Raw genomic sequence first — 288,358 nt, 5'->3', positions numbered from 1 at the left:
GCGAACCCGAGGATGCCAGCGGGAGAAGAAGCCCTGGCTCAACTCATGGAACAGAAGGGTTCCATTGATTCCCAAACTTTGAGAAAGGATTTTCACCTGCTCTCTGGGTTTCTTGAATTAGAGGATTGACTCGGAAAGGAAAGGACTTGGATTTCTCGCCTCCTATGTTGGTCCTGTGAACAGAGAGGGCCGGCTGAGTGGTGTTTGGGTCAGGGCCTCCTGGATGAGGACAGTGAGTCAGCAGCTGGTGAGGCCCGTCCACAGTGAAGAAACCAGTCATGAGGACAAAGACGGTTGTTTCCAGCCTGTGACGGATAGTGCGTCAAAGTCAGTGAAAACAGCTACAAGCAAATGCAGACATTGACCCCCTGGGTTCTTTACATGATCCCAAAGAACCGCTAGACTGACCCACTTCTCTGTCCTGAGTTCAAAATCCCAGCGCGGTCAGGGGAAGAGAGGAGAGGGGTGAGGATGGATTAAAACTGTCCCCTTGACAGACATGGATCCAGTCTCTTCCCTTCCCTGGAGAGCCTTAGTGACTAAAAGCCAATGAAGTCCCCCTTCCTCACACCCAGCCAGAGCTCTCAGGGAATGAAAATAAGCTGAGTCCGGGCTTCCCTGGTGGCGCAGTGGTTGAGACTCCGCCTGCCGATGCAGGGGACACAGGTTCGTGCCCCGGTCCGGGAGGATCCCACGTGCCGCGGAGCGGCTGGACCTGTGAGCCATGGCCGCTGAGCCTGTGCTCCGCAGAGGGAGAGGCCACAACAGTGAGAGGCCCGCATACCGCAAAAAAAATAATAATAATAAGCTGAGTCCAATTCACTTTTAAATTACCTGGAGAAAAAGGGAGGAAAGACAAATGGCCTTTGGCCCACTGCTCCTGGGAGAAGCCAGGAGGGTGGCAAAGTCCCTGCAAAGTTAATTCCCCCCAAGACACGAGGACAAGGATGGGATGCATTGTGCTGAGTAGCAGGGCAGAGCTATTTTTATCCCCTCCACATAATCTGATTTCCAGTTGGCATGTTTTCAGACAGAACTTTCCTATTAAAATGTGCCACAACTGTGACTGAAAGGAAAGCTTGTTGTGCTCAGAAAGCTCTTTACAAAAGGCTCTCTTACCACGATGCCCGCGTGACTGTGGCCTGATTGCACTTTTGAGGATCGATTTTTTCACTATTATCCAGCCTGACTGGACACATGTGGCCAGTGCTTTACGAGGGATGAGAAATTACTGCAGAGGAAGGATGGCTACAGAAAGACACCATCCCTGCCCTGCCTTTTTCTCCGCGGGCCAAGCAAGCGCTCTGGATTTGGGAGCTTGGACACGGCCCCCAAAACTCGAGGCTCTGACCAAATACTTGAAAGAGGTTTAAAGAAAATGTTGGTGCTTGGATGAGGCCCAACTGGGCAAACAAGTCTTGTTTCCCAACCTGGAGAATAAGCTTCCTTCTAAAAGGTACAGAGGGAAGGAGATTAACATAGTGATGAAGGAAAGCGACGAAGTGAAACCAAATATGGGCTGATCTCATCGGAGGTCCCCAGCCTCAGCTCCTCTGGGCAGGAGGAGAGTGCACCCCCCCAGCCAGGTAACCGGGCTGCACACCAGGTACAGGTGAGAGGGCTGATGTCGGCAAGGGGAGGCAGGTTCCCAAGGTAGAAAGACGGCACAGCGGTGCGGCTTCGTCTTTGCCTCTGTAAAAGCATCACTGCGCTCCATCTCTATTTTTAGAGCTCAGCATTTAAAAGGTCAAGTGCGTTCTAAAGTGTTTATTTTTCTCTGTGGTGTTTGTGCCCTGATTGAAGTGCCAGCCTTGTGTTACCTCCTAACCCTCACAGCAAACTCGCTGTACTCCCCGCAGCTTACTTTTTACCTGAATTGCCAACAAAGCTTGAAATTAACAGCGTTTGGGGATTTTATTTTTTTCCTTAATCTGGCTCCAATCTTGACCCCTGGAGCCACAAAACATGGCGGCTACTCAGGAAAAGTACAGTGCCTTCCCTGGGGCAGCGGTGGGCAGAGCGCACCCCCCCGTCACGGAAGGTCTTCACAGATGAGTCCAAGTGCGCCCCACATGTATGCAACCTGACCCCCAAGGGTTCAAGTCTCCCAGGCACACCGAAGTCCTTGCAGGAAGTTTGGGGCTGTGTACAGAGGCCACCCTTGATTTCTGAGCCTGTCCACAGAGAGCTGTCGGGCCACATCTGTCCCAGCTACCACCTGTCACCTCTTGCCCTGGGCTTCTCCATCTACCACTCAGTGTCACAGAACTCTCTGAGCTCCCCCCAGTATCTCCCAAGGCATGGATGAAGCCCCTACTTATTCCCCAAAGCACAGCGAATATGAGGCTGCAGGGTTCTGTGCAACCTCAGCCAGGGTGCCTAGGTGGCAGATGGAATCCCGACCCCAGGAGGGAAGCTGCCCCTGCTCTGCAGACCCCCTTCTCCTCTAGTCTGGAGGCTGTGCTTCAGGCCACCAGCCAGCAGTGTCCCAGTCCAGCCATCTCCCATAGAACTCCCTTTATACTGGTCCACTATCCAGTGTCCAGGCCTCCCTTCCCTCCTGAGGCCTCCTTTCTGGTGACAACACAGTCAGGGAAACTCCTCTGGGAGCGGGGCCGAGGCACTGTGGGATTCCCAGCACCACTCTGCAGGTCCAGCTGATCCTGTCTGAGGACCTGGAGCCTGAGATTTCAGGGTTCCATGCCCACCAGGGCCCTCGGCCCCAAACCTCGAGGAGAAGGAGAAAAGAGAAGCCGGGCAGAACTCTCCTCTAGCAAAGCCCTTGAATTCTTGGACCAGAAAGACAAAACACTTCTCCCAAAGGACAGAAACATGCTTCTCATCCTGAGCACACAAAACCAGTGTGCACAGGGAAGTAGCATCTTTCAGGTCCAGTTGAAAATGTGTGTTTGGGTCATTTCCTCAACTCTCCAGGACAAGGGCAAGATCCACCCTCCAAGACAAGCCCCAGATCTCTCCCTAGGATAGGGCAGGGCAGCTTCAAGTGGAAAATCATAGTAAACAAATAAAGCATGTGTCCTCACGTCCAGCCCTCGGGGATTGGAGATCCTGGTGTCCGGCTCTCAGCAGGAGGCACACCGTCTACTTTGTGTGTCCGCCTCTCCATCTGCAAAGCACCACGGTTCATCCGGCTCCCTCGACTCATGAGAAAATGCATCAAAAGGAGAAAAGAAAGGCAGCACAGCTAGAACCAGAACACAGAGTTCTTTAGTAGTTCTCACCATGGAGCCGTGTCCAAAATAAAAATAAATAGAAGCCGAGGTACATTCTCTTCTCCTGGAACATCCACTCCCTTTCCCCCTCCATCTCAGCGTCCCCTCCCCGCCTCTCTCCTCTGGGTGCTGCCTCACTGCCCAGATCCCTCTCTGCCTTCTGCCTGCACTTTGCTGCCCAGGGCCTGTCTCAGCCCAGCCTGGTGCTACCTGCCCTCTGTGCCCTCCAATCCCCTGCTGAGACCACAGGGCAGCTGTAGCATGATGGGTGAGCTTTGAAGGTGACCATTACACTGTGGTGAGCACCTCACATGAGACCACAAGTTCCAACAAGGACATTCAACCGGCCCAGCACACTTACCTCCCCTTTCCTGCAGGGTTAGCTCTTCCACTCACCAAAGCTGACCTTTCCTTTGACACACACACACACACACACCCTCCCCCATAACTTCTTCGGGAAGAAAAAAAAGCAAGCAGCCAGTGACTCCCTTGCCATCTCTCCAGTCTCTGACCTGCTTGTTTTTGGATCCGCGGGTTAAAGCCCTGCTCCTTGCCCAGAGCACACCTCCACAGGTGCTGGACACACCCCTCCACCTTCTCAGGATTTTCGCTTTTTTCCCAGAAACATTACTTTTCCCTCTCTACCAGGTACTTCCAAGAGCAAGAAAACATGTTCTAATATATCAGTCTTAAATTTTTTTCTTGATTCCACATCTTCCGCCATCAATAGTCTCATTTCCCTGTTTCCCATCACAAATCCCAGAATGCTGTCATGTCATCTGCATTTTCTCTGCCTTCTAGTTGCTGCGGGGCCCCCTCCCACCTTATGTGTCCCACTCCACCCCCTGGAACTGCTGGTCAAGTTCACCGAGAACCTCCCGTGACTTTCAGGTAGACAAAGATGGAGGCTGCTCTCTGAGTTGCCTCATCTCTCAGGAGCGTTAGAGCCTGTCTTGACCCCAGGATAACATGCTCTCCTGTCCTCCCGCGTCAGTCTTGTGCCCTTCTCCTCCTCCCTGCCCATCCTTCCAGGCTTTGTGTGGCTCCCCGTGGATGCCATCCAGGTCCTTGTCCTAAACGTCATCTAAGGCTCAACAACTCCAGACTCAAGCCTCTCCACTGAGCACCATACACAAACTCAACTGCCTTCTTGATTTCCTTGAAGATCCAACCAGAATCCCATACTTTGTGTGGCCAAAAGGAGTCTTAATTACCCCCAAGCTTCCAAATGCTCCCTCTTAATTGTTCCATCTTGGTCAGTGGCTCAATCTTCACTCATCCTCAACCCAGCTCCTTCCCTCTCCCTCCACATAGACTCAAATCTCACATTGTTCTGTTGGTTCTACCTTTTTATTTCAAAATACCTCTCATATCCACCCTCCACCCTGCCCAGGCCTCCATCATCTCCAGCCAGGCCTGTGGCAGCCTTCCCAGTATCTACTGCTCTTCCTCTTCCATCTGCAGTCCCATCTCCCTGCAGCACGTGTTGCCAAGGTGACCCCGCGGGTCTTCCTGGGCTGCTGAGGTCTCTGCAGCTTCCATCTGGCTCTCCTGGATGCTCCCTCACTCGGTCAGGACCCTCTCTCTCAAAACACAGCCACCACACTGAGAACAGCCCAAGCCACATGGGGGTCCTCATGATGAAGTTCTGGTCCACCGTCCCACTCAGCCAGTCAACTTCCTGCCTGGAAGTCATTGGCACCACTCATTCTGAGGTGGTTCCTTAGGGAGCATTAAAAATTGGCACACTGCATCACATCCATAGAAGCAGGAAGCGATCAAAAAGGGGATATTCAGGGGCTTCCCTGGTGGCGCAGTGGTTGAGAGTCCACCTGCCGATGCAGGGGACATGGGTTCGTGCCCCGGTCCGGGAAGATCCCACATGCCGTGGAGCGGCTGGGCCCGTGAGCCATGGCCGTTGAGCCTGCGCGTCCGGAGCCTGTGCTCCACAATGGGAGAGGCCACAACAGTGAGAGGCCCGCGTACCGCAAAAAAAAAAAGGTGGGGGGGATATTCAGGTAATAAAATAGGGAAATTAAAAATATATACAGAAATGAAAAAGTCAAGAGAGGATTGAAAGAATATGTGGAGCAGGCCTCCTGGAAAGCAAACCAGAAGAGCAGGTGTGGGCAACAGCAGAGAAGAGCTGAGACAGTGAGCGGGTCAGACCCAACATCCAAATGACAGGAAGTCTAGAAAGAAAACAGAGAAAACCCGGGGGAAGAAATTGTCAATGAACCAATTCAAGAAAATGAGTTCCCAGGCAGGCAGCACCCACTGAAATCTCAGCACATGAGATAGAAGACACTCATAACTGGAGCAGGTCATGGGGAGATTACAGCACAGGGGAAGGTCCTAAACGCTACCAGGGGCTTCTTGATACCACAGCGGAAGCTTGGTGACAAAGCAGCAATGCTTTTGAGGCTCTAGGGGGAAATTGTTTTCAACCCAGAATATTACATGTAGCCAAATTCTCGTTTTGAATGAAGACATTTTCAGATACAGTGATTTGCCAAATATATGGTTACCAAAGGGGAAAGGTGAGGTGGGCAGAGGGATAAAATAGGATTTTGAGAGTAACATATACATACTACTATATATAAAATAGAAAATAAATATAAATATATTTATATTTAAATATAAATATAAAATAAACAATAAGAACCTACTGCGTAGTACAGGGAACTATACTCAATATTTTGTAATAACTTATGTGGGAGAAGAATCTGAAAAAGGATATATATACAGATACAGTGTTTTACTTCAAAGGGACTTTTCTCAAGAGCCTATTGGAGCAGGAGCACCACAAAAACGAGAGGAAACCAACAAAAGAGGAGAACATGACATCTAGGAAAGTGGGGATTTACCACAGGAGAGATGCAAACACAACCCCTAAACTGATAACAAAACAAGGCCATAGGACGACACGAGGCAGCAGGTCTGGACACTGACCAGGCCAGATGGAGCCACAGGAAGAAGAGGGTTTTCAAGAAATAGATGGGAGGGTTTGAACATAGTTAAAAAAATTACTAGTCTAGTGGAAAATTCAAAAGTGAATGAACAATAAACACATAGAAATTGAACAATTTTTAAAATAGAATGAGGCAATTATTTATTGCTGGGCAATTCAAAAGTTATACAAGGAACGGAATGTAGTCATCGCATGCCACCTGTGAACAATAATTTACGTAATTACAGTCATGTCAAAATACATGATTGATGTTGTCAGAATTATTTTGTCAATCTGTTAGGAGCTTAATCGTCACTTTTCAAAGTAGTCGACCCATAGATAACACCTAAAACCCAAAAGTCAAGAAATAGTAGTATCAGAAATATGGAGAAATATAAGGGCAAATGCCAACTGAAGCAGTAAAAAGAAAAAGGTTAACTCCGGGGAGTGAGGCTCAGAGATGGAGATGTGGACAGGAAACTGCTTTTGAAACTGGGGAAATTTTTAAACACAATTAAATTAACAATTGAAAAATGAGTCAGGGCATTATAGCAGGTAAGCCCCCTGTATGGAGTTTTGAAGGAAGGAGACAAGTAAATGAATTGGTAGATGGTAGCGCATAGGGAAATTGCATGTGGACCATATGTATTTGTTATATATTTGTTATCTTCCAAAAGCATTTCATCTCGTCAGTTCAGAAACATAGTTCTCAAACAGAGAGTGGTGACACTCCAGGTCTCCAGGGCTCTCCTATGGAATCTGAGAAGCCAGGCCAGCCTGTGGGGCTCTGAGCAGTTCTAGTGGTCACAGTAGAAAATGATGGGCTATATTTACCCAAAGTGGTCATGCCAACCATTTCCAAATGCCCACCCAGTCCCTAAGAGCTGCCAAAAATCCTGTGAACAATAATTTACATAATTACAGTCATGTCAAAATACATGATTGATGTTGTCAGAATTATTTTGTCAATCTGTTAGGAGCTTAATCGTCACTTTTCAAAGTAGTCGACCCATAGATAATATCTAATCACATCTCTGCTCATTAACACTGGACCTAATCATGTATATCCGGTCAGTTAGCTCTTCATGGTTAATTTCTAAAACATGATGATTCCATATCATTATAATATACAATCACATTTCATTTCTATCAACTGGCAAAGATACATGAACTATAAAATTTAGCAATCTAATACTAATACTTCTCATAAACTGAAAGACAACAGTATCACCTGTAATAACGTCACTCCTGAAAACTTTGACCATCATCTTTTACGGAACCCCTATTTGTTCTGGAGTGATTTTATGTTTGCAGAAGAGTTGCAAAGATGGTACAGAGAGTTCCCATGCACCCTTCACCCAGCTTCCCCTATTGGGAAAATCTCACATAACCATAATGCACTTGTCAAAACTAAGAGAGAAACATATTAACTAAACTCTGTTACTAAACTAAACTAAACTAAACTAAACTCTATTATTAACTAAACTCTAAACCTCATTCTGAGTTCATTAGTTATTTCCACTAATGTTCTTTCTCTGGATGCAGTCGAGGATGCCACTTTGCATTTGCAATCATCTCTTCTTAATTTTTAAATTTTTAGTTACAAAGCATCAAATGACTGGCTCTATCTTTAATTTTACCAAGGATCTGGTAAACCTGTCATGCAGTAAAAACAAGACAAGGAAGTAAAATAGGAATTCTTTAAATATCTGAAAACAAATATGACTTATGGAGTTCTACCTACACATTCCTTTACCAGACCCTCCAGGAGTTGCAAGAAATGGTGTGTTGCTTACCCCTCTGCTGCAGAGGGGTAAGCAACACATCTATCACTTGTCTCTCATCTACCCCTGCACTAGTCAGGATTCTCCAGAGAAACAGAGCTACCTGGATGTGTGTACATAGAAAGAGAGAGATTTATGATAAGGAATTGGCTCATGCAATTATGGAGACTAGAGAGTCCAAAATCTGCATGGTGGTCAGCAGACAGGAGGCCCAAGGAAGAACAAATGTTGCAGTTCAAGTCCAACGGCCATCTGCTGGCAGACTCCCTTCTTCCTTTGGGGAATTCAGTCTTTTGTTCTAGTCAGTCCTTCAGCTGATTAGATGAGGCTCACCCACATTATGGAGGACAATCTGCTTTACCAGCAGTCCACCAACTTAAGTGTTAATCTCATCCAAAGAACACCTTCATAGAATATCCAGAATATATGGGCACATTGACCAAGTTAGCATGTAAAATTAACCATCATAACCCCTTTCCCTCTTTTTCCCCTGTGGTGTCCCACAAAAGATTCTGGGAAAGTGGGAGGAAGTTTAACACTGGCCTGCAAGAATTGCCTGGTGAAAATGCACTGGTTTTCATTCTACATGGGAGAGTCCATATGCATGTAAGTAGAGCATCTTGCTATTTGTTTTGAGCAAGAAGTTCTGGGGATATAAGAACATGTGGAATAAAAATAGGGTTCTGTTGTGTGTTCTTCTAGAAAGAGATTTACGAAGTGGCTCTGGCTCTGACCCTGGAGAATTCCCAGCAGCCTGCTTTGACAATCCCACATCTATCACTGGAGGCAGGAAATTGAACAAAATTAAAAGTCTATAAACATACAAGACAGGCTTTTTTGGAAAAGCTAGTCCATTTCCAGGACAGCTTTCCAAAGGAAAGAACTGGGAACAGAAAATTAGACACTCGGTGATCACAGATCCCAGTGATCCTGTTAATGGGAAAGAAGCACAAGTGCAGCCTGCCTGTGAGGGTCAAACAGTGCAGAGGTACCACTGGAGGAGACCCTCCGAGGACACATCACCTGCCACCTGCCAAAGCAGGGGGCAAGTGCAGGAGGGAAGCGAATTGTACACTCAAGAAGAATAGTGAACTTAATATGATTTCTGCACAGAGGTAAACCTCCAAACTGATGAGGGCAATGGAACAGAAGCACAGGTGAGCGCAGAGCATCGCAACGTGGATTCAGGCATCCAAGCTCCATGCAGTTACCCACAGTGTCCTGGAACTTGATTTCCAGACCCAAAATCTACACTGAGATTCCTGACATAGTTCTTAAAATTCCCTCTTACTTCCAGTAAGTTTAATCCTAAAGCCAGAGCGTAGATACCCTTTGGATTTTGAAACTTTTAGGAGGAGTATAAGCAGGAATTTGCAGAGCAGGTAAAAAAAAAAAAAAAAAGGTAGAGCCAGCACTTTTGCATAAGGGGACTGCTCCTAAGGAAGATTTAAACTCTGCCCCCGCTCCTGGTAGAAATGCCCTTTGAATTGGGCAGATGCAGATGTTCAGGTCTATTGCAAATATGCTGCAGAGGCTTTGAGGTCATACATGACTTTCAGGAGGATCCACTGGGTTGGAGAGAGATCACTGCCTTGCAGACAACCACTCATCACTGACCACAGGTGATGTCTGGGAAGACCCTGCTCTACTGAGGACTGGCATTACTGTCAGAGCCTGATCATTTTGAGGTCATTTCAGTAGCCACTCATTAAATGCCCCCCATAGAGATGCACTGTGTTGGATGGCAGTGCTCTGAGACAAGGTAGCTGCCCTACAAATGAAACCCTATGATATTGTGTACCTGACATTATGTGCAGATCTGATCAACAGAAAGAGTGAGTCCTAATGTAGACTACAGACTTGAATTAATAGTAAGGTATCATCATTGGCTTATTGATGATAACAAATGGACCACACTAATGCAAGATATTAATAATAAGGGAAACTGGGTATGTGGAATCCTATATGCTATCTGAGCAATTATTCTGTAAATCTAAAATTCTGCTTAAAAGAATTAATTAATTAAAGAATCTGCTGATTGCAAAAACAAGGAGGGAAGAAGAATACATATGCATACACAGAGCCCATGTGTAAACAGAATATTTCCAGAAAGTTTCTGGGTGGCTGGGAGCAGAATTGGGAAAGAGACTTAATTATCTATCTTTTCATTCCTTTTGAATTGTGTACCAAGTGCATGCATTACCTCTTCAGTAAGAAATATTGTTTAAAAAATTTTTCTAAAGAAATAAAGGAGCTAAAATAAAACTGTCCTATTACTTAAGTAGAAGAAACGTGCTGGGAAGACAGAGAAGCAGAAGCAGATGAAACTAACTGAAGAGATAGGTAAGCCATGGACCCAAACTTTAGAGGTGTCTTCTTGGATTCTGTTTTTATTTTTGTCCCAATATTGGTAGATTCCAGATGAAAGTGTAGATATCCAACCTCTGAGCAACAATACAGTGGTCATATTGTAACAACTGGGTCATACAGGAACAGTGGCTGGAGCCACAGAGTGGCTGCCCCTTTAGGTGTAGAAATGGGGTCCAGTTTGCCACCCATCTCCCCATTGTCTTGTACTGAGTCTCTTCTCTCACCTACAGAAACTTTTGGGCCTCTGTAAGCATGCACATGTCCAGCCCCTGGAGGTGGCTGGTTCTGTTGGTCAACCAGCTCTTCCCTTGTCATGGAACCTGCCCATTTTGGTTGGGGAAGACCTCCCGCCATGCTGGATGGTGACTCAACAGGAGTGATACCAACAGAGGTAAAGCCCCTGCACTGCTCCCAAGGCTTAACCCAACTCAGGGATTTCTAAACACACCTAAAAGATAAAAGACAAAAGAAAACTATTAACAAAGAATGCAGGTTAACAGCCCAGGGTTTGGGGTGGAAGCCAGGAGAGTCAAGGACTGATTATTGTGCTGTTGTTGTTGTTATCATTTTGTTTTTACAAGGAAAAATATCCTATATATCCGTGCATGGAGCATTTTATTTTATGGCAACAAGAAGCCAAAGCTACCAGTTTTGCCCTTTAGCAGTTCCTTTAAATGTTATAAAACATGTCACCTTGTGGATTCATTAGCTGTTTCTTTCCTCATCAGACTGAAATATAACAAAGACTCTAATAATATTCTAAATTCCTGGCAAAGAGCCTCAGGTCCATCAGGAACAGCTAAATGTCCTCTTCTCAAAGCCTCCTTGAAATGTCAAGTGCTCTTGTGACTTTATGGAAGTGGCACAAAAGTAACGTTTCAAGCTTTGAGGACTTATTTCACTCCCAAGTGAGGGATGCAGCCGGGCAAATGCTCTTTCACCTTGTCGTGCTTCCAGCTCTGTCTTGAGTTCTTTCTGAGTGTCACGGTGTCTCTCTTTCTTAGGGTGCCTCTCTGTTTCTCTCCATTTAGTACAAGAGGTATATTCATTTGGCTTCCAGTTTTACTAGTGGAACTGAATTTACTGCAGCCTGAGCCAGAGATGCTAAAGTTAGTCACAGTGTTCAGTGAGATGCTTCTATGGTCCCACTGGCGTTGGGGTTTGGGGAATGAAGACAGACCCAGTGAGGTGTACATGTCTCACACGACAGCCTAAAGCCCTGGTGTGCATGAGAATCACCTGGGCTGTTTATTACATGGAAGGTGCCCTCCTAGATCTGTGGCATCAGATGATCTGCGGGTGGGAACCAGGAATATGCCATGATTCCAGGCAGGTCAGCCACCGACTACAGTTAGAGAACCACAAGCCCGGCAGAGAACTGGAATTATTCCACCCTTCAGCCTGTATCAAAGGAGTGGTGGATCACCTGGGATAAGAGCTGGAAATCAAGGGCTTCTGCATTTCTGTTCCACCAAAGGCTCTGGAATCTATATGGCCATCTATGGCAGTCTGACAAAGAAAACATCAAAAGAGTCAGAATATAGGACCATACAGAATTTGTTCCATTCACAATAATTACTTAGACTAGAAATGGGAAAGGATTTTGAGAGGCAGCATGTCCTTCACCCTCCCTGATGAGTTAACATGTGGCGATCACACACTGGAACTTCCCAGTTGTGACAGTACCAGCAGGGCCACTTCTGCAGCCACCTCCAGTCACCATGTCTCTCTGGCTCTCTGCACGGCTGCCTCCCACATGCAGGAGCTGCTCAGTCCGCATGCCGGGAATGGTCCAGGAACAACCCTCAGCCAAAGGGGGTTGGGGGTGGTAGACGAGCACCCCAGCTTTCCTGTCCCTCGCTGGGACAATCTTGAGGCACTTTCATCAGGGCTCATCAGAGGGTCCCCATCACCGCAGCAGTCACCTAATCATTAATCCCAATAAGAAAGGCTTTTCCTTCTCCCTTTTCCCTTTCCTTCACTTGTGCTTCCAGGGGGTCACCACCCAAAGAACTTGTAACTGAGCAGGACCCTATGGGGCCTTCCTGGGAGAGACCCCTCCTCCATATCGTCTTCTTTAGCTCCTCTCCTCTCTAGATAATAGTATGTGATGCATATTTCCTGAGTTGTTTTACCACCAAATAGAAAAAAACAACTACTTGATGATCATGAGCACATAGCCCCCAGACCTACTGGTGCCTAAGGATTGATAATGTTAACGCCTGTGACACCTCACCATCAACCAATCAGAGAATTTTGCAGGAGCTGACTACATACCCTGGGATGCCCCTCCCTCAGCTGGCCTTTAAAAATGCTTTGCTGAAATGCATTAGGAAGTTCAGGTGTTTTGAGCGCTAGCTGCCCTGGACTCCTTGCTTGGTGCCCTGCAATAAACACTGAGCTTTCCTCCACCACAACCCGACTGGTTTTACTGGGTGCGACAAGCACAACCAAGTTGGGTTCAAACTTGTACCCAAGTTCTTATCTCATACTCGGCTTGCGCAGAAAGCCGAATTTAAGCTTCTAGTTAAGGAAGATTCTTCATCCTCTGCTTCCTATGAATTGCTTGGTTGTGTTTTGTTTTTAAGAATTAAGGAGAGACAAGCAAGTAAAAGTTATCACATGAGAATGGGCTAAATCCATGTGAACAGATAAATTTTAAAGTATTCCAAATATAGACTAGCAGAAAAACATACCAATAATAAGAAAGCAGATTCAGAGGCGTGATGGTGTTCTGACCCTATTGACTGTGCAGCTAAAATTCCAATTTTTAGTCTGCAAAAGTGACAGACCCAGCACAATTCAGAACAAGGAGATGATGTCTGAAATCAAAGAAGCAAAAAGAAATACACTTGATGCCAGTGCAGATAATATGGGGTAACCAATGACGTGCTCATGGCCATAGGAGCGAAGCATAACTTTTGTTATTAGGAATTATATTCTAGGTATTAAAAATGTGATCGAGACAGTCATAGTTACACACTGAAAATCACACGTTACTTAAACTTTACACCTCCTACAGGTATTAGCTCAAGATGGATCATGAACTCAAATGGAAAACTTAAAACTATGAAACTTAGAAAAAAAGGTAGGAGAAAATCTTCAGGGTCTTGGACTAAGCAAATAGGTCTTAGCCATGACACCAAAAGTATCATCTGTGAAAGGAAAAAGTTGATGAGCTGGGCTTCATCAAAATTAAAAACTTTTACTCTACACAATATCTTGCAGAGAGGATGAAAAGACAAGCTAGAGATTTGAGAAAAAATAGTTGCAAACCATCCACCCATCCATCTATCCAACTAAGGACTTGTATCTAGAATATATGAAGAGCTCTCAAAACTCCACGATAAAGAAAAACAATCCAGTTAGAAAATGGGTAAAAGATATGAGACATTTCACCAGAGAATATGCTGATTACAAATAAACACAAAAAATGATGTTCAACATTATTAGCCATTACAGAAGTACAAATTGAATCATGATTGCTTCATACCTATCAGAATGGCTAAAATAGAAAATAGTGATGACACCAAATGTTCGATAGGATCAGAGAAACTGTATCCCTCATACCTTGTTGGTGAGAATGAATGGAAAATGGCACAGCTGCCCTGGAAAACAGTTTGGCAGTTACATACAAAACTAAACATGAAATTAGCATACAACCCAGCATTTGTATACATGGGCATTTATCCCAGAGAAACGGAAACAGGTCCACAAAAAAACCTGTATGCAAATATTCACAGCAGATTTGTTTGTAATAATCAAAAACTGGAAATGACCCAAACGTCCATCAAGGGTGAATAGTTGAACTGTGGTCCATCCATACAGTTTACCACTCAGCAGTAAACAGGAAGGAACTATTGATCCATGCAAGAACTTGGATGAATCTCCAGGAAATTATGCTGAATGAAAAAAGCCAATCCCAAAAGGTTACATACTGTATGATTCCATTTACATAATATTATTGAAATGACAAAATCATAGAGGTAGAGAACAGACTAGTGAATGCCAGGAGTTAAAGGGGTGGGGTGGGGAGGAAGGGAAGTGAGTGTGGCTATGAAAGGGCAACATGAGGGATCCAGGTGATGATGGAAGTGTCCTGTATCTTTACTGCATCAACATCAACATCCTGGCAGTGATATTGTACTATAGGTTTGCAAGATGTTACCATTGGGGAAACTGGGTGAAAGGTATATAGGATCTCTCTGTATTATTTCTAACAGCTGCATGTGAATTTACAAAGTGAAAACAATTTCAAAGAGCAGAACAAAACACACAGAAAATGTCATGAATTGAAAGAATTCCAACATCATGTTCAAACATAAAGGCAATATTTTACTGAATGTTAATACACATTAAGTAACAGGAGAAAAACATTTCTGATGATTTTAGAAGGCAGGGATTCAGTGAATAATGGCTACTTAATAGTCACAAACATCGTTTTTAAGTATTAGAAAGGTTTTAATATTCATCCTCAAAACGTAAAGAAATATTTTCAAAGCCTGGAACTGTTTCTACTATTGAGTTCTACATGGATCTCTTCATTCGCCACCACATGAGGAACTGAGCCAAAACCATCTCAAGCAATAAACGGTGCTCTGGTTGCCAAGAACATTACTAATTCACACTATTTAAACCATTTTACCAATAGCTCTTGTTTTATAGCATCCCATAAAGTTTTGACCCATTCGCACACTTGAGAGTTTGCGAGCCTCTTCCTTCCTCCTTTTGATATCACTTCAAAGCCTGTATCTGCTTGTCCCCTGTTTCCTTGTGAGTCCTTTAAATGGGTTTTCCATACTGTATCTCAAGGCTGTGACTGGCTGGATAAGTCTCCTGGTTAAGTCACATCTGGCCAATGTAATCAATCGAAGCTCATCCCAGACTAACATGGCCAGTTACTTTAGTAACCCTCTAGGACACACTAAACCACATGTCGGCAGTCTACAACTTAAATTCTTCCTTGTTCATCCAACCTGGGATGAACCAGGGATTCTTTCTTCTGATCTGGATATAGTGTTCTTCAAAAAATTAGAAGAAGTGGCAAATTTCATGCCATTAACAAAGCATGCTAATACAACTGTAAGATATAATTTCTCATGTCCAGAAGTTTTAATAGTGGACAATTAAACGAATTTTTCACTTTTGTAGTTGGGTTTGATGACACATTGAGCATCAGAGGGACTTAGGCCCCTAGTAATATTCATATATCCATATATATTAGTTACTATCTCATAGATTACCCCACAACTTAGTGACTGAAAGCAACAATAAACATGTATTACCTCACAGTTTTTGTGGATCAGGAATTCAGGAATGTCTTACCTAGCAGGTACTCATTCAGGGTCCTTGATGTGGACCAAAGCCAATGCACAAAGGCAGTCAGGCAGAAGGAATTCCCTCTTACTCAGGGGAGCTCAGTGATTTTTCTGATACTCAGGCCTTCAACTGATCGGATGAGGCTCACCCACATTAGGGAAGACAATCTGCTTTACTCAGTCTATGGATTCAAGTGTAAATCTTGTCCAAAAACACCCTCACAGAAAACATCCAGAATCATGTTTGACCAAGTATCTGGGAACCCTATGGCACAGTTAAGTTAACAAATAAAATTAACCATCACACCACTGTTTCTCTATTAATATATTGACATTAATTTTGACAATACTATTCCCTCTTAAGTATCTTACTTGTCCACCCCCTACCCGCCTATCCATGGTAATGTATGAGTTCTCAAAGGCATCACCACCCTGCTCGTGATCACCTCCGATGCTTTTCCTTCCCCTGTCTCCACACCTCAAGTTTCCTTCCCACCACCACACACCCAAACATCCAGCCCTAACTCCTTGGTTTTGGTGAAATATTTAATATTGTAAATATTTTAAATAGCAGATTATCATTATGCTTTCTCTTCTGGAATGAATGTTCTGTCTCAAGAATCCTTAGTTAACATTCACATGCTCATTTTCCAGTGATTCACGGTATTCACTTTGATGTCATATCGCTAGCACAAGACATTGTTCACAAGGGCCCAGAACTCTTCATCTTCTCTAGCTTGATTCAAGAGTTTTCTTTATATTATCCTCAGATAATGTACACGGTTATATTTCTGAGGCACTATATAGCCAAAATGACAATACTTTGCTATGGAATACGAATTCCATTTTTCTCAATATAATTCACTTGGATAATAGAGGCTTTTTCCTTAAATTATCTTCTATCTTCCAATGTTTTTGATGAAACATCTAATGCTAAATTCATTATTTTTTCTTATATATAACATGCTTTTTAATTTTTTTTCTGAATGCTTATAGGTTTTATTCACTTTATCAGGAAATTCTCTGGAATATGTTCAAAGATGTGTCTTGTTTTGTTCATTGTGCTTGAGACTCAGAGAGACCATTGACTGTGCAAAGTCACATGTTTCTTCAGCAATGGGTGGTCTCCTTGCTCTAGCTCCTTAGTTACTACTTGTCCATCTGTCCTCTTTCTTCATTCCAGATTCCTACTATTTATGTTAGTCATCCTGGTTCTGGTGCCTCTTATCTCCTCACTCATAATTTCTCACTGGCTCTCTGTCTGACTCTGTTTTGTGAGAGGTTCATTCCACTCCATCTTTCAAACCAGAGGTACATTCAGGACTCAGTAAAGGTGATCCTTTTTTGATTCATCTACTGAAGTCTTAAATCAGAATTCATGCATTTTATTTTCATAAAGTCCTCTTTTCAAAGAGATGATGTGATCTCATCTCTTTGAAAGGTCTCCTCCTATTCTCACTAAAGTTCTCAAGTTATTCCATCAGTTCCACCTCAAGACAAACCATTCATCTTGATTGACTTCCCTGACTTCGCTTTGTAGTCCTGAACCCCCCTAAGTGGATTGCAATTCCCTTTGCCCACTCAAAGTTGTCACATGCCTTCAGGTTAGGTGGTAGGGAGCCCCAGATCAGAGGTGGCCTTGCTGTTTTAACAACCAGAAGGGGTTATGCTCCAAACTGGGATTGGAGAGAGGGCTTTTCAAGTGCAGGGAGACCCCTCTCCCAGCAGCACATTTCAGCTCACAATTAAGCCCCTTTGCCAAATTCAGGGCCAACCTATTCCAGTATCCCCTTGAAGGACCTCACACATACAACCTCCCTCTCAGAGGGCCCCCTGGCTCTCCCTGGCTCCTCAGACTGCATAGGAAGTGAGACCCAGTTCCTGCTGACACCTCTGTCCTCCTGGCCCAGATTGCCTTGCAGGCCACCTCTGCTCCTGTTCCAACACACCTGCTAGCACATCTTTGGATCACAGTTCAGGGCTGTAGCAGTGAGGGGTGAGTTTAGTGTATGGACTGGGGTTGCAGCTGTAGGAACTTGGTGAAGGAATGAACCAATAAACAAGCACTTTGGGATCACAGTATTTATTTATTTGAGAGGAAATGGACCACTGTCTCTCTTTTTATAAGGTGCTGGTGTATTTTCCAGGAGCGTGCATGAGACAGAAGGTGCAGCTTACACCTGAGTCAGGGCCATCTCAGAAGCAACTCCAGAGATCCCAACTGGCCTTGGAGAGTTGAGAAGGGCAGTGTATTGGTCAGCACAGGCTGCTGTGACAAAAACAACAGACATTTATTTCTCATAGTTCTGCAGGCTGAAATCTGAGATCGCAGTGTCAGCAGGGCTGGTTTCCTCTGAGGTCTCTCTCCTTGGCTTGTAGAAAGCTGTCTTCTCCCTATGTCTTCACATGGTCTTCGCTGTGTGTGTGTCTGGGTCCTAATAACCTCTTTTTATAAGGACACCAGGTAGCTTGGATTGGGGCCCACCTTAATGACTTCATTTTAACTTAATTCACACTTTGAAAGCTTTATCTCAAATATAGTCAATATTCTGAGATATTGAGGGTTAGGAATATGAATTTTGGAGTATACAACTCAGCCCATAACAGGTGGTTGCCTCCCTCTGCTCTCCACTCCCTTGGGTTCTGGAAAGACCTTCTAAAATCCTCCTTCCTTTATGTCTCACCCCAGGCACTTGATTGTTTTCCATTCATGGACCCATCCTCTCTGGTCTATGTTTCAGGATGTTCTACCATCCTATATCCTTTGCTACCACCAAACAGTTACACCTGTAACCTGGAGAGCCTTCCCCAACCTTGGGTCACTCTGTGATTGAAGGACCATCTGGGGCTGGTATCTGTCTCCACTGTTTCAGAGACTGATTAATCTTGTGCTTCCCATGTGATTCCAGACTGTAGACCCTCTGACACGCAGGAACCTCAGGGCAGACCACCCACCCTGAGTGCCTGTTTCCCCCACAAATCTACACCGACCACGGGGAACATCACAAGGAAATCCCCAACTCAAGCCAGATATGAGCTGCAGTATTATCAATATTCGTGCTGGCTACATTCAGACATGAGACTCTCAGGCAGACCCATGGACTAAACCACTTTCAGGCTGAAAACTCCAGCTTTGGATCAGCACTGGGATTCAACATGGATGTTACTGCACCTGGCGCCACTTCATCAGACACCCATTGCAAAGGTGCCTTCATGACCAACAAGAGTAACTACAGACCAGGGCCTCCATCTCAAGCCAGCACCACTGGCCACTTTCACTGAGGTTGGCAGACCATTTTTGGAGGAACCAGAGAGCACTTGCTGGAGCTTTCTAGTTCTTTAGAGGCAGTATAGGCTGGTATCAAAAACACACAGTCTGGACTTTGCCTAGCTTTGAATGCTGACTCTCCCGGGTACTGGCCGTGTGACCTTGGCTACTTGACCTCTCTGGGCCTCAGTTTACTCTTTTGTGAAGTAGGAACAATAATAATACTTACCCTCTAAGGTAATTGGGAGGATTAAATGTAGCTAACTTTAAAAAGCATTTAAAGAGTGTCTAGTATGTAGTAAGTGTTCTACAAGTGTTTCCTGAAATTATTATAATGGTGCTTTTACCACTATTTAATACACACCTTGTGGAGTTGATCACTTGCCTCTAAACTATGCCCAGTCTTACATTGCATTGTGGCCGATGTGGGCTGCCACTGCTGCTGTTTTAGCTGAACCACTCCTGGTAGAGGCCCTGATATCCAGTGATTCTCTTCTCTAACTCTGACGTGACCCCCAACCCCACCAACTCTCCCCACTGCGTGCTTTGCTCAGGATGGAGTCTGACACACACAACTGGACCTCTGCAGATACTCATAGACATGCTGACCAGCCCAGGTCTCCCCACTTTCCTGGGGAAGGGGGCACGGTACTCAAACAAATTGCAGGAACAGTATTTGAAGTGTCACTGAGAGGCTAGGGTATGAAATAGAATGTTCTGATCTTACCTAGTTGCAGGTGCCCCATAGACTGGTTTGGAAGCACATCTCTAACATTTGTCAAGCTACCTGCAAACTGGTTTGAACAGTCAGTGTGTGTATTTAAGTTGATTTCATTCTAGACACTTCATTACGGCAGCTGATTATCTCTTTTTAAAGGAAGCTTTCCTCTGAGGATTTTAAGACACCTTATATCCATGAAAAACTCCTCCTGCACTACACCCCAGTATGGTATTTGTACGTACCTGTTTTCGTGTGCACCCTTGACGATGGCAGACAGAAATAGCAGGGAAGATTAAAATGCCCATACATCCCTGGGATGGGGAGTCTTGATTTCTTCCTCCACCAAACTGTTATCTGGCAGCCAAGTCAGATTTAAGTTTCATTACATCTCCCCATTTCTATAAGCAAATTAGAGAAATTAAACAGCCTCCACTCCCACCCCAGCCTGAGTGAGAGGGCAGACCCAGGCTGGCAGCCCCAGGCCAGGTCCATCCAGGGAGGCTGGTACATCCCAGAAAATCTCTCCAGTCCCACTGGCTTTCAACTTCACCTGCAGCATTCAGAAAATAGAGATCAAACCACGTGACTCTGTTTTGTGGCAAGAAATTACACCAACTAGGCCAAATAAATAGAAGAGCCGAGGTACCCACACACCCCCAGGAATGACATGTGTGACCCAGATGCCCTTAAAGAGCTAGGATGACAGAAAGAAATAGCACAATTCAGATGAAAAACCTGACAGTAGACAAGTTTAAAAGGCATTCTCTAATAATCCAGAATATCGGAGAGAAGGAGGGCCATTAAAATGCTCTCTGCTCCTTGGAGCATCTCACCTGCTCTTTCCATAAGCAGAAAGAAAAGCTCTTTGAAAAGGCAATGATTTGCTTAGAAAACATTCATTTAAAATGTCTTGCAATTATTGACACTCTCATTAGATCTTGGCAGGAGCACAATATCGTTGTGTCCCATGTGTGCCTGCCATGAGAAGAATCTCATTAGTTCGGAGGGAAAATAAAATGAAAGTCCAAGGACACAATGCTTGAAATGCTGGTGATGGGAAGTTGACCGCCCCAGGATTAAGGAAGCTGGTATCTGTGTTGTCATCCACCTCCCAGCCCACATCACATTTCTCTCTCTTTCTCTCTGTCTCTCTGTCTCTCTCTCTCTCTCACACACACACACACACACACACACACACACACTTGAGCTCAGCTGGGCAGCCATCCAAATGATTCATATTAAATTCTAGCTATATTCAGCACAAAAGTCATCTAACATCAGAGGATCAAAGTTACATCAACTAACAAGCACTGGGGAATTGATAAGCAGCTAAAATTAGGTCATTGCATAGCAGCGGCTTTTGATGGATGAAGTGAAATTTAGCCGCAGGTTTGCTATTTAAAGATCTGTTACAGCATCCTTTCCTGTAGCCACAATGAACATACAGCAAAGTATCAGGCCTCTGATGAAACGTTTAATCATCACTGTTTGCTCCACTGTCTGTGGCAGAGATTTACACGTTCCTTAAGAGTATAGTCAGCTCTTAGCCTGGGCCACATAAACGAATGCATTTTAATTCCCACATCCAGAGCTTAACAGAGGCTATTTCTTCCTTCTTGGGGTAAATTCTGTAAAGTTATTTTAATCACTGTTTAAAAAGAAGAAACCACAGGCCCAAAATGGAGTCACCTGTGCTAAGCCCCATATCAACAAACTGAGATTTAATACTTATGACTAAATGCAGTTTCAGCTTCTCCTAGGGATGCAACCTTTAACCAGTCAATCTGGGATTACCTGGTCAGCACTAGTGAGGTGACCTGCCCAACAGATCCCTTCTGTCCCCCATAGAAAGGTGACTTTGCCTGAAACAATCTACTCTTTGCTAGAAGCTTCCTCTTCCTGCCCCCTTCTGCCTATAAAAGCCTCATTTTGTTCAGGTCCTGAGAGCTCCTTTCTGTTCACTGGATGGGATGCTGCCTGATTCATGAATCATTGAAAAAAGTCACTAAGATCTTTAAATTTCTTCAGTTGAATTTTTCTTTAACATCACTTTTAAAAGCATTCCATCCAACACTCCAAATCCTGACCCAGCTCAGTGTTTCAAAATTCTTCATCTACTTAAAACAAACACAACTCTTGATTGCCAAATGTATTTTTCAACTTGTCCCAGTTTCCTCATTTCTTTGTTTTTCTTTTTCCTTCCATTTTAGAAACATAAACCCTTCCAAAATGGCTCATTTCCCTCTCCTCTTTGGTTTGTTTCTATTTCTGGATGCATAGGATTGGGGATCTTGTTTAGTCAGATCTCAGTTAGCTGTGGCTGAGGCCCCAGCTTGTTTGGTAGTCACTGGTTTTAGTTCTACAACCCCAAGGCCACACCTGTAGCCAGAAGGGCCTCGGGTCAGTGTGTCCTGTCCAGGCGGCACTGGGTCAGGGGGCTGACTGCCCATCTAGCCCCTACCGTCCCCCAGGTCCAAGGGGGCTGTGACTCAACCAGACACACCCAGTACAACCAATGGCACCAAGGGACTGTTGAGCCTCCCCAAGTACTGGACTCAAAGAGCAGGGCAGCAGTTGCAAACATGTTTGTGAAAGGAGAGGAGGCTTCTGTGGACAAAGGCAAGTGCAAGGGGGTAGACTGGGCTCCTTTGGAAAGGCCTGGAGGACAGGCCTCCCTTGCCATAGGAGACAGGCTCCAGCCAGGCTTGGCAGGGCTCTGGCGGCTGCCCGGGCCCCAGGAGAGGCAGGGTATGGGGAAGGCTTGGGAAGGGAACACACATCTGTGATGGCCCTGCAGTGGCCCATACAGCCAGAATTCCTTGGCACACCCAGAGAGGTGCTGCCCCTGGGATCCCTGGGCTGGAGGACAGTCCTAGGGGAGCTGGCAGGGCTGGGAGCCATCAGAAAGCAGTGGTCAAGCAGGGGCCCTCCTGGACCCACGCCAGTCACCACTTCTGCAGTTCCTCCCAAGAGGGACACCCAGGATTCTCAAGCCTGCCTATCCTGTCTGATGACCAATCACCAAGGCAGTGATTATCTTGTCATCACAGAAGTGTCACCATGCCTGGCAATGACTTTTCATAGGCTAATTCTACACCTTGTGCTTCCCATTCTAGCCAAACTCTTGTGCTGGCTTTGTTGGGAAGATAAACTCGATCACTGGAAGGCTGTTCCCATTGTATTAACAGGGTGCTCTAAATGGAGTGGCTTCTGTAATCCTACAGGCATTCATCAGAGAGCCCACTGGAGGCAGCAGGAGCGGGGTGTGCCATCACCCCCAGTTTGTGGTTTCCTGTGATGTGGCGGGGATGGGGTGGAGCTGTAGGGCCCAGACTGGGGGAGCACTCTTGGGAGGCTGGGCTGACACGGGGTAGGGGTAGGGAGGTTGTGGGGTTGGAGTGGGGAGGGCTTCCTCAAGTTCAAATGAGAGAAGCAACATAAAAGACTTGATTTCAACCTCAAAGTGGTTGTTCTTGTCTGTTTCCGCTCTCTCCTTACAGAGCCACCCAGTGTATCTGTCTTAGTTTGGGTTCTTCCAGGTCACATTCCAGGGAAGGCAGTGTATTTGAGGGTGGGGGTTATTCCCAGAGCACTGTGGGGTATGAGGGGAACAGGAAGTGAGATGGGACAGAGAAGGCAGCAAGAATGCTGTCGTCACCGTGATAACTGAGCCCAGTCCCACTCAGGACCCTGGGATGCTAGTGTGGAGCTCGAGGTGAGGTCCCTGGAGTGTGTGTAAGCTGCTCCCCTGGGCCACTGGTAGAGGCTGCTGGGTGCAGGAGGACCATTAACCTGCAGGTATCCTGCCCTGCTGAACAGTCAGGCAAAGCAGCCCAAAGGCCAGAAACAGCCCAGCTGGGAGATGCAGGGATGGAGGATGGGAGTTAAGGGGCATGCACATCCTGGTGGGAGTGGGGATATGAGTGGGGCATGCTGGCAGCACTGGCTACAACATCCAAGACTTCATTTTCAGGAATGATATATATATATATATATATATATTTTTTTTTTTTTTTGGCCATGCCATGTGGCATGTGGGATCTTAGTTCCCTGACAAGGGATCTAACCCAGTCCCCCTGCATTGGAAGCACATAGTCTAACCACTGGACCACTGGAGATATCCCCCAGGAGTGCTATTTTTAAGGCTTAGATTTGAACCCTGTGTCAGAAGAGATGGGAGCCAAAAACCTGATTAGAGTCAGGAGCTGTTTTCAGGGGTTAATTCAAAGGGACACTTCTATTCATGGTCACAATCCCAACCATATGTACCTTTACACATGGTAGGTGCTAAGATCACCCTGTGGGTGATGATGTGCCCTGGGTGGGTACAGGCCCTTCAACGAGAGGACCTATTTCCTGAGACCAGTAAATTACACCCTACCAATTATACCAGGTGTCATTATTAATCACCTTTATCTATGTAATTTAGACTGTTAGCCGACTGTATTTTCCAAAGATGGCCATACCTGTAGGTACAACCATCCCACCAGCTCTTCTTACAATGTGACAATAGCCTCCTCTCAAGTGGTGTGGTCTATATTCCTTCCTATTATGGGTTGAACTGTGTTCCTCCAAAATTCATATGTTGAGGTCCTAACCCCCAGAACCTCAGAATGTAAACTTTTTTGGAGGTAAGGCCTTTAAAGAGGTAAGTAAGGTAAAATGAGGCCATTCAGTTGGGTCCTAATCCAATGTGGTCACTGGTGTCCTTATAAGAAGAGGAGATTAGGGCACAGACATACAAAGAGGGAAGACCATGTAAGGACACAGGGAGAAGACAGCCATCTTCAAGCCAAGAAGAGGTCTCAGGAGAAACCAACCCTGCTCACCCCTTGATTTTAGACTTCCAGGCTTCAGAATTGTGAGACAATTAATGTCTGTTGGTTAAGCCATCCAGTCTGTGGTATTTGTTATGGTAGCCTGAGCCAATTACTATGTGTCCCCTTGAGCCTGGGCAGACTTTGTAACTGCCTGACCAACAGAATGCAGTGGAAGTGGCACTGTGTGACTTCTGAAACTAGATCAGAAAAAAGCAGTAGGGCTTTCATCGGGCTTTCTGTCTCTCCTGGATGCTTGCTCTCAGAACTCAGCCACCATGCAGCGAGGGGCCCCAGCTAGCCTACATGAGTAGACCACATGGGAAAGAACTGAGGCTCCAGACGGCAGCTGTCACCAACCATCAGACACATGTGTGAATGAGGCTTCAGGTGATCCCAGACCCCAACCTCAGAGTCATTCAGATGAGGTCCCAGGCAGAGTGGAACAGACACAAGCCACACCCTCTGTGCCTTGTCTGAATTCCCACCCCACCAAATCCATGAGCACAGTAAAAGTTGTTTCACACCACTATACTATGGGCTCACTTGTTACATACTCAAGTTAACTGAAGCTGGCAAAAACAGGAGATACTGCAATTCTCATTTTGCCAAAGAGAAAAATGAGATGAAGAGAAACTCAGATTCACATAGCTAGAAAATGGCAAAGCAACTTGGGTGAGTAATTTTGCTGTAAATGTAGAGTCATCAAGTGTGCATTTCAGGGAAGGAAACATGTTAAGCTATTGGGTCACAGAGATGGCCTTGGGGACACCCCTCCCTGCATGTGCCCCTAGGATGTCCACCTGCCATGAGCATTTTCCCCCAAAGGCTGTGTAAGTAAATCTGTTGCATATATTCCTAAAGTGGCATATTTATTTAAAACTGTTAGATCATGCCACATCTCCCCGCAAAGAGATGACAAGAATCAACACACCACTAGCAGTGTCTGACTCCTGTGCCGGTTCAGTCTTGGCAAAATTATTGGGTTTCTGCTAATTGGAGAAGCTTTTAGTTCTGTTATAATTACCTTTAAAACATTATACAATATACTTAAATGAGTATGGGTTGAATTATAACTTTAAAGCCTTATCATTTGTCCTCACGTTGTGAAAGACAAGGAAAGCAGCATAATTATACCAGTTTCCTTTTCTTTCTCTCTCTCTCTCATCATCTCCAGATTCTTGCTAATTATATAATTATCTCTAAATGGTCATGCTAGAGCATTTGCATTCTGCTCCCACACACATCCAGCTTGCCTGAATTTCATGCTCATGACCACTTCTTTGCTGCCAGCTTCTAAATTTGGTGGCTTGCTCGGGGTCCACCTCAAGCTCCTTGTCAGCAGGGCTCCTGGTGAGACATTTCCTGATTCCTTGTTTGCTTGCTCTTTTCTTACTTCTATCTAGCTGACGCTCTTCATATCATCACCTCTTCCCTTCAGGTTTTTTTTTTTCTTTGAGAGCTTGTTTCACAGTGGCCATATATTTTCTAGTCTTTGAATTTCATGGAGAAACATGGGTTGGCTATGTTCTTTGGCTTTTAGCACAATTTTGTGTGTGTTCCTCACCCGTCTTTATTATCTCCTTCCCTTTTCCACCCTTGCTCAGGTTCTTTGCTGGTTCTTTTTTGATCGTTAACAATTCTTGTTTGTGGTGTCATTCATGGTAGACCATTGTATCCGTTGTAGCTGAGGAATGGTGTTGGGGAAGAGACCAGTGGAGTGAAGCTTGGATTTGGGTCTTTGTGCCAAACACCACACCCTGGGGGCTGTCTTTACTCAGGAAGAGCTGGGGTTGCCAATTCAAAGATGCAAAGGCCTGCACCCTTGGCCTACCCATGGCAGGTTCTGCCTCTGCCTCTGGCTGAGCAACCTACCATGCAGACAACATTCGCCTCTCTTTCTGTCAGTCATTCTAGAGTCTGATAACAAAGGAAGCCTGGAGTTGATCACTTGACTCAAAGAGTTGACCAAGAAGCAAGTGGAAATCCTTCTTCCAGTGGGGTGATCCGAGTAGACTGCAAACACGCACTATATTTTCTTTCATACGTGCCACAAAATGCTTTCCATGATTTTGTGTCATTCCTTCGCCTGTTGTTAGAATGGCTTTGCTGAATGCTCTCCTGGGGAAAATCACTTAATTGTTTCAAATTTTGCCAATTATCTACTCAAGGGTCACTGTTTGCTTCCTATGATATAGCAGCTTAACTAATTAAAAAGATTAACCTTGGGTGGAAACATAGCCTGAATTTATGCAAATTATATGAAACAGTGACATGCATGGAGGGATAAAGGAGAGCCTAAGGGACTTCTGGTCTGTGGAAGGCTGACAGCTCTTGAAAGCAACCTCCAGAGCTATTCTACTGGGACCAAGGCTAGCTAATGTCCAGGTCCAGGGCAGTGTTCTGGCTGATTTCATGTGACCACCCCCTGGGGCATCTGGAACCCCAAATGGATCACAGCAAGACCTCATGGGGTGGGGCCACTGCTGGAATTTTCAACAGCTCCCCAGGGGTATTCCAGCAAGTGAATGAGGTTGAGAAACCCTGAATTGGGCCAGAGTATATAGCCTTTGTTTGTACTTTTTCCTGAAGTGAATTTAGAAGCAAATTCAGTTAGAGTCAAACACACTTGTCCCCTTCCAATCACAGGTGTTAATAAATAGTAACAAATCAGAGGAGAAAAGAATCTTATTTGGGAAGAGTCCTTAAAAGCTTCCGTTTTCTCTGCAGCCTCAGTGGTCCTCAACCTCAGCTTCTTCTGGACTTACTCTCAGGGCATTAAGAATTATGCATGCCCAGGACCTTTCCCCTGAGGTCCTGATTTAAAAGGTTCAGATGTGGTCTGGATCTTCCCCAGGGACTCCTACTCCCCATCCCCCAACTTCCTCTTGACCCAGGTGTGCAGGGGCGCCTCCAGGTTCCAAGTTGGTTCTAATAGCCCCATGGTTCCTTGGGCTATTTAGGATGGTCAGAACAAAGTGCACACAAGGACTGTTCAAAATTCAAATGTATCCATTCATTCAAATTCACTGAGGTCTTACTACATGCCCTGTACCGTAAGCTAGTTGGGGCAGAGCTGTGGGCAACAAAGACAAGTTCCCTGCCCCCCAGTCCTTATTCTCTTCTCTTCTATGTGACTATATTATAGGGCTCCCTGTATTCCCATAAACAAAATAATTGAAAATGATAAGACAAGTTATGAGTGAAGCAGAGTGTTGGGCATGCTCATTGCTCCTGGGGTGTCACAGCTCCTAAGCCCTCTCAATAGTCAGAGCTAGAAGATAAATATAAATACCCGAACATAAATACCTATTTTTATTTATCTATCAGTATACGTATTAAAAGCCAAGAGTTAGTGCCAACATCTCCGATTCCCATCCAACACCCCCCGAGAGGCTTTCTTGCCTTGTAGTTGCAGTTCCTCCAGGACAGCTCCCCTTATTTCACAGAGCTATATCTCCAACATCCTCTGGTGTAGTGACCCACTGTGCTGGGCTCACTTTCTGGGGTAACCTGGCCCTGTCTCCTCTCATTTGGGTTTGTACCTGATCCACTTGGACACCTGTGCCAGCACCTCTCTTCAGTAGGGGCCTGTCCTGCAAGGTCAGTTTGAGAGCTCAGGGGAGCTAGGCTGCCCAAGCCCTTTGGATCTTCCTTTTCATTCCATTGAGATTAAATATGCACAACATAAAATTCACCATTTTAACCATTCTAAAGTGTACAATTCAGTGGTTTTTAGTCTATTTAAAATGTCGGGCAACAATTACCATTATCTAATTTCAGAATCTTTTCATCACCCCAGAAGGAAATCTTCTACCCAGCAAGCAGCCTCTTCGGTCCTGCTGGTAGAGCTTATACACAGCACTCACCTGGGGTGACCTCAGGTGGGGCCTGTGCACTCACCTGGGGTGATCTCAGGTAGGCCCATGCACTCACTCATGTGATAGTATCTGCTGTTCTCAATGTCTGACCACGCTCTCCAGGGACCACTTGCTAGACTATTTGGATTCTCCTGTTTTGGATCCTTAGATCCTTCCCCTCTCTTTCCTCCTTATTCCACCCACACAGATGTCAATGCCGTGGTCTCTGGTTGTTGGTGGTTCATCACTGCCCACTTGTTTGGGGGACTCGTGAGGATACCTCGTCAGCTGGTTTTGTTGCCCGTGTTGTCCATGGAATCTGGGGTTTGCTATCCGGTTGTTCTCTTTTGAGTGTGTGTTGGTTGGGGCTGGAGAAGAGTCCTGAAGAGAGCGGAGCCAGCCTCTAAGAATTGTTTGATGAATCACCTCTCTGAGTTTCCTACCACCCCTGAGCCACAGGGGTTTGGATTTCACCTGGCGCCTCTCCTGGGAAATGATTTAAGTCATTATGAAAAGGTCAAGTTGTTTTCAGAAAACTGTTTTAAGAAGAGAAGGAAAGTATAATATGGCTTATGTTCCTAAAACGCTCAATTTTTAAATGCAATTTAATGCTACCCAGAACTTTAATCTATATGCAACTACTCAGTCTCCAATGACTTGAATAAATGTAGGTATGTGTCTGTAGCTCAAATGCAGGGTTTGAGGGTTGAGTTTTAAGGCTGTTATTTATCAAATATTAATTTATGTCACGAGTTCTTTCTTCCTTTGACCGTGCTAGCAGGCAGATCACATCCCCTGTTTGTAAAGGGGTGTTTGTGTTGAACGAGAGGCATCACACACTTGGTCCTAAGTCATAGACTAACACAGGGTGAGCACAGACTAGGGCTCAGGGAAGGAGCAAGCAGTTCCCTGCCTCTGCTGCTAGGACCATGAGATCACCTAGAAAATGAAAGAACTGATGCTCATCTTGTATTTAGTGTTTTGTTTTGTTAAGATTTCCTTGCTTCCCTTTCCCGGTGACACTGCATCTTACCTCCCCTTGGGCAGTCCTTCTACCAACCATTCTGGTGATGAGATTTGCTAGCTCAGTTACATTATGCCACATTCCCACAAGAGCTTTCTGAGTACAGATGGATTGGCTCTGAGCATCGGATTGTCAAGCCTCACATCACCCTCAAATTCTCAGGTAACCTACATTCTTCCTACATTTCTGAAACATTATTGGGCAAAGAGCTCAGAGCTCCATTTGTCACCTGGTAGAAGCCTTTGCAAATGTGACAGCTCTAAAATTACATCAAGAGCTGGTCAAGGGGTCTGTCCACTGTACCAAAGCACAAGCTAAGCCAAGGACATCCGCATCTCAGAAAAGCTCCACTTAGAAACACAGGAGTAAGAACAATACAGAGAATGAGGTAAAGCACTCTCAAAAACAATGAGATATTTTACAGTAAAATATTTGTGGTGAATTAATATAAAAAGAAACCTAGGGCTTCCCTGGTGGCATAGTGGTTGAGAGTCTGCCTGCCGATGCAGGGGACATGGGTTCATGCCCCAGTCCGGGAAGATCCCACATGCCACGGAGCGGCTGGGCCCATAAGCCATGGCCGCTGAGCCTGTGTGTCCGGAGCCTGTGCTCCACAACGGGAGAGGCCACGGCAGTGAGAGGCCCGCGTACCTCAAAAAAAAAAAAAAAAAAAAAAGAAACCTATATCAGAGATTGAAGGGAACAGCTCAGAGAGGCAAATAAACAAGTCACTCCCCATTAGGATGCAAAGAGGTAGAGAAAGAGCAGGGTTAGCCTGTGAAATCTTATGATTTCACAAAAATCTGCTGCCTGGACACATTTTGCCTGTTCTTAGAAAATCAGAGATCTGAGCAGGCAACTATTTAGGGGATGGAGTATACTGAAATCTACATCAGGATGGATGGATATGGATAGATGGATGGACTGATAGACAGGATGAGTGGATGGGTGGATGGAGAGACAGATGGGTAGTTGGATGGAAGGATTGTTTTGTGTTAAAGCAGATATAGCAAAATGCTAACTGCACAATCTGAGTTGTAAGAATATTAGTGGTCCCTATACAATTCTTTTAAATTTTCTATATGTTTGAAAATTTTTATAATAAAATGTCAGAGAGAAAACCTGTGGCTGAGTGTCCCTCATGGGTTCGTTTCTTGACAGACCCAAGGAGCTCGTGGAAAATAAAACTCCTGAACCTCACCAGGCCCAGATCTGAGTTTCTGGGAATGAGGCCTAGGAGACCGCATTTCCAAAGCTCTCCTGGGGGTTCTTGTCAACCTGGGGTTTTAAAACACCATAGAGGAGTCACCTAGGGGAAAGTTCGTCACCACGTAACCAGGCACAGCTCTAGCTCTCGCCACATGAGCCTATAGCAAGTGCATCGAACAGTGGCTGCAGGTCTGACACTCTGACCGCAGGGCTGGAATCCAGATCACCGGGCTCCAGAGCAGTAGAACGACTCTCATACTGTCTTAACTCCTGGGGGTATTTCTGGAGTCACTTCTCACATAAATGACTTGCTCTCACATCTTCATCTCAGGAATCAGGAAAGCCGGAATCAGACACGGTTCCAACGGCATTCCCTGCAAAGGAAATGGGAAGGAGGCTGAGGAGGGGCCAAGAACACCAGAGGGAAAATGAAGGGGGTGGTGCCCACAAGCCACAGAAGGACGGAGTGACAGGCCATGGGGGGCCTGCAGTGAGGCTAGAAGAGGAGGACATGGAGTCCTTGCAGGCCTCATCAATGACGGGACAGCGGTCCTGTTGGAGAAGGCCCACGGAAACACAGACAGCTCCTGAGAGAAGTCCAACCGATGACCAAGGGAGGAAAAGGCAGCAGCTGCAGGGATGTGTGGGGTCAGGGGGACACTTCAAGTTCAAGTTGCAAAGACACAAGTGGAATGGCAACTGGGGTGGGGTGAGGTGAATCCTCAAGAGAGAGAATCATCAGCAGTGGAGAAGGTGGGAGATGCGGGGTCCAGAGATTAGACAACGTGGGGACCATGGTGCAGACAGCAGGTCTGGGAAGTTGACACGAGGAGCTTCCCCCGTACGTGAACGTGGCCCTACATTCATGATCCGTCCACTCAGGTCCCATGGGACACAGTTTCTGGCCTCATGATTCTACAGATGTTGTGAGGAAGGCGGGATTCAGCCCCGTGTTTAGAAGCCTAGGGGGCCGAGGGGGTTAAGGATTTGGGCACCATCATGCACCACTGACCAGGGGCAGCCCGGGTCTGACACTGCCAGCCCCAAAGGCATATCTGTGGGACTCATAGATGGACCATTGGACTTGATATGCAATCCTGCCATGTGGCAGCTGTGTGACTTGGGGTTGGTCACCTCAAGTTCTCTGGGCCTCAGTTTCCTCACCTGATAGGGTTAACAGGAAGAACCAACCAGAGGACACAAGCCTGTGTGCTTTCACTTCAACAAATATTGATTCATCCATTTCACTTCCACAAATAAGAACTGAGGGCCTGGAGGGCTGTGCCAAGTGTCTGGCATGGAACCAACCACCCCATAAACCTAGACAGCCTGGTCCCTGCCATGAAGAGTGTGGTTTAGAGGGGAACAGACATGCACTCACAACCTGTGGTCCAATGAGGGCCAGTGGCCAAGGGCCACCTAGGGTGGTCCCAAGATCAGAAGGATCCAAATGACCCTCCTGAAGATGGGGGCGTTAGGAAAGGGATTCTTTCGGTTATCTATATCTACAACAAAGCACCCCAACCCTTAGTGGCTTAACTTATGGGTTATTTATTTGTGATACCAATGATTGTTTTCTTATTCTCTCTGACTGTCCTGGAGTTTGGTTGCAGTCAGCTCAGCAGTTCTTGGGCAGATGCAGCCACTTGGTGGCTGAGTCTGGGCTCACCCAAAGATCCCTCAGGCACCCATCTGTGGTGGATGTGGGCTGTCAGTCGGTCTTCCTCTGGGGTGATTGCCTGGAGCACTGCACCTGGCCTCACCGTGTGCCCTGGGCTCCCTCAGAGCATGGTGGCTGGAATCCAAGAGCAAGCATCCCAAGAGACAAGAAGGAGATGCTACATAACGTTTCATGCCCTCACCTCAGGAGCAACATAGGTCATTTCCAGTGTCTCTCCTTTTTGGCCAGTCATTAAGGCCAGCCCAGATTCAAGGGGACAGACAGAACCCACCACTCCAGAGAAGGAGTGTCCACACCATATAACAAAAAGAGCACTGGGATGGGGTGGGGGGTGACCGCCATTCTTGGAAAACACAACCTCCCCCAGGGAGGGTGGCAGGGCAGGTGTCCCCTGAAGATGACCCTGGTCAGCACTGGATGAGTAGGTGTCTCCGTGGAGAAGAAGCCACACCAGCCTGGTCAGGAGGTGTGTTGAGGAAGCTGACAGAGCCCAAAGGGCTGGGAGGGGAAGAGAGGAGACACATGTGGCCATGGACACTTTGCAAATGTAGGCAGTCAAGGCTCGCTGCACTGGAGCACATGTCATGTCTGCATGTCCATCTCCCTGGGGACATCGCCGGGAAAGGACCCCAACACTCCAGCCCAGCCCATATGCAGCCACCAGCCACGTGGGGCTTTGAGCCTTGAAAAGTGGCCACTCGGACCTGAGATGTGTTCTGAGGGTAAAATACATCCCGGATTTGGAACACTTAGTACAAAAAGGCATGCTAAATATTTCATGAATGATCTTTTATATCGATGGCATGATAAAATGATAATAGTTTGTATATATCGGGTTAAAAATAATATTTATTAAAATTAATTTCATTTGTTTCTTTTTTTAGCATGGCTACTAAAAACCTGGCTCACATTATATTTCTGTTCGGCAGAGCTGCTCAGTCATCAGAACACCAAGCTGTCACCTCCCTGTGCATTTGCTCATGGTGGTTCCCCTGCCCAGGCATCCCCCTTCCCACTCCCAGTCACTGCAAATCCTGCTTCCTTCCACGCTGCCTTCCAGAAGTCCTGCCAGGTTTCTCTCCAGTGCCAAAATTGAGTCTTGCCAAGCTTTGTCTTCAGACCGCCTTACTCCTGTTTGGGGCCTGATGGATCTCCCTAAATTGACTCCTGCCTCAGGTTTATATACAATAAGAACATTGTTTAATGGGCTAAAATGAAGTTAATAAGAACTCTGGTTTCCACTGGCCTCTTTCTCAGGAGAACTCAAATTCCGTGGCAAGGATCAACATTGCAACAGATAAATACAGGGCTTCAGCAGAGCCTCTTGCACTCATAAACACTGGTAATTCAGGCCCTGGGCAGTGGTAAAGCAGCTGCACGCAGTACATTTCTTATTCCAAAGCCTTGGGAAATAAGAGGAAAACAGTTCAGAGAGAGAATACCATCAACCTCTCAGTAGAGAGACCACAACTTGCCCGATTACCAGAAAGAATACAAATTGTCGTCTCTCATACCTGCAACCTACAATTCCATCATCAAATGTGTAAGGACTTGCCCCATGATTTCTTTTCAAAATACATCCATCATCTGGAACCATATTTCTTTTCCTGGATTGATTTTCAACCGGGGAATGTACGTTTCTAGCACTGGTAGAAAGGACTAGTTTTCTGATCCTTTTCGTGGTCCACAGTGTTATTTTCCCCCTAATTAATATTTATGCAGACATTTCTCCTGCTAGCTCTCAGCCTAAAAATGATTTATTTTTGGAAAGCTCGAAAAGATATTCATTCAGCCTTTTTTTCCCCCCCTAGTAAGGAATGCAATAGAGGGGAAAGAGAATTGGATGCCCTTGGCTCACTCAAAATCTTTAAGAATTTAAACCATCTCCACCAGGCGTGGAAAGTGCTCATTGATGTGGAGCATGATAAGGAAGAAAAGATCTAAATACACAAAACATGTCCACAGAGGGCCCGAGGGGGCTGTATGACATGTGCATACAAACACTCCAATATAGACTTAAGCAAAAATAGATACTCTGTCCAAATACAGCTAGCTAATAAATATATGTGGGATCCCAGCCACCACTATTTTGAAACTCATAATGGGACTGCATCTAACAAGCAGTTCAGGTGGAGGTACGGGAGCCAGGGAAGACCGCTGGCTGTGACTCAGAAGCTGCTGGTGTTGCTGACAAAGAATCCCCCAGGCCCGTGCTAAGGGACTCACATTACCTCATTCAGTTCCTGCCATTTCTGGGAGGTGAGAGTTATGACAGTTAGATTAGCAGCAGTGGCAGGGCTGGGATCTAGACCTGTGTCATCCAGCTCTGTGCACGCGCTCTCACCATTGAGCAGACCTCCTCTCAAAGAAAAACAAAGGAAATCCTTCATTCATTCATGTATTCATTTGTTTTCTTTGCAAATATTCACTGACCACATGCTGGAAAAATTCCTTATTGGTCCCTGTGGACCCAAGTTGTGGCTTCCTTGGAAGACAAAGTGTGTAGAGGAAGGTTCCTGACATGCAGTCAGCACCCCACTTCCCTGCAGACACTGAGAACCCTCCCATCTCCTTTCCCTCTCTCTAGAATTGAGGAGCTGCCTGGCCCAGGGAAAGATTATTCACTGTATGGACAGCAGCAGGACATTGAGGTCACCAAGACAGGTTTCCACAAAGCACAACGCCAACTTTTCCTGCTGAGAATAACACCAAAGTGCCAAATCATTGAGCAGGAAAGTTAAGTACCAGCGGTAAAAACAAGAAGAAGAAGAAATGACATTGGCTGAAGAGTCACTTTGTCAAGCTCCGGGCTGAGCACGGTTCATTTTCTGAACTCTACATCATAGGGACTATCATCTTTTCCCTGTGTTATGCTGAGGAAATTAAGGCTTTGAGAGTTAACAAACAAGGTCTTTCAGATAGGGGTCCACGCTCAGCATCAGCGCTGTACACGATTCCGTACCAGGCAGCTGGTCCAGGTGCCTCAGGGAAGAGGTCAAAAGATGCTGATGCCCCCGTACAACTTGAATCTTGGAATGGCCCCATTACTTCTCCTGCAGGCAATGACCCACTTATTTCAATGCATATTCAATGCCTGAAATTTCACAATCAAAAAGAAGGGCAAAATCATCAGCCTATTAAGATTAATCTTAACAAGGGGAATCCTAGAATACTACAATCAAAACTCATTTATGTTGTTTGCATGTGAGTATTATGTGTTTTCTCCTGCCTGCAGCCACTGCCTTCCCAGGAGTCCTAGCACAGGGCTTTGCCTGGAGAGAGTGGGAGTACTGACACCTCAGTACCTGCCCCCTTCCAGGAAACTGAGGGGTCACTTCCCACTGGTCCCGATTTTGAAAGAAGAGGATGGGGAGGGGTTAAGACCTAAAGTGGTACCAAGAGAGACTGTTTCAAAACATCATCTGCAGACGATGTCCCTAATGGGGGTGGGACATCTTACCACTTGGGCAGTATCTACATGTATGAATCAAGAGGAGCTTCTGCCATGTAATAAGACTGTCTGCAAAGCTTTGAGGACAGAGACAGGCAAGAGGGAAATGTGTAGCGGACGTTAGCTGTGGCTATTACAGCATCCTTCAGTCCCTCATCTGGGCAGGAAGTGAGCATTTACTGACTTGCCCAGTGGACCAGGCCCTGGGACTCAGGTCCAGAGGGGCTTGGTGGACCTGCCGGGCGCACGTCACTTCCTGGAGACCCTGCTCCACTGGGAACTTTGCTCAGGGATTCACCGTGGGGCATGGATTCACTCTTAGCATAGAATGGACCCAGGCATCTCTGCCCAGTCCCGGGTTTCCCAGCACTGAACCTCTTGTGCCTTTGGGGATCCTTTAGGACACCTTTGGAAGATGTCCTCGGGGGAACCAAGGCGTAGAAGGACAGCTTTCTTCACCTGCAGGGGATTCAGGAATACAACTGAAACCACAGGAGAGAACTGAAGTCTGAGTTTTCTAGTAAGTCTGTTCTGTGCATCCTGACTTCATTCTCTACTTCACACCAGTTAGGGATTTCGTCTCAGAAAACAGGAGGTGAGAAGAGGGGGTGACACCCAAAGAGCCCAGCCATGTTTACTGTGAGTTGGCCAGCCCTTCCCAAAGGGTGTAAAGAAGTGAGAGTGTGGTTTGCTGTGGGAATTCGAGAGGAAGGGAGGAATGTGAAATGTACTGGGGAGACTTTTACTAAGAGCGTGCTGGAGCATTGAGCCTGGTGCAGCACACAGAAACCCACAGCGAGAGGTGGTTTCCAGCTCCCTGAGGGCTGAGGCCAGGACACAGGTCCACTTGAAGCCGATTGCAGGCTGCAGATGGCCTCTCCTGGGATTCATGGATCCAGAGAAGGGCCTTGCTCCCGGCATGTGTGAGAAAGGCAGGGATGGGGACGTGTCACCTTCCAGAGGATGGAGGGCACTCCACCTTCCCAAAGACAACCCTTGTTGGGGCCCTGCTTTGTGACTTGCCATTCTGTGACACTGGCCACACATGGACACAGAGATTTATGTTCCCCTCCCGGGAGGAAATGTGACTGTGGTGCTACCCATCTGAAATCCATCTAAAGGGCTCAGTTCACATGAAAACGCCCCAGACCCAAGACAAGAAGACAAATCTTCGACCAATCTCACTTTCCTGTTTCCGCATCCACCTTCCTCCTATTCCGTGGTTGGAATGAGGGTCGTTTAGCCACTGCACTGAAGATCTCCAAAGGACCCAACTGTCCTTTGCGCTCCTCAAAAGGCATGGGGATGCCCACGCCAGCCTCAGCTTCCTTTTAAAATGGCCAGTCCAAGTTACACGTGAGGGAGGGTGGCTCCCGAACTGCAAAACCCTGTGGGGAAACCAGGACCTTGGTCGGGGAGGGGAATGCAAAACCCTCTCTACCCGAAGCTGGCAACCCTGCAAGGGCTGTTGCTTCTAATTTAAATTCTCATTTCTTATTCTATTTTGAGATCCTCTCTGGGATTTTAGGAATGTTGAGACGTGCCAGTTGTAAAGCTCTGAGTACAGAACGGTCACGCTGGCTGGGGGCAGGCGCTCGCAAATGGAAACAAATCACTTGTCAAGAGCAGCCTTCAGGCTCAGCGGGTCTGGGAGGGACCCGCTGGTCGAAGAGATGGCCTGGATGCAGGCTGTGGAGAGAAAGAGGCTTTGAGGCTCCCTTGTAACTCTATAATGCGGAGGAAAGTCAGCCTTTAAATGAGGTTAAGTTCCCGGGGAGTGATGGTAAACAGAACTGGCAGCCCCTTAAGTGGAAATAAAGTGGTCTGGGTGTTGCCACAAAGCTACAAAATGAAGCTTAGCTAGGAGAAGTAGATTCCATTTGGAAAAGAGCAAATTTGTATGCAGGTTCAAGGGCAGCTTAAGAGGGCTCCTTTAACCAGGAAACAAGGGAAGCAGGAGAGGAAGGGAGAAGGAGAGGGGGCGGTGGGGAGACTGAGCCATGGAGCACGGCTGAGCCGAGGGAGCCCAATGTCACCCTGAGATTTTACAGCATTTAACGCCCGCCCCCAGCACGACCTCTTGCAGCTCAGCGCTGCAGCCGTCAATAGGAAAACACTCTGAACTTACCGCTAAGGATTTTTCACACATTTAAAGATGTTTTGCATATTTTTTTTTTCTAACCGCCCTCCCCACCCCCCAGGCTCTGTAGTATGTTTCTGCATTGTTTGTAGCCTCTTAGCTTGTGCAAAGAGCATTTCAAACTCTAGGGACCCTGACAGGCGTTTCTTAGTTTGATTTGGGGGTGGGGGAGGTGGGGGGACAAGAATCATCAAATGAAAACTGGATGGAGAAACAAAGAAAAGACCATCTTGTGTTTTCTTGGTTTAAAGACAAGCAATAAAGGCTGATTTGATATGTTGACAAGGTTCCAGGTTTACTTGGTCAAAAACCAAACCAAAGAGAGGCGTGAACTGAAGTCACATCCGCTCTCCCGCTGCTGTGAGGTGACCCGCGTTATCAGCCTGGTCTCCCGCGTCTGCGTCTATCTCATCTCGCCGTTTGCTCCACAACTCTTGACAGGATGGAGATGATGGGAAAACTTCCACATCCACAAGGCTCGCCAGAACTCCCTCGGGCTAGTAGAAAGCCGGTTTCTCTTCCAAAGCTTTGCATGTTGATGAGACAGTGACTCAGGACGACGTGATTGGATTTAACTTGCTTAAAGATAAAGTTCCTGAAGAGTTTCAAATTGTAGTCTGGCACCTTCTACATATTAAAAGTTACTGATTTGTATCTGTTCAGAGCTATGAATTTCCGTGTCACTATTCTTTTTTCTTTAGAGAGAAAGTGCTAAATATTTAAAGGAGGAAGTGATCAGGAAACTCATAAATGCTCAATCAAAAATAATTTCATTCCATTCCAAAATTAGAAGTGGAGAAAGTCAAGAGAATCGACTTTGTTAAAATGAGTATTCAGGTTGGATCAAGTCTTTGTTTGTTTGTTTCAAATTCATTTTATTGATTCTTGATATGTCCTAAGTGGAGGTGACTCATATTTTCCCCCCCACCAGGTGATAAAGTCATCCTGGAGGTGGGATGACTTTCCCAGAATTCCTCTCACCACAAGGGATAGTGGGGAAGGGTCTGGTCCTCTAGGTCTCTTCCGGATTGGAATGCAAACTGCCATTCTGGGAATGTCAGTTGCGTGGCTGATAGTTTCATTCTTTTGCTTGTGGAAGAAGCATTCAGGAAATGTGCCTCAGGCCTATTTAGTTTGTTGAAAAACTAAGAATGTCACATATAGGGTTTGGCCACCTACTTGGCACTAGGAACTTAATATAGCATTGTTATTTTTCTATGGAGCCAGAATGCTAAATTTGATCACTGAATAGTTCTTGGATATGTTCCAGAAAGAAGCATCCACATTCGATCGATGCCCAGCAGCTCTCTAAAGGAACAACAAAAGTAGGATAGTTTTCATTTTCTAGAAGGCATAGAATTTTAGCTAGGGGACTTTTTAAAAACAACTATTAATAGATTCTCACGCCCAAGATTTAAAAACATACTAGTGTCCTGAACAAATTTAAAAGGCACTGTGCCTGGCCCATCCCTCTCCTGATGGCATTGGGCTGGGCATTGGCATATATAGATGTATTGGCTTTAAACGTAATGTTCCTCTTCATGCTTTCTTCACTTTGCCATATGTCTTGGTGTTCACTACATGTATGTACATATCTTTTTCCTTAAGTGTGTGGAATACAATTTACTTAACATTTCTCCCATTGATGAACATTTAGACTCTTTTCAATCCAATGGCCAAAAAAAAAAGAACCCAAGCAAATTCTCATTTGAATTTGCAATTCTCTGAGACTAGGTATTTTTATATATGTTTATTAGCCACCTGTATTTCACTGTCTGTGAATCACCTATTTATCCTGCGTATGTTTCTATTTCATTGTTTGCATTATTATATTACAGTTTCATAGGCACTCTTTATATATTCTGGATACTAATTCTTTGTTTACTAAATATTTTCTTCTTATCTGTCACTTGTCTTCTCCAAATGTTTCAGAACAGTTCTTCTGCACTTTCTTTTAAACATAAAGTTGAGATTCAGCTTGTCAATTTCAACCAAAAGAAAAAAAAAAGAAACTTACTGGGATGGGAAGAACTAAAATCTTTATAATATTAATAAGTCTTTTCAGAAGAATGGTATGCCTCACCAGGTATTCAAAATTTTTTATGTTCTTCTTTAAGGTTCAACTGTAGATTTCTGATAGATGGCCTCTAAAGGTTAAGCAAATATTTTCTATCAAGTTAATGAGGATTGTTTACTTAATTAAGAAAGAGTGTTAAATATTTTAAAATATGTTTTACATCCATTGAGAGAATATACGGTTTTCTCCATGTCCACTAAGGGGATAAATTATATCAATAGATTTTCTGATATTGAACCATCCTTACATTCCAGGTATACACCCTAATTTTTCATGATGTTTAACTTCTTTAATACTCAATTAGAACCTGTGAACAAGTATTTTATTTAGGATTTTCACATATAGATTCATAAGTGAAGTGTATCTGTGAGGGTTTTTTTGTATTGTCTCTACAGTTTTAGATAAAGATTATGCTAGCTTCCTACAATGAGTTGGGATGCATGTCTCATTCTCCATTTACTGGAAAAATATACATAAGATGGAGATTATTCCTTGCAAGTTTGGTAAAACCCACATGTACCATCTGAGTCTGGGGCTTTCTTTGTTTGTTTGGCAAGAGGGTGTCTTAGTCCATTCAGACTGCTGTAACAAAATACCACAGACTGGGTGGCTTAAAGACAACAGAAATTTATTTCTCACAGCTCTAGAGGCTGAAAGTCTGAGATCAGGATGACAGCGTGGTCAGGTGAGGGCTCTCTTCCAGGTCACAGTCTTCTCAGTGTATCCTCACGTGGCAGAAGGGGTGAAAGAGCTCTGTGGATCTCTTTTATAAAGGCACTAACCCCATTTATGAGGTTCCACCTAATGACCTAATCACCTCCCAAAGACCTGCCTACTAATACCATCATTTTGGGAATTAGGATTCCAACGTGAATATTGGGAGGGCACAAACATTCAGACCTTAGTATGTGGTGCCTTTGAAAGGAGGTTCTCATAATAATCCAAGTAGTCTAGTAGGCCACTTTCTCCTGCTTCCATGATTTAAAGTGAATACCTACTACATGTCAGTAGTGTTTTTCCCCAAATTTGCTTATGACAAGTGTACCTGTTGCAATAATCTTATTTAATTTAGTATTATCTAAACCAATGGAAAAAGCTCAAAAAAAAGAATTTTCATTTTTATGAAGAATAAATTAAAGCTTTAGGAGGACTAGATAGAGATGAATCACTAAGATAAATGGTTCAGATTTAAATGTGCTAATACAACTAGAAATGATGGGTGGAGGAAGAAATACCAAACATCACATCCTTGCTCCTCAAAGTGTGGTCCATGGACTAGTAGCAGCAGCATCACCTGGAAGCCCATTAAAAATGCTGACTCTCAGGCCCATTCCAGACATACTGTCATACTTGGCATTTGAACAAGATCCTGAAGAGATGCACAGATACAGTAAAGAAGCTCTAATGTCAAAGGATTCCACAATCAGATTACATTTACTGTCTTAACATTCTTCCTCTGTATTTTAAAAATTGAAACTGGAAATTGTTGACAGTGAATTACAGGTGTGGTTTATGTAAGAAAGATGATGTCTATTTACACTCAGCAGACCCATTTTCAAAGAAAAGGCTGTGACCCTACATTAAAAGATTGGTAAATGAATATATGTTTTTAAGTTTTCAATTAAAGTCAAATATTTGTGGTATGACAATTTTTAATGATTCCTCCCATTAGCACATTTTTCTCACTTAGCCAACTGACTACAGGTCTGGACTGTGATGGATAAAATGTATTCTACTATAATTTATGTTTTCTTAGATTATCATGACTTTGATCTTGAGTCTCAAAAATGTTGGCATAGAGTTTTATTCAATTATAATATTTTTCTTATGGATACTTTTCCACTTCTATTTATATGTATCTTGTTTTTGCTGTTTTGGGTTTTTTTGTTTGTTTGTTTTGTTTTTGTTTTTACTTGTTTGGAGTGGCCAGAGATATATTTAAATTATCTTTTATTTTCAAAACACTATCTTTCACTGTTTTTTGTTTGACTTTATAATTCTTTTTCTGTCTCTCCTATTTTCTAATGCCAGGATTGAAACCTAGAAATTTTCCTCTGACAATTGCTTTATCTATATCCTTCAAGATGTGGTATTTTCAAGGACATTCACTTCTAAATCCATAGCTTATAGATTTAGTTTTTATTTTCTCTTTATTTAAAGGGTATTTTTAAATCTAAAAAGAGAACCATTTTGCCAGTCTTTTGATTTCAATGCCTGATTTGTTTTTATTTTTTCTTTTTATCTTTTGCAGCTTGTTCAGATAATGTGGCCTATGTAATTTTTGTATTCTGGAATTTATTGAGATGTTCTTTGTGTTCTACTTTAGCAACAATTTTTGTGAATGTTCCATTTGTGTTTGAAAAGAAGGTATGATCTCTATTGGCATAAAAACAATGTGTCTGAGTGTGTAGATTTATATACAGACCTAATCAAGCTTGTTAATTAGGCTATTCCAATCTTCTATTTTTCTCTACCATAGCAAACACAGTTAACTGCTCACCCAGCCATTCCACTCCACTTCTATTTGCCCACACACCCTGATTTTTCTTTGGAGGGGGTGGATAATAATATGCCCAGGCTAGGAGATGAGTCATGAGTAAGTCTAAGCTAGCATTTCTCAACAGAGGCTTTGCTGACATCTTTGCTCCTGCTTTGGATGCTAGTGTAAGAACATAAGATCTAAGGCAGTGGCAGACATTTTGTGGCCATCAGGCAACTTTACACATTATACAAGTTCCTTTGCTCACCACTCCTTGTATAGTGTTCATGTTTCTCTTGTGTTTATTTTTATTTGTTCTGGTGTATGTTTCTTTTTTAAAGAATCCCTCATAGATGGTTTATGGATAGTCTATTTCCTGAGTCCTTGGTGCCTAACAATGTCTATTGTTTGCCTTCTGTTTCACATTATATTGACCTTGGGCATGAGCTCCCTAAACCCTCCTGCCCTCACAGCATCTTCTGTATTTCTTTTGCTTCAGTTTTGTTTTTCCCTAGGATCTGATACTGTCTGCCCATATATGTCTTTCAGAATTATTCCAAAGCCCTCCTGCACTCATGGCACTCTTTTGTTTTCCTGTATTATTAAGAATCTGTTCTTTTAAAAATTTCTTTTTTATCATTTTGTGGGAACTGAGGCTGAAATGAAGGTAGATGTGTGAACTCAGTCACTCATCATAATTCAGTATCAAAATTTTGTCACTGAAAAATCAATAATTCATTCTTTAGAAATTTGTAGGGAAATAATGGTCTCCAAATGCTACCACCATTTGGGCTCAGGGATATACTGATGGCAGTTCTGTGTTGTTTTGGGGTTTTTTTCTCCCCCTCAGCTGTGTTTTACATTCCTTGTTCTGTGGACTCTCTTCTGGTAACATCGAAAATGTATGCTTTCTTCTAAGCAGATCCTCAGCCTAAACAAAGGAGAAAAACACAAACACACATCACACCTGAGAATGGGCCAGGCTTGGTGCCCAGAAGCTCTTCAATACAGATTTGCACGGCAGTCCACTGGACAACCTGTCCCAATTCCAAGGCAATATTATCTTCAAGGAAAAATTTGATCTCACAAGTACATTCCAGGCAGCTCTTGTTCAAAGAAGAGACTATTTTGAAAGTAAATGATAGAGCCACCATGTAACTCAGGGGAGTGAGACCTGTTTCCTTGCTCTAAGCAGAAAGCCTCAGACTTTAAGGTCAGGGCTTAGAAGCAGCCTCACTAAGCAGGCTAGTGGCTCAGAGCCCTCGTCCCCCCTCCCTGTGTGACTCAGAGCACACTGTGGAGCCTCTCCAGACCTCGTGGCCATAACAGTGAGACGATGAAGTAGTCGTCTACTTCATGGAGCCACTGTGAGGACTAAATTGCACACACAGCACTCAGAGCTGTGACTGCAATCACTGCCTGTCCTTGTGACCAGCCTCAAATTTCAAGCTAAAGCCTAGAAGCTTCTACCTTCAGCATGTGCCAGGATCAACATGAGCCCTTATGTAAATTTAAGTCTTAAAATGCAGCTGTTTACAGGTACAAAAAACACACATACACACTCCTCAAACTACATAACGGTATGTGTGTGTCCATGTCTTAGGTGTACCTATGCTTACATACAGGCATTTGTGCTTGTACATGTGTATGTTCATGTCATACATGTATATGTGCTTATATGTGTGTTTGTATGTGTGCATAGATATGTGTACATGTATGCATATGTATGTAAATGTGTATAAGGGCATATATGTCTGTGCATGTTTATGTACATTTGGGGGGAGCGTCTCCTTCCTACAGCCCAATCTATGTCTCATGAAGTTTCTTGCTTTACAGTAATCACTATAACTCTTTGTCAAGTGTAGCTATGCTGATGCTCACTCTCAGTGTCCAAAGGGATGTTACCGCTGTCTTTACAGGGTTTTCATGAGAATAAATATTACATTTGTGGGACTGTTTAGTACATGCTTATCTCTCAAGAGACTCTGCAACACAATCTTGAAACACTTAAGTCTGACATATGTGTATCATACTTAAATAAAATACAGAGACAACTCCATTATGTGAATGACAGCAGGGGAATGGAAGACACAGATTATCATTTCTTCTAAAAGAAAAACATTTATTCCTAAAATGTTTATGGATCCGTTTCCTAAATTGCTTTATAATTTATAAAGGAAGTTGTCCTTTAAACGTCTTCCATAATATTAATGTCCTCCTAAAGCCATAATCAACTTTCCATCAATTTCATCAATTTTCTAAGTTGGCATGAGTTAGATACTCTCCCCTAAGCTCTTCTCTCTCCCCAAATTATTACAGTTACGATCTAATATTCAGTGCTCTTTGTAATTGAAGAAACTGAACATAGAAAGTCAGACAGAAATTTGAGTATTAGCTTTATCATCTATATAGTGACACAAGCTTTCTCAGCAAAGCATGCATATTTTAATTGTAAGTGCAACCCAGATCATCATACAAAGCAGGCAGGTGTATGTGAGATGCCATAGACTTGTCACTATTTTAATGTAGCTCTCCACCTCCTGTGCATATATATAACTTAATGCCAGTAGAAGGTACTGTCTTATTCTGTTTGGGCTGTTGTAACAAAGCCCCAAAGACTGGGTGCTTATCGACAACAGAAATTTATTTCTCACAGTTCTGGAGGCTGGAAATCTGAGATCAGGCAGAGAGAAGCAAGCTCTCTCATGACTCTTATAAGGGCAGTAATCCCATGGGGCACCCTCCCGAATGACCTCGGCTAATCCTAATTTTCTCCCAAAGGCCCCACCTCCCAACCATCATTACATTGGGGGGTGCAATTTCAATATGTGAATTTGGGGGACACAACCATTCAGCCCACAACAGGTTCTAGGTGTGTTGTGGTGTCTATGTTGCAAAGAGCAGAGTTCACTCAAGCCACCTCACGTAGGTTTGGATGTATGAGAAGGTTAGTGGGATAGCTTCCAGAAGCAAGTTGCCTAACCTATCCTGGCAAGGGAGCTGCTGACCCCTCTACAGTAAGAACCAGAGCACACTGCCCCATCTGGAAGCCCCGACTAAGGCTGCCAGCTCCGGACATGCTGCACTTGCCGTTGTCTGCAGCTACAAGATGGACAACACCCTGCCCATGACCCCAGGGAGCCAGCACCAGATAAGGTGACCTTCACCAAGATTGCCACAGAAAACCAAACTCTTCCCTGCTGGCCAGCAAAAATGGCAGCCCACTTCTCTTCTGCTTCCAATGCTGTGAGAGAGCCTCTGGACCCCCAGGTGCATGGACACCTAGGGAATGCAGGTGTTAGCCTCCCAGCCTCTGTCCTCCATGGGAGGATGGAGTGGAGGTCGATGTGGATCCATCCTACTCACCTTAGCTGAATTCTGGAAGCCACACAGAAGTGCTGCCCTCCAGGAGACCACTCACTCCTACATGGATGCCACTGTAACTTCCAGGAGGGAGTGCTCAGTCGAGAGAATCTAGAATCACGGTGCCCATGCACTAGCCACTGGCCACATGTGACCATGTGCACCTAAATGGGGATGTGCTCCAGGTGTTACAATACACGCTGGACCCCAAAGACTTGGTACAAAACAAAGAATGTAAAACATCTAGTTAATAACATTTACATTGATTACGTGTTGAAATGATCATATTTACATGGTAACTGGGGTTAAATAAAATATATTCTTAAAATCAATTTTACATCTGTGGATGAGTGGATGAAGAAAATATAGTATATCTAGACAATGGAATATTAAAGAGAATTAAAGGGAATATCCCATTCCCTTTAAAAGGATGGGAGTTCTGGCACATGTTCCAACTTGGATGTACCTTGAGGACAATATGCTAATGAAAGAAGCCAGAAACAAAAGGACAAACACTGTATGATTCCACTTACATGAGGCACCTGGAGTAGTCAAATTCATAGAGACAGAAAGTAGAATAGAGGTTAGTAGTTAAAGAGGGGAAGATGAATGAGGTATAGAGTTTCAGTTGGGAAAGATGAAAAAATATTCTTCAGATGGATGGTGGTGTTGGTTGCACAACAGTGTGAATATTTAACAGCACAGAGTTATACACTTAAAAATGACTAAAATGGTAAATTTTGTGGGATTTTTTACCACAACAAAAATAATCAATTTCACCTGTTTCTTTTTTTACTTGTATATTTTTTACTAGCATATGTATATATTTAAATTAAATTTTATATATTATTTACATATATATTAAGGCTTTATAAATATTCTACTAGAACATTTAAAATTATCTGTGTAGCTTGCCTATTTCCACTGGACAGCCTGGGCCATCAAGCTAAGACATCCAGCACACGTTTCCTTAACCAAATGACCAAGGTTAACATCACCAATAATAACACATGGTGACATCATGTACCCCTGACATGCTGCCCAGAGGACGAGATATCACCTTTCTGTCAAATCATAAGAAAACATCACACAAATCGAAACTGAAGGACATCCTACAAAATAACTGGCCAGTGCTCTTCAAAAGTGTCAGGGCATGAAAGACAAGGAAACACTGAGGAACCGTCACAGATTGGAGGGAATGAAGAAGAAAGAGCTAAATGCAGTGTAGGGAACGAGAAGATCTGAATAGTCTGTAGTTTAGTTCACAGCGCTGTGCCATGTTCTTTCTTAATCTTGATCATGGTTATGTAAGATGTTGACATTAGAAGAAACTGGGTAAAGAATATACAGTTACCCTGAACTATTTTTGCTACATTTCTGTAAGTCTAAAATTATATCAAATTTTAAAAGTTAATACAAATAAAGTCACCCATGTCAGATGCACTCAGGTATGCTTTCTCCTTACCTGAACAAAGACTGAATCTTCATTCTCTCCATCCCCTCTTCACACCCCAGGCTTCCTGGGGGCTCCAGCCCAAGGCATTGAACTGAGACTTTTTGTTTGTTTGAGAGGTGCATAGAGAGGTTGTTACTGGATTATGTTCAGTGATGAAAGTACTGTGTGTTTATTGTAACAAGTCAAAGAAAGAGCATGAATAAGGGAAATGGCAACAAATAACTCATTTCTCCCAACACTTCATTCCCACCCCAGAGGCAACCAGGTAGCAACTGTCTGGCAGCATCTCTGCCTGTCTCCACGCTCATCAAACAAGGGTACGCACATTTCTGTGGTTTTCTTTCCTACCTTTACAAAGGGATAAAATTATCTCATAAGTGTTACTCTGAAACTTGCTTTTTTTACTTAACAATTCATCATGGGTATTTCTTAGATATAGAGATATATAATTGGACCTAATATTTAAAGAGCTACATAATATTCCAACATTCTATATTATGATTGTACTATAGTTTTGTCAGCCATTTTCCTATTAATGGATTCATATCATTTCCAATATTTTTGCCACATAAACAGTAACTATAGCCTTATTTATTGGTAGTCTTCTTTTTGAAGAATAGTCTCTGAAAGAAAGGGATGGCTAAGACAAAGGACATAAACATTTTTTCTTTAAAATTTATCTTTTATTGAGGTAACATTGGTTTATAACATTATATAAGTTTCACGTGTACCACATTATATTTCTACTTCTGTAAACTCTACACCGTACACACCACAAAAAACTTATTTTCCATCTGTCACCACACAGTTGATCCCCTTTACCCATTTCACCTACCACCCCACCCCTTCCCCTCTGGTAACCACTTCTCTGTTCTCCTATCTACATGCTTGTCATCTATTTTGTTTGTCGGTTTGTTTGTTTTCTATATTCTACAAATGAGTGAAATCATACAGTGTACATCTTTCTCTGTCTGACTTATTTCACTTAGCATAATACCCTCAAGGTCCATCCAAGTTGTTGCAAATGCCAAGATTTCATCTTTTTATGGCTTAATAATATCCCACTATATATATATATATATATATATATATATATATATATATATATATATATATAGTATCTATCAATATCTGTCTATTTTTCTCACACCTTTTTTATCCATTTATTCATTGATGAGCACTTAGGATGTTTTCATATCTTGGGTGTTGTAAATAATGCCATGATGTACATGGAGTGCATATACCTTTTCAGATTAGTGTTTTCATATTTTTTGGATAAACACCCAAAAGTGGGATAGTGGAATCATATGTAGTTCTATTCTTAATTTTTTGAGGAAACTTCATACTCTTTTCCACAGTCATTGCACCAGTTTACATTCCTACCAACAGTGTATGAGGGTCCCCTTTTCTCCCCGTCCTCACCAACACTTGTTATTTCTTGACTTTTTGATAATAGCCATTCTAACAGGTGTGAGGTGATATCTCAGTGTGGTTTTCATTTTCATTTTCCTAATAATTAGTGATGTTGAACATCTTTTTCATGGGCTTGTTGTTTGTCTGTACATCTTCTTCAGGAAAATGTCTACTCAGCTCCTCTACCTACTTTTTAATCAGCTTGTTTGTTTATTTATTGTTGAGTTGTATGAGTTTTTATATATTTTAGATATTAACCTCTTATTGGATATATCATTTGCAAATATACCCTCCCATTTGATAGGTTGACTTTTTGTTCTGTTGATGGTTTCCTTTGCTGTGAAGAATCTTTTTAATTTGATGTAGTCCCATTTGTTTATTTTTGCTTTTTTTTCCCTTGCTTGAGGACACATATTCTAAAAGATATTGCTAAGATCAATGTCAAAGAGCATACTGCCTATGTTTTCTTCTAGAAGCTTTATGATTTCAGGCCTTACGTTCAAGCCCTTAATGTAAGATTTGAGTTGATTTTTGTGTACGGTGTGAGATAGTGGTATATTTTTTTACATTGCAGCTGTCTGGTTTTCCCAACACTTATTGAGACTATCCTTTCACCATTGTATATTCTTTGCTTCTTTGTCCATATATGCATGGGTTTATTTCTGGGTTCTCAATTCTGTTCCATTGATCTATGTATCTGTTTTTCTGCCAATACCATGTTGTTTTGAGTACTATGGCTTTGTAATATAGTTTGAAATCAAGGAGTGTGATACCTCCAGGTTTGTTGGGTTTTTTTCTCAGGATTGCTTTGACTATCCTGGGCCTTTTTGATTCTGTATAAATTTTAGAATTTTTTGTTCTATTTTTCTGAAAAATGTCTTTGACATTTTGATAGGGATTGTATCTTGTCTTTATTTCGTTTCTCTCACTGCCTTGTTCTGAGTATGGCCAAGGAATCTGGAGCTAAGAGTGGTGTTTGTGCTCCAGTTTGTGACTATAGGATTCTAACAGAAACCTTGTTAGAAACGCACAGAAAATGAACTAAAACCAACCCTGAGAATGAGTATCAGAAGGGTATCTACTCTGATTGAAAAATAAAATTCACAAAGAACGGATAAAAAAGATGTGGTATATATATAGTGGAATATTACTCAGCCATTAAAAAAAGAATGAAATAATGCTGTTTGCAGCAACATGGATGGACCTAGAGATGATCATACTAAGTGAAGTCAGACACAGAAAGACAAATACCATATGATATCACTTATAAGTGGAATCTAAAAAAAAATACAAATGAACTTATTTACAAAACAGAAATAAACTCACAGGCCTAGAAAACAAACTTATGGTTACCAAAGGAGATGGCAGGGTGGTGGGTGAGGAGAGATAAATTAGGAATTTGGGATTAACATATACACACTACTATATATAAAATGGGTAAATAACAAGGATCTACTGTACAGCACAGATAATTATACTTAATATCTTGTAATAACCTATAATGGAAAAGAATCTGAAAAAGAATATATAAATAATATATATATATATATACACACACACACACACACACACACATATATCTGAATCACTGCTGTACACTTGAAACTAACAAAACTTTGTAAATTAACTATACTTCAATTTAAAATATTGATATGAAAACAAAAAGCAAATAAAAAAGAAAGAAAAACAAAAAGCATAGACTTCAGGACATGGATTTTAGTGACATTGATTTGGTGGCTCAGACGACCTTTTTGGACTCCTACTTACTTTTGGATAATTAATTTTATTCCTAAGTGAATCCTGGGTGAGTAAATCATTTACTATTTGCTTAAAGAGTATTGGTTCATTGCCATATCTTTGAAGTTCTAAAATTACTTGTAAAGTTCATATTTATTCCTTTTTTCAGAAGACCTTTTCCTGGATCCCTCTAACACTTTTCCAGTTGCATCTCTTTCTTGCCCTCCATTAACTGTCAGCAAACCCCAGCTATTTTTTTCAAGGGCTAGGTTTTTTTTCTATATGTCTACTTATTTTTTTATTCAAAAATTACCGAGCGCTGGAAAATCACGTGGGGGTAGGAGGGAAGCATCATTATGTTAACCACGAATTTCAATTTTCTTTTCTGAATTTTTCTGGATTTTAAATTTTTTAATGAGCATTGATCGTTTATATGATAAAACAGTAATAGAAATAATGCTATGGTCATGGCTCCCAGGGTCAGCTTTAATTTTGATTCCTGTATAGTGTAAATATTTGGCGTTTGCTCGTATATCACTCCTCTAAAATGTTCAGATCTTCGTTTATTCCAGACTCTAGGGAGCTTTAAGAAATGGAGCGCAGTTTAGTTGACAGTAGGACAAGTTACGCAGCAGGGTTGCCACTCAGAGCAGGAAGCAAGCAAGTACTGAGTTGAGTCCCGCTCTGCTCTGTGTCCACTGAAACACAGACAGAAACTGTGGACCAATAGTTTTGAGAAGATATGTACATGCTGACATGTGTGAAGGGCAAAGGAGAAGATACATGAAACGTGTTTATGGAAGAATTCAGTACCATTATTAAGGTAACACACTGAGCCTCTGATCAGGTACACCTGGAAGCTGTCTTAAAAGATGCTGAGAAAATGCTCTCACACTGGGAACTGGCTTTCTTCTAATACCCTTGGTCTGGAGCTGAGCTAATGATCATGGTCTCCATTCCTGGCATTACACAGGCCAATTATTTACCCGTTGACTCTCAATCCTTTCCATCCTCTTGTGCTGGCCTCTGTAGCTAAAGGGATGGAAGTCTGCAGACCACCTGCCCTGGACACCTGCCAGCTGGCTTCCTGATGAACCATTGGTGGGAGATCAAAAGGAAAGGGGAAACAAAAGGCCCTTTTGTTCTGCTCCTGGCAAAACTTTTATATGGGTTGAATAGTGTCCCCCTCAAAATTAATGTCCACCCAGAACCTGTGAATATGACCTTATTTGGAAATAGGGTCTTCAGATGTAATCAAGTTAAGATGAGGTCATGCTCAACTAGGGTGGGTCGTAAATCCACTATGACTGGTGTCCTTATATGAAGAGGGAAATTTGGACATAGAACCACAGAAAGACACCATGTGACTATGGAGACACAGATTGGAGTGATGCCAAGGATGACCAGCAACACAAGCTGGAAGAGGTAAGGAAGGATCCTTCCCTAGAGCCTTCAGAGGGTGCATGGCCCTGCCGACAGCTTGATTTCTGACTTCTGGCCTCCAGAACTGTGGGAGAAGAAATGTCTGAGGTTTTAAGTCACCCTGTTTGTGGTACTTTGTTCTGGCAGCTTCAGGAAACTCAGCCTCTCACAGCAGCATGGCTCAAAGCAGGACTCCAGCTGTAACTACAGGTGGCTACATTCAACAGCGCTGGGGAGGTTTCAACAGCAGCTTCTGGACTGTGGGCTTCTGGGCACCTGAGCAATAGCGGTAGATGTTTAGGACAGCCTGTAGCCCATCAGCGACCAGTGCAGCATGGGTGTCTTGGGAACACCCTTCCTTACAGGTGATAACTGAAGTTCAAACAGCTAAGCAAGTCAGCAAGAGCCCGCAGGTAGGTAGAGCAGAAGTGTGATGCAAAGTCCACACTCTCACCACCTTGCCATGCTGCCTCTGAAAACACCGGATGCAAATGTAGTCTCGCCCACAATGTAGACCTCCAACAGTCACTCACATCTCAGAAACCCTTGGAGTAGCTAAAAGGTTAGTACATGCTTGTTACCCCTTAGTCAGTCAACAATTGATGGCGCCTTTATGAAGTGACAGACATTTTGCTAGATGCTTGGGCCATACAGATGAATCATTTCAGTTTCTGCTTTTGAGATGCTCATGGATGAATTTAGTTAGTAATTGCAGGTACTGTGCTAGCCCCTAGGATCAAACCAAGCAGGTAGGGATCAATGCTGGTCATCAAGTATATCCCCAGCTCTTCCCCTGGAGCACATGCTAGGGTAGCATTTCTTGATCCCTCCTGACCACTCCTGGGTGATGGCAGCATTGAAACAGTAGCTGTCCCATCAGCCTAGGTGACCAAGTGACTGGTCACAATGAACAAAGTTCCCCTTTAACCTATGGTAGACAGGCAGCATGAGCCATCTGAAGTGGCTAAGACTTTGGGGCTACTCGTCACCGTAACATAACCAGCGTATTTGGCCCAACAAGTGAGATCAGTATCTGCTTTTTAGGTGCTTATGGTCTGTGAAGGAAAATGTACTCCTTTATTCAACGGGAGTCAGTAGACATTGCAGTCATTGGCATAGAAGTCTGCTGGAGAGAATGGGATAGCATTGCAGGATCCGTCAGGAAACTTCTAGAGGAAGGTCCCACTCAGTGGAGCTGAGGAAGAGGCAGACACTTGAACCACCAACTGCAATACAAGGTGATGGGTGCCAGGACAGAAGGACAGGCAGAGGGCTGTACTGCCACAGGTGGAGCGTGACTCTGTCTCAGGGGCAACGAAAAGTCTCCTGGGGACCAGCACTGGAACTGGGTCTCAACAAGCAAGCCACGAAGTTGAGGCAAAAGGGAAAGGACACTGCACTGCGCCTTTTAACTGAAATCTCTCCACTGTCTAGCATGGTGCCCATAACATAGAAAGTGCTCACTAAAGTTTTGCTGGCTGAACGCATGGATGGAGCGTAGGCAAATTTCAGAGAGAAGAGAGATGTGTGTGAAGAGTTGGGGCCAAGAATGGGTGTGGCTGTTCAGGGAAAGAGCGAGCTTCACCTACAGACCTCTCAAACTCAGACCATTCTTTAGTGTGTTCTGGGCACCACCCAGGAGTCAGGACGTGAGGTTATTTCCTCCTTGATCCTCGCCCTCCCTCCAATCAGTGCGGGCACTCCAGAGAAACAGAGTTAATAGGAGATCTATATCTGCATCTATATCTGCATCTCTTTCTATATCATCTATATCTATATATAGATATATAGAGCCATATAGAGACATACATATATATATGTAGATATATGTATATGTATGTAAAGAGATTTATTTCAAGGAATGAGTTCACAGGCTCTTGATGGCTGGCAAGTCTTCATTCCGTAGGGCAGGCCAGAGGCTGGGAACTCAGGCAGGAGCTGATACTGCAGTCTTGAAACAGAATGTCTTCTTCTTTGGGAAACCTCAGTTTTTATGGCCTTCAGTGAATTGGATGAGGCACACCCACATATCAAGGGCAATCTCCTTAAAGTCAACTGACGGTTGATGCTAACTACATCTCCCCAATACCTCCACAGCAGAACCTAGATTGGTATTTGATTGAACAGATGGTACTTTAGCCAAGTTGACACAGGAAACTACTCACACACCCTCCAGACCATTTCTTCTGCTTCCTCCCTAAAACTCCAGCTCCTTGGACAACCATGCCACCCTTTCCCTTGCTGCCCACACGTGACTAATGCCTCCTCGGCTGTTCATAGCAAGACTTCTGCTCCTGGCTCTCTACCCTCCTCTCCATGCCTGCTCTTGCCATTATCCTCAGATGGGCCACAGTGGTGCTGCTTGAGTCACCCAGGTGCCGGTTGAGTCAGCTGTCCAGTCCATAGTCACCTGTTTCCAGGCTCCTTCCCCCACCACAGAGGAGACCATAGAATCAGACTAAACTTTTTGTTCTTGGACGCTTCCCATCAGCTATTTATCAGTGCACATATACAAGCCACAGCTGGTGAGCTGATATCCTAGGATCTTTAACTTGATCAGCCTCAAAAGCCTAACTGCTCACACTTCAGAAGCCAAATCAACAATAAACACAGTCCCAATACAATGACTACACCCCTGAACCGCCTAAACCCCAAAAGGGGAACTCTTGGGATATGCCTGAGCTTATACTATTATGAAATGGAATCCTAACAAAATAATTATCTTTGGAGAACTTAGTTTGGGTATTTGCCTCTGGGGTGAGACTCACCAGGCTAAACCCTGAATCCACCACAGTATAAATATTTTTGGCAAAAAATTTAGAGTTGATTTTTCAGGCCCTTGCACATTTGGAGAGCTGGGACACAAATCAGTAGGTAAGATATTCTCTCATTTTATAGGAGCCAAAATATCCAGCATTAATATACACAGCTGTATACAGCTGGATCTAGATCTACTTATATCCAGTCATCCATCCACCCATCTTCCATCCATCCATCCATCTATGCACAAACTTGTCCTTTGGCTCCAGTGCTGTCTTACTTGCTTGCCAATAAAAATAAGGTCTTCATATTTTACCTTGTTGACACAACACATAAAAATTATCTTCTACTCAGCAATACAAATAAAACCCCACACTTGCCCCAAGGCTTGAGGCAGTCCCCACCCCTCAAACTCAGAATTGTTAGAGGTATCTGAAGGCCTTTCTGTCACTCTTCCCGGTCCAGACTTGTTTGGCCCAACTCAGAGGAAGACTGGGGCCCTAAATCACCTCCAGAAGACGCCAGCTGCTCATCTCTCCCCACTCCAGAGGCTTTGGCAGCACCTTGCTGCTGTCACAGAGCCAGCCCTGCTTTTCAAAATATACAGAAAGGCAGGTTCTTGAGTCACGTATCTCCCCAGACCACAGCCAAGTGCAAAGTAGTGTTTCACTTCTGCTGCAAGTTCTGCTGCTGTAGACCATGCATGTGCTGGGTACTGGGCACACAGTATAGGCCCCCCGACAGTTTCCAGTGTATGGAACCAAATGTCTAGTATGTTCTGAGAAGTAAACGCTTTGGGGGTCAACGTGACAGCGCCCAGTTAGGAGCGTGACTGAAGACGGGCACTCCCAGCAGAGAGAACGGTGCAGGCAAAGACCTGGCAGAAATAGCAACAGCATGATTTCAGGCTGGTGGGAGAGGCCAAGCATGGCAGGCCCGGTGTGAGGGACGGAAAGGCGAGGCTGTCAGCAGGTCAGGCCAGGCCAGGCCAGCCTAACACATTAGGACCCTGAGGCCTCTGAAGGTTTCCAGTCCTAGGACCAGCAGGCTTTCTTTTGCATTTTATTTTTCCCCCAACATTTTATTGTTATATAATTTCAAATATACAGAAAAGTTGAAAAATAGTACCCAAAGATTATGTGAGTGTAGATTCAATAACTGCTTACATTTTCCTGCATCTATTTTTGTGGGCATTGAGAGTGCATGGAGGAGGTATCTGTTTGTTTGTTTACTGAGTCATTTGCAAGTAAGCAGCAGACATCATGGCCATTTACCTCTTTTTTTAAATCTATTTTATTAAAGTATAGTTGATTTACAATGTTGTGTTAATTTCTGCTGTACAGCAAAGTGATTCAGTTATACATATATACGCATTCTTTTTCATATTCTTTTCCATTATGGTTTATCACAGGATGTTGAATATAGTTCCCTGTGCTATACAGTAAGACCTTGTTGTTTATCCATTCTATATGTAATAGTTTGCATCTGCTAATCCCAAACTCCCAGCCCATCCCTTCCTCACCCCCACCCCCCAACCTTGGCAGCCATAAGTCTCTTCTTTATGCATCACCATTTACTTTAAACACCCAACACATGTCACAGAAGAATAAGGAGCTTCTCCCACCTTAGCACTCCCCGCTGACATTATGCTGCCCAGTCCATGTTCAAACCTCCCCAGCTGTCCTCAGAACGTGCTTTAGAGTTAAGGAGATGTGTCTCCAGGATGCCATCTAAGTTCACCCGCTACCTTTGGAGGTCGGGACTCCCTCGCAATCTAGAACCACACTCTTGTCCTAATATATTGACTTCCTGAAGAGTCCGGGTCACTGGAACATTGAAGGAGGCACCACATTCTGGATATTTCTCACCATTTTCCCGTGGTGCCATTCGGTTTGTTTCTTTATTCCTTGTATTTCTTATAAACTGAAAGCTAATCTGGAGACTTCATGAGATTCAAGTTAAAGATTTTTGTCCAGACCACTTCATAGACGACACCGGAGCCTTTGTGTCAATTCATTCCAGAGGCACACAATGCTGGTGCCACTGAGTGTTGCTAACTTGATCAGATGGACAAAGAGAGGCCCCAAGACCCCTGTGCAGTAGAGGAGCATGCCCTTGTAAGTTACAACAGTCATGGCTGTGATTCTTTGGCACTGAGTGACCATCTGATCCACAGCGTCACTTTCACAAATGGTACAAGCACCCACTGACAACCCAGATTTGCCTTGAGGACGAGAATTCTGCAGCATGGCTGGAGGATGAGATGGGAGGAAAGGAAGCCAGTGTGGCAGCCCAGCATCCTCCACCAGAGATATGATGTGGGTCCAGGCTGGGGTGGGGCTGGGCAGAGACAAGAGGATGCATTCCATGAGGGACACCAAAGAGGTGAAAGAATGAGATCTGGTGAGGGTTCAGTGGAGATGAGAGATCTAGGCTTGGGTGCGAGCAACTTGATGGATACTGTGCACTTCTTGCCAAGCGGGAGAAGGCAGGGGGGAAACAGAATGGCCAGAAAGAGGTGGCGCTCAGATGCAGACCCCTTTGGGGCATCCAAGGGACATGCGTGAGGCTGCTGGACGCATGGGGCTGGCCTCCCGAGAAAGGCAGGACTGGGGGACTCCGGGGACTCAGCTCACTGGCCAGGATCAGCAGGCCAAGAGCAGAACTAGAAAGGGGAAGACAGCCCAGGAAGAAGCCCTGAGCGCAACATGGAAGGAGAGAGTGAGAAGTCCAAGCTCACCCGTTCTAGGAACTAGGGGTGAGCACCCAAGAGAGAGAAGATATCAGAGAAAATGAGAGAAGAGAGCATCTCAAGGTACACAAAGCTGTAAGACTATCTCCTTTAGAAACAGATACCTTATTTATTTATTTATTTATTTTTTGCGGTACACGGGCCTCTCACTGCTGTGGCCTCTCCCATTGCGGAGCACAGGCTCCGGACGCACAGGCCCAGTGGCCATGGCTCACGGGCCCAGCCGCTCCGCGGCATGTGGGATCCTCCTGGACCGGGGCACGAACCCGTGTCCCCTGCATCGGCAGGCGGACTCTCAACCACTGCGCCACCAGGGAAGCCCTAGAAACAGATATTTTGACACAATATGGTAGAGATGATGATGGAGAAAGCAGAAAATGTTAAGACAAAAAACTTATCATTAGGCAGTCTATTGTTTTTAATTTACTTCATTTGTCCCCAGTTTTATTGAGATATAATTGACATACATCACTGTAGAAGCTTAAGATGTACAACATAACGTTTTGGCTTACATATATTGTGAAATGATTAGTATAATGAGTTTATTTAGTATCCATCACCTCATAAAGGTACAAGAAAAAGAATAAAGAAACAGAAAAAAATATTTTTTCCTTGTGATAAAAACTCTCAGGATCTACTGTCTTAACTACTTTCCTACATATCACATAGCAGTGTCAGCTCTATTCATTATGTTGTGCATTACATCCCTAGTGCTTATCTTATAAGTAGAAGTTTGTACCTTTTCACCACCTTTCTTCAGTTCTCTCTCCCCCTACCCTCTGCTTCTGGTAACCACAGATCTGATTTCTTTTTCTGAGTTTGGTGTGTTGGGGTTTTTTACTTTTAGATTTCACATATAAGTGAGATCATACAATATTTGTCTTTCTCTGTCTGACTTATTTCACTTAGCATAATGCTTTCAAGGTCCATCCATGTTGTTGCATATGGCAAGGTTTCTTTTTTTATGGCTGATTAATATTCCATTGTATATATATATATATATACCACAACTTCTCTATCCATTCATCCACCGATGGACATTTAGGTTGTTTCCGTGTCTTGGCTATTGTAAATAATGCTGCTGTGAACATGGGGGTGCAGATATCTTCTTAAGTTAGTGTTTTTGTTTCCTTTGGATATATTCCCAGAAGTGGAATTGCTGGATCATATAGTAGTTCTATTTTTAATGTTCTGAGGTCCCTCCATACTCTTTTCCACAGTGGCTGCACCGATTTACAATCCCTCCAACAGTGCACAAGGGTTCCCTTTTCTCCACATCCTCACCAGCATCTATTATATCTTGTCTTGCTAATCATGGCCATTCTAACAAACAAGAGGTGTTATCTCATTGTGGTTTTGATTTGCATTTCTGTAATGACTAGTGAAAATGTCTATTCAGTTCATTGCCCATTTTTTTAAAGTCAATCGCAGTCCACAAGTTAATTTCATGACCCATTCGTGGATCCTGTTCCACATTTTGAAAAGCACCACTGTGATAAGTCCCCAGACCATCAGTAAACTTTGTCTCCCTCCTGAAGCTCTCCCATGAACACCACCCTCCCACTTGGGTAAATCTGAAGAAACAGGTGAGTCCTCTGGCTGGGTCAGGTGGGCACAGGGAGGAAAGATGCAGAAAATGAGAGACAGTAAGAGGGTGTGCGCACAGTGGTGGGAGTGCGATCCAGGAAAGGGGATGTGTCCAGGCTGACCCCTAGGTCTCGGGACTCCTTCGTGCTGTTGTTTCACCTGAGATCACCAGTCATCCTATGTCACATTCACCGGCGTTCCCCAAGTATGGCAAGCCCCTTCTCCCAGTCACCCTGAGAGCCTGTTCTCACTCCAAGTCCTGGACAGCAGGGACCCTCCCGTCCACTAGAGCTCGACTCCCTTCTCTACCTCCACCTGGCTCAGCCATCTGCCCAAACCTCCTTATATAAAAAGCAAAACAGGAGTTCATGTACTCCCTAACCCCGGGCAAATGGGCCTTCTTTCTATACTTTTTAGCTACAAGGAAGGTATGATGGCTCCTTTTCAGGACAAAGGTGATCCTTCTGCCTTTCTGGTTGGTTGGTTGGTTGGTTTTTAAAAAGGCTTGCTGTTGATCTGTAAGAAAGTTTTGGGGAAATTAAGAGCAGCATGGAATTTAGATGCTGGCCTGATCTTTAATGCATCACACATACACACACACACACACACACACACAAACACACACACACACACACACTACATGGAAATGACAGCCAGCAACTTGGGAACCACTTCAGAAACACTTCTGTGAGGCACAAAGTGCTCACCAGGCAAGAGATGAATCATTAAGCATCAGAAATGATCACTTAGGATTTTCATTTATACTTTCTTGTGTTCCGTGAAGGTAAATGTGTTCTACTAAGTTCATGTGTGAATGTACTCATGGGGCATCCAGGATACGTTTCAGTAAAATACCTAGGATCTGCTTTTCCTTTTTTTCCCTTCTCTTTCTCTCTCTCTCTCTCTTTCTCCTTTGTGCTAGTGTTCTTTCAGGAAGGAGCATTTGATCCAACTAGGAGAACTAGGGAGGACTTCCTGGAGGAAGGGGCGTTTAGGTTGGGATTTGGAGAATCACCTGCAAATGTGGGAAGTGACTGGAGGCTTGGACTAAACTTGAGAAAGCAGAAGGGTCCAGTCTCCTTGGGGAATACTGAAGAGTCCAGGGCAGCATCAGCATGCACTGGAAGGGTGGGAAGGCAAGTAAAGTGGGGATACAGAGGGCCTGGAGCACCAACCTCAGACGGAGCCTATGTTCAGGTGGTGAGGAACAGTTAGGGATTTATCCAATAGGGAGCAGCATGATCCAGTATGTTATAAAACCAAGCACATAGATGGCACTGCAGTGGCGGGGGGGACAGCTGGAGGCTAGTCAGGTGAGGCTTGTGAAACAGCGCAGGCAAGAGTCAGGGGACTTCCCCACGAGACTAGGGACGCTTAGCCCTCTAACAGCTGCTCCTTGGACACCGGATTATCCACACGCTAGCCTGGGGCACTGAGTAACAGAGGTGGAGCAGGAGGAGGCAGAACACAAGCGAGGTCCATCTGGACCCCAACAAAATGCGATTGTCAGGGCGGCCCAGATGGCTGCAATCTCTGAGCGTAACTGTCACCTAGGGTTTCTATATCCCATATCCAAGTACAAAAGTAATCAGCTAGAGGAAGGGGCAGAGATGACAGCATTCTCACCATGAAACTGGGTGATCTAACGTTCTTTCACTTGATAGTGCAGCGCTTAACAGTCATCAAGCCCTGGAGTTTTCATTCTAGTAACTCACAGTAAGCAATACACACCACAGGCTTAGAGAATGCTCATTCAACAGGTGAATTCTGTTCCTTGGTTTAAATATGAGGACTGCACATACCAATGTTTCTTTACGATCAGTCACCAGGGGGGACCCTTGCATCTCCCTGCCCCTGGGGAAGTGTGCCCCCAGGGATGCCCAGGGACCCTGCCCCCGGAAGTACCCCCCCCCATGAAGGCGGGCTGTGCCAGAGCCCAGCCCAGGCCAAAGAAGGCTCATCAGTGTCTTCTTTCATGTTCTCAGGAGTCCTGGGTGACCATGTAAGAGAGGAGGCAGCAAACTACGGCCCCCGCTAAAACTGCCCCCCCACCTGTTTTTGTAAATAAAGTTTTATTGTAACAAAGTCATGCTCACGCATTTATGCATTGTCTGTAGCTGCTTCTGCTACAGAGTACTGATGACAGAGGCCATGTGGCCACAAGACCTAAACTATTTACTATCTGGCCCTCTACAGAAAATTTGCCAAACGTTGATTTAAGTAGTCCACCTGGGACTTCCCTGGTGGCGCAGTGGTTAAGAATCTGCCTGCCAATGCAGGGGACACAGGTTCAATCCCTGGTCCAGGAAGATCCCACATTCCATGGAGCAACTAAGCCCGTGGACCACAGCTACTGAAGTCCACAGGCCTAGAGCCCATGTTCCGCAACAAGAGAAGCCACCGCAATAAGAAGCCCACGCGCCGCGACGAAGAGCAGCCCCCGCTCGCTGCAACTAGAGAAAGCCCATGTGCAGCAATGAAGACCCTATACAGCCAAAAATAAATTTAAAAAAAAAAAGTCCACTTACCCATTGGAGAGACCCCACAGAGGGGCCCTGAGGCCACAAGGAGAAAGAGAGGCCCAGCTGTCACATGTCCCTGTCATGTGATTTGCCAGGTGATTTGGCCATGACCTGCCAGCACAGAGGTCCCAAGGGAGGTGGCAGGAGGACCTTGTGGCTGGCCCCGGCCAACTCTCAGGGCTAGTTTAATAGAATGGTGGAGTTAAGACATCGAGTTTGGGGTGATTTGTTACACAGCAATAGATAACTGAGATCTGCTCTCCCCCTTTCTCCAAAAATTGTTGGGCTGTGACCATGACGATGGAACAAAAAAACAAGAGTACCACCAAGATCAGACACGAAACCACAGCTGAATTAGTTCCTGAAGCTGCCCAATAGCAAAATGGAACTGACTGCAGAGCTTTTCTGGAGAAATAACATCACTCATCATGAAAACAGCTACCAAACCACAGACTTCTGTTTCCTTCACCTCAGACGTCACCTCTACTTTCGGCAACAGTTTGACCACATTTGAGTTTGTGGGGTTTTGCCTTTTAAATGAATCTTATCCTTACGAAGGCAATGAGCGCTGGAATGGTCCCCCAGGACAGGAACTTCTCATCCCTCTAATGCACCCTGTCCACACACATGTTCTTTTAGACACAGAGGCTCCTTGTGCTGACTTCTAGTGTCTTTTTAAAGAGGGAAGCCTGTCATTTCAAAATAGCTCGAGCTTTAAAGAGATGAGGCACGCTCTGAATCCAGCCATGATTTTCATGATTTGCTCATCAAAAATCCATCCGTTATATTTGTTTTTCAGGGAAAGTGAACATCAAAACTCATTCTGTTGGTCACATTTCCTCAACTGCATCTTGAGAGAAGGCTCAGTGCCCTCTTCCCCCTTCTACTGGATTAACTGCAGGGTCGTGGTGGATGGTGCAGGAAACTCCCCTGTAGAGGCCATAGTCAGTGCGGCTGCCTCCCAGACAAGCAGATGGAGGAGAGAGAGGCAGAAGACCCCCAAAGTTGTCTGCAAATGAGTGAAAAGGACCCTGTAGAGGTGAGTATGGTTATAGGCTTTAAGAGGGATTAGATCAGATAAGAGATTGTCCTGGGTTAGCCAAGCAGGCCCAGTCTAATCACATGCACCCTTAAAAGCAGAGAATTCTCTCTGGTTGGAGGCAAGAAGAGACGTGGCTGAAGGTGGCTTCGGAGAGATGGGAAGCATGGAAGGACTTGGTTTGAAGATGCAGGTGACAACATGAAGAAGCAGGCGACAGGCCTTCAGGCATTGAGATAGGTTCCAGCCTGCAGTGGACAAGGAAGACCTGGGCTGGGCTGGGGGCTCCCAGGAGTACTTTCCCCCAAGCGAGGCTCAGTCAGCTTTACTTTGGGGAAGTGAAGTCTCACTACCTCTTCATCAGGCTGAAGAAAACCTTCACTGTTGGAACATTCTCCTCTCCTTCCAAGGAAATCCAACCTATTCCTGTGACTGCAAGCACCATTGCTTCTGGTTCTCATGAACCGGCCTCAAAGGAATGAGTTAGTTCTTTTAAGAAAAAAAAAAAAAAGTGCCAAACTTCCCTCTTGCTGCTGCACACCCACCCACTGAAGCCTTTGCTGCCCAGGTTCACCTGCTCACCAAGGTGTTCCCTCTTCTAGAAGTTTCCATCCTACACTGTGTATACATGTCTCAGCTTTCAGTCAGCAGGTGGTGGCCACGCCATCACTTGAGGGAATCAGCCCTTTTCTGTGGCCCAGGGGTGCCATTGCCAGGACAACCAAGAAGGACTCCAGAATGACTCAGGTCCCACCTGTGCTTCTCCAGCCACACGGGGGGGCATCCAGATCCCTCTACACTTCTCAACCTGTTGCCTTTGTCCTCTTCCACTCTCTGGCTGCCTGCACATCCAGCTGTCCCTACCGGCCCCTTCCAGCCCTGCGCCAGGGCCTCTATCCTTACGATGCCTCTCCATCCCTCCCTCCTCCCCACCGTAGCCCCGGGAACCGGGCAGAGCAGACAGGATTTGGAGTGAAGGCAACAAGTGGCCCAGGGAGGCAGGCTCGGTGTTTCACCTATATCACAGGGGAATCTCCTCTACGATGCTGGACGCTCTGCCCCCCTAACCAGCAGGCACAAAGCTTCCCTAACAGCTGTTTCCCAGTCTTGTGTCTGCAAACATTTACCCAGGCCTCGCCCAGTCCTGCACTGAGCTCCAAGTTGTAGGTGCATTATTTCTAATCTTTACAGTGGCCAAGTAAGGGGTTCCTGAGTCCCCTAGTAGGAAACTGAGGCAGGAGGGGACGAGAGGGATGGAGGAAACAGAGTTCGTTATTTGCTGGAGCCACACAGCTGATGGATGCAGTTAACACTGGGTTTTACTGTGGTAAAAAAAATGCTCTTATTTTACTTAAAAGTATGTGCTCATTAAAAAAAAAGTTAATTCCTGTAATAAAGTACTGATGAGAAAGAACAATTCACCACCTAAAATTGTAGTACCTCAAAATGCATCCAGTCCAAGAAGGTCTGTTGGGCAGAGCCCTGCAGGGCTGTGTGCCAGCCAGCGAACCTTGGCTCCGTACCACCCCCGATGCCAGGGCACCTGGCAGACCTGGCTCCGATCCTCCCGGATGCCCCGCTCTTCCCACCGCAGGAGAGCCGGGCAAGGACCACCTGATGCTGCAGCAGCCCAGGGTCCCGGCAGGGAGGGGCCCCGTAGGAACCAGGGGAGGAGGGAAGCCTGGACATCAGAAGGGGCTCCAACCTCCCTGGGTGGCAAGTGTTGTCTGTATGAGAGCTGGGAGAGAAGAGAGCCTGGGGTCTGCCCTGTCTTGGGGGTCTCAGCCAGACAAGCCTTGAAAGATGCCAGTTATGTGGAGGCGCCCATGTCTGGCTGCAGCATCGCTGCACGCCCAGCAAGGCCCGTCTTCAGGCTGCAGTCATCAAGTTTGCAAAGGCACAAGTGGCCCCAGCCCTGGGACTTGCCCCTCATGGTTATCCACAGACTAAAGGGGACAGAGAGGTCCTCCTGGCACAAGCCCCACAGTCTGAAGCAGAGGGAAGAGTGCAGAGGTGTCCTGACCGGCCCTGACAGCTGGAGCCGGGGCCTCCCCCGCCCCACGTCGGGCAGGTCAGCCACATTCCACATTGCACCTTCCAGAAGTTTCACCAAAAGTGTGGAGAACCCAGAGAGGAGTGGACCTCATACCTCTGGTGGGAGGGGAACCTTGTTGGTTGGGTGAGGAAACCAACAGTGGGCTTCAAGCAGCGCGAGTCTTGAGTCAAGAGCAAATTCCTTGATGACTCCACCTAGGCCATATAGCATGAGTTCTTAGCTGTGAAATTCAGAGTGAGAAGGGTCACTGTAGGCTGACGTCTTCATCCTCCATTGCACATTCACCCCACACGGGGACCCTAAAATTCTCCATGCCCAGCCCTGGCCCCAGACCATGATGTCAGAAGCTCTGCAGCAGGGACCAGTTTCATAATTTTAAAACATCCCCTGGTGATTTTAAGATGCACTGAAGCTGAAGAACAACTTAAGAGTGATGAGTTTCAAATGCTACATGCCTATGCCTCCCTCAGGATCTTGTTAAATGCAGATTCTGAACCCGGGGCCTAGGGGCCACTGAGCTTCTGCATTTCTAATCAGCACCCCAGGCATAGCTGCTGCTGCTGGTCTGTGGACCAGACTTTAAGTAGCAGGAAAACAGAACCATAATTCTCAGTCTCGTCTTGTCTTTTTTTTTTTTTTTTTTTTTTGCGGTACGCGGGCCTCTCACTGTTGTGGCCTCTCCTGTTGCGGACCACAGGCTCCGGACGCGCAGGCTCAGCGGCCATGGCTCACAGGCCCAGCCACTCCACGGCATGTGGGATCCTCCCAGACCGGGGCACGAACCCGTGTCCCCTGCATCGGCAGGCGGACTCTCAACCACTGCGCCACCAGGGAAGCTCTAGTCTTTTTTTTTTTTTTCTTTCACTCCATGCCTCCCACTGATTAACATAAAAATCTCATGTCTTCCTTTAATAAGATTTAAAACTGGCACAGGATATAAGTGTTACACCCAAACCAAGTCTCAGTACGTGAGGATAAAGCCCTGCTATGTTTGCACATCACACCTCTGTGGCCCGCCAGGGGAGGTCCCCCCACACCCAGGATCTGGGGAAACAGCCTGGTGCAAAAACAACACGGAAGATCCAGCAGCTGGGTGGCCCAAAGCCCACGTACCCTTGTGGGGCCTTGGTCCACCCTCACCAAACAAGAGAGCAGCCAGGTGACCTTGAAGGGCCTTTCCAATGTGACTGGGACTTTTGATCTTAAATCATCTTTTAATATTTTCCATCGATGGTCAAAGGACCTTTGGCCTCCTCTGTGACTTCCAGGAAAGAGGCAGGCCTCCAGGGGTACTTTGTACCAGGGGCACCATGTCAGGGGACTTTCCTGACAAGAACAGGATCAGGTACAGCGGCGTCGGGGACCATGCCATAAAGACCAGAAGTATCAATGGCTCAGACCAGGGTCGGAAACTCTACTGTTAAACGCCAGATGGTAAATATTTCAGGCTTTGCCAGCCTTAAGCTTTTCGTGAAAGAGACAAGGGGGGCTTCCCTGGTGGCGCAGTGGTGAAGAATCTGCCTGCCAATGCAGGAGACGCGGGTTTGAGCCCTGGTCCGGGAAAATCCCACATGCCGCGGAGCAACTAAGCCCGTGGGCCACAACTACTGAGCCTGTGCTCTAGAGCCCAAGAGCCACAGCTACTGAGCCCACATGCCACAACTACTGAAGCCCCTGCGCCTATAGCCCGTGCTCCACAACAAGAGAAGCCACCGCAACAAAGAGTAGCCCAGGCTCCCAGGCTCGCCACAACTAGAGAAAAGCTCACACGCAGAAACGAAGACCCAATGCAGCCAAAAATAGGTAAATTTATTTTTAAAAAAAAAGAAAGAAAGAAGCACAGGAAGAGCCATAGACAATGTGTAACAAATGGGTCTGGCCTTGTCCTAATAAAACTTTATTCAAAAAACTAGCAGTGGGCAGGATTTGGCCCCCAAGCTGTAGTTTGCCAACCCCTGGCCCAGAGCAGTGCTTCTCAAACTTTCATGGCTACAGATCACCCAGGGAGCTTGCTAAAATGAAGATTCTGAGCTAGCAGGTATGCGTGTAGTGCTGTCCAGTAGAAATACCATGTGAGTCACATGTGTAATTTAAATTTTCCTGGTGACAATATTTTTTTAAGTCAAAAGAAAAAGGTGAAATTCATATTAACAAGATATTTTATTTACCCTAACATGCCCCAAGTATTATTTTTCCCTTGTGTGGCATGAGCCACATTTCAAGTGCCCACTAGCCAAGTGTGGCTGGCAGCTGGGGTCATGCATGGCAGAGTTCAGTGCAAGGCCTGAGAATCTGCATTTACGACAAGCTCCCAGGTAATGCTTTTGTTGGTTCCTAAGAGCACCATCTTCTACCTGGGCAGCCTTGACACAATTTTCTGCAGAAGATTTGGCAAACTGTGTACCTATTCTAAAATGCTTGAAGTCATATCTTAAGGAATATCCAGCTCCAAGTTTATTGATACTATCATTGTATGTTATTATCAAGTAGTGTTTCTCAAGTGCTCTCACCTGTTGGTTTTACATAAAGGCCAGTTAAACAGAGGCCCTGGCTCCTCCGCATCCTACAGAGGAGAAGCTGTGCGTTGATAGAGAATGCAGAAGACAAAGATTATGATCATCTGTGTGGCAGACCCTATACCAGGACCTTTACATCATGTATTTGTCAGGATTCTCCAGAGAAACAGAACCCACAGGAGACAGGTAGATAGATAGATAGATAGATAGATAGATAGATGATAGATCGATCGATAGATAGATAGATAGATAGAGGTAGGCTATGAAGGCTGAGAAGTCCCCCATTCTGCTGTCTGCATGCTGGAGACCCAGGAAAGCCGGTGGTGTTCTTCTGAGAACCCGAGGGCCAGTGTTGTAAGCTCCAGGGTGAAGGCAGGAGACTGATGTCACAGCTCAAGCAGGCAGGCAGAGAGAGGGACAAATTCTCCCTTCCTCCACTTTTTGTTCTAGCCAGGCCTTCAACTGATTAGATGAGGCCCACCACAGTGGGGAAGGCAATCGGCTTTACTCCGACTACCAATTCAAATGCTAATCGCATCTGGAAACCACCCCACAGACACACACAGAATCATATTTACCAAATATCTGGGCACCTGGTGACCCAGTGAAGCTGACATAAAATTAGCCACCACTCATGGTTATCTCAGTGAGGTTCACAGCTCCGTGAGGGAACGCTATGCATATCATGGAGGAGAAAACTGATGTTCAAGTTTAAGAAGCTGCAGCTCACAACAGGCAAAGCTATGCCTGGGATCTGTTTCCATTCCGGGGTCATACCCAAGGGGTGGGGTTCACATGCAATTTTTATGTGTGAACACACAGAGGTTGTTATTTCAACAATTTTAATAATATATCTCCAGCTTGGCTATCTCCATCATATCAAACTTAAGATATCTCACAGATAGCATAGGAAAAGCTGAGGTTTATTTCAAGAGTTTGTTTAAAAGTTATTTTTCAAAAAAAAGGTTAAGTGATGTAACCCTGTGGCAAAGTGTGTAAAAATGACACTCAGAAAAAAGACAGGAAGAGCCAATAGAGGCTGGTGTCTCCAAACAACCAGTGAATGTTCCTTGGTCATTTCAGCCTTTTAGAGCCTTGCTCTAAAGACCGTAGTCAGTCCCCCCAGATTCACACGTCACTGTCTGCCCAGAGCCCTCCCTGATTTTCACTCTGGCATTTCAAATTTGCCCATCCCAGAGGAAATTCTAGGAGCCTCTGTTCTCCCGTCTCGAGGAACGATCGCCCACACCCTAACCCTAACCCAGTCTCTCAAACCAGAAGCCAGTGGCCTTCCTGGACCTCACCTTCCTCCCTGCACCCCCGCCTCCAAGTGTCTTCCTGCTGCCTCCGAAAGGAGCCCCCTCCACGGGCCCTCCTCACCCCAGCCACCCTGCCACTCCTGTCCTCATCCAGGTTCTCAGAGAATTCCTTATGGGAGGAGCTAAGTCATATACTGCCTGCCCATCACACCGGGGGGTCAGGGTGTGTCCTGCGTCCTGCCTCCCTCCCTGATGGCACCTAGTCCCACCCCCACTGGGGTCACCTGACTTCCAGGTCACTCCCTGGCATCGCCCTTGCACATTGGTCACCTGTGTGTTTGCCAGTGAACCCCAATTAATGTGCTGTCTTGCCTCCCTCAGGGAGGCTCCCCCACCCCCAGCTGAGCTCGGCACCACTCCTTCCCCCCGCATCACTGTTTTCCTGCTGCCCTTTAACCCCTCTCAGAGTCTGTAATCACCCTAATTACAGACTTAATTATTAACGTATGTCCTCTCTTTGTGTCTCCCACCAGAACGTTAGTGTCAGGGGTGCAGACCACACTGCATCTCAGTGTCGGCCCAGCCCAGCCTGGAGAGGGGCGAGTGCTCAACGAATATTTGGGGACAAATTCAGGCATCCAGAGTAGGAGTGAACAAACAGAGACCCAAAGCCTGAAGCAACAGTGAAGGGTGGATCCATCCCATCCCAACCCACTCATAAAGGCAGTTATCCTGCTTTGAAAAGCTAGAAAACCATTTGGCAAGGTTTTATCCATAGGGATTTTGACACAAAGAAAACTATCTGACAGTCTCTGGCAGTAGCCAGAGTTCTGCTCGAGGCAAGAGGCCTGAGAAATAGTGAGTATTTCTATCCTGCCCACCCAGTGAATAACCTGTGACATCCCAGGTTCCCTGTGCCTCAGATCTAGAACACCCCTGTCCCCAGCACACACCTTCCTGAGGAGGCCTGTCCCCCAGCACCTGGCCATGCTCAGCCCATTCTCCTCTCACCGGATTCCTCCCAAACTCAGCCGAGGCCTTACACTACACTGTGTCTGCAGGACCCCAGGGCACATCCTCACACATGAGCCTTTTGCATCCTGCCCTCCCTGGACATGCCCTCTCTGCCCGCTTAAAGCCACTGTTCAGGGCTCTGCTAGGTCTCCCTACAAGGTCAGGAGCTGGGCTGCCCCAGGTTCCCCAGGTTCCTCAGCAGGTCCTGAGATGAGGGTGCATGTAAGAGATTGATGAGGCAGGGCTCCCAGGAGAGACTATGATGGGAAGGCAGAGCATAGCATAGACAAAGAACCAAGCTGGGGGAAATTGGGTCAGTCCCCAGGGAATGGGGGAGTCTTCAGCCTGGCCCTTAGAGACCCAGAGTAGAAGTGGCACCCCACAAGCCAAGGGCATGGGCCAGGGAGGGATAGAAATGGAGACCACAACTCCTGGGCCCTTCCAACAAAACATCTCCAGCAGCCCAAGGGCAATTCAAGAACAGCTCAAGGACAACCTCCTCCAGGAAGTGCTAGCCAGGAAAGCAAAAGCACACAGAAGCCCAGAGCAAGGAGCAGAAACAGTAATGCAGCCCAAGGGACCCTGACTGGAGCATCCACGGTCAAGAATTTCCCAGGACTCTCAGCACAGCAGTAACTCCATCATTTGGGGACCAGAGGAGTCTGGTCATGGCCTCTGCACTCTGACCCACACTCAGATCCCAGGAGCTGGAGGCTCATCCACCTGCATGAATATCTCTCTGTGAGGACCAACATCTAAGCCTGCGCCATGCCCCTCATTGCATCACCCCTCTGACGTCGATGTCACGCTCCAGAGAACTCAGTTTCTCATCATCAAATATCTTTATCTCAGCAGAGGAATCAAAACCTCTCCTCCTGGCAAAACGCTCCATAGAAAATATCAGAGTCGTATACTGATGTCACCCAGGGAGATGACCACGTGAGATGTGGCCAGTGCTCGTGGCTGGGCTGCCCCTGCCTGGCTGTCCTTCTGGACAGGGGCGGAAAGGAAAGCCGCCCTCTCCCAGGGTTTGGGGGACCCAGATGCCCCCCAAAACTGGAGGGTGCTGCGCTGGGCTGAACCTCCCCATGCCCTCCGCTCTGCCAGGCAGCCTCTCTGTCCCTCCCGTCACTGTTTAACGTTGTTCATTTTCTTCTCTGCCCTTGGGGTCTCTTCCTTCCCTATCTGCAGCTGGACTGTGGGTCTCAGGTTGCTGAGGAGAGCCCAGGGCAGGAGGACTGCAGGAGTAGCCGGCAGGGGGACAGGCATGGGCCTCCCACCCGCCTCCCAACAACAGCACACCAACAACTCTGCAATCTGTGAACCCCAGAGTTTCGGGCCCAGACATCTGGGGGCCCCGGTGCTCAGGGGCCTGCAATTATTTGGTATTTGAAAGAAACAAAGGAGACGCTCCAAGCCCTGGGATGGATGTCACACTGTGGTTTCAGGGGAGGAGGTGATGGCAGGCACGTGGGGCCAGGTTCCCACCCTGCAGAGGCACCCAGTGGGCTCCCTGCAGCCTAAGGAGCCTGACGAGGGGTGCGTGCTGGGGACACCGTAACCCTTGAGGGTTGACTGAGGGAATGAACAAGTTTATAAGTGAGAAAAGTGGAGGAAAGGGGACAAAAGGATGGCTCCCTCTGAACGTGACTCGATGATCTGGAAGCCTTTGCCTGTCCCCCACCAACCCAGGATTTGTGGGACCCATGGAGAATGTCACCAGGCACTGGGCTGGTCATCGGGGGCTGCAATGTCCTGCCTGGACAGACTCCTCAAGCTCGGGTGGCTGCCTGAGAGCAAGGCCTACCCCACACACCTCCTCTGTCAGCAGGAATTGGGAAGACACACCCCACCAAAAACCCTTGTTTAAAAGTTGGGTTTCTTGCCATCCTTAATTGTTCTGGTAAACGGCTCTCTGAGAAAGGAAGGGGGGAAGAAATGATTTGATTCCTGGTGTTTGCTGATTTCCTTGGGGGTAAATATTGACACCTTGGCTCATCTGGAGCTCCCCGGTCTCCAGAGCATGAGAACCACAGCTCTGTGCATTAGGAAAGATCTCTATCGTGGGCGTTGCTGATTCATCCTCACCTCACTCAGGACAACTCAAGTTTCACAAACATTTACTGGATGTCACTCTGTTATAAAGCAGAAACTAACACACCATTGTAAAGCAATTATACTCCAATAAAGATGTAAAAAAAAAAAAAAAGAAGAATGCTTTGTGGTTGATTTCCTCAAATACAGGAAGCTGACTTTTCTCAGCAGCGAACTTCACTCACCAACCTGCCAGGGAAATCATCTTGGCAAATGAGAAGTTAATGTCACCCATCACTCTGCACAGCCCGCGGCTTATTCTCTACTCAGGCAAAAAGAAGGTTTCCTTTACTCTCTCTCCCAGTTACTAATTCTCCATAGACGGTCACTTGGCATCCAAGCTGTGGAGGATTCGGATCAAAGACAACTCCGTGTCTTCGAAACAGTATGGCTCTGGGAAGGACACTGGCGTAGTGCTTACTGACTCTTGGCTGAGAACAGAGATTGCCCTGGGTTTCTTGTCTCTTTGTTCCATCAGAAGGATAGCACATGTGCCACCTCTACCTGCTAGAGTCCCTGTGAGATTTTAAACAGCCTAACCTGAGAGAAAGGTAACGTGTTAGCCACGAGCCTCTACACCTCGTACCTACTGATTTTCTACTGTCAGGTGGAAATAGAGGGAAATTCAGAGCTATATGTTGATGCTGTTGGTGACAAAAATCAAAGAATAAAAAATACAAACTGCTATTAATTGAGCAGTTGCCCTATGTCAGGCACCATGCTATGGGCTTTATATATAACATTACACTTTTAACCTGCATAAACCCCTGCAGACCCCCATTTACAGACGTGACCACAGAGGCTCTGTGAGGTGACATGTATTAGCTTGGCTTTTGCCTGTGAGGTCCCACAGCCCTCGTTGACAGAGCAGAGGGGCCAGGAGAGCGTTCTTCTCATTTGAGTCCAGTATTCCGTCTGCTCTAGTGTCTATCCCACCTTCTCCCCTCCCCCACTCCAAACCCCCTTTCCTTCGGGATTCCTGGAGGTTATCCCTGGGGCTGCCCCAGCTCACCAGCAGACCCAGGAGCTGATTTTTTTTTTTTTAAACATCTTTATTGGAGTATAATTGCTTTACAATGGTGTGTTAGTTTCTGCTGTCTAACAAAGTGAATCAGCTATACATATACATATGTTCCCATATCTCTTCCCTCTTGCGTCTCCCTCCCACCCCTCTAGGTGCTCACAAAGCACCGAGTTGATCTCCCTGTGCTATGCGGCTGCTTCCCAGTAACTACCTATTTTACATTTGATAGTGTGTTTATGTCCATGCCACTCTCTCACTTTGTCCCAGATTACCCTTCCCCCTCCCCATATCCTCAAGTCCATTCTCTAGTAGGTCTGTGTCTTTATTCCCGTCTTGCCCCTAGGTTCTTCACGACCTTTTTTTTTTTTTTTTTTAGATTCCATATATGTGTGTGTTAACATATGGTATTTGTTTTTCTCTTTCTGACTTACTTCACTCTGTATGACAGACTCCAGGTCCATCCACCTCACTACAAATAACTCAATTTCATTTCTTTTTATGGCTGAATAATATTCCATTGTATATATGTGCCACATCTTCTTTATCCATTCATCTGTCAATGGACCTAAGTGTCCATCGACCAGGAGCTGACTCTGGTTTCTTCAGCCTTTCCTCCCCTCCCGCCTTCCTACTGCTTAAGGAGAAATAAATGTGTGATCTGTTCCCCTTTCTCTCATGCCCCTCTTACTCTTCTGCCCGGCCCTGTGTTTTTCTTTACAACAGTGATGACAGGGGCCTCACCGGCCACTTCCTGGAGCTCAGGCTCGCCGTCCAGAGCAGCCTGTGGCCTCGGACCTCTGTTTCTGGAAGCTGTGGTGTTTCCAGGGTGGGATTTTCCCTTCTGACTGAATCACCTCCAAGTCCTCCCTTCCGTCGCAGACATCTGGCAGTGCAGATATCTTGGGTGACCCCCAAAACCATCTCAGCCTATAAAAAGGGGAAGAGACTCAGCAAAAGGGCCATGCCTGGCAGTGGGCACCAGACTTCCCGCAAGTCCTCCTCCCCGCAGCCAGGTCCCCCAAGAGAGAGGTCCGTCACACAAAGGCCCATCTCCAGCAGCCCTCGTGTTGTGAGAGGCCTGTGCTGGAGGACAGTCCAGGCTGAGTTCCCACTCACCTCCCATCATGTGTGGGCACCACAGAAGAGAGAACCGGACACAGCCTGCCAGCATTCGGAAGGGAAGGCAGAACCCACGCTCTCAAACCACAGCCCTGTTCTAGGAGCCAGCGGTATATTTAGCAAAGCAGGATGTTTGTGGGTAAATCAACATTTTGCTGTAAATAAAATTCTGCAAACTAGGGAGTTTAAGCTGAGGATGGCAGAAACGTATTTTACCACATTCTCCTAAAACAAGCTCAATGTGACCCTTGTTTCAGAGATGTCCTTCACGCTGAGGGCTTGGGTGAATTTTGGGTACTGTCAGGGGCTTGAACCAGAGCTTGGAGACCTTGGAGAAGCTTCTCCCTGGGTAGACCAGCAGGCCAACATGGTTCCTCCTCGCGTCCGTGTGGGGTGCCCCCACTGGCCCACTTGGACTCCAGCATCCTGGATGAAGTCTTTTTGTGACAGGCTGCCACTCCAGGACCGCCATTAATGGAGTTCACAGGTCCTTGGAATCAAGAGCTCCTATAGATGGCTGACCCCATGCTTTGGAGCTGACCAGTGAATGACTCTGCATTTACTTCAAGCCTTGTTCCATACACAATAAATTCACATCACATGTAAGGTTCTTCTGTGTGTCTCCCACCGTGCCTTTCCCCCGATTTTGCTAAACTGTATTCTGACTCATTCCATCAGCCAACAAATATGTGTGAGCAGGTGCCGGTCACTGTGTTTGGAGACAGCCCTGAGAGAGATGGCCCACAAGCCGGAGGGGATCCTCAGTGGAGAGACGATTGTGATGACCAGGGCATGTGGTCCCATGTGTGAGAGGAAATGTGGCTGCACGTTCTTTGCTGCTCTCACCACTGAGAGGTGGGGTCCAAGTACCCTCCCTTTGAATCTGGACGGCCTTGTATGACTCGTTTGACTAATAGAAATGAGATATATGTAACCTATGGACATTCTAGACGAGGCAAGACAAAGCTTTGAGGCTTCTGCCTGTGCCTCTCAGAACACTTGTCTCAAGACACCCGCTCCTAGAATCCAAGCACCATGTGTGAGGAAGCTCCAGCCATGGAGAGAGGCCAGCTGTGGGTTCTCCAGTCAAAGCCTGACCTGAATTTCCAGCCGCCAGCCATTAATGTGAGGGTACCCTCGTGGGTGGCTGGCTCGGTTGATTCTTTAGGTGGTTGTAGTCCCAGATGACATCTGCTACATCTCCATGGGAGAAGCCAAGTGAAAGCACCCAGGCCAGCCCTTCCCAAAGTCCTGACCCAAGGAATTGGGAGCAAAATAAAATGGTTGTTTTAAGCCACCCAATTAAGAGTGCTTTTGTGCTGCAACAGATGACCAAAGTACCATGGAAGCAAATATCAGGGGCACCCCACTGGGGGGCTGGGAGGGGAAATTCCAGGAGGGCTTCCTGGAAGAAGTAGTATCTCAGGTGGTGAGATGGGTGGGGTTTCTCAGGAAGAGAAAACAGCGCCAGTGAAGGGTCAGATGCGAAAGGGGGTTCCTTTTCCCTAGGGATGTGTAGTCTACGGGAGGAGAGAGGAGAGAAGTTGAAGATATTAGCAGAGATGAGCTTATACCAGAGATGCTCTGACTCACAGCCCTTGGAATTCCCCACTGGGCTGACCACAGCACACATGTGAAAGAGCCACCCGTGCCATCCCCGTGCCCTCTATGAGGACCACTGAAAAAAATATGTGAAGGCCTGGGAGCTGTCACAGTGGGACTGCTTGTCTCTGGCTAGCAGAGACCACAGCTATCAGCAGCAGCAGCTGGTGACATGTCCCACATGCTTTTCTGAGGTGCTCCTCAGATACACACAACTGGGGCTGGGGGACATTGAATTCCCCTGAGAAGGAATTCTCACAGGAGCTGGAACACACAGGTCCCACTGCAGTGGACAGGACACAGCACACAAGGTACAGGTGCTGCTCGGGTGTCATGACTGAGACTTAGATCCTAAAGAAGGTTCAGAAGCCAAGAGGAAAACTAACTAGAATGAAAAGTCTCTTGTATAAGAGCCCAGGGATTCAGACCCAGGTGCCAGAGTAGCACCACCATTGGTGGGGTGTCTAGGTTCCAGACTTGGCCAACAAAGGTGATACTTGGGGGTTTAGAATCCATAAGAGGGCTTCCCTGGTGGCGCAGTGGTTGAGAGTCCACCTGCTGATGCAGGGGACACGGGTTCGTGCCCCGGTCCAGGAAGATCCCACATGCCGCGGAGCAGCTGGGCCCGTGAGCCATGGCCACTGAGCCTGTGCGTCCGGAGCCTGTGCTCCGCAACGGGAGAGGCCACAACAGTGAGAGACCCGCGTACTGCAAAAAAAAAAAAAAAAAAAAAAAAAAGAATCCATAAGAGCTACACTCTGCAACTTCAGGGCAACTGCTTCTCAAATTTTAATAAGCACCACCTCACCTAGGGATCCAACTGAAGTGTAGATCCTGCATCCGGAGGCCTGAGATGCAGCCCTGGATTCTGAGCTCCTAACAAGTTCTCAGGTGATGTCTGTCCTGCTGCTGGTCCAGGAGCCACACTTTGAGCAGCAATAATTTAGAAGCACTCTCCCAAGAAGATAGACCATAATTTACCAGCACGCTAGCAACAGCTTAGAAAGTGGACCTTATCCACAACACCCCCCCCCAAAAAAATAGAATCACTTTCATTATTCCATGAAACAGCAGTAAAACTGGGAACAAATGTATTTATCAAATGGTTTATTACTGTGATTGGGTTATCATTGCTGTGTATTCGGGTTCTATTACTGCATAACAACTAACCATGAACTTAGCAGCTTCAGACCGCACCCATTTATTATCTCTCAGCTCTGTGGGTCAGAAGTCCAGGAGGGCTGGTGAGCATCTCTGCTTATTGCCTCTTGAGGGCAAGGGTGCAGTCAAGGCTCTTACCGGGGGGTGCTGGGAGGAATCACTGCCAGGCTCATTCATTCCTTGCAGCTGCAGGACTGAATACCCTGCTTTCTTGCCGGGTGTCAGCAGAACTGCTCTCAGCAGCTAGAACCCATGCCCAGGTCCTTGTCTCCTGTTGTGTCATCTCAAAGCCCCCAACAGGGAAACTCCCTCACGTCAAATGTCTTCAACTGCCCCCCCTCCCCAGTGACCAGCCAGAGAAAACTCTCTGCTCTTAAAGGCTCTCAGGTTAGTTGAGTCCCACCCAGATAATCTATTCTCAGGTAAACAGATGAGTAACTTTAACTATATCTGCAAATTCCCTTTTTCTATGTAAAGGACCATAACCCCAGGAATGACATCAGGAGGCTCAAGTCCTAGAATTCTGCAGCACAAACTGGAAATGGTGGCTCCAGCAAAAACTACCCGACAGTAATGCAAAAACAAAGGAAAGTGGGCAATGTTTCATCACCTGATCAGAAAAGACCCACAGACTAATTTCCCACTCAACAAAGAGAAGCCAACAAAAGGTAGGTCCTCTTACTTTAGCAATGCAAACCAAAAGCCCAAGGTCAATTTGCATGATCCTTAGAATGCACTGGGAGATGCCAACCGAACACTTAAAGAGATGCAGCTTTCATATCCTTTCCTGATTAATTGGTTTGTACCATTCTGAGCAAATCCAAAGGAGGAAACCTAATTCAAAAGAAAATATGTTTTCTTTACAGAAAAAAATAAATCTCTGTTGAAAACTTGTAGGAATTATCCTTGACCTAAAACACTACTCAGTGTAGTTCACTTCTGACAGTTAACAAGGACTTTTTCTTTTTTTAATCAAGGTATGAAATTTACATATTAAAGTGAGTGAAATACACTGGTCTCAGGTTCCACCCCTGTGGATCCGTGTATACATAACCATGCCGCCACCACCCAGCTTTTCCAGGGTTCTTGTTCTACGTTCCAGTACTCGGTCACCCCCCAACCTGAGGCGGGGCTGCTGTTTCAAAACTTGATTGAGGGTATGATTTATATCCAATAAACTGCACCCATTTCAAGCTTACAGTCTGAGGAATTTTGACACATACCGTCTCAGAACCACAGCTGCCTTCGGCTACAGGACATTCTCAGCATCCCCAGAGAGTCCTCAGGCTTCTCTGAAGCCCCTCCCTTCACACTTGGCTTCAGGCCACCACTGATCTGAGTTGTGTCACTACAGATTAATTTGCAGATTAAAATCTGTATATCAAAGGAATCATAAAGTATGTACGATCTGGCTTTTCCCACTCAGCAGTAATGAGTTTGAGATTCACCCATGTTGCATCAATAGTTCATTCCTTTCTTTTTTTTTTTTAACATCTTTATTAGAGTATAATTGCTTTACAATGGTGTGACAGTTTCTGCTTTATAACAAAGTGAATCAGTTATACATATGCATATGTCCCCATATCTCTTCCCTCTTGCGTCTCCCTCCCTCCTACCCTCCCTATCCCACCCCTCTAGGTGGTCACAAAGCACTGAGCTGATCTCCCTGTGCTATGCGGCTGCTTCCCACTAGCTATCTATTTTACGTTTGGTAGTGTATATATGTCCATGCCTCTCTCTCACTTTTTCCCAGCTTACCCTTCCCCCTCCTCATATCCTCAAGTCCATTCTCTAGTAGGTCTGCATCTTTATTCCCGTCTTGCCCCTAGGTTTTTCTGACCATTTTCTTTTTTTTTTGTTTTAGATTCCATATATATGTGTTAGCATACGGTATTTGTTTTCCTCTTTCTGACTTACTTCACTCTGTATGACAGTCTCTAGGTCCATCCACCTCACTACAAATAACTTAGTTTCGTTCCTTTTTATGGCTGAGTAATATTCCATTGTACATATGTGCCACATCTTCTTTATCCATTCATCTGTTGATGGACAATTAGGTTGCTTCCATGTCCTGGCAATTGTAAATAGAGCTGCAATGAACATTTTGGTACATGACTCTTCCTTTCTATTGCTGAGTAGTTTCCCATTAGATGCATATACACGTGTACCTTGTTGTACAACTCTTCACTTGATTGCACTTCTCAGACGTGTTTCTTACAAATTGAAGATTTGTGGCAACCCTGCATCCAGCAAATCGATCTGCACCATTTACCCAAAAGTATTTGCTCTCTTCGTGTGTCTCTGCATCACATTTTGATAATTCTCATAATATTTCAAACTTTTTCATTATTACTGTATTTGTTATGGTAACTGTGATCAGTGACCTTTGATGTTACTATTATAACTTTTTTGTTTTATATTTTTTAATTAAGGTATGTACATTGTTTTTTGAGACATAATTCTATTGCATGCTTAATAGACTTCAGTATAGTGTAAACATAGCTTTTATATGCACTGGGAAACCAAAAAATTCACATGACTCCCTTTATGGTGATAAGTGCTTTATCAATCTGGAATCAAACCCACGGTATCTCTGAGGTGGGTCTGTAATACAGAGTGATGATCCGTTCAGCTGTGGATAGGCTATTGTGAATGAAGCTGCTAGGAACATTCACATACAGGTCTTTGTGAGGACATATGTTTTCATTTACATTGGGCAAATATCTAGAAGTGGAAAAACTGGGTCATCTGACAGGTATATTAAGAAACTGTTAGCAATGTTGGCACCACTTTACATTCCTACTAAGACTGTCTTAGTTTTAGCCATCTTAGTGGGAGTGTAGTGGTATCTCACTGTAGTTTTGTTTGCATTTCCCAGACACTTGATGTTGAACATCTTTTCGTGTGTTTATCAGCCTTTTATATGTCATCTTTGAAGAAGTGTCTGCTCAAATCCTTTTCCTACTTATAATTGTATTGTTTTCCCTTTTGGTATTGAGGTTTATATTCTATTTGTAAAATATGTTTACAAGTCATGTATCAGATATAGGCCTTGATAATATTTTCTCCTATTCTGGGACTAGCATCTTCGTTTTCTTACTGGTGTCTTTCAAAGACCAAAAGTTTTAAATTTTGATAAATCCTGTTTATGATTTTTTTAATGGTTTATGATTTTTTTGTGTTCTATGTAAAATTATTTGCTTACGCAAGGTCTCAAAGATTTTCTCCCAGGAGTTTTATGTCTATGATCATTTCAAGTTCATTTCATGTATGGAACAAGGGTAGATGTGGGGTTCTTCCCCCAAAGATATCCAGTTGTTAAAAAAACTGTCTTTTCCCTATTTAATTGAGTGGGCATCTTTGTTAAAAATCAACTGACCCTCTGTGTGTGGGTCCCTGTTATGTCCAGTTTATGGACCAGTCCATCCTGGCTGCAACACTGCACCACTTGCTTATAGCAGCTTTGTAGGAAGTTGAAACTCAGGTACTACCTATCTTCCAACTTTTAAAAAATTGCTTTGACCCCTCTAGGTCCTCTGTATTTTCAAGCAAATTTTAGAATTAACTTCTCAATTTCTACACAAAACCCTGTTGCAATGTTGATTGGAATCACATTGAAGCTATAGATCAACTTGAGAAGAACTGATGTCTTGGCACTACTGAGACTTCCAATCCATGAACATGGTACATCTCTCCATGAATTCAGGTCTTTTTAAAAGTCCCTCTCAGCAATGTTCTGTAGCTTTCTGTGAACAGGACCTGTGCATCTTTTGTTAAATGCATTTTAAGTATTCTATTTGGTATTATAAATGGAATTTTTAAACAAATATAATTTCCAGTTGCTCGCTGCTAATATATACATAGGCAATTAATTTTTTATATTAACCTGTATCCTGCAACTAATGTGAGTGGTTTTGTAGATTCCTTGAGACTTTCTATGTAAACAGTCATGCCATGTTCAAATAGAGAGCTTTATTTCTTCCCCACCAATTTATGTCTTTCACATCTTCTTGTTTTACTGCCATAGCTAGGTTCTCAGTGCAACATTGACCACAAGTGATGAGAGAGAACGTACTTCCTTATCTTGTTCCTGATCTTAGAAATTATTCAGTATTTTGACAGTATAGACAGTATTCACTCTAGGTTAACTCTAGGCTTTTCAGAGATTCCTTTTATCAGATGAAAGAAGTCCCTTTCTCTGCTTAGTTTGCTGGAGAAAGAAACAATCATAGTAAGAGATTTTACCATTCCTTTCTCAGCAATTTATTAATCAATTAGAAAAAAATATCAGTAGATACAGAGAGGAACTGAACATCATCATTTGCCTTAACTTAATTTCTATTTCTATATCATTAGATAGTCTTTTCAAGTGACATAGAAAATTACACATAACGCAAATCTCAAAAAATTTAAAAGACCTGAAAATTTATGGCACAGTTTCTCTGACTGCAAAGAAATTAAATTAGAAATCAATAACTATAAGATAAACAAGGAAAACCCCAATATTTATAAAGTAAACTACCCACTCCTTAATCATGCATGTTTCAGAAAAAGAAATCAGAAATAATTTAGAAAATGTTTCAAACTGAGTGAGAGTGAAAATACAACATATCAAAATGTCTGGCATACAGTTCAAGCAGTGGTTAGAGGAAAATTTACAGCTTTAAATACTTACCTTAGAGAAGAGGAAATGTCCACCTCAAGAGGCTAATAAAAGCAGAGCAAAGTAAACCCAAAGTAAGTGGAAGGAAAGAAGTAATAAAGAGCAGAAATCAACAAAATAGAAAACAAACAATGCCAAGAAATTGTAAAGCTAAATCCTGGTATTTTAAAAACAACAAAATAGATAAACCCTTAACTAGACCAATTAAAAAATCATAACAGGACACGAATCATTAATATCAAGAATGAAAGACTGGTTATCACTTTAGATATTATAATAGATATTCAAAAGATAAGAAGTCAATTTTGTGAACAACTCTGTGCTAATCACTTTGGCAACTGAATGAAATGGGCAAATTCCTTGAAAAGTACAACTTACCAAAATCTACACAAGATAAAGGAGAAAATGGGAATAGCCCTATATTTACTCATGAAATTGAGTTTCATCATAAACCTTCCCACCAAGGAAACTCCAGACCCACAGTTTCATAAGTGAAGCCCGTCAAATATTCAAAGAATTAACAACATCAATTGTGCACAAACTCTTTCAGGAAATAGAGGGGGAGGGAACACATCCTGACATGTTTTCTGAGACAAGCATGACATCAGCACCAAAACATAACAAAATATTACCCCCGCAAAAAGACCACTTTTTAAAGCACTAAAGTTAATAAGCTAACACTCTCATGAGATCTCAAAGTCGAATCAGCTCCACTGCAATAGAAATGACTAATTCAAGCCAATGAGAACCAACTTCAACTCCCATCATATATTAAACTACATTCCATGATGTCTTTCAAGAGCTTGCCCTATTTGGTAATAAAACATTGTTTTAAAAGAAAAGAAAAATGAACTCTGGTCAAAGAAACACAGAAAAGCAAATTACTGGTTTAGCAGAAACCCCAGTATAGTAACTAGAACCCTGGAAAAACTATGTGTGTTGAGAAGGGATTTGTAGAAGAATGATATAGAAAAATCCAGGAGGAAAATGGGCTTATGCTCCTTGTTACTGGCGTGTGCTGGAGAACTTTATAAACGTGTAAACGTGAATTCTTTGAAGAAAGCATTGTAGTTTCTATTTTGACAGATGTTCTTGTGGTTTCCACTATGTAGCTAAGTGACCTTCCTGCTCAGAAGATCTGTGATCATGAGAATGAGAACTTCTTTAACTAGTTATTAAGAGCCAGCGTGCTACCTAGAGGATAGAACTCAGTTCAACAAGTGACTGACCAACTGAATATCCTCAGGGACCACAAGATACCCAGGAGTCAACATGGCCAAGCGTCCCTCCACAGAATAATTTCATTAAGAGTCCCGAGAGAGGGAGACACACAACAGCTATAGGAAATCAATGGTATAACCACATTTCCCGATTGAAAATTCAGGGTCTAGGGTCTGACAAAAGACTTTGTGGCTGGCAGCTTGACAGCACCAGTGGTTAATAAGAACAATAGAAAGCTTGTTCACGAACACGCACAGAGAATCTGGGGTGTGGGGCTGCCAGCGCCACCCCAGTGTGGTCTGTGGCCCGAGGTCCATTTGCAAACTGCCCATCCTGCTCGATGACTAGATCCCTGAAAGCAGAGAGTGAGGGTTTAGAACCTTTACAGCAATTTGACACTGCGGCATCATCCAATGTGTGCCCATGTTTTAGTAATTCATTCTCATTGCCTCTTACAAAAGTACTAGTCCAAGAGAGATTGGGGAACAACCAAAAAGATACGGTCCTTCACCCAAGATGGCGTGTGATGCACTGTCCTAGAAGAGCAGCCAGGAAGTGTGATTTTAGCGCCATCAGTTCTGGAGGGAGTTGCAGGTAATTAGCTACCGATGAAGGTAGTTCTGCTGACACTCCAAGTGCCGTACTTCCCAGCTGATGTTTCAAATAGGCATGAATGGGGAATTCCCTGGTAGTCCAGTGGTTAGGACTGCCGTGCATTCACTGCTGAGGGCATGGGTTCAATCCCTGATCAGGGAGCTAAGATCCAGGGGGCCACACGGTGCAGCCAAGATAAATAAATAAATTTAAAAATAAACTAGACACGAATGAATGCAAGATTGTCTCTCTGCTGATCTGTTCACACCCTTCACCTTCCCCTGTGTTTCCTGAGAGAAAAGTGGGGCTGGCGTCTCAGTCTCTGTGCCCAGAAGTGCCAGGTCTGGGACGTGCCTGGCAGCTTGACCTGAGTGTGAGATCATTCCTGGAGTGATGACAAAGTGGGAGAAGGACTCTGGCCCAAGATGAGGAACAGGGGCACTCCCACAATTCCAGGGCTGGGGAATTGTTTGTTTCGGAGCAGAAGCCCTGCTAACCGTTCCTGAGCGTTTGCTGGGCTGGCAGCAGTGTCCTCAGTGGGATGCTGAGAGCACAGAGGCTTGGCTGGCCTCAAATCTTACAAGAGTGCTTGAAACTCCTGTTTTTCTGAGTCAGTCCCAAGCTTCACTTCCAGAAGCAAACTGGAAATAACGTGGCCCTTTCTTCTTTTGCAACCTCCATGGTGAATGTGTATGAGCCCCGTGTCCTAGAATCCTATCCCCACTGGTGATTCATTTAATTTTCCATGTCCCAGAGGTTTTATGTTACAAAGTTAACAGTCTGCAACCTGCTTACACTGCTCTGAAACATGCCGGCCCCACTTGCCTTCACATTTTCAAGGACAATGAAAAACCCCAGTGAACTTCAGTGTAATACTTGATTTCATGAAAAACCCATCTTCGGGCTCGTCAAGTTTGCCTGCAGAAGGTGTGTTTGCCAGGAAACAAGCCAAGTATTGTTTCTGTGGTTTGGCAGGGGAAATTTCTGAGCTGGGTGAATTTGGGAAACGGGGGAACAGAGTTCAGGCCATGAGCGGGTCCAGCTGCATAAGAAAGGGTGCTGAGCAGAGGTCTGGGGCTCAGAGAGGCAATGCAGCAGCCAGCAGAGGTGTGGGTAGCTGCTGGGCCCTGGCCAGAGACTCTGGACACTACACACATGCTCCTCAGGAAGGCCCTGGCTGCATGGCTCTGGGCCCTATTCCCATCAGCCCTGGGCTAAACACGCCCAGAGGAAGGGAAAGCTGAGCTCTTCAGGGTGTGAAGTGGGCAGAGGCGTAGAGGCGGCCAGCTAACACTGGCCTGTGTCCCTGGGGACGCACACCTGCCTCATGCCCCACCTGACACTTGGGATTTGCCGGTTACCCCTCCCTCACCCCGCTGGGCGTCTTGGGCCTGTCAGGGTTCTCAGGGTGGTGCACGGCCACACCATGGGGCCGTTTCGGCAGAGGCAGCAAGTTCCTCCTGCTTCCCTTGGCAGAAGGCCAGAGGTCAGGTCAGTCCATAGGCGACCTTGTTTGTGACAAACTGGGAGCTACTGGGCGTGGCCCAAGGCTTACCGTTGTCTAACAGCAATCAGGGATTGGACCAGAGCTGCTCAAAATCAACATTATTTGTGTAAAGTTCTGCAGACAAAGTGAGCTGCCACGTGGAGGATGGGCTGTCACTTGCAGTCTCTGGGGGGTCTTGGACCCCTCACCACTATGCCATCTGAGACCAACTATGCATTCCCCTGCACAGGGGTGACTGTCCCTCTCCGTGACCCCCAGCAGCTGGCCCGCTCACCACGCACCTGGTAAGACTTCAGCAGTGCAGGTGCAGGTCAGGAGGGGGCACTGCGGGAGTGACAGAGACATGGGTTTGTTTAGACGTGGTCCTCAAGGAGCTTAGAAGGGGAAATCCATCACTACCGGTGGTCACAGGATGCGGGGTGGAGTAAGAAGCCTCAAACTAGCGGGTGGGCTTCATGGGTTGTGCCCCGATGGCTTGCCGAGGACCACGTGGGCCAGATTCCCAAGGATCCAGGGTCAGGCTGGTGAGTTTTACCCTCCCAATGTTTATCCCATTTGGTCCCTCTTCCAGTCATACTGCCGCCCCCAAGTTCACTGTCGCCTGTTAGGCGTTCCTCCTCCAGTCTCTCTGGCCCTGGACTCCCCACGGCCCCGCCGCCATGCTTGCCCACTCTGCACGATCAGGTGGGCACAGTCAAGGTCTACACGTCCCACCGCTCTGCGCTGCAGCCAGCCCTGCGTCCCTCACTCCGGCTACCCTGGCTGGTATATAGTTCCCCATAAGGACCCACACCCTCTGCAGAGTGGCCAACAGTGCAGAACTAACAGGTGCCGATCTGGCCAGGTCAGCAGTGGGTCAGCTTGACTTTCAGCAAGGAGTGGGCCGTGGGTGGTGTGTGCTGCCCTCTTGGCCTGGAAGCCCCCTCCCACCGTCCCTGCCCAGAGAATCAGTACATGTCCTTCCAAGGGGTTCCCGCCTATGGTCAGCTGAATAGCCCCCAAAGATATCCATGTCCTAAGCCTGGGACCTGTGAATGTCACCTCATATGGCAAAAGGGACTTTGCTGATGTGTTAGGGATGTTGGGGTGGGCCCAGTGTAATCACAGGAGTTCTTACCTGGGGGATACTGATGGCAGAAAAGAAGATGGTGTGATGATGGGACCAGAGACTGGAGTGATGTGTTTTGAAAATGGAGGAAGAAGCCAAGAGCCAAGGAACACAGGCAGCTTCTAGAAGCTGAAAAAAACAAGGAAATCATTCTTCCCCAGAGCCACCGGAAGGAACCAGCCTTACAGATACCTTGGCTTCAGCCCAGTGAAACTGATATCAGACTTCTGGCCTCTAGAGCAGTAAGACGATAAAACTGTGGTGTTTTAAGCACCAAATTAGTAACTATCAGTAACAGTGGCCCCGGAAACTATACACTGCCCATCCCCATCCTCAGAAGGCCTGCCGGCTCCTACAAGCTGGGCATTTCCCCCAGGACCTCCTGGCACCTGTGTGGAGCGCATGTGTGAACCCCCTTCCAGCACAGGCTCCGTGAGAGGAGGGTGAGGCCTTCTGTTACCCACATGTCAGCAGCCCCATGGCTCCCCACAGGCCACAGTGACCACTGCAGTACTGGGCTTTGCAGACCCCTGTGACCTGGTTCCCTGTTCAGGGGGAGGCCCTAAAGATGTGGAGGATTAAACCTCAACCACACGGTTCAGCGACAGCTGCCACCTGGAAGCACGGACCCACCAGCGACCCACCGGCTGGCTTGGTGACAATTGCCACCCGTTTGGCCATGGCTGCTCTGGTCAGAGGGAAAGGCCTCGGCCAAGGACAAGCCACTGAAGTCCCTTCCTGGGGTATTTCAACTGGGATCTGAGGGCACAGAGCAAGCCCTCACAGATATGTGCAGGAGACGGGCCAGGGGCCCGGCCCAGACCCAGGGCTGGTCCCTGCAGGCCTCCAGGTGCCCCTGCAGCCTGGCTTGCCCTCGCCAGACTCAGCAAGTCCCAAGACGCTGGCTTTGTGTGTACAGATTCAAAGCAGCACGCCTGACGAGTAGGTGGAGATCACACACTTCCTCCTTGGAGCTTCTCTAAGAGAAAGGCAGGAGAGGCGGGCCGGCACCCAGGGGCTGGGCTTCGTTCTCTCACCCGGATAGAGAAGGGCTCTGGTGCCTTGAGGAGCCATTGGCCCATCATGTCTTATGGCCTCCAGGGCATCCGGAGGGGAGGCCCATCTGCCCACCAGCCCACCTGCCCTCCCTCACAGCCCAGGGGTGGAGGTCGGGGGCATGAAGCAAGTTGGGGACCCCAACCCAAGGCATCATGGGCTGCAGCCTAGAGCAGCCACCTCCTGCCTTGGGGCCCTGATCTCAGTTCCCACTTGGTCTAGGATCTACCATAAATTCCACACAGCAGGGTTTTTTAAAAAGTTGTTTACTGATGTAATCTAAAAGCCCCAATACATCATGACCTTCACACAGTTAGGGGCTCAGTAATCAGTTTTTGAATGAATGACTTAATGCATAATGATTTGGTTTGTAAGATGAGCACTTCAAAAATAGTACAATTGGAAACAATGTTAAGGTTCCAAATTTAGAACTCTTCTTTACCAAAATGTGCTAATTTGGCAAATAACAGGCTTGAGTAAGTTGTGGATTGTCTGTACGTGTTTCTTTTTGTTTCTTTGTAGAAAAAGGGATGAGCTATAAAACAAACTGTGAAGGCCAAAGAATCTATTGACATTGTTCAGAATGGTGTTTGCACATTGCACAAGACAAATGAGAGGCCATCACACAAATAATAATCACAGAAATGCAAATTCAAACAAGGACAGTGCATTTCTCAATGACTGGGCTCGCAGAGTGCACGGCCGTGTCCACTCCCATCGGGAGGTGGAGAGAGAGGCCCAGAGCCCCCCGCTGTCAGTGGGAATGCAAACTGACACAAAGCTTGGTGAGCAGCAGTTAAAATTGTATATCCCCGGGCTTCCCTGGTGGCTCAGTGGTTGAGAGTCCACCTGCCGATGCAGAGGACACAGGTTCGTGCCCCGGTCCGGGAAGATCCCACATGCCACAGAGCGGCTGGGCCCGTGAGCCATGGCCGCTGGGCCTGCGTGTCCAGAGCCTGTGCTCCACAACGGGAGAGGCCACAACAGTGAGAGGCCTGCGTACCTCAAAAAAATAAAAATAAAAAAAATTGTATATCCCCAACCCAGGCCAAGCCTCGCAGCAGTATGTGTGTGGCAACAAAACCTCCGAACAACCGCATGTCCACCAGGAGAGGAGTGGCAGCCCCAGAGGAAAGCAGATGTTGCCGACTGGGAAAAATGTTCATGATTATTGTGAGGTGAAAAACAGAGCAAGCTGCAGGCCGGCACAGAGATTATGATGCTATTATTTGTGGGAAAAAGTGTGTGTGTGTGTGTGTGTGTGTCCACAGGTATGTATGTGTGTGTCCATGTATGTATGTGTGAGTGTGCATGTGTGTGTGTAATTGTGCACGTGTGTTTGTCACACATGTGTGTGCATGTGTCTGCTTTTTTAATCATAGGGTGCAGTCAGGAATAATCATGATGATGATCATAGTTAGCTGAATTCCACCCTGTGCCAGGCACTGTTCTGAACACTTTACACATATTCATGCATTTAATCCTCTAAACAATCCTACAAGGGGGTTACAACTGTTACCTCCACTTTACAGATCAGGAAACTGAGGCAAGGGAATAGCCACATGACCTACCTAAGGTCCCATGGCTCAAAGGTGGCAAATCTGAACCCAGGTGACCTGGTTCCAAAACCCAGACCAGAATCCCTTTGTTCTGCTTCCAAGCCCAAAATATGAAAGGCAGGGCAGATTATCGAACATTTTAAGTAGTGGGATGTTTTTCACTTTTCTTTTTTGTATTTTTAAAGTATTTTAGATATAAAGTTATTCCTTTAAAAAAGGAAAGGAGTGACAAATTTGCCTTCAGGGTAAAACAGTGCTGTGGGATTTCTCCTCCTCCGCCTGAGATGATGTAAGTGAGCTTGATGAAGAAACACAGGTAATATCATGCAGTTATGCAATCAGGTGTACATTTCACATGAATTACAACGCACCTGGAGACACTGATGAAATCCAGGATGCCTAGAGCTGTCAAATGCGTTTTTTTTAAAAAAGGAATACACCAGCCCACACCCTGACTTCACAACCTATAATTAATTAGGGAAAGAAAGAGAGATCTGTCTGGTTTCGTGACTTCAACTTTCCATCTCAAATATAAAGTTCTAAGAATATCATTTGACTTTGCTCCTTGCTGCCTTTTCTTCTCACTCTCTCTAACTTTTTGCTTTCTATTTTCAGTGCTGCTACCAAAATGAGAATGCAAATATATTCTGCATAATTCATAAGCTATACTATGAATGTTCAAGTGCTACTACTTGTGTCACAGCCACAAACGTAAGCACAAGTGCGTCCAGACAGCTGGTCTGTCTCTCGTTCCCAAGCCAGCCAATAGTGCCTGGAGTTAAACCCAGAACGTTTGTCTGCAATTCTGGTCTCAAATTCGACGTTTACTTAATTAGCTAGAGAAGGCTAAGCTGTTCATCTCATGTGCTGAAAAATTGTGAAGCACTTTTCTAGGGAGCCTGGCTCCTTTGCTGGTGGAAAACACAGGAATTCTCTCACTACACTGGTACCCGTATCCTGTACCCCTTCCCATTCTCAGTATCGGTACCTTTTTGTCTGCAGTTAGGTTTTTTAAAAATACTCATTGATTGAAATCCCAGCACATGTTCATTCACTAAATCAATGACTGTTATTTGTGGCTGGACCAGGACAATAACTCGCATCCTACCACCAGAGACCCTTGTCTAAGCAGCTTGGGTGGGCTCAGGCATGTGGATTTTAAAAACCTCCCAGGAGACTGCTGTATGCAGTAAGGGTTGAGAGCTTCCACACAAAGGGCTCCATGAACAAACCCTGTCCTCAGAACCTGGCCTCTGCAAGGCTGTTTCCTCTGCCCTGAGCTCTGGCCTTTCCTCCAGGCAGCCACCGGCCTCTCTGGACTGGGTGGGAGCCCTGGGATGCCCTCCCATAGCATTTGGTCCAGGGGAACAGCTTCTCGTGTTACCAGCAGCCACCCAAGACCCTCAGGGAGGACCTGCCTCTATTCAGGGAAGCCCCTAGATGCACCCAGAGAAAAAGAGGGCACTGCTGGGGAAGGGGTGATGGATAATGCACCTTTAGGCAATAAACAGGCCAAACTACCCTGCCCAGAAAATGAGGAGCCCGTGGGAGGGAGAGTAAAAAGGACAAAGACTCAGTTCCACAGAGACAGAGAGCCCTGGTGGCTGTGTGGTCTCACAACCTTTAAGGACCAGGATGTCCATAGGTCCCTGGTTCTATGACATCAACTGCCACTCCAGATGCTCTGGGGCTGTTGTGCTCTCTGGGTGGCACCCTCGAGTCCAGGAGGATGAGGGATACAGTGTGGGTGGTGCCCCCCCGCAGCTGTGCAGAGAGGCAGCCCTGCTACAGCCTCAAGGCACACACCTGAGCAAGGTCACTGTGCACATCTGCGGGGCTAGGGGTGGGCAGGTGTCCTGCTAGGATGTGTGTCCGTACAGACTGAAACATTTCAGGGGAATCGGGGTCCAGAACGATTTCAGGGATTTGCATAACCTGGGGGGCCAGGATCTGGCCTTCTTCATAGTGTGGGGCGTGGGCGGCGTTGTTTCTCGATTTCAAGGGAACGAGAGGTACCATGGATGTGTGGCCGTGCCCACCAAGTACACACTGCACGCGCCCCACATGCAAGCTCCCTAGGACAGGGTGGACACAGGGGACCACCATGAATACCAGCTGAGGACCAAAGGGGGTCACGGCAATGAAAATGGCTGCTGTGTAGGGAATACTGACCAATACTGGCACGTGCTGCTCTTTGTCCAACCGTGACCTCATTGCATCCCTGCTCTGGCCCACAGGCCTAGAGCCACTTCCTCTCCCCTTGAAACTGGACCAGTCTGGCTATTGCTTTGACCACAGACTACAGTAGAAGTGACCTTCTGAGATTTTGCAGCCAGTCCTTGAGAGGGTTTTAGCATCTACTTTCTCCCAAGTAGAGACAGGGCACTGTGTTGCCAGGAGGTGCAGGCTGGACACATGATTGACCAGAGGCCCCCGAGGAGAGGCTTTGGAGATGGGACCCCCTCCAGGACATTCCAGCCGGTGGAGTTCCCAGCTGAACGTAGCCCCACAGGCACCACCCCAGCCGATGCCACTGGAGAAGAGCTGCCCTGCTGAGCCCTGTCCAAACCCTGATCCACAGAATTGCAAGAAATAAAAGTTTGTGCTGTGCTGAGCACCAGATTTGGGGATGGCTTGTTTCCTGGCAATAATTTAACCACACTCAGGCACCTCTGTACTACAGGGGCTCTGCTGACCCTGAGTGCCCAGAACACAGACACACATGTCCCTTGAAGAGGCTTGCAGTGTGGAGGTGTCCTGGGTGACATTCTCGAGAGCCCGGCAGGTGAGCGAGATGGCAGCACAGGGGTGACCTTCAGAGGGAATGTCTGTCTCACCTTCAAGATTAAATGACAGAAAACAGATTTTGACTCTTAATAGGACTAGTTGAAGCTTGAAAAAAAATAAAAATACTGCTAAAGTCCTTAAGCTCTGGGGTGGAAAGAGAAAAATCCCAAGTGCTTTATTTTAGATATACTCTTTTTAAAATCCCACAGCAAAAAGCAAGCCCCCAAAAGGGATTCATAAAACCACTTAAAATATGGAATTAGCTGCTCTCCTAAATGTACACAGCAGCCTGGTTTCTAGGAAGCCAGCCTGGGCCACAGCAAAGGGCCTCATCCTGTGACCTCGGGGTTGTTCACCACCTGCCAGGACACAGAGCTCACGTTTCTGTCTTCCAGGCATCCTGGACATTCTCGAAGCCGCTGTCTCAGCACAGTCACCTGGAAGGGCTGAAGGTTTAGGCACCGAGGCTGTCAATGGCTTTGGGCAGGAGGCTACCTTGGGCCACATCACAGGTGGGCTTCTCCACTGACAGAAGGAAGTGGCCTTGTGCTCAGCAAGCCAGGTGGAGGGGTTCCCTGCCCCTTTGCTTCAAGCCTCTGTCTGGTCCAGCAACTTTTTTTTTTTTTTTTTTAAACAACAAACATTTTTTTTTTTTTTAAAGAAGATGTTGGGGGTAGGAGTTTATTAATTTATTTATTTATTTTGGCTGTGTTGGGTCTTCGTTTCTGTGCGAGGGCTTTCTCTCATTGTGGTAAGCGGGGGACACTCTTCATCGCAGTGCACGGGCCTCTCACTATTGCGGCCTCTCTTGTTGTGGAGCACAGGCTCCAGACGCGCAGGCTCAGTAGTTGTGGCTCACGGGCCTAGTTGCTCTGCGGCATGTGGGATCCTCCCAGACCAGGGCTCGAACCCGTGTCCCCTGCATTAGCAGGCAGATTCTCAACCACTGCGCCACCAGGGAAGCCCTGGCCCAGCAACTTTATATACATGTATTGAATGTCCGCAAAGCCTGAGTGTCTCCAAAGAAAAGCCATTTCTTCCCTTCAGAGGCAGGGCTTTCTGTTAGTAAGAGTTTGAAATGAATTTAGGAGCAGCCTTGTACCCCCTCCAACAGAGAAATCATACTTTAAGGACTAGAGTTCCATCGATGAAGTGAGAAATGAGCAAACACAGCTTCTCTGGTCGAGAAGATGACCCGGGGTCATGGTCAGTGTCCCATCTCGGAAGTGCTAGGTCGAACCAGATGCTGGGATTTTATTCACGGAATGATCTCCAGCAGCCTGAGGTGATGTGTCCTCCCCCCACCAAGGTGAAGAGCCATTAGGGACCAGGCAGGTATGCCCTGGTCTGGATGTGCACCTGTTCTCTGATTACCTGGACCCCAGACCCATTTTCTGTCCTGCTTTGTGTCCCCAGAGGCTGTCCCATGGGAGTCTTGTGCTTTTGTGCCCCCCGGCAGGGTGCATCAGTAAGTGGCATGTGCAGGAGATTGGAGGGCCAAACACGGCATTCTAAGGGGCCCTTTGACCACGGAAGAGTCACAGCTCTGCTAAACCCTCAGCATCCTCTGCCCTTTCCTCCTCGGGCTAGGAGCTGGGAACCATAGGATTTATGGTTATAGAAATGAAACGAATCTTTAAAATGAATCTTTAAAACTGGGAGGAAAACTAATACAAAGTGCCCAGAGCCTCCTGCTTTTCTGGGCTCTTCTTGGCTAATTACAGTAAAGTACACGTGTTGTGGTGAGCAGGATACCGGCTCACCCAGTATCTGCTCTAATCTCGGGAAGATGTCTGTGCCCTAATCTATGGAACCTGTAAATACATTAGGTTACATGGTAAAGGGGGTAGGGTAGCAGATGAAATGAAGGAAATTAAGATGAAGGATGCTAATCAGCTGACCTTAAAATAGAGAGATTTTCCTGGACAGCCTGAGTGTGTCCAACTTGGTCCCAGGTCCCAGCTGTGGGTGAGGAGGACAGGAGAGACCACAGGTGCAGGAAAAGAACTTGACCTGCTGTTGCTACTCTGCAGAGGCGGGTGTGGATCTGAGCCCAAGAGGGCAGGCAGCCGCCAGCAGCTCGAAAGGCAACGAAGACATCCTCCCCTGGAGCCTCCAGACAGAACAGCCATACGGACACCATGATCTCAGCTCCGGGAGACCCATGTCAGCCTTTGGAACCACCGAACTGTAAGATAACAAATGTGTGCTGTCTGAAGCCACCAAGTTCGTGATGATTTGTTACAGCAGCAATAGAAAACTAATACAACTGTAAAAAAATTGGAAAAGGTATATGTATCGTTACGTGAAAACTGGATTATACTGTGCCAACTGAATTGTAACTGTTTTTTTTTTTCAACCTAACAGCACACAGTAAACATTTTTCCGTGACAATTATATACATACCTCTACAACACGATCTTCAGTACAGGGAGTGCAAGTGCTAGAATGTATTTCCCCATCTTCCTATTGTTGAGGGTTGTTTCAGAGGTTAACATTCTATGCGCACATCCTTGATTAGTTTCTCAGGACGAATCCCCAGGACTTCAATTGCTTTGCCAGAGCACAGGAACTTCTTTTCTAAACGTGTGGCTTTAGATATCTCACATCATTGCTATGCAACCACTCCCTCAGCCCTGAATCCTCGCTGACATGACCATATACTTACATGACATCTTAGGGGGCTCAGCGAGATGCTTTCTTCTGAGAGGTCCTCCTCCCATGCCTCCTCGCTTCATGGCCAGATACTTTCTCTTGGGGATCCCATTGCTGGGGGCACAGCTGGGTGAGCTGGGGTGCAGAGCTCTCTGGACCCCAGGAAGCAGCCCAAGGGTAAGACAGTCATTCTTCCAAGGTTTAAAGGCCATTAAGTTTCATCCGTCTGTTCCACTTAATTTTTGAAGTACTGCATCCTTTCTATTCCCTTTGAAACGTCATTCCCTTTCCAGACAATGCATCTGGGCCCTAGACTTGTCACTAGCACCCTTTCAAATTATTTTGAAATAGTCAAAACCTTTGATTCTCCAATGTGCTTTTGGCCAGAAGAAAGTGCTGTAAGAATTGTCATGCAGGGTCAGAAACACACACATAAGTTCACCATGGTCTTTCTTAGGGTCCCCTGCTAAAAGCCGGGGAGTGCACCCTTTAGTGTCCTCGGGAATCTGGAGCCTCTGGTTGGCAAATGGACTGATGCTCCCTTTGAAAAAGTGTGCGCATGGTGGAGAGGTGAGGCGGGCGCGAGGGCTTCCGTCCCAGCTCAGCCTTTGGGGAAAGTGCTAGTGGGAGTCCAGCGTCCCCGCTTAGCACACACAGGCTACATTAATTCACAGGCTATTGAGATCGTTTCATCAAACAGATACAGGCCGGGAAGTTTCCCAGAGCCTCCAACAGTGTCCTGGCCTGACCATCCCCTGCACCCTCTCTGACAGCCTGATGGAGCCGGGCTGGAGGTTCTTAGAGCCCCGGCAGTCCTCTGGCACTGGCCTGCCCAGCCCCTCTCTCTCCATGCCCTCCCGCCCCTGGGGAATCTCGCTCGTCTTCCTTTTGCTCCTCTGATACGTCACCATCCCCATCCCAAGAGAAAGCAGTCTTCTCCTCAGCACAGTGTGTGTGTGCGTGCGTGTGTGTGTATATGTAGAGTGTGTGTTTGTGGTGCGTGTGTGTTTGGTTTGTGTATGTGTGGTGTTCGTGTATGGGGGATATGTGTGTGTTTGTGGTGTGTGTGGGGGGGATTGTGTACCCATGTGTGTACCTGTGTGTTGGGCACGTGTGAGGTGAGAACTGGGAGATGTTTCCCTTACTTTGAGAAAGCATGTGCAGGTTAAAATACAGTGAAGACTGAGCAGAGAAAGTTTCTAAGCAGCAGAATCCCAAATCCTATGGGTGAGTCATCTGGATTTGGGGGGAAACCGTTTAAAAAACTGCTTGGCATTGGGAAGTGTGTGCTCAGTGAGCAGAGGCCGAGAGGGCTTCCTGGAGGAGGTGTCCATTCCCTCCCTGCGCTGGCAGAGCCTGCTCCCCGGCTGGGTACCACTCCCTGGGGACCATGGCGAGCGCTCAGCAGGGATGCACAGCCCCAAGAGCCTGCGCTTGCTTGGGCCTAGACCAAGTCTGGGGACCACCAGCACAATTCTCCACCAGGAGAAGTGCCATTTCCAGCTTCATTTTCTTTCTCAGATTCAAGCCAGTCCCTCCCAGGACGAGCAAGGGCTCCATCCACCCCCTGACTTCTCTAGGTTTTACATCACCCTGTTAGCATGGGAGTCATTTTACAGACAACAGTGCTGCACAGGGGCGTGGAGAGCCTCTACAAGCCTGGCGCACATCGCCCACCAGGCAAGACGGCACCAGGTACTTTGTGAGGGAGGTTGAGTGCTTGGCCCATCCCCTCAAAGTCCAGGGCTCTGGCTATTTCTCCCTAAGTCATGACAGGCATCAGGCCTCCCCAGCCGGGACGTCATCGCCACCTCATCTCCAAGCCCAGTGTCTTCACCGAGGGGGCGACTGCTCCCGGCATCAGGCTTCAAGGGTTCTGGCTGACCTCGAGATCCTGCAACCAGCCCCTCCAGGGGCGCAGCACTGGTCCCCATCCTCAGGCCCCATTTCTCAGAGGGGCAAACCCCTGCCCCCAGCTTCAAGTGAGGGGCAGGTCTCATCAGCTTGAAAGTCTCCAGAACAACAGATGGTAATTTGTTGACACTGAGAGATTTAAGGGGACTCAATTGCAGTCCTACTGAAAAAGCTTTCTCTAAAATAAGAAAGCACACAGATTCCTCAATGCACAGAAATTGCTGACAGCTTTGTTTTCAACCCAGCAGGAGTAAAAAGAAGCTGACAACTTATTTTTGCAGGTTATACTCATTCAAGTCTATTTTTAGATCTTTTTCCTAAGTAAGTGCACCAGAATAGCATTCAGTTTGAAAAATCACCATCTGTTCCGAGCAGTAAGCCCCGTCTCGTGGGGTCTGGGGTGGGCATGCCTGGCTGATCAGGGCCGACCCCGCGGACAAGAACAAAGGGTATTTTTTGTCCCGAGAGCGGTGTGGAGAGAGTGGCCTGTCAAGAGTCACTGGCAGTCGGCATCGTAAATGTCCATCAAACAACCCCTAATCTATTTTATTTATAAATTGACCACCACAAAAAATGCCCTCGGCTTTTAAAAAGAAGTTCAAATAATCCTTTGTATTTAAATAGATTTCTTATGAAAAGACCAGCCAACCTTATCTTGGTTGTTAAGATAAAAATTAACCTATGGAAAAAGAGCCAATGCTTGATGCTATAAAAGGCCCCTTCCCCGCCTAATTTTCCGGTTTATGAGAGCTGTTCCCTGCCTCTCTAGCCGAGTTCTTTCTCGAAGTCCCACTTGGGAGTGACTCACGCTTTTCTGTGAAAATGCAGTTGGTGCATGCAATAACATCACGACAGTGGGAATCTGACATATGAGTAACGGGCTCTGGAACCAGTATTGGCATGTGGCGCGTCCAGGGAGGGCCAGGGTGACAGCAGGCAGTCCCCAGGCCCACAGGCCTGACCAGGCCGACTGGTCTCTGGCTATTTTTAGCCTCCACTGGACTTAGCTCACTCCACCCTCTGGAATAACCTAGCTCTAAATGCCATTTTTCTCCTACAAGCCAGAAGACATCTGCAAGAAAGGCTGGTCAGTACAGGCGTGGAAGGCGTGACAACAAAGATGATAAACCCATCCCAGCGAGCCCACCCCATGGGTTCGGGGACCCCGTGGTCACCATGCAGTGGCTCTTGCGGTTCACTGCCCATGTGCCCAGCACTGAGGGTGCTGTCTGTCTGCACAGAGACCCCGAGACCTGCACAGAGCACAGCGAGGAAGCCCCCTTGCTGGTCATTATTTTTGGTCTCTCTGAACGTTTTCCAAAATAAATACTGAAAGGAAGTCGTGCTTGCTCACATACACTCCCTTTCTCTCTCTCTCTCTCTCTCCAGATACAGAGTCCTTCTTGGGGAAACCAGTACTCAAAATCCTAAGTGCGGCAGTTATGACATAGGATTTCCTAACCCACAGTGGAGTTCAACTGACACTTAAGGACAAGTTGCCTCTTATCAGCACCTTGTTCCAGGAAGCAGCTCTGTCCTTCTCAGCGACCTCTCCAGAGCCGCCGGGCACGTAGGCAGCATCAGGCAGCCCGGGGACCTGCTTCCTGCACCTTTGCACTGGCTCCGGGATGACTCCTAAGTCAATGTTTACCCACCCTCTTGGCTTTCGATGAAGCCACAGTGTGGGAAGTCGCATGGACTGGAACCTCTCCGAAGCTCGATGGGTGGACAAATGCATCCCCTTAGCAATGAAGCTAAAACTAGAACATGCCAGGCTCCCCAGCTGAAGTGGAAAGAAAGGGCCATGAGAGTAGGGCTATAGCCTGAATTTCACACAGCTCGGGTTCCGTCTGCATAAGGACACTTGCCTGCCACTGCCGTCCCGTGAAGCCAAGAGAACAAGGTTATTGTACCATCTGCTCTTCGCAGAGAAGGGAATCAGGGCTTTGGAGGAGAGTGTATGGACAGTGGGGAGGCTGCTAGATTCCTGCTTCACCTCCTTTTCCCTTTTCTCATTTTTCTCATAGGAACAAGTGGCTGCACTGTAGGCTAACGAATCTTACATCCCTTCTAAGTGTCTCATCAAACATGCAGGCACTGTGTAAATTGTTCAGGAGAAAGAAAACCAAGCATTCTCTTCTTTAGAAGTTTTATTTACAGAACAGGACGTGTGATTTATTTATTTCTCTCTCTCTCTCTCTCTCTCTCTCTCTCTCTCTCTCTCTCTTTTTAAATTGAAGTATAGTTGATTTACAATGTTGTATTAGTTTCAGGTGAACAGCAAAGTGATTCAGTTATACATTTATATATATCTGTTCTTTTTCAGATTCTTTTCCCTTATAGATTATTACAAGATATTGAGTATAATTCCCTGTGCTATACATTAGGTCCTTGTTGGTTATCTATTTTATATATAGTAGTATGTGTATGTTAGGACATGTTATTTAGAAAAAGTCCACTGGTGTTGCCTAGTCATCTTGAAGCAGAAAATTGTAGAATTGCTCTAAGTGCAATAAAAAACCGGGGCTCCTGTGTTTCTGAGTGTGGACATCATATTTTGAGGAGCCCTACATGAAAGTAACTGGACATTGATCATCCTCTTAGAAAACAAATAAAATGACGAATAACAAATGTGGATTAAGTGGTGACTGAAGATGAACCAACTTAAGATGAACCAGCACTTTGTTAAACACAACAACTCTTGAAACACTGGGGAAGCATTGGCATATCTGTGCCAAGCATATTTACCCAGTTGGTGGCAACATGGATTTGTAGACCCTTGTAATAACCAAGTGGTTTCCTGGGTGTTTGACCACAGTGCAAGTGCAGAGGTGAACAAAAAAAATGCATTAATAATTGGAGACATAGTCACAGGGACCTGCCCAATGATACTCCACATGGCCGTCTGCTGTCATTAAAACCAAGTGTGGTGGGGGTCTCCTGCATTGTCTCCCCGACTCCAAGCATGGAGTCCTAATGAGGGCTGTCAATTATAGCACCTCACCCCCGCCCCAGGGCCCAAGTCCTTACCAAAATATCTTCCCAAAATATGGAGGTAAGATCACCCTCCACTTTGGTAGAAAGGCTGGGAAGATGCAAGCTGGGGACCACCAGGGACACGGCCTCTCCTGCATGGAGAACCAGTTGGTATGGGAGAGGGAGAGACCAGAAAAGACTGAGACTACAGATCTAGTTGTCGCAGAAGCTGTCTGGTCAGCAGATTCTCTTTTCCTGTCTAGTTTAGTTCAAGTTGTGTTTGTGTTTCTTGCCACCAAAAGAGCTCTGACACAGACCTGGGTGTCCTATCCCGACTGAGCCCCCTCTGTTATCTGACCCCTTTCCCTGCCAGTGGATTGTGTTCTTTACCTACCTGGCTAATTTAGGTCCTTGCTGACAGGGCCACACGCTGGAGCTCGTTAGTAACCATCACCCTCTCCCAAGCCTTTGATATGCTGTTGGTCTAAAGCAGATGTCGTTAAGCTGGGGTCTAGGGAGAGCAGAATCCCCAAGCACACAGCTTAGGAGGCAAAGTCCTTAGATTCCACCCAGTCCAGGTCCCAAACTAGTCGTTTAACCAGGATCATGTTATCAGTTATTGGATAATGGACTGCCTCCCCTGCATTCAATCTATGAAAAGCTAGATGCAGTCTTCAGGGGTCTATCCCCAGCCCATGACAACCTCCAGGACCCTCTACAACAGCACTGACAAAAGTGAATCAGTGAGGGATAAAGACCCCCACGAAGTTCTCTCCAATCATCCTTCAGGAGAAAAGCCTATCAGCAGGAACCTGGTGGGAAGATTGCCTAAGGGGCTTAATCTACTGTCAGGGAAGGGGGTCAGAAAATGGATGTCTGAGACCTGCCAGCCCTGTTATGTCCCCCCTGTGACATAGATATTGTGGGGATAGAGAGCTCAGTGTGCTTTGTACTCATTTGTAAAAGGGTTCCCTCCCTCACTGGGTACAGTGTGCTGAGGTGGCTGAACAGTATGGAGGCCACAGGCTACCTGGTTCTGTGGAGCCAAACCTGACCTCGAGAGCAATGGACATGACCTAGTGGTATGAGGTTAGAGCTGGGCACAGCTGCTGGGCAGAACCTGGGGTTGCTCTTAGCAAGACACCTGCGTTTGTGGACATACAAGGAGGAATGCTTTAATATAAGTTGTAGATGTAAAGGAGAAAATGCTTTAAGGCAAGTTGTGGATTGACAAGGAGGAAATGCTTTAAGGTGATTTGGGGGCATCATGGTGAACGGATGACCAGTTGGATCAAGGTTGGCCCTCGGTGGCTGCTGTGATTTTTGGGGCCAGGCAGCGGCCCTCCCTTCTGTTGGAGAGGTCCCCCTCCCCCACTCATAATGCCCACTTCTGTGGCCATAGAGAGGACATGTGATCTGTGAGGCCCAGCAGAGGCCACTCCTGGGAGATTTTGAGTTGGAACTGAGCAAAGAGGGTTTCCCTTTCTCCCTGGTGGTAAGATCAGCAGCCTGGAGCTGAAGTCAGGCCCAGAGGCTGAAGCTACATGCCCGAGGACACTTGATGAGAAATGGAGAGTGTCCCTGCAGCTCTGAGACCCTGGCCCCCCTGTCCTGTCCACGCTGAGAGCCATGAAGCTCCCTTGTGCCTAAGCAACTTTGGTTGATTTCCTGCCACTCACATCAAAGAGTCATAATACACCAAGCATGTCATACTGTACTCAACCGAGATTCGAAAATCTTTAACAAAATGCAAAATTTTAATTTACCATTTTAGTCATATGAAATCAATAACAACCATCACAGTAACACTCCATCATGCATGGGGATATAAGAGGCATAGCTTTGTGGCCCAAAAATGTTGAATAAAAGCAACCGTATATTCATACTACTATATGTAAAATAGATAATCAACAAGGACCTACTGTATAGCACAGGGAACCCTACTCAGTACTCTGTAATAACCTATATGGGAAAATAATCTGAAAAAGAATAAATATGTGTATATGTATAACTGAATCACTTTGCTGTACACCTGAAACTAACACAACATTGTAAATCAAATACACTCCAATATAAAAAATAAAGAAAAATAAAAGTAACCTTATGTTCAATATTGAGCTCACAAGATGGAGTACTATAAAATAGATCTTTTTCCACAGCAAACTAGAATACATAAAGTTAAAATTAAAATATGGTAGAAGAGTATTCACACATGAACCAATCTCATGAAACCCCCAATCCAAACAAAAATCCCAAATAGGTTTCTCTGTTTTATTCAGTGGCTTTAAAGCAGTTGTTAATCACGGACCCATTAAGGAACCAAAACACATTTGGTTATTTCTGAAGCACATGATCTTGAAGCTCTGTTAGAATCTTCCATAGTTGTATGATGAGAGTTATGTCACAAAGTTAATCATTCCCAGGATGCTTGCATTCGGGGTAATGAAAAACTTCTTGTGCAAGTGACCATGAATCAGCGAGCATCACATTGCATAATGGGCTCTGAATCATGTGTCAGGGGATCCGAGCCCACGGCTGCACAACACAGGCCAGGGTTTGTGCCTCTTATTGACATTTTCTGAAGCAGAACTGGAACCACGTGATGCAGGCTTCCTGCCAACCGTCACTTATTGCCAATAATTAAGGTGGATGATATGGAAAAATAGCGCTTCAGTTCCTTCAGAGTTCTAAAAAGAAGACTCTTTGAAGCCCCTGGTTTCTAGCACAGTGTTGTGGCTGGCTGGGATGTGTTACACTTGATCATTGTAAAAACTACCCCATAAAATGAAAATCAAATATTTTGCTCAAATAGTTCCTGGCATTTGTGTTAGACACAATAGACATAGCCCCACCATAAAATTATTTTATACATAAGAAAAGTAAAAGGTCGAAGATGCCAGGAGCCAAAGACATACCCGTAATACATCAAATCTCAATCCAACATGCCTGATGTTCTTGAGAAATACTGTTAGCGAGAAACTATTACTTAATCTTGCCAGTATTATCCGAAGAGAACACTTGCGAAATACTCAAGACAAATAAGCTGTAATTACTACATGAATAAAGAGTCTGTGTAGCCTAAACTGTTTTTGTAACATCAACGCAGACTCTAGTGGAGCACACCAGTAATTAGCCACATTAACAAAATTGGCCACTGTGTTTGAGGAGCTCTGAGAGTTAACAGTGCCAGTGGAGGTGTGAGGACTCCGCAAAACGACCTGTTGTTCTCAAAAGCACCATAACTGAAAAATTCTTCTGAAACTTAACCGAGGGCCAATTATGCATTCTAGGAACCAACTAGAATATATCTGGCTCCCTAGCCTATATTAGAAATAGTCAATCATCAAATTTAATCTTGATTATTTTCATTTTTCTTTTTAAGAAAAGAACTCTTGGATTCCATCACTAGCAAACTCTTACTGTATTTGAAATCCTGCCCAAGATCACTGACAAGTTCAAATTAATAAACTGTTTTGTCATCATAGTCTTCATGTCCAGCAATGGAACATGAACTTAACAGCATGGAAGAAAAGTTTATACTTCTCCTAAAATATAAAACACTTATAAATGCTAGGACTACAATAATTAACTTCTGATTTTCACTCCTTCAATTCTGCATTTATGGATTGATTTGCTTTGATCTACGGCTTTCAGTTTAGCCACTGGTGGTTGAATGAACACAAATCCTCCACAGACCAAGCCAACCTTATGACTAGGCCTCAGCTGGAGCAGCAAGTTTCTGTTTCCTGGGTCCATCCTCAGAGAACACATTTAAAAGACAACACAGCAGTAAAGTCTATTCTTTTTGGACTAAAAATAAACTTTACATTTTGACTGAAAATATTTGGGGCTGTAATAATAATAAATTTTATATTAATAATAATTATTAATATATTATTTATATTAACAATTAATGATCTCTATATATATTTTTGGCTACACTGTGAAGCTTGTGGGATCTCAGTTCCCCAACCAGGGACTGAACCCAGGCCACAGCAGTGAAAGCTCAGAATCCTAATCACTAGGCCACCAGGGAACTCCCTGGTGGAATAATAATAATAAATATTATATTAATAATAACGATTAATATATTATTAATATTAATAATTAATGATCAATATATTATCATTGTTCTATTATGACTGTGATTCAACAAACATCAGTTTATTCAATAGACATCAATTCTGATGTACCAGAAGTCAGAAAGCTACTCTGAATACCTTATTTATCAATAACATCCCATGATACACATGGTTGCATTAGAATCAGCTGGGTGTGTGTCATCAGTGGGAATGGTGGAAGGAGAATCTCCAAAAATCTGCTTCTCTATGTAAGCAATAATTATCAAAATCAACTTTTACAGAACACTGGAATTCAACCAAAAGCCTGCAACAATCTAAGGAGCATTTATTCAAGAAAAATGACTGAATCTCAATAAGAACATCAAGCTCTGTGGTTTTTTAAATTGCTGTATATCCAGCCTCCTTTCCAAACTCCTTGTACAGCTTGAAATCCAACAGCCTCAAAGTCAGTGTAGCCATGACCAGACTACCACCATGACAGAGCTCCCCACAGCTCTATTCCTAGGAATTTGTCATTATCTGACCTGTCTGGCAGCTCCTTGGAGAATCAACTAGTGGGAAAACCCCATTCAAATCAAAGGTCTTGCCTTTATCTGCCCTGACTCAGAGCTCCCTCACTGTGAACAGACTTGTCTGTAGAGTATTTGTGGAAAACAACAATTGACAATTGTTTAGCATCCAAATTGTCTGAGGCAGTGATTACAATTGGCATAACCAAGAAGCTGACCAAAACACTGAAAAGGAGAAAATGGGGAATGAGATGCCCACAGGGGCTATGAAAAGCTCTAACATATTCCTAGGAATCTAGAAGGCAATATGCATGTGCAGGGCTGTATGTACACTCAGGAGAGACCTGAGAAGGCCGTAGCTCTTACCTCTGGTTGACCTTGAGGCTCTGAACAAATAGGAAGTGAAGACTAAACCAGGGTTGCCAATTCCCTGACAAAGCATTGATGACATGCCCCAACATGCACACAGAGCCCTTCTGCAAGAGCTGGAGACTTATTGGTTCAAGGAATTTAAAGGAATATCAGTCCAGCTAATAGCTGACCACTGAACTAACCAAGCAGAGATTTCAGTGACCACACATAACAAAGAATACATTATTATTTCAGGCAAATCTATAAATAAACAAATAACAACAATAATGGACAGCAACTATAAATATGGGAAGGGGATGCAAGGATCTGATTTTCAGCGTTGGACATTATATTATTTTAAATGTCCATAATTCAACAAGATATTATGACATGCAAAGAAATAAGGAAGTGTGACCGATACAAGGAAAATACAAGCAACAAATAGGAACTGTCCCTGAAAAAGCTAAGACTCTGAACTTACTAGAAAAGATTTTAAATCAGCTCTTTTAAATATGTTCAAAGAACGAAAGTATGAGAACAATGTCTCACCAAACAAGGACACTTAATAAAGAGATATTGTAAAAAGGGAACTAAAGAACCATTCTAAAGTCAAAAATATAAACTGAAACAAAAAATTCCCTACACAGTCTCAAGAGCAGTTTTGACACAGAAGAGGAATCAGTAAGCTTGAAAACATATCAATAGAAATCATCAAATTTGAAAAATAGAGAGAAAAAGATCAAAGAAAAATGAACAGACTCTCAAAGACCTGTGGGATATCATCAAATGTACTAATATATATATAATGGGAGTTCCAGAAGGAGAGGACAGAAAGGGATAGAAAGAATATTTAAAGAGATAATGACCAAAAACTTCTCAAATTTGACAAAAGACATGAACTACACATCCAAAAAGCTCAGTGAAATCCAGTCAGGATCAACTCAAAGAGATCCACACCAAAACACATTATAATGTGTGCCAAAGCCAGAGTATCCTGAAAGTAGCAAGAGACAAGGAACTTGTCATTTACAAGGGGTTCTCAATAAGATTAACAGCTAATTTCTCATCAGAAATCATAAAGGCCAAAAGGCAGTGGCATGACATATTCAAAGTGCTGAAAAAAAACAGACTGTCAACCAATAACCCTATATCTAACAAAATTACACTTCAAAAATGAAGGAAAAATCAAGATATTCCAAGACAAACAAAAACATAGAGAATTTGTCACTAGCAGAACTTTCTTATAATAAATATTATAAAGGGAGGCCTTCAGGTTGAAATGAAAGGACACTAGAGAGTAATTCAAATCCACATGAAAAAAAAATGAGGTATATTGATAAAGTTAATTACATACATAAAAGACAGTAGAAATGTATTTTTCATTTGTAACTTTTTCCCTCCAATTGGAATTCAAAGACAACTGCATAAATTAATCATTATAAAGCTATTCTCACAGAGTTATAATGCATAAAGATTTAATTTCTAAGATAATAATAGCACAGAGGGAGGGCAGGGTACAAAGCTACATTAGAGCAAAGTTTTTATGTACTATTGGAATTAAGCTGGTATCAATCCAAAATAGATTTATAAGTTAAGATGGTAATTGTACTTCCCCAAAAAACCATTAAGAAAACAAGTCCAAAGATATATACAGCAAATGAAATGACCAGGGAATTAAAATGGTACACTAGAAAATATCTGTTAAACACAAAGAAGTAAGAGAGAAAAAAGAGACGTGACATGTAGAAAACAAATAGCAAAATGGCAGATGTAAATACTACCTTATCAATAATTACATTAAATGTAAATGGTTAAACTCCATCAAAAGGCAGAAGGAGCAGAATGAATTAAAATCATATAATCCAACTTTGTGCTGTCTATAAGAGACATGCTTTAGATTCAAAGATATAAGTAGGTTGAAAGCAAAATGACAGGAAAAATATGCCATGCAAAGAACAACCAGAAGAAAGTTGCAGCGTCTACATTAGTATCAGACAAACCAGATTTTAAGATAAAAACAGTTACTATAGATAAAGAAGCACATCTTATTATGATAAAAGTGTTAATCCATCAAGAAGACATAATAATTATAAATATATATGTATAACAGCAGAGTCCAAAATAAATGAAGCAAAACTAACAGAATTGAAGGGAGAAATACACAATTCAACAATAATAGTTGCAGATGTGAATACCTCTGGGGAGCTATTGACACCTGACAGGAGGACGAGGAGGGGGAGGAAGAGAGGAGGAAGAAGGGAACACTTCCACACTTTCTAAATCATTCTATGAAGCCAGTATTATGCTGACATCCAAAGCAGTCAACGTCAAAGACATCACAAGAAAAGAAAACTACACAATAATATTCCTTATTAACATAGACCCCAAAATCCTGAACAAAATACTAGCAAGCCACATCCAGCAACATAAAAAAAAAAAAAAAAAAAGGAGTATACACCATGACCAAGCAATTTATCCCAGGAATGCAAGGTTGGTTTAACATCTGAAAATAAGTCAATGTAATAACCATATCAATAGAATAAAAAACCGCAACCACATGATCAAATGAATAGATGATGGCATAAGGAGAGACAATGAAATAGAATTGAGAGTTTAGAAATAAACCCTTACGTTACGTTTAACTTATTTTTGGCAAGGTTACCAAGATAACACAATGGAGGAAAGAACAGTCTTTTCAACAAGAGTGTTGGGACAACTGGATATCAATATACAAAAAAGGAAGTTGGGTCTTACATGGTATACAAAAATTAACCAACGTGGATCAAAAATCTAAATGTAAAAGCTAAAACTATAAAACTCTTAGACAAAAACTAAGATCTTCACCACCTTGTATTGGCAATGGTTTCTTAGATATGATACCACAAGCACAGACAAAAGGAAAAATTGATAAACCAAACTTCATCAAAATTTAAAACTTTGAAATGGTCAAAGGACACCATCAAGAAAGTGAAAAGGCAACCCACAGAAGAAAGACTTACTTACAAATCACATATCCAATAAAGGACTTATATCCAGAATATATAAAGAACACTTACAACTCAATAATAAAATGATACATAACCCAATTAAATATGGGCAAAGGTTTTGAATGGACATTTCTCCAAAGAAGATACATAAATTGCCAACAAACACATGAAAAGATGTTCAATATCATTAGTCCCTAGGGAAATGCAGATCAAAAGCACAATGAGATACTACTTCACACCCACTAGGATGGCTATAAAAAAAAGAAGGCCGATAACAAGTGTTGGTGGAATGTAGAGAAATTAGAACCCTCATATATGCTGGTAGGATTGTAAAATCGTGCAGCCACTCTGGAAACCAGTTTTGTAGTGCCTCAAAAAGTTAAACATAAAGTTGTTTTATTCCACTTCTAGGTATATACCCAAGAGAAATAACATATATCCCTACAAATAGTTGTACAGATAGGCTCACAACAGCATTATTTTTAATAGTCCAAAAGTGAAAGCAACCCAAATGCTCATCAATTGATGAATGGATAAAAAAAAAATGTGGTATATACATAGAGTGGAATATTTTCAGCCAGCCATAAGGAGAAATGAAGTACTGATACATTACACCATGGATATGCCTTGAAAATATTATGCTGAGTGAAAAAAGCAAGACATAAAAGGCTATATCTTGTATAATTCTATTTATATGAAATATTTAAAGTAGGCAAATCCAGAGACAAAGTAAATTAGTGATTGCTAGGGGCTGTGGGGAGGGGCAATCAGGGTTGACTGGTAATGGGTACAGGGCTTCTTTTTGGTGTGATGAAAATATCTACAATTAGATAGTGGTCATGGTTGTACAACTCTGTGAATATACTAAAACCACTGACTTGTACACTAGAAAGAGTGACTTTTATTGTATGTGAATTATAGCTCAAAAAAAAATTTATCAAGGTGGCTTTTATCTCAATAGCAATTTTAGGGCTCCAAACAGAGAATCAATTCAGAAGTTATGGAATGGAGTCCCAAAATATATCTTGAGTACTTTTTCCAGGTGCCAGCAGCTTTGAGAATCCCTGCCCTCAGGTTAATGAATAGACAAGATGAGGTCTTTTTTTTTCTTATAGATGTGGCCTCCCTCCATTCTGCATCTGCTGACGGTCACGGCCAGGTAGGACTGATCCAGGCCAGGACTTGGCTGACTCCTTTCCCTGGTTCTCTTAAACACCACACTCCTCCTCACATTCACTTTCTAAGACTAGCTTATCCTGGGGTAGATTAAAAATGTCAGGTCTGTCGAGTTTTTCAGGAAATTCAACATATAGTTTCAGATCTACACAGGTGAACTTTTTTGTTTTAATACGCACATAGCGAATGAGAGCTCACGCATTCTACCTGAACTCAGGAGTACCAGGCCTGCGGATGGCCAGCCTTTTTAGAAGAGTGGTTGGACAATCACAAGTCACATACACATTCCCACAAAGACCAGAGCAAAAGAAAGTACCTTTCTTGTTATGTGCAGACCTCTGTTCGTGTTCTGCAAACATCTCATAGTCACTGACAGGTAATACAAATAAATATACCAATCACACCTTTCCAATAATTACAATTTCTTTCCACCAAGTCAGATGTGGGCTGTCATTTCCTGTGTTTTGTGGCACATCACACATTTCTTGTATTTTTTTTTTTTGCCGTACGCGGGCCTCTCACTGTTGTGGCCTCTCCCGTCGCGGAGCACAGGCTCCGGACGCGCAGACTCAGCAGCCATGGCTCACGGGCCCAGCCGCTCCGCGGCATGTGGGATCTTCCCAGACCGGGACACGAACCCGTGTCCCCTGCATCGGCAGGTGGACTCTCAACCACTGCGCCACCAGGGAAGCCCCCATTTCTTGTATTTTTAAAGCACTCAAATTAGGGCCACTCATGAGCAAGTTCTAGGCTTCGTAAAACGTCTGTTTCAGAACAGTGTTAATAGACAACTCAAAAGAAATGTTACTCAGTGAAGGAGAGGCTGAGGAGTTGGAACTTTTCTCGGTTGCCAAACCGCTCTTCACTTTCTGTAAACTGCACAAAGGATTCATTTAACACGCTTCGGAGGCTGAAAGTGAAAGTGACTCAGACTATTTTCAGAAAGGTCAAGAAGTACATTTGCCCATCTTCCAATTCCTCCGAAACCTTGGTCTGTGAACATCACAAATAAAAGAACACAGTTCCCTCCTGAGCTGTCACTCAGTGCCACGGTGATTTTATTATTTCTCTCAGAACAGTTCAGGCCCCACTCTGTGAAATGGGTTCACGAGAGACTATGTTTGGAAAACATTGGACAGGCAGTCTTTGGAAATGTATTAGGACCGAAACTTGGCAGTGAGATGTGGGGAGCGGATGGTGCAGGAAGCCCACCTTGTTCCTGGCCTGGTCACGGCTCACCCGCCACAGGGGCTGCATCCTCCAGCATCTCCTCTGTGACAGGGAGGCCACCAGGCAGCCATGTGAAAGCCAGCAGGGTGATGAGAAAATGGGCAATCCTTCTTTCCCAGACCTCAAAATTGGTACTATAAACATGGCGTTCAGGCCTAAGGATAAGTTTTCTTAAAATATTAAAACAACTACTGCTTAAACTATGGATTATCCCAAGGACCAGAGTTGTTATTAACCACAGTCCCACTTAAGCAGATTACTGCTTTCTGTGCTTCTTTATGACCCAGCCCAACAAGTGAGCTGCCTCTGCAGCCATGTATTTCCCATCTATTCAGCCCGTGTGGGAGCTGAAGGGGTGCCATCTGGATGACTTCAGGGACAGAGATGAGTTAGAAGAACTGTCCTCTGTCCCACCCCCTTGTCCACTTTCTGCTTCAACCTCAGTGTCAGGGAGCTGCTCCTGGTCCTGGGAGAGTGGAAGCAGCTTCCCCTACTGACCATAGCCCTCATCTCTGTTTGTGGACAGACGCAGAGCAGAAGAGGGGTTTTGGGGGTGGGGGGCCTGTGTGGCTTCTTCTGGCCCCTGGCAGCCTCGAAGGTTCCAGTTTCACACTGTGGTTCTAAAAAAGACAGCCACCAGGTTTCCCCTGACCTCGTCTCCTGAGTGAACGCCCAGGTTCCTGAACATGGCCCCGAACTGGACGTGGTTTTGAGACCCACCTCCCTGTCCCAACAGTTCTTGTCTGAAACATGAAACAAGTAAAACATCACCACCACTTCTGTAGAAGGTGACCTTACTGATTCCAAAGCCCTGGACACATCCAGTCTGTCTTTGCAGTTATCACAAAGGACTACGATCCCTTTACAGATGAAGAAACAGGCTCAGAGGGAGGAGATGCTTTAGCTGGTCTCATCACTGGTTTCGGAAGAGTTGAAACTTGGGCAAAGAATGCCTGTGTGACTGGAGAGAAGCCTGAGCGCTGCAACTAGAGAGAAACCCGAACAGACCCCCAGCTGACCTCGCACTCTAACAAAAAAGGATCCCACATGCTTCAACAAAGATCCTGTGTGCCGCAATGAAGACCCAACGCAGCCAAAAAATATAACGAAAAAAAAAAAAAAAAAGAACTCCTGTGTGCTTTCCAGAAAAGCACAGAGGGAATCTACAGCCACCTGAACCTATGACATTGAGAAGTGAATACAAGACTCTCGGTGAGCCTGACCAGTGTAGAATAGAGCAAGATGCACATTATGTTTCCCCAAAAGAAGCGTGGGGTGCTCTTCACCCACACATGCTTCCTTTCTGATCCCTATCAAACATGAGTCCTCAGACTCTCTGCTCATAGCTGCCAAGATTGGCTCTGTATTCTCCAGGTGTCGTGATGAACGTCGGGGCTCTGAATTCAGAATGCCTGACACAAATCCAACTCTGGCCTCAGCTTCCTAAGCTAGAAAATGACAAACCCATTTCCTAAGTTTTCTGAGTACTGGATGTGAACATGCAGGCAAAGGGCTCGGTTTAAAGGAGACGCTAAGCAGGCACCGCTGTAACTGTCACACTGCCTGCCCATCATCAGATCATTCGATACGCACACTATCTCTTGCCAAGTCATGAGAAAACTAGAACCAATCTGGGCAAAGGTTGACATACACATGTATCGGTAGCCTTTGGCTGTGTTGTTCAGTTGTTTCCAGGCTTAAGAGTAATGACAGGTCAACAGCTCCAGGTTCAATTCCTGACTCCACCACCCACCTGTAATCCTGCTCTAGATTCCAGGAATAACCAGTGCCTCTTCTTTCCTGGATGCTATGAAGAGTAAATACAATGGCGCATGGAAACACCTGGAAGTATTCAGGACTTCATAAATGGTAGTCATTATCATCATAACAATACCCGACCCTAATTCTCTCATCGTATTCACATTAGTATCTTCAATGATATTGTCAAAATGTTCCCGTGATCAAAACATATAATACTGTGTTTTCTATACTTTTAAGATGGGATTGACATGCTGGTGGCTATGAGCTCACTTTGCTGGTCCCAGGGAATTGTCAGCTCACTGAGGAAGGGCTATATTCCTACCTTGCCTCCTTTAAGCTGGTGTGTGGACGACTGTCATGAGGGCTGGACCTGACCACTCGAGAGGTGCATGTCTTGGTCTGTCCTTGGGGTCCTTTATTCTCCGTCAGGTGCCCAGCTGGCTCACACTGCCCTGAGGATTGGTTTGAGAAATATGGCACACCAAATTGTTTGAGGATTAGGAGCTATCCCTCTGAGGGGTAACTGAATTTTGGGAGGTGCCCAAAGTCATTTGAAACCGTGAGTTTTTAGGGCTTGAGACCCACAAATATTTTGAGCAGTGTTTGATCCCCCTATCTGCCAAAATACCCCCAACCACAATCTGTAGCGTCTCATCTATGCAGAAGAGTGGCTCTCATTTTACCAAAATATTACCAGGTAACTTTAAACTGCTCTATTTTTTCTTTTGTGACACGTGTACACATTCTTTTTAAATGTAAGAAAATTTCTACTGTCTTTTGATAAAGCCCAATAAATGCTGACATACACTATTTGACTAGGTAAGTAGACAAATAATGATGACAGGATTAAACATTTAAGAAGTCTGCCTGCCTGCCAGGATTTTTGGACCCCAAATCAGAGCAAATGTAGGGCCTCACTTAACCAGAAGAGGGAGTTAAGATTAAGTGAGGAAAAGGGTCAATGGGTAGCCAGCTATGAGTCCATAGGAAAATTAAGGACTTTCTGTAAGTATGGTATACACGAAATGACACCCCACTACTCTAGTCCATGTCCAGAGTGCTAAGTATTGTCAGAAAAGTAACACTGTGTGACAAGCCAAATTTCTTGACAGCCAGAGGGGGGGAAAAAGCAGGAAAACCATGTCTATTTTTTTATTGAAAACAACACAAACTTGAAATGATCCTTTAAATCACAGAAAATGAACCACAGGAAATCTGAGTCTTCTTTTGGCTTATTACAAGTCCTCTCGACTCAGAATCTCTGTCACTTGGAGATCTCTTTTTCTTTCAGAGGTAAGTTATAAATTAACCAGCACTACATTACCTCAAGACTAGTAGGTCTCCTGCTCTGAGATAACATGAACTGTTTTTCCCCTGAACTGTGTGTCCGGTTAATCATCCTCCCTCTTGGTCGCCTTTAACTCGTCTGAACATATGGATACATCCACTGTGTTACCAGCTTGCAGCATGTGGTTTCAGTGCAAGGACTCAAAAACACTCCAAGCCCTGGAGGAAAACAAAAGGAGCTGCTGGCCCACGTGCTGGTACAGGCACTCCCTCAGGGACGAGCACCGCCCCCCACCCCCCGCTAGCACCCAGCCACTGGGCTTCGACCCATGGGGAGTGTTAGGTCCACCCCCAGCAAGACTGCCCTGCTGAAGAGAAAACCAAGGGAAAGGCAAACATCTATACAGACAGCTGGGCAGACACGTTGAAGTGACTACAGGATGAGGTCTTTGCTTTCAGATACACTCCACTGACTTAATCACTCCAGGGACTTAATCAGAACTTGTTAGGAAATTAAATGGCATTCAATCAGCAGCAGACTACGAATCCAAGTTAGGAGAGACAAGTCACTCAGCACACTCAATATTTTCCCCCATGAACATAATTATTTCCTACTCAGAATGGAAGTGGCATTTGCACATGTCACGGACAGAGCCAAGGGGTCCTGAAACGTCTGAAGGATCATGAAAACAAGGACCAGCACTGTATTTGCAAATTATCCTGCAGGAAATGAATGGTACAAGTTTATCAGCAAAGTGTACACACCACCAGATACAATCACCACAGAGCTGAATGTAAATTTTAATAAGCTCCTTTCATATGATGGCAATCAGCTGAGCAAACATCATAGTCTGCACAGTGTCAGCAGCAAAGGTGACAAAGAGCACAGCACTTGCTGTAGTACAAGGACGCACATAGTAAGCAGGCCTGCCCCCTGGCAGGGTGCCCATCAGCTGAGGTTAAGTCCACGCTTACCTCTTTCAAGGATTTTAGAATTGAGATTGAGAGTTCAATTTCTCAAATTAAAAAACAAAAGTTTTGGTGATTTTAAAAATTTCAAGTCTATATGCTTTAAAAGAGCAAGGAGGCTGTGGTGCGGAGCATGGGAATGCATGAAACAGGCAGTCACCCATGTGTCGAACTTGACTTCACTGCAATGAAGCGCAGCTGCAGTGTTCAGGGACAGTGGGGGACCCCTGGAGCTGGCAAATAACAGGCGCGGGTCCTGGAAAAGGGGGGCTTCTCCAGCACTGCTGGACTCAGCCCTGGATGCAGCCTCAAAAGGCAGTGTGGTTTGATCAAATGAACACAAAATAAAGCTAGCCCAAATTCGTTCAGGGAGCTGTACTGTTCGGCTCCCTTTTGCACACTGAATTCTACAGCTATTTCCCACACACTTCCTATCTGTCCCGCAGGCAAGGCTATATAAACTCACACACCCCTGGAGTTCCTCCATTTCCAGTTGCTTACCTGGCCAGGGGTAGAAAGGCATGATGTTTGCTAGAACGGGGAGAGAGGGGTGATGTGTTCACCTCCTTTCCTTACTGAAATCAGCTGCAAATAGCTGGGGAGAAGGAAGCAGAAAGCAGGCTTCACTTCACCCTTAATCCAGGAGGAAGCCACTTCTAAGGGCCAACCTTGGCTGCACCAATTTTTTTTTTTTTTTTAGCGGTACGCGGGCCTCTCACTGTTGTGGCCTCTCCCGTTGCGGAGCACAGGCTCCGGACGCACAGGCTCAGCGGCCATGGCTCACAGGCCCAGCCGCTCCGCAGCATGTGGGATCCTCCTAGACCGGGGCACGAACCCGTGTCCCCTGCATCGGCAGGCGGACTCTCAACCACTGCGCCACCAGGGAAGCCCAGCTGCACCATTTTATTTCTGGGTTAGGCCAGGGGGCCAAGCCACTGGCTAGGAGGGCTTAGAGGTACAACAGTTCCAGGCCTCCAGTTGGCCTCCACAAGGCCTTTGGTCCCAGTCTCTGACTGGATTAATTCTCCACCATCCATACTGTATTCTAAGACTGACTACGTAAAGAGGTCACCTGACAGAATCAGCAATGGAAAGGTGGTTTCTTCTAATAATCCAACATGCAATGATTTATTCAATACAAAAAGAATGGGGTAAGAGAAAAATTTCCACGTTTTCTTTTCACTAATTTTACTTATATTTGATAATTTTCACTCAGAATTCTATCAGCTCCTTTTTCAGTATGAGATGTACGTGTATGGGTGCATGTGTACAATCCCTTGGAAACTTTATTTGGTATAACTTCACATTTTTGGTACATGGAAATAATTTTATTTTCACACTGTAGCACAGGAGACATACAATCAATATTTTTTCCTAGCGTGTGCAATATATAAATTATTCACATTAAAAAAATTAAGAACAGAAAGCCTCATATGCAAGAGGTATTTAAAAATGTGTACCTAATTTTGAATTGGCGTTTTTGACAGTATACACTATTAGCTTTATAAATCTGAATGAAAATGATGATGCACATTTGAACAAGTACACATAGGGGTCCACTCCAGATACTTAATTCAGTATATGGATAACTCGCTCTTCACTTTGGTCGCTGGGATTCCAGATGCTGAGGCATACGTGAATCTGAAAGATACTTCCAGAAGTATATTTATTACACTGGCATTTTAAAGATTTCTCTTTCTTCTACTCTCCTTTATAACGAGGGGTCCTTTTCTCTTTAAAAGCAAGAAGACCTTCAAGTCTGTCTTTCGTTGGAATAGTCTAAGAGAAGCAAAACATTGTTATCTATGCCAAAAAATAAAGACAATTGTAAAAGTTTAATAAGCTTTAACTAAGGAAACTAATTAGAAGACAATCTAAAATTTTGAAATCATTTGAACAATTTAAATTATGTGACCAAATTTATCATTCTAACTCTAAGATGCTTTTTTCCCCATTTCAAATATACTTCAATAAAATTGACTTTACTTGTTTTAGACAATTTTAGGTCTACCAAAAAACTGAGCAGAAAGTTCAGAGTTCCCATATACTCCCTCAAGCCCCCCCACTGTTTCCCCTATTATTAACATCCTGCATTAATGTGATACATTTGTTACAACTAATGAGCTAATATTAACACAATATTATGAACTAGTCCATAGTTTACATTAGGGATATTCCATGGGTTTTGACAAATGCATAAGGTCATGTATCCACCATTACAGTATCACAGAGAATAGTTTCACTACCCTCAACGTCCCTAATGTGCCGCCTAGTCATCCCTTATCCCCCACCCCAGTGTCTTTTCCAGAATGGTATATAGTTGGAATCATATAGTATGCAGGCTTTTAAGACTGAAATCCTTCATTTAGTAATATGTATTTAAAGTTCCTTCCTGTCTCTTCCTGGTAGGATAGCTCATTTCCTTTCATTGCTGAATAACACCCCACTTATACATGTACTACAGTTTATCCATTCACCTACTGAAGGACATCTTGGTTGTTTCCAAGTTTTGCAATTAGGAATAAAGCTGCTATAAACACCGGTGTGTAGGCTTTTGCGTGGACATAAGTTTTCAACTCATTTGGGTAAATATGTAACAAAATGATTGCTAGATCATGTAGTAAGACTATGTAAGAAATGGCCAAACTGCGGTATCTTGTTTTTATTTGCATTTCTTAATGACAGATGATGTGGAGCATATTTTTCTATGCTTATTTGCCATCTGTACATCTACTTTGGTGAGGTATCTCTTCAGACCTTATACCCAGTTTTTAATGGATTATTTTCTTACTGTTGAGTTTTAAAAACTCTTTATATGTCTTGGATACATGTCCTTTATCAGATATATGTTTTGCAAACATATTTTTCCCAGTCTGTGGCTTGTCTTTTCTTTCTCTTCACAGTGTCTCTTGCAGAGTAGAAGTTAATCTTAATAAAGTCAAACATCAATTTTTTCTTTCATGAATTACACTTTTGGTGTTATATCTAAAAAGCCATTGCCAAACTCAAGGTCACCTAGAATTTCTACTATATTATCTTCAAGAAGTTTTATAGTTTTTCATTTTATATGTAGGTCTATGGCCCATTTTGAGTTAATTTTTGTGAAGGGTGTAAGGTCAGTGTCTAGATTCTTTTTTTTTTTTTTTTTTTTTGGTAGTTGAATGTCCAGATGCTTCAGTACTATTCTTTTTTAAGACTATTTTTTCTTCATTGAATTGCCTTTCCTCTTTTGTCAAAGATCAGTTGATTATATTTGTATGAATCTACTTCTGGGCTCCCTATTCTGTTCTATTGATCTATGTGTCTTTTCTTTTGCTAGTACCACACTATTTTGATTATTGTAGCTTTACTGTAAGTCTTGAAGTCAAGTAGTGTCATTCCTCCAACCTTGTTCTTTAATAGTGTGTTGGCTAATCTGGGTCTTTGGACTTTCCATATAAACTTTAGAACTGGTTTGCCAATATTAAGAAAATAACTTTCTGGAATTTTTATTGGGATTGCATTGAATCTATGATCAAGTTGGGAAGAAGTGACATCTTAATAATATTGAGTCTTACTATCCATGAATATGGGATATCTATTTGTTTAAATTGTGATTTCTTTCACCAGAGTTCCCTCTTTAGCCTGTTGATGTGATGAATTATATTAACTGATTTTTGAGTGTTGAACAAGTCTTGCATATCTGGGAAAAAAATCTCACTTGGTTGTGGCATATAATTCCTTTTATATATTGTTGGAGTCAGCTTGCTAATATTTTGTTGAGGATTTCTATATCTATGTTCATGAGGGATAATGGTTTATAGTTTTCCTTTCTTGTAATGTCTTTAGTTTTGTTATCAGGCTAATACCATCCTCATGGAATGAGTTAGGAAGTATTCCTTCTACTTCTATTTTCTGGAAAAGACTGTAGATAATTGGTGTAATTTCTTCCTTAAATGTTTGGTAGAATACACCAGTGAAACCATCTGCGCCTGGTGCTTCCTATTTCTGAAGTTTGTTAATTATTGATTTAATCTCTACAACAAACATAGGACTATTCATATTATCTGTTTCTCCTTGGATGAATTTTGGTATATTTTGTCTTTCAAGGAATTGGTCCATTTCATCTAGATTATCAGATTTGTGGGCATATATAGTTCACAGTATTCCTTTATCCTTTCAATGTCCATAGAATCAGTAGTAATAACCTTTCTTGCATTTCTGATATAGTTTTTATCTTCCTTTTTCATTGATTATCCTGACTAGAAGTCTGACAATTTTATAGATCTTTACAAAGAACCAACTTTTGGTTTTGTGTTTGGTTTTGTTTGGTTTTTGGTTTTGTTTTGTTTTGGTTTGTTTTTTTGTTTGTTTGTTTTTGGTTTTGTTTCCCCTTTTTCAATTTCACTGATTTCTGCTCTAAAGTATTATTTGTATTATTCTGATTTGGGATTTAATTTTATCTTCTTTTTCCACTTTTGAAAAGTGGGAAGTTATTATTGATTTTAGATCTTTCTTTTCTAATATACATATTTAATGCTATAAATTTCTCTCTAAACATTGTTTTTCATATATTCCCAAAAATTTTGATAAGTTGTATTTTCATTTTGATTTAGTTCAAAATATATTTTAATTCCTCCTGAGACTTTCTCTTTGACAAATGTTATTTAGAAGTACACTGCTTAACCTTATTACAAAGATTACATCTCACCATTAATAGGTGGGGTTCCATCTATCTTTCCGTTATTGACTTCTCGTTTAATTCCATTGTGGTCTGATGGAATACTTTGTATGATTCCTGTTACATTTGATAAGATGTGGCCAAATATGGTTTTAAAATTTTTCTTCAGACTCTGAGGTTGTCCATTTGAAAGAGGTTTGTAATTTAGTTCATTCACGGTATGTGCTCATCAATGACAGGTGGTAATTTATATATACAGACCAGGCGCAGAGTAACACTCTAGCTATTGCTCCTAGTTCATGATACTTCCATGCTTAACCGGGAGCTGACACAGTTTCCAATTCTCAGAAAAGGTAGAACAAAACTCTTTTGCTACTTTAGACGCCTTAAAACAAGCACCTAAAGTATCTTTCAGTTAAAAAAGGATGGAAGAAAGGGAGGAAGGAAGATTTGTTCCTCTATAAAAAGCCCTATTAATTTGTGTACAAAAAAGAAAACTGTATATGTAATCCAACTAGTGAACTTTCAGTGGGTAGGAGGAAAGGCTCAGAACATCAGGAAAAGCCAATGAGTCTCAAATACTGATGTTTCCTGGAGGCATGTGCTCACAGCTGCCTTCCTCACACCTCTCTACCCTGGAGTGAGGGTTCAAGACCACACCCAGAAAACACAACATGAGCCAGAGAGACAGCTACAGCACAAATGGTACTAACTTAACTATTCTAAGCATTTTCTAAATTACATAGACAGGAGTCATTAGTATGTGGAACAGAATCAGTCGTAAGAGCTGGTAACAGTCAAACAGCAGAAACAAATAATTTCAACCCATCTGTATGATTTTGTAATAGTGTATATATATCATGGTTCAGTGATATATAATTTAGTTGACTTATACAGAAGGTAAGGGGTATCTGCATTGAATTTGTGGTTGTATTACATACCTGAGCATAACAAGCTTCTTCTATGGCTAATCCTGTTACTAAATCGACCTGAGGATAAAAATATAATTCATTTCAGCAAGAATTACTTTTTAAAATATGGTATACTCAATATAAATATAAATTCAAATTTAATAACCTTATTCCAAAAGAACAGAATTCTTTGATGCAATACAGTAAATCAGAAGTATGACCAGCACGAGAAACTCTGGAACCAGGTTGCCTGGGTTCAAATTCTGACTCTACCATGTGGGAGCTGTGTAACCTTGGTTACCCACGTTATTTAACCTCTCTTGCCTCAGAGAGATGTATCTGAACAAGGAGTTAATTACAGTATCTACCAAATGGGGTTATTGTGAGGATCAAATGAGTTAATCTAGGTGAAGTCTTTATAAAGTACATAAATTATATATTGGGTTGGCACGTAGTTAGGGTCATATAAGGTTTTTGCTATTAGCATTGTTACTATTTTTTTTTAGAGAGAATTTTTAAAAATTAATTCATTTTATTTATTTTATTTTTGGCTGTGTTGAGTCTTCGTTGCTGCACGTGGGCTTTCTCTAGCTGCAGTGAGCGGGGGCTACTCTTCGTTGTGGTGCACGGGCTTCTCATTGCGATGGCTTCTCTTGTTGCGGAGCATGGGCTCTAGGCGCATGGGCTTCAGTAGTTGTGGCACGCAGGCTTAGTTGTTGTGGCTCGCGGGCTCTAGAGTGCAGGCTCAGTAGTTGTGGCACACAGGCTTAGTTGCTCCACGGCATGTGGGATCTTCCTGGACCAGGGCTCGAACCCGTGTTCCCTGCATTGGCAGGCGGATTCCTAACCTCTGCACCACCAGGGAAGTCCCAGCATTGTTATTATTATGTAAGAATTTTTAAAAACCAACTACTTTGTAAATTTTTAAAAATGTATTTATTACTAATATATTTAACCTCTTTTTACTGCTGTGAAGGCCAGGAAAATATAGTGGCCTCTGGGTCTGCAAGGAAGAAATATCTTTCTTCAAAATTCCTGTAATTAATTTCTCCAAAATACAACTGCTGTAATGAAAAGCCCAATGTAAATGGGTACCTGCACTGCTCCCTTGCCGTGCTTACTTCTCCCCTGTCCTGGGGCCTCCACTCCTTTGGAGCTATCTCTCCAGAGTAACCCCAGGGCCCCCTGCAGGGTTTATGTGTGTCTCACTGCAGAAAGCACATTAAGAAGTTCAAGATGGTCTCCGTCTTTAGGAGGAGCTTGGAGCCAGGAAGTTCTCCTTAGAACATTTTTTTATAATACGACACTGGTGCTGAGAATACACAGAATGCCCTTTTCTTTTGGTTTTCTATGAACTACTAGCCAATAAATCTATTAACTCAATGGCATAAATAATAAGCATGTCATATGCTGCAGGGCATCAGTGAAATTACTGAATTCTGTGATTATGATACTGAAGCAACAACAGATATAAGCAGAATGCAATCACTGATGTAGCTAAAAAGAACCTCAGTAGCTTTCCGTAATCATAGCAGTGAAACAGCTATATTTTAGAATATTAAAAAATAATGGTTCATTGAATAAATCTCCACTACTTATTCCAACAAGAAACTCAAACTTAAGGCACTCACCTCCATCCCTTGATTAATTGCTAATTTTGCCACTCTCATTGCAACAGGTCCCTAAAATTCAAATTAAAGAAACATATTTTAATTATTTATGCAAATCATGTTGTACATCTCAGTCAAATTCAGAAATTTCCTTTGCTGGATCCATGGCACAGAGGCAACAATGGCTGTAAGATAGTTGATGGAACATTTATTTTAGGAGCGTTGCAAGGCCTTAATTAAACAGCAATTGTAATAATCTATTGCACCAGCATGTTATGCAGATTTCACAGCATGCTGTGGCACAGCAAACTATATGCTTGGAGGTCAGCAGGTGGTATGCGCCCAGTAGAGGGCTTTTCATTGTTCAGCAAATTTCCCTACAAGTTAAGTAGGAAAAAGAAAAGGAGATAAAGTGTTTGGCACAATAACACACCCATTAGTAGTTCGACAGAACCCTGGGCTTGAAATGAGGCTGACACTATTGATTAACATGGGATTCAGATATCATCTGTTTCAGGCAGTGGAGCTGTAATCTTTCTTCCCTGAGCATCAGTAACTAACCACGATGATGATGTATTAGTAAAGATGCGTCCTCCAGGCAGTGCTCCCACATCACACAAAAGCTCCAAGTCCAAATAAGTCCTTCAGGATCTGTGAGGGTCACAGAGGAAAGACTTGGGAGTCCTCTGCGAGAAGGGACACATAACTTTGTCTTAGAAACCATAATCCTCCAGATGGGATTTGATTATTTGATCACATTTTAAATTCCTGAAAACTGTTTACTGGGTGATGAATTAGAATTCAATGGCATGTTTTAAAGCATCTTTTGAATTAAAATGCAAGAGGCTCTAAGTAACAGGCACAACAACAGACTCCAATAAGTGAATGGATAAATGTATGATGGCATGAAAAATGCCATTTTTCGGTTATCTACTTTAACCTATCTAAATTCTCTTCCTAAATCACATGCTGAAAAATCCTTTTCAGAGACTGCAATTTTCCGAGGCTTAGGCGAGTATCTTAGAATCCTTCCAGATGTGATTTGTATGTATGTTACACATACTAGTTTTTTTTTTCTTTCAAGATCATCAATTCATTTTTTTTTAACAGAGTGCTCCTCTCAACAAGAAACTTATCCATTCACTTTTATTACCAGTTGACCCAGACAAGTGCTAGTCAAACTTCTATATGCATACAACTCCCCAAGCCCCTGGTTAAAATGGAGATGCAGATTCAGGGGTCTGGCATGGGCTGGGGATTCTGCAAGTCTAACATGTTCCCAGCGGACGCCTGGACTGCTAGTCCACAAACCACACTTTGGGCAGCAAGGTTTATAAAACTGGAGAAACAGGAAAATGAAAATGCTATTAGGTATAACGCTTAATTCGTTTCTCTTTTAAAATAAAAAAACTAGTGCCTCTTTTTTATATACAAACTTTTTTTCTAAGATAGAAAAATGGAAGTAACATATAATACAGAAATCACTTAGAAATACTAATTTTATAGAAGCTTTCTAATTATTTAGAAGACTAATCGTTTAGTAACAAGGTCTGTAAAAATGAAGATTATTCCACCTCAAATTCTGTTTTGTAACTTTTGTATACAGTTTCACAGTTACATATTTTCCAGAGTCATTTGACATCTCCCTTCACCTGGGGAAAAATTAATTTCAGCAATTAATGTTCTCAGAGGCATGTCCTTCAGATGAAAGAGACGATGAGTTCTGCCTGGTTTACCACGTGGTAGGGGGCAGCCAGATGTCAGGTTGGAGGTGGGGAGAAGGGGGCTCTCGGGTGGGGTGAGCTGTGGGCAGTGATGGCATTAACAGCACTGCAGTCACAGGAGAAAGAGCCAGTTCCCAGGAGTGAGATAAGGAACCTGAACCACAGAGGTGCCAAGGGGCTAATGAGCCACCTGGGCAGAGCTCTGGAACAGGGAGCTGAACGCTCCCATCCAAGGATCAGGAGAGGTTGTGAATCTCAGAACTCGGGAGCTGTTTTTTTTTCTTAAACTAGTAAAAATCTTTTCTACTTGCTCCCTCTCCATCAATTCAGAGTATAAGACTCTGTGTTATCTCATATGGGGAATAAACTATATAAGGGCCCTGCCCTGAAAGAGCTTATAGCTCGTAACTTAACTGAGAAGGACTGAGGTAGCGTCAACAGCAGGCAGTGTGGTTTCAGAAACCAACTCAAATGAGAGGACCCGTCTGACAGCTCTCAGGGGACAGGTATATCACAGCAGACCTGGGCCCTGTCTTACAACAAAGAACTCCAAGGATGCCTCCCGAAACTGGATGCGAAACTCCAGACAAATGTGGAGGGTGCGTGCATTTTTCTAGACAGAGATTTCATGAGATTTCCCAAAAGGACCCATGGCCTTTGGTTACAAATACTGAGAGGTAACAAATACTGTTTGAGTTAGAGAGGAAGTAATTTTGACTCCAGAAGTTATAAAACTTTACACGCCATTAGGAATAAAGACAAGTCACTAATGGTTTACATAGCAAAAATCCTTTAATCCATGATTTCAGAAGAAAGGAATATTTGAAAAATACTCCTAAAAGAGTGAGAGAACCAAGAAACCTTCAATACAGGTCCCCTGATGCGCTGTTATTAATATCACTCATGAGGATTACGGTCTGTGAGGAAACGTGCAGTGAGTCCCGGATTTGAAGTGTAATTGTGAGGAAGCATGCTGTGCACAAAGGAGTTAAAACAATGCCTACATCACCATAAAAACAAACACAGTAAGACACATAACTGGTGCTGTTCAAGCAGGTTATCTCAGGCTATAGGACCTCAATGAAAGCTCACTTGGCATAATCGACTCTGGGCTCCTTACTTGTGTTTCAGTTTGGGGGCGATCCAGTGTGACAGCCCATCCATCACTGTTTCTCTTCATGTGTACAGTTCAGGTCAGAAGGGCTAGCTGGCGAACAACTTAAGTTGCTGGGAAGTTCTGTCCCACGTGATAAACATGCATGTGATACATTATCAACGTATGGCTACAATAGGGGCCTCAGATTATCTTCAAATCTTAATTTTAATTCTGAAGGCTCTTAATATTAATCTAGTCAATTTGTTATAAAGTTATCTAAAAAGAGTAAAAGAAGGAAATGCAATTAAAATACCTGAGGTAAAAACTCTCTTGCTAGGTCCAAGGCCTTTCTATAGGCAGCGTCCCCCTCCTGGTTCTGTTCCAGAACATGGCTGATCAAGCCCACTGCTTTGGCTTCTTGGCCATCGAGCACACGTGCAGAGAAGATGAGCTCTTTGGCCAGGGACATCCCAATGGCACGTGGCAGTCGCTGCGTGCCCCCTGCACAGGGGATGAGACAGAAAATGCAGGCAATGATTTGACACCCTTTCCTTTTAACATTTCAATGTTTCATTTCTTCTTTTATAAAAACAAACCAGGGCCAGAAGTTTATATGTCAAAATTAGTAACTGGAAAACTACTTCAAGACAGAACCTAATTTCTTAATTAGTTTATAAAATTATTAATTCCCCCAAAGCACTTAAGAACCTTATATCATTATTAAGTGATCCTGACACTGACCATTACTTGCACCATGGCTGGTGTGTTCCTGAATCCAATCCACAATCATTACCAAGTCAGGAACCATAGGGTGCACCGCAGTTGCGGGGGTCAGGGGCTGGTTGGGGAAGGAGTTTTCTCTCCCTCAGCCGGTTCACCAGAGGAATGACAGGTCCATCAAGCTTGGCATTTCCCTTTCAGTTTAGATAAAACATCAAATTCTGAGCAATTCAACTCATGTGCTTTTGAAGACTCATTTACAGTAAGTGAACCGTAAACTAATTTTAATTTAACGAAAATAAAAACAGATAATTACTCATGAAAATAGGCTTCGTCCCGGGGTTTTATTTTTCAGTGTAAGTACTAATCATCCCCTGATGCATTAATCCATTAGATCCATCTATCTGCTCACCCCAATATCTTTGAGTGAAGAGACTGAGATCTCATTAAATAGAAAGCTGGACAAAAGCAGGTAATATTCTGACTCGGAGCTTCAATTTCTACCAATAAGAATATGAAAACAGCTGCAAATCCTAAATCTTATCTTATAAGTCTTACCCTTAAAGTGGCGGCTGGACTGCCCAGGAGGCCAAGGAAAGGCTGACTGTGAAGGTTCAGAGGACAAAAAGCAAACTGATGGCCAAACATCTGAACAAGCTCACTGTGTTTCTCTGGCCCATAAAGTTTAAATTTTTTTTTTCTGCACTAGTGACCAACATTTATAAACTGGGTGGGTAATTGCATATAAAAGCTAACTTGTACCTGGAAGTTAACTGAGGCTGCACCTTTTAGATGCAATGCACTCGAGTCTGCCACGGCCTCCACCACCTCCTGCTACTCCAGTACTACAGACTGAGAAGTTTTGATTTTCTTTAAGCAACATTACAAGGCAGGCAAAATATACTCTTATTCGCATCTCAACCAAAAGTGGGGGGGAGACAAGTTTCAAGAAAGCATGTTTCCCTTCAATAATTAAGTACATTCCTACATGTTTAACAAACAAAGCACACCAGCATCGGAAGAACATAGCTTATGATGCTATTATTAAGCAACCATGTTGAGAACGATGACCATGTTTTGAAAATATAGGTGATTAAAAGAAAAAAGAAACAAAAATAAACCTCAAAAGGACTGACATTTTCAGTAGGCATTGTTTTTGAACATTAAATGAGTCCTGCTTCTGTAAACTGCAGTTACTTACTGCTCACACAGCCCAAGCAGTTATAGATGGTAAGTTTGAAGGTATTTTACACAACGTGGCAACAGACGTGTGTGAAAAAATGAAGCACTGACAAATTTAAATCTAACTGTAAACAATGACGTTGCTCAGTGTAGTAAAGATAGGTCTGAAAACTCACGGAACAAGCTATATGGAACAGACAAGTTATTTACAGTTTTTCCAATGGCAGCTGATTAGAACAGAGATATAAATAATACAACCCAGATAGCTATATTTACTCATGGAGCTGATGAGGATTTTCATGAGACTAAAGTACTTACGGATATAGTATTCATGATAAGCACACGTTAGGAAATGACTCTCTGTTGTGTTCTGTGGAAAGTTTAATGTAGATTTTGGTCAAAATTAACAAATGTGACCCTCAACAGTCATTGTTAGTGCTGCACTTTTTATTCAAGGGAAACTCAATATTTTGCAAGTCCACGTAAGCCCATTCATCATATTATTTTGTGTATGGCATGATTCTCCAGGAATAAAGATTTTATAAATATTTAACAAAGGAACAGTCATGAAACTAACACCATGAAACAGAGCTGAATGGCACTGAACTCTAAGCTTTGATGGATGAAACGGATGCAAACCTAACTGGTTGCTGCAGGGCATGATGTGAGTGTGAGAGGCCTGGTGCTGAAGAGACCTTTCTGTTCTGTTGAAAACACTGCATCATAGGATCCAAGGAAAAATCCTCAACTTGGCTCACCAACTAACACTGCATCCACGATTTGGCTTTTTTGGTTGACATCACAAGCTATCTACTCTAGGAACCTCATGTAAGTGCAATCATACAGTATTTGTCCTTCTGTATGATGGACAGAAGGTATGTGTCAGAACTTCATTCCTTTGTAAGGCTGAATAATACTCCGTTATATGAATATGTTTTGTTTATTCTTTCATTTATTGAGGAACACTTGGGCTGCTTCCATCTTTGGCTATGAGGAATAATACTGCTATGAATACGTGTACACAAATATCTCTTCAAGACCCTGCTTTCAATTCTTTTGAGGAGATACCCAGAAGTGGAATTGCTGGAACATACAGTAAATGCATGTTTAATTTTTTTGAGAAAGAGCCACACTGTTTTCCATAGCAGCTTCACCATTTTATATTCCCACCAATAGGGCACAAGTGTTCTAACTTCTCCATATTCTTACCAACACTTGTTACTTTGTGTTTGTTTTTTGATGGTAGCCATCCTAATGGGTGTGAAGTGGAATCTCATTGTGGTTTTTGATTTGCATTTCCCTAACAACTAGTGATGCTGAGCTTCTTTTCATGTGCTTATTGGCCATTTGTATATCTTCTTTTTAATTGGGTTGTTCTGCTGTGGTTGAGCTGAAGGAGTTCTTTATATATTCTGGATATCAATTCTTTATCAGATACGTGACTTGCAAATATTTTCTCCCAATTCATGGGTTGCTTTTTCACTGTTGACAGTATCCTTTGAGGCATGCAAGTTTTTAATTTTGATGAAATCCAATTTATCTATTTTTTCTTTTGCTGCCTTTGCTTTTGGTGTCATGGCCAAGAAATAATTGCCAAACCCAACGTCATAAGTTTTTCCACTGTCTTCTTCTAAGTTTTGTACTTTCAACTCTTACATTAAGGTATTTGATCCATTTCGAGGTAATTTTTTTATATAGTATAAGGTAAGGGTCCAACTTCACTCTTTTGAGGGCAGAAATCCAGTTTCCCTAACACTACTTGTCAAAAGAGACATTCTTAAATAGTTACACAAATGTGTGATTTAATTTGCTCATTCTTACCAAAACTTTATCTTTAGGAAACCTGTTTGGTAAGAAATTATCTGGCCCACTTTCATATGCTGCATTCAGTTTGCAGAAATCAAAGACTTATAGTTTGAACTATATTTTTACTTTATGGAATTAAAGGTAACTGACCCTTCACTAGCTCCAGGTATATAATTTCAACCTTTATAAAAATGATATGACCTGTTCAGTTTGCCTTTGTCAATTAATACTGATAGTGTGAGCAGCGAGCCGTACAAGCGCAAGTTACTGAACTGCAGTGCAATGTGACACAAAACACTAAATATGATTGACGTGGAATCTCAGACTTCTACAACCATCTCAAGAGTAGTTACTCCAAACAGAAAATCTTTTTATGCCAACATTCTAGTCCAGTTTGGAAGTACTTCTGTTTATAAACAGCTATTTTCTATTATGAAATAAAGCAATTAGCTCATTAGGGAAGCAAGGTTCACTATAGCATTGCATCTTGCAACCCGAGAGACAAGATGTGCCACTGAGACCTGGTGTGGAAGAACTCTCCTGGGTTGCAATGTTAACACTAAGGGACCATGGTATCAGGAGGTCATACACTCCCATGACACTCCTGCAAGTACCCCACGGTACTACCAAATACGAGAAGTATGAACGGAAGCTGAATCAGCTGTATTTCTGTCAGTTTCCACAATAACTCACAAGGCTCCTGTTAAAATACAAGTAATTTAACCCTTTCCAGGGGCAGTAAATTCAGAGCATGTTTTGCTTCCACAAAAAACAACTACTGTTGAGTCACTTCATCATCTACCAGAAGAAGGCATTCTGTGGTGTCCCATGAATCCTCATGAAGATCCATCAGAGTAGTAAGCAGAAACGGCGTGCCAAAGCCACATTACTATGTTATGAAGAGGAAGCATCTTGGACACTGACCCTTCCCTTTCTAATGTGGGAATGCTCAGAAAATGCCAGTTGTTTTCTAAGGCTTTTTGCTTTGGCTCTGTCATCAAGGAGATTCTGATTCCGTGGGCTCTGCTGACCCACTGCTATAAAACGTGAGGTAGTAGATGATTCATTTTTAATGAGGCAACAGAACTTACATAACCAAGTGAATATGCACCATTTCAGAACAGTCACCCCAAATGCTGTGTACTTGTTATTCAGGACCATTTTGGAATTCCTCTTTTGGAACTCATTTCCAAAATGACACATTTATTCACTCATTCAAGTAGTTATTGCAGCTTCCTGTTCTGGGCAGATGGATACAGCTGTGAACTAAACAAACCCCGGCTCCCAGGAACTGACATTCCTGTGGGGAAGCCCACAATAAGCAAATAAATACATACTGTTAGTTGGAGAGTAGAGTGTATCAGGGTGTGGGGTGTACACAGTTTAGACAGGATGGCCAAGGAGGGGCTCGGAGGAGGTGACACTAGAGCCAAGAACAAAAGGAACCAAGGAGTGGATACTGCACAGGTCTTGTGGGGACCATGTCTGACTCACAGAGCAGCACTGGGAGACGAGAATGGCTGGAGCAGGCCCAGATCCCATTGGTCCCCTGGGCCTGGAAGGACCTACGGACTACTGTGAGGATGACAGAAAGTCACGGGGCATCTGAGAGCATCTTCTGAAAACAGTGGTGTAGGAACATCCATCACTAGTGAAGATTTGGGTTTGAGGACAAGCTATGGTCATTATGAGCCAAGAAGATGGAGGAGGTAGGTAGATGTTCATTCTACTTGTGGCAGGGCTCCAACAGGGTCAAAGAGAAATTTCAGAACAACTACCCACATGCTTTCGATATCTGTCACGTTTCGGCTGCCCAACACCCACTGCCCCCATTAAAATCCTGGTCTTGCTTTTGGAGAACACTCCCCCACATACACCCTGCTGTACTCAACCTGGGACAGTAAAGAATCCCTCCAGTGGAGACCAAGATCCTCCTTCTCTCTGCCCTGGAACAGCAGGGCAGGCACCCGAGTCACATTTGGTCCACTGGATGTTACTTCTCAGGACTAGGAGTCCTGAATGGGTGATCTTGTAACATGGAGCTTACAGGCAATGCAGGGGCAGCGATGTGCCAACCTGATGATTCTTGTATTGTGTTCTTGCAATGGTGCAGACTGTGTGTTTCCAGGGCTCCTAAGGTCTAGTTTGGGCTCTAAGCCTTATTCTCTAGCCAGCTATTGATTCTGGGACCCTTGTAATAAATTTCCTCTTCATGTAGGGTAGCCAAAGTCAATTTCTACTGTGTGCTTTCCAATATCATGAAAGATACAGTGACATACTAGGAGTTTTGTTTTTCTCTCTCTTTCAAAAATGGTTAGATGAAGCTGGATGGGAGTTTATTTGTTCTACTTTTCTCAGAGAAAATCCATTCGTTCAATCTCTTAATTTATTGGTCAAGTGACCTAGTATGTGCCAGACGCTGTCTCAGGTGCTGAACAAACAGCAGTGAACCAGATAGGCCGTCCTCGATCTTACAAAGCTTACATCTTACATAAAGAAAGGGAAGAACAAGAGCAATAAACAAGCACACGGACAAGAGAGAACTGAGGTTGTGGTGAGTGTTACGAAGAGAATCTAAGGCAGGGAAAAAGGTTCTGAGATAAACATAAGATGACTAATTTAGGTTGGGTGGTTGGGGAGGCCCACATCTGAATGCTAACAGGGCAGAGACATGAAGGTCAGACAGAATGCCCAGTGATGAGATCAACCATGCAAGGGCCCTAAGGGGAAGCCAAGCTTAGCACTGAGGAAGGGGAGGAGGCCACTGCTGTTCTGGGGAGAAGGCTGTGAGGGACGTGGCAGAAGTGAAGTTGGACAGGCAGGGTTCAGATCACACAGACGCAGTGTAGGTTTACATCTTACTCTATGTGTTATGTAAAGACACCGGAGGGTTTTGAGTGGAAAGTGACATAATTCGATTTGTGTTTTAAAAGATCCTTTGTAAGGCTGGCAGGGAACAGATTGTAGGGGCGAGATCAAAGTGGGGTGCCCAGCTGGAGACTACTGCTGTCCTTCCAGTGAGGTATGATAGCAGCTTGGCCTGAACTAGGACAGCACAGGCAGGGAGAGGGGGAGGGATTTGGGGTGAGTGTCCAAAACCGCCCGTAAAATGGATTTCGGGAGAAAAGGAAATCAATCTAATGCCTACATTTCTGGTTAGAGTGTAATTAGTAAGCAGTGCTGTTTACGGACACTGGGAAATAGGAGGCAGCAGGGGTGCACTCTGGCCATGTTAAGTGTGGGGTGTCTTTTACATACATAAATGGAGCAGTCGAGCATGTGACTGGATAGGCAGTCTAATGTTCATTAATAATCACTATCATACAGACGGCATTCAGAGCCAGGGGCCTGGATGTGATCACCTAGGGAGGCTATTTAGATAGAAAGGAGCAGAGAAGGAGTCAGCAAGATGCTGAGAAGTGCCCACTGAAGTGAGTGAGGTGGCAGAAATGCAGGAGGAAGGTGGTGCTCAGCTGGACACCTACCCCCACCACTACTCCCCCAGCCTTCTTCCAGTGAAGTCAAGTCTGTAGGGCTCTTCTAGGAAAGACTTTCCTCACTGAAATAAAGACTCCCAGGAATAAACAGGCCTTCTCCCAGGATGCTTCCATGTCTACATGTGACACCTGGAGCAATGACAGCCACCTTGTGACCACAATGGAAGCCAGCAAGGGCAGAATCGTCAAACTAAAGATGGCACAGCAGAAAGACGTCACTAAGCTGCTGAACTTACCAATCCGGAGACTGCCCTATGCTGTGACTTCTTGTGATATTACACTGTATTTTCATATTGTTTAGGCCTCCTGAAATACGGTTTCCTGTTATCTGTACCAAAAATGTCTGCAAGTGTAGATGGATTAAGGAAAGAGATCTGAACACACATTTTGGAGAGTAGAAAGCAAACACACTAGGGAAGTAATGGCAAGACTGCTGGGCAAAACCAATTACACATTGGAGATTTGTGGCCATGAGATGATTAGCATGGCTTTTTCTAGAAACCCCTAGCCATCTGGGGGCAGGCACAGAGCAGGTACGTAAGCTGGAGCTTCACGAGACAAGTACAAGAAAAGACGAGGAGCTAGGCAATAGCAATGGTTGACATGTACTGTGCAGACACTATGTAATAATACCAGGTCAACTGTCCTAAGCACTTCATAGGTATCTAATTAGCTCATTTAGTCCTTATAATTCCCCTGTGAGGTGGGTGCAAAGGTAGTTAAGGTCATTTGTAAGTAAGTCATGCCACAAAAGACCATGAAATCTAAACTGGATGAAGAGAGGAAGGACTTGGCTGAGAGTGAAAATGTCCATGGACGTGATGATTCGATGAGATCCAAAAAGAACTGGAAAGTTAAGATGTTGCAGAGTGACATGCAGGGAGCTAGATTCAGAATGGAGCCATTACTGATGACGCTGAAATCTAGGGTACAACCATGAGGGTACTGGGCTAATAAGACAGATGGTAGGAGGTGAGTTAAGAGATAAGTTGGGTCGTGACCGGAGGAATAGCGAGAGTCACTGCTGCCACCTGATGAGCGTGGAAGTCAACAACAGCGTGCTGATGACGAGCAAGCAGACCTGCAAATGCCTGGGGTTTGTTCACATGCAAATCTAATTCTCTTTTTGGCACTCAGATTTGGGAAGCAGGTAGCTCTGAACCACTGTCTGAAGCCACAGACAAACTAATAGGATGAAAACACTCAAAATGGTGTCTGTCATATCTTTTGCATGTGATCTATCAATAATACAAAAATGAGTTTGTAACTACAGTTTTTAAATAGTTGATTCTTTCCCTTTATTTATTAATTTTCAAGATCAAAAGGCGGTTCCCCAGCATCCTCCAAAGGTGACCAAGAAATTTTTAATCTTTGAAACCACCACAAAACTGACAACTCTTAACATAGTTGAAGTATTAGACTCCACTGCAGTTTTTATCTTTATTGATGCTCAAACTACCCCATCTTTGGTCAGTGGGAACTTACTTAGATTGGCTCTAGGGTCCTACTGACATGACCTTAATAGTCTTTGATAACTTGTTACCTGGTATCACAAAAATGTTCTAAGCTCAACTTGAACATCTCCTCCCCAGACCTTGAATCAGTCACTTTCCCAGAGCCCTGATTCCTTTCGGTGGAGCTGCATTTAAAAATTTAACACTTCTACTCATATCGTGACCAAGCTTACCTAAAATAGCCATGATTTCATATGCATGTTCTGTATATTCTTTTAATGATTTTGCATTGAGTTTCGAGATTCTGCTTCTTCAAATAAATGAGCATCAAGGATGAGCATTAACGAACACGGGAGTGAGTGCTTTGGTAGTCAGGAATTCGCTATGTAATGCTAACAGATCTTTAACATTTTCACTGTCCACTTTACTAAAGCCAGCCTCTTTAAAAAGAGCTTTAATTTTATTACTTTGACCTAACCACTTCCTTGATACCATTAGAAGTCAACCACAAAAGCTGGGGGCCAGTTTTCTCAAGTCTGCACTTCTTGCGGAGTGTTTGCCATCGCATAGGGAATAAAACTGGGGCTCTATTATAATGGAAAAATGAAAATGGGTGCTAACTCAAGTGATAAAATTGTTTTAATCATGTAACAAAATGTTTTCAGCTCTAGGTATTATTTAGACAGAAGGAAAATATGTTTGAAATATTCCTTTTAAAAAAATTTCCATCATTTTAATCTATCATTTTGAGAAGGCATCAAGAACCATCCCTCCCCCTACCCCACCCCGCCCCAGGCAAGGTAATCCTCTCCTGGAATGATAGCACTTTTATTAAAATAAGCTTAAAGTAGCAACCTCTATATCAGCAGTGGCTTAAACACAGAAAGCCTGTCTTTGCAGAGAAGACAAGAAAGGAAAACTATCTGGTCTCCTCCCACCCCTCTGTATTCCCTGCTGGCAACAATCTGCCACCCTTCTCCTCCCAGACCAAAGTCCTAACCTGATTAAGCCAAGTACAGATGCTACTTTCCTTCTGCATATTTACATGTATTTAAATAATTTAAAGCAAGCTTTGACATTTCACAATCAATTATAATACAGTATGTAAATAACTGAACATAATTTACAGTTTTGGATTATAAATTATGGTTTAGTAACATGTACAAGGTAGAAAATTCCAAGTTTTTTTGGTTTTGTTTCTGGGTTTCCTTTTAGCCTTTTATTTCCCTCGTCTTATGACTCCATGGAGAAAGAAGCCATGCTAATAAAGGGGGATGCTTACAACAAATACTTTAAGTTGAAAAGTTATACAGATACTGCATTCAGGGCATTTTGTTGATACAATTAGAAGTGATCTCTGATTCTTACTTCTTAAGTAAATATCGCTTTTGATTATTTCTAAATCCCCTCTCGTAAACAGGAAGTTCCAATTAAGGTTATATTTTCCTTGAATTGTGGAGGAAACATTACAGTAAAATGTTAACTTTGGATTAAAATGCCTGTTTCAACTGATTACTGTGGAACTCTGTCAGAGGGCTTTAGGCAAGAGCTTTCTTGACAGATCTGGGCTAGATGCTTACAAAACTGACTTCCTCTCACTTTTACAAAGAAAGAGAAGTGTGCTATGTGAACAAACATGGCATGATTACTGGTCTCATAATAGATCATGTCACAATCATAAAAAAGCATAAAAATATCTATTCTTCAATTTGTGACCAATGCTTAAAGTGTTGTAATACTTTGTTTCCTGAGGCTTTTTACTTTTTACCATGTTGCAAAACAATGAGAGCACACACACACACACACACACACACACACACACACACACACACACACTCTCACACACAGAAACAAACAAGACAGGAATAAATGAGAAGGAAAACCTGACTGGCTAAACCCCAGCAGAACCTACCTAAAATACATCGGTTTGAGCTCTGCTTGGCTTATGCTAAAGGAGCACTTAGCAAAATCTTAAAAACTTTTTAAGAACTGGGGCACAGAAAGAAATATTGTACATCAAACATTTTTTTTTCCAGAGCAAATTAAGCTGACTAGCAACAAATTAAAGCCTTTGTGATATAGCTTTCATTAATATTTATTCTAGAAAGTTTTCTTGACTATTATCCCATTCACTGTTAGAGAGACAGATTAAGAACAAAACTTTATTTTTAAATGTTTACATACACTGTTTTTTTTGTGGGTTTTTTTTTTTTTGGCGGTACGTGGGCCTCTCACTGTTGTGGCCTCTCCCGTCGCAGAGCACAGGCTCCGGACGCTCAGGCTCAGCGGCCATGGCTCACGGGCCTAGCCGCTCCGCGGCATGTGGGATCTTCCCGGACCGGGGCACGAACCCGTGTCTCCTGCATCGGCAGGCGTACTCTCAACCACTGCGCCACCAGGGAAGCCCTACATATACTTTTTACATCAAGTATCTGAAGGATTATTATATATTTTTTAACTTCCAAAGAATATATTATATACTGCATGAAACAAAGTACCTTACTTTTTTAAATGACTTGTCCATTTTGGGCCACCCAATGTCCACCAACAGTGCTGCATGCTCCTCTGCCACTCTCTGCAGCTGCGGAGGTTCTGAACTCAGGTCCCCTGGTGGCTCCAAGGGGGTTGCCGGAGGCTTCCTTTACAGGAACCTCTCTCCCACCCCGGCATAGACAAGGGGTAGGCAAATGACTTAAGTCAGGCCAATCAAACTATCTCTTGCAATTTGGATCACAAATGGAGCAATGGAAGAATGGAGGAAATGGTTGGGTACATCAACTCAAGCAAAGGCTTCCAGGCAAGCTTATCTAAAGTTGTGCTGCCAGATATAACTTTCTGTGATGATTCTGGGCTGTCCAACATGGGAGTCACTAGTCACATGTGGCTACTGAGCACCTGAAACGTGACTAGCTTCAATTTTAAGTTTTAATTTTAGTTCATTTTAATCAATTGAAATTTAAATAGCACGTGTGGTCAGCAGCCATAGTACTGGATAGCCCAAGTATAGAGTTTCCTGCCCTTCAGCTTCTCCTGAGCTCATTTTTGGTTGCAATATTTGTTTCTGTTGCAAAACCAAAGAAACTTTGATACAATCTACGGTTCATTGCAACATGTACAGAGTCTTCGTGAGGCAGCTGAGGTGCAAGGTCTGCAGACTTCCCCACAGCTCACCTTTCCCGCAGGAAGAGAAGAGACAGCATATGGCTAGTGAAAGACATGTATTCTACAGTCTAGGTAACCTCTGTCATGCCCAAATGAGCCAGAAACCAAATGATTCATCTGTTCTTACAATACTGCTGAGCCATATGCAAGAAAAGTGGGTATCACAAATGAGATTGAAACAGAGATACTGCTAACAGCCTTCAACATAAACCTATCCTAGGCTTGATTAAAGTTAAATATAGTAATTGCTCAGAGAAAATAAAACTAAAAGAAAGAAGTGATCCAATGAACTCTTCCGTATTTTGATTTCCATCTCGTGGCATACATTTATTAGACAATTTACTGTTGCCACAGTAACAGAAATTTCCTAACTGTAGTAAAAATTTTGTGCCATAATATGCCACTTATGCATGACTGTTCTATATGTAATATATTTTCTATTTTATCCCTAGTTATTTATATAAGTATGCTTTATATATTATATATGATAAATATATTATATCTGGTTTAGCCATAATAGTTATTTACAAGTATATCACAAGGATTATGACTAGGCTGGATATCTCCTCCCTCTTGAGATTACTTACATGTATATAATCGTGGTGTCAAATGAATATAAATACATATACATATATGTATATGTATATATGTGACAGCCTTAAAGAAAATTCTTGATTAACTTTCTTTAATACAGTGATATTTACTAAAAATACGTTTCACGTTTACCTCAGTGGATGAATCATGTAATATAAATTAAATCAAGTATAAACAAAATCAAATTTAACAGCTTGATATCTCTCAAAAACTGAAAACAAACCAATTACGCAGTAACGTTCCCTAACCCAAATGGATGGTGACTATGGTAAAGCATAAACCAGGCAGTCTGCGTTTAAGAAAGAGTTTCATCATCTCTAATGATTAAATATGGACTGTATTAGCTATTTCATGTGCATTTCAAGTCACCTCAAAACTCAGTGGCTTAAAACAAACATTTACTCTTTCTATGGGCCAGGACTGGCTCTGGGTCCCTCGTGAGGCCGCAGTCCTCTGTTTCCAGGCTCATTCATGTGGTTGTTGGCAGATTCCCTTGGTTCCCTCTACATGAGCTACTCCACAGGGCTACCTTTTGACAAGGCAGGTGGCTCCGCCCAAAGTGAGTAATTCAAGAGAGAGAATGCACAAGATAGAAGCCACAGACTTCTAATAACCTACCTGAGAGGTGATTTCCACCTCTTCTGCCATATTCTATTAGACAGAAGTGAGTCGAAATGCCCAGCCTTCACGAGGAGAGGACTCACACACGGCGTGAACATTTAGAGGCTGCTTACCACAGGGTCTAAGATTGATTAAGCAACACACACTGTAAAAAGGTCATCTTTTCTTCTGCCCATCTTTCCTTTACCAAAAAGCAGTTTTTTCCCCAAAGCACATTCAGACTATTTCCCAAAACTTTAAAATCATCTTTCATTATTTCAAAATCAAGGAGATGAACAGAACATGTTAACCATTATCTTGAAAAAATAATGGGCGGGGTGGGGGGGAATAAGGAGAGTATAAAATGGAAAATGTTCCATCTGTAAAGCTCACTCCATTAAAAATACAGTCTCTGCCAACAACGATCAGCAAAGAAAGTGACACCTACATATCAAAGGTATTTCTAGACTTTCTAAAATGAACTGATTTAACTGATCAGCAAAAAGAGTGGACACTCTGTCCTTCATAAAAATTGGACCCTGACATTTTCATTAAATGGGGGGGAATCTAATAAATGGCTTAAGATCTTCAATATCCAGATGTTTTCTCTCTGGATAACAGAAAACTTCTGGACAAGTAAAGAAAAGTAGAAACTTATTGATAAAAGAAACAATATGTATAAATATTTGATTAAATGACTAAACAATGGAGTGAACATGAAGATCTGAATACTTTTGATTTTTCTTATCAAAAGCAGGTCACATGGCTTCCCTAGTGGCGCAGTGGTTGGGAGTCCGCCTGCCGATGCAGGGGACGTGGGTTTGTGCCCCGGTCCGGGGGGATCCCACGTGCTGCAGAGCGGCTGGGCCCGTGAGCCATGGCCGCTGGGCCTGCGCGTCTGGAGCCTGTGCTCCGCAGCGGGAGAGGCCACAGCAGTGAGAAGTCTGCGTACCGGAAAAAAAAAAAAAAAGCAGGTCACATGATAAAAATTTGAAGATTCTGGTATAGCAGCACCATTATTTACTGAGAATTTACTATGTACTATGTAATTTAACAAATTATTTCTTATAATTTTTGCAAGAATCCTATGAGGCCACTACTATTACTATTCTTATTTGATAAATCAGGAAATCAGAGGATCAGAGAGGTAAAGTAACCAGCTCGTGCCCACTAGTAAACCAGTGGGTGTGAGTGAACTAGGTATGTCTGATTCTGCAGCCCACCTGCTTTTCCTAATGGCAAGCTACCTCCCCCTAGAAGAGACCAGATGCACAGCTCCTCAAATAGTCATCCTTTGGTAACGCAAGGCCTTGGTGGGAGTTAGTCAGCATAACAATATAACTGGATAACTGGAACAAAAGGAAAAATGAACCCACTGGGTCTGGTATCAGAGGCAATGTACAATGGCAGAAAGCTTCAAATCAAAAGCACCGCACAGTGGTCAATTCCCAGTGGGAAAATGTTGCTGAAGAGAAACCAATTACAACACAAGGCCCACAGGAGGGAAGGCACACACACTTCTGCCATCCTTCCATTTGGGTGGCAGATCTTCCTCCCCCTCACTCTCTGCTCTCTGATACTGGCCTCTCTCTACTTTATCCTATGTTTTTTAGGGCTAGTGTTACATAGGAAAAGGCCAGAGGCATAAGAGATGTGTAACTGACCACAAGGCACAAACCCTTGGATGAAGGTGCCTCAGCCAGTGTGGCCGTGCCTCCACCCTGGCCCCTTCTGAGGTCTCCTGTAGGGAACAGCCCACTTTTTTTTTTTTTTTTTTTTTTTTTTTGTTAAACTGAACAGAAAAACAGCATAATGAGCAAAATAAATTAAAAAAAAAAAAGATATTTCACAGTGGCTAAAACTATAAAGGTGAACTAACTAGCATTATTCCTCATTGGGAGAACCACGAAACATTTTGTGAAATGACAGTGTAAGATTTTATTATTTAGAGAACTAGTCAACTGTTTCATATTAAGAAAGTGGGATGAACCATTCTTCAGAGCATATCCAAGCAAGATGAAGCAACTCTAACTTACTGGAAACAAATTACTTTTACAAAATATTCCAACATCTAGTCAGTTTTTCATAATTCTAAGTCATGTCGCAAGAAAAACAGAAAACCTGTAAGAAAATAAATAACCTTCTCCCCACACCCGAAACAAAACAAAACAAACATATGCTATAAAACAACTAAAATCCCTCCCTAAATGAGGGACAGAAACTACCCACAACATACTGTAATAACAGATATGTATTCACTCACATCTATTGCTTTTTCATGCCCAGTAGGCTAATTTACAATTATCTGATATGTACTTTTTAAATGGTCACTATATAGGATCAATAGAACATCAATTAAAGTAACAAATCTGTCATAATAAAATACTGGGGAAACCCCCAAACACTGGCCACCTGTAGACTTCTTGGTTACCCATCTTGCTCGTAGTTACTCAGCTTTTTCATAAATGAACAAAAACCTCAGCTGAGGTTTTAATAAACATGTTCTTTACATATTAAAAACATTAAGTTTCATATTTCAAACTACACTAAGGCACCGCTGGGTGTAAAATATATGTGAAATTAACTTGTCTAAAGGCTGACACTCCTTTCCTTCTTACCTGCATCTCACAACTAGCTTCTTATGTGCACTGTTGAGTATGTGGGCAAATGACCTGGATGAGACAGGTTGGCCACTGCCCTTTACTCCCTCTGGCATGTCCTGAATACATGCCCACACATGGGAGGCTCCAGAGGTAACCTCTGTCCTCTCCCTGTTCCAGGAGAACATTTGAAGGGAACTTTCAGACAAAACAGGTGTAACTGTTGCCATCCCAGCAAGAACAATAAAAGTTCTGTCACAACCACCCTACAATACGTGGCTTATGTCAACAATGGATTGACAAAGGTGTTGTTCTGAAAAACTAAGTTTGAGATACAAATATTAAAATTAAGCCATACGGTCAGTATTTTAAATGAAAAACTCTATACACACTGGAGACATAATATGCACTGATTACAAATTAATATACATTGCAGATTTTTCTAGGGTAGATATTTGGCTAGCTCAGAGCTAATTCCTCAACTGTCTTTAAAAAGCAACAAAATGGTTGAAAACCAGTGAGGGAGGGAATGAGAAGTGGGAACGGAAAAACCAATGAGAGAGAGGAAGTGGCACAGTCACTGAAAAGCAGAGGCCAGGCAATGCACACTACAGATTTCAAGTATGGCCGCAGCATGGTGGGACTCTGAACAAATCTCAACATAGAAGCCACGTGGGGCAATGATGGCGAATGGACAAAACCTTGTGTCAATACTACCATAAACCCCTTTCCCATTTGAAGAAAAAGCACCCCAAGAGAAGTTTAAAAATCTAAGAAGCACTTTTTGACGGACAGCGTCCCTCTTCTCATCAGGCTGTCCTACAGAATAGGGAGATGGTCATTTTGGTTTTTATCTGATAAGAGGAAAGCTGGAGAAAGAAGGCAGGAATTATCATGCTCATCTAACCATTAATCACCTTCAACAATTAGCAAGGATTTAGTAAAAAGGAAGGCGAAAGTGAGAATAAGATCAGAGAGATCAGGATAACTGAGTATGGAAAGTGCCGAAGTGAGAAATCTATGAGACATCAATTTCAGGTTTACCGGCTATCCACAAGTACAGTGTTCCCATGAGACCTCTCATAAGCCAAAATGGCTTCATAAAGCAAAGCAGCAGTTACCTTAGGACACGTTATGCTAACCGATGCACAAAATCAATCAAGATAAAGCACAGATGCTCACAGACACAGCTTTCGAAAGCTATGGCAGCTTGATGCTGAGTGAGGTTCCTGAGGAAGGAACTTGGCGGGGCCACTGTCGCTGCTCAGGGTACACGCCACCTCTGTCACGGCTGCTGCAAAACAAACCCTGAACGCTATTTTCATTTTTCACCTTTTTTCATAAAAGTGAAAACCCTCTTCAGATTTCTTTTGGTGAGCGAAAACAGGTACTAATGTAGGTCTTTCATAAAAGTGAAGTGGCGTAAATGGAACTTTCAAAAAGTGGGGTATACCTGTACTTGGAGTTGACACCTGCTCAGAGCAGCAAACTCTGGTGTTAAGTGGCTTACAGGTATTACCTCATTTAATCCTTCCAACCTCCCTATGAAGTAGGACTATCGTTATCCTCCATGTAGACAGGATAACAGAGGCCCCAAATCAGGGCTAGTAAGGCAGGAGTCAGAAAGTAAACCTGGGAAGCTGTTCCACCTACAACCCTCTCACTCCATGTTATCTCAGGAGTCACCCTGGATCTCCAGCCCTGTCCGCCAAACACACACATGTGCACATCTCAAGCTGGAAAGAGAGTACACACAGTGTCTGGGGGTGGAGAATGGGGACAGAAGCAGAGCTGGTGTACACCAGGGACCTGCTGTCCTAAGATTCCAAGGCCCCTGTCTCTAGCTGGGGAACAAAGGGTGTATCTCATGGGAAACAGTATGGCCCTGAGTAGGTGGAGGGAGCCCTGGGAAAGGACTTTTATAAAGCTGCATAATGGACTGCCTCCAGCCCCTGGTGGGTGATTCCTGCTTCCCCTCATCTTCTCCTTTCATTCTTTGAGATGAAAGGAAAAAACAAGCAATACTCAGCCCCCAACCCACAGTTCACTCACTGTGTAACCGAACAACAATCCTGATAGAGACTCATGATAAAAAAAACAAGTGGAGATGAAAAAGACATGGCATTCTAACAATACAAAAATATACCAGCATCCTCACTGCCCAAAGGAAACCAAACAAGCCACCTGTGGAAGACAGCAAAAGCACACAGCATGCTTAAAGACACAGTCTTTAAGGAAGCCCGATGCAAGAACTGAAGGAAAGTTTAGACAATTTAGAGAAGACATGAAATCAACAGATGAGACTCAAAGAGCGATGCTAAATCAAGAGACTGGAAATGAAAAGTGAGATTGCAGAGCTAAGAAAAATACTGAGGAACAAAATTAACATTATTACAGAACTAACAAATGCATTAAAAATAGCATCATAAAAGAATTAAGGCTAAAGACATTAAGCTAAAGGCAAAATACTTGCAAAAAAGGTAGTATATGCACAAGAAGTTAGAAGCTAAACAAATAAACGTAGACAAATAAAATGGTGTCTAAACAAATAGACAGTATTTAACAAAGAAAAATGTTGTTCCTAACACAACATAAGATAACGAGGCTATGGATGAAAAGCCACATGATGGTGGCAAAATAGAAAGCTGAAACAAGCGTGGGAACCTCAAAGTCATCCATAAGCAGCCGAACGATGCCACCAACCGCCTCCCCCAAAGTTCTTACATGAAAACACTAAGCCCTCATTTAAACCAGGTTCTCTACACCTGACTCCTCCTCTCAGCCCTCCCACTCCTTCAGCCTCCTCACACTGCTCTTCCTTTCCTTGCGTCTACTCTTCCCACTGCCAGAACCCTTCAGGCACATTCTTGCCAGGATCCTTAATCTTATTGTAAATCTTCTCCTTAATCTTGCCATTCCCTTAATCTTTCATTGTATCCAACTGGCAACTCTCAACTGTGCTCTAAGCCACCCTTTTACCTTCTCTGATTCCGCATCTTAACAGTACAACACCCTGCACGGAATGATAAGATCTATGGACTGGTACTCAGAGTTCAGTCCCCAGTGCCAGGGAACAACCCTGGTCAAGGGAAGTCCTGGTGAGCAGCTAACTCTCTTGTTCCTGTACAGATGGACCCACATGGCACCACTCCCTTACCCCGCCTTAGCGCAGGCAAGTATCTCTCATCTCTTCTCTCTGGTCACGCACACACCCCGAAGGATCTCCTCCCTCCCTCTTGGTCACACACACACACATGCAGGCAATACCTCAATTCCCGGCTTCTCCATCTCCTGCCCCTTTCCTCATCCACCGACACCACTGGTCTCAGAAGGAGGAAGTACTCCTTCTCCAGTCTAAAAGGAATCCCTCTATTTCCTCCAGGATCAGAGACCTAGGGTCACCATACTGTAATTATTCTCTCTGTATTATCGACCCCTCCTCCTTACTGTGTCTTCTTTCTCTGACGGTAAGCACGGTCCTTTCATTTCCACAGATAAAAGATTCGCTAAAACACTGTCCTTCAGTTACAGGAAACCTGACACTTAAAACATAATGGCACAAATCAACATTTCAAGAATGATTTTTGCTTGTCTACCTGACAGCAATATCACACATTTTCCTTTAAGTAAGCTAATTTACTAAAAACTAAATTCACGTGTTTTAAATGTTGATTTTAATATATGATCTGTCATGATAACAAGACACATGAAATATCTCAGGTTGAAAAAAAGCACCTGTTTCAGGGACAGGAAAATGTTGGCTAAAAAAAAAAAAAAATTTTTTTTTTTCTTTTTTTTGCGGTACGCGGGCCTCTCACTGTTGTGGCCTCTCCCGTTGCGGAGCACAGGCTCCAGACGCACAGGCCCAGCGGCCACGGCTCACGGGCCCAGCCACTCTGCGGCATGTGGGATCTTCCCGGACCGGGGCACGAACCCGCATCCCCTGAATCGGCAGGCGGACTCTCAAACACTGCGCCACCAGGGAAGCCCGTTTGTTTGTTTTTTTAATTAGATTTCTCAAATAATTCTGAAAAGTTTTCCCTCAAAACAAAGAAGTATACCAACAATTAATTCTGGATTAAAAGCAAGAATGGTGTAAAAGAAATGTTTAATAAGGGGTGTCCAAGTAAAAGAAGTAAAGTAAAAGAACTTCAGCTGCTATCCTGAGGGTCTGAGTCCAAGCGCCACACCTTCCCCACCTACCCCCTCTGCCCTCCACCCCAGGCAGGGCCAGTCCTGTGACCTACGTTGGCCAGTGGTGCAGAAAGCAGGGGATTCACGAGCACCTGCAGGTCTCCGCCTACACTCAGAACACGCTGGAACCAGCCAGCCTGCAGAGGATGGAAGATGAAGGATGGAGGGGAAAGACTGAGTCACCCTAGTCATCCCAGGGGGGCCATCCTGGACCAAATAAGTGGGCTAGCTACCAGGCATGTGGGGGGGCCTGCAGGACCAGACGTGCCCAAGTCTCCCAACCTAAATCACTCGCGTGCATGGGCACATGAGCTAAATAAATGGTTATTGTTCTGAGCCACTTACTTTCCGAGTGGATTGTTACACAGCATTATTGTGGCAAAAGACAGCTGGAACACAGACAAATCTCTTGGAGGAACAATCGCTAGATATAAAGAGAGGCACAACTGTATTTAATTTTTCTGAAACGTACTGAGAATATAGAGAGTAAATCCACAGTAAGCAAGGGAAGGTTTGATCCATCCTATCAGAAGCCAATAGATGAAGAAGACAAAACACTGGTAAGGACATAGACAGAGTCCTGATCTTTACTGCCACCTGCTTTGAACACTTTAGTCTTACTGGGACACAGTCACCATTAGCAGCTGAGACAGAGGCTGCATGGCCTGCAAGGCTTGACAAATATACCACCTGGTCCTTCACAGAAAAAGTCTCTCCACCCGTGATATACATTAGGGGAAAAAATACAAATAACAAGTTTGATCCAAAGAACATTGCACCCCATTTATTACTTTCCAATGTACAGGCAATATGTATGAAAACTAACTGTATGCTAGGTCACAGAGAAAATCTTAAAAAATACAAAGTCATTCATACTAGACAGTCTGTATTCTTTCAGAGATCAGATATCAAACAAAAATAGCCTCCAAAGTCATCTACAAAGCATACAGATACATTAAATGGCAGGTAAGTATAATAAATAAGACAGTTAAAAGCCATATAAAACTTCTAAACAACTGACTTACGTATGAGAAAGTACCTAATATGGTGATATCTCAATCCTTCTAAAATTTATCTATAAATTTAATAAAAAACAAATTTAAAAAGTATAACAGGTTGACTATAGCTCTGAGATAGGAACTAGGTTATTTGGATCAGACAATTTTCCCAACAAAACACACAAAAATGTTAGGTTTCTGGTTTTAAAAAAAAAAAAAAAAAAAAAAAAGGTTATCAAGTTAAAAGCACTGGAGAGCCAAAAGAACAGCAATGAACTTTCAGGCCATTTTAGGGATGAAAACCAGGAAGCACAGAAGTGAGCAGAATACAGGAGCCCACAAGTCATGTATGTCTCAGGTAACTTACAGCTATTAAAATTCAGGCTCTGGTTCCAAGGTTCCAGGGCCACAGGGATGGGGAAGAAGAGAAGTCAGGGCTCAGAGCCTGAACAAGGAGGCTAGAGGAGACCCACCCACTAGAGGTGGGACTTCAGAGGGCGCTGTTCCAAGGGGAAGGTAAACCAGATCTCTATCCTTATAACCACCAAGGACTGCATAAAAGGCTGCCTTGGTGCTGAACAGAGCAAGAGAGGGAGGGGAAAAAGAAAGAGAGAAAAACTCCCTGCCACTGTGTAGTTCTGTATACCAGTGCCACAGAACTTGGATACTTGTGTACCCTGAAGAACTGAATGTGATCTGAGGGATCTAACTGGCATTGTCCTAGGGCAAATGACAGAACAGATGCAAACCTCTGGGAGGAGGGGGGGACAGGGAGACACACATTCATTCTCCATCAGAGAGCCTAAGAGTAATTTTTCAAGGGGAATGGTCAGCAAGCAGTCTAAAATATTCAGACACAGAAAGAAAAAGATATGAATAAAAACCAATAGAAACAATAAACGGAGTAAAAAGACTCACACACACTTCAGAAACTGAATGATCAGATACATATGTTAAAGCAACTACATTTATCATATGTAAATAAATGACAAACTTGAACATGTTCTTAGGGAACAGAAAACTAGAAAAAGTGACATGGCAGATTTAAAAATGAATCAAACAGAATTTCTAGAAAGTGAAAACTTAGGAACCAAAATGAAAAACTTGACAGATGTATTTGGCAGCAGACAGAACACAGCAAAACAAAGCATAAATAAACTGGAAAATGGATCTGAAGAATTATCCAAAATGCAGCATAAAGAGAAGAAAGAAAAACAGTGATCAGGTCTGACATAAATTTGATCAGAGTATAGGAAGAAAGGAAAGAAGGAATAGGCAGAGACAGTATTTCAAGAGATAATGGCTGGGTATTTCCAAAACACTGAAGGATACCAATTCACAGCAAGAGTGCCAGTGAATTAGAAGCAAGATAAATAAAATGAAAATCCACACCTTAATAAATAAAATAGAACTCCAGGAAGCCAGACATGAAGAAAAAAATTGTTAAAACAGCTAGGCAAAAAAAAAAAAAAAAAAAAAAAAGGTAGATTATCTTCAAAGGAAAAAAAGCTAGACCAGAGCCAACTTCTCTGGTATGGTAGGAGCCAAAAGAGAGTGGGATATCTTCACTGTGCTGAGAGAAAATAAATGCCAACCTAGAAGCCTATACTCCATGAACATATTCTTCAAGAATGAAGGCAAAAACATGAGAAGAAAAGATAAAACTGCATTTATTTCTCTCAACACATACCAGGTTAAATTCCAAACAGATTGAGATCTAGAAGTAAAAAATGAAGCCAACTAAGGGCTAAAAAAATAGGATGAATTATTAATAACCTGAGGCTATATCTCAATATCTATAGGTAATAAAAAACATTACTGTTAAAAAAAAAAAGAACTTCATAAGGAAAAACAGAAAAGAGAAAAATCCTAAGGAAAGTTAAGAGACAAATGGCAAAAAGGGAAAAATAATATTAGCAACTGGAAAAAAAATCACAGCTAAAGAGCTAATTCTTAATAAAAATTGAGACTGATAATTTAATAAAGGAAAAAGGCAAAAGTTAGACAATTGAAAATTCAAATGGCCTGAAGGAAACCAGAATATACTACTCCAAAATATGTCTCTTTGACATAGGATTATTCTGAGCTGAAGGCAACTGAGGAACAGCAGACTTAAGATCTAAAAATAAAGCACACGTTTTTCTTTTGCAAAGGAAATGTACAGTTATAAAGGAAAATTTCCATTTTTAAAGATGTCTCCCTCTCCAGTACCAGGAAAAGGAGGACAACCTTTAACAACGCTTACCAGTGGAGAAGGCACAGACTTATATATGCATTATGAACCTGACCAAACAACCCCTGCTTACCATGCATTTCCTGGTCACTTTCCATAACCTACCCCCAGCCCCCACCAGAAACCCCAATCCCCTTTTCCTTTTTCTAGGAAATAAAATGAAAATCCACACCTTAAGAAATAAAATGGAACTCCAGGAAGCCAGACATGAAGAAAAAAATTGTTAAAACAACTAGGCAAAAAAAAAAAAAAAAAAAAAAAAGTACCATCTTTAGGCTAAGATGGTACATGTGTCCCCAAATTCTAACTGCCTCCCTGAGTTACTCATCACTGAGTTTCTCCTACATGTATGTGTGCTGCACATGTTAATAAACGGTTTATTATTAATTATTAGAACTGTTTATTATTATTAATCTTTTGTTAATTTCCAGGACCCTAGCCAGAGAACCTAGAGGGTAGAGGAAAAGTGTTTCTCCTCGCCCACAGGCCCTTAAACATGTGAAAACTACCAACCCTGCTTATAAAGAGAAATGCAAGTTACACAGCCTCAAAATGCCCTACCTCACCTGTCTGACTGGCAAATATCCCAAAGACCAACAATTCCGTTAGTGAGGAGGGTTGCTATCCTGCAAACTGTTATAACCCCTATGACAGGAAGGTTTGGCAATATCTATGAGTAGCTACCTTTAGCCCAGCTACTATCTCACTTCTAGGATTTTACTCAAAGACAGTCTAATAAAAATGTGAAATGGCATGACATATGCATGAGGTTTTTCATTGTGACATTATTTGTAATTACAAAAGAACAAAAACAAGCTAAATGTTTATCAATAAGGCATAGGCTGAATGGATTACAGTACACATACACAATGGGGGGGAAACAGGAAGACATCAATGCAGCTGTAAAAATAACTGTTAGACATACATATATATACATATATATATATATAAACTGCTATCATGTCTTACCATATGGGTCATATGGTAGGTGTATACTTAACCTTTTAAGAAAATGCCAAACTGTTTTCTAAATTGACTACCATTTTTTTACATTCCTATGTATGGTGTATGAGAGTTCCAGATGCTCCTCAACCTTGTCAACACTTGGTATAGTTAGTCTTTTTAATTTTAGCCATTCTACTAGGTATTTAATGGTGTCCCATTATGGTTTTAATTTGCATTTCCCTTATGACTTTGAACATCTCTTCATGTGCTTATTTGCCATTCATACATCTTTGGTGTAGAGCCTTCTCAAATAACTTGACTATTTTTTAATTAGGGTGTTTTGTTTTCTCACTATTGAGTTCTGAGAGTTTTTTACATATTTTAGATACAGGTCCTTTATCAGATATATGATTTGCACATATTTTCTCCCAGTCTGGGACTGGACTATCTATGCTATTAACAGTGTCTTTTGACAACCGATACTCTTAATTTTGATCAAGTCTAATATTTCTTTTTTTTTCTCATATGGATTGTGCTTTTGGTAACTTCCCTAAGAAATCTTAGATATCTAACCAAGGGCATAAACCTTCTTTTCCTAAATTTGTTGTTGAAGTTTTATATGTTTAGTTTTCATATTTTGGTCTATGATCCATTTTGAGTTCATTTTTATATATGGCAAGAGATATGGATTGGAGTTCATTTTTTGCATATGGACAACCAATAGTTGAAAGACCATTCTTTCCCTCAATGAACTGCCTTTATACCAAGCCTTATTTCTAAAGGTTTAAATTTGTATTATTTATTATTTTTGTCTTTAAGGGGCCTACTGAGAATGTCTCAAATACATATCTCCTTCCTAAAAATGTACAGAAATACAGTAATATAAGAAAGAAAAACTAAAAGCATAAATTCTTAACAATGTTGGATTTTTGACAAAGGACACCCTAGCCTAAAAGCTATAATACAAAGGACACCTGTGGGAGTTGGGAACTGCTCCAGAGGTAGTAGATATGTAGCCTAGGACACTGTTAGGACTATGGGTTAGGACACAGGAATTTCAAGAGCTGCCAGGTAAGCATTACATTCTGACCACCTCTCACTTACACAATACTAGTTATTGTCTTCATTGCTTCACATTAAAATGTAGCTAGACACTTGTACACACGTTATAATTAGCAGGCTAGCATGGCATTTTTTTTGCTCATGGTCAGTAGTGTAACAAACTCTATGTCTGTAGTGGAGAGCTCCATGTAACTGATGAAAGAGAGAAAAATAGAAATAAGTAAAGAACGCAATACTTCTGAACACAGGCCTAGAGTTCTGTAAGAGCTCTGGTGGCTCTGGGAAGACTAAAGCCACAGTGGCTCTGTGACACAACTAAGGAAACAGTATCTCACAAACCATCATGTCAATCCCCCTCTTCCTGTTACCTTACCCCTGAGCCTATTCTTTCAGCTGATTACACAAAAGCTGTTTGTTCAGTAGATTTTTTTTCCCTAGCAGTAACATAAAATCAGCAATGTAACAAATATATTAATATATACTTAATGCTCAAATATCTTTTATATCTTTGCTCATGATTATGAATGTGACAGATAAAAGTATACTTAATGACCATGTTCAAAATATGTTTATCAACCACTCTTTTTCTTAATTTTAAACAAGAAAGTTATTTAAATTAAAAAAAAAAATCAGGGGTTCCTTGGGAGTTGCAGTCCCCACTAATCTCTTCTTTCAAAAAGTGGGGAAATAAAAATATTGTCTCCCTGAGAAGGTAGGCAATACATGGCCACCCCACCACGCGGTGACCCAGGGCACCCTTCAAAATTCAACCTCCCCAATGTGCCCAACCCCCTCCTCAGGACTGGCCTATCTCAGCCTGTCATGGTGTACAGGTTTTCTCACTCCCCTGCAAAATTGTTTTAATACCACAATCATATCAAAGCATTCTACAAAGGGACATAAAGGTTACTGTATCACTTAGCGAACACTTATTAAGTTTTTAAAGTTCTTTCTCTGCCAGGTCTGGTGTAAGGATCAGAAACAACAGGAGAACTTTCCCCTCACTGTTTCCACACACAGATGCAGTCGAATCTCCTGATAACCACCCCCCCACTCTCCCTCACTCCCCTCTCTTCCCCCCGAGCTGCCAGATGCCTGACCCATGCTTAAAGAGTATGTGATTTTAAATCACTAAAAATCTAAAAGAAAATGTTGATGGCATATTCATTATGCTTTTTTCTCTCTCGAAAACAGTATCTGTAACTTTAATCGCATTAAACAGGATACAATTTCAAGTTTCCAATATCTAATGAATCACTGATTTTCTTCTTGATGGCAGACTGACAGTCACCCCCTAAGACAAGCCTATCAGACTGTGGACTGACTGTGGACTGAGATGTGCTAACATGCCACCCGAGAGCTCTTTGTTTCCGTCAACTCAGAAAGGGATACAGATTTCAGTTCTAGAGGACTCCTAATATGATACATCAACATGCTCCTCTGGGTGAAGGTCAAGCTGTGTCTCGTAAAAAGAGGAAGTCACTAGTAAACAAAATGATGATTTTCCTCAGTATATGGAGAAGCTGTGAGCCCATCAACGTGTCTGCAATGACCTAAGTGAAAGGGCACTGTCCTGGGGTCTGGGGACAGGGGGTTGCAGGGTCCCCGAAGGGATGGCATTTTACTTTAGTGAACCTCAGTTTCATCATCTTTTAGGGGAAGAAGATGGATGACCCTGCTGCTGTAAATATTTTGCAAGATCAAACACATCGGCTCCTGGCCAGTCGCCCTAAGTGTAGCAGTGGTGTTCCAAGGCCCCACAGCAACAGGAAAGGTATCGCAAAGTTTGGGGCACACCAACACACATGTAAGTGCTGGGCTCTCAGCCAAAACATGAAAATGAGTGCTTCTCTTCTAATTCCATCTCCAGTACAGAACTTTCTCCTCCTCTCATAGGTCCTTCTATAATGCAGAGGCTGCCAAGGTGTCATGCTTTTTGGAGTGTGAATACTCATAGATTTACTCATGTTGGATCTTTACTACTTACAAAGTAGCTGGGTTTCTGAGAGGAGTCACTGGAGAATGGGAAATACAAGTCAGTCACTGGCTGATCGTGTATTCACTATAAAAGCCAGAAGCTGTGGTTTCCACTGATATAAGCTCCCAATGAGCCTGTAAAAGAAAAAGGAAAAGGGAGCCAAATGTCGACTGCAGGCCAGGATAGAGTCAACTTTCCCTGTGTTTCTGCTCCTCCTCAACGTTCAACTTCTTCCCTGATAATCCTACAGCCCCCGCATACATTCCATTCAGTAAATCTTTTGATAAATTCTTATACTGCTCAAGCAAAGAATATTTCACACTGCCCCGCTAAGTGCCATGATTATGCAACTGTAATTGGTAAGGGGTTATATAAATACTGTCACTATTCCAGTTCCTTCAAAGTCCTCTGTGCTCTTAAATGGTTCTCTGATGGCTAGGGGCTATTTCCCTATCTCTTCTGTGTCTCTGATGGCCACAAAGACTGGGCAGCTGTCCCTGCAGGAGCACAAAGGATAGAGGACACCTGGGTTACCAAGGAGGTCACATACTGGAAGTAAAAAGCAAAAGAATACTTGAAGTCAACATTATCAGGAATAAGATACCACTGGCTATGGACATAATACATGTTTTGACTAAACTGGAACAAAGGTATCATAAAACCCTAAAGGCAAAGAAATAAAGCCATTAATATTGGCCTTTTAATATGGAGGTAGCAAAACAATCTTTTAATTTTCACCTTTTCACTACAGGACTATACTTTAATCACATATGGTACAGATGAATATTTAATGAGAACAGTCAAACTTTTTGTTTCTTTACCAGTGTTTATTACTAGTGGTTTTTTGTTATTTATTTATTATTTTCCTTTAAATCCACTGTACGATTTATAATTTTTAAAAGTACACCAGGGTCTATTACTCTTCAGAAAATAATTCATCATACAATTCCTTAAACAAGGTCCTTTTCATTGCTTGAAATTATTAAGTTTACAAAGACTACAACAGACCTTCAGAAATACAGAATGAAAAGCAAGCCTGTACTGAATGAACATTTCAACCTCAGATTACACGTAAGTGATTTCTTCTCCAAGAGAAATTTGGAAAAATGAATTTGGCAGACACCATTCTCATCTTCCACAGAATGCACACGTTAGGGCTCTCCACATGGTATCATGTGAAGTGAGCAAACCTCAACTCTCAGAATTTATCAGATATTTTGATTTCAGATATTCATACTTATCAATAAATCATGACTTGTATCTCCTAAAAACTAAGTCTGTAAATAATATCTTCCTCTGTATTATGTTAAGTTTATAAACACATTTCACAGAACATCTGTCAAAGCAGAAATAAATTTTGGGGTATGATCAAAGATGCAGTAAGAAAGAAATCTGTGCGATTATTACTAACGGGATGGAGATGGCCCTGTATGCCTTATCACAGTGCCTCCTCATCCAGACCAGGCATCTCTCTGCTTCAGTTGAACCAGATTCTTGTCAAGTATGGTGAGGAGTTGGCTTTCGGGACTTTGTGGCTCTTCTGTGATCCTAAATCTTGGTGCTGGAGAGCCAAGGAGGACTGCAGGCAGCAGGTAGCTTTGTAAGCTTGCTTACTAAAGCGGTTTCCTTATCCCCATGCGGCTGTGTGTGAATTAACACTCAGAACCTCTTTTCTGACCAGCCCATCAAGGTTGTCTAAATACATCACTATACACTGGATAATCTTTGTATTCCTTAAAGTTAAGTAAGACAATTCTCCTGCATATACATCACATTTTAATGGTATTAAATAAAGCATAATTCAAAGAAACAAACTATAAAGATGTAAAAAAATTAGCATAAGAAAGTCAAGAAGCTAAAGGGTGAAAAGAATTACATTTCAAACTAATTAAAATGGAAGTAAAACTAATGTCCTTTTTGGTATTCTTAAAGGTCCATATACAAATAAATTAGTGGAAAGGAGTTAACAAAAGAAATGTGGTTTGCCTTAAGTGCACAGGCCTATACTAGAAACCAGACAAGAAAAAAGTGCAGAAGTGTGAAGAAGGTAATCTCTGGATGGTGTGCACACACTTATTCTGTTTACCTTAATCTCCTAGATTTTGTGATTTGGAGCTAAAATTATTAGGTACTCTAAGAGGTATAAGCCAAGCGCTATGTCAGGGAGCAGGGAAAATCTTCCGGGAGGAGGGGGCAAAGCGGCTGCACTGAGATGGGGAGCAAGGAGGGAGGTCATCCACCTGTAGCTCAACTCAAGGCCCTCCCAACAACAGGTGAGGTCTCACATGGGGCACAGATATGGGATGGGAAGGGCAAAACTGAGAAGCAAAATTCAAGTCTTCAGTGCCAGGATGAGTTTCTGCTTCCTTTGGTTAAGCAATGTGAGGTACTGAAGGTTTTGGAGTAAAATTAATCTGCCAAACATCATATGGACATAAACATACCGAAGAGAGGCTAGAATCCCAGAGACTAATTACAAAATGCTGGATTAGCTCAGGTGGCAGGTAATGGAAATCTGAATTAACAGAGCAGCAGCAGAAACAAAAATGAATTACAAGATGGTTAATCTAAAATAGCAAATTGTTCCAGTATCTCTTCAGTGAATACAAAAAGTAAAGACCTGTCTATATTGATGACCATTTATGGGCTGTCAATGCAGTATGTTTCCATTGTGAAGATTATTTCCTGCATATCAGAGAACTTCTCTTAACTAACAACAATCCTAAATGGTGGAGTGAGGTAATCAATACATTTACTAGGATCAAATATCCTTAATTAGCTATGTGACCCTGGAGAAGGTTCTAAGATTCAGTTTCCACATCTATGATATAGGAGTAATTTACCTCTTAGGCTTGACGGAGAAATACGAGACAATGGGATAATGCCTATCCCATTTGTAGATGCCACAAATGGACCTGGAATCTAGCACAAACTCAAAGGTCAACTAAATCTGATGTTCATAGCCTGAAAACAGTAATGTTTCAAATTGTCACACAAAAGTTGCAGCGAGATTTTAAGTTTAGGCTTCTAAAGAGTTTATATATTCCAAAAGTTCCCATTTGGGCCAAAGGTTTGGAATTTTAGACTTCTGACAGTCTTATAAATTTACTAGATGTATAAACTAATATGTATCCATTTCTCAGTATCAGAGCAAACTAATTAAATGTTGGCATGCTATTAAACCTCAGAATAGTAAATACGGTCATAGTTAAACCCAGCATAAGAAGTTTCATGGTGGAAAACACCTAAGCGTAATAATACAAAAAATCCTGAGTATATCTTTTGTTATGATTTAAAAAAAATTAATATCTTCAAGTTAATTGGCCCGAAAGAGTAGTTTTTCCAAGAAGGTATGAATTATACTGACATCATGTATTTCATCTAGTTCTACAGTTTACTTGCCTTTAATTTGCTGCCCAAATGTGTCATATGAGTGATGGCAGCACTACAAAAGAATGTAGTTTTTAAAAGAAAAAGCTTTACACAGCTGCTTGTAATAAAGTAACAAAACCTCGCAGCAAGGGCTGATTAGATAAAGATAAATACAGTAACACATGCATAAGTCCGAAATAGATCTGAGAAAAACTGTTACAGAGGACATTTCCATGACTATCCTGACAAGCAGTTTTTAATGATTAAATATGCCTATGCATGTATATGTACATGTTTTGTACCTAAAAGCTATTTATAATGCTCCCTTACAGAATCATAAAGTAGAATTTCTTATTTTAAACTACCAAATGCTAACCTGATACACGGTGAAGTTATCATTTAGAAATAACCTTTATTATTTAAAATCAAAAGTATAATGTGACCACTTAGAAAATGTCCCTTTTTAATTTCCAAAAACAAGCTAACTGCTCATGAATCAAAGCACTATAAATTATGCAGCTCTATTTAAAAAATAAATGAAAGACAAGTTCTAAGATCTGGCATTTTATCTGCGGTTTTACAGAAACTAAATATAATTAAATTTAAGTAATGTCATACAAACATTTTATTTCACTTTCATCTTATTTTAGAAACAATAAGGATTGATCATTTGTAATATATGGAAGTATTTGAAATTGCTTTTGGCTAGTCTATTAAATCAGTTAGTGAGGCTTAAACTGTAAAACAAATATACATCTACCCAGATTGCAGCAATTAAGCTTATGATTTATTTAGTGGCATAAAATAACACTTCATAAAATCCATCCTAAAATAACATTTGCTAATAAAACTAGGACCAAGATTATTCTGAAATTCTACACTTCTTATAATGAGATGACAAGTGGAACTTCTATCGCTGCCCCTCCCCACTTCTGTTCCCTGACCATGTATGTGTGTCTATTTCTGGAATTTCTATTCTGTATGTCTGTTCTCATACCAGTATCATGCTGTCTTGATTTCTTTATAGTAAGTCTTGAAATCAGGCAGTGTAATACAGCCAACTTTGTTCTTTGCCTTTCCATATAAATTTTAGAATCACCCTGTCATTTTATTTAAAAAAAAAAAAAAAAAGCTGCTAGGATTTTAGCTAAGATTGACCTAAGTCTATAGATCAATTTGGGGAGAAGCGACATCATAACAATACTGCATCTTCTGATACATGAACATGTTATGTCTATTTACGCCAGTCTTCTTTCATTTCTCTCTACCATGTTTGATAGTTTTGAGTGTACAGATCTTACATATACTTTGTTAAATTTATTCCTAAATACTTCATGTTTTTTGTTTGTTTGTTTTTTGCGGTACGCGGGCCTCTCACTGTTGTGGCCTCTCCCCGTCGCGAAGCACAGGCTCTGGACGCGCAGGCTCAGCGGCCATGGCTCACGGGCCCAGCTGCTCCGTGGCATGTGGGATCTTCCCGGACCGGGGCACAAACCCATGTCCCCTGCATCGGCAGGCAGACTCCCAACCACTGCGCCACCAGGGAAGCCCCTTCATGTTTTTTGATGCTACTATAAATGGGAGTGATTCTTAAATTTCATTTCGCAATTGTTCATTGCTAGTATACAGCACAATTGATGTTTATATGTTGATCTTATATTCAGCAACTCTGCTCAATTCGATTACTAGTTCTAATAATGTTTTTGGTAAACTTCCTAGGATTCTCTCTGAACACGATCATATGGCACCTCTGAATAGAGAGTTCTTCTTTCCAATCTGTATGCCTTTTATTTCTTCTTCTTTTCTTACTGTACTGGCTAGAACCTATAAGTACAATGTTGAATAGAAGTGATGAGACTGGACATTCTTGCCTTGTTTTCATTATTTGTGGGAAGGAGTTCAGCTTCTCATCATTGAATATGTTAGCTATAGGTATTTTACAAAGGCCTTTTTTCAGAATGAGGAAGTACCCTGCCATTCTAATTTACTAAGAGTTTTTTTTTTAAATAATGAATCAATATTGAATTCTATCAAATGCTTTTTCTGCAAATACTGAGATGATCACAGAATTTTTCTTTTATTCTGTTAATATGAGGAATTGTATTGTTTTATAAATCGGATTAAATTCCACTTAGTTACATTATCTTTTCTAAATTAAAAAAAATTTTAATTAATGTTTATTGACTACTAACTGAGGACTGGATCCATGTAGAACAGTCCATGTCACTTAGTTCAATATAATGTTATGCAATTTAATCAGGGTGGGTAAGTGATGGAGCTACAGTTCATACAACAAAAAAGTGGCAGAGCAGGGTGGATAGGAGGTCTTCAAGCTCCTGTAGCATTACATCAGAGTTGCTCAAGTCAGAGTCATATCCCCCTACTCCCGTACTTTTCTCCCAGCCTCTTGGCATTTCAGACACAGGAAAGCAAAAGATAGAACAAACACAATCATAGATTCCTGACTCATAGAAGAAGAAGACGTCCTTCTTCCCAGCATTCGCATGTAACAGGCAGTTTACCTCCTATACCTAACTTACCTTTTTATATATTATTGGGTTTAATATGCTAAAATTTTGTTAAGAATTTTTAAGTCTGTGTTACTATACATAGAAAAAGATGCCACCAGAAAACTACTAGAGCTAGTCAATGAATTTGGTAAAGTTGCAGGATACAAAATTAATACACAGAAATCTCTTGCATTCCTATACACTAACAATGAAAGATCAGAAAGAGAAATTAAGGAAACAATCCCATTCACCACTGCAACAAAAAGAATAGAATAAACCTACCTAAGGAGGCAAAAGACCTGTATGCATAAAAATATAAGACACTGATGAAAGAAATCAAAGACAACACAAACACATGGAGAGAAATACCATGTTCTTGGATTGGAAGAATCAATATTGTGAAAATGACTATACTACCTAAAGCAATCTACAGATTCAATGCAATCCCTATGAAATTACCAATGGCATTTTTTACAGAATTAGAACAAAAAATTTTACTATTTGTATGGAAAAACAAAAGACCCCAAATAACCAAAGCAATCTTAAGAAAGAAAAACGGAGCTGGAGGAATCAGGCTCCCTGACTTCAGACTACACTACAAAGCTACAGTAACCAAGATAGTATGTTACTGGAACAAAAACAGAAATATAGATCAATGCAACAGTACAGAAAGCCCAGAGATAAACCCATGCATCTAAGGTCAGTTAATCTATGACAAAGAAGGCATGAATATACAATGGAGAAATGACAGTCTCTTAAATAAGTGGTGCTGGGAAAACCGGACAGCTACATGTAGAAGAATGAAATTAGAACATTCCCGAACACCATACACAAATATAAACTCAAAATGGATTAAAGACCTAAATGTAAGCCCAGACACTACAAAACTCTTAGAGGAAAACATAGGCAGAACATTCGTTGGCAGAAATCACAGAAAGATCTTTTTTGACACACCTCTTAGAGTAATAAAAATAAAAACAAAAATAAACAAATGGGACCTAATGAAACTTAAAAGCTTTTGCACAGCAAAGGAAACCATAAACAAAACGAAAAGACAACCCTAAGAATAGGAGAAAATATTTGCAAATGAAGCAACTGACAAAGGATTAATCTCCAAAATATACAAACAGCTCATGCAGCTCAATATCAAAAAAACAACCCAATCAAAAAATGGGCAGAAGACCTAAATAGACATTTCTCCAAAGAAGACATACAGATGGACAACAAACACATGAAAAGCTGCTCAATATCACTAATTATTAGAGAAATACAAATCAAAACTACAATGAGGTGTCACCTCACACCTGTCAGAATGGCCATCATCAAAAAATCTACAAAAAATAAATGCTGGAAAGGGAGTGGAGAAAAGGGAACCCTCCTACACTGTTGGTGGGAATGTAAATTGATACAGCCACTATGGAGGACAGTATGGAGGTTCCTTAAAAAACTAAAAATAGAACTACCATATGACCCAGCAATCCCACTCCTGGGCATATACCTAGAGAAAACCATAATTCCTAAAGATACATGCACCCTAACGTTCACTGCCGCACTATTTATCATAGCCAGGACATGGAAGCAACCTAAATGTCCATCAACAGAGGAATGGATGAAGAAGATACGGTACATATATACAATGGAATATTATTCAGCCATAAAAAGGAACGAAACTGGGTCATTTGTAGAGACGTGGATGGATCTAGAGACTGTCACACAGAGTGAAGTAAGTCAGAAAAACAAGTATCGTGTAATATCGTTTATATGTGGAATCTAGAAAAATGATACAGATGAACGTATTTGCAAAATAGAAATAGAGACACATAGAGAACAAACGTAGGGATACCAAGGGGAAGGGGGGGTAGAATGAATTGGGAGATTGGGATTGACATATATACACTACTCTGTATAAAATAGATAACTAATGAGAACCTACTGTATAGCACAGGGAACTCTACTCAGTGCTCTGTGGTGACCTAAGTGGGAAGGAAATCTAAAAAAGAGGGGATACATATATACGTATAGCTGTCTCATTTTGCCGTACAGCAGAAACTAACACAACATTGTAAAGCAACTATACTCCAATAAAAATTAATTAAGAAAAAAAAAGAATTTTATGTCTGTTTTCATGAGGGATACTCGTCTATAGATTCCTTTCAATACATTTGTTGGTCCGGCAGGAAAGTAATGAGGGCCTCATAAAATGAGTTGGGACCTGTTCTCTCCTTCTCTATTTTCTGAAAGAACTTAGGTAGGATTGGTAATCATTCTTGCACAAATGGTCAATAGATTTCACCAGTGAAGCCATCGTGCCCAGAGTTTTCTTTCTGGAAAAAATTTTCATTACAAATTCAATTCCTTTTTTTTTTTTTTTTTTTTTTTGTGGTACGCGGGCCTCTCACTGCCGCGGCCTCTCCCATTGTAGAGCACAGGCTCCGGACGCGCAGGCTCAGCGTCCATGGCTCACGGTCCCAGCCGCTCCGCAGCATGTGGGATCCTCCCGGACCAGGGCACGAACCCATGTCCCCTGCATCAGCAGGCAGACTCGCAACCACTGCGCCACCAGGGAAGCCCCCAAATTCAATTTCTTTGAAAAAAAAAAAAAAAAAAGTAAAGGTATTCAGCTTTTCTACTTCTTCTAGTGTTAGTTTTGGTGTGTTTCCTGGTATAAAGTTGTTTATAACTTTCTCTTACAATCCTTTAATATCTGTAGGATTTGTAGGGATGACCTATCTTTTAATCCTGATATTGGTAATTTGTGTCTTCCTTTTGTTGTTTCTTTGTTTCTTGATTATCAGATTAGCTAGCAGTGTTACTGGCTTTTGGTTTTACTGATTTTTCTCTGTTGTTTGTACAAAGTCTTTTTCACTAATTTCCTATCTTTATTAGAAGTAGAAGTTCAGTTCACTGATTCTAGATCTTTCTTTTTGCTTTCTAATATAAGCTTTTAAAACTGTATTTTCTCTCTAAGCATTGCTTTAGCTACATCTCACAAAATTTAATGTTTTCATTTTCTGTAAGTTCAAAATATTTTCTGATTTTCTCTTGTGATTTCTTCTTTGACCCATGGATTTACTTCATATTCTTTTAATTTCCAAGCATCTAGAGGCTTTTCTCATATTTTTCAGTTACTGATTTCTAATTTAACTCTGTTGAGGTCAGAAAATATAGCCTGTATTATTTCAATCCTTTAAAATTTATTTTATGGTCCACCTTTTTGTCTATTTTGATGAATATTCCATGTACAACTTTAAAAAAGGATGTGAATTTTATAATTGTTGGGTGGAGTACTCTGAAAAGATCAATTAGGCCAAGCTGTTTCATAGCATAGTCCAAGTTTTCTATATACTCACTGATTTTCTTTCCATTTGCTTCATTAATTATGGAATCTCCAGCAAAAAAATAGTGGGTTTCTTTACTCTCCTTTCTGTTTTGAGGATTTCCGCTTCAATTATTTTGAAGTTCTGTTATTATAAAATGTCCCTCTTTGTCACTAGTAAGATTTTTTACTCTGCAAACTATTAATATAGCTATTCCAGCTTTCTTATCTATTGTTAGCATATATCTTCTTCCATTCTTTTAGTTTTAACCTATCTGTATCTTTATAGTTAAAGCATGGTTCTTATAAACAGCATATAATTGAATCTTACTTTTTTAATCAATCTGTTTTTAATGAAAATATAAAGACAATTTTACATTTAATATAAGTATCAATATGGTTAGGTTTAAATTTACCACCTTGATATTTGCTTTCTATTTTTCTCATCTGACCTTTATTACCTGTTCTTTTCTTATCTTCAAGATTGAGCATTTTAGTATTCCATTCTATCTTCAGTACTAGTTTATTAACATTAAAAAAATTTTTTAAGTGGGTGGTAGCCTTTCTCAAGTAGGGTTTTGTGAGAGAACAAAGCTCACAGGAAGTGACATGAATGTTTTTAAATGTCCCAATGACAGTACACTGCTCTTAAATGCAGAGGATAGAGGTTAATTCATTATGTACAATACACTTTTCTCTGCCCTTCCACAACTCACCTTGGGTCAGCTATACTTTTTAACAAAATCAAGACTGTACATTCATATCTTGAAGTAAACAGTAACCAAACCTTCTTTACCACAGACTGGTTCTAAAAGTTGAAAATCAACAACCAGCATCTACATTATGATGTATAAATATTATTTAATGTCAGGCCAAGTTACACTTCATTCTTTATAAATCCAATGTCATGATCTCCTGACCACGCCAAGAAATTTAAAAAATTCTAGTTTTAAAATTAAATAGACCCATTTTTCTCACTGATTGCTTAAAAGCATGGCCTTTCCTCCCATATTTAGGCCACAAGAGGAGCTTTACCTGGGGTTTCTAATTGTTTTCTTTCTGGGAGGGTTGATTTGGTGGGGGCAGGAGGAGGGGGGCAGTGACAGAGGTTATCCCCAAGCTATCAAGCCTTGCTTTCCCTCATGGGTCTTATACTCCTCTAATTTGTAATGGTTATTGTCTGGACCTATTTTATTGCCATTATTTGTGGATTTGCTTTGTTGCCCAATTAGGTTGATTCCTCTATTCCCTGAAGGTCAAGTTATTTCTTAATAAGGGTACTTGGGAAGCTAATTTTTCTAGTCCTTGTACATCTGAAAATGTCTTTATTCTGCTGTTACAACTGAATGGTAGTTTGTCAGGTACAGAATTTGGGGTTAAAAGTGTGTTTGCCTTTGGATTTTGTTGGCAATACTTACAGCAGCCAGTGTTGAAACTGATAAAACATTGTTGATGTGATTTTGACACTTCTTCATACTTGGACAATCTGTTTTTCTTCCTCTCTGAAAATTTTTACAATCCTCTCTTAATCCTTGAAGCACTGAAACTTCACAAACATATACCCATGGGTGACTTGTTTTCATTAATTGTGCTGGCTCTCAATGGGTCCTTTTAATTTAAAGACGTGTCTTTTCTGCCTCTGGGATTATCTTCCCTTCCTTTTTTTATAATTTCCTCTCCTCTTTTTCCTTTTTTCTTACTTCTATTAAGCCAAATGTCAAACCTCAAAGATTAATTTCCCATGCATCTCTTCTTACATTTTTTTGGTCTTTGCTCTACATTTTGGAAGATTACTTCAACTTTATTTTCTTAGATTTTCATTTCAGCAGTCCTTTTAAAAAATAAATACATAAACCTAATAGCCCTTTCTTGTAATATCATTGCTTCTGTATTAGCTGCTTCCTTAAGGCTCCAATTTTTTCCTTTCAAGTTTTCCTCATAAACCCAATGACCCCTTGGTTGTCTGTTCACTTAAGATGGAAATACAGGAAGATGGGAACTGCTCTCCTCTTCTCTGTCAGTTGGTCTATTTTTTTCTTTTAGAAAGGCTTCTTCGCTAATTGGAAATTCTAACTCTATGCTTAACCAGGATAGGCAGGCTTTACTTGATGTGAACAGAAAAGAACCTGACTGCTGAGCAGAAAACGCCCCAAAATACGGAGAGCTTTACTGTGGTAAGATCCTTATCAGAAGTCTTAGTTTTCCGAATTTAGTTTCATATCTGAAGCAGAATCAGTTTTTGCCTCTTTTGCCTAATAGTACATGCCAGCTGTTTTAAGTGTGTGTGTGCACGTGCATGTGAATGTGAGCGTGTGCACTGTGCATTGGGAGAGCGGGGCAGGGGACTGATCTGTACCTACAATTTAACAAACAGCCCTTCAATTGTATGCTGTTTCTGGAAATCTCATATCTAAGTTACAACCTCTGAAACAGCTGCTGACTCTCAGCCCCTCTGGGATTCCCTTAGAAAGACTGCCTTCCACTTCTTTGGAGGCACCCCTGTAGTACATCTAGGTTAGAGTTTTTCAATCTGTCTCATCTCCTACATTAAAAAAAAGTTGTTAAAATCTCTTGCTTGTTGATGACCCCTCTCTCTTTGCTTTGCTATTTATTGGTTAATGATTAAACGTTTTTTTCTCTTTTACAGTCTGTGCTTTCATTTTGATGATGCCTTAAAACGGGCAGATGGCAAATGATAGTGCTCAGTGCCTAGTCTACCTTCTTGACCAGAAGGCTTAAACATTTTTAAGCTTATGTGGAAAGTTATACTCACATACAAAAGTAGAGAGACCAGCATAATGAAATGCCATGCACTGATGACTAACTTTCAAGGATATTTTAAGCAAGCAAAATTTGATCATTTGCAGCTTCTATAATAATAAGTTCTGTTGAGCAAAGTTCTCTGTGACTGGCCTATATGGATAAGAATTACACAATATCTAAAAACCATTTTGAAGAATGAGTTTGTCATATAATTTGATCTTGTAATCAGGGCAAGAGTTCCTTACAATATCTGCTACACGGGATTTCACAGAACAATTGCCCAGAAGGGGACATAGGCCCCACAGAGTCAATCCTCTTCTTTTTCTTCTTTTTTTAAATAAATTTATTTACTTATTTATTTTTGGCTGTGTTGGGTCTTCGTTGCTGCACGCGGGCTTTCTCTAGTTGCGGCAAGTGGGGGCTACTCTTTGTTGCAGTGCGCGGGCTTCTCATTGCGGTGGCTTCTCTTGTTGCGGAGCATGGGCTCTAGGCGCGCGGGCTTCAGTAGTTGTGGCATGTAGGCTCTAGAGTGCAGGCTCAGTAGTTGTGGCGCATGGGCTTAGTTGCTCCGCAGCATGTGGGATCTTCCCGGACCAGGGCTTGAACCCGTGTCCCCTGCACTGGCAGGAGTATTCTTAACCATTGCGCCACCAGGGAAGTCCCAATCCTCTTCTTTAACAAGTAAGAGGAACCCAAGAGCTGGGTATGTGTGCTATGTCTGGGGACACGCAAGTCACAGGCTGGGGCAACCCCATCTTGCCCACCAATTAATAGAACAGGAAGGACCCCCTCCCTCTTCTTAACATCTTATTCATAGGTAACTTAAAAGGTATATCTAGTTTCATATATTGTATAGGCTAAACTGCAAACTTTACATAAAACTGTAAAATAAAATGAGATTTTAGAGAAACTATGAGCATGTGACAGACTGTTTGGGAGCCCTGAGTGCATGTGTTCCCTTTTAGGTCCACTTTGGTGGGAAGTTTTAGAAGCACAAAGCTAGTCAGGAGTAAAACCAGCTCTCCAGCATCACGACGCAGGTCTCTTTAGTATCAGTCCAGATAGCAGAAAAGGAAGTGCCCCCCTAACCCACTGCTGTATCACTAAGACCCAGAGTTAGCAATGCATGTGCTAGAAAGGTACCCCAGCTTCCAAATGTAAAACTCCATGGAACAACTAGCATTTGCATGGCACTTCGCAGTGTACAAAGCAAAGGTAAAAAGGTAACAAATATAATAAACCTTACAGCACCTTTGTAATAGAGATGTATCATCACTCTCATTCACAAAGAAAGAAAAGTTCAGAGATCTAAGTACCTTGCCGTAATTAATAACCTGCCACACAATTAGTAAATGACTTAACCCAGTCTCCTTTAACTCCAAACCTTCACAATGTAGAACATGGCCTCTCTTTCCCTTGACTGTTCACCTGCTCCCTTTTCGTGGTGTCTGGTTCTTGTTTAATGGCTGTAATAGCCAAGTAGAATAATCCGAGGTTTTCAGATGTATATTTTCAGTTGCCTGCATTTTTTATTCCTCTGGCCCTCATCTACTTGCCCCACACAGTCCTCCACAAGTGGAAAGCGTATGTGAAGCTAATGCTAGGAGCACACACCCTCCTCCCTTGGTTGTGGCTTCAACTGAAGTGATCAGCACCTTCAACTGCCATGTCCCATTCCTGCTCTCCGTGGTTCAAGGGGGCCCGAGTCTCACATGGGTGATATTTGGTCACCCCTTCTCTGGTGCAGTGGGTACTCCAGGCAGGCAAGATACAGGAGTGATAAAAGAAATCACATCCCCCTTCCTAGTCTCCTTTCCCTGCTCTATAAATGCTTTCCTCCCCTAAGGCTACTACCACCTTTTCCATACTAGTTCTCAGAAGACAGACAATAGTGTGGTTTGGCTGGTTCTGGCCCTCCACCCACAAATATCACATTCCTGCCCGAACCCCTATTCCTGGACTCACAAGTCTGTCCCACTAACTGCCAGCTTTAGCTACGAAAGCTCTGGTCACCAAACATCAACTCCAGATGACTCTGAGGATGCCCCCCAGGAAGGTAAAATGAAGACTAAAAGTCTACAGAGTCAACCTCCTCTTGACAACATTACCATTGAAAGTTTACTCACGGAACACTGTTTTCTTTTATAATTGAAAGCACAAAGTACTTCATCCAAACTTTGGATTAAATTAGGCTTTAACACTACACCATGGGCCTCCTCATCCCATGTAACATTTCTACAAAAAGAACATCCTCTGGGTTAAAGTCATTCCAACATAACTCACTCTTGTGTCAGGAAGGGGACAAAATGTAAAGTGTGTGCAAAACCTATGAATATGCAAAGAACTGTACACTTACACTGAGAAAAAAATGACACTCCATATACATATTTTTTAAAACCCCAAGCTTCTATTTTTATGCTAATATACCAGTTGCAACTATTTCGGTTTTCTTTTGAAAGCTGGGATACCTTTCTAGCATATGCATTGCTAAATCTAGGTCTTTTGAGGTAAATCCATACATACTCAGTTGTGATGAGTCTATATTCAAAGCTATTGTGCATAATACATCTAAGCATAGAGAAGAGAAGAGAAGCATATATTTAATAAACAAGAGTACAAAACAAGATGCTGGTCTGACTACCCTTTCACCAGGTTTATCCTATTAAGGTGATATGATTCAGATAATTAACCCTTTCCAAATGCTGAGAAACTTCCCTCCTAAGAGATGGATTAGCTACAGAAATGCCTGACTGCCCAGAAGGCCGAATGAGAAAGGATGTGACAGAGTCAGAGAGTGATCTAATACAAAAACCATGTAGTGACAGATCTAAATATAAATGCTCAAATCTTCCGTTTCACTAGTTCACAGTGACTGAAAAGAGTTCAATTTCTTTTCAATACATAATTCATTCAGCAATATTTTAATTTTTATAGAAAACAAATGTCTTCAATGATAAAAGTATATTTTATTCTATATGAGTGAATTTGAAAATGTAATGCTTCAGGTTTAGCCATCTTTTAACCCTGAAACTGTAGCTTTAAAATTACAAGAGAGAAAATGAAGTACTTTTTTCGCTTATCTTTTTTAAAAACCTACATTATATAAAAATCAGTTGAGGAAACATTTTATTCCGGCTGCCCTTTTATGACATACACCATCCAGTAACTAACTGGCTTTGAACACTAGGGCACTGGGTAACATTCCTACAATTTTAAATACAATTCAGCAAACAGAAAAATACTGCCAAATACCTTTATAGCCTGCTATCCAGACCTGTGCAAACCATGTCTTCACACACTAACTAAAAAGAGACAAAAAGTGACCACCTGGCAGGGTCTACAGGGCAAGTGTTAGGACTGTCTCTGAGCAATGGAGTCTGAAACTGCCACCAACTGAATAATATGAGAGAACAGGACACGTTTACTAAAATTAAAATATCACTTTAGACTTGAAAAGGATATGCTTCTTTAGCCAATTAAAATTCTGGTGAAGGTGATAGGAACTAAAATTGATTCTGATTAGCATAAGGAAAAGGGGATTTCCAGAAGGCTCTCAAGGGAGGCTCTGAAAGATAACAGGCAGACACCAGTCAAGACCAACTGGCAATGCCACAGTCAGAGTCATGCTGCGGGAGCTCCACCTCCCTCTGGAGGGTCCTGTGGGAGAGAACCCACGCTGCAGGAGCTCAAGGTTCCCTGCCCAAGGGAGAGGAGGGGGGACTCTGGCTCCCTCCCTAGTGGGAACAGGCCCAGTGATCTCCTCATGGAAACTGGAGTGTTTTCACAAAGGAGAATGGATGCTAGGCAGCCAAAAAGCAACAACAGTCTACTTCAGATCATCAACAGTCTAGCAATACTGAAATATTTCTCAGTGATATTTGATGAATTTAAGCCATATTCACATGGTTATGGCTCTTGGAGGACTCACACTAAATGTTCCCTATAGGGCAATAAAGGAATAAACACTTTCTGTTTGGGCTCTACATAGAATTTTTGTTCAATTCAGATTATGATCAATGTAAATAAAGAATCAACCTGTGACAGACCCTAGTGAGGCCTATCTGGTGCCATATATGGTACCTGGCAAATCAAACACTGTAGCTATTCACCAGGAAAATATACCTGTAATTGCCAAATAAATGCACAAACTATTCATCACTTTGATATAGAAAATAGGCATGCCTCAACACTTTTCAAAAAACCTAAACTTTATGAAGATTAAATGTTAGTATTTATAGAAAACTCAATTGAAGGTTGCTACCTTCCAACTAAAAAGGCTAAGAAAGAAAGTAAAAGTAAACATTCTAACATGATGATCAAACTACCTTAGTAAAAACATATTAATGTATTGGGCTTCCCTGGTGGCGCAGTGGTTGAGAGTCCGCCTGCCGATGCAGGGGACACGGGTTTGTGCCCCGGTCCGGGAAAATTCCACATGCCGCGGAGTGGCTAGGCCCATGAGCCATGGCCGCTGAGCCTGCGTGTCCGGAGCCTGTGCTCTGCAACGGGAGAGGCCATGACAGTGAGAGGCCCGCGTACCGCAAAAAAAAAAAAAAAAAAAATTAATGTATAAATTGGATTTCATATATCTAGAAAAAGTTAAATATTAATAGTTCAAAAAGGATAGATACATAAATCTTTATTACAAAAATGTTTCAAAACACTTCTTTAAAATAATAATATTTATAAGTTCCCCTTCTCTAAATACCCAGTATTATGAAATTTGGAAACACCACTTCATAGAGTACTAAGAATTTAACTGAAAGGACTTCTGTTTGTTTGTTTGTTGGAAATGATGCAAAAAATAAATCGGAAGTTACAGCAGCATTCATCCAAACTCAATCATGAAATACTTTACAACAAATTAAATACCGAAAAGGATGCTTCCAAATGGTGGCTGTGTTATGTGCATTTGCTCAGAGACAATTAATGCATGCAGCTGGTGCTAACCTTCAGTAAGTTTCAATCAAAGCTTGACAGCTACCAGTTATATTTCACACAGGGTAATTATAGCAAATGGCATTTAGGCTTAATGTTCTGCCATTTCTTCTTCTTTCCGGAATGTAATCAACAAGATATTAAGATTGCTTCTGCTTAGCTTTTCTTTAATCTTCACACTGACAAAAATAAATATTCAATCGTAAGGCATTTAGTGAAAGTATAGGTGGGGAAAAAGACCTGACATTCAGTAGAATTTTTCCTATGATAATCACTTCAACAAATTATATATTTATAGCTTTTCTGCATAATAAAATATATTAGTCCTTTCATAATGAAATACATCTTCACCATGCTTCTCATTTTCTACAATGCCCAGACTTTTCAACATATATTGTACTAGCATATAAGCATCAGTGTGAAATACTTTTGTATGTTCACTAAGGAAAAACTATAGCAGCTCCTCTGGAGGTTATGCTATTCTAAAACCCCGTGCTCCTACACATTCTTTGTGTGTGGTAGGACAGCTAAAAAGACACTAGGATGATGAGCATATGGTCTAGATTTAATAGAACAGGTGCTTAAATTTTTATAGTAAAGTATTTCAAATGCTAACTCATATCGGAATGTACTTTTAAAACAATATTCTACAAAAAAACTGCATATATATATTTAATCTCATTACGCATATACTTGCTGAAATGAATTTAGGCTGCTCTTTTAAAAATTCTGCCTATCTGCTATCTGCCATAACTGCCATAACTGTCCTGGACCAACCAGCACATCTCAAGAATCAAAGTGGTCCAGAAGCTATGAGTGCTCTGAGTGAGCCTTGCTCTTTCCTGGGCCTCCAAATTGTTCCACCAGAAATGGAGCTGGGGTGCCAGCACTCTCCCTACCTCTGTTGGTAAGACCAACCAGGACATCTCATTGTAATGGCCTTTTGGTTCAGAGCTCCTTCTCTCCTCTCTTGCTTAATTTTGTCATCACATTTATCACCATCTACATAACTACATATTTTATTTATTCAACAGTCTCCTCAAATGTAAACTCCATGAAGGCAGGGGTTTGGTCTCTTTTACTTACTGCTATATTTTTTCAGCCACTACAAACACCTGGGACATAATAAGCACTCAATAAAATACTAAAAAGATAAATAAATGAATACGTCTCACAGACCTATAAACCAAAAAGAATACTTACTAGAAAAATCAAGTCAGACATACTAGGCATAGAATATATTCTGAAGAAAAAAGAGAACAAAATTCTGAGTACATTAACACTTGCACTTGACCATCAACTATACCTCACTGATGTGGAGGTAGATGGATAGAATAAGGGTAAACTGTAGCAGTCAGACTTCTTAGCTGGTGGCAATGTAAATGAACTTTGGCTGATTTGCACACAATAGAAATTTACTGAAAGCTTTCTGGACTACTCCAAGAATTACTAAGAATGCTAAAGAACTATGTTTAATAAACAGAACCAAGAGTCACCGTTAGCCAGGATGGCAGCCCCAGCCCACACCAGAGTGGCTTGCAACTAGTAAGGACACTGTCCCCCAGGACTTGGACAAAGCCCCCACCACTGCCAAAAGGAAACCTTCACTGTCCCTACCTCTGAAGGTCAAGTTTCAACTTCAAACTCCTCGGCAGAAACCTCTGCTAGCAGGGACCCACAGACTTCGAAAGAAGGGTTCGTACGCTGGGAAGGCCAAAAAAAAAACAGATAAAAAGGTACATTAAAATAGTGGTGTAAAACAAACTTCACTTGGTATAAATACCAAAGGAGAAAGTTCTTCTCTGGAATGCATGTATCTCCTAGTATCTGCATTAAAAAGGACTCTACTATACTGGTGTGAACATTTGAGTGAGGTGGCTGTTCATTAACACTGTGTGTGGCAATAGTTTAAAACGAATATGCTAAACTTCACGTATTTGAACAATTTAGATTTCTGCAATATCAACTGGCATTAGAAATGTTACACTTACTTAAAAGTGCACAAAATAAGGGCACCAAACTCAAGTATTTTAAATCCTCTACATCCCTATAACTCAACTGAAATGTTTTTTAAGGCATCAAAAATAACATGCATGTGTGTACGTTCATGAGGCAAATCAGCAAAAAATAATTGCACAGTGACCCAAATAACAGGGATTGGGAGGGGCTGACTGCTCTAGTTACAGAGCAACCACTGACTCATGAAAATTCAGTTGTTTGCATTTTAAAAGGGTCTTAGCTCTTTGACTAACACTCTGGTTTTTTTCTGCAGCTTTATTTTGTGCAGCCACAACATTTTTTAAAACTCCTGAATCTTAATCTACTTTCTTTTCTCTCTTCTCAAAGGTGTGAAAGGGCTGGCCAGGTATGCTTCAGTTTTAGAAAGACAATCCGTTCCTTTCTTCTTCAGCCTCCTTAGGCTCAAATGATAGGCATTTGAAGCCCCTCTCACGGTCTGCTGCAGGGAAACAGTTTTTACAAGCTCCCTGGAATCTGAAGAATTTGTCCCCAAAGTGCACTGAAACACGCCTAGTTAAAAACAAACTACTACAATAAGGAAAGCAACAGAAGCCAAAAACAAATGTGCTAAACACACTGTTAACCAGCAGAAACGCATCCAAAAAACATATAAACATAATTTCTGGGTATACTGCCTAGAAATAAAACATTCAAAGAAAACCAATTTATTTCATTCAAGGAATATTTACTAAGCACCTATCATTCCACAAACACTGAGCTAGATAGCTGTTGCTGACACAAGTCAACAAAATCGACCAGTTCCCTCCCTGGTAGCAGTCGGTGCTGAAGATGCATGGAGTACATAATCAAACCAGCAAAGAGATATAATTTGTTAAATTAAGTAAACAAGGAGCCCATTAGACTAGGTGGCTGTAAATGCCTTGGTAGCCTATGTAAGCAAACCAAAATCTAAGCCTGTAAGTGCCTCAAAGTTACAAAATCAAAAGACTAAGAACAACTAATCACAAAAAGCCAACTAGGCTTTCAGCTATATAGCCAATCAATAATTTCCTTCCTTTGCTTCCACTTTTTCTCTATAAAAGTCTCTCCCTAACCTCCTGTTGGTGGACCACTCCTAACCACTTCTGGCTTGGTGCTGCCCAATTCAAATCGATTTCTGCTCAAATAGACTCTTAAAATTTTAATATGCCTCAGTTTATCTTTTAAAAATTACAAACTGGAAGAGGACAGGATATTATAAAGTTCTTATTTCAATACCTAATGATGTGATTGTATACAGGTTATATAAAAACATTCAAATCCTTTCAGATTTTATAACATTTTTCACTGAATTCTCAAAGTTGTGAAATTTATGAATAAAAAATTAACAAAACTTTTATAATTGCAAAGTGTATGAAAACGAAGGGAGACGGAAGTAAATATCAGATTGGCAACTCTTCATGTTTCTGAAAAATAAAGAACTTAAACTCATATTAAATAAATCTATGTAAATTAACAATAAGATGAAAGTAGACTTTAAATAATGCAGAGAAGAAAAACATCTACTAAACAAATAATGAAACTGAAGCGCAGAAAATACCCTAAATCTGCAAACTTCCTTACCAAGCTTTACCCTTTAATTCTACAGTTTGGAAAAGCTCCTGCTCAATTAAGCTAGGCTATATAGAAAATCCTACTGGAATACATTTCCTGAGCAGGTCAAATGATGCTGTTCCCAAGACTTGCCCTCTTGGCAGAATTAAAGGGAAGCAGGTACCCCCTCCTTAACCACACGGAACAGAGTGACAATATATCCGGCAAGGAAGGGGCAGGGGTAGCAAGAGAAAAAAGGACATTTATAAACACAAACACATTAAAAGGATACTGATGAAAATGAATGTATTGCATGCTCATTATCTACCAGAACACTTTTAATGCATGTCCATTTACTGCTTTCATCCCCACAATGCCATTATAAAATACTCATGACTATTATCACACTTTATGCATTAGGAGGTGAAAGCACAGAGAAGCAAGCCATAAACCCACTCCGGAGTCCACACTCAGTGAGGTTTTCCTCAATCTCTTTCTCAAACACTGAACTGATACATAACTGACTTCAAAGTAGCTCATTTTAAATTTTAGAACCTACAGATAAGTAATTTTAGAGGAGTCCTATGGTTACCCCTTATTTTTCAAGTACTTGCTCCTGTCCAGTGAATGGAACAGGGAACTTCCCCAATTGTGTTTAAAGTTGGTCAAAGTAAAACAGACTTCAAAAATACATATATTAGATGAGTTTTCTCAACCCCTGGAGCCAGTAAATCCTACCATGGCATCAGGGAAAAGTTTGTTTAATAAATAGCTCCTTGTTTTTCATAAGATATCAACTACTTCAACAAGCCAAACCTTCAAGCTGAACAGAAACCCCATAATTTATCACCTAACAGGGTGACTATGACCATTTCCAGATACTTCCTCTGCCTCTGAAATGCTCATGACCAAGTGTAACTATAAACAGGTCAAGAAATAAATTAATTCCAGGGCACTGGAAATTATGTTCATGAAATGAAAAGTGGCCTTGCTGACATTGCATCACTATTTCTAGACAGTGCACTTCAACATCAAATAAGTATCACATCATGGAGATGTGCCAAAAGCCAGTGACCTAGTTTCATTAGGGTGGGAAAGCAATAGCAATCTGTCCTTTGAGACTAGAACCAAAATAGCTTCCTTAAAGCACAGCTTCATGCTTTTTAAAAGTTTTAAATAATCTTTTCATGCAAGGGCAAAAATAATAGCCAGAGACAATATCAAATATGAATTTCCTTTACGTACCCCCATAAGTTAATGTTAGCTCTCATAATGTTATCACTATTTTCAAAGCTTGGAAAAAGTTAAGGATCAGAAAAATTAAGTAAGAAATTCTTTCAACATCTAATAATTGCCTAATATAGGCAATCATACCACACCAGTAGGCTAAGATTATTTTTGAGAAACTCCATAAAGATAATTGGCGGACTTTGCTAATGCCACACCCAAAGAAAAATGCAAGTAATAAAACACAGAACTTTTTTTAAAAGAAGTATCTTTGTATTATATGTATTTAAAAATATAAAGAAATACTGAACTTATGCACAGTACCATAGAAACAAAATTTGGCACAATATACACTGGCAAAAATGAAGAACAATTACTTTAAGAAGAGCTGGGCATGAAACAAGTCTGAAAGACACTGGGCCTATGAAACCTATTTACTATGGGATTTTCTTCCTGAAATAAAGAATGAGTTAGGGGTTCACAGTATCACAACCAGGTAAAACAGAATTCAATATAAAAACATTTAATGGGACAATAGGGGTATGTCATACTGAAGAAGTGGTATAAACCATAATGAAGATACACATGACCTCTTTAGGCACCAAAAAACATGGAACTGAAATATATATAATACAGTTGACCCTTGAATAACACAGGTTTGAATTGTATGGGTCCACTTACATGAGGATTTTTTTTCAATAAATGTGTAATACAGTATTACACGATCCGTGGTTGGTTGAATCTCTGGATACGGAACTGTGGATATGGAGGGCCAACTATAAAGTTATACGCAGATTTCTCACTGCATGGGGGGTTGGCACCCCTAACCCCTGAGGAGTTCAAGGGTCAAGTGTTCCAGAAAATCTGAGAAAAAAACAAGAAACTGACAGAAATACAATAGCAGTGGATACATTAACATACCTCTCTCCAATCTGACAGACAAAATACAGAAAAACTAGAAAAGAATGTAATTAATAAAGATATTACATAAAACTATGTCTAAACCCTACAATCAAAAAGGAGACTTTCTTTTCAAAGGCCATGGAATATATTTACAAATACTGGCCAATGCAATTGTTATATACAAAATGAAACTGCAAGCACTTCCTAAAAGTAGTACTACAGAAAACATTATCTGAATATGTTATAATGAAACTAGAAATTGTTAATAGAAAACACCAAAAATAAATTGGAAACTAAAAAAAAAAACACACAAGCAAACAAAAACCCTACTCTTAGGTTAATATTTAATAAGAATAAAATACAAATCTAGAAAATAATATAAGTGCTATATGAAAATGAATGTTAAACAGCTAAAATTAACTTTAAAATACAAACTTTTTCATCACTAAAAATGAAGATAAATCAACTAAATTTTTAAGTTAAGAAAGAGCAATGAAAGCACTGAGACAAGGAAAAGGTAGAATTATCACAAAAGCAGGAAGTCATAAATCAGAAAAGAAAAAAACAGTAAAAGGGGGGGAAAAAAACCCATAAACCTAAAAGCTGGTTCTTTCTGTGGAAAAACAAATCATGAAAAAGAGAACAAAAATACAAATTAAGGAATTAATAAGGGCAAATACCCAAATATGAAAGAAAATTAAAAGAATTATAGGAACACATGATATACAAGTCTGTCAGTATATCTGAAAATCTGGGTAACTATATTTCCCAAGAATTGTGAATTATTAAAAGGGAATTTTAAAATCTCAAAATATATCAGGACACAAAAGTAAAATTAATACAAAATTTCAAGGGTATTATTTAATTCCAGTATTATTTCAAGTATCCCAGAAAGCAGAAAATTAATAAGGCTTCCAAATCATTTTTAAGATGCTAATATTTAACTGCTACCAATATCTCACAAGATAACATATGAAACAAAACTTCAAACTAATCTCTTCTATAAAAATGGATGCAAAAAGTACCATTTCAATATAGGTATATAGAATCCAGAAGAATCATTAAGCATGAAAGAATAATATACCATTACCAGAGTAGTTCATTCTAAGAAAACTAGAATCTCTCTATAATAGAAAATCTATCTAAATAATTCAAGTATCAAAAAATTCAATACTATCAATATGTCAAGATATTTCCTTCATAGGATTATGGATACATATCTCAGTTAAAGCCAGGAGAATGCTTTATAGTGAAACACCAGAAGTTTCTCTGTACTAGTTATAAATAAGACAGGAAGGAGCAATTATCTAAAATATATCATTAAATCAAAAATAGCAAGTCACAGAACAAAATGTATAATATGATCATACTTTTAGGGGAAAAAAATCTATGCAGATCTGTATTAATACATTGGTAGATGCACATTTAAAAGTCTGAAATGACAGGCAACAAACCATTAATAATAATTACTTACTGGGACTAATATTTCCCTATTGTTTTCATCAAAATTATGTGACATGAGACAACATAAGCAACTGCTTTTAAGAAATCTGTCAACTGCTAAAAGATTAATTCAACTTTGAAACTGCCCCAAACTGCTTCCCATTATTACTTTTATTTCTAATCATACATTATTAGTGATTATATGTTTTCCTTTTAAAAAAATAGCAATATTACTTTTGTGTTCAAATGTTCTAGGAGTTAAATTTTAAAGTAATACCATTACTTTCTTATTGACTGAGGTTATACCACCTCTCACAGAAGACTTCCCCAAAGGGACATGGGCTCTGGGGATAGGGTAGTTCAAGATTTCTCCACTGGAGGAGGCATGGTGGAAGGAGTAGGTGATTTTCTAATGGTGAGATATCAGGAAAGAGACAGAAGAAGGTAGAAGGGGAAGAAAGAGTAGAAAAAGAACAAACCTGGCTGCTGGCAATTGGCTACACGTAATAGGATCAACAAAAGGGATACCACTAAAGGTTGCCAAAAATAGTGATCAAAAGGGTCAAAAGGGTATATTCACAAAGTGCCACGGTAAAATGAAAAAAAAGCGCAAAGTGAGACGTGATTGTAAAAACACATCCTAGTTTAGCAGTGTAAGCCTACATGCAAAAAGCTTATTTAGTAACAGTCAATTTTACAAAGATAAGACATCTGAATGTTAACAGGATGTTTTTCAGTTCAACCACAATCATGACAGATGGTGCACATCTCCGAGTAGCAAATAACTATAAACATTGGTGAATCTGTTTCAAAGGAAAGGTGGTCCTTTCAAATACCCATGCCAAAATGCCTTTTAGGACTGGTACTCTTAAGTTTGATTTCATCTTTGTGGGTAATAGATCCTGGAAGTAGTTTGGGGAGATTTCAGTGAATGGAAAAATAACAACAATCATTCTGGGTGTATAGAACTTTCCTGATTATGCTTTCAGTCGTTCGACCAAAATAATGCAACTGAGTTCTAGCTCAAGATGACAACATAGGAGGATACTGAAACCACCCCTTCCCATAGACACACCAAATCTACAGCTAAATAAGGAACAATGCCCTCTTAACAGAAACCCCAAAACTACCTGAGCAATTAATTCCTCCACATTGGGCAAATTAGGAAAAAACCCACATTGAAACAGGTAGAAGAGGCTGAGGCACAATCTCACCATTAACTCCACCCCCAGTGCGGTGACACACAATCCGGAAGGAACTCAAAAATCCAAGCTTCTCCCCGAGGAGCAAAGCGTTAGAATCCCACATCAGGCACACCAACTTTTAAGCCCGCCCTGCACCTGAGAAATTAAACACCAAAATATCTAGCTTTGAACGTCAACAGGCTCATATCAACGAGAGTGACAGCTACAGCAAACTGAGAAACAGTTCTGAGCTCGCACAGAGTCACCCAGCTACCCGCTACCAAAGCCAGCAGAGAAGCAGCTGCCTGAAAAGTGCCCAGTCTTTCTGTGAAGGAGGACGATTTAAGGAAAAAGCATCTAATTCAATACACATCTAGAGGCCTACTGAAATACTATCCAAAGACAGCTGAGACCACTGGGCGCCATCTTTGCACTCTCCCTCTGTCTCACTCCAAGTCACCAGAATCTCCTAAAAATGAGTTTGTATACACAAATCTGGCACCCTGATTTTTGCTGCCCAGGAGACACCCCTTGATCACTAGGCTCTGAAGGCCAATGAAGCTTATATTCATGGGTCCCACGAGACTATAACAAATGGAGAAAGAGTTTTTAACCAGCTATACACCCCATGGCACAATGGAGAGGTAGCTGAATAAAAGGCCTAGTATTTTTGCGAAAGAAGCCAATTAGCTTACCTTCATAGCTGGGCCCCAAGGGGCAGCTTCTAATTAAACACACATCAAAGGGCCTACTACAATCTTCTCTAGAGACAAGGAAGCTGCATACCTTCCCACCCTCCATCTGCCCTGCCCCAGGTAGCTGTGGTCTCTGAGAAAGAACCTTGTGCACAGATCCATCACCCCAGCTTTTGTAGCTGCTGCCTAGAGGACACATCCCTTGATAGCCTGGGTGTGCTGTCCAGCTGATCTTGTGTTAATGGTTGAAAAGTACAACAGCAAACAAAGAAACATTTCTTAACTGGCTATCACCGAAGGGTCAGTGTAGAGGGAACAAACACAGAAATGCCCATCTCCCAGTCTTCCCCTGAAAGAAATATGTTTGCATACCTTAAACGCTGCTGTCTAAGGGTCTGGCTTCCAATCAGCCTGAATCCAGATGCTGAGGTCCTCCCCTCTGAGACACAGACAGGTCCTGGCACACCCTCAACTACTGACAGCCACTTAGAATAAAGCAGGGTACTTGCACAAAACCAAAGCTTTGACAGACAATAAAGAGCTAGGGCAGGGCTGAACAGTAAGGTTCGTCTCCAAGACTGGGAGAGTTAGCTGTTTTATCTAATGCATACAAACTAACACGGATAATCAGGGAAAATAAAGAAACATAGGAATATATCCCCAAAAAAGGCCAAGATAAAACCTCAGAAAAAGACCTTAACAAAACAAAGACAAGGGATTTATATGAAAAAAAGTTCATAATAACAGTCCTAAGAATGCTCACTGAGAACAGGAAAAGAATGTATGAACAAAAAGGAATCCCCACAAAGAGACAGAACATTTAAGACAGTGCAAACAAAAGTGACAAAATTAAAGAATACAATAATTGGACTGAAAAATACAATAGACGGGTTCAACAACAGGCTAGATGAAGTAGAAAAAAGAATCAGGGAACTCAGAGACAAGACAGTGGAACTCAACCAATCAAAGCAACAACAAAAAAAGAATGGAAAAGAGTGAAGCTTAAGAGACTTAGGGGACAACATTAAGTGTACCGATATTCCCATTATAGGGGTCCCAGAAGAAGAAGAGAATGAAGAAAGGGCAGAAAACTTGTTTGAAAAAATAATGGCTAAAAATGTCCCTAACCTAGAGGATAAAAAAGACATCAAGATCCAGGAAGCCCAGAGAATTCTGATAAAGATAAACCAAGAAAGACTCACACTAAGACACATTATAATTAAAGTGGCAAAAGTTACTAAGACCTTTTTAGGAGTCTCTTTAGAGAATCTCAAAAGCAGCAAAAGAAAAACAACTTGCTACATACAAGGGAACCCCCATTAAGACCCTGAGCAGATTCTGTAGCATGCAAATAAGGCTATCTTGAGTACAGCTGGACAACAGGAAAGTAACATGCTGCTCACAAAATGAATAATCCGGTTTCTTAAAATACCAAGTTACTAGTTATTAAAAAAAAAAAAGAAAAAAGAAAACAAAAATGAGAACATCAATCTGAGGTCAGTCAAAATCGCTGATTAATTCAATCCCATTACTTATACAATTTGGATATATAAAGCAATAAGGTGAATTTTAATGAAGAAAAGCATGCAGTACAAGTAAACAAAATATTCCTGTAATAGTTAATCTCTAATTACTTTGTGTAACCCATCTTTGAAGTTAATTTCATTCTATCTCCTCCAGGAGCAGTACAACGGGCCCTCCAAATCCACGGATTCATCCAACCTTCTCCAACCAAAAGTATTCAGAAAAAACAAATTCCAGAAAGTTCCAAAGAGCAAGACTTGAATTTGCCTCATGCTGCCAACTATAGTCATCCCTTGGTATGCACCAGGTATTGGTTCCAGGAGCTCTCACATACACCAAAATCTGCAGATGCTCAAGTTCCTTATATAAAATGGCATAGTACAATGAATACAGTTGGCCCTCTGTATCTGTGGGTTTCACATCCTCGGATTCAACCTACTTCGGGCAGAAATTTCCATACATAGTTGTTGAATCCATGGATGCAAAACCCACGAATACAGAGGGCCAACTGTATATTTATTGAAAAATATCTGCATATAAGTGGACCCGTGCAGTTCAAATCCATGTTATTCAAGGGCCAACTGTCTTTACATAGCCCTTACATTGTATTTATAACTATTTACTCAGCATTTACATTGTATTAGGTATTATAAGTAACCTAGAGACAATTTAAAATATACGGAAGGATGTGCATAGGTTATATGCAAATACTACACCATTTTATAAGGTGTACTATGCCATTTTGAGCATCCATGGATTTTGGTATCCACAGGGGGTTCTGGAACCAATCCCCCTTGATACCAAGGGGCAACTATAATTTACACATTTAGTAATACTCGATGGATGACTACCGGACCTGTGGTCTCAAACTGTGGGAATGAGAGAGACAGTCTGTGGCTTCATGAAGCTTCAAAGATTTGTACCGTTTTATATTTTACATTTAAATTTATGATTTTGAGTTCATTTTGTACAAATCGTGAGATTTAGGTTGAAGTGGGTTTTTTTTCTCTTTTCTTTTGCATATGGATATCCAACTTTTCCACCACCACACTTTCTCCACTGAATTGCTTGTGTGAATTATCAATTATCAACCAGCCATATTTGCACAGGTCTATTTCTGGATTCTGTTGTGTTCCACAGACCAAAGTGTCTATCTTTTCCCCAATACCACACTGGGTCTGCAGGCCATAAATTCTCTTAGTTTTCCTTAATCTGAGAATATCCTTATTTCACCTTCATTCCTAAGACACTTCATCTTGATACAGAATTATGGGTTGACAGTTCTTTCCTTTTAGCAATATAGAAATACCATTCTACTTATTTCTGGAATCCACTGTTTCTGATAAGGAATCTAATCACTCAAACCATTGTTTTCCTATAAATAATGTTATTTTCCTTTGACTTTAAATATCATTATTATTAGTAGTAGTATTTGGTCTTTAGTTTTAAGCATTTTGATTATGACGTGTCTGGTCCTGGATTTCTCTGGGCTTATCTTGTTTGGGTTCACTCAGTTTCTTAAATCCTTAGTTTATGTCTTTCACCAAATTTGTGAAATCTTCAGCCATTATTTCTTCAAATATTTTTTTTCTGAACCACACTCTTTCTCCTTTCCTTCTGAGACTCTTGTGACACAAATGTTAAACATTTCAGTATTGTCCTATAGGTCCCTGAGGTTCATTTATTCAGGTTTTTTGTTTGTTTGTTTCTCTGTTACTTAGATTGAGTAACTCCTATTCATTAATCGCAAAGTTCATTCACTCTTTCTTCTGTCGTCTCTATTCTGAAACTTTCTATATTTCCATTTGTTCATGTGGGTAAGGCCTAAAATTTTGAAGTCCCAATATCATGTGCTGCCTGACACCTAGGGATATCAGGTGAACTACAAATGGCCTGACTACAAGTTCTCCTCCCAACTCTGCTCCAATGAATTAAGTCCCCTAGACAAACAACCTACCTCTCATCAGGAAGACTAGGCATGGTTCCTACTTATTCCTGGGGACAGGGTTCCAGGTTCCTGCCAGATTGTGAAATTATTCAAACAAAACCAATCACATCCTCCCTAAGGAACGAGGGAGCACACCACCCTCTCATCACTACAAAGCCTGCCTCCCACACACTGTTTTTTCACTGTTCCCAAGCACAACCTCCATGTGGTCCTGTGTGCCATGTGGTGGCTTCTCCTGAGCTGTGAGTACATGTGACTAAGAAACTGCTATCAATCACATCTGTCTAGTGTCAGGCATCATGTCATGTGTTTGGCCATTCCCAGAGTCCCCAGTGATCTTTCCATGTTTGTTTATGACTATATACCCAGTGTCTACACGAGTGCATGGGTCAACAAGTATTTTCAAATTAAGCGAATAAATATACCTGGAACCCAGCGTGTGAGCAAAGGGGGCAGCAATAGGAGAGAAGGTTAGAGAAGTGCTGGGGACCCACGTTGCATGTCTTATAAACTGAGGCTTATAGCTGACAGAATCCACACTATTTTCTCAAACTCACAATTCCCAGTTTCAACTGCTTTATTCGTGTTTGATTCCGACAACTTTATAATAGAGCAGTTATGATACTTGTACACATGTTTAATCTCTCCTACCAGATTTTAGATGGGCATTTTAAAGGAACACTGTTGAGTCATCTATATCTATACCTGTATCTACATCTATTGATATATCTATATCTGTTTCCTCTACAACAACTAACAATATGTCCTGTCGACAAATAACTTCCAAAACCCCCTAATTAGAAAAAAGTAAAGTGGTCACTGAATACATTTTAAAAGTACAAAGAAATGAGACTGCATGAGACTGTATGAGGTGTGTTCGTAAATGTACTAGATTTCACAAAGCAAAACTAGCGCTGGTCTTTAGAGGTCACTTAGGAATCAGTCCATTAAATCCAGCAGTGCTATCCATTGTTCACAACACTGGTAAATGTTTGACATTACATAAGCCTCTTAAGAAAAGCAGTCTTATTTTTATTGTTATACTTTTCTTCTTCCGGAAATAGTATGACCTTATTAATCAGATTTGGCACCGAAAGGTCTCTTGCTATTTATGAAAATCAAGTTCACCCTCACAGGATCAAGATGAGTCACTGCTGAAGACAGTCAAAAGAATAAGCTCAGGGGCTTCCCTGGTGGCACAGTGGTTGAGAGTCCGCCTGCCAATGCAGGGGACACGGGTTTGTGCCCCATTCTGGGAGGATCCCACATGCCACGGAGCGGCTGGGCCCGTAAGACATGGCCGCTGAGCCTGCGCATCCGGAGCCTGTGCTCCGGACAGACACTGAGAGGTCCGCGTACCGCAAAAAAAAAAAAAAAAAAAAAAAAAAAGAATAAGCTCAGATTCTGATGTATGTTCTAAGAAGATTTCAACAAAAGTTATAAACAAAACTTTCCAAAATGACTACTGTGTTCAGGACAACACACACACTGGATTTAAAAATCTGTCATTACTTCATAGACGCACCTTAAAATAGAGTTCCTGGATACCATGCCAAGAGACTGCCTTATTGCTAAACACAGCCTACAGTGAGACATGCAGTGATGTCCCAAACCCCTCACCCTGGGGAGGAGAAAAAGACAAGACTGGGGACTCTCATTCTGGTCCTGTGAAAACTGAGTGCTCTCGTTTCCTTCCTTCCTTTTTTTTTTCATAAAAAACTCATTTTTCTTTCTTCCTTTCTTTTTTTAATTTGGGAAACAGTCAATACCAATGATAATTATTAAAGATTCTTTTCCTGAAAACTTTCCATGAAGAGAATACTAGAAGTATACGCACAGTTAGTCACCACCTTAACCAACTGATCAAAGTTATTGTCACCCAAAATGGGACAACCTAACTTTAAGTGCCATCAAATGAAAAGAAAAGAAAATATAGAGCATGGCCCATTTAGTATTCTTGGCAAAAATTTTTTATCATAAACCTAAATGTGAGGAAATAACTCAGTCAAATCCAGAATGCGCAAACTTCAATAATTTGCTTGACTTCTTCTAAAAAAGATTAGTGTTAAAAAAAAAAAGAGATGGAAAACTTACTGAGATTAAAAGAACAAACAAAATTGCAATGTGTGACATTTAAATGAATCCTGAATTGGAAAAGCAAAACAAAGAGACCACTACAAACAACATTTTGAACCTGAGGTAATCTGAATATTAATAATAATGTTAATATGTTAGGTGTTATAACAGTGTTGTGGTTATATGAGTCCTTTCTTATTCTTAGGAAAAGCATACTGAAATATTTAAAGGTTCACCTTGCTATTTTGAAATGGTTCAGCAAGAACACAATGGATGTACATATGAGAGAGGGAGGTGGAGAGTGGAAGGAGAGGGGAATGGGAGGGCACAGATCTTGGCAAAGGGTATAAAGAGTTTCCTTTTACTGCCTTTCACATTTCCTAAAGTTTGAATATTTCTGAAATAAAAAGCTAGAGAGGATGAAAGAGAACCACAGAGCAATGGAAATACTAGACATCTTGTCCACAGTGATGTATACCCAAGCAAGAAGCCTTAACAGTTTTCTTAGATATAATAAGGTTTCTTGACATATACCCCAAATCCTCTAGTAGAAGATGTAAGAAACAGAGGCTAGGAATAAAAGAATCTGCCACCATTTTCTGTGCAAACTTACAGAAATTTCCTAAACTGTCAAATAACAGAATTCTAATCCTCTGAACTTGTTTTATTGCTTTCTTATAAATGTGTTAAAGGGTGGTATTGTTTGGGGAGCTATTTCCAAAAGAGAATTGTATTTTCTAGTACTGGAGCGTTCTCTCAGTTGGGAAGAAGATAGGAAGTTTAGCTGCTTTCTTAAAGGTGAAAATAATAAAGAACAGAGTAGGGCTATTTAGTGTATAAATATCCTTAATATAATTTAAGAGTATTACAGGAAGATCCTAGGGTAACAATATTAAGGATTTTTAAACTGGCTTTAAATCATTAAATCATGGTATTTTATATTTTATAATATCTGTCTATACTTAAATATATATATATTACAAATAAAAGTACTGGTTTAAGTATATGACAGTCAATTACATTCCATTTTTATTATATCTGATATAATACAACTTAAAGAAGTTCAATTTGGCTTTAGTATGTTTCCACCTTCCTTCCCACCTTCCTATTCATTAACAATGTAATTTTAATGATCAAGTAAAAACTGAAATTTAGAACACTAATCTAAAACTTGCATTATAGTAACTGTCCATTAATACGCTCATTAGGACTATTACTACATCTGCAAAACAACTGCTTTATAATTTAACTTGTTTTATTTTAAGAAAATTTACAAAATATACCTTAAAAATAATCACATTGTTATTCAGACTCAAGTTCAAGTAAAAAAAAAAAGAAAAAGAAAGAAAGAAAACTAAATGCCAGGTTTTGATTACAGTTTCCCAGGAAACTGTTATCACAAAAGTGCAGAAGTGATAATATGACAACTAAGAGCAACAGGTTAACTCTTGTGGCTGATCAAACATACAGTAAATCCAAATGGGGAGATAGGTTCACTTGGATTAACATACGGAACCATGAGCCTGTAATAACTTAGAAGAGCATTCTTTGTTAGTCTTATAGACATATGTCTTCTAGACTGGATGGAGTTCACACACTTTCCCCGAAAATATTTATTTCATCCATAGTATTAAAAAGGAAAGCAAAGCATTATTTTTTTCCACAATACTCTCCCTGTATTTGAATTCTCCCCACTTACATTCTACCCATCTTCTATTCGCAACCACCCTTGTCTGAAACAGATGAAAGGCTGGGATCACTGACAGTGAAGAAAGGCTCACTGATGAGGGTCATGAGCACCTGGCTGCTCAATGAGCATCTACAACAGGAAGCAAGTTAGGCACCACCAAGAAGGGAGAAAAAAATTCAGTGTATTCTACTACGTCTATTATAGTAAGCTCTTTATAACACTTAACAGCAATGTTTACAGTCAAAAAAAAAAAAAGAGGACATCTCAGAGATCATTTTAGACAGAAAATTCACCAATTTAAAAACAGTTTTAAGAAAAAAATAAGCAGTATTTTCATATGAGGATCATCTAAGACAGCAGCCCCCAATCTTTCTGGTGCCAGGGACTGGTTTCGTGGAAGACAATTTTTCCAAGGACCGGGAGTGGGGGGGATGATTTCAGGATGATCCAAGCACATTACATCTATTGTGCACTTTATTTTTATTATTATTACATTGTAATATATAATGAAGTAATTATACAACTCACCATAATGCAGAATCAGTGGGAGCCCTGAGCCTGTTTTCCTGCCACTGGATGGTCCCATCTGGGGGTGATGGGAGACAGGGACACCCAAAGTGTGTTGCTTATGCCCAATCTACTCCGTAATCTCTTTTTGGTTGCTGTCACTGCAGAAAACCCTGCTTCACAAAGATAGGTTGTTGGAAATGGAAGCAGGGTTTTCAGTGTTTCTGTGGCAATCTCAGGATATTCCACCTTGACTTTAATCCAGAATGTACGGAGATTTGAAGTTGTCTCAAAAATACTTTTTTTTTTTGCGGTACGCGGGCCTCTTACTGCTGTGGCCTCTCTCGTTGCGGAGCACAGGCTCCAGACGTGCAGGCTCAGCGGCCATGGTTCACGGGCCCAGCCGCTCCGCGGCATGTGGGACCTTCCCGGACCGGGGCACGAACCCGTGTCCCCTGCATGAGCAGGCGGACTCTCAACCACTGCGCCACCAGGGAAGCCCTCAAAAATACTTTTGAGGCCACCCTCATTTGTGACCTCAAGCAGTTGATCCTCTTCTAGCACACACAAAGTCAATTCACCTGGCTTGTTCACAAATAGTTCGCGGATCTATTCCTTCCCAGTTCGGGGGTCTTCTGTGGTTGGGAAGTAATGCTCAAACTCTTCTGAAAGGTGAGATAGGTGATCACGCACAAGCTGGGAGAAAGAAGGCCCTGGCTCAGTCTCTTTCAAAATCTCTGCTAATGTATGAAACATGTCAAAAATCCCAATGTGCACTCGTTGCCCCCGTAATTCCAGTTTGGCTTTGAGTGCAGCCACTTTATCTGCCGACTTGAACACAGTTGTCATTCTCCCCTGAAGTGACAGATTGAGTTTGTTGAGCAGGCTGAATATGTCACGCAAGTAAGCAAGTTTTGCGACCCATTCTGTGTCACTGAAATGTGCTGCCAGTGGTGACTGTTTTTCTAAAAGAAATCTCTGGAGCGGCTCTCGTAACTCAGAAACTCTGGCCAGTGATATACCTTCAGAAAGCCATCTCACTTCTGTGTATAAGAGAAGACGTGTGTGCTCTGCGTCCATCTCCTCACAGAGCTGCATGAACAGACGTGAGTTAAGGGCACGTACTTTAATGTGGCTGATAATTTTAATCTCATCCTGCAAAACATTGTTAACTTCAGGTGACATTTTTTGGCTAGCCAGCATTTCTCTATGGATGACACCGTGCGTAGACTTACATTCAGAAGTGACCCTTTGACCCGAGCAGTAAAACCAGAAAGCCGTCCAGTCATGGCAGCCACTCCGTCCGTGCATATGCCAACACAAAATGACCAATTCACAGTGCACATAACATATCCTCATGCACATCCTCCTGAAAAATATGTCACATAAAAACAAGCATTGTTGGGCTTCCCTGGTGGCGCAGTGGTTGAGAGTCCGCCTGACGATGCAGGGGACATGGGTTCATGCCCCAGTCCAGGAGGATCCCACATGCCGCGGAGCAGCTGGGCCCATGAGCCATGGCCGCTGAGCCTGCACGTCCGGAGCCTGTGCTCCGCAACGGGAGAGGCCACAACAGTGAGAGGCCCGCGTACCGCAAAAAAAAAAAAAAAAAAAAGAAAACAAGCATTGTTGCCTTGTTGTCAACATCAGTAGACTCGTCAACCCGGATTGCATACCACGGTGACTTATTAATCCTCTCTAACTACTGTGCCTCAATATCCTCTGCTATTTCATCAATTCGTCTAGTTATGGTGCTAGCCAAAAGAGGAGGAACATGTGCCACCTTTTGAAATGCAGCCTCTCCTAAAAGTTCACGACAAATGTCCTTAGCAGCAGGCAGGGTCTACTCTTCACCAATAGTAAAGGGCTTCTTAGCTTTAGCAATGTGGTTAGCCACTAAGAATGGTGCTCTCAGAGCAGACACATTTGATGAAGTGGTGGCCTTCAATAATTGCTTCTGTCCTTCGTGTTCACATTTTTTTTTCTTTTGAAAAATTCCAAAGGCTTGTCTTTTGATGCAGGGTGCTTGGTCTCCATGTGGCGAAGCAGTTTTGAAGGTTTCATGGCTTTGCTGGCTAGGCAGTCACCACATATTATACAAAGCGGGCTTGGAGAATGTGAATCACCTGTTGCAATGAACCCGTAATTTAAGTAGGACTCTTGGTATTTTTTTTTAAATGCAGCTTTCTTTTTGTTGGCAGTCTTAGGGTCTTCTGCTGTCTCATTAGGTATCTCCCCCTTTTCAAAGAAGCTCTCCAGTGACGTTTGTTTTTTACTCATTTTGGCTAGGGTTAGCTTGTGGGCTTACATGTGACTGAGACAAGTGCGCAGTGTGGGAAAGAGGTGCAGACGAAAGTGGTAAATAAAATAATGGGCGGGCCACACACAGACTAAAATAAGTATCGGATTCGACTTCAAGCCTGCCACCAGATACAGTTGAAGTACATCAACTCACTTGCCACTATAAAGCCTGCTACCAGATGCAGCTTAATTGTCACTTGCCACTCATTGATAGGGTTTTGATATGAGTCTGCAAGCAACTGATTTATTATAGTCTCTGTGCAGTCAAACCTCTCCGCTAATGATAATCTGTATTTCCAGCCGCTCCCCAGCGCTAGCATCACCACCTCAGCTCCACCTCAGATCATCAGGCGTTAGATTCTCATAAGGAGCGCACAACCTAGATCCCTCACGTGCACAGTTCACAGAAGGATTTGCGCTCCTATGAGAATCTAATGCCGTCGCTGAGGCGGTATGCGAGCAATGGGGAGTGGCTGTAAATACAGATGAAGCTTCGCTCGGTTGCCCACCGTTCACCTCCTGCTGTATGGCCTGGTTCCTAACAGGCCATGGACCAGTGACAGTTCACGGCCCAGAGGCTGGGGACCCCTGATCTAAGAGAAAGGGGAGGAGAGAATTGAAATTGGAGAAAATATCTGCGGATTAAAAAAATTCTTCTACGCATAGGACAGAAGAGGATTTTCTCCATAAAATTTTCAGAAATAGCTCCTTTAGATATACTTAAAAAAAAATCCTTACTTAAAACAAACTTTTCTGCTATTATTTAAAAAAACAAAAAACAAACAAACAAAAATAACAGGCTTTACTTGGGGTACTTTAATAGCCATAATGCTAATATAAGACTGAAGCAAAAATTGTGCATGCACCCCTTATTATCTAAATGTCAGTATGTGGCTTTATACAAAATTAGATTCATTTTCAATAAAAAATTCAGTACTACATAATTGCATGCACTATGAGCTATAAACTTGAAAGCTTCATTATATTAAAGGAGCAACTAATATTCCTTCAGACTCACTTAGAAAAAAAGGGAAGGAAACAAAAAGACAGAAAACTATCCTTTATAAACAAATGGAAAATGTTAAAGCATTCTGAGTTTTATTACAAATAAATTTGTTAAGGATCCCAGAGAACTTAAGTACACTGGGAATAAAATGCTAATTTCTAGACCTAATATGACACAGGCAGCTCCCAAGGAAAGATGGAAGGAGCTAAAGCTACCACCCTCATTTCTTAGTATAATCAATTAAGCTTTTTGCATCTAATCAAACCCAACTATACTCTCACACAACAGTATTATCTTCTGGTGGTTTTAATACAAAACATTTCATATCCGGGACTTGGTAAATATTCAAATTATCAAGTTCATTTTCCTTCCATCCCCTATCTCTGCCACCTACTAATTCCCTTTCCAAAAAAAATACTTAAACATTAAAAACCACTGTATTAGTTTCCTAGGGCTGCTGTAACAAAATTACCAAACTTGGTGGCTTACAACAACAAAAATTTATTCTCTCATAGTTCTGGAGGCCAGAAGTCCAAAATTAAGATCATGGCAGGGTTGGTTCCTCCTGGAGGCTCTGAGGAAGAATCCCCTAGCTTCTGATGGCTGCCAGCAATCCTTTTTCTTCCTTGACTTGCAAATACATCTCTCCAATCTCTGCTGTCTCTGTCTTCACAAGACCTTCTTCTCTTTGTTTTTTCTCTTTTATGAATCTTCTCCTCTTCTTATAAAGATACTTGTCATTGAATCTGAGGTTCATTCAGATAATCCAGGATGATCTCATCTCAAGATCCTTAAGGTAATTACATCTGCAAAGACCCCTTTTCCAAATAAGGTCACATTCACAGGTTCCAGATTGACATATCTCTTGGGGGGCCCACCATTCAACTACAGTCACTATCTTTCTAGGCTCAGTCATATCCTAATTCTGAATAAATGCTTACTTCTTTAAGAATTTCAGAAACATGTCATATCATCCTTTTTCTAAACCTTGTATTATTTCACATATTTTTATCTGATAATTCTTTTCAATTGGGTCTATTTTCTTATAAATCCTTTTAGCGTTTTCGTGAGTCACTGTGAAAAAGATTGGCATGGTAAAACAGGTAGATAGTAAATGCTTTTACCTACAAGAATATTATTTTTGCGAATTACCAAAGTAGAAACCTCAGTGAGTCTTATATATTGATCTGGGTAGTTTTCAGTTTCACTGAATTATGCTTTAATCTCTACCTATACGCCTTAACCAGGATAAATATTCTTATAATGATAAGGTTAAACATATAATTTTAACTTAGGTACAAAGGAAGTGTTCGAACACTGCCTTTAATTTTTACATTATTACTGTTATTTCATTCATAAACTAATAAGTTACCAATGTGCACATCCTCAGGTGAAGTCAACTTTTTGAAAGAACGACTTCACAGAATGGGAATGTCTCCAAATTCTCTGCATCGGACGAAAGAACAAAAATTTCAGATTTATCCAGTGATGCAGATTTCATTATCAGTGGTGGAAAAGTACTTTCTTAAATGAGTCTTCCAACAGAAGCTGCTCACCTTTTTTGTAGTAACAGAAGAAACAACACCTCCTCAGCTCCAAGTTCAGGCTACCCACCAACCCTAACCTTTGTCCAGCTGCAGAGAAACACAAGTAAGCTGGCATGAAGCCTGGGAAACCCTGTCCCCTCCTCCACTGGGGTCTGACTGTGTGTATAAAGCTCTCTGAGGGCACACACGTTTACATACTCACATAAAAGTTTCAAAATATCAGTGTTATCCTTCAAGAATAATGTGACTGATGCAATAATTTTCAAGTTCAGAAATCTAACAGAAAAGCACAGGACACAGCATGAAAAGAGAGCAACAGGCAACACGTCTGCAATCTTCACACCTACGGAAGCTAAAGAATGCATTTTGAATAAGGACTCTGCTACAGAAGCAAACAACACAGCATTAGTCTCTTTACCCAAAATGTTGCCTTTTCAACTAACATCTTTTTGCCTTATGCTCTGTTTTGAGGAACAAATCAAGATGGGCGTGAACAATTCATACCTCCACCAGGAATAATTGCCAACTTTGTTTCAACCAGGCCCATTTTTGCAGAAGAAGCTAAAAAGGAAAGAAGAAAATTAAGTAACATCCACATCATCAAATTCAAATATGATGACCTGAAAAAGTTAGAAAAATAAGCTTCAAATATTCTGTTTACTAATTAAATTTGTGTCACAAATCTTTTTAAAAATCACTTCAGAAGGCATTTAGCTATGGAAATAAGTAAACATTCTAAATGATATATATTAAGAGATTCACACAACAGTTTCTGTTAAAAACTGCTTGGCAGAGAATTAATTTTTGATGCAGAAAGACCAGGGTTGTGACTACATAATTTGACCTGATACTGCCAAGTCATGTTTGAAGGCTTAGATCTCATTAATTATTCAGAATGAGGAGAGAGGCTGTGTCTGACAAGTATGAATTCTTTAGCTGCCTGAACAGTCCTCCAGATCAAACAGCTTAATATATCATATCAGATATGGCAACTTTTCAAGACCAAATCTCTAGTTACTTTTGACAAATGGCTTTGCTGTTCTGACAGCTGGACAGGGTTCCTCTTTCCATGTTTGTTTTCACGGCTACTTTAAAACATCTTAATTATTTCCTTATTTGCATATCCAAATGTACTTGGACTACTTCCCATATCCTGATTCCCAGAACTTGCATTCTTTCAGAAATGGATTGCGTGTAACTTGGCTTTTCGGTTTAAAACCCAAAAATCTCAGTCAAGGAAACAAAGATCTAAAATAAAGTGAAAAGGGGGAAAAGTACACATGGATTAGCAAATGCAAATTCCAAGAGCCAGTTACCATAAAATTAGTAAAAACATAATTATATTGACTCTACATTTAACAGGCAGCTCCGTCAGAAGAGACAGTGGGAACCAGGAGAAGAACCGTGACAAATATTTGCTGCCTACCTCGCCCAGTCCTTGATCCCAGAGCCCCTGTATGTCACCCCTATAAGGGACAAGGATACAGACAGCACTGTGACCATACAGAAGATAGTGTTGAGGACAGCACTGGCAGCATGCAGTACGCTGGCAGGATAACAGAAGTAAGAGCCATGACGCCAGACTGCCTGGGTTCAAATCCAGCTCAGCACTGATCTGGGTCTTGTTTCTTCACCTGTCTCTGCACTAGCTTCCTCAAGCACCATAATATGTACCTATCTCACAGGGCTGCTAGGCAGATTAAGTGAGCTAATATGTGTCAAGTATTAGCTGAACACCAAGTCAATACCCAGCACATGGTTAGCACTAATTGTTTCCTTCATTATTTTCATAAACACTTCATCCAGTCTTCAGAAAACCATGCAGGAAGAAAGTGAGCCTCAAAGAGATTAAGCTATTACTACTATAGCTAACAATAATTATGTGCTTAGACTAGACATACGCTGTGCACGAACTCATTTAACCTTCACAACAGTAACCGTCATTTCCCCCATTTCAGAGGAGGAAACTGATCTAAAAAGGGCAGGACCTAAGATCCAAATTCAGTCTGCCTGACCCAATTCCTGTCCTCCTTTCCTCCTGCTAAGACTGAACAAGATACTATAAAAGACTGTTTTCTTAACTGAGAATTTTAAATACTTCATTAAGCCCAACAGGTGATTTTTTTCTACATGTTCTATTCAACAACAGGAAAAAAATAAAATATTTGGAACGATCTGAAGAGTAGGCACAAACCTCATTTTTAAAAAGTTATGTTTTTATATAGGATTAATTCTCACCTGCTACTCTTATATCACATGCTAAAGCCAGTTCAAGCCCACCACCTAAAGCGAGTCCATCTATTGCTGCAATGGTTGGCACTGGAAGATTAGCTGAAATAGAAAGAAAGATTTTATGTTTCTTCAGGAAAAGTGTTACCTTACTATGCAATTTATTTTACATTTTTTTCTGTGAATATAATTTTAAACGGAATATCGTCTATAGACTTCTGTATCCCTTTTACTTTTAACTAAATAAGCATTTCATTCTTCGTTATTCTAGAAAATGTAATGATCGTATAGGGTTTCATCACATACATATGCAGTAATATCTTTAAATCTTACCATATTATTGAAATACATTCATAAATATTTTCTGTTGAATTAAAAGAATCACAGTTCTGATTCTGTAATCTTCAAGCCTGAAGTCTTTTATGAGATGTTCTGGTTCACACAAATTTCAAGTTCAAATGACTTAGGTATAATGCAAAATTCGTGACCCTTTTATAGGTTACCTTGGTGCTCAGAATGATAGAGCCTCATTCAAAGAAGTAATACATCTACTCAAACAAGACAGAAGCAGTCCAAGTGGTTGCTGGGCGCCAACCCGCTAGTTCTACCATTTGGCAATGAGTATGATGAACAGTAGCTAGAAAGTGATCAGGCTCTATCAAATACCACACACTTCAGATGGAAGAGACACTGAGAACCTGCCCAAATGCATGACTGGGAAGGGGTCAGCCAATCACAAAACTCAAAGCCAGATTTTCTTTAGTCCAGAAACACTATTATTTTAAAGAAACTTTCATAAATATACAGATTTCATTTTTTATAAGTAGTTCAAAAACTAACTGGTTAATTATTTTGTGAAGCAAATCCTTTCTATAAATTTTATTTTGACTATGGGAATGTGAAGTTAGGCTGAACAACCTTAACATATGAATAAAATGTGGATATTAAAAAGGTACCATCTCCTAATTTGTTCTCACCACAAACAAGAAATAATAATTGTGTGACATGATGGAGGTGTTAGCTAATGCTACAGTGGTAATCATATTACAATATGTAAATACATCAAATCAACACATTCACCTTAAACTTACACAAGTTATACGCCAATTATATATCAATTTAAATAAATATATAAAATAAAAATGAATAAAAATAAAATTTAAAAATACCATCCCTAGAAGTCTCTCTTCCAAAGGTATTCTGATATGTGAAATTCCTCAGATAGAGAGCTTTATTCAAATTTGTTGAAGTACACTGAGTTTTCTTCACACATGAAGAAATTTATCAAATTTATTCTAAGAGCAAAGCTGAAATGGCTGGGATAGAGCACACATAGATGCTGCCACTTGAGGCAAAAGGACTACCTGATAGAGCAGGGATGAATGGGGCTTGGGAACAGGGCATATTTCACTATTTGCACCTGTCTGAGCATTTTGCGGGGAGGTGGAAGCTTGAAAGGACAGGACAAATTCAAAGGTGCTCCACACAATGTGCTTTACAGCACACCTGGTAAAAAAATGAATAGACAGCTATGTCAGTGGTTACAGTCAGGAAATGAGTTTAATGAAAAAATAAAATCTAGTTATTTTATCTGACAAAAAAGAAAAATTAATAAAGTAATATAATGGCAAATTAATCCGACTGGCTCCCAAGGTCACCTCAAGCCACTACAAGTACAATGGAATTACTGTTACACAGTTCCCAATCCTCCTTCCTTTCTACAAAGCTAGCTATAGAAATTATCATATTTCTAGACTCCTTGAATCTGCTACCTCCCCAATCTCAAGTCTCTCCCATCAAAATCTTTCCCTAGGCCTCACTATGGCCTTGGCTCACCTCCATCTAAGACAAGCGTCTAGAGGGAACAGAGTAAACGCGTTTCATCACTCCCACTCATCTCCACCTCACAGCTCTAGTCCCACTCATCTCACCGAGACCGTTCTTGCTCCGCTTACCGGTGACGTCTCTTTCCTATCCTTAACTTTTACCATCTGTAATACCAATGATATACAAATCACCACTTCAAACCCAAACTTCTCTCTAAACTGTATCTCTACAGTTACCTGCCTGTTGAACATCTCTACTTAAATACTTTATCATGTTCAAATCAACTTCCTGTCAATCCTTCTTCTAGATTCTATCTCACATTCACCAAGCATCTCCATTCACCAAGTTACTCAAGACAGACACCCAGAAGTCATCCCAGATGTCCTCTTTTCCAATGATCTTGCATCTAATTGTTTCCTAAGTCCCGTCTAACAGGTCACAATTTGGCAAATCTCCCTCCCTTTTACACAGCCAAAGTTCTGGGCCCCCTCATTTCGCACCAGCAGGAGATCTCTAATTGACCTCCTTCACCTGCAGTGTGCCCCTTCCAATGCATCTTCCATATTTCTTGCAGGATAATCTTTCTAAAGTGCAAACAGGGTCATGCTCTTCCCCTACTTAAAACAGTACAATGATTTATTCCACATTCAGGGTAAAGACTGTGAAAATTTTAGCATGGCACAGGAGGCACCTGATGAACTAAGTCTGCCCACCTGCCCAGCCCCTTCTCCAACCTCACACACCTACTCTGTGTTCCAGCCCCAAATTACTTAAAGCACCTTCAGAAGTCATTCGCATCCAAACCTGTGTACAAGCTGCGCTCTGCCTGGAACGCCTAGCTAGTCCCTAATTATCTTTCAAGGCAATGCTCAAAAGGCCCTTGCTTTACGCTTCCATGGCACTCTGTACACACTTTTCCAGAAGAGCGTTCACACCACCTTACTGTCCATTCAGAAGTAAAGGTTAACATCACATCAATGCTGGTCACTAACGTCCTTCTGACCACTCTGGAACAAACCGCAAGATTTTTCATTGCCTCTTCTAACTCCATTAATTCTGGTATTCTCTCTACTCTTCTTCTTGTTATTAACTTCTTTCATTTAATACTTTAACGGAACAACATGAATATATGCAGCCCTATGGAGCTACAGAAAAGAAAAACTGCAGAGTTCCTAAGATGGAGAGAGCAACAGAAAGAGAGTGGGGTATTCTCTCCTTGCTGTGTGAAAATGCTGGTCAACAGTGAGTGTCTTCAGCACTCACTAAATATCTGCTGGAAGCTGACGTGTCAGAAAACAAATTAACAAAAATGAGTTTAAAGGGCTTCCAAAATCAAACCCAAGCCTGAAATATGTGTACCACCAAGTTCCAGTTTCTGAAAATTTCAACTCATGGTAAATAGGAGTTATTTCATATTCCTTAGGGGTTTTTTTCCCTAAAAATAGGAACAAGTTGATGTGATATATATGGAAAGGAATTTTTCTTTACATCAAACTGTGCATTGAAAATGTAGACTAAATAGAAGGGTAAAAGCAATAAAATGACTGTAAATTATGAAAGAAATACTCTATCGCTTCATAATCTCTAAAGCATAATGGAAAGAACACAGGAAAAATTCCTGGTCATCTGTAATGTTCTTAATACTGCAACACAAAGGCAACGATTGCCTCAAAAAGACATAAAGCTTTGCTCTACATTTTTATTAGTTAATATTCTCAAATAAATATTACATTTAAAAATCACACTTAGCCAATAGAAAGTTAAAAAGCACCATTTTTTCAGAAGTATAAAATGTCACTAAAAGAAAAAAAGTTAAAACACAAATGAAATTGATTAATGAATATATACCCTTTCCCTTCATTGTGAGAAGTCTATAACAAACATTACTTTGATAAAATAAAATGATGGGGGAAGGGACATGTTCAACAGACAGGTTTCAGGTTCTACATGACTTGAAGTATGAGGATGGGGTTTATATAATGCAGTGGTAGGAAAGGAGAAGAAATAAACAAATGCAAACATGCTGACCTGGGAGATGAGGGCACTGGTGGGAAGGGGCTAAAATGAATCATCTCGTGCTCAAGTTTTTCTTAATTCTGAAGTTAGAAAATATAATACTTTTCTGCTATATGCTTTACTTTCTGGAAGTAAAGAAAATTATTTTTAAATGTGACAGTTAAGAACTTAAGATATTTTCTCAAGGAGATAAAAGCTTTTAACATTGCAACTTATATAAAAATATATAATAAAAATGACAAGAAATGTGGGGTCCTTATATTACAAAGAACACGGAAAATAGGGTATTAATACTCTCAAATCATTAATAGGTAAACAACTTGGTACTTTTGAATATTAACATAAATTAGCATTCTGTAAAGCTGACTATAAAATTTTTCCTACTAAAAGAATTATTTAAATAGAACTGAATTAGCATTCAATAAGTAATTAAATTTCAATCATTTTACAATATTATAAATCCTGAAGTTCTATATAATCCTAATTTTTCCCTGAAAGATGTTTTTCTTGTAAACTTTTTTCAGGAAAATATAAGTGACCTCAAAATACATGCTAGTTTCATAGTTACCTAATATGCTTGTTTTTATACATAGTATTTCTTCTACTTGGGAGCACTTAATAATCTTAGAGAAAACTCAATAAAACAAACATCTGAAAGGCAGATTATCAGTTTCAAAGAACCAAGAAATATCAAATTGGCAGTTGTATCAGAGTGCGACTGAATGAAACGGGAAGCGCCACGAGCAGTGGCTATTCCCAACAGCAATAGGAAGAAATGATGACTCAATGTGTTATGCAACCAACAGGATTAGATACTATTTTGAGCTTAGCACCAGGAAATGAGCCAGGTATGACAAAGAAGATAATCATCCTTTGAATTCTCCTAAAAATATAATTAAAGCAAACAATTAAAGTGTTGCTATTTTAAGAGAAAATAAATGAGCTACAAGGCAGGCCCTGTCTACTCCAGAGTCTGCAGGACACCCTCTGCGAGCATAACTGGAGTCAGAGGCCACGAACGTGGGGGAAAGACAAGTGAGGGGCTCCTTTCAGCTCTGAGATAAATACAGTACATAATGTAGGTTTTCAGATGTTTCTAGAAAAACATAAACAATGCAATTATTAAGGGACTGCTAGTGTCAGTCATGAGTTTTAAATTTGGTTTTGCTTGAAGAATAGTGTTCTTACAGAAATCACAGAATTAAATATTTCAAAACAAATGCCCATCTAGTAATACCAGAAGTCTGACTTTATTGAAATCGTTCAAGGAGAATAGAAATAAAATCAAGGTTAACTGAAAGTTATAATAAATTCCAAATTATCCCTAATTTCAGCTAAAACTTTATCTTCAGGTTAAGTTGCCATCAAGTTTCAAAGGAACCACAAAAAAACAAAATAAAACCACTCCTGCCCAAAGCCTGCATGCTGGCTGCACGTTGGCTATCCGGAGGTCCAGCCAGGGCCGCTGAGAAAGGAACAGGCCTGACTAGACGCCAACAAACACACTCACCTCATCACACCAGGGGCTGGAGGCCCACAAATGGGAGCCACCCTTCCCAGGACTCAGAAAAGTGACCACTGTGCAATCTGAGAAAAGCTGCTTGATTTTTCTAAGCCTACCACTTATGCACATGCCTTCCTATCTTTCTACGTAGCTACCTATGGATCTAGCAAAATAGTAGAAAGTGCTTACTATGTCTGGCCACTCTCCTAAGCACCTCAGAAATATTATTTAAACCTCCTACCAGCCTTATGACATCAGAACTATTACTGGGTTGAGGAGTTGCTGTTAGTTGCCTAGGATAGCCACAACTGGAGCACAGGTGGTCTGGCTCCAGGCTCTCCCCTGTACCCATTATTGCCCATCACCAGTTCTTACAGTCCAGACCCAGAGTCCCTGAGGAAGGACTCAGTAGTGTTAGCCATCCTTTCCAAAGGACGTGCAACCATGTACCTGAGGAAAGGGAAATGCTGAGACTCCTAAGAAACTCTGACAAGCACACTGGTTCTGTGCTCTTCTAACTCTTGGAAACCTAGAGCAACACCACAGTTCAGTGGATCCAACTGGGGAAACCTCAGGAGCCAGATAGATGCAAGGCACCAGTCAGTTGACTATAACAGAGCTCTGACTCGAGTTTTCCCTGAGAACCCCCAACCCAGACTGGCCCCAGTATATGACTATATAGGTTATTAAAGTAGGAACAGCCAACACCTGAGCATCCCCTTCCTACCAAAATTCCAAATCAAATAAAGCCCCCCTAGGGGAAATGCAGAGAGGGGATGCTGCTGAGGTTAAATCCCCACATGCTCCCACTCAACAGCCTTGTCTGGGAGATTATAATAAGTGTAACTGAGCAATGACTTCCACTGTCAACTGCTACTTCAGATGGAATAGAGCCCCTGGCACTTCAAATGCTGCTTGACAGGGCAAATGTAGTTATTTTGTTGCTAATAAAAGTATAACACTAGAAGTAGTTTACTTTTTGACCTGTAGGAAAAAACAGCCTTACTGCCTTGCTTCATTAACTCTCAGGGTCTATATCCTTGCTCTTCAAAGTGGGGTTGTGGACCAGCAGCATTAGCATCGCATGGAAGCTTGTTAAAAATGTAGAATTCCAGGTCTCACCCAGACCTACTAAAACCAGGATTTGCATTTAAAAGAAGATCCCCACGCAAAGCTCTGGATACCTCCTCTGATCCCCAGAGAACCTGACAATCTCATCAATCCACAAAACTGACAGAAAGAAGCAGTAAGGGCCTTAATTCTTTGAGTAACAGTAGTAAAGGGAAAGATGGTCAAGATTTACATACAAATATTTTTAGCAGCTTTATGTGTAACTGCCCCAAACTGGACACAACCCAAATGTCAGCATGTGGTACATCCATACAAGGAAACAATACTCAACAATAAAAATGAACCAACTACTGATCCATGATAAACATGGTTGAATCTCAAAAAAAAGTATGCTGACTAAAAGACAACATACAAAATTAATGCATACTGTGTTCCATTTATAAAACATTCTCAAAAGTGGAAACTAGTCTCTAGTGTTATGAAGCAGTTCAGTAGTTTTCTGGGGACAGGTGCAGGGCAGGGAGGGGAAGAAGAAAAGGATTACCAAGGGCCATAAGGAAACTTCTGGGGGTGATGGATATGTTTACCATCTTGATTATGGTTATGTTTTCACAGGTTGCAGTTACCATACTGTACACTTCAAAGTTGCAATTTACTGTATGTCAATTATACTTCAATAAACCTGTTTTTAAAAAGTATATGACTTGATTAATATAAAAATGGTAAACAAAAGAAAGTATACTAGTTCCCTGATCTTTTAAAAACAAGAGAAACAAAAGAAAGTACACTAGTTCCCTGATCTTTTATAAACAAGAGAGATATAATTTAAAATTGATAAATCAAGTAATACAGATATGATTCAATTTAGAATTATAAAGAAAACAGTAAGGAAATATGATGGGATAAGAGAAAGGTGGGAGGAAAGAATTTAAAACTGGAAATATGCCAATTCCATCACTGCTCATAGTAAGAAGAGAACTTTCTAAAGGAACAGAGGACCAAGTACACTACATAAAGTTCTAATAATAAAGATAACCAGGTGACACAAAAATATAACCCTTTCCCATTATTAGAATAAACCCATAAACAGAACCATGAAAACACAGAGCATACTTAAGATTATTTTTTTAAATGTAAAATCACCAAAATCAGAAGGCATAGGAAATCATAATGACAGACCTAACACCAAACATATCAATACAGTTAAGAAGCTATAACCATCAAGTAAGAAAACAACTCCAACTGGATCACAAAACGAAACCCAGCTAACAAGCAGAACAACAGAGAAACATCTAAAACAAAACAGAAAATAGTATTTTAAAAATATGAAAGATGTCAAATACACAGTCAAATACAAAGAAAATATCTCATAACCTTAATAAATAAGGGCAACACTGGGGTAAACATTAAATAAACAAACAAACAAAAAAGGTACTTATTAAGGCTTAATAAAGCAAAAATCCACAATAAGGATCTAGCAGTGATAAAATACCTATACACCAACTAACACAGCATCCACAAAGCAAAAGCACAATAAATTCAAAACAGTACAAATGTCACAGCCATTGTCTGACCAATATGCAATGAGTAAACTAGAAAATAACAACAAAACTACTAGCTAATTATAGACAAACACATATGGGTGGCCTGGAGGCACATTTTCTTCCCCATTTTAGTAACCTAGCAGAGAGTTGGCTCAATGTGTGAGGATCAGTTTAGCAGGAGTGCAGGCTCCAGCCACCTGCCCCCAGAGGTACTTTCTAACAAAGCCACTCACTTTCCCAACTGGAAAGTGTCCAGTGTACATGGTCATACAGATGTTCTCTTCTTCCCTGACATACTAAATATATACAGCATTACAGAGGTGGGTTCTACTCTCCTATAACTTTTGCCCCCAAGTTTCTTCTTCCCTAACAAATTATTTTTTATCTAAATGGCTAATTCAAAAATGAATACATGGGCATATTCCTGGCTCAACTATTCCCTCCTTCTTCCTTCTTTTGGAAATGCACCTGGACTCCAAGAACACAGGTTCTCCTCCATGCCTACATGAAAAGTGCCCTGTGAGTTATACGACGCTGCATCTGGGCCAACTGCTGTGGGAGGTGGCCAGAGCTTCAGTGTAGCTCTGACTGGGGTAAGCTGGTCTAACGCTGGAGATCCAAATGAGCAAATCTCATCAACAGATCTAAAGCCACAACCTTCAACTGAACAGTAATAAAGTAATAAAGATCGTATCAGTAATAAAGATAACATTTTGCCTTTTTTTCTACTTTTTATTTTTCAATTTATTCCAAACCTCAGAGAGAAGGATGATTTCTATTTATTAAGGCTCCCTCAGATACCCTAGTAATACGTAGAATGATATTTTCTGCATTGTTGTTTATAATAGTAAAAAACTAAAAACTACCTATAAGCCCATCAATAAAGGAATAATTATATACATTATGGTATATCCATAGCAAACAATAATAGGAAGTCATTTTTTAAATTGCAGTGATAAAAATCCACATTGGAGAAAACTAGATTCTAAACTATTCCCAGAAATACTTTTTCAAATACAGTGTCTACCACACAGCCAAAGAATAACCAAGGAAACAAGATACAGTAAGAACCAGTAGAAAAAAAACAATTAAGAAGAAAAAGATCCATGTAAAACTGAGATCCAAAATCATCAAACACTGATTGTCAAAGACATAAAGCCAAGCAGGAAACTGTAAACTATAAAAAGTGACAAAACAGATTTTTTAAAGAACGAAAACAAAATGAAATAAAATAACTCAATGTTTATAACAAATCAGGTGCAGCTTACAAGAAAACTAGTGAGCTGGTAGATGGGTGACAAGAAACTATTCACAGAGAGGTAAGGAAAAACAAACAGATGGAAAATACAGAGATAAAGGATATAGTAAGAAGGTCTAATATATGTCTAACTGGCAGAAGATAAGTGAAATAAAGATCCATCTGAATGAGTTTAAAATGAAGCAGTGGTTTATATCTACTAATCCCAAACTCCCAATTTATCCCTCCCCCACCCCCTTTCCCCTTTGGTAACCATAAGTTTGTCTTCTATGTCCGTAAGAATAAGAATACACACACACACACACACACACACACAAACACACACACATATGTGTATATATTAATATAAAACTGAATCACTTTGCTGTACACCAAAAACTAACACAACATTGTAACTCAACTATACTTCAATTAAAAACATAAATAAACTAAAATAAAGCAGCAAATTAAACCTGAATAAAAAAGAAAAGAATTAATAAAAACCAGAATTGGGATTAATAAAACAGAAACAATAAAGAACAAAGCCCAATACAGATTTTTTTTAATGTATAATGAAACTGAAAAGCGTCTGGAGACTGATCAAAGAAAAAGAGAAGACATGAATTACCAATATCAGGAATGAAAAGGGGACATCATTGTTGGTTCTTCTGATATATAACAGATTAAAGAATATTATGGATGACTTTAAACAAATGCATTTGAAAATCTAAATGAAATGGATAAATTCCTAGAAAACTAAAAATTTCCAAAAATAAAATTAAAAAACCTGTTTATGTGGTTCTTTTCATATATACATATATGTTTGTACATAATCTATATATCAATGTATGTAAATATATATTCAAGTAAAAGCCAGGAAAAGGCCCCAAAATATACATATTAAATTAGCATATTAGCAGTAATTACTTATGTGGAGAGAAAGGGAATGAGGGAAAGCTGCTGAAAAGGCTTTACAATTTTTACATTAAACACATACTCAGATATTGCCTGTGGAATTAAAAGCTAACAACCATGAAAAAGACAAAAAAAATTTTTAATGATTTTTTGGGGGGCTTGTCAAATTCTAGAATATTCTAGGGTAATATTTTAGAGTAAGTGACAGAGCTTGGTTGATAAGCCCATTACTCCTGCTATAGTTAGGAAAACATTATAATTTTCACAAAATTACAGTCATAATGTAATTAACACCCAATGAAAGTCAGCAAAGGCAATAAAATTCTAAAAAGAGAAGAAAAACCATCAGTTGCAAACTGTGACGTGTAACTACTCTATTCTAGATTACAAATCAATAAATAGGGGATGTTAACAACTCATAAGAGAAAACAACTGATTCCTAGATACCTGTGTCAGTTTTCCATCATTCTTGGCAAGAGGATAAAGGAAACTAAAACTGAGATCTGTAAGTTACTACTTGGAAAACTAATAAAGGTAGCTAACTAGAATATTTCATTAATCAATCTTTCACATACTATAATTCAGTACTTCCAATTTCTAATTTGTAATAACATCAAATGGTGGGGGAAGAGTAAAATATAAACTGGATTGCATCCAATCTAACTAAATTAATTACTGATTTTTAAACAGCTCAACCTGCTGACCAACAAACAATTCTGCAAACTCTGAAAATGTTCTTGACTAATCAATTCTTAACACACTACATCTAAAATAAAAATCAAATAATCATTTAGGCAATAGCAAAGAAAATATAACAAGTGCATAATCTCTCAAATTGGATTATAACAGTCACTGTGGTAACAATTAAGTATTTTCAGAATCAGCTTTATTTCAGATAAAGTAAAACAAAAAAGAAATCTGAAAAAGCTTTGAATTCTATAATGGTGAAAACTTAAACTGCAGGAAAAAAAAATAAAAGAAACCCTCTGGATTTTTCATGAATAAGTATCAGATGCCTCTGAATCAAATGGAAAGCTTAAAATGGATTATACCTAGAATTTATGAAAGCTCTTTTGTATTCATTACTCAAGAATCTCTAAATCTTGGGAATTCCCTGGTGGTGCAGTAGCTAAGACTCCGCACCCCCAATGCATGGGGCCAGGGTTCGATTCCTGGCCAGGGAGCTGCATCCCACATGCATGCCGCAACTAAGAGTTCACATGCCGCAGCTGAGGAGCCCACCTGCTGCAACTAAGACCTGACACAAATAAATAAATAAATATTCTTTTAAAAAGATCCATTTGCTTTAAAAAAGAATCTCTAAATCCTAAAATGGGATACTAGAAAGAGTTTTAGGTGGATTTATAGCTTTACAAGCACATTTCTTAAGTTTAACATTTTATGTAATTAAAAAGAATATAATGACTAAATGCATGAAGTGACAAATACAACACTTTAAACTTCGGCAAAAAATTATTCATACTTTATTCATATTCAAAAACTCTGAATTTACACCAGAGATTATTATTAAACATGATAAAGTAGCATCAGAGACTAATATTAAGCCATGATAAATCAGACGTTATGCTTCACAGAAAGGTATATATTTATATATATATTTTTTTATATATATATATTTATATATATATATATTTATATATATATATATGTATTTTTTGTGTGTTTTTTTGAGGAAAACTTTTCCAAATACTCTCATTTGTAGTTTACTTACAAGAAATCAAATTATGGGAAGTATTTTCCATAACCAGGAAAAGTTTCAGATAACTAGTTTTTTCTAAACGGATTTACAACCAAAAAGCCCAGCAAGTCAAATTAGGGTGCCTCCCAAAATTGCTTTGGGAGCTTTGCTAAGCGATGGAGCTTTTTCATCGTTTGCCAGCCAAATAAGCAGCTGCCCATAGTAGGCTCAACACTTGTTTCTAAAAGGGTACATGGTTAAAGTCACCAGTAACGACCATGTTGCAAAATCCAAGTGAATTCTTTTTTTTTTTTTTTTTTTTGTGGTACGCAGGCCTCTCACCGTTGTGGCCTCTCCCATTGCAGAGCACAGGCTCTGGACGCGCAGGCTCAGCGGCCATAGCTCAAGGGCCCAGCTGCTCCGCGGCATGTGGGATCTTCCCAGACCAGGGCACGAACCCGTGTCCCCTGCATTGGCATGCGGACTCTCAACCACTGCGCCACCAGGGAAGCCCCCAAGTGAATTCTTTAGCATTCACCTTACCTGACCTATCAGCAGCTTTTGATCAATCAGTCTTCATGAAAGACTTTCTTCCGTTGGGTTTTCAGAATACTGTTTTCTTCCTACCTCCCTACCCTGGCTGATCCTTCTCAGTCTCCTTTATGGTTCTTCTTTTTTCATCCCAGACCTGACACATTATAATGTCTCAGGTTTGGCAGACTTCTTTCCTCTCTACAGTAACTTTCTAGGTGCCTCACCCATTATCAAGACTTCACATAGCACCAACATTCTGATGACTCCAAAATTTACAACTCAAGCCTGGACTACTTGCCTAAACTCCAAACTCCTATCTTGTTGCCTCCTTGACATCTGCACTTGGATGTCTACTAAGCATCAACTAAATTCACATTTCAAACTTGAACTCCTAAGCTGCACCTCCAACTCTAAACCAGCAAAGGGGCAGCTATCCTAATTTACGAATCACAATAACTAATCAAACTGCTCCATCCATGTTCCTTCTATCATCCTCAGTCACATCCCAGAAACAACATGAACTGGGATGGAAGAGACAGAATCAAACTCAGGCCAGTACAGGCATAATTCCTTGAATTTTAGGTACAGGCAGACAGAAAGGTATTCCAGGAGAGAATCCAATCTGAAGATGAGAGGAAAGCAGTACAGTTTGGGTCACCTGTCTACACCAATGGGATCCCAGTCAATTTACTCTTTCAACTGGGGATCTACCGTGCCAGTTACTATGCTAGATACTAGGTACAGGTGGAGGAAAAAACCCACTATGTTCTCACAAGAGAGAGGAGATAGGAAAAGGAAAAGTACCATACAGTAGAGAGAGGACTAGAATCCACATTTTCTGCCTCCACATCAAGAGATTTACAAATGGTATGCCTTAATAAACATATATCAAAACAATTCATAGAAACTCACTAGATTTTGGGAATGTACAAAATTTAACTTTTCTACAACAAAATAAACATCTATGGCAATGTCTCTGAGAAAAGGTTATGCTGAGCTGATATTCTTACATAAGAAAAACTTTATATTATGAAATAGAATGTAACCTCTAGCTTAAGATAAAGATGACAGAAAGAAAGATAGATCATGTAGTTACCAAAACATTAAAGAATACTCTCTTGTACAAAGCTAGCTAGGCTGGGACAGGCAAAGAGTTTGATTCCAATAACAAACCCCTGCAGAAAGGCAGCAAAGATAAAAGTCTGACAGAAGTGTGTTTCCACTATATTGTGGTGGGTTTTTCTTTATTTTTTAATTACGAGTGACTTGTTTTGTATTGCTTTGAGCCTTTCAATTCTAAAATTCAAAATCATGCCAACAAAAGTAAAATAAATGAGTAGCACTACTTGAGATGAGGTTTATCCCGTAAAATTTACATAAGATTTTTCATACAAAATTTTTCTCTTCTGTTGTACAAAAATATTTTCTATGTATTTGACCCAGAGAGACAGTTTTTTCTGATAGAAAAATGCATAAGAACAGGAGATTTTTCAATCACATGAAGAAAAGCTAATCAGAGAATTTGAAAACTTTCAAAATTAAATTATTTCCTTTTATAAAACATTACAGTATAACAAAATCTTAAGAAAAAAGATGTTTGTTAGATAGATGAATTTTGTGATCCAGCCTTTTAACATAATTACCTGTATTTCAATGCAAATTCAGCTCTGCATTTACATAGCTAAATTAAAGCTTTTGCAATTTTATTTCATCAGAAAAAAAAGGAAAAGGAAGCCAGAAATGCCTGGCATTTTAAAGAATCACTGTGGAAGATTATTTACAAAAATATCATCCACATCACACTAGATTCTACAATTTAAAATTCTGGTGAAAACCTATTTTAACATTTCTTTTTTATTAGATAGCAACCCCTTGAGGCCTCAACTTGAGAGAACTGGGCCTGCCCCCTCAGAGTTTCTACTTCACAAAGAATTCTAAAAATGTTTTCCAGCTCTTCATGAAACACCATCTAATTAACAGAACGACTAGTCATAAGTAGATAAACACCTCTGCTCTAGAACAGCATATTCTATACTGCTAATTTGCACAGTGGAGGTCCCAGTAGTGAGGTATCCACATCATGCACCTGGGGGAGGGATGGTAAGTTCAGGAACAACAGCCGTTATTAGATTGGGATCATCTCATGTTTGTGCAACCATGCTGACTTGCTGATGCCTAATACTTCAAAATAGTCAGTTAACTGCTTTCAACCTACACATCCCATACCTGAAGGGGGGCAGTGAGGACATCTAACAATGAGAATTTCTTTAGAATAAAACATCTCAAAACAGAGCCATAAGAGTTTTGTTTTTTTTTTTTTTTTTTCCTTTGAAAAGAGCAAAAGACCTAAATTTTGTTCTAGGATTTTGGAGTTACTTTTTAAGAAGATGCTTTCTAAGAAGCTAGGAAAAGTAAAGTAAGGAATTTAGTGACTCAAAACACAGAACGTCTTTCTGACCTCTATTTTAATAAAATAGCTTTCAAATGAGTCTAGTACCTCTAAGTTCCTTATAGACTCTCTTTTATTAAAAACAAGCACAGCCTAATAGTCACTATGGCCAAGAATAAAGTCCATTCACCCTTCAGACCACAGAGAAAGATACTCTAAATGTGGAAAATGACAATATAATGAAACAAAAGGGGAAAGTGGTATCAAACAGGTAGGATATATTCTGATTTGTACTATTACTGATACTGCTACAATGACCAATTTCAATATATGTATGGTTGTTGAAAACCAGCTCACAAAGTTCCTGAAAATTTAACAATCCTCGAGCCCATATGAACAGGTGCCAGCACATGTACATATAAACAGCCCCAAGAGTACAATGCAGGATCCTCCTCCACCAGCATCCACTAACATCCACCAGACAAACCATTTCCTCCCATGGAAAAAATAGCCCCAGGAAGCCCTTCTCTAGGAGAACTATAGCATAAGGACCAAGAAGAAAGCTGGAGGTCTATGTGCAAATCTGGTCCATAAACCAATTTTGTTTGACATTCAAAGGGTTTCTTCTCAAGAAAAACCTTAAAACTAGGAGATATTTTCTAAAAATCTAGAATTCTGGCTTCTCTTGAAAATAAATAAGAAAAAAGAATATAAGAAAAAATGCAGAAAATTATTCAAGAAATAACATAAGAAAGGTTTGCAGAACTCAAGATATATGAAGCTACTAAAAACATGGATCTAATTTGACAAATATAAAGAATATATGTAGCATGTATATATAATGAAGCATAATAATAACAAACTCCCTTAAAATCACCAAAGTAAGAAACAGGTCAGAACTAATACCCTATCTGCCCAGGTGTTCTTCACCTATTCTTCCACCTGCCTTCTCAAACCCAAAGTTAATCACCGAAGTCTGTGTTTATCATTCTCATTTTTTTCCTCTGTGTGTGCATGTATATGTATGTGATTTCATTGCATTTACACATCTCTAAACTATATACTGTTTTGCATTGCTTTTAGTTTTACAAAACATTATATGTTGTTTTAACTCAACATTTTTCAAAGATTTATCTGTGCTGCTACATGTGTAAGTTATTTATTTGCAAGGCTGCCCATGTCCAACTGTACAAATATACCAAAACATCTATCCATTCTCCTGTCATTGATATTTGTTTGTTTTTAGCTTTTTAATATGAACAATATTGCTACTATAAACAGTATTTTTCTTATATCCTGGTATAAGTAGTTTCCCTGGACATGTGCAAAATGCCTATAGCATAGTGCTGTTTCAAACTCTAAGTAGCAAACCACTCATTAGAAGACCAAAATCAGGAAGTTTTAAAAATAAAATAGGATAGTATCAAACTGCAATGCACAAAGAAAGGTAATTATTTCATGAATCTTTGATACCCACCCACCCTTATGTGTTTACTGGACCAAATTGTAAGTATATTTGCTACTGTCCAGTAAAAACAGTCTTAAAGTCACCCTTCTAGGTAAATACCCCATAAAAATGTGAACTATTGACTCTTTGGGGATGTGGATGCTCAACTTTGTAAGATAACACCAACAAACTTTTCCTAACTACTTACACCAATTTATATTCACATTGAAAATGTATAAAACTTGCTGGTGATCCACTTCCCCGCTAACTTTGGTAATGTCAGGCATAAGAATTTTGGGTTAATCTGGTAAATACAAAATAGCATCCCACTGTGGTATTAATTTCCATTTCTGTGACTGCATATGAGGTTGATCATCTTTCCATATGTTTACTTCCGATTTCCCTTTCCTCTTGTGTGAAACATTTTTCTGTCTTATTGATTTCCCGGCTGCATGTATGTATGCATGTGTTGATCCATGTCTGCATGTATATATATATGAATCCTTTGGCAGCTATGTGTTTCAAGTCTTTTCTCCCAGTTTGTGGCTTTTCTTTCTCCTTTCTTCACAGTGTCTTTTAATGAACGGATGTTCTTAATTTCATAGAACTTATCAACCTTTCCTTTTGTTTTGTATTTTGTGTTTAAAGAATTTTTCACTCCATCAAGATCATATAAGTTTGTTTTACCTCATAAATGTAGTCAAATCTTTGCCATCCCCCAGTGATCTCAATGCCTTCTCTCTCCTTATCAGTTCCCCTACTTCTATGGGTCTGTTTTGGGTTCTATATTCCACTCCATTGGTCAATTTATCTATCCCAAAGCCAGTAATATACCATCTTAACTTCCGTATCTTTAAAATAAGTCTTGAGTACTAATAAGGCAAGGACCCTCATTTTCTTCTTCTTTAGAAACGTTCGGCTATTTTGGGGCCTCTTTATGCTCATCAAGTTCCTCACAAAATTAATGTACTTTTAAGTTAAATCTGTACGTTGAATCATTTGTGAGAATCATCTTTTAGATACTGAATCTTCCTATTCAAGAAGACAATGTCTCTATTTAATTTTTTAAATGTCTTACAATAATGTTTCATAATTTTTCCATACAGCCTGCATATGTTTCTAGATTCATTTTTGTTCCTACTGTCAATAATATCTCTTTCTGACTGATATCTTTTGTCTGTTGCTGTTGGCAAAAAGGCAATTGATTATTTATGGATCTTATATTCAGCCATCTTGCAACACTCGTTATTTCTAATAATTTGTGGATCCTTTTAGATTTTCAACAGAGACAATCACTTGAGAAAGACAGTGTTATATTTCTTCTTTTTCAGTCATTATTTTATTTCTATTTCCTGCCTTTCCACAAATGCCAGGATTTTCAGAACAATGTTGAACAGAGGTGGTGATTGCAGGCCTCCTGTCTTTTTTTTTTTTTTTTTGCAGTACACGGGCCTCTCACTGTTGTGGCCTCTCCCGTTGCGGAGCACAGGCTCTGGACGTGCAGGCTCAGCGGCCATGGCTCACGGGCCCAGCCGCTCCGCAGTATGTGGGATCTTCCCGGACCGGGGCACGAACCCGTGTCCCCTGCATCGGCAGGCGGACTCTCAACCACTGCGCCACCAGGGAAGCCCGGGCCTCCTGTCTTTTTCCTGATTTTAGGAGACCACTTTTACATTTTACTAAGAAATACCAGGCTAAGAAAGCTCCCTTCTATTCCTAGTTTACCTTTAGCTTTATCTGTGATAGATTTGACATCTCTCATTCTTTTTATCAATCTATTGAGAAAAACGTATGACTTTAATGTGATATCTTTGTCTGGTTTTGGTATCAGGGTGATGCTGGCTTCGTAGAATGAGTTCAGAAGCATTCCTTCCTTTGCAAGTATTTTGGAATAGTTCACAAAGAGTAGGTGCTAGCGCTTTTCTAAATGTTTGGTAGAATTCAACTGTGAAGTTGTCTAGTCCTAGACTACAGTTTGTTGGGAGTCTTTTTATTATGGATTCAATATCATTACTGGTAACTCGTCTGTTGATATTTTCTATTTCTTCCTGGTTCAATGTTGGGAGATTGTACATTTATAGGAATTCTTCCATTTCTTCTAGGTTGTCCATTTTATTGGTGAAACATTGTTCATAGTAATCTATTCTGATCCTTTGTATCTCTGTGGTGTCAGTTATAAATTCACCTTTTTCATTTCTGACTTTATTGGTTTGGCCCCTCTCTCTTTTTCTTGATGAGTCTGGCTAAAGGTTTATCAATTTTGTTTATCTATAGCTTTTGACTTACATGTAAAGTGATTATTGATGGGTAAGTAATTGCTGCCATTTTTAAAATTGTGTTTGGGTTGTTTTTGTAGTTGTTGTTTGTTCTTTTTCTTGCTCTCTTCCCTTGTGATTTGATGATTATCTTTAGTGTTATGCTTGGATTCCTTTCTTGTTTTGTGCGTGTGTATCTATTATAAATTTTTGGTTTGTGGTTACCACGAGGTTTATGTATACCATTATATATGTATTAAGTAATTTATTTTAAGCTGCTCCCCTCTTAAGTTCAAATGCATTTTAACAACACTGCATTTCCATCCACCCCGATATTTACTGTTTTGACATCATATTTTACATCTTTTTGTTTTATGTATCCCTTTACTACTTATTGTGGATATAGGTAATTTTACTACTTTCATTTGTTAACTTTCCTACTAGTTTTGTATTTGGTTGATTTACTACCTTTACTATACAGTTGCCTTTACCAATGATATTTTTTTCTTTCATAATTTTCATATTTCTAGTTGTGACCTTTTCTTTTTTTAAAATTTATTTTGAGGTGTGTTTATTACCCTTTGGACAAGTAAGCAGAACGTCCAACTGACCAAGATTCAAGGAGGGATGGTCAGAGCTGGCTTCAGAGGAAGACAGCGAGTCATATATGGAAATTTAACAAGGAGCTAAGGAGGCTCCCTGGAGTGACAATGTTCATGGATCAGTGAATATACGGGCCTGCTGGTCAGGTCTATTTTAGAAAAGTAAATTTGCTTTCTTGTAGGTAAATTCCAAAACCGGCTAATGTGGTCTCCAGGATCGAGGGGATTTTATTAGAATCCCCGACAATGCTAAATCAGCAACCCCTTTCCCTTACTAACCTATCTAAAAACAAAAAAAAAGTACTACCCAAAACCCTCTCCTCATGTTTTCATTTTTCCCAGTGTCTTTTCAGGATGAGCCCTGACAGATAGTTGAACAACTGCCCTTTGGACGGTGGCTGCAGAGAGCTGAGTAAAGGGTCTTGGAATTCTGAAATACAGATCAGATGACATTCTTATAACTTAATTACCTTGAATTCTCTAACATTCTTTTACCTGTTGACATTATCATATTAAAATTTTATCATGCCTGAAATGTGTATTCTTGCAGTAAAAAGCATTCCAGGTTACAATTTTTCCCCTTCTCAAAAATACTGCTATTTCTCTAGATGGTTGTTTTTATTCCATCATCCATCATGATAAAAACTAGATAGCTAGTGGGAAGCAGCCACATAGCACAGGGAGATCAGCTCAGTGCTTTGTGTCCATCTAGAGGGGTGGGATAGGGAGGGTGGGAGGGAGATGCAAGAGGGAGGATATATGGGGATATATGTATACATATAGCTGATTTGCTTTGTTATACAGCAGAGACTAACACATCCTTGTAATCAATTATACTCCAATAAAGATGTTAAAAAAAAATGGCCTTTTCTTTTTCGCTTACAGAAATCCCTTTAACGTTTCTTGTGAAGTTGGTTTGGTAGTGCTAAAAGCTTTTCTCGTCTGTAAAAGTTTTGACCTCTACATCAAATCTGAATGAAAGCCTTGTGGGTATTTTAGGTTGTAGGTTTTTCCCTTGCATCACTTTAAGTGTATCATGCCACTACTTTCTGCCCTGCAGGGTTTCTGCTGAAGTCAGCTGAAAATCTTATGGAAGTTCCCTTTTAGGTAACTTGTTACTCTTCCTTGCTGCTTTTAATATTCTCTCTTTAGCTTTAGTTTTTGCCATTTGAATTATACAATGAATTGTATCTTGGTGTGGTCCTTTTTGGGTTGACGCTGTTTGGGGCTCTCTGTGCTTCCTGGGCCTGGGGATGTCTGTTTCCCTTCCCAGGTTAGGGAGGTTTTCAGCTATTATGTCTTCAAATATGTTCTCTTCCACTTTCTCTCTTCTCCTTCTGGGACCCCTATAATGCAAATGTTAGTATGCTTAATGCTGTCCTACAAGTCTCTTAAACTGTCCTCATTTCTTATTTTTTTTTTTTCTCTTTCTTCAGCTTCATTGATTTCCACTACTCCATCTTCTAGATAATTTGTTCCTCTGTAACATCTAATCTACTGTTGATTCCTTCTAGTGTATTTTTTCTTTCAGTTATTGCATTCTTAGCCTCTGTTTAGTCATTTTATATTTTATAACTCTTTGTTAAAAACTTCTACCTCTCCACTCTGTTCATCCAATCTTCTCCTGATTTCTTTGCTATGTATCAATATTTGGTAGTTTGGTTACATTTCCTGACCTTGGAGAACTGTCCTTCACTAGGAGATGGCTTATCTGTTCCAGCAGCACACTCCTATCTGGTCACCAGAGCTGTATGCTCCAGGGGTGCCCGTTATGGAGACTGCACGGGCCCTTCTGTTATAGCAAGCTGACCACTATGAATGGTCTGGCAGGCGTGGCTGACCCCCAGTTCAGTTGGTTGCCAGGTCCTGCTTTATGTAGAGGCTGTCGGCTGCTGCGGGATAGGGCTGGGTCGCAAGGCAGCTGGCTGTGGATCCCCAAGGGGTCCCGAGGCTAGTGTTGGCTCACTGGTGGGCAGAGCCAGGTTTCAGGGTGGGTGGTTACAGGGCTTGGGTTCCTGGATTTAATGTTGATCTGCTGGTGGGTGGCGCCAGCTCTTGACACACCTGGCTACAAGGCCCAGGGTGTCCCAAAGATGGTGTCACTCTGTTGGTGAGTGGGGCTGGATCCTAGGGAGGCCTGCTGAGGGGTCCAAGGTGTCTTGGAGCTGGTGTTGGCTTGCTAGTGGGCAGGACCAGCACCAGGGCCTAGGGTGGGATGGGGGGTGGGGTGCACCAGGGCAGGTCCTGCAAACGAGCTGGTGAAGTCGGCCTGGGGCTAGTGCTGGCCCACTGGTGGGCAAAGCCAGATCCCAGAGTCTCTGGCTGCAGGGTCCTGGAGGTCCTGGAGTTGGTGTATCAACTTGCTGGCGGGCAGAGATGGGTCCCAAGGTGACCTGGGGCTGGTGCCTGCCTGCCCACTGGCTGGTGATATTGGTCTAGGGTTAGTGCTGGCCAACTGGTGTGTACAGCCAAGTCCTAGGGTCTCTAGCTGCAGGGCCCTCAGGTGGGGGGACTAGTGCCAATTTACTACTGTGCAGGGCTTGGTCCTGGGCCCTCTGATGGACAGGGCCAGGTCCCAGGATGGCTGTGGGTTCAGGGCGTCTTAAGGCAGCTGGCAGGCTGGTGGGCGGGGCTGTGTCCAGCCCAGCTAGTTGCTTTGCCTGAGGCATCCCAGTACTGGTTGTGAAAGGTTGGTGGGTAGGGCCAGGTCCTGGAGCTAAGAAGCTAAAGGGAGAATTCCAAAACGGTGCTTGCCAGCATCAGTGTCCTAATGGTAGAATGAGTTCCCAGAAATGTCTGCCACCAGTGTCTATGTCCCCAGAGTGAGCTGCAGTTGCCTCCTGCCTCTCCAGGAGGCTCTCCAAGATCAGCAGTTGCGTCTGAATCACACTCTTCTCCAACTACTGCTTCTGCCTTAGGTCCTGGAGGATGCAAGATTGTGTGTGTACCCTTTAAGAGTGGAGTCTCTATCTCCCACAGCCCTCTGGCTCTCCCAAAAGTAAGCACGCTGGCCTTCAAAGCCAAACATTCTGGGGGCTTGTCTTCCCAGTGTAGGATGGCTGTACACCAGAAACTAACACAACATTGTAAATATATATATATATATTCTTTTTCATATCCTTATCCATTATGGTTTATTACAGGGTATTGAATATAGCTCCCTGTGCTATATAGTAGGGCCTTGTTGTTTATCTATTTTACAAACAATAGTTTGTATCTGCTAATCCCAACCTCCTAATTTATACCTCCCACTCCCTTCCCCTTTGGTAACCATAAGTTTCTCTTCCATGTCTGTGAGTCTGTTTTGTAAGTAAGTTCATTTGTATCATATTTTAGATTCCACATATAAGTGATATCATATGATATTTGTCTTTCTCTTTCTGACTTACTTCACTTAATATGATAATACCTAGGTCCATCCATGTTGCTGTAGACTGCATTATGAAATTTAATGAAGATTTTAGGATCCAGAACATGATACCTTTTTATAAATGTTTCACATGTTCATGAGAAGTATACATACTCTCTAATTTGGGGTTAAGAGTATATTAAACCAAACTTGATACTCAGGTTGTTCAAATCTTTATTTTTAAGCTTTGTCTTTTGACCTCATTGATAAGTTGGGAGAGATGGGTTGCAATTATCCACAATGACAGAGGATTTGACAATTTCTCCTATATACATCCAATATAGCTTTATTTGTACATTTTGAGATCTTTGTTTTCAGGTGCATACAAGTTCAGTATGACATTTCCTAAAAAATTTAAACTTTTATCATATGCGGTGACTATCTTACTAATAATCCTTTTTATCTCAAAGTATATATCTACATACCTCTTTCCTTTGGTTAGTCATCTCCTGGTATAAAAAGATCTATACCAGATGTGGCTATTATTAACAATACACAGCCTATTTACATTTTTTAATCAGATCTAAACATCTATGTCTGTCAACAGCAAGTTTAATCAACTGACATTAATGGTAATTACTTATTTCAACATCTTACTATTTAATTTGTCCTAAGGTTCTGCTTCCTTTTATATTTTTTATGGATCTGATGAACTTTCTTCTGGTTTTTGTTTTGTTTTGTTTTTCTTACTACTCCCTTCACCCTCCAACTCCTCTGTAAGCTTTATGTTCCATTTCCATGAAGAATATCTTAGGACCCCTATCAAAGGATACATAGGCCTTAAAACCTTTCATCTCTGAAAAGCAAAAACCAATGAAAAGCCCTGAGCCAAGCGTGAAGCAACGTATCCAAATTAGAACTGAAAGATTTTTTTAAATATATAAATTTAAAAAGTGGAAGACTAGAATTAATTCTAAAAACTAGAAAAAATAAAAAAGATAGAAGACATCTGAGATGGATGGATAGATGGATGGCAGTGAGGGAGGGACAGAGAGAGAGAAAGGGCAGCTGAGATGGAGAAAGGAAAGAAATCAGGCCATGTGTCTGCTTCAGCACAACCTGTGAGCTAATATGGTTTTTCTATCTTTAAATAGGTAGAAAAAAATCTATTTAAAATACTATTTCATAACCTATAAAAATTACATGGAATTGAAATTTCACTGTGCATGAAATTTTATTGTAACAGAAAAACACACATTTGTTTACATATTGTGGCTGCTTGAGCACTGTATGTCAAAGTTGAGTAGCTGGTACAAGACAAGGATGTCTCCTGTCACTAGTCCTTTACAACATCATACTAGAAGTCCTTACTAATGCAATTACACAAGAAAAGGAAATAAAAGGTAATACAGACTGGGAAGGAAGACATTAAACTGGCTTTGTTTGCAAAAGATATTTTCATGCATGATGTGCAGAAACCTGAAAGAATTAACAAAAACATTCCTGGAACAAATAAGCAATTATACCAAGGTTGCAGGACACAGGGTAAATATACAAAAGTCAATCATTCTTTTATATACCAACAATGAACAAGTGGAATTTGAAATTAAAGACACAATATCACTTACACTAAGACTCCAAATAATGAAATACTTAAGATATAAATCTAACAAAATATGTACAAGATCTATATGAGGAAATTAAACTAATGCTTGAAATCAAGGAAGGACTAAATAGAGAGAAGATATTCTGTGTTCATGGATAGGAAAACTCGATATTGTCAAGATATAGATTCTTCCCAATTTAATCTATGCAATGCAATTCTCAATCAAAAGCACAGCAAGTTATTTTGTGGATATTCACAAACTGATTCTAAAATTTATATGGATAGGAAAAAGAGCCAGAATAACCAACACAATATTGAAAGAGAACAAAACTGGAGGACTGACAGCAACCAATGTCAAGAGTCACTATAAAGCTACAGTAATTGAAGACAGTACGGTTACTGGCAAAAGAATAGACAAATAAATAAAGGAACAGAACACAGAGCCAAGAAACAGATCGCAAAAATACCGTCAACTGATCTTTGACAAAGGAATAAAGGTAATATACACTGATAGTCTTTTCAACAAATAGTGCTGAAACAACTGGACATCCAGAGGCAAAAACATGAATCTAGACACAGACCTACACCCCACAACAATTAACTTAAAATGGATCACAGATCTAACTGTAAAGCACAAAACCATCAAACCCCTATAAGATAACATAGGAGAAAACCTAGAAACCTTGGGTATGACAATGACTCTTTAAATACAACACCAAAGGCACAATCCATGAAAGAAATAATGGATAAGTTTGACCCTAATAAAATAAAAAACTTCTGCACTATGAAAGATAACGTCAAGAGAATGAGAAGACAAGCAACGGATTAGGACAAAGTATTTGCAAAAGACACACCTGAATAAGGAATATTATCTAAAATATACAAAGAACTCTTAAAACTCAACAATAAGAAAACAATCCAATTAAAAACTGAACCAAAGACCTTAATAAACACCTCACCAAAGAATATATACAGATGGTAAACAAGCCTATGAAAAGACACTCCACATCATATGTCATCACAGAAATGCAAATTAAATCAACTAAGATCTACCACTACACACCTATTAGAATAGCCAAGATCTGGAACACTGGCAACACCAAATGCTGGCAAGGATGTAGAGCAACAGAAATTCATATACTGCCGGTAGGAAGGCAAAATGGTACAGCCACTTAGGAAGACAGTTTGGCAAATTCCTATAAAACTAAACAGACTCTTACCACATGATCCAGCAAGCGTGCTCCTTGGTAGTTACCCAAAGGAGTTGAAAACACGTCCACTCAAAAATCTGCACACAGATGTATATAGCAGCTTTATTCATAGTCGCCAACACCTGGAAGCAACCAAGGTGTCCTTCAGTAGGTAAATGGAGAAAGTGTGATACATCTATATAGTGGAATATTATTCAGCAATAAAAAGAAATGAGCTATCAAGGCATGAAACGACATGGAGAAAACTTTAATGCATGTTACTAAGTGAAAGAAGCCAATCTGAAAAAGCTACATATTACATGATTCCAACTATATGATGGAAAAATATGGAGACAGTAATACATGGTTGCCAGAGAGGGCAGAAGGGATGGATAGGCCAAGCACAGAGGATTTTTAGGGCAGTGAAAACACTCTGCACAACACTATAATGATGGGTACATGTCATTTTACATTTGTTCAAACCCATGGAATGTAAAACACCGAGAGTGAACCCTAACATAAACTATGGACTTGGGTAATTATAATGTGTCAACATACGTTCATCAATTGTAACCAATGTGCCACTCTGGTGTGAGATATTAATAATGGGGGGGGGGACTATGCATATTGTGGTGGCAGGGGATATATGAGAATTCTCTTTACCCACCCCTCAATTTTGATGTGAACCTAAAACTGCTCCTGAAAAATAAAGTCTTTAAAAAAAAGAAAAGTTGAGTTACTGCAACAGAGACCATAATACCCCTGCAAAGCCTAAAATATCTGCTATCTGTCCCTTTAAGAAAAAGTTTCCTAGCCCCTGGTTTAATGTACTAAACGAACAGATTTGATCAAGACAGTTTTTACCTGCCCTTCAAAATCTCACTAAGTCACCACCAAAGACATCTTAAAAATTTTATGTCCATTGTAATGCTGTAGTGAAAAGTATCATTACCTAATATTGGGGAACTCATGGAATAGGAAAAAGAGTACTGGATCAGGATCCAGAACAGAAATAGTACAGCTTCAACCAGTGAAAAGGAAAATCCACTACAAAGAAAGTAGTTCTTCATTTAAAAAGAATCAGAAAAATTCCAATTTCAGATTCAATAAAATAGAAAGAGGCTGGGAACAAACATCAACGTAATATTTATAACTGAACCAGTCTTAGCCATTCATCCCAGCATATATATAGAGTTACAGACAGCATCAACTTTTACTTCCAAGATCAAGTTCTCTGACCAACATGGAAACCAAACCCATGCTCTGCCTCAGAAGACACCTATCTCACCATGTGGTTGAAGCTGTAGAGAGAAGTAGAGGAGAGCCTTCAATAACACTGGCAGAGGATAAACAAAAGTCATGAAGGTGACAAGAAACATTCTAGAAATCAAAACACATATATTTTTTAAAAACTTAGCTCTAAAATAAAAAGGAAACAACAATAACAAAACCACACAAGACCCCAAAAGATGCCACATGGTCAAATTCTAATCTTCCAAATAACAGATGATTTCCCTGTATAGTACAGAAAAAGGTGAAAAACTTTTCACTTCATTCTATGAAGGCTGTATAAACATGATACCAAACCAGAAAGGGTAACACAAAAAACAAAATTAGAAGATTCCCATCTCGTTTACATCAAAGTATATAAAATTAAATCCAGCAGTATATATTAAAAACCACGAACCCCATGACCAGGTAGTATTTATTCTAGTAATACAAGGCCAGTGCAGCATCAGTAAGACTATTAATACAATTCAGTAAAATAAAATCTGAGACAAATTTTAATATATACCATCCTGACACATAACAAAAAGGCAGTTGACAAACTTTAACCCTTATTCTCGATTAGAAAAGAGTAGCAAACTCCTAAACAAGTTGAAATAGAAGAAAACTCCCTGAACTTGATATTTACTGGCAAAATATTAAAAGTATTCATTAAACTCAAATAAAGGTAAGGATGAACATGATCTCTTCAACAGCTGAATATTGTACCAAAAACCTTAGCCAATGTGAGAATATATGGAAAATATGTTAAGATTAAAATGCTGGAAAAAGAAGAGATAAAAATTGCATTTTTTATATATAATGAACATTTTTTGCTTTCTGGAAAACACAAGAAAATTGAGAAAAAACAATGACTTATACAAGTACAAGCACATAAAATTTACCAAATTTCCTACAGACCTACAACAACAACCAGACTTCAACAGAAACACAGTGAAAAGATCCCATTCAAAGGAATAAATGCTATAAAACAGCTAGGGATAAATCTGAGGGGGGAAAAAGATACAAGACAAAGCCAATGTGAAGAAAACTTTCTTGACGAACATTAAAACATGAATGACCACCCCCCCAAAATGAGAGCCATGCATATCATGGATGGAAAGATTCAGTATCATAAAAATGTCAATTCTTTATAAACAAGATTTATAGAAATTCCAATCGCAGTCTCATGAGAGTATTTTTCTTCTTCACTTTAAAATTAATAATTCTAAACTCATTTGGAAGAATTGATGTGTGAGAATTAGCAAAGAAAATCTTCAAGGAAAAAAGAAAAATAATAATGATGGGGACTTAGTACCCTCTAGATATTAAAGCTTCTAGAATTGAATTAGGGTGGAACATTAAGAGGCAATACCTGTAATACAGTTAACAAAAGATTAATATAAAATTGGCTTTAGGTAAATAATTATTAAATAATGCTATAGAAAAGAGGATAAAGAATGTGAAAAGGCAATTTACAGGAGGGGAAAGGCAAGTCTAATCTGAAAAGATATACTAGCATCTGAGAAAGTGAAAATTAAAATGCTAAGATTATTTTTTTCTTTAACTCTGGCAAACTTAAAAAATAGCAACATTAAATGCTACAAGACTATAAGGAAACAGGTACTGTCATGTGGTTGATGGGAATATAAATTATTACCATCTTTTTGCAAAATAATCTGGTAGGATTTATTAAAATGAACACATGATACTTAGAACTGCAATGCCATGTTTAGGAATCTATCTTATAAATATACATATTAATGTTCTAAAAGACTTTGTACAAAGATAATCACTGCTTTATTATAAATAACAAAAATAGCAAAAAAACCACAAAAACAAAACAACAAAAACATCCTAAGTGTTCATTAATGAAGAAATAGTTTAAAATTTTGGATAAGACTATGCTATGGATTACTATGTAGTAATGTATTAAAAAGTATTAATAATAAATTGATATGTACTGAAATAGAAACATTACACAGAAATTTATAACTCTAAGGAGACAGTATGATCCCATTTATGTAAAAAACAAAAAAATTCCCAATCTATAAATATGTCTGTGTATGCAATTATTTAAGAAATATAATACTTATGTCAAAGGCTTATACCAAATTATTCTTTGTTTTCTAATAATTACCTCTATATGCCATGTCATCATAAATAGGAGGCATCTTTAATTATAAAAACATTTTTCACAACTTTTCAAATTAAATATATTACATGCTGTTTTACAACCAGCTATAGGTCATGATTATCTAACTATATAAATATTTTAGCCAAAGCTTATACATAAAGACAGTGTGCAACTTTTAAAATCTGACACTTAAGGTCACCTTCAGCATGCTAAAAGGAGAATTTAATTGTGCTTACCGATTTCATTAATCACTGCTCTTATTTTGGAGACAAAAGGACCAACTTCACTGGAACTCATTTTGACTCTTTCCTTAAGGTCAGCACCTGCAAAGTATTTTATTTACAAATGTAATCTAGTTATAAACAAAATTTTAAGGCAACAAACTGAACGTTTACTTAAGATTCATATATAACTTGAAGACAGACTAGATTTATCTATCAAAGGAATTACAGTATCTAAGTTTTCCTTCCCAAAGACCAGCACTAGATTGAATATAATATTTGTTTGTTCATGTATCTACCATGTGCTTAATAATGCTTCTCAAACTTCATGGTCTCAGAACCCCTCTATACTCTTAGAGAAGGAGGCATTGTTAAGATTATATATATCTACCAATAGTTATTCTATTAGAAAACGAAACAACAAAATTTTTAAAATATTTATTTATTCATTGAATAATACAAATAAACCCATTCCTGTTAACATAAATGATTACAGACTGATGCCACTTTCTTGGTTCTTGAAAAGATGCTGTCAGTTCTATCCACCACTGCTTCTGTCCCATCAGTGTAAATGACAACCCAGTGAAAAGGGCAAATCACACCTTCCTGCTATGAAAATCACTGTGACTTCATGGATGCCCACCTTCGTGACTCCAGATCACATTTGAGAATCACTGGTCTTAAAGTATATGCAAATTGACAATTTCATAATTATGAGTTTATCACAGAACCATAACTTTGGAACAGACAAAAATAAACGTAAGGAATTCCTTAAGGGATTGTTTACTCTGTGGCTCAACAAAGACATTCTTTTTAATAAAATTAAACTCACTGAGAAAAGGTATGTCCCCATTAAAATAAACAAACAAAGTAAAATTACAGCATAGATAGTACATACTCAGCTACTTATTTTCTTATTAGCCCATTATAAATTGATCATGACTAGACGTAACATCAAGTAGCAGCTGATTCTGAGCCCATATACTTCCTGTGGAAGTGAGAACTGCAGTTGACAAAACACATATACTACAACCCATCAGTTCTTAGGTATATATACCCTAGAAAATCTTTCAAATATATGCCCAAGGAAATACATACAACATTCAATGCCACATGTATAAAAATAGCAAAAAAAATGGAAAAAACCTAAATATCCTAAGGATTAATAATAAAACGGGGACATATTTATACAACAAAATGTTATATGTGCAGCATGAAAATGAAGGAATTAGAGTATAAATATGGATAAATCTAACGATGTTGAAGGATTTATATAAATAAATACAATATATATTTATCATTATATATAATTACTGAAAGATAAACAGGATAATAACCATTTAAATAAGTTTTTAAAAGAAGAATGCTATGTAGGGATATAAAACATACATGGAAATGATAAATTCCAAATTCAATTGGTGGTGACCTCTGTGGTGGAGGGAGAGAGATGTGATTGGCAATAGACACAGAGAAATTTAATCTTATTTGTAATACTGTGTTGCTTAAGTTAAGTGGTGGGTACTCAATATGGTAGGTAGTCATGATTTTTGGATGTCCGATATATGTCTTCATAATTTTTTCCATGAAGAATTAAAATTTAGCATGGAAGAAAAAATGTTAGTAGTGTCAAAAGAATTCTAAACTAGTAGGATGTATTTGTTAAAGAAATAATGGTTCAACTCACTGTCATTTAACATTAAGAATATAATTTTAAATTGAGAATATAAAATGTTGCCTAGTGCATGTTAGCTAATACATATTGGTTAATAAAAGTAGCTAAATGTAGTGTGGTGTAGGGGAAAGGAATAGACAGAGGAGCCAAAGCAATGAGGAAGTGAAAGCTGATGGGACAGATAGGGACTCTGGATGAGGTGGTCCTGAAGAAGCCCCTGTAACTGCATCATGGGATCCATCACGTCCTCCGGCCTCAGGGCACCATTAGGGTACCCTCTAACACACTAACTAGAGCTCCGATAGGGGGCTTTTACCAACATTCTGCCCCTGTGACCACACAGCAGGCTTTGAAAACCACACTCAGGTTAAAGAGACTAGGCTGCTGGAAGCCATGCCAAGACCTAAAGGGAATCATGGTTTGCTCTTAACACGTGTGGCCCATTAACTGCACACCAGTCCCAGCAGAGGAGTGTAGAAGATGTGTCTCGTTATGGAATGCAGCTTTATCCACACAATGGTATGAGACAGAAAAGGAGTATCTTTAAAGTGAAGAAAGAAGGTAACTGCCAATCTAGAATTCCAAACAAATCAAACCTATCCTCCAAAATGATGGTGAAATAAAGACATTTTGCACACCCACTCACAGACACACACACCCACAATTTGTCACCAGCAGACCCACGTGAAAAGAAACACTACAGGGAATTCTTCAAGTAGATTATGAGAGCAGAGTTTTAAATCTTATTTTATACTCCTTACAAGTGATATGTCTTCAAATATAAGGGCACAGACTGGCTAAAAGGGTAAAAAACTTGCAAACACTAAGCAAAAGAAAACTTGTAAAGTTATCTTCATCTCTGACAAAAGAGAAGTAAAGCAAGAAACATCACTCAAGCTAGAGGGTTATTTTATAATAATAAATATGATGATCCATTAAAAAAGCCATAAGAATTCTAAATTGGCATACATAAAAAAGACAGACCCAAAATACATAAAGCAAAAAGTAACAGAACTAAAATGAAAAACTGCCACGTCTACAACCACAGTGGATTTTAACAGACCTTTCACAGTAACTGATAAAGCAAGCAGTCAAATATCCTTTCAAATATTCCTATCAAGAAATAAAAAATAGGAAAAAATTAATCCCAAAGTAGAAACTGGAGCAAAAAAACCTTTTAAATAGAAAACAAATGTGTGAGAGAAAAATCAAAATAGTTGGTTCTTTGAAAAACACTAAAATAAATGATAGACCTTCTAGCAAGACTCATCATAGATAATCAGAGAAGGCATAAGTCCCAATCGAGAATGAAAAGAAGGGTAATACTAAGGATTTTACAGACAATAAAACAATATTATTAAAAACTTTGGCCCAATGGATTTGAAAAACGACAGGAAATGAACAAATTCCTAGGAAAACACAACTTATTAAAACTGACAAAGAAACAGAAAATCTGAAAACACAAATACATATTAAAGAAATTGAATATGTAATTAAAAACTTTCCTACAAAGAAAACTGCATGCCCATATGGCTCCAATAGCAAATTCTTCCAAACATATAATGAAAAACATTTACCATCAATCTTAAAAATGCTGACATGGAGAACAGCAAAACAAAAACTTGAACAGAACATTGTAAGAAAAAAACATGACAGGCCAATTTTTCTCATAAATAAAGTCTCAAAAAATCCTAAACAAAGTATCAGTGTATCATACCTAGTAGTAACATAAATAAAATATATCAAGACCAATTTATACTCAGTCCAAGATTTACGACTGGACTTAAATTGTTAATATTAAATTTTTTAATTTATGTAACTGAGAAAAGTGAAAATGATATAAATTTTCAGTAGGGTCAGAAAAGTAGTTGATAAAATTCAACACTCATTCTTTAACATCTTCACTGAGGTATAATTTACATAAAATAAAATTCAGTCATTTTAAATAGACAATTCAATATTTTTAAAGTAAATTTAGAGCTGTACAACCATCACCACAACCCAGTTTTAGAACATTTCCATTATCACAAAAAAGATCCTTCACACCCATATGCAGTCACTCCCTGTTCTCACCTCTAGCCCCAAACTAATCTGATATTTTCCTATAACTTTGCCTTTTCTGAACATTTCATATAAATAAACTCATATAATATATGGTCTTCTGTTTCTTTCTTTCACATAGTGTAGTGCTTTTCAGGTTCATCCATGATATAAAGATGAATCAGTACTTTTTATCTTTTTATTACCAAATAGTATTTCATTGTAGGGACAGACATTTTGTTTGTCCATTCATCATTGGTTGATGGACATTTGGGTTGTTTCTACTTTTTTGGCTATTATGAAAAATACTACCATGAACGTCTGCATACAAGTCTTTGTGTAGAGAAATTTTTTCACTTGTCTTGGATAGAGTGGAATTGCTGGGCTATACTGTAAATTTCTATTTAACTTAAAAAAGGAAAGAAGAAAAAAAACCTGCCACTGTTTTCCATAGTGGCTGCACCACTTTACATTCCTATCAGCAATGCCTAAGGGTCTCTGTTGTCCTACAAGGTCACCAACACTAGTCTGTCCTTTTATCATAGCCATTTTAGTGGGCATGAAGTGGTATTTATTATGGTTGTAAATTTGCATTTCCCTAATGACTAATGAGGTTAGCATCTTTTCAAGGTGTTTATTAGCCATTCATACAGTTTCTTGAGTGAAATGTCTGTTCAAATCTTTTGCTCATTTTTTGGATGGATAATTTATTTTATTCTTACTGGGTTGTAAGAGTTATATCTTGGATACAAGTCCTTTTTCAGAAATATGATTCACAATATTTTCTCCCTATCTGTGGCTTATCTTTTGATGATTCTTGATGGTTTTTCGAAGTTTAATTTTAATGAAGTCCAATTTATCAATTTTTCTCTTTTATTACTTGTACTTTTGGTGTCCTCTCTAATTAACACTCATTATTAATTAAAAATTCATAGCAAAGAAAAGAATCTTTTTGATTTTATAAAGAGTAATTACAAAATACCTATAGCTAACACCACCTTTAATGGTCAATTACTTCCTCTCAGAGATTAAGAATGAGACAAGGTATTCTTTATCACTTCTACAGATGGGAACAGATGTACTAGTCTGTATAATAAGAAAAATTTTTTAATTATAAGGAACAGAAGGAAAAAAATAAAACTGCCATCATTAGCAGATGACTTAATTATACATGAAGAATATCCAAAAGAATTTACAAATCATAAAAATAAATGAATTTAGTAAGGTTGCTGGATATAGGTTCAATATAAAAAAAATCAACTTTCTATGTACTACCAAAAGAAATTTGTGAAATTTTAAAAAGATACCATTTATATTATCATTCAAAAATCAAAGAGCTAAGGAATAAATCTAATAAAAGATGTATAAAATCTTGACACAAAAACCTACAAAATCTAAATTAAAGAAGTCCTAAATAAATGGAGGAATATATCATTTCATGTGTTAGAAGATTCCATACTAAAAGATGTAAATTCTCTACGAATTAATAGATTCGATGTGGTCCCAATCAAAATCCCAATGTTTTTTAGAAATTGACAAAGTGGATATGCAAAAGCCCAATAATAGTCAAGATAATCTTGAAGAAGAAAAAGCTGGAGAATTTATATTAAAATAAGATGTATTATAAAGCTACAGTAAGTAAGAAAATGGGACACTGGCTCAAAGATAGAGGAACAGAGCAATGGAACAGAATGGCAAGTCCAGAAAAGATCTGCTTGATTTATGACAAAGATGGCACTGCTGGAACATTCCAATAAATGGGGCTGGGACCACTGAAGGTTCATATGGGGAAAAACAATTCTTGACCCTTCATATCATATACACAAACAAATCAGTTAATGGTGCATTACAGCCTAAATTTGAAAGGTAAAACAAATAACTTCTAAATGAAAATATCCAAAGATATCTTCAAGATTTTGGTATAGACAAAGATTTTTAAAAGGTTTTTCCAACACTTTTAAAAGGAAAACACTAGAGTTCTTTAAAATTAAAAACTTCTGTTCATCAAAGGACATCATTAAGCGAGTGAATATGCAAGTAAAAGAGTGGGAAATGGTATCTTAAATACATGTGTCCTGTGCGTGTAAAGAACTATAAATCAGGAAGAAAAATATAAATAACCCAACTATAAAATATAGGCAAAAGATTCGTACAGATAATTCACTAAAGAGAATATAACATTGGCTAATAAAGAGATGAAAAGGAATACAACATGACTAATCATAAAGGAAACACCGATTACAAACACAGATAGTTTTATAAGCAGTACAGTGCTAAAGTGTTGGTGAAGGCATAGAGCAATGAGAACTCTGATTTAATGCTGCTGGGAGTAAAACTGGTAAAAAAAAAAATCACCACCCCAAGTATACACACCCAACAGAAACACATGATATGTACACTAAAGGACACGTATAAGCATATTCACAGAAGCATTATTCAGAATAGCTGAAACCAGCAACACCCCAAACATTCATCAACAGCAAAATGAATAAATTGTGAAATATTCCCACAAATACGAATACTCTATTCCTAGATGAACAGTACATACTGAATCCCACAAACGTGTTGAGAAGAAGTCAACCTTAAAAGATACATGCTGGATAATTCCAGTTACATAAAGTTTGAAAACAGGCAAAATTAGTATTTGGTAATAAAAATCAGAAAAACCTCCACTATCTTTTGGGTGAGAGATGGTTAATGATAGGAAGAAGCATAAGGGATGAATTATGGTGTGCTGGTAATGGTAGTGTTCATTTCCTAATTTGTGTGGTGATTGCACAGGTGAGTTCATTTTGCAGAAATTTATTACTTACAGTTTGTGCAATTTTCCCTATGTACATTATAATTCAATTTAAAAATTTACATTAAAAAAAAATTCCTTCTGCAGCTAATCAGGGCTCTTTCTTTTCTCTGTGGAGGCCTGGTGTGCAACGGCTGCAAAAAGCAGCCACACACACACCATTGTAAAGCAATTATACTCCAATAAAGATGTTAAAAAAAAAAAAAACATAACTAAGGCACTAAAAAAAAAAAAGGCAGCTTCCTTGGTAGTGCATGCAGCCTGTTGCTTGTATGGGTTGCCCTAAAGGACCTTCGATACAGCCCTTACCAGTGGACATTCATGTCTGACATCATGCTGTGCCCAATCTAGGCTCCAGACAGGTATACAGGGTGCCTTTGGAAAGCACCAGCATGCAGTGGCCAGAGTCCACACTGGCCAAGTCATCACGTCCATCTGCACCAAACTGCAGAACAAGGAGCAAGTGATTAAGGCCCCACGCAGGGCCAAGTTCAAGTTTCTGGGCCCCAGAAGATCCACATCTCCAAGAAGTGGATGAATCTGAAGACATGGTGGCAGAAAAGTGGATCATCCTGGATGACTACGGGTCAAATACAACCCTAATCGTGGGCCCCCTGGACAAATGGCAGACCCTGCACTCATGAAAGCCGTGGTGCTTTCCCTTCCTTACTCACGCCCACCAATAAATCCAACTTTCCTGCCCAAAAAACAAATGAAAAAAAATGACCAAAAACAATCCGGGCTTCCCTGGTGGCACAGTGGTTGAGAGTCTGCCTGCAGATGCAGGGGACACGGGTTTGTGCCCCGGTCCGGGGAGATCCCACATGTCGCGGAGCGGCTGGGCCCGTGGGCCATGGCCGCTGGGCCTGTGAGTCCGGAGCCTGTGCTCCGCAGCGGGAGAGGCCATAGCAGTGAGAGGCCCGCGTACCGCAAAAAAAAAAAAAAAAATCCTGACTCCATACACATTACCTGCTCCAGCTACCACCAATTTCTCTCCTCTTTTTTTTTTAAACAAACTCCTCAAAAGGGCTGCTCTTTCTGTCTCCCACCCTCTCCTCTTACACTATGTCTCTAAACAAGGAGGACAAAAAGATACTAAAAAATAAATATAATAAATAACCAAGATAAAAAGTGATAAATGTTTGGGAGTAAAAATAATAGGAAAATGTGAATCTAGAGTGCAGAGGGAAGTAAAGTTGTGAACCACGTTACAATATTAAATAGTATGATCACACTGGTCTTACTGAGAAAGTATAATAAAATTCAGTAAGATCTCTGTAGTCCATATATTCCTGATAATTTAATATTTGGTTCTAAGTTACATATTTTTAATTATTTGTATTGCTTTTGCAGTATCTACCGCAAACTCTTTTCAACTAAATATGTAGTAATCAGAAACATAATACCCTAAGTAGACAATGCATGGAGTTAATATATTATTTAACAATTCTGAGAGAATATAGTTCATTTAAATATTGCCCACTAAAATGGTCCTCTCCTAAAATCCTTGGACTTTTTTTTATAAATTCCTTCTTTTGAATATGCTTTAGGATTACTATGTAGTAAATTTCTACCTACTTATCTTTGTCGCGGACTAGTCCAGTGAGTAGAAAAGTTATGTAAAACAATGAAAATATTCTTTGTTGTACATTGCAGGATACCTAGCTTCCTTGGCCCCCAGTAACCAAATGACAGTAAAGCCCCTCAGTCATTGTGACAAGCAAAAATGCCCCCCTAAATTCTAATATCTTCCCCAATGAGTGTTACCATCCCCCTTGAAAGCTAATGCTCCAAGTCAGTGGTCTTCAACATTTTTTGTTCCCATTACAGCTGAAAAGAATTTTGAAAAATGATGCACTCCCTTGAACAGTTTTATATTGACACCTAAAATTTTTCATAATTAAAATAGTTGCAAGGATTGCAGTGCACTATAAACACTGGCACCTTAAAATACAACTGATATATACCATTGTCAATGCATCCAGTGGAATCTACATACCACAGTGACTTGACTCTCAAAATCATTCATGTCTAAAACAAGAAACAAATCCTTGCTTAACGATAAGAAATACTACATCATTTATTTTCTTTATGAACAACTTTATGAAGTGTTGTATTTCTACAACACTTTGCTGCGATTTTTTTTCTGATGCAATCAGCTTTATGCTTAAAATTCTTCTTTTGACCACTGTCACATTTCTTTGCAACAAAACATATATATTGTATAAACTGAATTAATTTTTATTAAATTCCCTGTAACCATGAAGCACTAAGTTTAGAAGTTTTCCTTGGACTGACTTTTAATTATAAGCATTATTAGCATAAAATTGATTGAAGCATAAATATATTACAAATCTGATAACAACTAGATATTAAAAGTAAACTTTTTGGGAAATGTATCTCAATGAGATAGGTAAGACGACCTCCCCTCCTTCCATTATTTCATATATCTATGCATGAAAATCATTTATTGCTAGAATACTTCAGCAATATCACCCAATTCTTTCAACTCCTTTAGAGCCAGCTCTTGAAAAATCACATAGTAATCAAGAAGCATTTAACAATTCCATAAAAACTTTACTGTCCTTAAATTATGCTGAAAGCAATGAATTGGAAACTGCCAGAATAAGAATAGGATCCTAGTTGAGATTCTCAACATTAGTATTTTAAAATACCCCTTTTATAGCAATTCAGAGCTTTCTTCCTCCCTGGGTCAAGGAAGCAAAAAAAGGCAAAATCAGGATTGACTACTGTAAAGTGCAAGAAGAGCAACTATGAAAGAGAAGATGGTAAAGAGTAACTTAACCTGCAGATCAGCTGAAAAGTTCTACAAAAAAGTACATATAAGTTATCAGCAAGGTCCCTTTTAAACAATCTGTATCTCCTGAATGCCTAGAGGAGAACCCAACCTCAGTCTGGGGGATAACTGCTTTAAGTCATTTCCCTCAGAGTACAGGTGCTGGGTCGTGTGAACTGCAAATGATCTTTAAAAGTTAATACCAAATTGTTTTTCCAAAGTAATTCCACCTCCATACATTATCACCAGCAGTGCATTGCTCCACATTATTACCAGTGCCTGGTATTGCCACACTTAGTAAGTTCTGCTCATCTAACGGGTGAGAAATGGTAGCTTTAAGCTGCATTTTTCTTAGTAGTAAAAGATGAGATGTCTCAATTTTGTATAACATTACTGTGCAGTGAACAAAGTCATCATTTCAGAATTGTTCCAGTTTATGTACATGTATTATCAATCCAAAGCACCCTGGTCTTTTTTGCTCCCGCTCCAAATAGGCTTTCATCTCCTCCATCCAACCAAAACATCAGGTCAAGATAAGCAAGGATTTCCAGGTGGCTCAATCTACATCTTAACCTCCAAAAAGCACCAGATGGAACAGATGCTCCCTGTGTCCTGGGGAGGTGTCTATCTAAAACCAGAAGATGTGTCTGTTCTCCTCTACTGTACTGCTCTTGTATGGTGGTTGTATCAGGGTTATTCTAGCCTCAGAAAAGCAGCTGAGAAAGGGTCTTTCTTTTTTTAACTTATCAAAGAATATATGTAAGACTGGAATTATCTGTTCCATGAAATGTCTGGATAGAATGTTCCTCTGCAGTCATGGAGACCAAGTGTTTTCACTGTTACGGGACCAGTCAGGTTTTCTATTTCTTAAGTCAGTTTTGGTTAAGTTTTATTTTCTAATAATTTACCTATTCCACTTAAAATTTCAAATTCACTGACATCAGTTATTCTTAATATTATCTTACCAGATTAATCTCTGTGAAGTCTATACCTATGAGATCCTTTTTCAATCTGAATATTGTTTAGTTATTCCCTCACCCTTGATAAATCTTGTCAGAAATTTGGCTATTTGACTTTTGAAGAACCAACTTTGGACTTTATTATCCTATTACTTACTGTGTATTTTTCCAAGTCATAAGTTTATGTTCATCTTCAGTTCTTTCCTTCTACCCTATCTGGGTTTATTCTGTAGTCACTTTTGTCATTTTTAAAAATTGGATTCTTAGTTTATTCATCTTGAGCATTTATTCTTTCTTAAAGTACAATCTAAACTATATTACACAACTTTTAAAGTATTTTGTTAGAATTTAATTCTGAATATGTTCTAATTTCCATTAAGATTCCTTTGTTGAGCTGTAACTTATTTAGAAGTTATTTTAAATTCCCCACTGTAGGGGACTTTTTCTAATTACCTTTTGTAAATGACTTGTATCTTAACTGCCTGTAGTCACAGAATTCAGCCTTTGAAATCTGTGCAGGTTTTACAGCCAAGCAGATGGTTAATTTTCATGAATATTCCATGTGTGCTTAAAAGAGATGCACAGTCATCAACTGCTGAGGGCAATGATCCACACAGGTACATGACATTACCCCTCAGTAGGCCAGGAAAAATAATCCACACCCTTTATCAGCTGGGCTGATAGACTCTTTGTATTAATATTTTATTTAATATTTAGGTCATTTTATAAATAATTTACAGAAAAATAAAAGGATAAAAAATCAAATTAGTTGGAAATTTTAGTCAAAATTTAAATACATAAAATCCATATATTTTTATATTTTCCTGGTATGTGCACATATGTGTATTATACATGTAACATACCTACAAATGCACAGTGTATGCATATATACACTCACATACTTACATCTATCACACACACATACACACGAACACATATGAAAAGGGTTATATCATTTGAATGAAACTGGTCATCAACTGACACACATTGAACCTGGGACATATAGTTTTTTAAAATCTGATTCCAGATTTCAAATATAGCTCTACTAAATGATCATTACTTCTTCTTCTTCTTGAACTTGCATTGTAGAAATGCTGGGCTTCTGAAAATCTGGATGGCTCATAAACTTGTTGAGGACAGCCATATTCATTGTTCCCTGATTGTAAATATTCATTTTTAGATTTATAAACATCCATCAGAATGATCAATGATTTGTTTTCTTTTCTATACCATATAGTCCCTTCCTGTCACCTCTGTATACACACCTGCCTTCAACACTCTTCAATTACAAGCTGTATCAAGTAAATGCTCATGTACATCATCATATGAAATGCAAGAATATGTCACATATCCTTTTGGAAAAACTGAATAGTCAACTTCTTGTCACAAAATACACAAAATATTGCATGGTGAAGTCCTTCCTACCTAATGATTAACTGGATGCAAATTCCATACTTCCTTTATAGAAACCACAGAAATATACTGCTCACTCATCAATTCTTGAGTTCAAGAAAATTCATCTAGGATATTGTCATGTGAATGACTCACAGTCTAAGATTTCACTCATAAGATCAAGTTCATCATCATGATTAGGGCCTACAGTCTGCTGTCTCTTTTGACCATTATTTTACCCATCTAATAACTGTGAAATGTCTTCCTCTGTCAACTTTTCTACTCTTGTACCATTATGTGTGGAAAATGAAAAATTCTAAATTCTCAACTGTGTTCAGTGATAACTAAAAGAATGACTTCAAACATGGTACCTCCAGACTTCAGTTATATTTTCTTAAAATATGTGCAACTCTTGAGGCAATGCAATAAAAAAAAAGATAATTCAATAGCAATGATTTGACCTCTACAACATGTTTCTAGACAACTCCATCTTTCTTCCATTTTCTTATTTTAGTTTTTCTTAGCATAGTTGGGAATAATTAAAAAGTAATGATAAAAATTATTCCTAGGATGAGGAAATTAACAATATAAAGATACAGTGAGGGCTTCCCTGGTGGCGCAGTGGTTGAGAGTCCGCCTGCCGATGCAGGGGACACGGGTTCGTGCCCCGGTCTGGGAGGATCCCGCGTGCCGCGGAGCGGCTGGGCCAGTGAGCCATGGCCGCTGAGCCTGTGCGTCCGGAGCCTGTGCTCTGCAATGGGAGAGGCCCCAACAGTGAGAGGCCCGCGTACTGCAAAAAAAAAAAAAAAAAAAAAAAGATACAGTGATATGAGATAAGAACCCACAGCACCTTAGATTCATAAAAAGTTCCAATGAACCCATACAGTAACTGCAAGAGAAAAGAAGTTTTAATTTTCTTTTTTAAAGTAAATTTTCTGTTCTTCAGAAGATCTCTAAGAAAGAATGAAAGTCATAAAACATCAATCCATACAAGCAAAATTGTTCAAAAAAGAAACTAGTAAATTAAATCTGGGTCTAGGGGACTCTGACGATATAAGGTTTAAGTTTACTAAGTGACGTATTCAAATCTCCTATAGACTTACTTTTTCCTTGTTTAATCTATCATCAACTAAGAAAAGTGCTAAAAATTCCCATTATGGTGGTGGATTTGTCCATTTTTCCTTAGGGTGATATCAATTTTTGCACTGTATATTTTGAGGCTGTTTCTAACAGCAAAAAAAGCTGAGAATCATCATTATCTACAAGGGAAATTGAATCTTTTATGATTATGTAGTGACCTTCTTTAACTCTAATAATTACTGTCTAATAAAAATTTGTTTTAAAGTCTATTTCATTTGATATCAATATAGTTATACCAGCTTTGTTTTAGTCAGTATTAGACTGGTATATCTTTTTCTACTCTTCAACTTTCAATGTCCTTATGCTTTAGGTGTTTCTTATAAGCAGCTTAGTGATAACTTTTCTTAAGCCAGCCATTGCTTGTCTTCTAATTCAAGAATTTAGTACACTTACATTCACTATGATAAGTAATAAATTTGAATTTATTTCTACAATTGCATTTTAGGATATTTAGCCCATTAGTTCTTTTTTTCTCCCTCCATCTCCCTCCCTATTTTTTAACCATCTTCTGGATTGACTGTTTTACTTGTTCTTATTTCATTTACTCAGAAGTTTAAATACCACCTGTATACGAATGATGTCAAAATTTTTACCTCAAGCCCAGACCTCTACCCTGAACTAACTACAGACTCCTAAATTCAGCTGCCTATTAGACATATCCAGTTGAACGTCTAATATGCATCTTATAAACACAATAAACCCTCCCCTGCCCCAACTATTAAATTTCCTCCCCAGAATATGCTCCTCTTGCATTCTTCCACTCCTCAGTTAATGCTAACCCCATCCTTCCAATGTTCTGATCAAAATAGAATCAACCTTGATTCTTCTCCCTCATACCCCTTCCTTTTCATCAGTAAATCCATGTCTCCACCTTCAAAATACATGTAGAATCCAACAATTTTTCACCACCTCCACTACTACACTAGTCCAAGTATGATCTTAACTGCAGGGGATCAAAGACAGAAGTTCTGGAACAGTCTATTCTCAACACACAGCCAGAGCAAGCCTTTTAAAATGTAAGTCTTTTCAGGTCACTCCTTAGCTTAAAACACCCCAGATTCTCTTTTCACTCAAAGTAGAAGTGAAAATTCTATGTCACTTGGACTCCTACTACTTCTGTGACATCACCTCCTAGAACTCATCTGTCCACTGGGCTCCAGAGATACTAACCTTCTTGTTCTCCCATTATCTTGCAAAGTGATGATGCCTCCAGGCTCCATTCTTTTTTTATTTTATTTTATTTATTTATTTATTTTTATTTTTTTAACATCTTTATTGGAGTATAATTGCTTTACAATGGTGTGTTAGTTTCTGCTTTATAACAAAGTGAATCAGTTATACATATACATATGTTCCCATATCTCTTCCCTCTTGTGTCTCCCTCCCTCCCACCCTCCCTATCCCACCCCTCTAGGTGGTCACAAACCACCTAGCTGATCTCCCTGTGCTATGCGGCTGCTTCCCACTAGCTATCTATTGTAGTGAGGTGGATAGACCTAGAGTCTGTCATACAGAGTGAAGTAAGTCAGAAGGAGAAAAACAAATACCATATGCTAACACATATATATGGAATCTAAGAAAAAAAAAAGAAGGTCATGAAGAACCTAAGGGTAAGACGGGAATAAAGACACAGGTTTACTAGAGCAGGCTCTTTTCTTGCTTACCTCTCTGCCTAAAACACTCTTCCCCAGGTATCCACAAGGGAAGTTCACTTCTTCCAGTGAACTTCTTCAGGACTTGCTCACTTCTTCCAGGACTCTACTTATTTATCTCCTTCTCAGAGAGGTCTTCCCTCTTCACCATATATGGAACAGCAATCCCCCATGCCAGCCACAAGAACTCATTCTTCTTGCCCAGTTTTATTTGTATTCAGAGCATTCATCTGACACAGTACACATTTACGTTAATTTTTTTTTCACTGCCTCCCCTACCCCCATGCCTATGGAGGCTCCACAAGAGCAGGTGATTTCTGTCTTACTTACTGCTGTATTCCCAGATCCTAGAATAGTACCTAGCCCATGACAGGCTCTCCTCCAAGAAATCTGATGAATAAATAAACGAATAAATGAAAGAAATCCATGTGTTTTCTTTATAGCTGGACCCTAATGAAGACAGTTATAGTAGGAATTTTTTTTTTTTTCGGTACAGGGGCCTCTCACTGTTGTGGCCTCTCCCGTTGACGAGCACAGGCTCCGGACGCGCAGGCTCAGCGGCCATGGCTCACGGGCCTAGCCGCTCCGCAGCATGTGGGATCTTCCCGGACCGGGGCACGAACCCATGTCCCCTGCATCGGCAGGCGGACTCTCAACCACTGCGCCACCAGGGAAGCCCTATAGTAGGAATTTTAAAACTCATGAATACTGGCTGTCTACTTAGCATCTACCACCCTCCTCCCACTTCCTAAAGGTGGCCTTATTTTTGTTCTGTTGTCTGCCTCTACTGCCCCCTCCCACATTCCATGTACTTTGAAAGAAGTTAAATCCATTCCCATAGCAAATCGGCATAGTTTCTTCCCCTGAGAAGTCACATCAAGATCAATCTGAGGATTCCAGCTTGGATTTGGGCAAAAGTGTTCTCTTCTCTTCATTTCAACATGGTCATACATGGATAGGAGGCCCTGAACTACTGAAGCTTCAGGCTACCAAGCTGGATGAAGGTGGCATATAGAAGACAGTGAAGCCAAAGGAATTTCATAACAGCCCAGAATCACTGAATTAGAGCAATCCTAACTACCTTGTAGTTGAAGTCAACTTGAATCAATTTTTCTGTAACCTGAAGCTGAGAGATTCCCATCTGATGCTTATTATCTACTAGATGATATATTACAAATGATAACCAATGGGTCAGATTCACTCTACATCTGTTCTCAAGGAATGGGATTGATTGATGAGGGCATTGGTTAGCCCTAATTATTACAGGGAATTTCTAGCCAAGGTTTAGTGTGGGAGAGAACCAAATAAGTTTCAGGAACATAATCTTCTTGTTATTACTACCTTCATAGCTTCTAAAACTTTAATAGCAACACTCAATTCTCAAGTACTTTTAACTTAGATTTCTTCACCCTGGATCTGAAACCACCTTTTATCCAATTAAACATAAAATTTCCATCTATAAAAAGTTACAGGGACTTAACAGTTTCTGGTTCCACATACAAGGAGCTTGGAAGTTGTCACTCTGTCCTAACAACAAGTAAAAAGCTGAATACACTGAATCAACAACTCTTCTAGGATCTGAAACAGAGGTGAGGAGGACACAGGGCAAACCACTCCTCCCAAGACTGAAGAAACAAACAGACAGATACAGAGAATCACAACATACAGAGCAGAGACTCAGGAGCAGTGGAAACCAGTGCCAGGGTCAGAAAACCTGAACTGTAATTGATGAACTGCTGGAGGCTCAGTAGGAACAACTCTGAGGGTTAAAAACTCTAGGGGTACCCCACAGTTTTCTGAGATTTACCTCCAAGAGTCTAACCAGCTTCTCAAAATAAATACTGGAGAAAAATCCCCTCCTCCTTCTGACAGAGGAAGGGGCAAAGGAACCATTTTGAAATACCGGAGCACTCTATTCTTAACAAGGCCTGCCTTCAGGGAAAACTGATAAACCAAAGCCTAACTGACCTGGAGGAAGGGAAATACCAAACTCCAGCCCACTCTAGTCATCCAGTCCCACCTAAGAGGGCAAAAAAACCCTCAGAAGCACTTGTGAAGTTCACAGTTCAGAGGCATAGCTCACTAAAAGCCTGAGAACTAATCATAGCACAATAGAACACTTCCCCTCCCCCCAGCACCTTACCGCATTACTAAAGGCCTATTCACAGCCTTTACCCAATATATCATGTCAGGCTATCAAGAAAATATTAAAAGGCATACCAAACCACAAAAACACAATTTAAAGAGACAGACCAAGCATCAGAACCAGACGTAGCAGACATGTTGGAATTATAAACCAGGAATTTGAAACAAATTGTTAAGGGCTATAATGAATAAAGCAGACAGCATGCAAGAACAGATGGGCAATGCAAGCAGAGATGGAAACCCTAAGAAAGAAACAAAAAAGAGATGCTAGAGATCAAAAACTTTGCAAAAGAAATGAACACTGGCTTTGATGATCTTCTCAGTAGACAGGACAGAGCTGAGGAAGCAATCTCTGAGCTTGAGGATGTCACAATAGATTCCAAAGCTGAAAAAGGGAACAGGGCTTCCCTGGTGGTGCAGTGGTTGAGAATCTGCCTGACAATGCAGGGGACACGGGTTTGAGCCCCAGTCCAGGAAGATCCCACATGCCGCGGAGCAACTAAGCCCGTGCACCACAACTACTGAGCCTGCGCGTCTGGAGCCTGTGCTCCACAACAAGAGAGGCCACGATAGTGAGAGGCCCCGTGCACCGCGATGAAGAGTGGCCCCTGCTCGCAGCAACTAGAGAAAGCCCTCGCACAGAAACGAAGACCCAACACAGCCATAAATAAACAAACAAATTAAAAAATAAATAAATAAAATCAAAAAAAAAAGGGAACAAAGACTGAAAAACAAAAAACATAAACAAAAACACCAACATCAAAGGACTGAGGGACAACTACAAAAGGTACAATATGTGCATAATGGGAATACCAAAAGGAGAAAAAAGGGAAAAAGAGAAACATAAGAAACATCTGGAACAATAATGACTGAGAATTTCCCCAGATTTATGTCAGACACCAAACCACAGATCCAGAAAGCTCAGCGAAAACCAGGCAGAGGGCACCAAGAACACCAATGCAAAAACCAAGCAACCAACAAATAAAAAAAAACTACCTAGGCATATTTTCAAACTACCAAAAGTCAAACATAAATTCTGAAAGAAGCCAGAGGAAAAATACATCTTACCTATAAAAGAACAAAGATAAGAATTACATCTGGCATCTCCTCAGAAACCATGCAAGCAAGGAGTGGAGTGAAATATTTAAAGTGTTGAGAGAAAAAGAATACCAAACCTACAATTCTGTACCTGTGAAATTATCCTTCAAAAGCGAAGGAGAAATAACAACTTAATCAGAGGGGCTTCCCTGGTGGTGCAGTGGTTAAGAATCTGCTTGCCAATGCAGGAAACACAGGTTCGAGCCCTGGTCCAGGAAGATCCCACATGCCGTGGAGCAACTAAGCCCGTGCGCCACAAGTACTAAGCCTGTGCCTCTCTAAAGCCCGTGAGCCACAACTACTGAGCCCGCATGCCTAGAGTCAGTGCTCCACAACAAAAGAAGCCACTGCAATGAGAAGCCCACGCACCACAACGAAGAGCAGCCCCCACTTGCTGCAATTATAGAAAGCCCACGCACAGCAACAAAGACCCAACGCAGCCACAAATAAAATAAATACATTTATTAAAAAAAAACTTTATCAGATAAACAAAAACTGAGGAAATGTGTTGCCAACAGGCCTGCCTTGCAAGAAATATTTTTTTAAAAAGTTCTTTAGAGGGAAGGAAAATTATATAGTCAGAAACTTGTAACTACATAAAGAAAGTGCATCAAAGAAGAATAAGTGAAGGTAAAATAAAAACTTTTACTTTTCTTATTCTTAATTGACCTAACAGGTAACAATGTGTTCAAAATAATAATAGTATTTGATTATGTTTGCCTATGGATATATCTTACATATATATGTGTATGTGTGCCTATATGTGTATAAACGTATACAAGATAAACAATTAATAGCTATTACAAAGGATGGAAGGGAAGAATTAGGATTAGTTTGTTATTATAATGTATCACACTACCCATAAAGCAGTATTATTTGAAAGTGGACTTAGATTAACCATAAATGTATATTGCAAACTCTAGAGCAACAATAAAAAAAAGTAAAAAAAGGAAATATAACTGACATGCTAAGAAATGAGAGAAAATGGAGTTACATAAAATGCTCAATGCCTTCTGAAAACCACAAAAGGCAAAAAAGAGAGGAAATAAAAAGGAACAAAGAACAAGGGCAACAAATAGAAAACAGTAACTAATATGGTAGATATTAATTCAACTATATCAATGATCACTCAATATCAATGTCTAAATGCAGCAATAAAAAGACAGAGGTTGTCAGAGCTGATTAAAAAAAAAACACTGAACTACATATGACTACAAGAAATCCACTTTAAATATAAACACACATATAAATTAAAAGTAAGTGGATAGAGAAAAACATACCATGCTAACACTAATCGAAAGAAAGCAAGAATAGCTATATTAATTTCAGACACACATACTTCAAAGCCAAGAAAGCTATCAGCAATAAAGAAGGACATTATGTAATGATAAAGGGGTCAAATCTCCAAGAACACATACCAATCCTTAACACATATAACAACCAAGTATCAAACTACGTGAGGCAGAAACTGATAGAACTGAAAGGAAAAACAGAAGAATCCATTATCATAATTAAAATTTCAATATATCTCTATCAGAAATGGACAGATCCAGTAAGCAGAAAACCAGTACAGATGTAATTGAACTCAACAACACCATCAATCAACTGGATATAACTGACACTTATAACCTACTTCATCCAACAACAGTAGGATACACATTCTTCTGAAGCTCACATGGAACATTCACCAAGATAGGCCCCATTTGGGGCCATAAAGCACACCTTAACAAATTTTAAAGAAAAGAAATCATACAATGTCTACTCTCAGTCCACAAGAGAATTCAACAACAAATCAAGAACAGAAAAATAACTGGAAAATCCCAAAACACTCAGAGATTAAACAACACTCTTCTAAATAATACGAGTCAAAGAAGAAATCTCAAGCACTATAGAATTTTTAAAAAATTTCATTCAATAAAAATAAATGAATAAATAAATAAAAGAAATCTTAAGAGAAATTTTAAAATATTTTGAAGTAAATGAAAATGAAAACACTATTTATCGAAATCTGTGGTATACAGAAAAAGCAGTGCTTAGAGGAAATTTTATACACCACTGAATGCATATGTTATGAAAGAATATCTAAAATCAATACACTAGAAAAAGTGCAAATCAAATCCAAAGTAAGCAGAAGAAAGAAATAATAATAAAACAGAAATTAGGAAATTGAAAACAAAAAACAACAGAGAAAATCAACAACAAGAAAAAAAGCTGGTTCCTTAAGATCAATATAATAAATAAGCTTCTAGCCATACTTATAAAGGAAAAAGGAAAGAGGACACAAATGATTTTTAGTATCAGAAATGAAAGAGGTGACACTGCTACAGATCCCACAGATGTTAAAAGAATAACAAAAAAGAATACTATGAACAATTCTATGCCCACAAATTTGATAAGCTATATGAAATGAACCAATTCCTTTAAAGATGCAAACTGCCCAAACTCACACAAGAAGAAACAGATAATCTGAATGTAACTATGTCTATTTAAAAAATTGAATTAATAAATAACCTTCCAAAACAGAAAGCACCAGGTCCAGAAGGGTTCAGTGGTAAATTTCTACCAAAAATTTTACGAAGAAATTACAGTTGACCCTTGAACAACACAGAGGTTCATCTGTGTATAATTTATAGTCAGCCCTCTGGACCCACAGTTCCTATGCATCCATGGATTCAACCAACCACGGACCACACAGGGCTTTACTATTTACTACTGAAAAATATCTGTGTATAAGTGGATCTGTACAGTTCAAACCCGTGTTGTTCAAGGGTTAACTGTATTCCAATTTTCTACAATCTTTTTCAGAGTACAGAAGCATAAGGAATACTTCCTAACTCATTCTATGAGACCAGCAGCACCTTAATACCAAAACCAGAAGGACATTACAAGAAAACTACAAACCCATATCTCTCGTGAATACAGATGCAAACATCGTCAACGAAGTATTAGCAAACTGAAACCAACAGTGTATAAAAAGAATTAAACAACACAACGAAGTGGGATTTATCCCAGGTATACTAGGCTGCTCAGCACTCAAAAATCAATTAAAAGAATCCATTACATCAGCAGGCTTAAAAAAATTACATGATCATATTAATAAATCTAAGAAAAAAGAAGAAAAAAAAAAAAAATCTAAGAAAAGCATCTGACAAAATTTAATACCCATTCATGATACCCAATCTCAATAAACTAGGAATACAAGGGAACTTCCTCAACTTGATAAAGAATATTTATTAAACACCTACAGCTAACATCATAATTAAGGATGAGACACTAGAAGTTTCTGCACTACGATCAGGTAAAAGGCACTCCTTTTCAATGTCATACTGGAAGTCCTTATTAATGCAATAAGGCAGGAAAAGGCAATAAAAGGTAATACAGACTGGGAAGGAAGACATAAAACTGTCATTGTTCAGATGATATGATTGTCTACTACATAGAAAATCCAAAATAATCAACAAAAAAATTCCTGGAACTAATAAGCAATTATACCAAGGTTGCAGAATTCAGGCTAAATATATAAAAATCAACTGCTTTTCTATATATCAACAATAAACAGGTAAAATTTGAAATTAAAAATGCTTACATCAGCATCTCAAAAAATGAAACACTTACGATATAAATCTAACAAAATATGTACAAGATCCACACAAGGAAAACTACAAAACTTATGGAAAAAAATCAAAGAAGAATTAAATAAGCAGAGAGATATTCCATGTTCATGGATAGGACAACTCAGTATGGTTAAGATGTCAGTTCTCCCCAATTTGATCTATAAATTCAATGTACAGATGTGACATCAAAGGCACAATCCTTGAAAGAAATAATGGATAAGCTGGACTTCATTAAAACGAAAAATTTATGCTATGCAAAACACAAAGTCAAGAGAATGAGAAGACAAGCAACAGACTGGGACAAACTATTTGCAAAAGACACATCTGATAAAGGAATATTACCTAAAATATACAAAGAACTCTTAAAACTCAACAATAAGAAAAAACAATTCATTTAAAAACTGAGCCAAAAACCTTGACACCTCACCAAAGAAGATATGTACATGGTAAATAAGCCTACGACAAGATGCTCCACATATATGTCATCATAGAAATGCAAATTAAAACAACAGAGATACCACTACACACTCATTAGAATAGCCCAAATCTGGAACACTGACAACACCAAATGTTGGCAAGGATGTAGAGCAACAGACATTCTCTTTCATTGCCAGTAGGAAGGCAAAATGGTACAGCCACTTTGGAAGACAGTTTGGCAAATTCTTATAAAACTAAACGGAATCTTACCATATGATCCAGCAATCGTGCTCCTTGGCAGTTACCCAAAGGAATTGAAAACTATGTCCACTTAAAAATCTGCACACAGTTGTGTAGAGTAGCTTTATTCACAATCACCAACACTTGGAAGCAACCCACGTGTCCTTCAGTAGGTAAATGGATAAATAAATTGTGATATGTCTATACAGTGGAATATTATTCAGCAATAAAAAGAAATGAGCTATCAAGGCATGAAACGACATGAAGAAAATGTCAATGAATAGTACTAAGTGAAAGAAGACAATCTGAAAAAGCTGCATACTGTATGATAACAGCTATAGGACACTCTGGGAAAGGTAAAAGCATGAAGACAGTAAAGAGATCAGCAGTTGTGAGGGTGAAGGGGATGAACAGGCAGAGCACAGAGGACTTTCAGGGCAGTGAAAATACTAAGTATGATACCATAATGGTGGATACATTTCATTTTACATCTGTCTAAGCCCACAGAATGCACAACACCAAGAGTGAACCCTTGTGTAAAGTTACTCACTTGTAACCATGTAGGTTAATCAGTTGTAACAAATGTACCACTCAGGTGGAGGATGTTGCTAATGAGAGAGGCTATTCATAAGTGGAGGCAGGGGGTATATTGGAGATCTCTGTACTTTCCCCTCAATTTTGCTGTGAACTCAAAACTGCTCTAAAAAAATTTAGTTTTTTAAAATCTATATAGCAAATTTTCCTCAAAGTCATTTATAGCAACTCCCCATTTAAAGAAAAGGATTTTACCAGAATTCAAGGCTCTAATAAACAGGGCTTCGTTCTTCCCCACAGTGAAGTGTCCTTTCACCAACCAAAACCCAAAACCTCCATTCTGCCCAGCATCCCAGGACCCCTGGCTTGCTTGAAGACTTCTTTTTTTTTTTTTTTTAAGCTGCGCCGCATGGCATGTGGGATCTTAGCTCCCCCACCAGGGATGGAACCCGTGCCCCCTACAGTGGAAGCACGGCGTCTTAACCACTGGATCACCAAGGAAGTCCCTGATGGCTTCTCTTCTAAAGTCATGTCATTTCTCCCTCTCAACAGGATCAGGATCAGTTTCATCAGCAAGCAAACTGGGAGAGTATCTCCATCTTCAGAAAGTCTCATTAACCCACTTCTAGCTATCATGACACTTTTACGAACTAATACGGAATGATTTCTAGGATATATTGTTAACTGAAAAAAAGTAAAGTGCAAAAGAGTACATACAGAATCCTACTTGTACAAGAATGGAAACAGGTAAACAAGTACATCCTTAATTTTGCAAAAGAAACATATGATGGATAAACTAGAAACTAATGAGATTCATTAACACCCTCAAGGGTGGGAATCGGAAGGGATTAGAGGGAGGAAGTGAGTAGTGACACTTCCATGAATAGTTTGGACTTTTGAAATTGTATTGATACTTCACATACTCAAACAAGAGTGAGGAAATCTAATTTTACTTCATATGAATCAAACGTAATTAACTGAAGGGGAAATAACGTAAATAACTTTTTAACACAGTATTTTTACTCTATACCCTCAGTCTAAAGACATAAATACTCTATCAAACTCTAGTTATAAAGTGTGTTTATCACAGTGGTATGGATCAGCAATTTTGAAACTATTTTCTGCATTACAACAGGACTGAGCAATTGAGTAAATATACTGTATATAATACATATACAGAATAGGAGAGAATGAGAATGAATCCTGTGGTGAACTGGAAATGGAGTTATCAGTATGAACTCATGGCTTTCAATGGATAAATACAGACCTTGACATAAGTATGTGTGTGTGTGTGTGTGTGTGTGTGTATATATATATATATATATATATATATATATATATATATAAATATCTAATTTATTTATCTACATATTTCTTAGCTCTGCCCAGTAAAAGGGCCAAGAAGAAGACACTCAAGGAACAATGAGCATGTTTAGCACCCAGATGTTGGTTCTTAAATACCATTCCCCATTTAAGGAACTGGAGACTTCCATCTCTGACTATGGGGAGTGAGTGGTACTGGACTACTAGCCCTTCTTCATTCAATATATATGAAATATCTTTCAGATGTTGATCAACAGGTAGTGACAGACTGATCTGGGAGCCCACTGACTGTTCCAGCTTTCTTTCTGAAGGCACTTTACAGGCTGGGGTGCAAGGCAGGGAGATCTAAACAGAACAACACTGGTCTTGCTGATACACTGACATGAGAGGGCAGGGGAGGCTGGGTGGCTGGAATTTGCAGGACAGGGAACCAGAGAGGAGAGAGCCTCTCACAGAGAGAGCTCTAATAATCTGCATGGGGTTCCCTTAAGCTTTAAACTGAGGCACTTATCATTTCATAGGTAATTATCAAAGAAAGAACATCAACAGGGAGCTGTGGTCTGAACAACTGATGTTCACGTATGACCAGCAAGAAGCAAGCAAATGTACAGAACACCCCAGGCATTTAGTAAAGACATCAGAAACTTTAAAAACAAGCCTCAAAAGGGTTAAGCAGATCCTCCAGGAGAATAACTGCTTGCTAGAACAAAGCAACACTTTAAGAAAGACACCCAGTAAGGGCTGTCCTATCTGTAGAAAAACAAAACCAATTTACAGAAGTATTTCATAGAATTCAAAAGGAGAATGACCAGAGGTTTACAGTTAGGAAGAGATAACAAGTCTATAATACTATTACAGATACTAAAGTGAATAAATTATATTGTTACTTAATGTGTTAATCATGTTGGCTTTATTTTTATTCTAGAGAATATGAAAATACTGACTACCTCCATCTCTCAAACCTTATTTTGCCCTCCAAAGTCCTAAGTTATTCAATGGAAATTCTAATCAGGAGGTTTCCAGGAACCCTAAACCTCAAAATAATCCTAACTGGTAGTGGCCTTCAAATCTAGCATTCTTCCAAATGATGATATCAGTGAACAAAATATTTGTACAACTGTGACTTGCAGAGTTGTCTGCAGGATCATTCATCAATTGCGCAAGAGAAAAAGGCACTTTTTCTTAAAGTATGTTAAGAGACACAACACAGCTTCCACAGGTCAGGCAGCTTAACATCTTCCTGTGGAGCTCAGCGGAACTCAGCCTGGCTTCTCCAGCTACAGGTGAGGGGCCAGGTCTCAGGAAATGGACTCAGCCAAGCAGAGGAGAAAAAGGAATCAAGTCTGGACCAGGGGTAAGAATAGTACAGCCTGCAGACCACTCTGCACCCAGTTGTTGCTTGGCTCTCAAGCTAAAAACAGTCTACTTTTTTCTAAAGCACTGTAAAAAATTTTTTTTGATTTTTTTTAAATAAAGTATGACAAAGACTGTAAGAGGTCCACAAAGCCTAAAATATCTGGCCTTTTACGAAAAAGTTTCCCTAACCCTAGTCTAGACTAACTCTGGCTCCCAAGGGACCCTCTCAGAAAGCAAACTGTGCTAAATATCAATTGCCAGAAGCAGACTGATACAAATTCAGTTTTCTTTCTAATATTTCCAGCTCTGCCTTTCTAGCTGCTGGTGCTCTACCGAACCTGACCCAGGGTCACGGGCTAATTTTATACTCCCCTGGCCCCTCCCCTGTAGAAGAGGGGCCTTCTACACTGAGGACCTCTTGTGGCCTTCAGTACCTTCCAATGCCCCCTCCCCACCAAAGGCTGCATGACCTAACTGGGCAGGCCTGGAGAAGGGGGGCTAAGGGAGAACAGCCAAGGCCAGCTGTCTCTTCATCCTATAAGCCACCTGTATATGTACTGGATCCAAAAATAAGCTTGTTTTATTTAATCTTTGCCAACGTTACTTTCTCAACAAACAAAATTTTTCAATTCTTCATCCCATGAACTATTTGTCAATGGACTAGGCACCCTTCTGATAATGGGCACCTGCCCCAATTCCAGGGAATGAGCTTATCTGCAGAAGAAGCAGATTGATAACAAACAAGTAAAAAATAAATTCAGGAACTAAGAAGTACAAAGATGAGGCTAAAAGAGGAAAATATAACAGAGGGTGAGAAGTAAGGAGGCCTGTTTTGGTTAAAATGGCAAGGTAACAACTCTCTAAGGAGATGACATTTGAGCAGAGACCAAGCAAAGGGAACGCTGAGTAGCCTGAGAGGAGAATGAGCGTTGTCTCACAGAGAACAAGGGCTGCAGGACCAAGTGGGATGGACAAGGGCAAGAAAGGTGAGAGATGGAGCAGGAGAAGGTGAGGCAGCCAGAGCAGCAAGACCTTATACATTTGCTATCAGTTTCCCTGCAAATAACTACAACCTTAGTGGAATTATCCTACAGTTCTAGGTCAGAAGTCTAAAATGGGTTGGCAGGATTGTATTCCTGAGGCTCCAGAGAATGAGTTTCCTTGCCTTTCCCTGCTTCCAGAAGCTGTCCACATTCCTTGGCTCAGGGCCTCTTCCCTGCAAACTTCTTCCCATCCTCATTTCTCTTCTCAAATTCTAATCCTCCTGCCTCTCTCTTAAACAGAACCTTGTCTTTATATTGGCCCCACTACATAATCCAGGATAACCTCTTCATTTCAAGATCTTTTATTTATTCTTATCTGTGATGTCCCTTTTGCATTGTAAGATCACACATACACAGGTTTCAGGGATTAGGACATGGACATCTTTGGGAGTCACTACTCAGCCCATCACACTTTATTTCTGAGAATTATTTGAAGTAGGGGAATGAAGTGATTCACACTTTATTTCTGAGAATTATTTGAAGTAGGGGAATGAAGTGATTATTTTTTAGATTACTTGGGCTGCACTGTGGGGAATGTACTACATATAGTGGGGCAAGAATGGAAGCAGAGAGATGAGTCAGCAGGTTATTACTAACATATACTTCCTGTTTCTTAAAAAGAAAATAATATCTACAGAACATAAAAGATTATTTCGGTAGTATTTTTTTAAATGGAAATAAGGTCAGAAATGAATTGGCAACAACCAATAATTATTAGTTCCACAAAAAGGCCATGAGTACTCTGAGTCATTTTTAATGGCATCTCTGGCATGCTGAAATGAAGAAATTAAAATTATAATACTAAAAGTTTGTATTAGGAAAGAACTAAAATCAATGATCTAAGATTCCACCTTAAAAAGCTATAAAATGAGAAGTAAATTTAACCCAAAGCAAATAGAGAAAAGAAAATAATAAAGAAATTAATGAAATAGGAAACAGAAAAGAAAAAAAAATCAATGAAACCAAAGCCAGTTCTTTGAAAGGATCAAGAAAAATAATAAATGTTCTGACAGAACTTTTAAGAAAAATGACATGAATTATCAATATCAAAAATGAAAAAGGAACCATCACTCTATTTAGATTCAACAGACATTAAAAGGATAATAAGTGAATATTATGAACAACTTCATGCCAATAAATTTGGAAACTTGGATAAAACAGATGATTTCCTTAAAAGACATAATTTATCAAAACGTAAAAAAGAAATGGATCACTTGAATAGTCCTATATCTACTAAAGAAATTAAATTCATAGTTAAAAATCTTCCCACAAAGAAAATTCCTAGACGAGACGGTTTTGTTGGTGCTTTTTACCAAACAAAGAAATAATATCAATTCTACACAAGTTCTTCCAGCAAAATAGAAGAAACAAAATTGCAACATTTTCCAATTCATTTTATGAGACCAGCAATACCTTGACACCAAAAACAGACACAAACATTGCAAGAAAAGAAAGCTACAAACAAATTTCCCTTATGAGCAAAGTTGCAAAATTCCTCAACAAAATTTTGGCAAACCAAATCTGGCAATATATAAAAACAATAATATATCATGATCAAGAAGGGTGCATTCCAGGAATACAAGGTTGTTTCATATTTGAAGATCAATCAATTCACCATATTAAAAGACTGAAAAACTATATGATCATCTTAATAAAAGCAAAACAAAAAACGATTTGATAAAATTCAACACCAATTCATGATTTAGAAAACAAACAAAAAAACCCTCACAAAATTGGGAATAGAAACTTTTTCACCCTAGTAAAGTACGTAAGTGAAAAAACTACAGCTAAATTATACTTAGTGGTGAAAGACTAAATGCCTTCCCCCTAACATTCTCACCACTTTTATTAAACACTGTAATAAAGGTCCTAACTGATGTAATAAGAATAAAACAAAAGGCCAACATAATGGAAAGGAAGAAGTAAAACTGTCTTTTTATTTGCAGATGACTTGAATATCTACATAGAAAATCCCAAGGAATCTACAAAAAAAATTCCTAGAACTAAAAAGTGAGTTTAATATGGTTGCAGGATACAGTCAACATCTAAAAAACAACTGTATTTCCATAGCCTAGCAATAAAAATCAGGAGTCTAAATTAAGAAATGTCACTTTACAGTATCATCAAAAATATGCAATATTTAGGAATAAATTTAGCCAAGCATGTTCAAGACTGTACACAGTAATTGAGATAGTGAAGAGCATAGAGAGCCTGGGTATAATTCAAACATATATGGTCAACTGATTTTTTTAGAAAGGTCCTAAGATAATTCAATGGATGAAAAGTTAGTCTTCAATAAATGGTGCTGAAACAATTGGATATACGTTATAATATATAATAAAAATATATTTGGTCTTTGTCATGGGATCCTGGCACAGAGCTCTTAAAACCCTTGGAATTTCCTGAGTTATAGAACTATTTTCTATTTTTATTCATACTGAGCCCCTCTCAACCATACCTGAGCTTATGTTAATGAGATAACTGCTAGAGGGCCCCTTAATAGTTTTAGGATGGAGGCTGGTCACCAGAAGGACCAAGCCATGATTAGAGGTTGGAACTTTTATCCCTACCCCTCAGTCTCTGGGGAGGGTAGAGGAACCAGAGATTGAGTTCAATCACTTATGGCCAATGATTTAATCAACTGTGGCTATGTAATGAAACCTACATAAAACCCATTAACAATTGGGTTCAAGAAGCTTCCAGACTGTTGAACACATGTTTGGGAGGGTGTCATGTCCAAGAGGGCATGGAAGCTCCTTAACCCCCTCCAGCCCAATCTTGCCCTATGCATTCTACCATTTTGGCTGTTCCTGAGGTGTAGCCTTTATAATAAACCAGTAATAGTAAATAAAGCACTTCCCTGAGGTCTATGAGTCAATCTAGCAAATCCTATTCCTGACACTAAATGCTGGGCGGGGTGGGGAGGAGGAGTCCCCTACACCAATTCACTAATTCTCTGACACCAACTGGATGTCCAACAATTCCGATGCTAACGCCCTAAATTAGCATAGACCCTACAGGTTAAAGGCTCAGTCCCATAAGACTTCTTTCACTTTAGATGCCAGTTATAAGTCCTAGAGATCACCCATACTTCTAACCAACCAGCTATAAATTCAAGAGTTCCCCACAAACCCCTCATCAGATTCAATAATTCATTAGAATAACTCACAAAATTTAAGAAATCACTTTACTTACATTTACCAGTTTATTATTAAAATACAACTCAGGAACAGCCAAATGGAAGAGATGTATGGCGCAAGGTACAGGGGAGGAGGGACACAAAGGTTTCACCCTCCCAACACTTCCATGCGTTCACCAACTTGGTAATTCCCCCAAACCCCATTGTTTATAGGTTTCTATGGAGTTTTCACTCTATAGGCACAATTGATTAAATCATTGGACAGTGGTGACTGAACTCAATCTTTGGCCCCTCTACTTTCTCGAAGTTGGAGGACTGGGGCTGAAAGTTCTAACCCTCTAATCCCATGATTGATTTTTCTGTCAACCAGCCCCATCTTAAAGTTATCTAAGGCTCCTGCTTTCAACCGTCTCATTTACTTGCAAAAGATACTCCTATTATGCCAGAGAAATTCCCAGGATTTTAGGAGCTCTGTGCCAGACACCCAAGGCAAAAATCAAATACATATTTTATTATACCGCATTACCTAAATCCACACCTTGCAACAAAAATTAACTAAGAATGCATCATAGATTTAAATATAAAATGTAAATACTAAAAACGTTCTGAAAGAAAACATAGTGTGAGAAAGTCTTTGTGACTTTGGAGTAGGACAAGATTTCTTAGGCCACAAAAGAGAAACAAACCATAAAAGAAAACAAATTGAGTAAATTGGACTTCAACTGAAAAACTTTTGTTCTTCAAAACAAACTGTTAAGAAAAAGACAAGCCAAAGAGTAAAAAAAAAAATACTTAAAAAACGTGTATCTGCAAAAGGTCTTGTATTAAGAATATATTAGAAACTCTATAACCAATTCAACTTTTATTTCTATTAAAACATGGGCAAAAGATCTGAATAAACACTCTCCAAAAAAGATATACAGGTGACAAAAAAGCACCAGAAAAGATGCTCAAAATCATTACTCATTAGAGAAATGATATCTAAAACCACAATTATATATTGAATATAACTACATACCCATTAGGTTGTTTAAAATTAAAAACTGACAATATCAAGTGTTGACAAGGATGTGGAACACCTGGGAGGCTCATACATTGCTGGCAGGAATGCAAAATGGCTAGAAAACAGTAGGAGTTTCTTACAAAACAAAAGTTACAGTTATTATAAAACCCAATAATTCCACTCTTAAGTATTTATCCAAGAGAAATGAAAACATGTTCACAAAATGACTTATATGTCACTGTTCATGGAAGCGGTATTTATAAAAGCCAAAATATTGGAAAAATCCAGATGACCATTAACTGCTAAACAGGTAAACAAATTGTGGTATATCTATGTAATGGACTACTCAGCATATAAAATGAATACTCAGCAATATAATAAAAATCATACTCAGCAATAAAGTGAAACTACTGAAATATATATCATGGGTAAATCTCAAAGCATTATGCTAAGTGAAGGAAGCCAGATACAAAAGGCCACCTATAGAATGATTCCATATGTGGGACATTCTAGAAGAGGAAAAACTATGGTAAGAGCAACGAGATCAGTGTTTTAAGGGGGTCAGAATAGGGGAAAAGACTGACTACAAATGGGCATAAGAAAGATTTTTTACAGCACCACCTACCAGCAGGCTGGTACGAGCCCTAGGACAACCTGGCCCTGAAACCAGCTGCCCCAGAACCCAACCCCACCCATGAGGCAGAGCCTGGCAGCCAACCAGGCCAGAGGCCAGCACCACCTACCAGCACAGTAGTTAGCCCTGCCACATAGGGAGCATCCCTAGAACATACAGCTCCGGTGACCAGAGGGGAGTATGCTGGACCCCATAGGACATTGCCTACATAAGGCTACTTATCCAAGATCAGGAAATGTAACCAACCTACCTAATACACAGAAATAAAAATAGAGAACTGAGAAAAATGAGGCAACAAAGGAATACATTTCAAAGAAACAAATTAAAATGCCAGAAGAATTAAGAAAAGTGGAGATAAGCAAACTATCTGATAAAGAGTTCAAGATAGATCATAAAGCTGTTCAGTGAACTGAGGAGAATAGATGTAAAGAAATTTACTGTCACTGTTTGTAGATGACATGATACTATATATAGAAAGTCCTAAAGACACCACCAAAAAACTATTAGAACTCATCAGTGAATTCAATAAAGTTGCAGGGTACAAAATGAATATACTGAAATCTGTTACCTTTCTATAAACTAACAACAAACTATCAGAAAGAGAAGTTAAGAAAACAATCTCATGTACAACTGCATCAAAAGTATCTAGGAATAAATCTAAACAAGGAGGTAAAAGACCTATACTCGGAAAACTGTAAGAAGTTGAAGACAACACCAACAAATGGAAAGATATACTGTGCTAATGGATTTGAAGAATATTGTTAAAATGACCATACTACCGAAGGCAATCTACAGATACAGTGCAATCCCTATCAAAATCCCCATGGCATTTGAACTAGAACAAATAATTCTAAAATTTGTATGGAAACACAAAAGACCCCAAATAGCCAAAACAACCTTGAGAAAGAAGAACAGAGCTAGAGGTATCATATGCTCTGATTTCAAACTATATTACAAAGCTACAGTAATCAAAACAATATGGCACCTGCACAAAAACACATACACAGGTTAATGGAACAGAAGAGAGAGCCCAGAAATGAACCCACACTTTTATTAGCAACTAATCTACAACAAAGGAGGAAAGAACACAAGATGTAGGAATAAATGGTGTTAGGAAAACTGGATAACTTTGCTAATGCAAAAGTATCAAACTGGACTACATTCTCACACCACATATAAAAATAAACACAAAATGAATTAAAGACTTAAATATAAGACCTGAAACCATAAAACTAGAAGAAAACATAGGTGGTATGCTCTTTGACATTGGTCTTAGCAATATTTTTTTGGATATGTCTCCTCAGGTAAAGGAAACAAAAGCAAATATAAACAAATGATACTACATCAAACTAAAAAGCTTTTGCACAGTGAAGGAAACGATCAACAAAACGAAAAGAGCACCTACTGAATGGGAAAATATATTTGCAAAGGATATATCTGATAATGGGTTAATATCCAAAATATACAAAGAATTCATACAACTCAGCATCAAGAACACAAACACCCTGATTAAAAAATGGGCAGATAACCTGAATAGACATTTTTCCAAAAAGATATACAGATGGCCAACAGATGCATGAAATCATTAATGATTAAGGAAACATAAATCAAGACCACAGTGAGATATTACCTCACACCTGTCAGAATGGCTATTATTTTTAAAAAAACAAGAAAACAAATAACAAGTGTTGGTGAGAATGTGGAGAAAAGGGAACCCTTGTGCACTGTTGGTGAGAATATAAATTCATGCAACCACTATGAAAAACAGTACGGACGTTCCTCAAAAAACTAAAAACAGAACTATCATACCATCCAGCAATTTCACTCCTTGGTATCCCTCCAAAGAAATCAAAAATACTAATTCAAAAAGATATATGCACCCATATGTTCATTGCAGTATTATTTACAACAACCAAGATATGGAAGCAACCTAAGTGTCCACTGATAAATGAATGGATAAAGAAAATGTGATACATATACCTGTATGTTCAGCAGGGTATTACTCAGCCATGAAAAAGAATGAAATCCTGCCATTTGCAAGAACATGGCTAGACCTAGAGGGCATTATGCTAAGTGAAATAAGTTAGATAAAGAAGGACAAATACTGCATGATTTCACTTATATGTAGAATCTATAAAACAAATAAACATAACCAAACAAAAACAGAGTCATAGATAGAGAACAAACAAGTGGTTGCCAAAGGGGCCGAGGGTAGGGAGATGAATGAAATAGGTGAGGGAGATTAAGAGGTATAAACTTCCAGTTACAAAATAAATGAGTCACAGGGATGAAATGTATACCATGGAGAATACAGTCAATAATATTTAATAACTGTATGGTGACAGATAGTAACTAGACTTATCATAGTGATCATTTTGTATATAGATAGAATGAATCACTGTGTTGTGCACCTGGACCTAACATAGTATTATAGGTCAATTATACTTCAATTAAAAAAGAAAAAAGAAAGATTTTTAAGGGATAAACATGTTCTATATCACAACTGTCATCATGGTTTAAACATGTCAAAACTAATCAATTACATATGTACTAAAACTGGTACATTTTACTGCAAGTAATTCATACCTCTATAACACAGTTTTTTTTTTTTATTTCCAAGAAAAGAACCCTATGCTAAACTAATACAAATTTGTGGATTATCTATCCTTTCAGTTTACTTAGCAAACTCTCTAAGGGACTAACATTCAAATACACAAGTGTAACTTAACCTAAGATTCTGAAACAATACTGACTAGATAACTTTGTTACTCAGAGGCCTCCATATATCTAACCATGTCATGACATCTACATCCATTTGAACAACACAACATTCAATAAAGCACATTGACAATTTTAGTGAGAAGTTTTTAGTCAGAACATAATTTACTAGAACTCAAAAGCAGAAGCAAAAGTACCTTTACTTTTTTAAAAAACCCACACTAGTATAATTCAGTGACTCAATTTAGAGTTCTACACACAGGAATCAATTACCAAGAATTGTTTATACTCTATTTCAGGAATTTCATGAGAAAAAATCCTCCATCTCAGAAATTCTTCATAAAATTTTCATGATAAAAACAATACATATCTACTTTGCTACTTAGTGTTAGAACACTGAAAGAACAAAAATAAACAGATGACTAGGATTAAATGTTTACTTACAATGCAACAGCCTAGTCAAAAGGTCTTTTTCATAATTTCATTATAGGTAATATATTAAAATTTTGACTCCAAAATATTTTGAAATAGCGAAATTATTTCAGTTTTTCTTTGTGTGTGTATGTGTTTGTGTGTGTGTAAAAAACAAGATAAAATTTTTAAATGAATAAAAAAATAATTTCTAGAGTATGCAGGGGAGACAGCACACATTCAGGCCAATCTCTAATATAATCTATGTAGCCAGTGCTTCACAATGAGCTTTGACTATCAAAATGATATTTCTCAGCATTCTAAGAGAAGTATAGGTAAGCTATAAACCCAGAAGCAACGTTCGAACCCACAAGAAAGAAAACGTAACATCGATTCCCAACCTGGAGTCATGCCTAGGGTATGGCATGGTATCTGAAAGCACCTATGTATCGAAAACTTCATCTACAGCCATGATAACTATGATACAAATTTTTCTGTATCTAGATTATCACTGTGGTTAGTAAAAGAAAATTCATTTAAATACATTACTGTAACCAGAGTGGCATTCTGACATTACACATATTCTCAATCAACGTAGGACCACTACAATGTGTAAGTGCATGAAATTTTAAGAACTTAAAAAGGAGACCTCATACCCCAAAAGATTAAAAATCACTTGTATTCATAACCCAGCAATCCCACTATTGGGCATATACCCAGAGAAAATCACAATTCAAAAAGACACATGCACCCCAATGTTCATTGCAGCACTATTTACAATAGCCAGGTCATGGAAGCAACCTAAACGCCCATCAACAGACGAATGGATAAAGAAGATGTGGTACATATATACAATGGAATATTACTCAGCCATAAAAAGGAATGAAATTGGGTCATCTTTAGAGATGTGGATGGATCTAGAGACTCTCATACAGAGTGAAGTAAGTCAGAAAGAGAGAAACAAATATCGTATATTAACGCATATATGTGGAACCTAGAAAAATGGTACAGATGAACCAGTTTGGAGGTCAGAAATTGAGACACAGATGTAGAGAACAAACATATGGACACCAAGGGGGGAAAGCAGTGGGGGCGGGGGGGGTGATGAATTGAGTGATTGGGATTGACATGTATACACTGATGTGTATAAAATTGATGACTAATAAGAACCTGCTGTATAAAAAAAGAAACTGACATCTATGTTGATAAAAGAAAACAAATGTCAAAAGAAAAAAAAATTAGAATTTTATACTATTATTTTTATAGGCTATAATAAGTTTAAATATTCGTTTTAAGTATGTAAAGAGATTCTGTGTATCTAAACATACAATACACTTAATGTGTACATATTAATAAAGACAGACATACTAAACTGCCTGTTTCAAATATATGTAAGAAAACCTTTCAGAGAAATTTGAAAGAATGGTTTTATTTATATACTCTAAGTTACTAAAATGATTTGTCCCAATTTTTCTATAATTCACACTTTTATTTTGGACAAAATACGGTAAAAAATCGTATGTTAAAACATAGGAAAAAATTATCCGGATCATGCAAAAGCACACAACAAAGAAAATAGATCTGATAAGCCCTTGGAAAAAAGTATTCAAGGCTAACTTGTTAATCTGATAAAGCATCTGCTATATTACCTAGTATGTCCCCAAAAAGGCAACCTATAAAAGATAGTTGTAAACTGTGCTAAAGCATTAAAGCCTTTTCCAAAGAACATGGGTAATGTGGAGACACAAAACCAATGGGGAGCAAAGGAATAGGTAAAACAAAAAGAATTCTACCAGTCATTATAGTGTTATAATTACAAAACCCATTACCAACAGAAAGACAGTAATGCTAGTTATAATCAACTCTTCTTTCTGAAGCGTCATTCTGCCACTATCACTATCACTCCTCAAACATTCACATAATTGGGCCTTCCTTAAAAGCCCCCAAACTGCTCAATGTCTTCCCAATAAGCCCCTCACCTGCCCTCAGAGGACCTGAGTGCAGTGACCTCAGAGCCATCGGTCACGAAGTTAGACTCAGTCACCCAGTCACCTGATCCTAAGGTCACAGATACAAGAATTCTAATTCTCTCAGTGTAAGTTTTTCATACTGTTTAAGAAAAAATGTTTAAATATATGTAAAGCCCTTATAAAAACTATTAACAGCTATAATTTATTGACTACTGCACTGTGTTTTATGTACATTGTCACATCAAGCCTCCAACAATCCTACAAGGAGGATAGTGTTACTCGAGTTGGACAGATGTAAAAGCAGAAGACTGTACTGCAAATTGTCATCACCCAGGCAGCTGAGCATAATAATCCTGCTCTCTTTGACTGCCAAACAAGTTAAAACTAATCCTTTTACTATGGTACATTATATCATTATATATACTCACTCACACTGAATGTTCCTAAATACCATAAAATTTTTCAATATTTTAAGGTGGAAGCTATGGAGTTGGGAGCTTGGAAAATCTGAGGACCTTTAACAATGAAACTGAAGAACATCAGCCTCAACTAAGACACCTCTAAAAACATTCTGTCTAGAAATACTCCTCCAAGTCCCAGCATTGCTCTGGGTATACTCTAAATGCTCAAAAAATACTTGTTGAATGAATGAAATACTGTATGTTGTTCCCTCCAATGTCTGATTATCTCAAATGGATTATCCCATTTATATTTTTACTGAAAAAAAATTTTTTACGCCTCAGTCAACGTCTGCCTTCATTTACTTATTAGTAAATTGTAATGATCCAGTGTATTGTCAGCATTTTTTATCTTTTATCATTTAATCATCTGTATTTTTGACTAACTGAAACAGATTCATTCAATCTCATGACTTAGAAATATTTACAAATATGGAAAATGCAAGACAACTTAATCTTTGGCTTTTGGTAACACAGTAACAAGCAAAAAAAACATTTAGCTGCTGTAGATACCAATTTAAAAGTACAGTTCGTGGACACATACTTGAGTGGGCACTACTACAAACACGAAAGCATATGTCTATATTTAACATTCCATACTGGGGTAGCTACTGCCAGTCAATTAAAGCATTTTTTAATACAGAGCACACTTGTGAGTAGGAGACGTGATTTTTCCTGCACAGCTCATCTTTCATAAATATTATTCATGTACTACAAACATATATTTTAATGGCTCAAATTATTTTTCAACTTCCAAAACAACTTTTCCACACGCAGCAAAGGTGTCTTTCTAATACTGACAAAGCATTTTTTTTCTTGTAAAACAGTAAAAAAAAACAAAAAGGAATTGTTGGTAATGGAATTCAAACCACGGAACACTTTAGAATGGAAAATAGGCTACTACTAAGGAAAAATTAGACTCATTTTAAAATTTTAATCTATTTACATACCAGCACAGAATATCCCTGGGACTTCACTTCTGACTATTATGGTCCGTACTTTCTTATCAGATTTTAAAGCATCCACAGCTTTTGAGAGCTAAACAGAAACAGGGAGGGTAAGAAGGAAAAGGGGGAAAAATCATTTTCAGATTGATATCAACTCAACACTGTATCTTAATATTAGAAGCAAATAGTTTAATCTTTACACTCACCATTTTTATAAGATTTGTACTCAATGAATTTTTGGCATAAGCTCTGTTTATTCCAAGCACCACAATTCCTAGTTAAGGGGAAAAAAAAGAAAAAGTCATTTGAGTTAGTGACGTATTCAGGGTACAGACTCCCGTATACACAGCTAGTTGACTTGGGACTTAGGAATCTACCACCACCTTGAGGTCCACTTCAAGAGCTTTACCCTAATTTTCATGTTTACCTTCCTTTTCAAGCATAATTTTGAAGAAGTGGTATATATATTTATAAAATCAATCTGATGCCTAATATTCACCACTTTTCTACAGCCTTTTAGAGAAGAACTTTATAACAGCATGTTCCCTTCAACTCCTCTCTCCTTCAATACCACCAAGGTAATCTGCCACATTTTACTAAATTTTACATCATTAAATCAGACTAACTAGTTGAAGGCCACGCTTACTGGTGAAAATTCTAAGTTACAGAATACTATTTAAAATACAGTTTTTCATCTTCAATATATACGGAAGTACACAATAGCTAACAATTCCTTCTCACAGGCAAGCATTGTGGGATCAGCTTCTTTGCTAGTACACCAGGTGTTAATACTCTTTTTGTCATACTACATAGCTTTCAGTATTTTCATCCTAGGTTTCTCTCCTGGCTCTGTCCCATGTACTTAACCTGAAGCCACCTCCACTTAGAACTCCAACAAGCAATTCAACCTGAATCTATAGGAAGTTCATTCTTTCTCCTACAAAGCCCAGCTCTCCCTCCTAACTTCCCTAATCTTATCAGAGAGCATCATCTAAATCCAGCCTCCCATTCCAATTGCTACAGTCGGATCAATTTTCTAAAACCAATTCCACGCATAGAATTCACCCCCTGTTTAAATCCTTTATTTCTTATTTGCAAAATACCCGAGTTCAAAGACCTTAATTTGATATTGAAAGTCCTCTAAAACCTGTACCCGACCTTCTTGCTCCCCAAGGAAACTCCAATTGTCCTTGTAGAACAAAAATGCCTTCCACCAGGTTGGGCGAGGTGGGGGGGCGGTGAAAGCGGGGGGGGGGGGAGGGGAGGGGGTGTTGAGGTGGGGAGGGAGGGGGGTTGAGGGGGAGAGGGAAAGGGGTAAATCCTTATTTGTAATTGGGTTAAACCAAAGACAACAAAATGTGCACGTGCCTTCTCTATGCAAGAAGCTGCTCAAACCCATGTTTCAACGAATTTAGGCTCACAGCAGAATAAATTTACAAGAATTCCCAATGATCTCAGTAAGGAGAAAATCAGGAAGGAGAACTGGTTGCTAGGGCAGGCTCTGCATTAAACAGCTGAATGACCTTGGGTAGGTCCCAATACTAATGACAACAGCTGCCACTAATTGAGTCCTTTATTATGTGCTGAACACTGTTCCCAGCGCTTTACATTTATTGACTTACATAATCTCCAAAGCAACCTAAGAGGTAGGTACTGTTTGTATCCTTGTGGAACAGATAAAAAATAATTGGGAGTTGAGGAGGTGAAATAACTACCTTCAGCTAATAAATAGCAATCTAACTCCACACTTGAAGGAGAAATGAGACTGTGCTACTACACTGTTCATGCTTTAGTTTCCTCAGAAGAAAACCAAGTGGTTAAGACTAGATATTAATTCATTCAAATGTACTGAGTACACATTATGGCGCTCAGCCCTCAAGGAACTATAGTCTAAAAAGGAAAGACAAACATCAATTTAAAAAAATCATAGAAATATACAATTCAAAATGCTTTGCATGCTCTGAACGGTGCTACAGTAAGTTGTAACCAGAACTGATATGGTCTGGGGGCAAACAGGGATAGACAGGGAAAGCTTATCCAAGACAGTGCTATCTGAGTTGAGATTGGGAAGATGAGTACTGGGGGAGAGGGAGTGCTGGATTACAGGCAGGAACATAGGAGAAATCACAGAATAGTCACGCCAGAAGGAGGAAAAGAGTACCCAATGAGAGGAGAGGTCAGCACCAGCCAGATACTGTCATTACAGGCCCCGTTAAAAAATAAGGAGTAACCGTTGAGAGAGGTTTAAGTATTGTAAACACACATATACAGCCAGTGGGGAGGATTCGTTTCTATATTTGGAGACCATGCCGAAGTGTACAGGGCTAGACGCTTCCAGGCACAAGCTGCAGTCCACTCAACAGATAATAGGTTTGGCTGAGGTTAGTTGAGTTAGAAGTAGAAGGAAGTGAAAGGACTCAAGAGGTATTCAAGAGGTAAATGTAAAACGAGTTAATGACTGACTGGACTGAGGACTGAATGCATTGCAAGGAGGTATTAGGAGTGTCTAATAAAGTTTAGGCTTCAGCAATTGGATGAAAAGAAGATGACATTCAATGAGACAGAGAACCATAAAAAACACCGAGGTGAGGGTGCCGGGGGATAAGGTTCATGAGTTCAGTTTTGAATTAAAGTGAATCTGAAGTGCCTTTGAGACACCCAAGCTGGTTATCAACTCTAAGGGGACCGGCTAAGAATGCAGGCTCTGAGGTCGGACTGCTGGGACTGAAATCCCAGTCTGCCACTAGCTATGTGACACTGGACAGTTACTTAACCTCTCTGACCCTCAGTTTCTTACCCTGTTAAGTGAAGATACTAATAGTTCCAAACTCTGTGGGACAGTTGTGAGGATCATATGGTAAGACATATGTAAAGCTTTCAACATCAGCATTTAATTATTATTGTCCCTTCTGCAAACATTTTGATGCAATAATTAAAGTGTTACCATAATGAATAGATGCTAGATAGGATACTGTTGACATTATTACTAAATTGTAAAGTGCCATCAAAATGCTTCTACCATAGTTAATTCCAGTGGTTTTGGTCCCATGTTTGAGGCCTGATGTTTTGAGCACTTCTACCTCAAACAGTTGGAAATCAGCTCTGTAATTTAAAACGAATCATCCTGTGCCTAACAACAGTCCCACCAAATGTATCAGTAAGCTACTGATACCCCAAAATGGAATAAAACCTTACTTTATTCTGCAGGGCCCATTGTTTTCGTTTTGTAACTGCCCCACTTTATTTGACAATTAATAGCTTCTCAATAACTCAATTATCATGCATCCTCATCACATAACCTAGCCAAAACAAGTTTGCTAGGTTATTAAGGTTATTAAATTCCTGTTTCAGACTTTTCCTGTCTTTTGACAAAATATCATAAAATTCTTGGTGTATCTTCAACAAGTTCATATTACAGCATCAACCCTGCTCTACAGAGCTCACAAAACTGAAAGTTGAACAAAGTGACTCAGCTGGGACTTAAAATATATATATATTATATATGAATACATTTTACTCATACAAAATTGAAGTGATACACCCCAAGTGAAAGTCCTCCTTCCCTGGACCCATTCCATTCTCCTCCCCAGAGGTAGCCATAGCTATCTGCTGATATGTAACCTTCCACAAAATATATTTACATACAGAAATAGAGTTGTGACTATAGTTTTGCTTATCGTTGCTATTTTACATAAATGGGACCACAGAGTATTTTCTGTTGGCGCTGTTCTACGTAAATAGGTTCATACATATTTCCTTTATTTAATTTGGCCTTAAAGATCTTTCTACATCAAGACATTCCTTTTAATTCATAATATTCTGTGAAATGAATTTCCATTATTTAGTTTCCTTTTCATGAGCATTTTCCTAAATTACTGCAACGCTGCAATCAACATTCTTGAAGATTTCTTTTCTGTACAATAAATATCTCTCAGGTATCAAGAAGGGGAATTTCTAGGTCCAACAGAATGTGTATTCTTAAATTTTAACAGATAACTCTCAAAAATACAGATACTGTCCAGCCAAATCACCAGTACCTATTTATTCACAGTAGCACATCTTAATAGAGCTCCAATTATGTGTATTACCTGCACAAGGACACTTCCTTGCCCACATATTTTAATATTTATATTATTACTAATTCTCAAAAAATATACAAAATCAATCTGAAATTAAGATCACTTCTAATATATTTTTAAACTACCTCTACATTGTACTAAGACACAACTGTACCAACAAATTAGTCTTACATTATACACATTAACTTATTTATAAAGAAATACAGAAGTTAGGACACTGGAACTCAGCTCCTTCAAGCCATTTAGAACTTTCTGTGGCAATTCTGTGTACCACTTTGTATGGAACCACCAGACTTTGTTAGACAAGATGCATGAGATACACTAGCACAGGATCTATTACACTGGAATACACAAAACTCATAACTTTACACACAGATACATACACTCTTTTCAAGTACAAGGTTTTTGACCTAAAATTAGAGGAATTCTAATAAATTCTGTTTTACATGGTACCCATCAAACAAAGAAAAAAAAAGTTATGTTAAGTCTAATTACATTCACTGCATTTTCAAGTATATTACTGGTAAGAGAGAACTTCCGTTTGACTTGGTGTCAATGAGAACTGAATCTCACAATTTACTCTGTCACCACCCTCTCCCACATCCCAGTAGAGAATTATTTTGACCCAAAATAAATAAATAAATAAGGCACGGCTCATTTGTGAGAATACCACTTCCGCTCAGTTGAAAATTTACCTTGGCATGTTATCCTTTCTTCAATTCAGGCTATTGTCTCAGTCTCTTATCATATACAAATAAGTTTGGTCTGTTATTACTAACCCAATACTAGGTTTTATTCTAATATCCCCTTATGCCAACTGTTTTTTATTTTCCGCTACTTACTTTGTAGAATGGCTTCTAGTCTTCTTACTTCTCTTAAATCCTAACTTATTTATATTTTAATGATCACAGCAGGAATATTATATATTGAAATAAGTTATTTTGCCATAAATTACCTTTTGTTTTATTAAAGATTTTTTTAATTATGTGTGTGAGCTGCTTACATTATCTATACATTTCATCTCAGGTCAGTAAGGGGACCTCATTAAACATGTTATTGAGAATCACTGGTCTACACTGAACACTCAACACTGAACACACTCAACACTGAACATTATAAATCTCTGACAATATATGGGAAAATAACATCATTATGTATCAAGTTTCACCTAATTTTATGAACCAAAGTTGAGTTAACAAAGTTTAATAATCATTTGTCATTTGTTTTCTGAATTAACTGTTCTATTGTTTGCCTATCTTATCAGAGTTGTCTTTTGCATTTCAATTCATAAATTTTTAGATTACAGACATTAATTCATTATTTATAAAACAGATCTTTTCCCTATCATTCACTTCTAAAATTCAACTTGTTTATGGTATTTTTTTGCACCATAGTTTTAACTTTTTATATAGCATATTATTGCCTTTGCAACTTTCGGGCTTAGTATCTTCCTTAAAAAGGGTTTACAGTGGAAACACACATCCACACAAATGCACCAAAATGATCACAGCAGCATTATCCAAAATATTCAAAACGTGGCTACAACCCAAATATCCCTCAGCTGATGAGTGGATAAACAAAATGTAGTATATCCATGCAGTGTAATATTTGGCCTAAAAAAAACAACGAAGTATCAATACACGTACAACATGGATGAACCCTGAAAACATGCTGAGTGAAAGAAGCCAGTCACAAGGGAGCACATACCTTATAATTCCATTTATATGAAATGTTGAGAGGAGACAAATCAGAAGGGACAAAAAAGGTCGATTAGTGGTTGCCTAGGACTGGTAGAGATGGAGGGGTTGAGCAGCGACAGCTAAAAAGTGTGAAGTTTCTTTTGGGGGCAATGAAAATGTTCAATAATTGATTGTGGTGATAGATGCACAACTCTGTAAATATACTAAAAGCCATTAAACTTTACATTTTAATAGGAGAATTTTAAGGATATGAATTATATCTCAATAAAGCTATTTTCTTAAAAAAATTTTAAAAAAAACAACACGGCAACATTCACTTAGACCTAGAAATAGAGTGAAATTACCAGAGAACCATGGAGTGAGGATGAGGGCAAAAGAGAAGGTACACATTTGTGGTGGAGTGTGAAAGGGAGCCAAACCCTTATCCTCCACTGCAAAAAGTCAATAGATAGGTAATACCTAAATTTGAAAATTCCAGAAGTAGAAACACATGTATGTTATTTCAAATGAAATAACATATGATATAACATATACCCCAAAGAATCAGCCAAAGGGTTTTAAATAACTGCTTCTGGAGTATAGGAAATGGGGTGGAGGAAGGCACTGCTAGTTCTCCAAACAAACCATGTTAAATATTGGTCACAATACTAACTGTATAGGTAATTAAGAAAAAGTAAAACTAAACTAGTTAAAACAAAATAAAGGATCTCTCTACCCTAATGTTTTGAAACAATCCTCTAATACTTTCTCCTAACATTGATTACTTTCATTTCTGCTGTTCTCAACTCTGCAGGTGTCTTATTTTCTCTGAGATGCATAAACATTTTTGGTTAGCACCATTCATAAAATAGTACCCTGTTTTCTTTCTGATTTCAAAAATCAAACAACTGTATACTAAATAACTATAAAAATCACTCTCTGGACTCTCTGTTTTACTGTCAATTTCCTGGTCCACTCCTAATGTTCTGCTACTTTAATTATTATAACAATATTGTATGTTTTGTTATCTAATGTAGAGTAAGCACCACGTTTACCAGCTATTATTTTGCCAAATGTCTTAAATATTCTTAAACACAACTCTTTTCAATGAAATTTAAAATACACTGTTAGGATATTTGTTGTTTAATATTTAGGAAACTGACATATTTAAAGTATTAACTCTTTCCCTTTATAACATGGTGCAATGCTGCAAATTTCAGGTCTTGGTTTTTCCTCAATAAAGACTTAAGAGACTTCATCTTGCACATCTTCAAAGGCTATCTGTTGCCCCTTGTGAATGTTTTTATTTCTATATCAGTTATATTTTCTAATCACATATTGAGAGTATGTGGAAAGCTTAGTGCTATTTTATATGAACTTTTTCTGGCAAATTTATGAAATATTAATAGACTTAACAAGTGGTTCTCTTCAATTTTCTAAGACAACAAGCAATCATTATCTGGAAATATTGGCAGTTACATGTTCTGCTCCAATGTTAATTTCTCATTTCCTTCTCTTGCTGTTTTACTTTAGCTAGGACTTCAAGTCCAACATGATATTAGCAAAAATAATAAGTTCCCTTATTTTATCAATGCCTTTAATGAAAATGTTTCTAAGTATTTCACCATTTAGTATAATGTTTGCTATGCATTTCTAATAGCTTTTTTTCAAGTTGGGGAAATTTATTTCTACATTCAAACTTGCTTTTTTTTTTTTTTTTTTTTTTTTTGCGGTATGCGGGCCTCTCACTGTTGTGGCCTCTCCCGTTGCAGAGCACAGGCTCCGGATGCGCAGGCTCAGCAGCCATGGCTCACGGGCCCAGCTGCTCCGCGGCATGTGGGATCTTCCCGGACCGGGGCATGAACCCGTGTCCCCTGCATCGGCAGGCGGACTCTCAACCACTGCGCCACCAGGGAAGCCCCAAACTTGCATTTTTAAAAGATCACTCAGGCCACAGTGCAGAAAACAGATTAGAAGCAAGAATATACTAGAATATACTAGACCAATTTCCCTTATGAATACAAATGTAAAAATCCTCAACAAAATACTAGCAAGCCAAATCTAGCAGCCATGACCAAGAGGGACTTATCCCAGGAATGCAAGGGTGGTTCAGCACAAAAATCAATCAAAGTTACACACCACAGGAACAGAATAAAAGAAAACATTTGAAAGCTACATGATCATCTCAACTGATGCGGAAGAAACACTGGACAAAATCCAACATGCTTTAAATGATTTTTTTTAAATAATAATTTAAAAACCTCAACAAACTAGTAACAGAAGGAAACTTCCTCAACCTAACAAAGGGCATTTATAGAAAACCCACAACTAACATCATACTTAATGTTAAAAGACTGAAAGCCTTCTCCTTAGGATAAATAACTAGATAATGATGTCTGTTTTCACCACTTCTATTCAATGTTGTACTGGAAATTCTAGCCAGGGTAATTAGGCAAGAAAAAGAAATAAAAAGGCATCCAGATAGGGAAAAAAATGAAGTAAAACAATTTCCATTCACAAATAACATGATCTTATACACAGAAAATCCCAATGAATCCACCAAAAACTATTAGAGCTAATAAATGAACTCAATAAAGTTGCATGACACAACATCAATATATAAAAATCAGTTAAATTTCTATACACTATCAATAAACACTCCAAAAATGAGATTAGGAAAACAATTCAATTTGTAGTAACATCAAAAAAATACAATACTTAGGAATAAACTTAAATCAAGAAAGTTCAAGACTGTACACTGAAAACTATAAAACACCATTGAAAGAAATTTTAAAAGACCTAAGTAAATAAAAATTTATGATCAATTGGTTTTTGACAAGAATACCAAGACCATTCAATGGTGCAAGACTTTTCAACAAATAGTGGTGGGACAACTAGATACTCACCGACAAAGGAATGGAGTTGGACCCTTTCCTCACACCACATACAAAAATTATCTCAAAATGGATCTAAGAGCTAAAACTATAATACTCTTAGAAGGAAGCAAAGGTATAAATCTTCATGATCCTGGATTAGGCAACAGTGTCCTAAATATGACAACAAAAGCACAAGCAACAAAAGAAAAAACAGATAAATCAGACTTCATCAAAATTACCAAGGAAGTGAAAAAACAAGCCACAGAAAATATTTGCAAATCATACATCTGATATGGGGTTTGTATTCAGATTATATACAGAATTCTTACTATTCGCAACAAAAAGACAACTCAACTGAAAAACAGGCAAAGGAGTTGAATAGGTATTTCTCCAAAGAAGATATATAAATGAAACGAGGCTCAACATAATTTGTTATTAGAGAAATGCAAATCAAAACCACAATTAGGTATCACTTCATACCCAATAAGATGGCTGTAATTTAAAAAAGGAAACAAATAAGCACTGACAACGATGAGGAGACATAGGAACTCTCAACCATACTCTCATATTCTCATACAGTTTGGTGGTTCCTCCAAACACTAAACATAAAATTACCACATGACCCAATGATTCTACTCCTAGATACCTATCCAAAAGAATGAAAACCTATGTTCAAACAAATAATCGTACACAAGTATTCAGCATTACTCATAATATCTAAAAAGTAAAAATATAAAATGTGCTATATCCAGTCAATGGAATATTATTCAGCCATAAAAAGGAATGAAGTGCTGATGCATGCTATAACACAGACAAACTCTGAAAACATTAGGCTGAAAGAACCCAGACACAAAAAGCCACATATCGTATGATTCTACTTCTGTGAAATACCTAGTATAGGCAAACCTGCAAAGACAGAAAGGAAATTAGTGGTTTCTAGAAACTGGGGGGAGGGGGAATATGGAGAAACTGACTAAAGAGCATGGGTTTGTTTTGGAAGTAATAAAAGTGTTCTGGAATTAAGACAGTGATGATGGCTGTACAAGATGGTGAATACCCTAAAAACTACTGAATGTACACTTTGAAAAATTAAAATGGTAAACTTTGTATTATGTGAATTTCACTACAGTTACAAAAAAGAAAAAAAAAAAAGTATACTGGGGGATACCAAACAAGAGGCTACTGCAGAGATCCAGATGAGAGATGACAGCACACAGGCTTCAGGCTGTGGAGTGGAGATGGAAAGTAGACTGCTTCTAGAGATATACTGAAAGCAGTACCAACATAACTATTGCCAATAATATTATAAACCCTGTTTATATTCCATCTATAGATACAGCAATGGACAACTGTAAGAGAACAAAATGTAACTATCATAAACTTTGATGATATAAAGTTACAAATGACAGAAATTGTATGGTTAGAAGATGAAGGATATAGAACAGCAAACATTTTCTGAACTTACACCAAAAAAATCCAGATACTGTCTATAAAAATAATTATAAAGGTAACACAAACCAGAAAGTGAATAAAATTATCATTCACAGCAAAGACTCAAAATATAAGTTTAAAGTCTTTACTTTTGATGAAACGGTTTGAAAGTGAAGAGATGACACCCTTCCATAGTGTTTTTGGTTTGTTTTTTTTATTTTACCATGAGCATATATTGTTACTTTAGAATTTTATAGACCTCAATAATTTAACTATTTTTACTAACAAATCACTTGTAATACACAAAGAACTGAAAACCACAGAATACTTTTGATAAACCATATATAATTCAGTCTCCTTAAAACACTACAAAAGTAGTAAGAACTTACAATAAAAACATAATGAACTAACCCAGAACTCTTTCACATGAACAAAAGGAGATACGCAATTTTTATAATACCCAAATTTTAGAAACAATGTGGAAAATCATTAACAGATGATGACTGTAAACCTAGAAAACCCAAAACAATCAAATAAAAAACTACTGCAACAAAAGAGCATTATTTAGAAGACATGAAATTAAATATCCAGATAAAATAGCCTTCATATAGAAGGAAGGAGAGAGAGGGAGGGAGGAGGAGGCGGGGGGAGGGAGGAAGAAAGGCAAACACACAGAAGATATATTGAAAGAAACCATCTCGTTTTTATGAACAACCAAACAGGAGGCAGGATGACCTGGGGTACACTTAACATAAATGTGCAAACCCTACTGGTGGGCACTTCTAAAACTCCCCTTAAAAAAAAAACAAAATAGAATTGCAAAAATGGAAACACATACCGTGTTTTTAGGTAGAAAAGAAAGCAGTATCATAAATATTTCCCTAATTTTAAATCCAACACAATGTCAATAAAAATACCAACAAGCCTTTTTCTGAAACTATACATGGAGATTCCAAAACTCATGTGGAAAAATAACCATGCAGGAAGAGCCAAGAAAAAAAAAAAAAAAAAGAAAAAGCAAAGGTGAAGGAGGGAACACCTAGCCCTACCATACACTAAAACACAACACAGCTTTAATCATAAAATAATGTAGAAGTGCAACATCTACAGAGACCATAAAACAGAACAGAAAGACCAGATGGAAATTTAGCTCATGATAAAAATGGTCCTTCAAATCAGTGGGGTAAAGATGAATAAGTGGTGTTGGGACAACTGGATACCCATTTGGAAAAAGATAAAGGGTCTGTATCTCACACTGCCATGATAATTCCTTTATTTTTACATTGGTGGTTTCAAAAGTGGTGATTTTCTATCATTCTTACCATTCTTCTATAAAAACATCTTCTTCCTTACCCCACCATCTTGAGTAATCACCATGGCTTCATGGATTCTTTATTCAGGGTGCTATAATCCATTATCACTGTATTTTTTTAATGTTCAAAGCCCTTGTAAGCTTATATCCTGACATGTTCCTTTTAGTATTTAACATGTTTCTATGTCCTTCTGACATGTTCCTTTTAGTATTTGAACACTTCCTTGCTTTTTGACTCACAAAGATATTCCAGGCTCACCTTTCACTTTCCCTGCTCCAGACCTGAAATCAGACATTTCTCCAAAGAGCTCTGGCTTCTTTCAGTGGGGGAACAGTCTTTAGAAACCAAAATCTGGACATTAGATATGTTCACTGCTACTGTGGTATCATTCCTTTTAGACTGTTTCAATGGTCAGAATAGGTAATAAATATAAACACGTACATATACAATATACTTATGGTTTTTGTAAGTTTGTCCTGATAACTCTAATTCAAATCCAAGGTAACAGGTTTCTTCCTCACCTTCCCCCATCCCATATTTGTACTTTCTCTCTCCTATCACAGTGAAAAGTCTGTTTCCCAAGAACAACATTTTTTTCATTTACTCTATCCTATCATTAAAAGGAAACATATTCAGAATTATTAAGCCCAACTACTGCTAACAACAGACTACTAAGAAAATTTCAAGATTCTTTTTGACTCATAACTAATTGATCTAAATGATAACAACTTATTCAAAACAATAATGCCAACCATGTATGGGGTGACTGTAGCTTACAGAAAAGGGTAATAAATGACAGTAATGTTATAAGGAATGGGAGGAAAGAAATAGGAATATGCATTTATACCATTACCACCATGAAACAGTATAGTGTTATTAAAAAGCAGGCGTGGATTCATTATAAATATATATTGCAAACAACAGGGTAACCGATAACAGTTACAAATACATAATAATCCAACTATTTAAATAATCACTTTAAGGATGAATGGTCTAAAATACACTAATTAAAAGACAGATACTGTCAGAGTGGATTAAAAACAAGACCCAACTATATGTTGCGTACAAAAAATCCACTTTAAACATAAAGACACAGACTGATTAAAAATGAAGAGATAAAGATAAACCATGCTAACACTAATAAAACCTGGAGTAGCTACATTAATTTCAGAGACAGCAGATCTCAGAACAAGGAATAGTCTCAGGGAGAAAAAGGGGCATTACATAATGCTGGAGGGGTCACTTCTGCAACAAAATAACCCATGAGTATCCACCTAACAATAGAGCATCAAATTGCATGATTTAAAAACTGACAGAATTACAAGGAGAAATAAATCCACTAGCATAGTTGCAAATTTCAACTCACCTCCATCACTTATAGATCCATCAGACAGAAAATCAATTAAGGGTATAGCTGAACTGAACACGAACAAAAAAATCAACTAAATCTAACTGAGTATTAGATCTACCTGAATATAGAACACTGCATCCAACAATAGCAGACTACTCATTCTTCTCAAGGTCATACTGATATTCACCATGACAGACCACATTCTGGGCCAAAAACACACCTTAACAAATTTAAAATAGAAATCAGGGCTTCCCTGGTGGCGCAATGGTTAAGAATCCACCTGCCAATGCAGGGGACAAGGGTTCAAGCCCTGGGCCGGGAAGTTCCCACATGCCGAGGAGCAACGAAGCCCATGTGCCACAACTACTGAGCCTGTGCTCTAGAGCCCGTGAGCCACAACTACGGACGCCCGTGTGCCTAGAGCCCGTGCTCCACAACAAGAGAAGCCAATGCAATGAGAAGCCCACGCACCGCAAAGAAGAGTAGCCCTCGCTCTCCGCAACTAGAGAAAGCACGCACGCAGCAAGGAAGACCTCACGCAGCCAAAAGTAAATAAATTAAAAAAAAAAAAAAAAAAAGAAATCATACTGAAGTATGCTCCTAGATGACAAGTGGAAATAAACCTAGAAATCAATAACAGAAAAACAGCTGGAAAACCTCAAAATACTTAAAGATTAAATAAGGTACTTAAGTAAAATATAAGTAAATGAAGAAATCTCAAGATAAATTTAAAATACTTCTAACTATATAAAATTGAAAATACAACTTATCAAAATACATGTGATGCAGCAAAAGCAGTGCTTGGGGAAAACTTACAGCATTAAATGCACATATTAAGAAATGTCTACAATTGGAAATCTAAGCTTCCACCTTCAGAAACTAGAAAACAAACAACAAATTAAATTAAGTGGGAAGAAAAGTAAAAATCAGCAGAAATCAATGAAATTGAAAGTAGAAAATCAGTAAAGAAAAAATCAATCAAATCAAAAGTTAGTTCTTTATTTAAAAGATCAGTAAATTAATAAGCCTCTAGCCAGGCTAGCCATGAAAAAAAAGAGAGAAAACAAATTACTAATATCAGAAATGAAAGAGAATATCAATTACTAACATCAGAAATTCATCACTACTGAATCCCACTGATACCACAAGCATAATAAAGAAATATTATGAACGACTATATGCCAACAAATTTGCTAACTTACATGAAATAAACCAATTCCTTGAAAGGCACAAGCTAACAGGACAAGAAATAGATAAGCTGAATAGGCTAAATCTATTGATATTAAAGAAACTGAATCAGTAATTAATAAGCTTCTAAATCAGAAAGCATCAGATGCAGAAGGTTTCACCAGTGAATTCTACCAAAACATTCCAAGAAAAAAATGATGCAATTTCTCTACAATCTCTTCCAGAAAACAGAAGCAGACGGGGCACTTCCTAGCTCATTTTATGAAGTCAGCATTACCTGTATACCAAAACCAGACAAAGACATCACAGGAACGGAAAACTAAAGACCACTATTTCTCATAAACATAAATGCAAAAATCCTCAACAAAACGTTAGCAAATTAAATCCAGCAATGTATAAAAATAATTACACCCCAAAATCAAGTGGGATTTATTCCAGTTGTGAAAGACTGGTTCAATATTTGAAAATCAATTAATGTAATACATCATATCAATAGGCTCAACAGGAAAAGTCATACAATCATCTCAATAGATGAAGAAAAAGAATTTGACAAAATTCAACCAGATAAAAACACTTGAACTATGAATAAACAGAGGCTTCTTCAACCTGATAAAGGACATCTACCAAAAAACCCATAGCTAACATCATACTTAATGGTGAAAGACTGAATGCCTTCCCCTCAGATCACGAAAAAGACTAGGATGTCTGTTCTTGATACTTTTAGTCTACACTGTAACAGAGGGTCCAACGGGGGAGATCACAGAAGAGAAAGAAATAAAAGGCATCCAGATTGGAAAAGAATAAGTAAAATTTCTTCTGTGTGCAGATGACATGGATCCTGTATATAGAAAATATTAAGAAACCCACTAAAAACCTATGAGAAAAAATCATCAAGTTCAGGAAAGTTGCATGATACAAGATCAACATACAAAAACAATTGTATTACTGTACGCTAGCAATGAACAATCTGAAAACAAAACTAAGAAAACAATTCCATTTACAATAGCATCCAAAAAGAATGAACTAGCTAGAAATAAATTTAACAAAAATAGTGTAAGACCTATACAATGAAAACTACAAAATACTGCTGAATGAAAAGATATTCCATGTTCACAGAATGTTAAATTTTACATTGTTAAAAAGGCAATATTCCCCAAATTGATCTACCTATTCAGTGCAATTCCTATCAAAATACCAGTTGACTTGACTTCCTTGAAAAAACTGAGAATTCTTTAGAAATTCTGGTATAAATTCTTCAGAAATGGTACTGACATAAAGATAGACATGTAGATAAATGGAATACAACTGAAAGTACAGAAACAAACTCTATGTTTACAGTCAATTAATTTTCAGCAAGGGTGCCAACACAATTCTGTGGTGAACAATAAGTCTCATCAATAGCACTGGTACACTGGATATCCAAAGCAAAAGAATGAAGGTGACCTCTTACCTCACACCATACACAAAAACTAACTCACAATCGATCACAAACACAAACGTGAAGAGCTAAAACCATAAAACTGTTGGAAGAAAACAGTTATAAATCTTTGTGATCCTGAGTTAGGCAACAGTTTCTTAGATATGATCCAAAAGCTCAGCAACAAAAGAAAAAAATAAATTGTACTACATCACAATTAAAAACCTAGGGTCTTCGAAATTAACAAGAATAAAAAGAACCCATAGGAGAAAATATATTCAAGTCATGTATCTGATTAGAGACTTGCATCCAGAATATATAAAGAACTCTTACAATTCAACAACAAAAAGACAAACAACCCAATTAAAAAGCATTTGAGAAGACATTTCTCTTAAGAAGAAATACACATGGCCAATAAGCACATGAAAAGATACTCAACATTTTTAACTATTAGGGAAGTCCAAATCAAAGCCACAATGAGATATCACTTCCCAACACACCCAATGGCTATAATCAAAAACCAAACAAGTACTGTTCATGATGTGAAGAAATTAGAGCCCTTATACTTTGCTGGTGGGAATGTAAAATGCTGCAGCCACTTTGGAAAACTTTGGCAGTTCCTCAAAATGTTAATCATAGAAGTAGAATTACCATATGATCCAGCAATTGCACTCCTAAGTGGAAATAAAAAAGGATGTCCATAAAAATTTATACATGAATGTTCTAAGCAGCATTGTTCACAAGATCCAGAAAGTGGAAATGATCCAAATGTACATCAATAATGAACAGACAAAAAAAAATCCAAACAATGGAATACTACTCAGTCATAAAAAACAAATGAAGTACTGATACATGCCACAACATAACAGGATCTTGAAAACCAAATGCTAAGTGAAAGAAGCCATAAATAACCACATATGATTTCTTTATGTGAAATGTCCAAAGTAGAAAAATCTATTGAGACAGAGAGTAGATGATAAATGGGTCTTAGTCTGGGGGGAGAGGGAGTATTGAGAATGGGGAGACACTGCCAAAGAGAACAGGGTTTCTTTCTAGATGGATAAAAATGTTCTAAAATTGGATTGTGGTGATGGTTGCACAACTCTGTAAATATGCTAAAAATAATTGTACATTTTTAATTTTATATGTGAATTAATCTCAATAAAATTTTAAAATATACACATCTATCTAAATATATAGCTTTATTGAGACAGAATTCACATGCCATAAAATATATGGAATTAAAGAATGTATTCTTTAAAACATGAGGAAAATGTGAAAGGAATCAACCTGTTCTAAAAAAAAAAAAAAAGCATGTAGTAGGAAGATGAGCTAGCTGACCCCTGCAACAGGCCACCTGAGACATGATAGAGGCTTGGACAAGAGCAGTGTTGGTAAAGAAGAACATGGATAAAAATGGAAAGACTACAAAGGCACTTGGGAAGACCTGATGATAAGCCAGATGTGAATGATGAGGTAGGAGCAGGCATTAACAATAACTTGAATTATGCATTTGCTTGTTTGCTCTACTTCTACCAGAAGTTGGTATAAGGTTCACAAAAATGATCTTTAAAATGGGTCACAATTATGAGTAGAAGCCTGCAAGACTGGGAGAAGGTTGGTAGGGAGAAGGGAGAGGTCATTCCAGAAGGTGGGTGCAAAAGCATAGACACATAAGAGCAAGAAAAGGTAAAGCTTAGGTGCAGCAGAAGGGAGATGGATGGTCTGTAAAGGCCTGCGGCTGTGAGGGCTTGTAGGCATTAGAGACCACTAGAGGTTTTTAACTGAACAGAGATGTGATTCTTGCTTGGCCTTGAAAAAATAACCCCAGCACCAGTGCAAAGAAAAAACTGGGAAGGAGAATGACTGGAGACCAGTTGACCTATAAAGGCAGCCACTGCAGGAAACCAGGAGAGACCTCTGTAAACCATGACCGGGACTGCTGCTCTGAAACCCTGAGTAGGCTGGACAACAATGCAAGAAATCACGACTAAAGAAACTTGGTTGTCTAACTGTGCTTCCACAACAAATTACAAATATGGAACCCAAACAACCTATGAGTACCGATCGATGTACTCTGCATTTACCCACCTCCACCAGCCTAAAGACGCCTACAGGGCAGAGAGCAGTCTGGGGCTCCTCTGACCCAGTGGAGTTGTCATATTCCCTGCAGGCTGCTAAGAGCACCAAATTTTGGACTCGCCTCTAATAAGCAAAGGCACCAGGGAGATTCCTTCACCTGCACCAGCCTTGAACTCATGTTTTTCTTTGCACTGCTTATTGCTGGTTTGACAGTAAAGCAAAGCAAAGCAAAGCATATATAATGTTAAACAAAACTGAGTTGTCACCTTGCCAATCCTGAAAGGAAGTGGGTCAATTTTCTTAAGAACCCATATTCCCTAATAGCTGATTTTTACATTTCAAGGGACAAAACATTCTGAATTTATCCAATTGATTTATATTCTGATTTCTTTTCCTTGACCCATTTGAAACCTAAATGAAGGACTTTCCAGACATTTTATAAAAATTTACTTTCAATGTGCATTAATTTAGGTCAAAAAAATACAGACTATGGTGCACATTACTAGCTGTACCTACAATGCGTTTGTATCTAATGTACTGCCGGTTCAACTAATGTAACTGAAATGCTGGCAAGACTAACCTTACCCAAAAGATGGTAGCGTTCATGGCTCTAATCACTCCAGTGCCAATCTACTTTCCAGCTGAATTTCTCAATATTCTGCCTGTCACGCCACTACAACCACACTTGCCTTATGCCATTTCCCCAAAACACCACACATGTTCCCATGCCATGCCTTTCACCATGCTCTTGTATGAAATAATAAACAAATAAAACAAATAACTCATCATACTCCAGAAGACCCCTTATGAGCTAGATCGATACTCAGTGAGCAATTTATATTACCCTCTCGTCTGATCTCCGCAGTAGGCATACAAAGTTGGTATTATTTTTCCTATTTTTACACAGAAGAAAATTGAAGCACAGAGAAGTTTGCCTAGGAACCCTCACTAATGTCACATTCCATTGCAAAGAATGCCTAGGACCCCTTTTCATCTGGCAAAACCCTAACTTAACCCTCAGAATCCCCTTCTGGAGTCTTCCAATCTCCCCAGATACAGCTATCATATGAACCTTGGGGGTACTACAGCCCTTTGCTCTCGCCAAGCCTTTAAAGTTAGCATAACCTTTTAATCACCACTACCTTCCTCGCTATACTGGGTGCTGCTTAAAGACAGCAATCATGACTTAACTCGTTTTGCACTTCTGCTTAACCGATTATAGGTGCTCAATAACTGCATGTCCAAATTCAATGACTACTCTTCTGGCAAACTGCTATTTCCACCTTTCATGATCCATTTAACTTCTCCCAACAAGGCAAGTGAAAGGAATTGAGCTTTAACAGCAATCCCACCGACTGGCACACATCCTCTATCACAACCCTTCCTCCCACTGTATTGTACTGCTAATGCATCTATCTCCTCCCAAGGAGGTAGCTCAAGGGCAAGATCAACATCATCCACAATTGTGTCTCCCAGGGCTTAGCAAGGGAATTGGAAGACCAAGAAAATGCTCAAAATTGTCTAACTGAACTGAAATAGTCCACAAAACTAACCTTCTAAGATAAAATGGGCAAAGGGAAAAATTGTTCCAGATGCACAGCTTTAAACTGAAGAAGACTCAGAATAATAAGGTGCATTGTCAAGGCAGCTTCCAAAACTCTCCGCCTGACAGCTGAGTTGACAGAAAGGAATCACAGAGCAAGAACGAAATCTGGAAGCAACTATCACACAGCCGGTTTATTGACCTTGGCTCGTCTAGAGATGAGGACGTAAGCCGCATTTCTGTCTTCGGCGCCGAGTAGGGCCACTTTTACAGGTAAGCTCCTCCGTAGGACACCTTTAGGCAAGGAGAGCACTATATAGCTGCAATGCTTGGGTGGGGGAGGGGAAGGGCCCCCAAGCCTCTCGGCGGACACTGACGTCAGCCCGGACACTCGACCTTGCAACCCCTTCCTAGCACCGGCGGCCGCCCGCGTCGCGCCCCTCACCTCGGTTCTCCTCCTCCAGATACCGCACCCGCAGCTCGTCCTCCTTCTTCACCTCAGAGCTGTAGCCCCTCCGCCAGGCCGCCCCCCCGGCCGCGGGTGTCCAGCCCCGAGCCCAGGTCGCCGGGCCGACCCGCGAGACCGTCCAGGAGCCGGACAGCCTCCACCCAGGGCCAAGCCGCGCACAGCAAGCGGCCACCAAGCGAGCGCGGCCGGCCTGCAAGGTGCCCAAGGCCCCAGGCGCCGCTGTCGCTGCCGCCGCCGCCGCCATGTTGACTGTTTACGGCGTGAGCCTGCGGCTGCTGCCCCGCCCCCGCCGCGCGCAGGCCAGCCCCCCGCACGCCGCAGGGCCTGCCCAGGCCCCGCCCCCAGCTCGCTCCGCCCGGCCACGCCCCTAGAGCCTCCCTCTCGCGCCAGGCTCCGCCCCGAATCCTCGCCCCGCCCAACACCGATGACTGAGCGTTCCAGGTTCCACTTTCTCAGGACTCCCTTGCCTGACAGGAGGTGTAATCGCTTGTACAGCAAAGGCAGGGAGAAAGTAATTCTCCAAGGCTGTGGAATATTTTAGGGGGAACATATTCTATAAGAACTCCCCGGAGAGAGTCGCCTCCCTACAATCCCTGGGCCATGACCTGGGGTCATGAGTTAGCAGCAAAGGTGAACTAAAATGTTTGGTCTCAGGTTTGGCTGACAGGGTAGCAGCTCTGCGTGGGACTCCAGTTTACTCATATATATAAGGGCCAAGGGTTATCGGTTAAACATGCCTATAAACATACATGAGGCTTACCATACAGAGTTCAGGAAGGTAGTGAGAACAACCAATAAAAACAAGGGTCCTCAGCCCACCAACGCAAGCAGGTGGCACGGCCCGTCCCGGAGTCTAGTCCTAATCAGGAGCCACCATCTTAACAAAGAGGCTCAGCCAAACCTTATGCTGAGGTGGGATTTAGAGCATAGAGGCCCTTCCCTCAACCAGAAACGCAGAATATCAACTTAGAGTGTAGGTGGCCATCAGAGTGTAGGTGGCCATCAAAGTACACTGTATACAATTTTCTCCTACCTAGCTTTTATCAAATCTCAACGGAGAAAAGGCGTGTTTGGGAATATTGTTTGAAAAACATGCTGCTACGAGAATATTCCCACTGCCACACAAATTTCTGCTGTTGTGCACTGATTACATTTTTGAGTATTAAGCAAAACTTCCCCCAATGTTAGACCCTCAGCTTTATCCAAAATGAAAAGAAAAAGCCAGTTGGGTTCCATTTCTGTGTCTCCTGTGAGAACGTTGTTGAGGGCATCTTTTATTCTATCTTCTGTAAAGTGCCACTTGTGAAATCTCTTGAAGTTGAAGAAAAGGAAAAACTTTGCTTCCTCTTGTATCTTTCCCCTTTTCTTATAATCATGTTCACTTTTTCTGCTAAGAAACTCAGAATTCTATTTACAGTTCAACTACTGCAATAATTGCAATATTTATTTACTGTTTAAATATTTATTAAATATTAATTTAATATTTTTATTATTTAATCAATAGCTATTTAATTAAATATTTAATTACTGTTCCCTTGTATTAGTTGCTAATTGTTTTGGTATCTTTATGTTGGCTCATCAAGAGATTGTAAATTCAAATAAAGGAGTTACAGAACACTTGACACAGTACTATTTGAAATAATATAACCTCAGAAAATACTTGTGATTGATTAGGACAACTGCAGAAGGCTAATCATAGATTGTTTATGTTATATTAGAAATCGGAGTAAGAAGGATGGCCTATGGTTTTGATGAGCACAGAGCCAGTTGAGAAAACACCACTTAGGGACACTTGCTTCTTCCCTAAGTGTTGTGACTCTGGTCTTTATTGAAAGGAGTCATGTGGATATGCCCATCTGTGAAGAAAATTGATTCTTGAAAGTTAGTGCAAATAACAAATATCACCATGACTGTGACAGCCTGTCGGGGGTGACAACTAATAGAGAATTGCCAAGTGTCAGGTCGGACATGGCTTTGGATCGTCTCTCCACAATTGCTTTGCTTTGAGACATCCATGAGTTATTTAAACACTCCATGCTTCCATGTCTTCATCTACAAAATAGCTAGTATGATATCTATTTCACCTCAGAAATTCTTTAACTTCAATTTCTTCATCTATAGAATGGGAAGGATTATGCCCATTTTATAGGGTTGACAGCATAAGTATGTGTGAAAATTAATAAAAGGAAACTGCAACTAAAATAGGAGTCTGGAAGGCCTATGGAGGGAACTCTCACATCCTACGATTCATTGTCAATTACCCCAAGCATGAAGAGGACAATTACCCCAACAGGAAGCTGGTCAGTTACTTACCCCAGGAAGTAACCTGCGCTCCCAAACAGGAAGTACAACTACCTTACTACCACAGGGGAGGAAGGAAAACTTCCTTCTCGCCCAGCAACAAGCCCAGCCAATAGAAAACACCATAGCTCAGCCAATGAGGAGCCAGTGTCACCTGAACTTTTACTTTACTGCAATGAAATTTTATTTTTTCTTTGCTAATAACTTCTTTTCCTTGTCCCACCCTCCTTACTATAAAAGCCTTCTTTGTTGTGTAACCTCTCCAAGTAGCTCTTGGTTTGCTAGATTTCATAAAGCCAATGAGATCTTCAAATTTACTCAGTTAAATTTTGTTTTTTAATACGTTATGCCCATTTTATAGGGTTGATGGCATAAGTATGTAAAGCACTTGACATCAAGAAATGGGAACAGAATAGATAATGTTAATGACCATTTATCAACTTCCTTTTTAATCCATTCCAGACTTTAGATATGTTATTTAATGTCCAGAAAACTTCAAAGTTGGTATTGCTCTCTCAGTTTTGCAGATGAGTACACTGAGATTAAGTTACTTACCAAACCCTACAGCTAATAAATCATGAAGCTGGAATTTGAACCCTGATATATCTGACCTCAGTCCCCATGTTCTTAATCACTGTTTTGCACAACCTCTCAATAAATCTTAAGGTGTCCAATAAAATTTAATTTCCTTTGGTTCCTTCTACTTTCCAGTAAAAGATGTGATCTGGGAACAATGAGTATCAGTTAGAGAGGAAGGTAGGGCTGGTGTTTGCGGAATTCTATTACTACTACAATTGCTACCATTCGTTTACAGGATTTGGGATCTTGCCTCCAGCTAGCTCTCAGCTAACAGTCTTTTTATTCTGCCACATCCTGACATTTTTCTAATGCTTACTTCTATGTAATATTAAACGTGTGCAATACAGGATGACCAACACTGAGCTCCCGGAATACAGCCAACCCCCAGTGGCAGGAGCCATTCCTCCTAGAACACAGCTCTGTGCACAGAACACATAGGAGGGCATAGGTGTCACCAGTAAAATGAAACACTTACCAACATGTGACCAACCACAAGTGGAGAGACAAAAATAGCTTAGCAAACACTATGTGAGGAACAAAGCAAAACTTCTGGGCTTTTTCAAAATGAGGGTATATTTTAAAACTGTCTTACCTGAAACAATCAACGAGAAAGTGGTATATCAGAGTAAAGGCTGGACCACCCATGAATATGATGGCTTAAATAAGAGAGAATGTTAACCGTCCAGACATGGTAAAATGGCTCTGCCACCTTCGACATGGGACTTCACTTCTGGCTCTGGATCTAGAGTAGCTGCTCCCTGCCACCAGCAAGACAGAAAAGATGAAGGGAGCACCCAATTCTATCAAGGCACCTGTTCCTTCTACTCACCTCCTGCAACCACACAGTCTCCACAGCAAAGGGGGCCCAAAAATATAACCTTGTGCTAGGCAGCCATATACCCAACTACAATTCTATTACTATAAAAGAGGGGCATTACAGATATTCTGGAGCACAATCTGCTACAGAGTCTTTTTTCTTTAATTTTTTTTTTTTTTGGCTGCATTGGGTAATCGTTGCTGTGTGTGGGCTTTCTCTAGTTGTGGCAAGCGAGGGCTACTCTTCATCGTGGTGTGCGGGCTTCTCATTGTGGTGGCTTCTCTTGTTTCGGAGCATGGGCTCTAGGCACGCGGGCTTCAGTAGTTGCGGTGCATAGGCTCAGCAATTGTGGCTTGCAGGCTCTAGAACGCAGGCTCAATAGTTGTGGCACACAGGCTTAGTTGCTCCACGGCATGTGGGATCTTCCCGGACCAGGGATCGAACACTGGTAGGTGGGGATCAAACCCTGAGCCACCAGGGAAGTCCCTGCTACAGAGTCTTTTCATTTTTCACTTTTAAACCAAAACTTTCATGAATCCTAAGATAAAGATTCACAGTCCTAAAGTATGATAGGTTTCACAAGAAAGAGCTGGAACTACAAACTGAACACTGTCTTTCCACATAAGCTATCTAGGAGCAATTGCTAATTAGATGTTTCAGAATTGAATGATAATATAAAAGACAAGTGTATGAAATTGTGTATACAGTTACAGTCATGTTAAATCTATGAGGATCTACGTATACAGTGACTCATGGGAACAATTGTAATCTACGTGTTCTATGATATAAAAATATGAGAAATTGTGCACATTGACAATGATCAGAAAATGATAGAAATATATACATATAATTGCATTCATGGTAAGAAATATATACATATAATTGTATTCATGGTAAGATAGTTGTCTGTGTAATTTTCTATAAAGCTTTTAAAGTATTAAATAGGCATTTTAAATACTTGTAACTTTAATTTAAGGTACAGAGAATGGACAGGGTACATTTCAAGAAGGATACAAAGTTTTACTCATGCTTAGTCCCAAAATAAAAATTAAAACAACAGCCCCCTGAATTTCTTTGGATCTCTTTTTAATCCCCAGACTCTTGGAGGTTTTTCATGAACCTCTCCCAAGGACATTGTCCCCAGAGAAAAAGTATGGCAGAGGACACCCTCTTTCATTCTGCCCTGAAGAGGTCTCCTTGACCACACACCACACTCTATCCCCCACCAAGATTATGTAGGTCACATTTATAGGTGCCAAGTACAACCATGTGTGCCTGTGAGTTCCTGAGACCTATGAGACAGAGAGTAGGTGTTGCATAGACATGGAAACTGAAGGTTTAAATTACTGAGAGTTACACAGTTATATGTTACACAGCTGAGACTCAAACACTTGACTCCAGAAACTGAGTTCTTAATTATTACCTTGTATTATCTACTTTTCCCAAATAATCATCAGGGCTTTACCCTACCCATGCCTACCCCCACTCCCATCTGTGGGGAATTTGGCCAATCCCTTCTTATCCTCTCATTTGGAAACTTCACCCTCTGCATTAGATCCTGTGTGATCATGATTTCCCAGATATTGCCTCTTCCGCCTGCCAACCCCATAATTGTCAATGGCATATGCACTCATACACACAAACAGACATACACACCAGACTCTGAAGATACATGCCATCATTGTCTAGGGATGGGGACATTGGGGGATGATAGCTAAAGAATATGTATGTGACTTCTTTTGGGGGTGATGAATATGTTCTAAAATAGTGGTGATGGTAGCACAACTCTGAGAATATACTAAAAACCAATGAATTGTACATTTTGAATGGGTGAATTGTATGTGAATTATAGCTCAGTAAAAGTCGGGGTAGATTAGGACTCCTTGAAGACATGGCTGGTTCTATATCTGAGACAGAGAAAATACAAGGAGAGTCCAGAATATCTTCTTGTGCCAGCAAACAATGAGTTGCACAAAGATTGGTGGATCTCCATCAGTGAAAGGACACAGCTTGAAAGGAATCCCACTGGCCAAATCTGGGACAACTACAGCATCAAAGGGAATAATGCCAGTAATGATACTAACATTTCGAATTTTTTTTAAGCCAATGAAAAACTAAGTAAATGGATGGCAGATAGTGGCTGCCAGTTTCTCACTCTTGGAGTGGGAGAATACAGATAAGCCAGGGGAGGTGCTAGAAAGATGTATGTGATAAGGGAATAGAGTTGGAGACATCAGTATAAACTCATATTTAGCTTAGTATAGATACAGATGGTTACATATAGAAATATTTAGAAAAGTTTATGTACATGGGTTAGTATACACACATATATTTCCTTGCTTTCTCAGCTGAGTTACTTAGAAGCAATGACATCCCAGTAGCAATGAGCACACTTAGTGCCCAGATCTTGGTTTCTAATACCATTCTTCAGTAAAAGTGGTCCCTGTTGAAATGGCTGATTCTAGGACTGGGATAGCATAGGAAATATACAAGATAAGCCTGAAGGATGTTGCCAACAGCCAAATCTGGATAGAAAGAAAGAAAGAGAGAGAGAGGAAGGAAGGAAGGGAGGAAGAAAGGGATATAGGATTATAACTCAATATCCATGAAAACTCACTGGTATAAATAAATAAATAAGGAGAGAAGAGACATATCACCCAAGCAAAAGAATTTCAAATAATTTATGTACATACTCTGCCCTCGAGGAGGGAGAACATTACTCTCCACTACTTAAGTGTTGGCTGCATGTAGTAACGTCCTTCCAAAAAGTACAGTATGGAAAGGGGAATAGAAAGACTAATTTTACAGTGGAGAAACCTGACAAACACCACCACAGCCAAGTGATCAAGATTAACATCAACAGCGATAAGCCATGTTGATAGTATGCATTCTTGATATGATATGATGAAAATGGCATCTTCCCTCCATGGTCTTCCTCCCAAAACCCATAACCACATTCTAATCATGATAAAAAATATCAGACAAATCCCAATTGAGGGACATTCTAGTAAATACCTAACCAATACTTCTTAAAGCTGTCAAGATCATCAAAAATAAGTCTGAGAAACTGTCACAACCAAGAGGAGCCTAAGGAGACATGACAGCTAAATGTAGTGTGGGATCCTGGCTGGATCCTGCAACAGAAAATGAACATTAGGTTAAAATTAAGGGAATCCAAATAAAGTGTAGGCTTTAATTAACAATAACATGTCAATGCAGGTTCATTGGTTGTAACAAATATACCATACTAATGTAGGATGTGAATAATAGGAGAAACTGGGAGTAGGGTATATGGGAACTTTCTGTCCTACGCTCTCGATTTTTCTGTAAGTCTAAAACAGTTACAGAATTTTTTTTAAATTATTAAAACAAAATAAAAGATAGATGCCACAGTCCACCTGGACCCTAATTCAAAGCCAATGAGCCTGTGCTGCCCTGGACTGAGCTGGAAACGTGCCTTGGTCAACCGGTCATTGACGCTTCTGGAAGAACTCCATGCCTCTCAGCCAGCCTTCTCTTCTAAGCCACCCGTTTGCCTTACCCTGCCCCTCAGATCCTTTGAAATTCCCTTCCTCCATCAAGGTGCCCCAGACAAACCCAGGGAACGTTTGAATAATAGTGCCTTCCCCACTGAGCCCTACATCTCTGCTTGGCTATGAGCATGTCTAGGATGAGAATTGGCCATAAAATTCTAAGATTTGAAGGCCAACACCATTACTCTTTACCTCTTTTAGCCCTCAAAGTTATAGTGTCTCTCATTTACCTCTCAGCCAGGTAAAAAGGGTTCCCACTCTGTCAGAGTGTAACTGGAAAGCCATGATGTAGCCCATCCTCTTCAGGTCTTGGGGTTCTTGTGCCTTGTTCCTTATACACTTTTCAAGTAGGTAGGAGTTTATTCTGTCTTCTACATCAGTAAACGAGTCTAAAGAAGGTTTATTAGTCAGCGTGGGCTGCCATAGCAAATACCACAAACTGGGCTCAAAGTCCAAGATCAAGGTGTCAGCAGGTTTGGTCTCTCCTGAGGCCTCATTCCTTGGCTTACAGATGGTCATTTTCTAGCTATGTCCTCATACAGCCTCTCCTTTGTGTGTATGCTTCCTTGGCATCTCTGCCTCTTCTCCTAAGGACAGCAGTCCTATTGAATTAGGGCCCCACTTTTATTATGTTATTAATCTTAATTACCCCTTTAAAGGCCATATATCCAAGTACAGTTTCATTAGAGGTTAGGGCTTCAACATATGAATTTGGGGAGGCACAATAGAGTCTATAACAGAGACTCTTCTTCCTCAGTTCCCTGTAACCAGCTCTGCTGACCTACGTCCCCTTAACCCAGCTCCACACCAGCCTCCGGATTTTAAGCTGAAGATATTTGAGATTCAACAGATGCAGAAAGAAGCTTTCTAAGAACTTCCTTTATCTGACTAAGCAGGAGCTGCTGAGAAATGAGGCTGTCATAAATCCCCTCTTGGAGGCGGGTCTACTCCCAGGAGAGAGACCAAAATAAACATACTGTAAATCCCTTCCTTGGGAAGTTTCACAGCCATGAAGAAAAAAGACCACTCACACCTGCTTAAACAAACATTATCAAAAATGTTCTTATCTTTGCTTTGTTCTCCTTAAAACCCATTTGTCTTTCTTTTATTTATTTATTTATTTTTATTTATTTTTTTTTTTTGCGGTACGTGGGCCTCTCACTGTTGTGGCCTCTCCCGTTGCGGAGCACAGGCTCCAGACACGCAGGCTCAGCGGCCATGGCTCACAGGCCCAGCTGTTCCGCGGCATGTGGGATCTTCCCGGACCGGGGCATGAACCTGTGTCCCCTGCATCGGCAGGCGGACTCTCAACAACTGCACTACCAGGGAAGCCCCATTTGTCTTTCTTAATGAGACTTTTTTGTTCTTCTCATAGAGGTCCCCTCCCTTTCCCCTTCTAAGTAAGGTCTAAAGCCTCTAACTTTAACCATTTGGGGAGCTAGCTACTTCTTTTGTTGGTTCCTGTATGCACACACATAGAAATAAGCCTTTTTTCTCCTACTGATATGTCTTTTGCCAGTTTAATTTGCAGGGCCCCAGGCACTGAAGCAAGAGGATAGGGGGCAAGTTTTTCTTCTCAAACAGTGCCGCCAGCTCTCCCCTCTCATCCTCAGAGCAAGCGCAAGAGGAGGACACTGACACTCTCAGAGGAGTACTCTGGCTTGTAAACCAATTTGTCAAAGGTCAAAAAACTAGTAAGCTGCAGAGTCCTGTGCAAATCAGCACAAGGAATTTTGTCATAATGTCCTACCTCTCTATTCAAGTTCTCTTCTTTCCCCAGGACACCTAGCTATCCTCATTAATGTCCTTGTTATATTTAGGCAGGTGGCAGTGATAGTGGAGGCGCTGATAGCTTAATACTTTCAAAGAATAGGTATTAGCTAAGCTCTGGCCATTAGGGCTTTCAACAGCTTCAGAGGAAAACAACGGATGACAGTGCAGTTCATCTATCTTTTTGATTAGTGGCTATCCAGAAACAAACAAACAAAAATTTAAAAAGCAACCAAACAGATACTACTTCTCAAGACTTTGTGGTACTGCTCTTATTGCACTGTCGTATCAGGGTCATAATGGTTTCTTCGTGGACAGAGAGGCTGGAAGGCAAGTAATATATATTCAGAGCCCTGTGTAGTGCTTCTGGGTGTCCCAACATTTGTGAGGATAGCCATCAAGCTTTTCAGAGGCCAAGTCTCCAGTATGTTAGAAGAAGATTCTTCTACCCTCAGAAAGTGTTTCTGAATCACATTTGTTCTTGTTATTTTCATTATACTAATGACATCTGAATACAAGCTTTCTGTAAGAAGTGATCAAAGCAAACAGAGGTTTGCAGTAATGAACTCACAACTGATATATATGTTTTGTTTTTTTAATCTGTTACTCGCATGACTGAAACCAAGGATCAGTACACCTTATTTTATAACTTTTAAAACATTTATATTTTCTCATCTGCCATACCGGGGTAAGAAGAGTCCGCCTTTCCAGGTGACAAAGCATAAATGAGATAACTTACCTAAAAGACCTGCATCATCGGCATTCAAAGTGCCTTTTCACTTCCCCCACAAAGATTCTGGTTACATGGTCAATACGTAGATAGGGGCGGGGACTACTTAAGCAGTTTTGAAGGATGAAAAGGCTACTTTGCCCCCATGTCTCTTTTCTCATGCCTGTCATTATGCCAGCACTATTCCTTAGATTTAAGGGACTGGATATTAGAATTGGATACACTGAGTTTAAATCCTGTTTTTAACACTTTAACTGTAAACATGTAACTCGGTGCGTATGTGGCAGGGGGGACACACCTTATTTTTCCTGATTGGGAAATGTTAACAGTTACAACGTCTGCCTCATAAAGTTCTTGGGGAGGACTAAATGGGATGGCACCCGTGAGGTGCTTAGCACTGAGCATGGTCCTTCTTTAATTACTAAATAAATATTAGTTATTATGATTAAGACACTGGCTGCCCTTGTTATAGCCATGCCATGGAACAGTAATATATTTTTAGTGAATAACACATTAGCTTGAATTATTTGATGAAATTAAGTAATTCACAGACACCTGGACTTGGAGATACTGGAATGGAACAAAGCTACACCCAGCAGAAGCACAGAGCATAGCCTGCTTTAAGTCAGAAGGCAAAACACAGGAAGTGGACTTTTGGTTGGGTGGGGATTGGGGGAACACTCAAACAGGGGTGGACAGATGCCACAAGCAAAGCACACTTTTGTCTTAATTTTTAACTATGGCCAGTTCTACTGGTTGTCAGGATTTTGCTGCAGAGCAAGGAATCTCTAGGGTTTATTATTCTCCTGCCCATGTAAGAAAGTAAATTATACCTTCAAATGTTATAAACAAAAGACAGATACTTAAGGTGTGTCTCTTGTAGACAGCAAATAGTTGAGTTTTGCTTTCTTAAAATCTACTGTAACAATCTCTGACATCAAGTAGAATGTTTGCTCCATTTATATAATTTTTTTAATTAATTTATTTTATTTATTTATTTTTGGCTGTGTTGGGTCTTTGTTGCTGCGTGTGGCCTTTCTCTAGTTGTGGCGAGTGGGGGCTACTCTTCGTTGCGATGCATGGGCTTCTCATTGCAGTGGCTTCTCTTATTGCAGAGCATGGGCTCTAGACGCACGGGCTTCAGTAGTTGCAGCACGCAGGCTCAGTAGTTGTGGCACACAGACTTAGTTGCTCCTCAGAATATGGGATCTTCCCGTACCAGGCCTCGAAACCTTGCATTGGCAGGTGGATTCTTAACCACTGCGCCACCAGGGAAGCCACTCCATTTATATTTATTCTAACTATTGATATGGTTCGATTTAGGCCTCCCATATTGCTATTTGTTTTCTGTTTGTTGCATCTGATTTTACTCCACTGGTCTTGTTTTCCTGCCTTCTTTTGGCTAATTGAATTTCTTAGAATTCCATTTAAATTTCCCTATTGGCTTTTTAACTGTACTTCTTTTTCCCCCTGAACAGTTACCTATGGATTACAATATACTTTCTTCATATAGTCTATTTAGAATTAATTTTGGGGCTTCCCTGGTGGCACAGTGGTTGAGAGTCCACCTGCCGATGCAGGGGACACGGGTTCGTGCCCTGGTCCGGGAGGATCCCACATGCCGCGGAGCAGCTAGGCCCGTGAGCCATGGCCGCTGAGCTTGCACGTCCGGAGCCTGTGCTCCACAACGGGAGAGGCCACAACAGTGAGAGGCCCGCGTATCACCAAAAAAAGAAAAAAAATTAAAAAGAATTAATTTTGTACTGTTTCAAATTAAATGTTAAAAAAAATCGCAACTATATAGGTCTCTTTATATCTTTACTCATCTTTTATGCCATAGTTGTCATACATATTACCTCTATAACAAACACACAATACTTGTAACAATTTTTGCTTTATACAGCAATATGTATTTTAAAGAAATCAAGAGGAAAATAGTTTTTTATATTTTCCCCCATATTTATTATTTCTGGTACTCTTCATTCCATCCTGCAAATCAGAATTTCTACCTGGTATCATTTCCCTTTGACCTAAAGAACTTATCTGGCAATTCTTAAACTGTACATTTGCTAGTCATGAATACTTTCAGCTTTCCTTTATCTGAAAATGTCTTTATTTAAGCTTCATTTTTCAAGGACATTTTCACTGGATATAAAATTCTGGGTTGAGAATTTTTTTTCCTTCAGCATTTTAAAAATGTAGTTCTTCTATCTTCTGGTTTTCATGTTTCTGATGAGAAACCCATTTTCTTTTGTTATTGTTCCCTGTACATAGTGTGTTATTCCTCTGACTGCTTTTAAGATTTTCTCTTTATCTTTTGCTTTTAGCAGTTTGACTATCATGCACCTAGGTATGGCTTTCTTTGTATTTATACTTGGGGCTCTCTGAGCAACTTGAATCTATAAATTTATGTCTTTCCATAATCTTTGAATGTTGGGCCATTTTTTACTTATATACTTCTC

At 40.6% G+C, this 288,358-nt stretch overlaps 1 protein-coding gene across 1 annotated transcript; it reads right to left on the bottom strand.

The window, feature by feature from the left end:
* Positions 1-113,983: 113,983 nt before the first annotated feature.
* On the bottom strand, positions 113,984-276,410 carry AUH (AU RNA binding methylglutaconyl-CoA hydratase; the record flags this gene model as incomplete). Its single annotated transcript, XM_079706305.1, has 10 exons — positions 113,984-114,449; positions 118,272-118,319; positions 119,873-119,923; positions 122,985-123,172; positions 188,703-188,759; positions 190,437-190,529; positions 219,252-219,338; positions 256,742-256,829; positions 256,945-257,012; positions 276,143-276,410. The coding sequence occupies 10 exons, from the start codon at positions 276,408-276,410 to the stop codon at positions 114,372-114,374; spliced, it is 1,026 nt and encodes a 341-aa protein (XP_079562431.1). The 3' UTR covers positions 113,984-114,371.
* Positions 276,411-288,358: the final 11,948 nt, after the last annotated feature.

Source organism: Hyperoodon ampullatus, assembly GCF_949752795.1.
Source record: "Hyperoodon ampullatus genome assembly, chromosome: 6".
Classification (NCBI taxonomy): domain Eukaryota; kingdom Metazoa; phylum Chordata; class Mammalia; order Artiodactyla; family Ziphiidae; genus Hyperoodon; species Hyperoodon ampullatus.
This window is presented reverse-complemented; position numbering and strand designations above follow the sequence as displayed.